Source organism: Urocampus carinirostris, chromosome 7 (assembly GCF_059441175.1).
Source record: "Urocampus carinirostris isolate Australia breed hairy pipefish chromosome 7, RoL_Ucar_1.0, whole genome shotgun sequence".
In the NCBI taxonomy this organism is placed as follows: domain Eukaryota; kingdom Metazoa; phylum Chordata; class Actinopteri; order Syngnathiformes; family Syngnathidae; genus Urocampus; species Urocampus carinirostris.
In genome coordinates, this window is record NC_142355.1 from 16871853 (window position 1) to 17160210 (window position 288358).

At 39.6% G+C, this 288358-nt stretch overlaps 9 protein-coding genes, 1 long non-coding RNA gene and 1 other non-coding gene across 18 annotated transcripts; 6 read left to right on the plus strand and 5 right to left on the minus strand.

Annotated features, from left to right (window-relative positions):
- Window positions 1–465: 465 nt before the first annotated feature.
- Window positions 466–9850, minus strand: nudt7 (nudix (nucleoside diphosphate linked moiety X)-type motif 7). The gene is made up of 3 exons (XM_088339916.1): window positions 8995–9850; window positions 3433–3591; window positions 466–833 (listed from the first exon to the last, which is right to left on the minus strand). Exons 1-3 carry the CDS (start codon window positions 9157–9159, stop codon window positions 498–500), a joined length of 660 nt encoding a protein of 219 aa, XP_088196042.1. The 5' UTR covers window positions 9160–9850; the 3' UTR covers window positions 466–497.
- A 1422-nt stretch (window positions 9851–11272) lies between these two features.
- hprt1l (hypoxanthine phosphoribosyltransferase 1, like) lies at window positions 11273–22818 on the minus strand. The gene is made up of 9 exons (XM_088339917.1): window positions 22475–22818; window positions 19859–19965; window positions 17261–17444; window positions 15149–15214; window positions 15061–15078; window positions 14865–14947; window positions 13208–13254; window positions 11842–11918; window positions 11273–11700 (listed from the first exon to the last, which is right to left on the minus strand). The coding sequence occupies exons 1-9, from the start codon at window positions 22490–22492 to the stop codon at window positions 11653–11655; spliced, it is 648 nt and encodes a 215-aa protein (XP_088196043.1). The 5' UTR covers window positions 22493–22818; the 3' UTR covers window positions 11273–11652.
- A 6305-nt stretch (window positions 22819–29123) lies between these two features.
- On the minus strand, window positions 29124–32963 carry psmd7 (proteasome 26S subunit, non-ATPase 7). The gene is made up of 8 exons (XM_088339915.1): window positions 32798–32963; window positions 32309–32400; window positions 32130–32222; window positions 31948–32045; window positions 31792–31872; window positions 31264–31355; window positions 30882–31080; window positions 29124–29557 (listed from the first exon to the last, which is right to left on the minus strand). Exons 1-8 carry the CDS (start codon window positions 32869–32871, stop codon window positions 29306–29308), a joined length of 981 nt encoding a protein of 326 aa, XP_088196041.1. The 5' UTR covers window positions 32872–32963; the 3' UTR covers window positions 29124–29305.
- On the plus strand, window positions 32930–37528 carry LOC148362489 (dynein light chain roadblock-type 2-like). Its single transcript, XM_088339918.1, has 4 exons — window positions 32930–33022; window positions 33091–33166; window positions 35500–35667; window positions 35750–37528. Exons 1-4 carry the CDS (start codon window positions 33020–33022, stop codon window positions 35791–35793), a joined length of 291 nt encoding a protein of 96 aa, XP_088196044.1. The 5' UTR covers window positions 32930–33019; the 3' UTR covers window positions 35794–37528.
- A 1170-nt stretch (window positions 37529–38698) lies between these two features.
- On the plus strand, window positions 38699–47066 carry faap24 (FA core complex associated protein 24). Its single transcript, XM_088339286.1, has 4 exons — window positions 38699–38957; window positions 43547–43689; window positions 43750–43905; window positions 46456–47066. Exons 1-4 carry the CDS (start codon window positions 38861–38863, stop codon window positions 46696–46698), a joined length of 639 nt encoding a protein of 212 aa, XP_088195412.1. The 5' UTR covers window positions 38699–38860; the 3' UTR covers window positions 46699–47066.
- A 2336-nt stretch (window positions 47067–49402) lies between these two features.
- On the plus strand, window positions 49403–83260 carry tdrd12 (tudor domain containing 12). 7 transcript variants are annotated; one of them, XM_088339921.1, is made up of 37 exons: window positions 49410–49483; window positions 49725–49772; window positions 51758–51922; window positions 52024–52160; window positions 53967–54083; window positions 54151–54206; window positions 54276–54361; window positions 54719–54917; window positions 57763–57815; window positions 57921–57994; window positions 58057–58122; window positions 58193–58244; window positions 58317–58390; window positions 61614–61673; window positions 61812–61881; window positions 61986–62093; window positions 62407–62589; window positions 62670–62823; window positions 63052–63179; window positions 63356–63547; window positions 63614–63742; window positions 64252–64369; window positions 64848–64987; window positions 65062–65291; window positions 65979–66060; window positions 66571–66752; window positions 66936–67143; window positions 67453–67545; window positions 67615–67763; window positions 67847–68026; window positions 68099–68163; window positions 68235–68301; window positions 69132–69245; window positions 72228–72381; window positions 72464–72527; window positions 78338–78436; window positions 83148–83260. In XM_088339921.1, the coding sequence occupies exons 1-36, from the start codon at window positions 49481–49483 to the stop codon at window positions 78406–78408; spliced, it is 4071 nt and encodes a 1356-aa protein (XP_088196047.1). In that variant the 5' UTR covers window positions 49410–49480; the 3' UTR covers window positions 78409–78436; window positions 83148–83260. The 7 variants fall into 7 exon arrangements, with proteins under 7 accessions (XP_088196048.1, XP_088196047.1, XP_088196050.1 ...); XM_088339922.1 differs by lacking the exon at window positions 83148–83260 and having other exon boundaries at window positions 49403–49442; window positions 78338–82236; XM_088339924.1 differs by lacking the exon at window positions 83148–83260 and having other exon boundaries at window positions 66984–67143; window positions 78338–82236.
- LOC148362492 (uncharacterized) lies at window positions 81138–95814 on the minus strand. Its single transcript, XM_088340375.1, has 14 exons — window positions 95623–95814; window positions 95446–95559; window positions 93457–93573; window positions 93311–93373; window positions 90754–90870; window positions 87839–87952; window positions 87506–87678; window positions 85870–86542; window positions 85595–85737; window positions 84521–84581; window positions 84146–84360; window positions 83887–84073; window positions 83652–83747; window positions 81138–83289 (listed from the first exon to the last, which is right to left on the minus strand). The coding sequence occupies exons 1-14, from the start codon at window positions 95812–95814 to the stop codon at window positions 83140–83142; spliced, it is 2415 nt and encodes an 804-aa protein (XP_088196501.1). The 3' UTR covers window positions 81138–83139.
- A 1774-nt stretch (window positions 95815–97588) lies between these two features.
- On the minus strand, window positions 97589–135229 carry spg11 (SPG11 vesicle trafficking associated, spatacsin). 2 transcript variants are annotated; one of them, XM_088339928.1, is made up of 40 exons: window positions 134937–135229; window positions 131448–131635; window positions 131086–131319; window positions 130756–130957; window positions 128045–128182; window positions 126711–127087; window positions 125750–125895; window positions 125579–125675; window positions 125352–125507; window positions 125111–125277; window positions 124520–124696; window positions 124387–124458; window positions 123166–123290; window positions 122909–123093; window positions 121708–121903; window positions 121396–121593; window positions 119446–119552; window positions 119217–119362; window positions 118096–118260; window positions 117388–117454; window positions 117148–117310; window positions 116017–116225; window positions 115742–115850; window positions 113086–113245; window positions 111974–112204; window positions 111692–111898; window positions 110971–111078; window positions 110708–110873; window positions 110426–110640; window positions 108519–109248; window positions 106792–106940; window positions 106431–106635; window positions 106196–106330; window positions 104349–104482; window positions 102078–102197; window positions 101844–102012; window positions 100547–100623; window positions 100318–100473; window positions 100102–100253; window positions 97589–98279 (listed from the first exon to the last, which is right to left on the minus strand). In XM_088339928.1, the coding sequence occupies exons 1-40, from the start codon at window positions 135125–135127 to the stop codon at window positions 98102–98104; spliced, it is 7107 nt and encodes a 2368-aa protein (XP_088196054.1). In that variant the 5' UTR covers window positions 135128–135229; the 3' UTR covers window positions 97589–98101. The 2 variants fall into 2 exon arrangements, with proteins under 2 accessions (XP_088196054.1, XP_088196053.1); XM_088339927.1 differs by having other exon boundaries at window positions 100547–100626.
- A 281-nt stretch (window positions 135230–135510) lies between these two features.
- Window positions 135511–140214, plus strand: ciao2a (cytosolic iron-sulfur assembly component 2A). Its single transcript, XM_088339287.1, has 5 exons — window positions 135511–135732; window positions 138176–138340; window positions 138428–138477; window positions 139516–139561; window positions 139824–140214. Exons 1-5 carry the CDS (start codon window positions 135705–135707, stop codon window positions 139922–139924), a joined length of 390 nt encoding a protein of 129 aa, XP_088195413.1. The 5' UTR covers window positions 135511–135704; the 3' UTR covers window positions 139925–140214.
- Window positions 140215–154327: 14113 nt separating this feature from the next.
- trnal-aag (transfer RNA leucine (anticodon AAG)) lies at window positions 154328–154409 on the plus strand. Its single transcript has one exon. It is a non-coding gene; the product is annotated as a tRNA-Leu (tRNA).
- A 396-nt stretch (window positions 154410–154805) lies between these two features.
- LOC148362496 (uncharacterized) lies at window positions 154806–157011 on the plus strand. Its single transcript, XR_015850815.1, has 3 exons — window positions 154806–154905; window positions 155280–155415; window positions 156989–157011. It is a non-coding gene; the product is annotated as an uncharacterized LOC148362496 (long non-coding RNA).
- The last annotated feature ends 131347 nt before the right edge of the window (window positions 157012–288358 follow it).

A 288358-nucleotide genomic window follows, 5' to 3' on the forward strand; every position in this document is an offset into this window, starting at 1 on the left:
GCTCGAGCCGCAGCGTCTAGTAGACGCGCCGCCATCTTGACAATAGGGTCCCCTCATCACGCCGGCACGAGAATTCTTCAGGGCAAGGAGTTGATTCCTCGAATAAACGCATTTTTGTGTGGTAAAACCCATAACGATAGGATAGAAAGGAATCCAAAGTATAGTTGTCAAATGGGACGAAGAACACCGAAGATAGAAGCAGACACTTAAAACAATAAATTACAAAAAGTGCAAAATAACACTGAGCTGCTGGAAAGGCTGCTGCTCACGGCGGCGCCGCTTTGATCTTTTGTGCAAAGGGAGTAGGCTGAATCCTACTTGTATTCCATTTTTTTCCTTGCAGGAAACAACCGAATTTTACCTCACAAAAGTGAAATTAGAAAACAAAGAAATAGAATTTCAAACCTACAATTGTACTGCTAGCGACTCCAATAACACAATGCACCTAAAGAAACTATATATTAATCCTCTTTAGGAGATTTATTGAAAATGCACACTCAGAGTTTACCAAGTGTCTTAATACTTTGTCGTAACCTCTGGCTGAGCTTGAGCATCAAGTGCTCGGCATTCCACGTCGCTGATTTTGTCTTGAGTGCGATGGCGCTGACCACAATGGCCATCAGGGCTGTCAGACCCCAAATTCGATACCTGACTCCCGTTTGGGGCTCCGCAAAGTCGAAAGACAGTGATGGCGGCCACGTGCCCTCTGTGTCGGCAGGTCCGACAAAAAACTCCAACGGGACGGTGAAGACGGCACTCACCTCCGCTGGGTTGGGACGTGCCAGGAAGGATTCTGGGATGAAACCCACCACGGGAGTCACCAACAGATGGTACTGGTCGAGAAATAAAAGGTGGTGGTGCCAGTTAGTGATGAGTCGTTCACGAACGAAACGGCGCCAGAGGGGCCCCACTTGAATACGTAGGACAGATATAAAGTACTGTATGTTAAAAAAAAAAAATAGTCAAAGAAGGAAAATTTGACCAATTTGGATTCATTTGAATGATATTGAGGGCTCCAAAGCAGAGTGCATTGTCAATCGGGCAGAACGAGTCAAATTAGTCCCTCAAAACTGTGGGGCTTTCCTAATACCAAACTCCAATAGGGACTGCTGATGTTTCCTGTTTTACACATTTTAATTTACATATATAATTGTGTATAATTCTCATTTCTAAACCTGAAGAATTTAAAGCTTTGGTGCGCGTTATACCTGAGGTTTTATAGTAGTATATTACTGTGTTTATGCAATGATTGATCAATTGCTATGGCAGCTGGGTGGTTAGCGTTCAGTCCCACGGTTCGGAGGTCCACGGGGTCCTCCCACAATCCAAAAATCATGCATGTCGGTTAATTGGCTGGTCTAAATTGTCCTCTAGGTGTGAATGAGCTAGTGAGCTCAGGGTGTCTCCTGCCTATTTTTTCCCTCCAACGACAGACGCTGCCCTAATTACTAATTTCAGTGCTATATTTTGTATGTTTAAGGCTTGTATAAGTAACCTGTATTGTTTTGTACTGAAAAATAAACATTTCATAAAATAATATGCTCTATAAACATAAAGTTAAGTTTAACTTACTTTTGGAAGATGAGCTTTAAGAGTGCAGTGACTTCCTCCTCTGTGGTAGAAAGTGGCTGAAAAAAGCAATCCAACCATTTGCTCAACCGCATCTAGCTTTCTTATTCCACTTTCATTTCTAAAGAAACGGCTCGCCTCTCCTTTACACTTTAAACCAACCATATTGAATGGATGCACGAGATATTAAACAATAAAAATGTCAAAGTTCTTAGCGTGCTGGAGATATAGTATAAAATGTTTACACATAAACTAGGAAGAGGAAGCAGATTTCTTCTTCAGGGTGGATGCTGGGTGACCTCTCACAGCGCCACACACTGGTAGCGGCGGAAAGAAGCACTACAGTACTGTCATGTACTCGGAAAAAGGTGCACACAATACAAAGTGTAACTTACAAAAATGTCCCGGTATTTTTCGACATTCCTAAAAAAATGTTCGTATCTACTGTTTTTCGTAAGTGGAATGGTCGTAAGTAGGGGAGCGTCTGTACAGAAAAAGACAATATTGTAATTTGTCTTGTAAAGTGGTCTGATAACATGGCAAGAACAGCACCCCCTGTGAGTGAGGATAGGCAGTGCAGAAAATGGATGGATGGATGGATGAATTATCAATTACAGTCCACAATTCGCAAAACATTGATGCCACGGAAATCGAACGAAGGTCGCAACAGTGAAACCTCCAAACCCTATCCACTAGATTACCAGTGATGTAGATGATAGACAAATAGGCATTCGATTTCATTTCATCATCTTACTATTGTTATTCACAGTGCCAGGAACAAATGTTAGAGAATGGAGAAAACAAAGTCGTCATGAAAGATATGAATGAACGCAAAAAAAAAGCATGACGAGGGAACAACTCCTTAGTGTCTCTCGTGATAAATCGGATGTGTAAGGACATTACATACATAGTAAATGTTATGTTGGTATTGTGTTTGTAGTTTATGTGGTCAATAAATGATTTGATTCATGGCTGAACATATTCAACAACGTTTGTCACTCACCATGACTAGAGCTGAGGAAAAGTGAAACAAAATTTTATACTGATTTAATCAAATATTAGGAGGTGCACGTTATATATGAGCGCGTAATCGAGAATAAATATGGTATATTTCTGACGATTTTTCAGGGATCCTATATTTCACTTTAAATGTGTTGTGTGTTAAGAAGCTAAAATTGTATTATGTTACTATTGTTGCACTGAAAAGTAAATGTTCTTACTTTGTTTTGTGTCGCATTTTTTAGGGATTCTGTGTTTCTTGACAATATTTTTTCTATTAAGTGTTAATGCACAACTGAGTTCAAAGAGCCTTTAAATATATTGTTTACACCGCGTTTATCTGCTTTTATTGTTCTTTTACACTCAGATTTCTGGCCACAGAGTCCATTACGATGAAGCCTGGAGGACAGTTTCACGTGAGAGGAGAGTGATTTCACGCAAAAACTCGCAGATTATTTTAGAATTTTCTTGAGTGAAAATGGTGAGAGTAAGAAAAGGACGGTTTCAAACACTGTCCATACCCTCCCAAAAAGATGAAATAGGAATTGGAGCACATATATGAATTTCACATACTTGCACGCGCAACAAAAGAAGTTTGACAAAGGCTGCAGTGATGATTATTTAGCCAGAAGATGGTGCCAGCAAGTAGAATAGTTTAAAGTAATGGACACCACCTTTAAAGTTACTGTACTTGGAATAAACAACTTGGAAGTTTAAATGAGGTAAAAGTACATTGTAGATTTAAACAAAAGATAATGGGTTTTTTTTCAAATGGATTATTCATTAATTTGGTGCTTATGTCTTATTGTTATTGGTTATATCTCATCAAAGACACAAAAATATCCGAAGGGCCTTGTGTAGTACCTTGGAGATGAGAGGTTGCAGCGTGCAAATGACGTGAACGTCGCCTGGTAGGAGACCAATCTCCTCGTGAGCTTCTCTCAAGGCTGTTTTCACCTCATTTATGTCACTTGGGTCCCGCTTCCCGCCAGGGAAGCACACCTCGCCCGCGCCAGTCCTTAGCTGTACGCACATGCACAAATACGATAGTGAGAATAAGAGATGGTCAAAACTGTCATTACAGCATGATTCACCTTACAAAATCATGCAAGTATCCAGTGAAATACAATACTGTTTAAAAAGTCCAAAGGCACACGTTCTTAGGTCTGCACTTAGACTATGTCATTGTTGACTAGTCACTGATTATTGAGCCTAATAGTAATAATAAAATAACAATAATAAAACTGAAGGAAGTTGATTTGATTGTATGGCAAGTGATAATAAAGAAGAAATGGGTACAATGAAAAATCCATCTATTGAATTTCATAGTCTTTATTGTTATTGATTTCAACATTGTGAAACATTTTGTGGAAGAAGCTGTCTCTGAGCCTCTTTGTCCTCGTTTTAATGTCCGATAGACTGGGCATGTAGCAGGGGATGATCCACCGTGCTGCCCACTGTTGTCTAATGCAGACAGCAGACAAACATGGCGGCACCTTGAAATGCAAATTTCTCAAACTATGATTAGTTTTTTAAGAAAAAATAATATTGGTGTGATAGTTCAGGTATTTTTGTCTAGTATTCAAATCAATGATTTTTTGTTTACTATATAAAACGTTAGTACCACAAGGAGCCACTAAATATTACACACTGTCCCTTTAAGTACCTCTCTGCATAAAACTGTCCTTATTAACGTACAAGAGAATAAAAAAGAAAGGCATATGGAGTAACTTACAACAAAAAGAAGCTACATTAACTGTAACAGAAAAGATTTAAGGTGCCTTTGAAATTATAAAATGCAAATGCAAATCCTTAAACTTTCAACCTTTCATGAGCAAATATGTCATGGTGCTGAAAAATAAAAGTCGTAAAAGAGAAAAATGAAATGAAAGCATGCCTAAATAAATATGCAAACATGTTTACCCGGTAGTGCTTGGAGATTGTCCCATGTTGAAAGTGCATCAAAAAAAGTACACAACTCTGTTCTTGTAAATATATTATGTAATTACAACATGTGCCATAACTGAATGCGACCATGAAATGGGTCAGAGCAGATTAACAACATTTTTTTCCACATTGCACAATTTGAACCACATTCCAGTGCAAGTGTGACCAAACTAAGAACTACTTTAATATTACGATTAGTGTAAATTGATACTCATACTGTTCCGTGTAAAGGTTTAGGTCCCATTTCCCGATTTCAGTTTTGTTTTTTTTGCATGTGTATCGCTCACAAAAGGTTTCAGATCATCAAACCAATTTTAATATCGCACAGAAACAACGCAAGGAAATACAAAATGTAGTTCGCACACTGTGAAGGAATTTTGGCTCACTCTTCTTTGCAAAATTGGAACTAATCTGCCATATTGGAAGGTTTTCTAGCATTATCTGCCTGTTAAAGGGGGCCAAACTCGCTATTACATTCAGGGGCAATTGCGTTTTCACATAAGGCTGGATAGGCTTTGATTTTTTTGTGCCTTAATAATTGGAATCAACATTTGAAAACTGCATTACTAGGGAAAACATTTTCAACATTGTCGAAAATTTTAAGAAAAAAGTTTTTATCGTATCCTGGCGTAATACCTGCAATTCCATTTCCGGATAAGGATAAGTGATCTATTTTAATGATGACAGTTGATCTTAGTTTTTTTACTTACTTTTCATAGGTTCAAAGGCTTATCGAGGATAAATAGGCTTGTTCTGTACTGTACATACACACCAACACTATGGTTCTGTCACGACCAGCACACAGGGGAGACCTAATCGCGTAACGTTTTCTCACAATTTTATTGAAAGAAAGAGGAAGGGCAGCGCCCGCGATCCGATGTTCGCTGGACGCGGTAAGCAAGTCGCTCTCGTACTCGGAGTGTGATCCGAACACGGAAGTGGATCTTTTGTAGCGAGCGATGGCGGTGTCAGGAACGGAAAAACTGGTCGGTAGCAGGGACTGGGAGAACAAAAACGTGTTCGGGGTCGGAAACGAGTCGTAAGTCAAAACGAGAGAGTAGATGTAGTCGGGGACAAAAAGAGGTCGACAGCTGGGACGGGAGAGCAGACGTGGTCAGGATCAAAACAGGTCGTAGCCGGGGACAGACAGGAGCAAAAACGGGACAGGTGGGAGTCAGGGTCGAAAAAAGTCTTGCCTAGTATACACTGAGGTTCACAGATGGACTGACAACAGGGGATTGATAGGACTGGGTTCAAATAGTGACAGGGAGCCAATCAGAACCCGCAGCGGGTGGCCTCAAATGAGCGGGCAAGGTGAATCCAATCGGTAATCATGACAGGTTCTACGCATAAGACTACCTCTTTTCTCTCCTTAAAAACACCTACCCTTTTTATTTTGACCAACCCCCCTTTTTTAAAATCTCATCTCATCTCATTAGTTGCACCGCTTATCCTCAGTAGGGTCGCGGGGGTGCTGGAGCCCATCCCAGCAATCATTGGGCAGTGGGCAGGGGACACCCTGAACTGGTTGCCAGCCAATCGCAATGCACACAGGGACAGACAACTCGCTTGCTCATTCACACCTAAGGACAATTTGGACCGGCCAATCCACCTGAAATGCATGTCTTTGGAATGTGGGAGGAAACCGGAGTGCCCGGAGGAAACCCACGCAAGCACGGGGAGAACATACAAACTCTGCACAGGAAGTCCGGTATCTGGATTTGAACCAACACAGGAGGTTCGCAAGACCTTAGAACTGTGCCGCACACGCGCTAACCACTGCGCCGCCGTGCTGCCCTTTTTTAAAATAAACAACAAAAATCTTGACTCTAGGCTAGTATTTTAGTCTATGGCTGCTTAAACTTAAAGTGATACAAAGTCTTTGTGCATGAATAACGCGCCGGACGGACTGTGTTAAAAAGAGTGGATCCAGATCTACTACCTTTTAATGTAAAAAGTATGGCTTTATTCAAATCTCAGAGGCAAAAGTCCATTGCTAGCAGGCTATTTTTAGAACACCTGCGTGCCCATCATGCAATCTTGTGGGACTGCCTTAAAATAGCTACTTACAAAAAGAAATACATACCCATACTCAAAATATCCATCCATTTATTCATTATCTGCATCACTTATCCTCTGTAGGGTCGCGGGGGTGCTGGCGCCCATCCCAGCTAACACCAGCAGTGGGCAGGGGACACCCTGAACTAGTTGCCAGCCAGTCACAGGGCAACAGGGAGAGACAACTCACTCATTCACACCTAGGGACATTTTGGACCGGCCGATTAACCTGACCTTCATGTTTTTGGAATGTGGGAGGAAACCCACACAAGCACCGGGTGAACGCGCAAACTCCGCAAAGGAGGATTCGATCCCTTGACCTCAGAACTGTGCCGAGGACGTGCTAACCACTCATCCGCAGTGCCACCCCCTCGAGAAAAAAAATAAATAAAACGTACAATAATGGTTTAAATTTGCCCGTGGCCACAATGTTTGCAACCTTGACGTAGAAACACTTGGGTAGCAGGTGGGTTACTATGGGACGGCCATATTGGGATTTTCGGTATTGATCTGACCCAAGTAAATACATGGTAGTATCAATCGTCACTGACCGATGCTACCATGTACGAACGCCTCTCAATTCGGACAAATCGGTGTTCGACCCAAAATTTCGAGAAATTCTTGCTTCACTGTTCGTTCAAAAAATCGGAGTTCGAACGCCGGTACACTAGGGTGCGATGCTGAGCGGCATACGGGTGTTTTAGCCCCTAATTATGCCCCCGAAGAAGGTCGGTGCAAGCAGGACAGGTGAAAAAAGACAAGTTGTTCGCACAACTATTGCCTTTAAGAAAGACAATAGCTAAATATGAAAGAGGTGTACGAATATCCCATCTTGCTAGTGAATACAGCATGGCTAAATCTACTATCAGTACAATAGTAAAGAATAAGGAGGCTGTGAAATAGAGTGATGCGGCTAAGGAAGTTAGCGCTATAAGCAAGCAACTGCCGCAAGTTTTGGAAGAGGTTGAAAAACTTTTAATGATTTTTCTATCCCCACCGTCCACCACAAAGGTAAGAAATCCTATTCATAATCCTTTTTTTTAAATTTTTACACGTTCATGTTAGCGTAAACTTTCGTACGGAAGATTACGATAACGCGAACGTACGATTAGCCTCAGTTAGCTTTGTTTACGTAAAACATTCAGGGTGTTTGAATGGAGCTCCCTTTCCGATGAAGCGCTAGTCACTTTTTGTGGGGACCCGGGTGCTAAATGACGTGTAAACGACCTGATTTTTTTATTTTTACACGTTCTTGTTAGCGTAATCTTTCGTACGGAAGATTACGCTAACGCGAACGTACGATTAGCTTCATGTTTACATTCAAGGTAAACATTCAGAGTGTTGGAACGGATTAAAACGATTTTACATTGCTTTTAATGGGAAAAAACGATTTCGGTGATAGTACAAATCGGTTTTTGAACAGTGTTCTGGAACGGATTATGGTCGAGAACCGAGGTTCCACTGTATTTACTTTGTGCTTGGAAATGTCACGATTATTGAATAGTTCGAACACCCTAACCGCCTACCCAGAGTTAATTTATACTTGCGAAGAACATATGGCAAAGATTTTAGGCATTAAAAATGCTTCATTTTTTTATTAAATAACTAAATTGCAAACTTAAACAGTACAAACATTAAACATAATTATTTATATTACAACTGTTTCACAACAAAAATTAGAATTCAACCAAAGCATTTTATGTGCCGCTCATCCCAACTAGGGTCACAGAGGGTGCTGGAGCAGGGGACTGAACCATTTGCCAGTCAGTCCAAATAAAAATGCAGCGATGTAACAAAAATATAAATACTTTGACTCTAAATAACATAAAATACCTCCCATGGTACACTATTTTGAATATAAGGTCAATAATGCAATTAAGGTGTTAATTGTGGCAACGGGTATACCGTTCAGGAAAAATAAAACAATTTAAATTATATGTTACAGTTTGTTGATCTCTGTAGACTGAGCATTTCTCATGTTTCTGTAAATGTGTGGTTTTGACACAGTTGCAGGCACCTTACCAACACAAATAACAATATGGTCTTTTTCTGTAGTTGGAAAAACAAGTCCACGCCGAGCTGCGCTTCCAATTTGCTTTTGTCATGTTTGGCTTCTGGTTGAGGTGGACATACGGTTGGCATTCTTTTTTGCTTAGCAGGCAGGATGCAGCGGCAGGCCAGGTAGAAAGAGGTTCTAAAAGTGTGCCTGGCAGTCTCAAACTCAGGGATAAAGTTTGACAGTGGCTGAGGGCGTTGTTTTTTTGTCTTTAGATAAACACTGCACTATCTAAATATCCAAGCGGCAATTTAAGGAATTTGATGGATGAGTTAAGTATTGATCCCAGGAAATGGTATCGATCCGATTCAAGTACTCAGTATCGATAATATTGATATTTGGCACTACCCACCACTATCCGTTACCTTTTCTGAACGCTGAGTCAAGAGTGTGTGTATCTTCCCGTCCTTCACGAACAGAGGCACCAAAACGGAAGCTTGAGGGAGCGAAGCAAATTCGGACATTTTTGTGTCTTTTTTTCTGGTGTCAAAAGCCTCAAACGCCGCCATGGTTTCCTTCTTGACGTCCATACTGTCAGTGACGGGCAAAAAAAAACCCTCACGATGTCATCACGTGAACTCTCTAAAAGTGAATTCTTGGGAGGTTTTTGGTTTAGGGTAAGTGTATTCGTTTTGGGTTTAGTTAATCCCGTTTTTGTTTTGGAAATGAAATCGAAAGTTTTGGACGTTGCAAGCCCAGAGGTGAAGGTCTTACTAAAGGTTTTTACAGCGCCCCCTATTGATTGGAGGACCAATTGGTTTCAACTGCTGCGAAGGAAAAGAAACTTTATTCCATACCTGTCAACCTCCACTGCTCTATGCCCTTACAAACTGTCGTATTTTCCCTTACAAAATAATCTTACACCATTTTTTTAAACGTGTTTATTTATGTAGTTTAACATGGTATATTGTACATGTGTTTCATTATATCATATATATTGTTAATTAACATCCTCCACGGCTCCATACCCGTACAGACTGACGTATTTTCCCTTACAAAATAATCGTACACCATATTTTTTCGGAATGATGCATGATGGGAAATCCCCAGGCGGCAGACGTATGCGCACAGTAGCATCAAACCGCTCGCTTCGTTTGCAACGAAAAAAAACGATACCGAGATAGAGGCTACCGCGGTGAACTTGTTTGACTTGATTGATTTGCCGTTTCGTGATAGTCGGTGTTTACCGAATGGTGCCAATAATTGACATATTTGCGTTTTTCCTTACATATTTTCTTGTACGTCGTACACGTCTTAATATGCATAATTAAAGTACTTTGTATGGCAAAAACGTACAGGTTGACAGGTATGCAATTCCTTCCAGTCAACCTTAGCAAATAATTTCCTTTATGATTGTAATTCACAGGACCTGTTGACTTACAACCAAACAGAATACGTAGAATAAAAACAAAGATAGTTTGTGTAAAACACGTTTATTTTAGTCACCAAATAAACACAATTATTTCAGCATCTTAGTTCTTTCCCAACGTGCAGTAAAGTGTTGCTTTTTATACGTTATTTTCTCTGTGACCTATTTAATAACAAGTATTTTAGAGATCTTCTGGGATCAAAGTAATGCAACTAATCTTCACTGGGTGCGGAGGTCCAGGTTGAATTTCAACTATCGACCTCCCCGTGCGGAATTTGAAAATATGTTCTTTCCATGCCTGCATGGGTTTACTTCGGGCACTCTTCCTCTTAAATTCCCAAACCATCATTTGCAGGTTTAAATTAATCAAGCAAGTTAATTATTGAACCGTGTGACCAGAGACCAGCTAGTATTCATTTCAGGCTTTCCCCTCCCCGAGGTTCAATGGGCACCAGCCCTCTCTACCAATCTAGTAAGGATAAACTGTGCAAGAGTTAACTTTCACCTTTGGATACATCTTACTCCATTGGCATAACATTTACAAATGTTCAGGGAACAGCGATTATTGTTTGACCACCAGTTGGTGATGTAGGTTATGTATTTTTTCCTGTGTATAAATATTTTGTTCCAGTTAATAACCTCAAAAAGTAAATTAAAGGGACAATGAGGACATGCCTGTTAAAGTATAGAGAAATGTTCTTCTCTGTCAATTGGGAATAAATAAATAAATACATAATTATTTAGGTAAATGCAGCATTTTTTAAAACTAGGTACAATATAAAAAACTGACATTGGTGTGAGAAGCAGTTTTATGTATTTATAAATCTGTTTGTGATTAAACAGTTTAATCATTTTGATTAGAATATAACAAGTGTGGTTAGCGCATCCGCAGCACAGTTTTGAAGTCATGGGATAAAATCCAGCAACCAGCCTTCCTGTGCGGAGTTTGCATATTCTCCCAGTGCTTGCATCGGTTTCCTTCCACATTCCCAAAAACATGCGTGTCAGGTTAATTGGCCGGTCCAAATTGCCCCGAGGTGTAAATAAGCATCTGAGTTGTCTGTCTCTGTGTCCCCTGCAACTGGCTGGAAACCAGTTCAGGGTATCCCCTGCCCACATCCCGAAGATAGCTGAGATGGGCTCCAGCAACCCCGCGACCCTACTGAGGACAAGCGGTGAAAATAATAGCTGGTTATAACTCAAGTCATCCAAAAACGAACATATTATGTCCATCTACTAGTAATTTCATCAGTCCCGTAAATAACACACAGCCGTGGTTTCAGCTGAACTGTATTGCAGCACAGTTAAGATGCAAGTACACATACAGTCTGTTGTTTATAAGTCAGTCCGCTTGCGGGAAAGCATGAGGATACAGTACAATTACATATTCATATACAGTGAAAGTGGATTTGCAAATTAAAGAGCTACTTTCCACTCAAAAAGCCGAAGTCAGCAAATAAGTTCAATCGTCTTTCCTTATAATAAAGATAAATCTAAACGTACGGATAAAAATATTTCTTAACATCAACAAACAAAACATTCAACAAAAGTGACATTCAAGAAATGTGCTCTGCACGTTTTGTGTATAAAATGAAAAAATTGAGGAGCAGGCTCATCACAGTGGTCCCTGTAGTCCATGAGAGTAGTCATCGCCTCACTTTTTGTACTTTTCCTTGGCTTCATCATTCAGTATGCAGATGTGCTGCGAAGGAGTAGGAAAAACAGTTTTTTTTCCATGCATCATAAGTCTCAAAGGGTCATTTACTTGTGGACTAAAGATTTCTTTCATAACATACTTTCACCTCCAAGCACATGAGTTCATGTGTATTTGGCAAGCACTTACACTGAGATCTCTGAAGTATTCGTTGTAGTCTAAAGCGTAACCCACTAGGAAAGCATCAGGCACCTCAAAGCCAATGTCTGCAGGATGAAAAAGCATCAGCATTGTTAGCTAAAGCGACCGAAGGAGGACAGACTTTTTCTTCCGAATGATCAAATCCAACATTTGAGTCGTGACTGAGTGGTGAGGTTTTACTCCAAACAGACTTGAAAAACAGAATATTCTGGCCTTGTGAGTACAGAAACAAGGCTATAATGGTTTTACAAGTGCACTTTCAAAATGACTGACAATCATTTATAAACCAATAGGGAGACAAACAAAAGTTAGTGCAAAATCTCAAGGCACCAGCTTCACACCAGTCCTTTGGCCAGCTTCGGTCATGCAGGTGGATGAATACGACTCAAGGCCTCCCAACCAACAGTAAATCTTAGAGACTGTATAACACTGGATGAATAGATATATTGTAGATTTAAGTGAATAAAACAAATAAGTAAATTCTTATATATGGATAATCATAAGGTGCATTAATTGCCAATAAACAATTAACTTGTTTAAAATATTGATTCGTTGATTTTAATAAATAGGGATATGTTCATCCCCTCGTTTTAGCACATTTCACCTTTTGCACACATGTACCGTGTTCTGCAGTCTGGTTGACTAAACCATCCCTAAGATGGTAGCTGTTGGTAAAAATAAAATAAAGAAATGTTTGAAGGTAGAGTAAACAGTACTTTCATTTGTTACATAAATGGTAGGGTTTGTAAAAACAGTTTTTTTCTTTGGTTTTAATGTATAACAAGAGTATTTAAAGGTGGAAAAAGAGGTTTGTACTTCACTGATTTCATCTAACAGGGGTTCCTTTTGGAACATAACCCCAGCGATAAACGAGGGTTCACTGTAACTGGAAAACTCACACGATTATGATTATCTGCAGTGACACATTTCAATATTCTAAACACCATCCAGAGCAACAAATGACTGTCCAAAGGGAACAGTGCAGCTAGTGAAGAAAAACGGAAGCGTATCCCTCGTGATAAATATATATTTATCGTAGGAACTCATTCTCTGCCGGTCTACTTAAATGGAGGCTTAACGTCGTCTTTAGCATTTGATGTGTTAAGTGTGATGATCATTATTAAACATCAGTAAGTGAACGCAATATCTGAGGACTGATCAGGAGGGACAATCTTGAAATCATCAATGCTTCAAATCTTACATAACAACATGTGACAATCACGCACAAGCATTTATCCTTGAATGAATGTTTATCATGATTGCAGCGTTATTAGATAATCGAAAAGCTCTTTATACAGGACACCTATGTATAACCTGACCGATTGAAACCATACATGCGAGTTGATCTACTCACAATCTGGTCTGTATCCTGAGCTCTTGGGAGTCCGTTTCACTAGGAGGCTGTAAACAGAGAAAAATATATAATAATTATAAATCAGATTTGTTTTTTTAATATTTCTAGTATTTGCTGCTCTTATCAACTCTCCAGGGTTAGTAGAGTACAGTAAAGGAAATATCACACAGAAAAAGAATTATTGTTTTACATACCAGAAACTTGAATTATGTCAAAAGGATAAAATTGGCACTCGCTACGGTCAATGGATGTATACAAATCATTCACACATTGAAAATGTTTGCTTATTATGGAAAGATAACTATTTACAAATCAATTTAAAGGTTTAGTCCTTATTTGGAGTGCCTACAAAACAAAGAATGTGACAAATTAGAGGCTTACTGAGGAGTTATTTCAAAGGTTCACAATTACCCAAACATTTAAACCACTTTCATCAATAGTGTTTTGCATGATGTTAGCATTATAATCGTACTCATATACATACACATACATATCAGTGAAGAAAATAAGTATTTGAACACCCTGCTATTTTTCCATTTCTCCCTCTTAGAAATCATGGAGGGGTCTGAAATTTTCATCGTAGGTGCATGTCCACTGTGAGAGAGATAAACTAAAAAGAAAAATCCAGAAATCACAATGCATGATTTTTTTAACAATTTAGTTGTGTGGTACAGCTGCAAATAAGTATTTGAACACCTTTGTATCATCTAGAATTCTGACCCTGAAAGACCTGTTAGCCCGCCCATTAGAGGTCCACCTGCACTCTTTGTATCATTCTGAATCAGATGCACTTGTTTACGGTCGTAAGCTGCATAAAGACACCCGTCGACCCCATACAATCAGTAAGACTTGAACATGTAATATGGCGAAGACTAAAGAGCTGTCCATCGTTTCCAAGGTTACTGTAGGTATTACACTTGGACGTCATGATTTGAAATCATGCATGGCACGAAAGGTTCCCCTGCTTCAACCATCACATGTCAAGGTCCGTCTTAAGTTTACATATGACCATTTGTATGATACAGAGGAGTCATGGGAGAAAGTCTGGTGGTCAGATGAGACCAAAATAAAACCTTTTGGTCACAATTCCAATAAGTGTTTGGAGGAAGAAGAATGAAGATTATAATCCGAAGAATACCATCCGTACTGTGAAGCATGGGGGTTGTGACATCTTGCTTAGGGGGTGTTTTCCAGCACATGGGACAGGACAAGTGCACTGCATTAAAGAGAGGATGACTGGGGACGTGTATTGTGAGATTTTAGGGAACAACATCCTTCCCTCAGTCAGAGCATTGAAGATACCACTGAAGGTAAGCAGTGCAAATAATGGATGCACTTGTTTTCATTCTTTTCAATTTAGGAAGACAATTTTGTTTTCCAAGATCAAAGCACGGCTCTAGTACAAATCTGTCAGTACTAATCATATTTTCACGAGAGTTATCCTTGTGAGTGTCTCCTGATCAAGCTAAACATAGCTATTTTTACACCCATCACAGGAAACCTCCAAAGCTTCAAAACACTGACCACATTCTGAGTACAGATTAAATCTTAATCTGCTCCACATTGAAAGTAAGCGTGTCCATTAGTGTTGATGTTGTGCGCCGTGCCTGGAAACATGCTAGCCGTCTGCTTCGTGTATGCGGGTGCGCAGTCTTACCTAACAACTTTCACCATCTTGGGGCTACTTTCGTTCAGCAGGGAGAGCAGCGTTTGCATCGTTCGACCGGTCTCCACAATGTCCTTTTAGGAAGTCAAATAATACATGAAAAAATAAGTACTTTTCTAGGTTACATAAGCAGTGCATACATACATTTTTCAGATTATATTAAAGGTAATCAAGAAGAAATTCTTACCTCAACAATCAAAACGTGCTGGTAAGATAACAGAAGTATTAATGAGATACACATCGAAGCTGATAGTAATAACGTGGAGAGAACCAACCTTGCCTGAGAGACTGGACAGCTCATCCCCACCAATGACTTTGATATTGTTGGTTGATTTGTCATTCTGGGGAGGACATCAAAAGCTTGGACTAAAAAAGACTTACAGCGATATTCACGATACAACGCCAATGGTACAATGACATTTGAATGACAAAGTTTGGAGTACATTAATATGACCATAACAGGTCAAATGGTTACACACCCTCGTGACATCCGGGTCTGGTGACAACTGTAAAAGGCCCAAAAGAATAAAACCTAAAGTACTCCTAGTGAATGAGTTTATACATAACAACTAAATACATCACACACACTGCAAGTGAAATTAATTAATGTCCTATTGCCAAGTTTATTAATATTGGACACCTAAAGAGGAGTTTGCATAGGATGCCAGTTTGTTATTTGGACTATTATTGCACACTGTTGTTCGTTGTTTTGACCATTAAGAACTGCTTACATCCTTGCCATTATCGGCATATCACGTGATGTTCTTTGAAATTCCACACCCTTTAGGGCGGATCTGCTTTTGTAACGTGGGAGCAGGCCTAGTCGATAAAACAATAACTACAATTATGTCATATCATTTTTGACACAATAATAAAAAGATTTGATAAAAGTTGATCATTTAAACTGCAATTACCGCCCGAACCACCAGAGAAAATGGGGGCGCCAATGCAGTGAAAACGCAGGTTTCAGACCAACATTCAGGAGACGAAAAAAGTGACAAGGACCAGCCAATCATTTCGCAGGAATAACAGTGGAGCTACTGCGACTCACCGAAGTGAAAGCAACAACGCGCCATGTTGAATACGGTCAAAGTGACCGATAAGAGACGAAGGATAACAGCCAGCATACCAACTCAAAACATGATGACAGACTCAGACAGAAGAGGCCCCGCATCCTCACTCGTTTGGTGGTATTTTGGCTACTTAGAGCATGATAAAAAACAGAACGGCAATATGCACTGCAAACTTTGCCAACCAGGAGGGGCAACACTCCATTAAAAACAGAATGGCCCGCTAGAACACTCGAAGGAAAAACAATTCAGCCCCAAAGGAGTGTTAGCAGACGTTCAACAAACTCCAGGCCCGTTAAGAAATCTTTCCACAAGTGAGCCAGCAGGCAAAGCACTACATCTGTATCCCTGAAACCAGCACCCCCAACTTTTTAAAGACACCTCAAACTACGCGCCCCACCTTTAATAAAAACAAAAGTAAGGGAGATCCTTTAGAACAGGTTGAAAATTCTTATCTGAGGTTTCTCTTTACATTGTATTACTTGCAAATTCACTGATGACTTCTTATTTGAGTTTCCTCTCAACCTTATCTTATTATTTTGGTCAGTTTAAGACAGTCTGCAATATGCCAGAGGTTTCAAGTCACAGTGATCGACGTCCAGCTATGTCCTTGCTCTAGGATGTTACTACAATATAAACTTATACCCTTTTTAAGATACCTGAATTTCTTTTGAAGAACTTTCCTCCAAAATACTTTTTTTTTTCAGGAAGATGAAAAAAAAACCACACCATTATTCTCCCAAAATACATTTGGGAGAAATTTTTTGTAACATTAAAGCAGAAATAAATTATACAGATGTAGAGAAAAGAAAAAAAAACAGACAAAACCAACCATTTAAGGGACAATTTAGATAGCATAAGAAAACCACTCCGGAATCAAAAAAAAAAAAAAAAAAACTGTTCACAACTATGCGGATCCATACCTAAACTGGAATATAAAGTTGATACCACCCGATCTTCAAACGCATGGTACCTTCTACTTTCAATTCCACCTCAATAAATCTCCGAGACTGGGAGGTCGCTGGTTCAAGCCTCGGCCGAGTCATACCTAAGACTTTCAACATTGGTACTCATTGCCTCCCTGCTTGGCGCTCGGCATTAAGGGTTGGAAATAGGGGGGTTTGGTTACCTAATGACTCCCAACACAGCAATTGGGTCTAAAATGGCGGCGCCCTGTTTGGCTGCGGCTGCATCGGCTCGCTACAGTTTAACTGTACGGGTCAGGTGTATCGACATTTCGTTCTGTGTGCATGGTTACAAAGAATGACATTAAAAGTAAATTCTATTCTATTCTTCAAATAAAGTGTGTGAACTTACACAATAACTCTTCACTCTGATGAAATCCACTGTTAACGGCACGGATTTATCGTTGTTCTGGTTCAGCGTCTTAATGTAGTCCAATAGGTCTGCGAAGAATTTGTAGCCCCCTTTCAGCACGCAAAGTGCGACGATATGGTGGGCCCCCATGTCCTGCACGATGTCTCGGGCCAAGCGCTCCGTTCTGCAGCATAAACACACCGCTCACTGAATGAAGCAGTAAAAATGTAACGCGTGAAATCTAGATTTATATTTGGATATAAATGTTTGATTACTTCAACATTTTAGTTATCTTGAGTTTTTTTTGAGAGCAGACTTCAAAGATGTGTGGAATGTTTATTCTCATGCGAACATAGATTTACACTAGATGACACAAAATACAACATTCAAAGTTTCAGGCTTGCCACATACATTTTCAGATTTTTGAGAAGTATAAATACAACAAAAAAGGTGTAATACTTCCACAGGTTTGTGAAAAAGAGCAAATACAGGAGAACTTAAATGAAAAGTGATTAAAGCCCCAATGTGTAATATTTGACCACTAGAATACACCCAGTTGTCTGATACGAGCGAGGGCCAATGATGCACGACAGAGCGTAGCAGCAGGATGCCAAACGAACATCGTGTCGATCCAAAAAGTGATTCCACGGTGAATAAGAAATCCAAATTTCTCAACCTGCGATTTTTTTATTTCTTTAAATTGTTATTCGTGTTCATTTATTTTTGCCCAGTATTCAAATCAAGGTTTTTTTTTACTGAATAAAAGTTTTGTTGTACCACTAGGAGGCACTAAATATTACAGACTGTCCCTATAAATTGCACTTCATATGTTGAAGGGTTATTTTCCCATGGAATCTCTGCCATGGTGCTGCACTGGAATGAAAAAAATGTTTACGTTAAGAAATATTGATGGCATTCTGATAGCCTGACTCTGGTTCAATCACATTTTTTTGGAACAGTCCCTCGTTGGAATTAATACAAAAAATAACGAAAAAACAATGGCACAGTCCACAAAGTGTTCGCACTGAAGAAGAAAAAAAATTAATTAAAAGGCCTGCAGATAATTTTGCTCATTTTAATGTTTACTTTTCTTATTTTATATTTATATTTATACAATTTAGTGTTGATTAATCATTTGACTATGGTTTATTTTTCTAGTTGAGTCATTGAAAAGAAGTTGAATTAAATGTAAAATAAGACAAATATGACTTAAAATGGAAAATAATTCAAACTAACTTGCTTTGTTGTCAGATAATGTAGCATCACTCAGAGTGACTCAGTCAAAAATTTAGGTGCCACATTTGACCCCAATCTGTCCTTCCAAACACACGTTAAGAATGTTACTAGAACAGCTTTTTTTTCAATCTTCGCAACATTGCTAAAATTCGCCCTATGCCGCCCCAGACCGATGCGGAGATTATAATTCATGGGTTTGTTTCCTCCCATCTCAATTACTGTAAAATACTACTCTCCGGTCTCCCGAAGTCCAAAATCAAGAACCTGCAGCTGGTACAAAATGTTTCAGCGAGGCTTTTAACTAAGACAAGAAAGGTTGATCACATTAACCAGACTTTAACTAACCTGCATTGGCTCCCTGTTAGCTTACGATGATTTTAAGGTTTCATGTTTACAATACTGTATATGTATATTATCTTGTATTTCAACATACATTGCAGCCTGGTCATCCTGGAAGGGAGTTTACCTAATGTGGGGTCCCTTCTCAAGGATTCTTCATTTTCCTCATGTTGAGGTTTTGAAGTTTTTCCTTGCCCTCTTGTAGGTTTTAGGTCAGGGGATGGTGTAATCATACTCTGTGGTTTGCAATCATTTGTGGTCTGTGCAGCCCTTTGAGACTCCCTGTGATTAAGGACTATAAAAATAAACATGATTTGACCTGACTAGATAAATAAGACTTAAAATCAGCAAAATTTATTTACAGTATGTTTTATAGTCAATTAAAAAAGTAAAAGCTCTGACAACAGGGCAAGAGTTAGCTATATTCATTTTAAGCGATATTTGTCAATTTTGTTTCTTACAAAATAGAAAAAAATGGTATTCGTAATGTATACCAGTAAAATGACAAGATAAAAATTAGCATTTTTAAACGTAAAAAAAATACTTTCTTCTTATTCTTTATTTTAACAACTACTTAGAAATAACATATTATATTTTATGAAATATATTTTGATAATTATTATTATCAAAATAAACTAAAAACATAACATTGGAAAGAAAAAAAAAGGTTTTGGGATGGGAATATATATTTATTTTACCCTATTTTTTAATCTGTAGTTTTGGCATTGTGCCTTTTTTGCTAGTTGTCCAGCCCAGCCCTGCACATGAAGTGAGGCCGGAGATGCATGCTCAAATTCACCTGAATAGATGATAATCTTGAAGAATTACTTGAGGCCATCAGAACCTCTATTTCAACGTCTAAAATAATTGTGGTAATCCCATGCATGCCTTACACTGCGGCTTTCCAAACGATTATTCAAATGCATCTCGTGCAAAAAAGGACGGTAGTGATTTGACATGCAAATGCATGCAGGTGTGCACACCAACATCAACATACGTGAACATCTTTCTCATGTCGCTCACCGGTCCATAATAAGTCCATGAGGAATGATCACCTTGTCCAAATCCTTCTCGTAATGTCTGGGCACGCAGAAAAGGTCCAAATCGTAGCCTTTTGCATTATCTGCAATCTGTATCCAGAAAATGGGGCACTTATTAAAACAGCGGAGGCTTATGTCCATTTTTTTCCTGCAGACCAAACTGTGATTCTTTTACTGGACGAATATAGGGCAGTTATACTATAATAAGCGTAGTGATTCAACTGGGAAATTATAGGATATAAATACAACTGCTCTAAGAATGAACCATTAGGTCATTATTTTGGCCCAAGTCTGACATGGTCAAAATAAATTGGAATTACACCAAGGGCAAAAACATTTACAAATAACTGCGAACAAAAAAAAAGGTTGGTCATTTGTAAATCTGTCTATTGTATCTTGCTCAAACGACACAAGCTATGTTTTGGAACTTTTTAATGTTGCCTAGCAACAAGGGAGCGACCAATTGTGTTTATCAAATAGTTGTTAAAAAGGGGTATGTAACCAAAGAGCTGTAACTTATAGAAGGAAAAAAAGTTATAATTAGGTATTCAGATGAGAATAGTTCTAAAAAGTATGTAGTTAAATGATTAAATGCAATAAAAACAAAATAAATGTTAAATAAAAAGGCTATTTTAAAATACAACTTCATAATTTATTTTTATTGTATTTTTTTACAAAAGAAAATAAATCCAATGGTCGGATTGATTGGTGATTATTTCATGCGTACCCGGCTAAATAATTACTGGTGGGATATTTTACTTTTTTTATCATCATCATCATTATCATTATCATTATCATTATTATTATTATTATTATTATTGGGCATTTATGTACTCATTTGTTTTTAATTTAACTATGTATTTTGATTTTTCCCCAGACATAGTAATGAGAACTTGAATTGGCCACAATAATCCAATATGGCATATTGTTTGGTTTATTTTAAATAATTAAAATATTTTCCAGACTATAAAATAGTTATACAAACACATGTATATACATACATACATGCATACAAGGACTATTACCCCCATGAAATTAAAACTACAGCAAGAAGGTTGCATTAAAAATAGTAAATATTTCATAGAACATAAATATTGCGAAATCTGACTACACAACTAAATCATCTTTATTTACCGTTCAGTACCACATTATATAAATGCAAAACAAAGAAAGTATAGCATTAAAGGGACAAAATTATCTGCCAAAATAAGGACAGTTTACGTGGAAAGATCTTAGACTTATTTTACTTTTTCTAATTAAATTTCTGGAGTGTGCAGTTTTTTTCTTGTAATCTTTTTTTTACATCAAAATGTTTAAAGTATAAAGCCTTCTGTTAAATGTTATAAATTAAGAATGGAACAGAAAGGGGAGTGGGGGTGTTATTTAGCGCCACCTAGTTGTCAAAATATGTAATTTAAAAAATAATCTAAATTGATTCATATATTAAGCAAAAATACATGAAATGTTATATAGACATGTTTTTTTTCTTTAATAATTGTAGGTTGAGAAAAATTTTACATAACATGAGGCTCAACCATGAGTGAGCTGACATAATTGTCGTCCGTTTTTATGATAATAATAATAATAATAATAATTTCCTTTGTATTGTCATTCTTTGTAACAATGTACACAGAACGAAATGTCGATACACCTGACCCGTTGTAGCGAGCCGATGCAGCCGCAGCCAACAGAGGGCGCCGCCATTTTTACCAATGTTATAAGTCTTAGGTATGACTCGGCCGAGGCGCGAACCAGCTACGGGTACCTTAAAACCTCAAAGACTAGGGAACAAAATAAGAAGTAAAATGGTGTGTTTTGGTCGCTTTTATTCTTCATAATTTTTTGTATCCCTTGTGGGTTTTAGCAATCCTTTGCGGTTGCAATAAACCCACCATACAGCGACATCTTGTGGTCAAATAAAAACACACTGTCCCCTTAAGGCAGTGTTTTTGAATGAAAAGTTTGAAAAACACTGCTTTAAAGTAGTATTCTTTCCTAATACCTCCTTCCAAAAGCTTTGCAGAAGACTTCGATGCAAAACACATTTGGCCAGTAAAAACATAACATAAAAAGGTGAAAAGATAAGCAGTCTGTTAATCAAGCGTAGGTGCTTAAGTGGACAGAGTAAAATAAGAAAATAGGGGAAGATGGGACAAAATAACAAATAAATTAGAGATTATGGACAATATATGGTGGGAGAAACACATCTGGTTTTAGGGAATTTAAATTGCCTCTAACTTTGCCTAGCAACACATTTTGGGCCAACTGAGATCAAGACAAACAACTACTGCGGAGTATTTTCTGGGTCACTGTTTGAAATTGTAATTGTGTTTTTTCCCCCTGAGAACTTCAAAAACAAAAAATCGTTACTCATCGTGGTGACAATTTTTAATATACAGCACGTGGACTGACCAGGAACCAGGGGGTCCTTGTGCACGCGCTTTAGCACGTATTCTCAACCACCTGTTCAGCCTTTCTCGTGAACGCGCTTACAGTCCCCAATAAACACAAACATTATTTTTTAAACACCAAATCATGGCGCCGGCGCTTAAGACGCCACAAGTTCATTATCATGAGCTCGTCTCTGTGTCGAACTCACCTGGAGATAAGACGCCATGTCGTCGTTTCTGCTGGTCCTGTTCCGTTCCCGGTCGGTCGGTCTCAAAGAAGAAGCGGGGCGGTCATGCTTGGTGCTCGGCGGGGAAGCCTCCGCAGTTGTCGGGATGAAGACGAGAGCGGCGGCCGAGGAGCTTTTAAGCCTCTTACGTCAGGATCCACTTTCCCTGCCCTAATGGCAATAATCTGATTTACACGACGGAAGGTTCGGGGCGTGGTGTCAAATGACCGGAGGACAAGGAGTAAAACCACTAAGGTATCGATATTCGACAACTGGATGAGACTGCAGGAGTGTTGTAAAAAGAAAGAAGAGCGAGTGACTGGAAATGACGCAGTTTAAAGCGCCACACTTTGCCTTCAACTCATCGTCATTGTGCTTTCTGATATTATTTATTTTCTCTTTTTGTAAACATACGACATTACAACTTCAACACGAACTTGACGTTCGCAAAGCGGACCTCCACTTAAAAATGCATTTTATTGTTCATATATATTATTTATTCATTTTTAAAGGGACAGTGAGTATTATTTAGCACCTGCCAGTTGTTTAAAAAAAGGCATTCATTTAAAAAAATATGATTATTGAACTTGATAACAGGCAGAAATACATGAACTATCGCAATAGCTTGATTTTGAATCACTTATAGATCGAGACATCCATCCATCCATTATCTGCACCGCTTATCCTCAGTAGGGTCGCGGGGGTGCTGGAGCCCATTCCAGCCATCTTCGGGCAGTGGGCAGGGGACACTCTGAACTGGTTGCCAGCCAATCTCAGGGCACACAGGGACAGACAATTTGTTCGCTCATTCACACTTAGGGACAATTTTGACTGGCCAATTAACCTGACATGCATGTCTTTGGAATGTGGGGGGAAACTGGAGTGCCCGGAGGAAACCCACACAGCTGGATTTGAAGCCATGACCTCAGAACTGTGCCGCACACACGCTAACCACCGTGCCGCCGTGCTGCCCTGGAACCAGACATTTAAATTTATTTTGAGTAGCATGAGCCCCGTGTGGCGCGACAAGGGTTGCTGACTAGTTAAAATGTTATATTTTGGGATTTATGTTGTGTAATCCGTATTTGACTAATTGGGGAAGTGTATTAAAATTTTTCAGGGTATTGAGTTTTGTATAGCAGAAAGGGTAAGAGAAGTACCAGTATATCACCACTAGATAGCAAAGTCTCACAGGTCAGAGAAGGGTGCTTGGGCCATGTCTCACAGGACCTCACGTGATTTAGTGAGATTTGCTCAATAAATGATCCTTATTGCCAAAAATTAAATTGTGTCGTGTCCGGCTGACATTTATCATCTAATTTGCAGATAAGGTAAAATAACAACCAAAAAACAAAACAAAAATATATAAAACAGATGTGTAACACCAGCTGGAGCTAGCTCATCCACTTACCTGGAGGAAACTGACATTTTTGTCTGCCATCTTGCCGCTAAGGGTTGCCCAAAAAAACTGAAATCCCCCTTCAGTTTGACCAGGCATCAACAAATAACATCAACATTAAATTCAGGAGCTAACAGAATTTCCGGTCGATAACTTCCTGATATCAACATTATTCATAAGCTATTGAATATAAGTGTGTTTTAAGCTAAGTTTTTAAAACGTCTACTGCGGTTGCAGGTCAAATCTCAGAGGAAAGAGCATGCCACAGCAGCGTGGCCCAAATGGAGAATGCTCTCGAACATGCGGATTTCTTCTTGGATCTTGGGATCACTTGTAGTCCAGTGTTTTCTGAGCGAATGCTCCGAGTGGGAACATAAGTGTAAATTAAATCTGAAAGATATGAGGTGGCAAGTCTATGCGTGATTTTTTATAATAACAATAGAACCTTAAAATCACATCTTAAACTGACAGGGAGCTTGTGTAGGTCAGCCCAAATTGAGGAAATTTGATCAAATGTTCTTGTCTTAGTTAAACGCCTCACTACTGTATATCCTGTGCAAAAAATATGGGAAAATTGTGCGGTTTGGTCACTTTACAGTTAAGAAAAGGTTTTTGTCGTAGTAAACATTGTCTACAACGAGATTAGACATGGCAGTCCAGGATAAACGTGTAATAAAAATTTTAAAAGAGAAAAAAATAGCAGAAAAAAATGTCAGGAAAAAGGTTTTTATTCATCCATCCATTATCTGCACCGCTTATCCTCAGTAGGGTCGCGGGGGCGCTGGAGCCCATCCCAGCTATCTTCGGGCAGTGGGCAGGGGACAGCCATAACTGGTTGCCAGCCAGTCGCAGGGCAGGTTTTTATTCTTCCTTGTGATTTAGAGCAGTGTTTTTCAATCAGTGTGCCGGGGCACACTAGTGTGCTGTGAGACCTTGTCTACTGTGCCACAGGAAATTGCCCAATTTTATTATTTTATTTGTATTTTATTGGTATTTAAATAAAACGTAGCTTTCTGCCCTTGATCGCCCTGCTGTAACATTCATCCGTACCGGTAGGTGGCAGCATTTACTATCTCTCTTTTTTTGAAGTAATTCTCCGAACATGAGACAGAACTAGTACAATATATCTATTAACCAACAGAAAATAATGAAATACATCTAATAAAGTAAAAATCATAATTTAAATATCTTGATAATCCTCCCAAAAGGATTGAAAAGGGTTAGAATGTATTAAATCATGTTTTGTATGACTAGAAAATAATTTTTACTCATTTGTATTTTGTTTTCTAAAAAAAAGTCATGTTTATTTGTGACGTCCTTAATCACAAAGAGTCTCAAAGGGCTGCACAGACCACAGATTATTGCAAACCACAGACTATTATGACACCATCCCCTGATCTAAAACCTACATGAGGGCAAGGAAAAACTCAAAAACCTCAACATGAGGAAAACAGCATAAAATATAGCTAAACTTGAAAACAGCTGAAACATCAAACAATCCCAAATCACAGCAAAATTATTAGATAGATAGATACTTTATTCATCCCCGTAGGGAAATTCACACTTCCAGCAGTATCCTTGTGTTGAAAATAAAACAATAATGAAATAAAAGGAATATAATACATAAATACCCAACGTAACGTGTTGATATAGAGTATTCACCAGAATTAATAAATTGGTTTACCTCCTGACCCACAGTGACCACAAAGGATGATTAAAATGTTAATGTTAACTGTACAGTACTTTATTTACACAGCCCTTTACAACCTTCCTTTCAGTGTACCAAAGTGCATATACCTATACTTTATACTGTCATTTTGGCAACATGATAATTTAAGTAAAAAATCAACAACAGGAAACTGGTACTGATTTTTCATCTTTAAACATTTTCTACGGACGTTGTGCCTCAAATTCTTTTCATGAAAAGAAGTGTGCCTTGTGTCAAAAAAGGTTGAAAAACACTGATTTAGAGCACTAGTTTTCAGTTGCACTACACAATACAGTGGCATCTTGTGGTCAACCAATACACACAGTAACAGTTAACATAGAAACACAAACAAAAAAGTAGGGATTGGTGACTACCGATAAGCTTTTGGTTTTTCAGGTATCATGACACTGGTGTCAGTTGCCTTTCAGTGGCCATTTAACAATAGGGTAATTGGAATATCCATCCATTATCTGCACCGCTTATCCTCCATACAGTCGCTGGGGTGCTAGAGCCCATACCAGCTATCTTTGGCCAGTGGACAGGGGACACCCTGAACGGGCTGCCAGCCAGTCGCAGGGCACACAGGGACAGACAATTCGCTCTCTCATTCATACCGAGGGACGATTCAGACCGGCCAACTAATCAGAAACGCATGTTTTTGGAATGTGGGAGGAAACGGGAGTGCCCGGAGGAAACCCACGCAAGCATGGGGAGAACATGCAAACTCCACACAGGAGGTTCGATCTCATGACCTCAGAACTGTGCCGCACACGCGCTAACCACGGTGCCGCCGTGCTGCCCGTGATCGGAATAATAATACAAAAAATCCATTAACTCATTCAACCATGTCAACCATTTTATTTTAGAAAACTAGTGGACAAATGTCAGCAATTTTAAGTAATTGTCACCAATTAGTCCCACAAAATCATTAACTATACATATAATCTAAAATCCAGTTTATTCTTCTTTCTTCGAAAAGAATGATTCCAATTTGAGAGTAGGACTTTTAAAAGAAAATGATTGACGTGAAAATGCGTCTTATACAATGAATGAGTTAAATAATTGCAATATGCATTATTATTAGGCTGTAATTTATGCCAGTCTCAAAGCAATATGTTGTAAATATATATATTTTTTTTTTAATTCGTATGTCTTATCTTAATTTTTCTCTCCTAAGTCTTTATTATATGTTTACCCTGGAGTGCCATGTCCAATGTTGTTGCGTACAATGTTTCACAGTGTTGATATCAATGGCAATAAAGACAATTCAATTCAATACTAGGAAAAAAATTACCAGACATTTTTTGGCAGAAGGAAGGGATTTGTATGTAGTATCAGTATATGTAGAACCATCCATTTTTTGTCAGAAGGAAGGGACTTGTATGTAATATCAGTATATGTAGTACCGATGGTGAGTCAAGTTTTGGGTTTTGGAAAAGTTCTGTACATCCCTTAACCTGTTTACTGCTAGCCCAATTAGAATCACTATTTTACGTCTACAGCCAATGCATCTGAAATTAAATAATATCTGTAGTCCTCAATGGATCTGAAATTAAAGGAACAGTATTATTAGACAGTCACTGCTGTTTTGTGCCGAGAAACTGAAAATGTGTGCTCTGAAGTGCAAGGAAGAGTACAAACTACTAAGATTTGATCAAATTGCACCATTTACCTCATTATTTTGCCTAGCCTTTTGCGATGGTTGTGTTGTTTTAAGTACCCGTAGCAAGATGGTGGATACTTCCTGGCAGCTCCCTCTAATTGAGGCTTTCTTATGTAAAATAAATACAAGTTCTTGACCCAGGTTTTTTTTTTTAAAATGTAAGTTTAGATAATCAATGTAGTCTTCTCTTTTCACCCCAATCGATTGTCACTTTAAAATCAACATTTGACTTCTATAGTTGTTGATGGCAGTCTAGAAAGCGTGTAATTAGATTGTGTACGGCCAACTCAGAGTGATTCAAATGAAAACAGGCATAGGTGATAATTGAATTGGGTGAAAATTAGCAGCCTAAGTCACAAGAGTGAGTACACCTCTCACATTTCTGTATATATTTCATCATAATGTTCAATTGAACAACGCCAAAGAAACTTCGCTTTGACCCAATAAAAGGTAGTCTGTAATAGTGTAAATGTATTTTTCCCCTCAAAAAACTCAAAATGTAGCCATTGGTAGCTAAACCATGGTAACAAAAGTGAGTACACCTTTAAATAAAAATTTAATGTTTCGTGTGGCCACCATGATTTTGCAGAACTACTTTAAAGTCTCCTGGCCATTGATTTAACCAGAGCCGAACAAATTGCCACTGGTTAGCCGCAATCACGTAAGTCGCCCATCAAACTAACCAGATAAAGTCAATGTTAGAAAATCTAAGAACACATTATCATGGTTCCTAATGGTTGTGACCACTCCAGAAAAAAAACAAAACACCTGGGTTCAAACTGGACAGGACAGAGCTGTCCATCTAGGAAAACTGCTCCATGGACACGATAAGTTTAAGAGAATGTAACATTCCAGGAGTTTAAGTAAAGTACGATCATTGCCAAGGAATGTTAGAAGCTTGTTAAAACTTTACACCTTATTTGTGGAAACCCTCCATGAATTGCAGTCAGTTATCGCTGCCGTCTCACATACTCATCGTAATGAAAGTTCACACCAACTCACGTGAAATGGTCACAGGATTCTAATATCTGTCTGAAATAACGTCTGGGGCGTGCATCTTTTACGTCTGGAGTACAACTTACAAAACTTCTCCGCCAGGGTGGCTGAAAACATTTTCAAGAAAAGAAAAAAATCTTATGTTTTTTCCCCCCCAAATCAAACGTTTGCTTTATTCCGAGTTCGATTTGGAAATTTTGGTTCGTTTGGCAATTTGCATAGTCGGCAGCATCAGGAGCCTGCACCAAATAACTTCGTGCTTCTGGACTTTCCCGAGCCTTATAAGGTCGTGCATTTGTATATAATTTTCCAAAGTGTACGCACAGAGAACACAAGAAAAATGGAGAAGTGGTCAGGAATCAAGCCAAAACCTCAGCCCCAGAAGAAATATTCAAAAGAAGCTAACAAAATTCATGAAGCTGCAAAACGTAAACGTACATCAAGAGCATCGTGGAAAGAGTTCCTGTGGCTTGTAGCAGACAACCACGCAACGCGAACATTGCATGAATGAAGATGGGTTTAATGCAGGTACATGCTGATGGCAGATGGAAAACATCGATGTCATATACATGCAATGAATGTTATAAGGAGATTTATAATAAACTTAATTTTAAAGTGTTGTTCTGTTATATATTCTGATGATCAATCCTTAATACTTTGCAACAATGTTTTTTTTTTGCGATTAGTAGTGTTATTGTGTTTTAAGTTGTGAAAAATGGGGCAGGCAACTTTATGGCTGGGCAGGCATTTTTTCAGAGTTGTCTACCCTGCTGTCCGGTAACTTTTTGTCACAAGTTTCAGACACTGCGAATATACTTTCTTCTTACACTTGTCTACTTTCTCTGAAAAAAAAAGCCAAACCTGGTGTTTTGAATATGATTCCAATTTAATATGTGATACTGAAACCCTCTAACAAAAAAGAGCGATGCCAATGTGCAGGTAGCACCAAAAGTATGGCAACTTTGAAGACACAAAACAGATCATCTTCATGAGCAGTCTCTGTATACCAGCGTGTTTATCTCAAGTCCTATTTGGGCAAGTAGCGGATCATTTCTTTTTCTTCTCGTCTTTCTTGGCGCTGTCCGTTTTGTCCTTCTCCTTATCGTCTTTTTTCTCCTTGTCATCCTTTTTCTCCTTTTTGCCTTCCTCCTTTTCCTGGCCCTCCTTCTTCTCTGCGTCCCGGTTGGAGATCTTGTTGTTAATCAAGTTGTGAAGGGCCACCACGGAGCGGATGAGCGACGCCAGGTAGACCACCAGCATCTGGTCGTTGGTCTTCAAGTAGAATGCCTTTGTGAAATCCTGCCCAGAAAAATTCAACAGTCAAAATCGAGAATATGCATTAGACCGCAGGTAAAACATAACCCAGCTTATGATTTTATTTTTTACATTATTTTCATATTACAATGTGGAATACAATGTCTTTGGCCACTCATTCCAACATTTCCCCCACCGTTGAACAACAAATTATTTTGCATGGTCAAAAACTTACCAAATTCAAACTTCGCGGTGTTTGTGCATCTGACTGTGCGACTAAAATACCTTATACGTCTCTAAGATGCAATTGGTGGACGTCATATAAAATTCTAGTATGCGATTGGTTTGACTAACAGTGTCATGAAGCATATTAGGATAGTTCCCTTTTCTCTCTTTGTTCAGAATATTTTATAACAAACGTGAATTTGTTAAGCTATTGTTCCCAGGACTTGCAGTGATGATAAAGGGAGAAGCAATGATATAAAAACAATGGGAAAAAAAGCTTGAGAAAGTAAATAAATACTGTGGAGGCCCATACATCGTAAGGTCATTAAGGAATATGGTCATAACCAATAGGTGATGGGCGCTGTTATTAAAAGTAAGGAGGCGATAGAAGCGAGTGGACGTTTTCAACTGTACCAGCTTACCACATCGCACCATAGGTAAATACAATTTCGTTTTCCCTTTACATGTGTATTTATTTATGTTATTTAATGGTAAATGGTCTTTATTTGTATAACACGTTTTAAGTCACTAAAGACCTCCCAAAGCGCTTTACAATGTGCTTCACACGTACCCATTAGCACACTCGCACACACACATCGATAGCGGGATCAGCCATGCAAGGCACCTACCTGCTTTTCGGGGATAAGGGGTTTAGTATTTTGCCTAAGGACCCTTCATTTAATCATATACACAAATGTAACCTGTAAGTACTACTTAATATTTAACTATTTTAGTATGTGTAGATATATATATATATATATATATATGTGTGTTTTTACTTGGGCTACCAAGGGTTCAGAACCCATTAGCTACCATTACCATGTGTTTTTATTTCTTGCCATACAACAACAACCTTGGTTTTGATAGTTGTTGCCGAAAGCTATAAGCCAATTTTAAATAGTAGGCACCAATAACCGATGCTTAAAATTGAGCAAACAAATAATCCAGTATAAAACGAATAATAAAAATATATGTGACATTACGGATATTCTCAAATGAAGCACATTTATTCTAACCTACTCGTTTTAGGTCTACAAATGAAAAACAATTGTATTGTTATTTCAGTGTATAATAGTAATATTCAATGACATAAATAATTTTGCAAACTAAGTCTAACTTCTGACAGCCACAATGAAAAATGTACCAGCAGATTGACGTCGGGCAGCAGGTTAAAGACGTCTTGCAGCTGGTAGATGATCTGGTGGTTGATGGGAAGCTTGCCAGCGGCCACCCTCTCCAAGTACGCGCGGATTTCCAGCAGTTTGGAATTGAGCCCCTTCAGACCGTGGACTTGGTTTGTAATGCGCTGCGACAGCGTGCCCACTGTGGTGTCCTTAATGTCTCTGTACAAACACATCATGTGGAGAAAAGTCTTAATTCGAACTTGTCTTCATTAAGGATTTGTAGACGACTGTCAGCGCATCATGTTCTACTTTTATGAAAAATGAAGGGTCTTATTAAGATTTATCTACTTTCATCTGATAACAGTTTTTCAAACTAGAGAGTGTAACTGATTGGTTGAGTACCTGAGCAGGTGCTCCACTCCAACTTCTTCTGCTTCCTCAGCTCCAATCTCACTGGTCACATGCTCAAATGTCTTTGATGTTGGCGTTCCATCCTGAAACAGAGCAATACATTGCCATCACATGAAAATAAGGCTGTTCGTTTGCACACGCATTTTTTAAATGATTCTTTTAGTTATCGTGAAAATCAAATTAGATTTGCAGAGATAGTAGAAGCCCAACTAAACATCAGGACAGTAGATTGTTTTGCATGTTTGTGCTGTATGTTGTGTGTATGTGGCTGTTTTAATGAGAAAGGTTTTTACTTGTTATTGTCACAATTCGCGATTTTACAATATGTTGGCATTATAGTATTGTAAATGAACTTTGTCATGAAGCCCAAGGAGGTGTATAAATAAATCTAAAATATTTGTTATTTAAATTGTCTATCCGTACAACTGATAGTATATAGATTTTACTAGTTACATTTGATGAGGAATTTAGCCAAATTTCTAAATACACATCACAGTATTTGTATCATAGCTCACTTACGTCATGTATTTCTTCCACGGAGAAGTATGCTTCTGTTGGCAGCCCCAGGTCTTTGGGCTTTACGTCTATGATGACTAAGACCTAAAATGATGAAAAGACACAATGTTAAACTTGCAGGACTTGCAGGGAAAAAAGTCCAATAGTGTAGCTCCTCACTGAATTTGTACAGTACTGCTTGACGAGCTCGTTGATGGCGATGTCATTTTTGTGCAACTTGGGTCCTGTGTGATACCACCCCACAATTCTTTCTCTGGCTAAAAAGGGGGATATATAGGATTCCAAGTTTAATACTATGATATATAACCTACGGGAGCTGAAAATTGACACATGACCCTTACCATTGACTTTCTTGAACATGCCATACATATTCTCCAAATAATCGTGGTCCAGAAACCAAACAGAGTCATCCTTGTCATCTTCGTCGAAGGGTACTGCGGGTCAACATGGACAGAATTTTTATAGTATTCTTCACAATCACCTTCAAACATGTCACGTTTATTACAATGTACACACTCACCTGCAAAGCTATTTGACACATCGAGGACTTTCTTCTGCCACGACCCCAACAGGACTCCAACAACTCTTTTCTGATTGCCAACTTTGCCTATTCTGCATTATTGAATTAAACATGAAATTATACACAGGATGAGATTTCCTCCCTGTGATTTTCTAAAACACCAGTACTGAATGTTACATACTAATCATAACGCAACGCATGAGACTATTAACGAAAGGTTTATGCGATCAATAACTCTGTATTAGTGTACAAAGGCGTTTACGTGTCAGATTTGAATAATTCGAGTACATTTGCTGGGTTATCAGGAGCGTGGTCACCACAAAACTACTAACACGAGTACGCTAGCAATGCTAACCTTGTCCCCATTCATTCTTAACGGCGCTCTGACTCAGCAAACGGCTAACATTAGCTTAGCCCATATCGCACTTGTCAAGTAGGGACTGTTTGAAACAGCGTTGAGTCGCACAGTAAGAAACTATACGCACTGACCTGTTAAAGTGATCAACCACGCTGAGCAACACCAACGGGTGAACAACCACATTTTCCACCGCTACTTCTGGCATTTTCTCTGATTTTACAAGAGACGATATACAGAACTGAAAACAACGAGCTCACTTCCGCTGACGGGCAGGTCACTTCCGCATAATCTCCATCCTCCCTGTTTCCATTGGCAACGCGAGGACGCAATACTGAAACCAAAAGCACCGTGAAATGGTTTTAACTTTTAGTTTGTATGCTTTTTGGTTATTACTAAGTGTAATTGTGCGTTTGTTATTGTGCAGGCAGAGGTTGAGGAAATATTTCAGCGGGTGGAAGGTCATGGAAACGTCATTGGAACGATCGTCGCCAATGCAGAAGGTAAAATGTTTTATCACGTAGGTTTTAAAGTTGCTTCAAATGATTTGTGTTGCATCGTTTTGATTTTGATGCTGTAATATCTAAATGTGTCACAACATATGAGTTATTAATTTAAAAGTTTGTTTTTGTTTCAGTCATTTATCTTCCAATAATGGTAGTCTGTGGGGTCTTTTGAAACTTTTTGTGATTAAGGCTATACAAAAAAACCGTGATTTGACTTAATTTGACTTCACTTGTTCAATCATAATTAATACACCACACTCCTCCTGTGATCTGCTACCTTGCCGTGGTGGAGGAGTTGGTGTGTCGCAATTATCCTAGGAGCTATGTTCTCTGGGGGCCTCAAGCCGTTACAAACAGGTCCTGGGTGATGGGTCAAACAAAGCTCAGATAACAGACTTCTCATGATCAAACCAACATTGGAGCACAATTTTCCTCGTGCGAAAGGGGCAAACAAGGGCACATGGGGTCCGTTGGTGAGCGGCTGTTGGCTAGGCGTTTCGCTCAAAGGGTCCGGCTGGGGACAGCCCAAAAGGACGACGTGGGTCCCCCTTCCCATGGGCTCACCACCTGTGGGAAGGGCAGAGAGCCGGTTAGCAGCCTAAAAAGGGGTCCTTGCCGCACCGATCCCCGGCTACACAAACTGGCTTCTGGGACATTGAATTTCACTACTATGGCGGGTAAGAAGCCCAATTTGATGTGTGAGGTTGAGAGGTTCGGACTAGATATAGTTGGACTCATCTCCACACATAGATTGGGCTCTCGTACCAGTCCATTCAAAAGAGGTTGGATTTTCTTCCACTCTGGAGTTGCCCATGGTACGAAGCGCAGAGCCGGTCTGGGCTTATTGGTTGCCCCACTACTCAGTGCCTGTATGTAAGGGTTCACCCTGGTAGACAAGAGGGCAGCCTCCCATCGCCTTGGGGTAGGGGTATAGGTGCTGACTGTTGTTTGTGCTTACTCACCAAACATCAGTTCAGAGTACCCACCCTTCTTGGAGTGTTTGGAAGGGTGCAACCTCTGGGGACTCCCTCGTACTGCTGGGGGACTTCAACGCTCACGTTGCCATTAAAAATGAGAACGGGAGATCAGACAGACGTATCAGTGCAGCGTCTGCTGTCATGTGGACCCTGTACCAGTCCTTCGTGGTGAAGGAGCTGAGACATAAAGCATAGCTCTTGACTTACCGGTCAGTCTACATTCGTACTTCTCATGGTTTCTTTTTTCATCATGTTGAGATTTTGGGTTTTTCCTTGCCCGCATGTTTAAGATCAAGCGATGGTGTAGTTGTAATCCTGTGCAGTCCTTTGAGACATCTTGTGATTAAAGGCTATAAAAATAAATGTGACTTAACCTGACTACACTCACTTATGTTCATTAACTGTCAGTCATGACCAAAAGAACAGGATCCTGGATACAAGTTAAATGGATGCACATTGCTGTGTTACATTTGAGAGACTTTTCTCTGTTGTTGCTACACCGAACCACATGCTCTAGGTAGGCCCACACGAACACTTGAGTAGCCAGCAGATTGGTTCTTAATATAGCCAACCAGTGTTTGGTCATTTTGATTTGCAAGGAAATTTGATTCCTAACTGGCATGAGAAATCATTTACCGGTACATTACCAGTGTCTTTAAAAACATGATCATCATTCCAACATTATTTTTAAAAGTAGCCTATAATTTATGAATCATATGGATATTTTAAAAGGTTGGCATAGCCAATATCATCCATTTTTCAATAATTAGAACCAAGTAATGTCATTACAACCGTGAACAGTGGAGAAAGCTATCCATAGTTGCTTATTCAGTGGTGCCCTAACAAAACCAGGTGGTTAAGGGATCGTAATAATAACATAGTAACAACCTAGTAACATGAGCCTCCCTGAGGTCCCTTACCTCACACGGTTAGTCTGTACCTTGTCATTATTTCAATTATTAATCAATTAATCTATTCATTATTATTTATTTTGTTTTTATTTCATTTTTACCATCGTGTGCGTATGTGTATTTGGTGTTTTGGGTTGTTGTGTAGGGTGAAAAGAGATGATTTCCTTTTCTTATTTTCTGTACATTGAATGTTTTTTACAGCATTTTGAGTTGCAGTTCTTTGCCTGAAAAGTGCTATAGAAATACAGTTTGATTCATAATTTTTGATTGATTATAAGTATCTTTAAAAATGCATATCATACTGGTAGCGTGTTTCGCTCATCTGTTACAAAAAGAGTTGCTTGCAGCTTCAAAAAGCTCGGGAGGTGACCCCTGATCTAACACATAGCCAAAATTCACAATTTATATGAAGTGACAACTGTAGTAAATTCCTTTCTGAAAGGTGTCCCGGTCCGATCAACGTTCGAGAACTCCAAGGCCGCAAAGTATGCTGGACTCCTTCGACACCTGACCCTGATGGCCACCAGCACAGTGAGGGACATTGATCCTCAGAACGACCTTATTGTCCTTCGCATTGGAACCAAAAACCAAGAAATCATGATTGCTCCTGGTAATTTCATCAAACTTTTTTTAATGCAGCCGAACCACACGAGTATTAAGTCAATGTGTGCTTTCTTATCTTGTGTCTATAGAAAGTGACACACTTGTCATCGTCCTCCAGAGGTGTGATGGCTAAAGCTGAGCATTCACCGTAGATAATTATCTTGTCTTAAAAGAAGATTCCATTTCAGAAGTCTGGTGAGACAAAGCCTGTCACAGGTTACTCTGAGTAACAGGCTGACAATAACCCGGTCTGGTCAATGGAAACTACTGTCAGACCAACCAAATTGCACCAGATTGCATCAGACGGACACAAAAAAGTCAGTTTTGATATTGTCATTTCATAATCACTAGAGTGCAGCTAATTAACAATCAATTCAAAGTATGTATAACGTGTTCCACAAATGATTGTATTTTACATTTATTTCAAATCCAACAGTAGTTATTATGCGGAATGGAATATTCAATTTATCACATGACTTTTGTGTAACTAAAATAAATACTTTAAATTTGTAAAAGTAATCATGTCAAGCACGATTGCAAGTGATAAGTATTTCTTGAAGAGCGTGAACAGTAAAATGTGGGGCAGTAGCTTGACAGAACATGTCAAGTGTACCCAAAAGGATCTTACAGTGATCCCTCGTTTATCCAAGGGGCTAGCGTCCATAACGAACCTGTGATAAGCAAAGTCCGTGAAGTTGAAACCTTTATACAGTATGTTTACAATTATTATAAAATCAAATACTCTACAATGCAGTGAAATCAAAGGACAATGCATTTAAACAGGCCCAAGCATGTGTTTAACAACAGTATACTGTAAACCTTTATTTATTTGTTTATTTGCAAACAATAACTATTATCTGGGACTTTTTAGCCAATCAGAATGCAGATAACAATAACAATGGAAATCTGTGAAGGAGAGAAACCGTGACAATGGACGCCGCGGGGGATCACTGTACTCTCATACTTTTGAAATTAATCCATCGTGTATACTTACATAGCGTGATCACTTAATTATTGGGGTCTTGTGCACCCTCTTTGACCAGAGGGCACCTAATGGTTTTGGAATTGGGAGAAGTGTGTCCATTAGGGTTAAAAAACAAACCTGTCCTTAATCACCCCAAGCCTTCAAAAGGACATTTTTAACAGAGCCCTTTGTCAGGTCATTTTTCGCCACCAATAACACCATTTGTACCGCTGTCACTCTTTTTCCAGTTTCATCCTTGTTCTGAGGTTATGTCTTGGTTTTCTGGTTTGGATATGTTCATTGACAGTTGGTTTGTTACTTTGTTGATTATTTTTTGATTCAATACCATGGTTTTTGAACACCTTGCCTTACTTCCTGCGTTTGGGTCACCCTACAAAATCACAACAATACAATATATTCATTTTGAACCCTACTCATCACTTACGAGTGAGAAAGAGAAAGAAGTGGCATGGCATGGGAACGGAAAATTATTTAAATAATAAAAAAAAATACAAACAACATACATACAGTATATCCATTCATCAAAATTGTTTTAGTCTAATTTTTTGCGTGAGTATGCGGAATCAAATGGCGTTATGAGAAATTATAATACTACATTTATTATCTGACTTTATATTAAGTATTCCTTACTATCTGCTTTTTTTTAATGATAATATGTGATTCATTTGACATATGGTACCTTGTTATAACACCTTGTTACATTATTTGATTAATGTGAAAAGTGATTAGACTGGCAAGGTGACGGAATCAAGATAAGCTCTGGCTTTTTCCTTTTCTCTGTTTTCTCAATTGTTTATCAAAGATGTTGATTTTAAATTCATTGTATGCCAATTTAATGTACAGGGGAAAACATATAAAAATGTAATAAATCTATAAACACACACTGCACAGCAGTTTGTTGGTTTTTAGCCAAGTTGGTGCCAAAAAGAAGCTGAAAATCCATTGACAGCAAAGTTCTTGATGGCCATTTTACATTGTCACCCCAAGTGCACCTCAATTGACAGTTTTCACCGGATGTCACTCACCCACCACAGAATGTAAACAGTCGGCCATATTGGATGGGTCCACCAGAAGCAGTTTGATCTTGTCAGGGGTCTGCACTATCTCTGTTGGATGTTGAAATGAAAGAGGAAGGTTTTGTTTTTTGTGACTTTACGGTTTATTTTTAGGTACTGTTACATGGTGAGCGGAGGCCAGAACGAGAACTTAATTTGCAATGCAGCCTTCGGAGGTAGTGAGCGTGCGGCATAAACCCTAGACAATAATATTGCGCTATTTTCCATCCAAAATGAGCTCGAAAGAAAGAAGCAAGTGTTCCTGAAAGCCTGGCCAAAAAGACTCCAACCTTATCAGGTGAGTGGAGGGCAGAAAAGGTTCTGAATTAAGGCAATTCGACCCCCAGGGATGGAGATGGCACACTAAAACCCCCGATAGTGCACCATAAGCTGGCTGTAACTAGACCTAAAGATCACCTTATTGAACCCTAACGCCTAAACAACACGCTTTTCTGTAGCGCGCCTCTGTCCTGTTTGTACATCAGTAAATATTTGCTGTTGTAACTTAGATGAATGATAGCCAAATGAGAGCTTCTTAGCATAGACCCCAATCATGATGAGTGAGGTAAACTCACACCCATTCAGCATGACTGCCACTACTAGGGTTGTCCAGATGTTCTCGTTGTTAGGAACTATCGGTACATAATTTTTTAGCAGTCACTTCCAGGTTTTTCTCCGTGGTAAAATTCCACAATTTGATTTCCTTGGATCAGTAAAATGACATGAAATCTAACACTAACATTTACATGTTGTTTGCTGCAGGCAACAAAATTTGTGAGACGTGTGAGAGAATTATTACATATACTTTCCAGAAAGAAACAATGTAAATGTCAATATTAATGTCATTGTCATTTTTATATTATTGTATCCGGGTATTTAACATATATTATACGGATATTTTGGGGGTGAAATTGAAGTTGTATTTAATAGTAGCAACGTAAAATGGCTGCCATTTGGCTTCAGTTACGTATGACGTACAAAACTGGCATCACGTGATTTTAGCGGCTTGGCGCAAACTCCGATGCACTATTACGAAGTGTGATTCAGGAAGAATGACAATGACTTGGAGTTTTACGGTAAATTCCACCACTTCCCGAAGTTTGCTTTTCCGTTTTCGCTTTCCCAAAAGTATTGAGAATATCTAGTTGTTTGTGAAAGTTATGGAAAGCAAAAAAGCGACTTTGAGCGTCCCTGCCTACGGACATGTCATCGCTAGCGAGAAGTGGAGAAACTCCTCGCTTATTCAAAGCTTGAAAGGTGAACGAATTCAATTTATTTCTGTATTTTGATGACTTATTGATGTTTGCATTAAAGGCATCACTATTTTAAAAAATATTTTATATCCGGATTTGCACAACAAACCTTTTGCAAGGTCGCCTAAAAATATCAATTTTAGTGTGAATGGAAAAAAAATACTTCTAGAGTGTTGATTAAAAGTCTGCTGCATGTTACTCGTTATCCTCTTGACGGCATACTAGGATGATATTATTCAGTCGTAAAGCTTTGGTTGTTGTTGGTATTCGCCAACTTTCTCCTTTATCGACTTTATTAATGCATTGTCTTTCCTCTACATTTTGAACATGTCAATCAATGTATTGAGTATACTGGACTGTCTCAGAAAATTAGAATATTGTGATAAAGTTCTTTATTTTCTGTAATGCAAATAAAAAAACAAAAATGTCATACATTCTGGATTCATTACACATCAACTGAACTATTTCAAGCCTTTGATTATTTGAATATTGCTGATTTTGGCTTACAGCTGAAAAAAACTCAAAAATTCTATCTCAAAATATTAGAATACTTCCTCAGACCAAGTAAAAAAATAATTTTATAACAGCAAAACTAAATCAAACATTTGAAAATGTCCATTGATGCATTCAGTACTTGGTTGGGAATCCTTTTGCAGGGATTACTGCATCAATCCGGTGTGGCATGGAGGCAATCAGCCTGTGGCATTGCTGAGGTGTTATTGATGCCCAGGATGCTTCGATAGCGGCCTTCAGCTCATTTGCATTTGCAGGTCTGGTGTCTTTCATCTTCTTCTTAACTATACCCCACAAATTCTCGATGGGGTTCAGGTCAGGGGAATTAGCAGGCCAATCAAGGACAGTGATGCCATGGTCAGTGCACCAGTTACTGGTGGTTTTGGCACTGTGGGCAGGTGCCAGATCATGCTGGAAAATGAAATCCTCATCTCCATAGAGCTTTTCAGCAGATGGAAGCATGTAGTGCTCTAAAATCTCTTGGTACACAGTTGCATTTACTCTGGACTTGATGAAACACAGTGGACCAACACCAGCAGCTGACATGGCTCCCCAAACCATTGCTGACTGTGGGAACTTCACACTGGATTTCAAGCAACTTGGATTTTGCTCCTCTCCAGCCTTTCTCCTCTGGCGCCTTGACTTCCAAATGAAATGCAAAACTTGCTTTCGTCTGAAAAGAGGACTTTGGACCACTCTGCAACTGTCCAGTGCTTCTTCTCCATAGCCCAAGTCAGACGCTTCTTCCGTTGTCTTGAGTTCAGAAGTGGCTTGACCATGGGAATACGGCTATTGTAGCCCATTTCCCGGACACGTCTGTGAACTGTGGCTTTTGATACCTGGACTCCAGCTTCAGCCCACTGTCTTTCAAGCTCCCCCAAATTCTGGAAGCGGCTCTTCTTCACAATTTTGTTAAGGCTGCGGTCATCTCTCTTGGTTGTGCAGCGTTTCCGGCCACATTTTTCCCTTCCAACAGACTTTTTGTGGATATGCTTTGAAACTGCACTCTGTGAACAGCCTGCTCTTTGAGAAATTTCTTTTTGTGTCTTACCCTCCTGATGGAGGGTATCAATGATGGTCCTCTGGACAGCAGTCAGATCTTTCGTCTTCCCCATACTTGTGATTTAGTTTACTGAACCAAGCTGAGTGTTTTTAAGGCTCAGGAAACCTCGCAAGGTGTTTCGAGTTAATTAGATGATTCAGGTGATTAGTTGAATAGCCTACTTGTATACTTTTTCATGATATTCTAATATTTTGAGATAGGATTTTTGAGTTTTCTTAAGCTGTAAGCCAAATTCAGCAATATTAAAATAATAAAAGGCTTGAAATAGTTCAGTTGATGTGTAATGAATCCAGAATGTATGACATTTTTGTTTTTTTAATTGCATTACAGAAAATAAAGAACTTTATCACAATATTCTAATTTTCTGAGACAGTCCAGTAGATTGTCAAGTGGTTCGCTAAGCATTATAATGTATAAAAACACTATTGATCAAACCAGCCGTGCAAAGCGCTACTTACCGTGGTGTAAGGAATTAAATACATTAAAAATGTATCGTTTACCAAATTGTTCGAATTAGTTATATTACTCCATTAACCAAACACAACTTACATTCGCCTTCTTTATGGAAAAATGAACAAGAGACGGGCAGTTCCACACAGGTGCAGATTTAATTTCTTAAATAATAAACTAAGTGAATTCCATCGAATTAGGCGAATTGGTGTCGCTCTTTGTCGAGCCTCTCTCTCGATTGTCCCTCTCGATCGATCTTCCTTTCTCCCGGCCCACGCCTTTTTCCTAAGCTGGCATGTCTTCTCCTCCCATGGGCGTGCCGACTCCTCCCATTGGCGGGCCAGAACCTCCCCACATGGACTCCACCTCGTCGCCTCCATGTATGAAGAAACTCAAAACATCACCAAGCGATTATCAAAACAAGGCCTGACGTCCTTCGTCAGCGCCCTGTTATCAAAATTCCCCAGTCAAAACACTCCGCACTTGGAACGGCGCGACCTGTCATCGAACTTAAGCCCTCTCTGTAAAAAATCTTCATTGCATTCAATAAATTTAATTTGTATAAAATCCTTTATAGTAAAATGTATAAAATATGAAATCTTTCAGTGGGTATGGAAAATATCCAGACCCCTTGATGTTCTTCACACTCATTGTCATTGCCCAAATAAAAAAAGTTAATTTCATTTTTATTATAGTAGACTCAACAATAATAATAATTGAGGTCTAAATGTAATGGAAGCTAGAGCTCTTGTTGGTGATAGAAAGGAGTGGAGAGGTATTGTGAAAGGATAGTGGGATTGTGGACGCGTTCTTAAGGATGGGATGGGCACCCGTATGATGCGGCAGGGGTAAACCAGTGAAAGCTGTCGGGCCCTGCTGTTCAACAAAAGAGTGTGTTGTGTCACCCTGACCCGAGTGACATGGCCGCTTTCTGGTGTCCCGTTTCATCTGGAGGGACGAAAGCATGACCAACTTAGGTGCCGAGGTGCCTAACTTGTTTGGGTGTTTGGGCAATTGGGTTGGCCATGGTCCCAAAATTTTTGTGTGTGTTTTTTTTTGCTATTTTTTTCCCTTTTATTTTCTTTGTTATTGTATGTGTTTGTCTTGCTGTCGGTCACCCCTCTTGAGGGATATGACCAAGGTAGGTAGATAGATAGATAGACTCAACACCCCATCTTGACAGAAATTTGGAATGTAGAAATATCTGTAAATTCAGGAGAAAACAAAAATAACCTTACCTGGTAATTGGTATTTAGAATAATTCAGATAAAATGACCTGGTCATAGGTATTTAGAATCATTATGATACCTTAGAATAGAGATCGTATACTTTTTTCAATATGAATTTATGAAAAAATCTGCATGCAGACATGTATATATATATATATATATATATATATATATATAATAATAATAATAATTTCTTTTGTAAGAACGAAATGTCGATACACCTGACCCGTTGTAGCGAGCCGATGCAGCCGCAGCCAACAGAGGGCGCCGCCATTTTTACCAATGTTATAAGTCTTAGGTATGACTCGGCCGAGGCGCGAACCAGCGATATATATACAGGCCATATTTCATTTTTATATCCATCCATTTTCATCCATTTGCCGATTATCCTCAGTAGGGTCTCAAACTCAAAGCTAAAATGACAAACGATGGGCTACAGAACACCTCTGTGACCGTTTCCAGCTAGAGCCCTTATCTTAACATAATATTTCCTTCTTTTTTATGTGAAATTGCAAAAAAATATATTTTCTGTCAAAATGGTGTGCTGTGTTTATCCATCCATCCATTATTGGCACTGCTTATCATCATTAAGGTCGCGAGGGAGCTGGAGCCCATACCAGCTATCTTCAGGCTGTGGGCAGGGGACACCCTAAATTGGTTGCCAGCAAGTCGCATGGCAAATGGAGACAGACAACTCACTTGCTCTTTTACACCTAGGGACAATTTGAACCGGCCAATTAACCTGTCATGAATGTGGGAGGAAACCGGAGTGCTCGGAGGAAACCCACACAAGCTCGGGGAGAACATGCAAACTCCACACAGGAAGGCTGATAGCTGGATTTGATCCCATGACCTCAGAACTGTGCCGCGGATACACTAACCACTGATCCGCTGTGCCGCCCGTCTTATGTTTACATTAATGAAAAATGAAGTTAACTTTAAGGGAAATTATAGTTTGGTTATAGTTTGAATGTGCCTTTGTATGTTATCCTCAAAGTGATGTAACAAAGCCAAAGATTATACCCCATTATACACTGCATTTAAACATGTGATTCCTTCCTGATCCGATCCTGAAAGCACGCGCCTCTGATCAAAAACCTAAATCTCAGACTCAAAATCTGTTCTTTTTCATTCTAATACAATCTCAAGTTTTAACCTTGACAGTAATTTATTTTGATTAGGCAATGACACAGTGTGAGGAATTTCAAGGAATCTCAATACCGTATCTACTTGTGTGTGATATGTGAGCACTTGAACCACCTTGAAGCCATGGGCGTGGACAATCAAAAATAAATACTGTATGTAAACGGTAAAATACAAACTGTTTTTTTTTTCCAGGCGGGAGTGTAAAAGTCCTTTTTGAGAACGAGCTGGGCATAGCGGACTTCCTCCTCCCAAACAAAAGTTGCATCCTCTACCTTTCTGAGTGCGACATCATTGCGGGGGCTTCCTACAAGAGGAAGCTTGTTCGCTACCGGAATGTAAGTTTATGGAAACATCTTTCCTCTGTAGTATTGAGTCTGACTGTGTTGATGGCGCAGGCCTGCAGCAGCTTCCAGGAAATGGTGATAGTAGAAAAAACCCGCCTGGTAGAGCAGTACTTCTGGGCGGTCCAGAAGTTTGTCGTGTTGGAGCTTGGCCTGACATTGCTGCCGGTCGGCGGGCAGACCAAGGCTTCGCAGCTTTTCCTTCAAATGGTAACGGCACTTTTTATTGATACCGATTGAGTGTGGTTGATCTTCAGGATTCTTTTTTTTGGGTAGGTGAAATAGCATATTTCATGAAAAGTGTTGAGAAAAGGCTTTTTTCCTCCACATGCTCGTTGGTTGTGAATACTGAAAAGGCAGCTTTAAAGAATAGAGGCGAACAGATGAGCAGTTCCATTGAAGGTTTTATTTACATTATATATGGAGGGGTTACATGAGCTGATAGACAATAAGTTCATAAGGTGAGTTAATATCTAATACAAGTCATTCAGTTGAATGGAACACACATCCTACTGATGACCTTTTTGTCATCTGTAGGTACAATTTTACTCAAGCTGCTTAACCCTTAATTAGAAAATGTAAATGGTCTGCATTTATGTAGCGCTTTTCAAGTCAATGAAGACCTCTCAAAGTGCTTCACACTTACCCATTCACACACACTCACTTACTGATAGCAGCGTCAGCCATGCAAGGAAACTAACTGCTTATCGGGGGATTCAGTGTCTTGCCCAAGGACACTTCGACATATAACACTGGAACAGGGAATCGAACGTGGGATCTCTTGATCCAAAGACGAGCACTTGACTTCCTTAGCTACTGCCCCAAATCAATTGTATTTTGTCAAAACAGATGAAAGCTGGACTTAATGCGATCTCCCTAAGAATGTACTTGTTTAGACATCGCATGAACTGAAATGTATGTTTCGTGTTTCATTGTGTATGCCGCTACAGATGTAAGTAGATATTATAGAATAAAACACAACCGTTACATAAGTTACATAATTTCGGCTAAATAAATGAAGCAGTTATAAATGACGAAAGTACATACTGTTTTCATGACTAAATATGGGCAGTGACACATTTCAATATTGAAACAGTAGTTAGGTTATATTTAGATGGTCAGGGTCCACCCATCCATCCATTGTCCGCACTGCTTATCCCCAGTAGGATTTCGGGGGTGCTGAAACCCATCCCACCCTGAACGCCTTGCCACAGTCAAAGGGCGCACAGAGACGATCAACCCACTCGCTCATTCACACCTAGGGACAATCTGGAACGGCCAATTAACCTGACATACAGTCTATGTTTTTGGAATGAGGGCGGAAACCGGAGTGCCCCGAGGAAACCCACACAAGCACGGGGTGAATATGCAAATTCCGCACAAGAAGGTGGGCCAATGGTTTTAAGCCTATGACCTCAGAACTGTGCCGCGTACACGCTAACAACTCTGCCTTGCCGCTCAAGGGGGAGGTTCATTTTCATTAATTGTTTGCTAGCCATTTCACCAAAGTCCAATTATGGCAACTGTTTTCAGCACATCAAAACAAAGAAGCAGAATGGGCTGATGTTTTTTTATTTTTTTAATTAAAAATTCAGCTATTCGAAAATGTGTTAATTGTTTAATCAAAAATAGGAATTGAAGAGTTTGATTTGAAACATTCCAAGTGGGTGATAAATATTAGAAAATAGTTATCAACAAGTGAATTGAGTCAAAGGTACATGGTGTGTTATTTAGCGCCTCCTAGTGGTAAAAAAAACCTCGATTTATTATAAAAAAACATTGATACGAATAATAAGGAAAAATACAACTACTATGATATAAACATGCATTTTTTAAAATACTCGTAGGTCAAAAAATGATTGTCTGCCAGCTAGCTGCAAATAGTACCCCCCAAAAACAAAATACCTTGCCAGACAGAACAGATGATCCTTGGCAGCAATGCCATCAAATATATTTTGACTCAATTGAAAAGTACTGATGGCTATTGGAGATTAGTTTCCACTCCTGACAACGGTCTGTCCGATAACCACAGTCAATTCCTGTCAATGCTTTCCAACACAGAGAGATGGAGAGGTGATTGCATTCCAGACAAGGTAGGGACAGTAAAAATCAAGAGTTGCGTGACGCTGAATCCACGGACCGAGTACGTTATTTGGGGCGAGAAGAAAATTGGTGCTGTTTGGTCACTTTTGTAGCACTTGTTTTCGATTGCACTACACAATATTGCATTTAGTGGTCAAATATCACAGTATGCCTTATAAAAAAACGGGTACAAGCTTAGTTGCTATTTTTTGCATCCTTACTGTAATGGGTTGGTTGTCCTAAATATACAAATTTGACCAAGAAGGGGAGATAACATACTTGTCAAGAAGACTTTGATCCAATATTGAAAATGTTGATTCCTCAGTCAAAACTACTTAGAGATTTTTGTTTGTTTTTTGGCAAAATAGCCATTTATTCACTCACAAACACAAAAACCTGATCTCAAATCCAAAGCAATAGAATAATGCCGTCTATAGGGATCTGTTTGTCTTCACAAGGCTTTTCAATCAGAAGGTTCTAGTGTAAGCTATGCCAGAACTTAGTTTATACCTAACTGGAATTAATAGGATGTCAGTGGTTGGATTCGGAGCTATAAGGTGGTTATTTGCAATTATTCACACATTTCCTACTTCCCTAAAGGTTTGGTAATGAGGGAATGACTCTCAACATCGCCCTTTCAATTTGATGTGATAGTAATGTTCTTTGTTCTGGCGGCAGATTCACATGGACGGCAAAGAGAATCCATTTGGCAGAAGGCGCTCATCAGGACTTTTGGACCCATTAATCTTGGCCACGGTGCAGCAGGTTCCCGGGGTGGGCCGGGTCAAAGCCTTAGCCCTGTTGGAGCGCTTCCCCAGCATCCATCAACTGTGCAACGCCCCCATCACAAAGCTGGAGGTTGTTGTGGGCCTGGCTGCTGCTCAAAGCATCCACACATTTTTTAACAAGTCCACTACGTAGGACTTTCACTTTAGAGATGATTGGACTGAAATGGGATATACAAAACAGTTTGAAGCGCGCCATATGCCAGGGTTCCTGGAATGTATGGTACTCAAGCCAGACATGGCTCTGTTCATAAATATATCTTGCCCTGAGATAAAACTAGGACTATGCTAATCTTCCCCATATTGTTCCAATATCTGTAAAAGTGAAGCAAAGCAGTTAATGTTTGGATCGGTCCAAAATTTATAGGGCAAAGTCCCAGCTAGAGTTTGCAGCAGTGGTGGCCCGTAAGCGCCTACAAGGGTTCTCTGCTGGCTCCAAAAATATCTTAATCGTGATGTTATTTATATATTGCCCATGAATCTTTATTAAATAATTCCAAAATGTGTGTTGGATTCCTTTCATTGCTTCTCCCTGGTTGTTCTGCTTCCAGATATATGCTTTCATTTTAAGAATTTAGGCAATCATATTTCCGCCATTACTTGTTGCTAGGCTCAAAAATCCATCCTGAGGCCTTCAGGATGAGATTTGCAGGCTCTGGCCCATACAATCAGTCTTGGAGAGAGCAGTTGGTGGGGCTAATCAGATTTCGTGTTGGCGTCTGAAGGAAAGCTCACAAGCACTAAGCAACGTCACCAGTTTCACGGCTGTCTGGCTTAGTGGCTATAGGGCGGTGTTCTACCAAATTGTCAGCCCCAACAGCCGTGAAACAAGGAAATAATACAGTTGTGTTGATTTAATAGCAATGGTTGGACAAATCCAAAGCAAGCAAGCAGGCAAAGGTTTTCTTGCCACTTTCAGCCTAGAGGTAAGATCATGAAGCTGAGCCTAATTTTGACCTGATCCGAATTTCCACTCCGGTCTAAAATTTAAATCATCATCCGGTCTGGCGGAACTTCTGTCTTGTTGCCTTTTTTTTTTAATACCCACCCATCACAGTTGTATTTATAGTTTTTTTTTAAACTTACATTTTGTCACAAAAGACAGGCGCTGGGGGCTAGAGTAAAAAAACACCCTCTACTTTTCAGCAATTCTCCTGCTCTCACTCAGTCTAAATCCTCTGAGCGTACTGCGTTCAGGGCGCAGCTGTCGGACCTGATAACTGCGTGTGCCGGGGGCTCCAGGCAGCAAAATCACGTCTCCCCCACCTGAATTCTCACATATAAATTTCACTTTCAAAGGAATATGGAAGTTTGAATCTGGTTTTGTTTGTTGGACTCTCTGTGTTTTGTGCAAAAGTTTTCTGGAGTATATTACGTGGGGCAGCTCTCAGGCATTGGGAGGTGACCAGCTGTCTGGGGGCCGAGGTGGAGGAGGTTGACGCGCCATTCTTCCGGGAACGGGAGACCAATGGGAGCAAGCAAAGTGGCGGAGGAGATTCTTTGCTGAGCAACTCGGAAGAAGGAGAGGAGTCGGTTTTTGGAAGGAGAAGAGTGCAGAGCTGTATTGATTTGTGTGTTAGAAATAAATCCACTCATGAGTTCTTGAGAACTTTATGCAGAAAAGAGCACGCAAATTGTTGGGATGAGTGGTGATTGGGAAAGGTCACAAATTGGAGTCAGATGATTAATTGAAGTTTGTGTTCATTTAACAAGAAATTCCAACACTTTCAAGAGCTGGCTCATACCAGCTGGTTCATTCACGAAAAACATCACTGATTCTGTATGTATCTGAAGGCGTAGTTGTAAACTCATTAAACATTGTATCTTCACTGTTGAGACACTTTTGGATGAAAACCCACTGAACAAACTGTAAACACCCGAAAAAGCCAGCCAAGAACCAGAGCAATTTGATTGGGTGAGCATTGGCCTCATAGAGTTGTAGATCTTCTGTTTAAATCCTTGTGGGGAGATAAGAGTGAGAATGTTGCTTTTAAAATCTCACATTGAATTGCTTTATTGTTTATTTGGTATCTGAAAGTAAGTAGACTTATTGTATTTTCGGTTTCTAACCTTATTGAATGCTGTTGGTGGATCCAATAAAGGACCTTAAAACTACAGAACGAGTTGTAACAATGCTTTTTGCTCCTTCGTTGCCACTTACGGTGGGAAGAAACCCAAAATCGAACAATGTCTTTAACAGACCCAAAGTATTAAACGCACATTATCAGTGGAAAGCAACATATATTTGAAGTTATTTTTTTAAGATGTCAAAAGATTCATTATGTCTTGTTTAGTTTAGGTTCTAATTTCAAAATGTTTCTACTTTTAACAGAAATTTGACTCCATTTAGCCAAGGATTGGTTAAATATACGTTTTATTTTATTGACCTGTGCTTCGAGTATAAAAGGTTTTTAAGGTAGCCTTTCAGTAAGGAAGTGAAAATGCTAACATTGATGTTTAGTGTAGTGTATACAGTAAGACCTCGGTTATCTCGGTTAATGGGGACCAAAACCACCCGCGATAAGTGAAAATCCGCGTAGTAGTGGCGCACCTTCAAAAAGAGAAAAAAAAGTATATACTTTTTTTATTTATTTATTTTTTTTTAAATTATTTTTTTAGACCCTGTTAATGGGGACCAAAACCACCCGCTAAAAGTGAAAATCTGCGAAGTATCGACGCCCCTTTTATTAACCATCACAGACCGCGAAGCTCTGAAGCCGCGAACGTCGAACTGCGAAGTAGCGAGGTCCCACTGTATTCCTAAAATCATCCCGACATTGCAGAATTTTGGCAGATAGCGCCCCTAGTGGTGAAAAGTCCACATCACAAAACTTCGTCGTTGGCGAAAGCAGCGCAGGTGTTTCTTTTGTTGCGGCAAAGGTTCGACACGTTTTCATTTCACCTGGAATCAAAATTTAATGGTAAAAATCCTAATTATTAAGAGTAAATATTAAGCATGTACGTATTAATGAGAAATAGAATAACGTTCATTTTTTGTTTGTTTCATACTCCGAACGGCAATATGGCAGGGCCTACGATTCGCAATACAGTATAAATAACGGCCCTTCTGTTATTTTACACGACAGTGTTTGATAATACATCTTCACACTGTTTAAACCACACTTCATCTTATTGTTTTTCTATATTCTCAATCCTGCCTAGAGAGAGCCCACAAGACCCAAGACAATGCCCAAGTTGGTGAATGTGAAGGTAAGATAATTGAGCCAAATCAACGGCACCTTGTTTTTAGCACCGAGTTCATTGCCTTGATACTAGGTCGAAATTAGTGTAAGGATTTTACGTTACTTGCTGTGTTAATTTGATTGTAACAATTTATTAAATTATCAATATAAGTAACAAATAACTTTGCTGGATTAAAGCTTGTCCACATATTCAATTCAAAACCTTACTAGTAATTTTTTTTTTTTCATTTTCTGAGAGTATGTTTATAGACTTAGGTTGCAGAAATTTGTATTTCATTCATTTGACGGTGCTTGGAAGATGTTTTTGTAGCACGAAGGATTTTAAACAGAGGGGAGTAAAGCTACTGGATTAGTTCTCGGTTTGATGAGTGGTAAAATTAAAAGGAAAGACGAGAGTATACAATTAATTTGAAGGAAAACCGTCAATTTAATGAACAAGTGTTATTGTGCAGAAGTCTGGGGCTATAATTACAAAAGTTCACTACAGCCCCTTTTTATCCTCCAAAATCGTGCAATTAGAACCATATACACTGTATATTATACAGGGTAGGATATCGAGATCATACTAATGTTTTATTCCTGCAGTCCAAATTATTAAAATTACATGATTTAGTAAAATTTTTCACAGCACAACTGCTATTTAAGGTCAACAAAAACATAGTGCCAGAAAACATCCGTAAAGTATTCATTCGGAAAGAGGGAAATTATAATTTAAGGGGATGTAGTGAATTCATAATCCCAAAGGTGAGAACCACCAGGAAAAGTATGTGTGTGTCTGTGAGTGGAGTCAAGCTTTGGAACGGATTGCAAGACGAGATCAAACGGTGTCCAACTATTCATTTGTTGAGGTTTACATACAAAGGAGCATTCCTGGGTGAATACAGAGATGAGGAGGGTGGGGTATGAGTGGTGCGGGAGATTGGGAATTGTGTGTCGAGCTAACTTTGTGTTATTGTTGCTATTCTTATATCAAAACTGTTATTATTAATATCATTACAATGGTTGTTATATCATTGGTATATTTGGTGGGGAAGATGAAGGGGCAGGTAATATAAGCATTTGCTTCTTACTACCCCTTTTCGAACATATTGTGTAACGTTATTTTGTTGAGTTATTGTTTTTGTTCTGTTCTTATTCTGATGTTCGAATAAAGTTTTCATTCATTCATTCATTCGTTCAGTCAGTCATTCATTCATTTAACAAGTCAATTGAAAACATAAATTATTGTAAAAAAACACTTTTGCTTCGCTTCAAGATTGGGGCGTGTAGTTTGAGGTGTTCTTAAGAAGTTTAAAATAATTTTCTCTATTAAGTATGCGTTAACAGTTACCAACTGAGTTGAAAGAACCTTATAACACCCCCCCCCCCTTAAGGTTATAGTAAGGCTTGAAAACAAAACCTCACAATGAGAGGGAGAAGAGTAACACTAAATAAATACAAATCGGCATTAAGACTTATTAGGAAAGATCAACGACCAAAGTTCACTGTTCACGGATCCCTCAACCACCTGGGTTGTCTGGGCACCACTTCCTGTGGTGTGTTTTGGATAAGTACAGTCTGGTGGCCCCCTTCCCTCTCCAGGCTTTTTATGGGGGGATAGGGGTTTTCTCCAATTCATGAAACGGATAGTACTGGTTTCCATGGTTACCAGTAGCAGGGGAGGCCTCCTGATCTGACTCAGATACAGCACCTTTTTTACAATTTCTATAATTTCTGATTCCTCATTGGTAAAGGGTCACTAGAACACTTGTCAGTAATGAGGATTTTTAAAAGACACTTTTGTTGTATTTTGAATTTCCAAGTAATACTCGATAAAATAAATTACAGCAAAGTTTCACACTTAGATATGAGACTGATTTCGGTCGGACTAAGGAATGAATATGTTGTAGCAAGAATGTATTTTTTATGGTACTTATGAGTGACAATGACGTAGAAAATGACTCCTGTAATTGAGTTCTGAGCTGGTTCCTCATGATGTTTCCAATGTGGCAGTTAGTGGACCCTTCATGCATCTGGGCTCAGGTGAATGACATCGGTGACACAGAGGTGGTAGACAAGCAAGAGTACGACAAGCTCTTTGCACAACTGAAACTATTCTATGATAGTGTCACTGGTGATGAGTATGCAGTGACACCCTCTTCTCTTGAAAAGGGACAGGCAAGTGTTTTCAATCTTGTTTTTCATGCATAGTTGTGTGTGTCTGTGTGGGTTCTCTGATGAGTTTTGTTTGTGTTTACAATCACGTGTGTTCCATTCAGGTGTGTGTAGTGTACTGTTCCCGAATGAAGTCATGGTGTAGGGCCCGGCTAGAGTTTATTGACCAAGATCCACAAACGGGTTACGCTTGCTGTCACCTGCTGGACCATGGGGAACATTGGATAGTCTCCCACAGCCAGTAAGATCATAATTATAAGATTCACAACAATAAAAGTTGTTTCGTATTTACTAAGGAATCTGTTGTTGTTGCTGAATTAGACTGAAAAGCTAATTGTGTTTGAAATAGTGTCCAAATTTACTCTACTAGAGTACATTTAAGCTATACTAAGGGTCAATGTTTATTTGTCTCCATTCACATAGTTTTCTTATTATAGGATGCATGGATATTTAACATGCAGTAAATAAACTTTCTGAAAATTGTCTGTGTTGACATTTTGAGTAAAAAATGAATTCGCCTAGTTATGGAATTTTATAGAATAAGTGAAGAAAACAAACAATTTACCGTAAATATCACACACCCCTTTTCAATCCTAATTGTAAATGCCTAGGCTATCTAATGTTGCAAATCATGTACCGGTAGCTAAACAAAATGGTCAAACCATGGTGACACAGACAGAATTGCACTGTTGGAGTAAATACTAAACTAACTACTGTATTGCGTATCAAATATAATGTCCTATTGACAAGAAGGATAAAAGCAGATATTTATAAGTATGTGTTAACAATGACCAACTTAGTTCAAAGAACCCTTTTAGCAGAGCTGTTTGGGGCAGAACACATTAAGTTTGGAGAATGGGGGCCAAGGGGGAGTGCTGGAGAGTGATGTCATGCTCATTTTTTAAATTAAATTTGTCTAGAATAAAAATGGTGAAAGTCAGCAAAGGCTAGCTTCAAGTAGAGTCCAAATGCCAACCCAAACCCCAAGAAAAATTAAAAAGGAAGTTCATTTGAGCGTGTCTAAGAAATGCACGTACTTAAATGACTTGACCAAGGCTGGAAGGATGACACAAGCTAGGAGATGGTGGCAGAGAGTAACACAGTTCAACAGGGCACCCCCAGAGTCTTAATAACTTGAGAAAGTCTTAAATTTGAAAACTGCAAATCAAGGCCTTAAAAAGGTCATACATTTTGTTTACAAGTCTTAACTTTAACTCTTAAATGTCTTAATTTTCCCTGTTTTATCTGTGTGATTGAGCTAATAACCGTATAATAAATCATCTAAAAAAGTACTGTATGGAACGTTATGTCATAAAACATTTTTTATTTTTTTATGACTATATATATATATATATATATATATATATATATGATTGAAATATGCATTGTGCTGGTCGGACAATCCAGCATTACTTTATGTGCAGTCTCTAAACCGCTGTCGTTGTCTGAGTATTTTGGTGATGGGGAAGTGTAGGTTTGAGCTGTTGTGGTTGAGTGATTTAAAGTATAACTGGGTTCAGGCTGTAGCAGGAAATGAGGAGGTGGGGTCACCTAGCTGTTGCCGGAACCCGTTGTCCAGGATTAATCGCGGTTGTGTTGGTCCTCCTCGGTGCCAGTGCTGTTCTTGCAAACTAAATCTCAGCCGCAGGGTATGCAATACCTTCCCAGCTGCTTCAGCGTGGGGCTATAAAGCCACCGCCGTCGCAGGTGGCGTCGGGGTCCGTCACAACTTTGCGCCTGCCACCTACGTATGAATGCCATAATACAGTAGGTACGAAATTGGTATTGAAATTGATTGGATCTATTCTGGAAAAAGTCTTAAAAAGTCATAAATTTGAATGAAAAAATTTCAGGGGAGCCCTCTTTCAAATTCCGTTCAGCTCCTTTAATATTTACCCAAATATTGATCGGATGTTAATTTAGTCACGGACACTAAACATACTTAATATTGACAATGGTCTGAGATTCTATGAATTATCCTGCTTGTTTATGAGAATGACTTGACAGCATGTGGATGTGGTCTAATCTATTATTCTCATAATTTGAGAATCCGACCTGTCGAGCAGGAATTCCTCCAAATTCCATTCCGGATGAGGAGGTTCCACCTGGCGAAGGTCAAGCCCCTGTCGCTGCAAGTGTCTGTGTGCGAGAAGGCCAAGCTGGCGTAAGTTTTCGTCATCGCGTACTGCATATTACAGATTGCATGCGATGGAAATATATTTTGTTTGCAGGCCGTCCAGCTTTTGGGATAGTTCGGCCATTTCCTACATGCGTCACCTTCTCAGTAGTAAGTTTCATTGTGCATTCTTTTTTGTATGTATTCAGAGTATAAAACTATTCTTTACTCATGCTAAAGCTTCAAGTCATACGGAGGCTGTTGTACTGCAGGATGAATCCAACTCAACTGCCGTAGATCTTTACGTGAACGTCAAAGGCGTCAAGGTTACCCGACAAACACACTCATGTTTACAAAAACAATCTACAACTAGCAGAAAGGTTGTTTGTTTTAGGTATAATTTTATACATTTCGAATGTATTTTTTTGAATTCTGAAAAACAAGTAAAATCAAGTCCAATTAATGGAATGTCTGTTATGTGTCAAATAGTCTAAATGTGGTTGGTCAATCTCATGAAATTATTCCATGTGGGATCATACAACTTTAGAGGAAACATTTTGCTAAATGTTTTCCAAAAATTGTTCCATATTCTATAAAAACTGATATGATAATATGCCTGTATAAAAATAGAGTGCATATAGAGCTAACTCATTCTGACATGAGTGCAATCTTGCTATTTTCAGATTTGTGTGAACAATGAACTGGTGTGCAAGCGATATGCTATCCACACCCTAGATACCTCCAACACCAGCAAGCTGGAGAAGATCAATTTTCAGCATTTTAAATTTTCACAATGCAGCCTCAACTCTCATGCCAGGAAACCTCCAGTACAGCCTGTGGTCAAGCCAGATTCATTAGCCAAAGTGGAAATTGGGCCTCCTGGTAAAAAAAATGTTATGCTTCATCTTTATTGAACTATGGATTTGACATTACAGTATAGACCAGTGTCGGAAAAACACTTTGTCTTGCATTTGTTTGGAACGTAATACAACTTAGACCATTCCGTCTTTGTATTTGTTGTGAATGTAATCGAACGGTAATGCACACCGTATATAAATCTATAAATATAAAGTTTTATTACATTCCCAACAAATGCAAGACGAAGTGGTTTTGGTTATATGTTCGCCATTACATTCCTGAAAAGTGATATAAAAGTGAGATCAAATGAGGTAAAAGTGGTTATATTTAGGGGATGCATTTCTCGGCATAACACTGGCACCTACAGAAACTCCAGGTGGACAGCACCATGCTTTCCTCAATTGTACCTGGCCAATGTCAGCTTTCGAGCATGCATCACTTAGCGTACCCTCAAGTGATGATGTAAGCCAGTTACATCTTTTTAATAATTTGCTTGTCAATTTTTCATAGAAAGTGCGATTGATATACTTTCAGACTTGTTTATAGTTACATTTATAGCGTAGTAACGCATTGCAAGACAATACTGCAGTGCCACCATCAATACTACCAGTGCTAATGTTAATAGCTATGTTCACATTCGTACATGCAACTTAACTACGCCAAAGAAAATAACCCTCTACATAATTTTGTGTAGACTTTTAAAACACCGAGCCAAAGAGGGCAGGTAGGAGGCAGAGCAATACGAAGGGGCGGTAGAGGGAGAGCACGTGATACTTTGGCATTACAGCAGCATTACACTAAGTGGCATAATCTTTTCTTCAAAACACAAACGCAAAGTCCTCTTACCGGTTAAGTAAATAGCTGGCAGAGGCAGCGTCACTTTTACTCTGTAATTTTCCCCTGAAATCTTTCCATCTTGGAAATGCAGCCCAAAGATAAATCCTTGTACTGTGGTGCTGTTTTTGATCGGGGGCACTTCTGTTTGGGAGCGGTGTGTGGTCGTCCACTTGAGATTTTCTTTTAGACTTTGAGATTGAAATTCCAAATCTAATAGCTCGCGAATTTTCAATGCTTTGAGATAGAACCAAAATATTTCTTTGTTGTACTTTTAACTTGGGCGGACTGGAAGAATGTCTACCTTATCTTTGTCTTGCCATTGGTAGGATTTGGCCAAACGCAATGCGTAAAGTCTCAGACGGGTCGCAAGCTTCGCGTAAAAATCAAGACACATAAGCATTTTTTGTTGCTCAGGGCACGTGATTTTTTTAATGAAAATTAACATAAGTATTCAAATCAGTGTTTTCCTTTTTCCTGAAAGAACTTTTTTTTTTGACCACCAGAGGCACTAAATATTACATACTGTCCCTTTCGCAAAAAAATGACAATCATGTCAGCTGTAGCTAGGTGAGCTTGTTTTGTAAAATAAATACAAAATTTTGAACTGAAAGTATTGAAAACGATGTACAGTAATCCCTCGGTTATCACGGTTAATGGGGACCGAGACCACCCGCGAAAATCCGCGAAGTAGTGGCGCCCCTTCAAAAATGCTTAAAGAACGTATACAGGTATACAGTATACCCCCCCGCCATTAAACTGAAGTGATCGCTGGCATGATGGCAAGGAGTTATTGGGTGACTCATCCAGAACTATTCACACTGGAACTGAATGTACCAAAACATGACCCACAAGTGTAGCCATGTCTTACATAATCAATTTACACGGAATAGGATTACGGCGAAACCACTACGAACCATTCAGTATGACTGTATTAACCGCTCTCAACCACATGCAGCCATCGCAGCTTATTTCGCTTGTTAACACTACCGGTTACATAATGAAAATAAAAACAGTGAAAATGTTATATTTGATGAGTGTTTGTGAAGCGTTTTGGGAAACAACAGTTAAAAAAATGGTTTGTGTTCATTTTAATGAAAGTGAAAGAGCTACCTTCTGACAATAACAACATACTTTAGCTAGCGGCATCAAACGGCTTTTACTACAAATACACGAAACCACACATAATTAGCCGTGTTTAGGTAGTACAAACAACCGCTCGCTTTTGGTATAATGAAGTCAAACTTGAAATGTGCCAGAAGACAATATACTTACGTCGCGTCGCCGAGTTCCCTCCTTGATAAACTGAGCGCCACATACGAAGGGGGTGAGGTGGGAGGATTTGCAGGAGGGGGGTGGTGAGCGAAGCGGCAATGACTTAGCATTGTGTCAGGGCCTCCCCCTCCTCTTCACACTGAGAGTGTCCACACCGTGTCCTCAGTTGACATAAGCTCGCGCCTGCTCAAGTCAATAAATGCTTTTATTGAGAAGGTAAGGTATATTTTTTTAGACCCGCGAAGCTCTGAACCCGCAAAAGTGGAACCGCGATCTAGCGAAGTTCCACTGTACATTTATTTAATAGTTCATGTATTTTTTCTTAATATTCAAATTAAAATTGGTTTCTTTTTTTAAAGAATGAATTAGTTTTTAATAAATTAGGAGGCGTCAAATAATAAACTTCCCGGGCTTTGTCTTTACGATAATAAAATCCATATTTCACAGTCTCCACTGTATCTGCGTTTGGCCATGCTCAACATGTGTATACTGTACAAACTTTACCTGCCTCTCTCTGTGTTGTAAAATGGGGGCGGGTATAAACGCAGATTTTCACTTTTCTTTTCTACTGTTAAGAAGTTTTCTCGTTATTTTTTTTATTTTTTTTTAACCATTATTTTACAAAGGCCTGCAACCCACTGACATTGGGTCCGCGACCCACCAGTTGAGAAACACTGGTATATACTACCACAGTTTATTAATTACCTTTGATCGTTGATGGAGTGTTAATGTAACATATGTAATGTGTTGTGGCCTTAAGTTATGCAGAATGCTCGAGAGGGATCCGGTCAAGGGATGACAGCGCCGCCTCAGGTTAGCGTTTCTTAATGATTGTGTTCTACTATGGGTGCCATCCATCCATATTGTTATGTTTGCTTCATTAAATCCATGTTGTATCCTTGGTCACTGCTTATTCAGGGGCCGGTATGTGAGGACGCCAGCATTTCAAAGGTTATCGAGGGACAAATGTCACCAGGCAGCCAATCAGGAAGGTAAAAGTATATGAAAATCAAAAAGGTAAAGAAGAAAATGAGCCCCAAGTTTGTCATTTTAGTGAGTCATTTAAGGAGCATGACACCTCTCTGTCCGCTGCATTCATGTCCCAACTTCATCTGTTTCGGTTAGTGATGATGTCACACTCATGTCTTAATTGCTGGCAGTTTATAGATGGTTGTTTGATGTGTTCTCAGGTTAAAGAGGTTCTTCAAGCCAGAATGCAATGTTAAGGAGGAACAGACGAATGTGAGTTGGATATAAGCCATTATTTTTGAGGCACAAGGATAGTCATGCACCTATGTCAACATTACACTACAGGGCAGTCAACCTGAGAACATGATTGAGAGTTCACCTCAACTCTCATCAAACTCATCCAGCACTGAACAGGAGGTGTAAGTACCCAGCTTGTACCACTCTGATACTCCAGCACCAGGAACACTCACAAATACTTAAACAAAGGTAAGAGAAGTGTCCGCTCAGTGATTAGTGGCCCTCGAACCTACAGCAATGTTAACTTAGGTGTTGGTAAGTTGTGCAGTAGCTCGAGGTTTTGTAGAATGATTTGATTTCAACCCATTACCTGTTGTATCATATATGTTAGAGCAAGGGTCAGCAACCTTTTCGGTGTGGAATGCCACTTTCAAATTTCCTTGTAAATCAGTGTGCCACACCAAGATAAATAACTCGCACAATATTTTTTTTTATATCCAACAGAGCTGTAATTTTACACCAGTCCAAATATACAACATGGATATACATTGAAATCGTATAACTGACCAATTTTATCATCCACTATTCTTGTTCAACAACAAACATGTGAGCAACATGTGGAAAGGCCTGTAGACATCCATGACTTAAACCCTTCTTCATCAACAATGAACTACAATCAAAAAAGAAGTGATATGGACACCTATTATACCATTCATCAATAAAATCTTATTTCAGAAACTACCAAAACTTGAAACACACGCACACAATAGGACTTTTTATTCAGGGGTTAGCAGGGGGGGGGGGTACTTTGGCAGGCATTTTACCTGCCAAAATTGGACTCCCCAGCTTAAATTGACCCTTTTTGAGATATAGACTTGTGAATTCTCAGGTAATCTTCTGTGACATAAATATGTCAGCACAGTGATTTTGGGGTTATTCGGACTTTTTATTCAGGAGTTAACCGGGGCACAGTGATTTTGAAGAGTTTCAGACGTTTCTCATAATATTACTATTATTAGTAATAATGGTAATAAAAACAATATTTGTCGAACACCTATTCAGTAACACATCGCAAAGTGGAGGTATTCCCCTGTAGTTGGATCCCAAAGCCAAAAAAACATAATAAGTTTAAAGTGTGTCTTACTTTGCAGAATAGGCATGGAGGTCCGATGTTAAATGAAAAAAAACAACCAATTTGTTAACACCGTCAAAATAAAAATACATAATATATGGCTATTATAGTACATCAAATAAAGGCTAATTGTGTACAATTAGTTGTGATCGTGGATATCATAGCGTACATTGATTCGTCTCTGGTGTTGGTGACTTTTCTTCCACGTTAACAAACACATTTTGTAGAATACGATCGCGCTTCATTTTTTTGATAAACACGTTATATAGACTACGATCGCTTAATTGTTTTAATTAGCTCGCTTTATTGTTTTAATAAACTTATTATATAGAATACAATCACTTTTGTCGGAAGCGCAGCAGAATGCGCGTTCATGCGAGGGGGGAGGATTTTGCAGGGGAGTCGGATTTAGGCACTATAGCGTACCTGGACACGGCGCATTTTAATGTATCCGCCTTTTCAGACTCGTCTTTGAGTTCATGTTCATGTTTCGTCTCGTAATGACGTTTAACACTTGACGTGGGAGGTACAACGCTCTTGAGGCATAATGCACAAACAGCACGGTCATTTTTTGCACAAAGCCCTAGTCATCTGTCCACGCTGGCTGAAAAGAACAAGATTCGTTCATTTATCGCGCTCCGGTGTTTCTGTGGGAGGGTTAAAACACAGATCTCTTCTCCTCTGTGAGGCACCGCGCAGACACACGCTCACCATAAAGCCGCTTAATAACATAGCGTGCAATGAAAATGTCAAAATTTCAGGTAAAAATGCGCATTTAAAAAAAAAAAATAATTACTTGGCCATGCGCTCGCGTGCCACTGGTTAACCGCTTGCGCGCCAGTGCTGGCACGCATGTCATAGGTTGCCGACCCCTGTGTTCATAAATATACCAGTGCATGGATAAAATAAACACAGTAATTCTTTCTGCGTATCTTATCTCTACAATTGCGGTAACATGTAATTTTTCACTCCAAAGTCTGTTTTTTATTTGATAAAGACAGTGCAGTCAGAAAAACTTCCAAACTTGCAATTCATAGAAACAGATACGGATCTGGGGTTCATCTCTCTGTGTTGAGAAGGGTCTGATACACAGTAGGACTTAAAAAAATCTTAATACATTAATACTACTAGTGGGCAGCAAGGGTTTTACTAGAAGACATAGATTTCAGACAAACCTTTCTTTACAACTTACTGTAGCATTGTGATCTGTTCTGTGCCGTTATTGTCAGCTTTATAACGTAAAGTTAGCATGCAACTTTGCTCCAATTCTGGAAATGTATGTGCTGTACCTTTGAAGTACAACTAGGACTGCAACTAACGATTACTTAAATAATCGATTAATCAGACGAATAGTTGTTCGATTAAACGATGATATGGATAAAAAAAAATACATACGATTCAGATTGTACTCTTCATTCTTCTTTCCCCAAACACGCTTAGTGGAATTATGACCAAAAAGTTCTATTTTGGTCTCATCTGACCACAAAACTTTCTCCCATGACTAATGTTATGTTTCTTCTTTTAATCAACTGAAATAAAAAGTCCCACACGCACACACATGCACGCAGTCATTTATTTGCCATCAAGCTAACGTTAGCGAGCTACCAGAAGCAACGTTACGTTTCTGTACTTAAAAAAACGAATAACCATTGAAAAAAAAAAACAAATAAGGTCGTGGCTTACCCTGCTAGTGAGTTCCCTTCATCCTCGTCGGTTATTCCAAAATGTTTTCGTTTTGAGTGCTGCCTCACTATTATGGTGTTCCCGTGCCATATCACTTTTGCAATGCTTGCAAGTAACACCCTTTTTTGTTTTGTGAAGTGCTCCCACACGTTTGCAGACTTTTGTTGAACTGTTTTCTCCGTGTCGGTCATGTTTCATGAGTTGAATTTACAGTAGCCTTGGAAAATAGTGCCTTAGTTCGCACTCCAACTCGCTCTGATATGCTTGCCGACTCGCGCTGCGTGTGACATCACTAACTCCGCAACGTGCTAATTGACTCATAAATTGCCGACGCTTTTAATAATCGATTTTATCGATTTGTTGTATCAGCTCTAAGTACAACTCTACCATTCATGTTCAAATGACCCTTCTAATGCCTATTTGGGGATTTTTTCCTTGTTTATTTTGGGGTTGTTAAAAGAAAGAGGGGAGTATGATCGAATGAAAAGTAGTTATTACAAATGGCATTGTGTGTAGTACCCATAAAAAACTAAATAGTCTTAATAGCAAACAATGCAGTAAACATTAAAGTTTTTGTGTGCATTTTCCAGCACACAGTCTCCCTCAAAGTCAGACATGAAGAGGAGCAGCAGAAACTCTTCATGCTTAAGGTCTTACAGACTATCCATTATAAAATTCCGTGGAAGTATCAAAAATCATTGTTCAAATGAGTATTATGTTGCTCTGTGCCAAAAGTTTGCCACACTGATTTTTGTGTAAACCCTATCATTTCTCTTTGCTGTTTGGAGACTTTTGGAGTGGTTAAACCCACAGCTTGTGAATTTCAAGTCTGATGATGATGCTGACCAAGATGACCCGGTAGGCTTACTTAAAATTGATATATCGTGTAGTCTGCATCAAAGTCAATGTGACTAGAATAAAGGATAGTCATGAGGGCTAAAGTGATGTTACTTTGTTCCAAGGTGCTTGCTAGCCTTCCCAAGACTGATGGCGTTCTGGTGCACTCAGTTGTCCCGATGGAGCCATGCTGCAGCCTGGATGACGCCCCCATAACCGAGAATCTTCGAAGGGTACACAGTATTATGCTTTATAGAGCTACAGCTTACATGAAGGCACAAAACATTCACGATTCTTTTATCGGTTTCTTTAGGCTTTCCTCTGCAAAATATGCGTACCTTAGTTCAAATTTTTACCTAAATGATTGTAGTTCCATCGTTCTTTAAGCATAGGTAATTGAAGAGTTTTAGCTTTTTTGTCATTCTTTTAACTGGTAAAATACAAAGTGCCTTTCAATTGTTTTTCAATTGCATGATTTTCTGAATAATATTGGAACCTTTATAATTTAATTGTTTATTGCTTATATTGTTTCTGGTCTGTGTCCAGACATTGCAGAGGGAGCAGGTCTTTCTGTCTGCCACAGATCTTAGGAGTTGGCCCTTTTTGAGTCGAGGAGAAAACACCATGATCATCTCGCACAATGCTGACAGGCCACAAAGCTACCTGGCACCTTTTCTAAGTCATTTACTACTTAGCACTATCTTCACCGTCCCTTCCTCCAGAGCTGGCGTAAGTGCATGTCGTAATTTCATAGATAGCATCACCTCAAAAAGAAAAAACACAACAGATGGTGTGTTCTGTACATGTAGCCTATTGCACTGGTGCTTTGTCCTGGGTGGGAGAAGGTGCAGTTGGTCTATGAGCTTCTAAAGGAGATGAAAGATATCCGGCGCCTCAATCCAACCAGTGTTCTGATCGGTGGTGCTAAAGATGAGGCCAAGAGTGTCAAGATTCCTGAAGATTGTAAGTTGCTAGACTGTGGTTGTTATAATTTCCGCAAAGCCAGATCCTGCAATTCAAATAAACAATTACACATTAGTGGAGTGTCCTCCTGAACACCTAGAACCACATACACAAGTACTGTCCCTCTCTGTTGGATTATACTAGTGTCGAGTTAGTACCCGTGCTTTTACTCCAGCATATCTGTTACATGTTTTTTCTTCCCTATTTTTTATTTCCTATTTTGTGTAGGCTTACTGCTTGTTACTACTCCCTTCAGCCTGGTTCGTCTGCTAACATGTCACTGCTTTCTGTTCCTGCGTTTGAGCCACCTTGTATTGGATGAGGCTGACCAGCTGCTCACGCTGGCTCCTAACCAGGTGACACCTTGGTGGTGATGGTTTCTCTGGTTTTTAACCCATGGGATCAAAAAAACATTTCATATGACACATTTTAATACAATGGCTTCTTGCTACCAATCAGTGACATGCCATTGTATTCATAGAAGTTTACAGCTCTGCACTTAAAGAATCCTTGCATCCTTCTCCGTTATTAGATGGAGACTGTTTTGCAACATTTTCAGAAGGTCACGTCCCATCAGGAAATGTCATCATTTCCACAGCAGCTAGTCATTGTGGCAAAGCGGTGGATGACTGGCATGGAGACTTTGGTGGCTAAGCACATGCCCAACGCTTGTGTCATCATAGCAGCCCCCGAAGAAGCAGCGCTGTATGGAAATGTGCAGCAGGTCACTGCAAAATAACATGGACCCTGTAATTAGGCTAATAATGATGTGCATATCTTTCTGTCACAGCTTGTTCTAATGACTTTGGAGAGCGGCAAGATTTCTAAACTGCTGAGCGCCTTAGATTTCCGCCCTGAAGTGGGCCAGAAGACTCTCATAATTTGCAACTCCATTGCGGAGATAGAAGATGTTCACCAGGTGACTAGTACCGATGAGTGTGTAGTGATGGATTGTTGGACAATTTCTTAAATTCATGTCTTACATCACTTACATCTGGATGTTCTTTTCCCTCCAAATACAGTTTTTTCTCCTTGCTCATTTAGTTGTAATTCTAACTGCATCTACTAACCTGGTTTACAAATGCATAATCAGTGTTGAAAGCTGCACTGAACACAGGCAAAAACACTTTGCCTTTCTAAATAGTGGGAAAGAAGTGAAATTTGCCAATTATACAGACATCAGATTTCTTTCCAAGATATAAATACATACAGTATTTTTTTCCTGTCATGTTGCTTTGCTTGTAATAGAGGGGTGGTAAAACAAGTTGTCAAGAAAGTGCTTTAACTTTGTACTGAGACACAGAAATATTATACAAAAGGAACAAAAATAATTAGCTTTCTTTATAAGCTACGATAGGAAATTCAGTTGAAGTCCGACTTAAGTGTGAAAGCGAGATTTTAAGATATTGTTGTCTTGTCTCCAAATAGGCTGTGAGTAGTAAATCAGTGTTCTGTTTGAAGATTCATAAGGCTTTAATGCACACCTTGGAGTTTGTAATACAACAATGGGACAGAAGCATCGGCTCTGGCACTCAAGTGATTCTAGGTAAAGTACGGCGCACAATGCTTATTATAGCTTCACCATTAGTCCCCTTTCATTTGTAATAAAGATGTTTTGCCCCCAGTGGTTGTTTTTCTATTACAATGTTTTTTGCTGTGTGGTTTTTCTGCAGCTGGGTTTCTTTAGGTTTTCCTCTGCAAATTATGGAGGTGGTTATTACAATCTGAACTTTGCTGATGGGTGTAATGTATCACTGTCTTCTGATTGTCTGAAAGATCTAAAAATTCCTTGATGTGGGTAAAAACGGCACAGCATTTTACTTTTTTTGTAACTTGTGAGACTCAGAACTGATGGATGCCTCTAGCAAGTTACAAAAATAGCACAAACACAGTATTTATCAAACAGCCTTGAGATCATTATAAATTTATTATTATTATAAATATTTTTTTAATAAAAGGAAACTAAAGGGAAAAGTCAGCAGTGATGCTAACTCTGAACACAGTACTGTTCTGGTTTCCTGTAGTCACCGCCAGCGAATACCTGAGGTGTTTAGGGCTGACAGATGCCACCTGTGTGGTCCACTTTGGATTCCCAAGTTCACGCAAAACCTTTGGAGGCCGACTCTTATGCATGAGTAGAAACTTCAGAAATTTCACACACCATGTAATATCAAGGCCAGGTCTTGTAGATCTTGATCAGATATGGCTCTAACTTTCATCTTTGCTTTCTTTCACAAGCCTTCCCCCCAAGGTTGGACGGCAAATGTCCCCCAAGTCTGCAAGTCCTTGTTGCTAGTCTCTGAGAAGAATGCACAGCACATTGGTGGCCTGGTGCGCTACCTCAGTCGAAGCCGAGCCCTGCTCCCCACAGAGCTACTGTCTTTCTCAGAGGCAGCCAACATAGCCCAAGAGGAGCAGAAGACCGAGCGGCCACTCTGTCATTACTTCAAGAGCTTTGGAGTGTGCAGGTTTAAAGCCACCAAACTAGATTCAGTGTGAAGATTAAACCCTAAACTCTTAAAAGTTAACAACATAGCCTAATAATAATAATAATAATAATAATTAATGATGAAAAACCTTAATAGTTTAAGACTGATGAACCTTTCTTCCCAGAACACAGCAGTGTCACAACTTATATCAATATAACAGAACCACAGCAATATCACTGGCCCAAGAGATTAATTTTGTATTAATTATGCATACATAGTTAGAAAAATATTTAAAATAACATTTGCAGCTGCAACAGACATAAAAACCTTTAAACTTACTAAATCGATAAATGGGAAATGATCTGCATTTATATTAGTCTTTTCAACATTCATTTTCAGAAGTTCCCTCTTTATGATGGCAAATTTATACTTGGGGCTAGCCTTATAAATAGAAGAGTTTACTATATTCCTCAATCCTAATTATTTTTTTAGCAACATAAAACATGGAAACTCAGACAAAATGTTCAAGCATAACATAAACATAAACGGTGAAACGCAATAGATAGACGAGAGGAAGTTTGCACTACTGTTATGCAAAATACTCGCACAGCTCACACATGAGGGAGCCTTACATATCACAAAATATAACTTATGTTTAAAGTTCATGCCCAAATTTCCTTTTTAAAAGTTTATTTTCAGTAGTTTTATCTGTGTTTATATGTTCAGGTTCCGTGCTGTTTGTCCTGACCGCCATAGAGTCATCCCTCAGCTGGATCAATCTGATCTTCCCGCCTCCGGACTCATAGAGGTCACCATACCATAACTTTACATGGGGTGTTGGGAGTAAAGTCAATGCAATACAACTGTGATGACTTGAGAAAGACTCAAGGCAAAAGTTTTAGAATTGAACTTAAATTTGGATTTGAAGCATCACTTGATAACAGACCCTTGATTGTCATTAGTGTTGTATGCATGGTTTGATGACAATTCTTTAAGCTAACATGTCAATATGGTTACATGCTGTACATGGCATCACCATAATCAAATTATGTATCAGTCCATTAGACTCTTGTCATTCAGAGTAGCCAATAGTTACAATGATATTCGGTAAGAAAATTGCAAAATATATTTTTCTAGAACTAACTGTGGGGCTTCAATGACGACATTATGGTGAATAGCCCCAAACAAACTCGAAAATCACGGAATATAAAAAAAATTGATTATAAATATTGAACTTTTAATATGGCGTAAACATGTCCAACGATAAAGAGCATGAACTGAATACTAGCTACTGTATTGATTCATGATTTGTGTGCAGGTTTTGCCTCTTCATATAAAGACTGCGTCAGTCTTCTATGGTCGTATAATCCATAAAGAGGACAATGTCTTTCAAAGCATGATGGCTGGCATAACATCTTATTATGCTAAACACAAGCTGTGTCCAGAGGAGGTTCTACAGGGACAGTTGTATGCTGTGGAGGAAAACCACAATTTCCACAGGTCTTGTTTTTGCTATACTTGCATAATTCTTTGAGAAAGGATCATATTGTTGACCCAATAATGAAAGGTGATCATTACCGTAAAAGGGAACCCCCCCCGAAATCTTTGATCTACTTTCAATTTTTAGTTCATGCCAAGTGGCTTTTCAGTGCAATTTCAAGTGTAGTTTCTTTGCTCTTGTAGGATTAGGGTTATGACTGTCCCCGACACCAAAGGCCGAATATTTTTCAGTGTGCTTGTTCGCTACATTGACATCGGAAAAGAGCGAGAAGTCAAATCACACCAGATCCTTCGGCTGCCGGAGGAGTTTCACTCTTTGCCTGATCAAGCAATGGAGATTATCGTGTGCAAGTTGAAGCCAGGTGATTCAGAGGCTGACTGGCATCCGAAGGTACCTGCATCTCTTGTCTCTTTGTCTTAACAAGAGGTTACCTCTGTCATTATGTACCTATAATGGAAGTAAAAGACAGAACTTGCATCTCCACACTCATTCATTTGCACATTAGTTTAATCTACATATATGACACCAGACTGTATCAGCAAGGTATTTAACATGCGATTTACAAGTATCATCTCGTCTTGATAGCAATTCCATAAGTCTAGATTCAATACTGAATGATTAATCTCACGCCAGAGGATGTATTCAACCAAAAATGGAAAGAATGTTAACGTGTTTCTTACTAAATATGAACAACTTCAGGTTACCATAGCCATCAGCCAGAAGATACAAGGTGTTAAGCATCGAGCCAGAGCTGTCCTCACTCTGGGAAAAGCAGTCTTTGTGGATTTTATGGTAATTTCTGGGTGACTAAATGCAACTATGCTGCATTGAAAATCATCTTGATAGTTATGCTTCATGAAGGTTATGGAGAGTCGAGTAGCTGGTATGAAGACTTTGATCAGCGAGTATAATGTCTCCGCTCTGATTTTGAAAACGGGCATGGCAGAACAAAACCCAGATCATTTGGTCCAGCTGCTAAGTCGGGGAAAGACGATCAATGATGCATGTGGGTAAGGGAGCCTATTATCCAGCAGCCCACAATATTCTGAAAGCAACTCTCCTCCAACTCTATGCAACTTTTCGCATCTGTCAGGAAAGTAAATCAATCCAGTGAACCTTTGCTGAATCCTGACTCCTTCAAATTGAGCAACAGCTTCTCCCTTGACAACAAAAATGCTGAAGTCGAGCATAATGACGCCCCAGGACTCGAGCCAAATCCTTTACTTCAGGATGCAGACAAAAAGACCAGCATCTCCATATCTGCAGCTATCAGGTTTCTTTTTCACTTAACAAGGTCAGTGGTCACATGTGTAACAGTACCCTTTCTTCGTAAAACTTATAACAGATCAGAAACTGGTCTTGACATAGCAGCAGCTAACCAAAAGCCTCATCTTCACAACGATGAAGATGGTAACAAAATCATACATTGACATTCTCTATTTAGCAACAGCTGGATTGAAGTTTGCCAATAATGTGTTCAGATGTTCCCGTTGGTGTCGATCAAAGCAACAATGAGCAGTTCTCAGTAGACACTCCGATAACCAAGAGGTACGTCAATACAAATGAGTGATCTTACCATGTTTATGTAGTACTTTTTTTCTTAAATAAAAACAGTAATTTTGGAATTGGCATGTAGCACAAAAATTTATTAATTTAACTTAAGGCCCGGTCACACAGCCTTTCACGGGCGTATCGAGGCTGAATCACAGCCAGAAATTTCTGCCCGTGAAGCAGACGCTGTTGGACGCTTTGAGATCGCGATACAGACGAGATACAGCAGTGCTTTACACGCGGTAAGAAATTCACACGCGGTTGGCCGCGCGAAAAAGTTTTGAGCTGCTCAAAACTTAAGACCACGGGTAACCGCGGGCGGCACACGTGGTACACACGAGGTAAAGACGCGGTACGAACGTGCTAGGACGTGCTACGGCCGCAGCCAAGACGTGGTTACACGTGGGAAGGACGCAAAATTTTAGCGGGTAATCGCGGGTGGAGCACGGTCATAGCACGTTTGTTCTGCGCCTGTATCGCGGTGTTATCACGTGCATTAGGGTGTGTACCGCGTGTAAGCACGGTCAAACGTGATGCAGCCGCGGTTACCCGCGATAAGGACGCGGAACAGTCGCCGGCGTCTGTTTCGCGGGCATACCACGGGTAAACAGCGGGTTTAGCCAATTTTGCACATTTTCCACCGCGTCTGCTTCACGGGCAGAAACTTCTGGCCGTGATTCAGCTGCGATACGCCCGTGAAAGGCTGTGTGACCATGCCTTTAGTGTCATGGAGGAACAATGATTTTTCCTTAAACAAGTGTGGAGGGTAACAAATTTGTTATCTGTGCTTGATTCACACTGAGAATTTATGTCTGGCACACGGTCAGTCTGCACCCTCAGGTCCGCTGGTATCAGACAGCGACGTCATTAAGTGTCACGCTGAAGCTGAGGGACCCGCAGGATCAGCAGTGCAACTTTCACTCCGATCATGCAGTGTACAGGTCTGTTTCGATGGCATCGCCACCCTTGCTCTTTCCTTATGCGCTCTGCTCTTCCTATGGTGGCCAGTGGAGCCTTTTGGACAGAGCTCTGTTCACTGGAGGCAGTGGATACATGTTTAACAAAGCTCATTTTGCTTGAAAGGGTGATCACAGCAGAAAAGGCGTGCTTGATTGCAAGTCGTTTTTGGTTTGGTTTTGCCTCCTTTACATGTCTTTCAAACTACCTGATTATTAGAGTCAGTTTGACCTTTGTGCTGCAGGATATTTATATGTCATGGGCACAGGTTGTTTCAAGAAAAAGACAATTTGCACCCCTGTAAAAAGAAACATGTTGAAATACTACCAAATGCACAATCCTTATAGAGAGAGTTGGGCCTTGTTCAGTTGGATGATTTGCTATTCTATGCCTAAACGTTTTTGTTTTATTTTTATCTTAATTGCATAACACACTTCACCATTTGAAGGATGTATAATTTTGCATTTGCCCTAACTGTTAACATTGTTAAACATGTAATAAGAGGTTCTCAACTTTTCATCTGGACCTGCATTTTCCTGCTGTCACTTAGTTGTATATCCTTTTCAAAAGAAAGTCAAGTGTTTACAAATGTACAAAAACCTACAAAACATTAAAGTAAGGAACAGCATAGCCAAAAGCCAGTTTTTATGATACTAAAAAGTTAAAACATCTTTTTTTTAAGGCAAGTTCGTCCACATTTTTTAATGCAAAGCAGAGTCCTGCTCCCCATTTTCACGTTACAAAATATTTGTGTTTAAAAAGTCTTGGCCATGAAAATTTAAAATTTCAATTGAAAAAACGGGGGCATCAGTTATAATTCTTGTGGCACAAGTTTGTTATGTGCACAATTTATAACCTTAAAAAGTTCTATTGTTTGTGTCCTCTAACATTAGTTCTGTCTGATATTCATCAGGACAAGAAATTTGGCATTTACCTCTAAGAGTAATGAAAATGACGCAATTGACATTGTGTGTTTTAAACATAAATATTTGGATGGATAAAATGAAGCATTCCAAACGGAATGAAGATTTATATTATCACTTTAACTTTATATCAATTCCAACAATGTTATATTTGAATTTTTTGAAAGCCACAGTGTCACACCTGAGGTCCACTGGAGATTTTTCTCTAATAGCTGAAACAAGCATAATGGCCCAACGTTGCTGGAGATTCTACTTGAAGATTTTTTGGGCCGTGGTTTGTTTAAAAAAGCACCAAAGAGCTATTAGGTAGTGCGAAAGAGCAGTATGACCTCATACAGCTCCAGACAAACTTGTTGTTCTGGATTTTACTGACATAAAACCTAGCTAAAGACACTTCCAGTGGCCTAAAGTACTACCGTTAAAATTTTCACAGAAATCAGTCCAGTCGTTTTGTATCTTATGATCCACACACACACACACACACACACACACACTCGAATTGGGATCTATATATTAGTCTAGAAGTCCAGACTTGATAGATAGCGCTATATAGTACTGTATCTATAATAAAGGTTACAGGCCCCTCATCTTTTAGGTGGGAGACCTTACACAATTGGTGGTTGAGTAAATACTTTTTTCCTCCCAGTGTATTTTTTTAACGGACCCATATGCTATTCATGTTGTCCTTTAGCCAATGGCACTCACTGTCTCTGAGCTAAATAAATCTGAGGCAATATCCTGGGAGCAGCTGATATGTTTAAAAGATCTTGGGGAAAAAAAGTCTAGCTCATTTTGCACGTTACTTAGATTTCTCATTCATGACCGCTTGTTCATATGCTACCATACGAAAAGATAATTATACAAATACTTCCTCTGTATCCAGCACTGCACCACGGCGGCGCAGTGGTTAGAGCGTGTGCGGCACAGTTCTGAGGTCATGAGATCGAACCTCCTGTGTGGAGTTTTCATGTTCTCCCCGTGCTTGCATGGGTTTCCTTCAGGCACTCCGGTTTCCTCCCACATTCCAAAAACATGCATGTTAGGTTGATTGGCCGGTCCTAATTGTTTCTAAGTGTGAATGAGCGAGTGAATTGTCTGTCCCGTTGTACCCTGCGATTGGCTGGCAACCAGTTCAAGGTGTCCCCTGCCCACAGCCCAAAGATAGCTGAGATGGGCTCCAGCACCTTCGCGACGCTACTGAGGATAAGTGGTGCAGATAATCTATGTAACACATTATCTATAACAGTATAAATGACCATTTGATACAGTGACTTTTGTCTTAAAATCACCGAGCATATAAAGAGCAAGCAGATTTCAGCATTTGTACGGGTGCTTGACATATTTGAAACTGCTTGAATTTTAATGTGTTTTCAAGGATTAAAAAGTACTTGGTTTTTGGGTAAAGTGCTTGTAAATGCTTGAAATTGTTTCACAGCAAGTGTGCTTGAAATGACGCCAACACCACTCACTAGAGGTTTCGCTTGCCATTGCGATTCGTATTCCTTTGTGATTAGTTTGTATGGCATTGTCTGATGAAGCTTCATTGCTCCCTACGCGTCCCACTGATAAGGACAGGTGCATGCTACACTTTTATAGGGCACTATGAAAATGTGTATTAGTGCAAAGAATACGTCCCAATTATGGCCATGCAAAAAGTTAAGGTAGCCTTTCCCAGTGGTAAATTGTAATGCAAAGAAACTCCTACAACTGTAAATGTTAGCTACTTATTACCGTCATTTTACCAGGCACTTATAAAAGGAGAGATTTGTCTCAAAAAAATGTACACAAGTATTGTTCATGTCCACTAATATATTAATGATTTACTTAAAAATGTATGTCTTGATAAATGCACAGGCAATATTAAAAATCACAGATATATTTGTGGATAGGCAAAATACATGATTAATTTTTCTTTAAACGGTACTGGAGAAATTGAAAAATTGGCTTAAAAATCCTTATAAAGTGCTTAAATGTAGCCATGAAAAAGGTGTGTGAACCTTGAGAGTACATTATAGGTTTCTATGCATGTGCATGTATTTTCAGTTGCGTTGTGGACGACCGGCGATACGGAGTGGATCTGGATCTTCACGCAGCCGTGTTGCCCGAACAGTGCTGCTGGCTGCTGAAGTCCAACGAGCCCGTTCTCACACTGGTCAAACGAGAGTGCGGTTACTGGCCCAAGCTTCTCAGGAGCAAGGTGCTCATCAATTGAACTCCTTGCATCAGCATCTCAAAGACTTTAAGGCCATCAGACATGTTTCGTTTCTTTGTTCACGCAGAATATTTTCGTGAGTTACGACTTGGAGCATCTGGAGGAGGAAGATGATGACATCCCATCATTTCGTAAGAACATTAAAAATACATTAAAGTTGGCCACAGTGCAATACCTGAAAATTGCAAAAAACAGTCACCTACCAAAATCTGAAAAAAAAAAAAAAAAATTAAATAAATGCGTTTCTGCCTCATATTCTGTCACTCAACAAATAATATACTGTGCCTAGCACAAGTATTGTCTCCTAAAACTTTTTAGTCATGTTGCCACATTTCAGGCTTTAAAATTAAAGGTACATCGTGTAATATTTGACCACTAGATGGCACTGTAGTTTAATGTGAATGATAACCAGTGTAAAATGAGCACAGCGTAGCAACAAGATGCCAGACAAACATGGCGTCGAGTACTAGGTATGGTTTCCACTATGTAAAAGAAATTCAAATTTCTCGACCCATTGATATTTATAAAAATAAACATTGGTATGATAGTTCATGTATATTTGTCTATACAAATCAAGGTTTTTTTAATGACATTTTTTTGTACCATTAGAGGCACTAAATATTACACGCTTTACCTTTAAAGCTAGAAAAAGTGAATATTTTGACAACGTGCTACACAACCGTGACGTGGATTAAATTATTCCTATATTTGTCACGGGAGCGTGGTGGCGTGGAAGGTGACCGGACCAGAACGGAGGCAGGAGGCATGAAGGGAGAACTCAAATGCGTTGACGATCCATAGGTTTTATTTAATAAAATAAAAGTCGCCCAATACTCCGAGGCAAAACAGAACAATACAGAGTTCCTCCGGCACGAACTCAACAGGACAAGGCATAACAGACTAAAACAGGACAAGGCATAACAGACCGGGATTGTGAATAATGAGTAATGAACCAGCACCCGCCAAACCCAAAATCCAGCCTTAAATAGCAGAACAGCAATCAGCTGATCTGCTTCAGCTTGAGTTCGGGGGCGTGGCATACTGGTCGTCATGGCGACCGTGACAGAGCCCCCCTCTTAAGGGACAGCTCCCGAGGTCCCAAAAAAGAAAAAATTACTACCTCGCGCCCCGGAATGTTGACGATCGCGATTGGGGCAACCCTGCTCCCTCCTCCGAACACGCAGGAACGGGGAGAGGCAGGCGCCATCTGCGTCGGGCGGATCGGAATTGGCGCGCGGCAGGGGGGGTCTGGTGGCCAACTGGACAGGGGATGACAGACAGGCAGAACCGACGAGAACAGGACAGATAAACAGGACAGGCAAAATCAGAACAGATAAACAGGACAGGCCGATGCAGAAGAGTCGCACTCAGGACAGGCCGATGCAGAAGAGTCGCACTCAGGACAGGCCGATGCAGAAGAGTCGCACTCAGGACAGGCCGATGCAGAAGAGTCGCACTCAGGACAGGCCGATGCAGAAGAGTCGCACTCAGGACAGGCCGATGCAGAAGAGTCGCACTCAGGACAGGCCGATGCAGAAGAGTCGCACTCAGGACAGGCCGATGCAGAAGAGTCGCACTCAGGTCAGGCCGATGCAGAAGAGTCGCACTCAGGTCAGGCCGATGCAGAAGAGTCGCACTCAGGTCAGGCCGATGCAGAAGAGTCGCACTCAGGTCAGGCCGATGCAGAAGAGTCGCACTCAGGTCAGGCCGATGCAGAAGAGTCGCACTCAGGTCAGGCCGATGCAGAAGAGTCGCACTCAGGTCAGGCCGATGCAGAAGAGTCGCACTCAGGTCAGGCCGATGCAGAAGAGTCGCACTCAGGTCAGGCCGATGCAGAAGAGTCGCACTCAGGTCAGGCCGATGCAGAAGAGTCGCACTCAGGTCAGGCCGATGCAGAAGAGTCGCACTCAGGGGGGTCAGATTCAGAAGAGTCGCACTCAGGGGGGTCAGATTCAGAAGAGTCGCACTCAGGGGGGTCAGATTCAGAAGTGGCGATTCAGACAGGACAGGCGGAATCAGAACAGGCAAGACATGAGAGGGTCAAAATCAAAACAGGCAAGACATGAGAGGGTCAAAATCAAAAGAGACAAGACATAAGAGAGTCAAAATCAGAACAGACAAGACATGAGAGAGTCAAAATCAGAACAGACAAGACATGAGAGAGTCAAAATCAGAACAGACAAGACATGAGAGAGTCAAAATCAGAACCGGCAAAACAGGAGGAGCGGAGTCGGGCTGGCAGGCAGCGGAGTCGGCCCGACGGGCAGCGGAGTCGGAGTCGGCCCGACGGGCAGCGGAGTCGGAGTCGGCCCGACGGGCAGCAGAGTCGGAGTCGGGCTGGCACGCAGGGGAGACGGAATAGCAGGCAATCGGCACGGGAGTCGGGCAGGCAGGCATGAGAGTCGAACAGGCAGGCGTCAATTCTTCCCGGTACCCCATTCGAGGCACAGCAAGGGCCACGACGGGCGGGGCCGTGGTTCGAACGGGCAGGGAAGGCCAACTCAGTAGGCGCCTGCCGAACTGCGCTCTCCAGCTCTCCCAAGTCGCGCTGGGATCGTTCGCTGAGTTCTATTTGTTGGCTGGTTCATTCTGTCACGGGAGCGTGGTGGCGTGGAAGGTGACCGGACCAGAACGGAGGCAGGAGGCATGAAGGGAGAACTCAAATGCGTTGACGATCCATAGGTTTTATTTAATAAAATAAAAGTCGCCCAATACTCCGAGGCAAAACAGAACAATACAGAGTTCCTCCGGCACGAACTCAACAGGACAAGGCATAACAGACTAAAACAGGACAAGGCATAACAGACCGGGATTGTGAATAATGAGTAATGAACCAGCACCCGCCAAACCCAAAATCCAGCCTTAAATAGCAGAACAGCAATCAGCTGATCTGCTTCAGCTTGAGTTCGGGGGCGTGGCATACTGGTCGTCATGGCGACCGTGACAATATTTTATATAATATTTACAATGAAAAAAACTGAAAGGTAGTTGTTGCAAAAGTATTGGTCCCCTGTTCTATCAGCTCAGCCAACTGACTCCAGAAGTTCCCCGATGACTTCTGTATGATCTAATTTTGAATTGAATGACTAACAATGACCGTTGTGTCATTAAGTCTCAGTTCGAATGCACCAGAACTGACAGCATTATGAAAGCATTATGAAGACCTGGGAACACTTTAGGCAGGTCTGGGATGAAGTTGTGGAAAATTCAAAGCAGGAATGGGATACAAGAAGATGTCGCAACATTTACACATCTCCCAGAGCACTGTGCAAGCAATTATATCAAAATGGAGCTGTCATAAAATGACTGCAAACTTGCCAAGACCTGGCTGTCCGTCTAACCAATGGTCTGGAACCTTTTTGACCCAAAATGCCTTAAAAGCATGATATTTTTTTATTTTTTGAGAGAGAGAGACAGACCATATTTTAAGACAAATTTCAACTAAACCACCAAACCCGCTCTCAGACAAGAGGAAATTATTCACCTCATTTTATTTCACTGTGCGATTTTAGATGATAAAATCTATGAAATCATGATAATGCCAGAGCTCATGTCCCATATCAATATAAATCAACCACTTAAAAAGTTACTTGAAGAGTGTGGAGGCTCATTTTTGTCCTGAATAATGGTTTGAAAACAAGGTGCAAGCAAAGTTTTTATTAGTAAAAATGTCACAAAATAATGCAAAAGAGGATACCAACATATTTACCTTCAGTGCAGACGTTGCTGGGTGAGGAGAAAAAGTGCGCACGCCCTGTGCATAGCTCCGCCCATTCTTACCGCTTACCCAATCAAATTGCTCTAGGTGCTTTGCTAGACCTTTTGGGCAAAAGTTTCTTCTGTGCTTTTTATCATAAAGTGTCTTAACATTGATAATGGATTTTTTATTGAGCTTCTATTTAAAATATTAGAGATTTACAGCCACAACTGTGTCTGTTGGTGTGACACTTTAACTGTAAACTGTCGTTAAAATTGCGTCCTATATACACTGGACCGAACCATAGTCTCAGCTTTGCATGTGCAATTATTGGTGCTGCATGTATCAACATTTTAAGTGGTTGCACAAGTTGTATTTTATTTCCGAGCCATTTGTTCTCATGAAAAAGCCATATATAGCTTGCTTGCCATAGGTTCTCAACCCCTCTTCTAAACCTTAAGCCCAGACAAAAAAATAATCAGAGAAGCAACCAAAAGGGCTGTGATCACATTGAATGGCCTGCAGGTGTATACATCGAGGTGGGACAAAATGTACATACGACAACTATTAGTCTGCCCTTTATGGGAGAGTGGAAAGAAGTAAGCACTTTATGAAAAAATACCATAAAAAGGCCCGTTGCAAGAAGCCACATAGAAGACGCAAATAACATTTGGAGCAATGTGCTTGGTCGGATGAGACCAAAATTCAACTTTATGAGCTAAATACAAAGCATTACGTTTGGCGTAAAAGTAACACTGCACATCACTCTGAAATGACCCTCCCGATGGTTAAAAATAGTGGTGGCGGCATCGTGCTCTGAGGCTGCTTTTCTTCTGAAGGGACTGTAAAGATCTTGAGATTTGATGGGAAGATTGATGGAGACAAATCCAGGGCTATCAGTTAGAATCTGCAGGAGACCTGTGAATTTGGTGCAGAGTCACCTTCCAACATAAAAATAAAGCAACATCTACAATGGAATAGTTAACAACTCGTAATATAAAGGTGTTAAGAATGGCCAAGCTTAAGTACAGACTTCAATCTTCTAGAGTATTTGTAGAAAGATCTGAAAAATGCCGTGCACAAACGATAGCCATCAAATCTTTTAAGAACTCGAGCTTTTGTGTTTGGAAGAATTGACAAATATTTGTTTCAAGATGTGTAAAACGTATAGAGACATACCCAAAAAGACTTGTGGCTGTGGTTGCAACAGAAGGAGGTACAAATTATTAATTCAAAGGGAGGCAATACACCTACTTTTCAATTGTTTCACTTGTTCCCATAATATGGAATATTGAATCACGGTTCATGGATCCCCTCACAGCTCAGGTCGTAGGGACACCTTCCTGTAGTGTGTCTTGGGCAAGTACAGCCTGGCGGCACCAATAACCTCTCCAAGCTGTTTTTTTAGGTAGTACTGGAATGAAATGGGTAGGACTGGTTTCCATTGATACCGGTCGCTGGAAAAGCCCCCCTGATCCGGCTCAAAATTATGAATACATGTGTATTTTTTTCACGAAGGTTCTCACATGTTGTTGATTTTTAGAAAATATTTATGGATTTTTAAAAAATCTCTAAGTTTGAAGCCTGAAATACGGCAATGTGGCAAAAAGTTACAAGGGGAGTCAATAATTTTGCAAGGCACTATATGTACACATATATATGTATATATATATATATATATATATATATATATATATCTATAATATGTGTGTGCGTTTGTGTGTGTATACATATGCATGTGTGTGTGTATACATATGTGTGTGTGTGTGTTTGTATACATATGTATGTGTGTGTGTGTGTGTATACATGTGTATGTGTGTGTGTGTATACATATGTATGTGTGTGCGTGTGTGTGTGTATACATGTGTATGTGTGTGTGTGTATACATATGTATGTGTGTGCGTGTGTGTATACATGTGTATGTGTGTGTGTGTATACATATGTATGTGTGTGTGTGTGTGTATACATATGTATGTGTGTGCGTGTGTGTATACATATGTATGTGTGTGTGTGTGTATACATATGTATGTGTGTGTGTGTGTACATCTGTATGTGTGTGTGTGTGTACGTGTACATATGTATGTGTTCAGATGTGTGTGTGTGTATATAATATGTATGTATATGTGTTATCTGAACCACAAATTCATTGGTTAATGGTCTGAGTTTGTCGTAAACGACAATTAATCGAAATTGAGCTCCACAGTACCAAAAGACTTCCTATGTGACACCCCTTTTTTTTTTCAGATGACGTGTTTTTGGGCAACATGGGAGAAGAATACAACTTTGTCACTAGCACTGACAGCGACAGCGACTAATGCTTGATGACAGTGAGGTCACAGTCTGGTTAGTCTGATAATTTGTTTCGAAACTTAGTTTGAAGAGGGATTTTTATTTTCCGCTTGTCAAATTTGTACTTTTTGTGTCGTTTACCTATTTGTTTGGGTCATCAATCCAATTTTTAGAAATCGAAACAAAAAAAATGCAGTTTTTAAATGGTGGTTTTATTTTTAATTGGTGAGGGGGCGTACTCTCTCTTTAAGCAAATAATAAGTCTGACGGCTATTTTTTCTTTTGGGACCGGAGATTTTTCTTTTTCATAACTTAACTGCAGAATAATAAACATTTTGCATTTATTCCACTATAATCATCTTTAATGCTTTCAATTCAATCAAGATGATTTTATTTTTACCCCAAACATATTAAGGCGGAACAGTGGATGACTGGCTAGCATGTTGAATATTTGGAAAAAGCTCTTTATTTTCTATATAGCAAAAAAAGACAAAAATGTTCTACATTCTAATTACGAACAAACTGAAACATTTGAAGTCTAATGGCAAAAACTCGTGTATCAAATCTAGAAATATTAGAATATCATAAAGTGTATTAGTGTGCCACAGTTGTATCCATCCATATGGTTTCAACGAGGCATGTGCAGCAACCCTAAGCCAGGGGTAGGCAAACTTTTTAAATTACAGGCCACATAAGGTAAAAAGAAAAACATTTCCCCACCACCACCAAAACCGGTATTTTTTTTAGATTGTTTTACATATATAAGGCACTCCCAACTATAAGTCGCACAGAATTGAAACTACCGCAAGGGTTAGGGTTGCACAAAAATTTAAAAAGTGCTGTAATTGCACATTGATTGATTAGCTGGAATATATATCATTGATCATGCTACCATACAATTGCTTAACATTTTTGGATGCAATGTATTCCAACCAAAATCTTGGTGTGGGGTGTGCCAAATTTTATCCACTTGACCAGTAGGGATACGAATGGCGCCTTAGGTCTTGTCTCATTATCACACTATTTTAGGTCAGGATACCAAATTGTTGATTTTATTATTGGGCAGGTTTCTGAGAATATTGTCAGACATTAAAATGGTTATATTCACAGCCGACTCACAAAGTCATTATGAAGCGCATGAGATTTTGAACTGAATGATGGTAAGGGTATTGTAGGAAGTAATTTGGTCGTTCTGACAGTAAGAGCAAGCGCATATTGCAGCAAAGAAATATGTCGTGACTGCACACACGTTATATCCGCGTATGCAGTGGCTTATCCGGCAGATGTGGCGGCTGTTCCGGCATACTGGGACTGGCAATTTCAGCATACTGCAATATGCAATAGGTCATTCTTCATTCTGAACTGAAGAAAACGGCATCTTGTAACATAATTTGGCCTCCTGATATATATAAATGAACTCATGGCCGCTTCATATCCTAAATGTTTGTCACTTTCAATGCTTAGTTTGGGCTGAAAAAAAATTGAACCAATGTTCTCTCTACTATAGATTTATGGTACTGTGACTAAAAATTGTGGAATAATAAGACCTAATGCCTTTTCATGTGAAACTTGTATCCCTAGCGGTCTAGTGGCTAGAAATTAGTTTTCTTAGTTTCTTTTTTTTTTGTGGAGGATCCTCACATGCCCATTTTTGCACAATGCAGCCATCATACACGCACTCCACTCCACGCCAGCCATCGTCATTACCGTTCTTTTATTTTTTTTTTAATGGAGGATCTGCGTAGTGGATTCCATCCCCATTTTGCGCAACGCAGCCATCATCCAAGCGCTCTGCGCAAATCTGTCATTGTCGTTGTTCTTGTTTCGTTTTTTGTTTTTTTTGTGTGGAGCATCCGCACAGTGATTCCGTCCCCATTTGCGCAACACAGCTGATGTGGAATCCATCCCGCGTGTAAATCCTCCACAAAGAAAAATTAACTAACAACTACAGGTAGATCATTTTTTTTTAAAAAAAACCTCAGAGAATCCCTGCTCCTTTTCACAAATAAAAAAGTAATCGCAAATAAAATATGAACATTTGGGTTTGCTTCGTGCTCGGTCCCTCAAATCAAGTTAATTTGTCGGGCTTGGGCTGGTTCGGGCTTTATTACCCACGGGGTGGGGTCTGGCTGGATTCTTTAAGCCTGATCTTTCCTACCCTTATTATGTGATTACGGTCTGCAATCAAATGTATTGACTAATCAATGATTGCACAATTAAGGTAACGCGTTCCCATTAATACCCGCATATAAGACGCAATGGCTTTTTAGGTGCATGTTTAAACTTCTGGTTGATTTGGAGTTTTGGGGTTTGCCTTATAGTCCTAAAAATACAGTAGTTAAAAGATGCGGGGAGACACAGAACACACTGCGAAAACATTTTTTTGGTCTGCTTTATGTTATTTTCTTTCTATTGCCGTGTGCACGAGAATAGCCACGGTTAATTGATTGATACATCGCAAAGGAAGGGACTACAGTAGTGCTCTTTTGCACAAAATAAAGAAAGGGTACTCCAAATGTTTTTCCCCTAAAGTAAAATCGCCAATTAAGTACTGCATTTCGTTTTAGGAGTCACGGATCGCTTAACCGCCATGGTGGTTGGAGACTATTTAGATTTAATTATTTTGAGTATTGGCACTTAAGCAAGTTATTATAAAGTTAATTGTTTTTCTTGACACTTAAGGTCAAGTGAAACCTTCGTTTTTGAACAATTTTGTTTATGAGGATGTTTTTGGAGAGAAAGGACTCAACGTTTTTCAGGCCTGCTGACATTGCCGACCTTTATTCATCCCTCCATTTCATATATTATAAAAACTTTTCAGATATAAGTGTTTGGTAGAGATCACAAAAATATTGTCATAAATCAGTTAATATTTGATTGAATGTAATCGTTTTCACAGAACACATGTTTAGAATCACAAGTCGGGTCCAATTTAATTTCCATTGTTGCGGCTGAACCCAAGAGGTCAATTTGATTCAAATGAAAAAAAAGCTAAGTGAAACGTTAAAGCACACATACATTTCAGACAGCTTCATTTAATGTTCAAAAGTGTTTGGTGCTGTTAACATAAAATTTTCCATGACATGCATGTTTACGCAATGGAAGTCCTTACCTATTTTGTTGGAACTTGAAAAAAAAAAAACACAGCTACTAAAATGTAAAGAAAATGTGATATGTACATTAAGGAAATCAGTCACATGTACTTAAAGCCCCAGTGTGTAATATTTGACCTATAGATGGCACTCTTTTATCTAATGCGAATGAAAACCAGTGCCTAGAGCACAGTGGAGCAGCAATATGCCAGACAAACATGGCAGCAACTTCTAGGTAGGAATTGCACTATGTAAAAGACAAATTTCACGACTTATGATTATTTTTTTTAATTAAAATTAACATTGGTATGACAGTTTTTTCCCCGCGACCCTACTGAGGATAAGCGGTGCAGCTAATGAGATGAGATGACAGTTTTTTTTCATAGTACAGTATTCAAATCAATGCTGTTGTTTTTTTACCGAAAAGTTTTCTCTACCACTAGGAGGCACTAAATATTACACACTGTCCCTTTAAACAGATATACGTTTTAAGTATTTGAAATTCATGTTTTTGGTAGGGGAACACTTGTTTTAATTGAGTTCTTTCAGTGTTATTTTTGTTATACAGAGTACATGTGTACAGCAATATTTTCAAGAAAAAAAATCACTATGTGTTGTGTAATAAACACAAACTGTAATTCTCACACAGCATTTGGACTTTTTTCCTCTTTTGTCTGGGCACCAAAAACACATCTCAAATTAACTCCAATCATGTAGCCTAGTTGAAGTCCGATTGCTCATGCATGATTTTAACAAAATATTGTTATTCTTCACTAAGCTATCGTTGTTTAGTTTGTCTTAGGAATTACATTTCTTCAATATGCAAGTAACATCCAACCTACAACCTGCTTGACATCCACCTGTTTTCCCGCCCTAGGCCAGCAGATGCCAATTTTTTTTTTTAGCAAATGTTCATTTTTTAAACTCAATGTCAACACGTAACACATGGAAACTACCACTACACTCAACAACTAGATACCCTCTCTGGAGCAGATTGCACCATTGTAATTATTTTCGATATACGTCCAATCTGATTTAAGACTGGTTGGTCGGATCCAGAGTTGAGATCTTAAGCCCAAGCCCGACCTGAAACTGAAATGTCAATCATTACATTCGGGTCGGACCTGCCTTCTCTTTCGCTGACTGTTTTTTTTCTCATCCACCCATCAATGATTTTATTTGTCCCTCTCTCTGTCACTTAAAGTGTTGCTCTAGATTCTTAAGGACATACTGCTGCTGTCGTTTATGGTCCAGTTTTCAACCCGTCAAAATGTTCTCTTAAAAAGTTCTTCAATGACAGAAAATTGTCTTTTAATGTAACCTCTGCAGACACAGAAACATAAACGGTGTAAATATTTATACAGCCTTGTTTAACTCTGATGTCATTACAAAAGGCAGGATTTAATTTGTTATTAATGGACTTCTCCTCACCCGAGAACTCGAAAATAAAATGAGAAATTTTGGGTTTGCTTCGGGCTTGGTCCTGCAATCAACTGGGTTGGGCTGTAATACTTGAGGTCATGGCTCGGTTTGGGCAGGATTTTTAGGCCCAATCTTACCTCTGGTTGGAACTAATTCTGGATGTAAGTTGGATGTAATTTGTATATACATAAGAAAACATTAACAAAACAAACAAACAAAAAATTACGTTGGTCATTCTTTTGCCTATTTAGCCATTTTGTTGGTTTTGGCCGGCATAACGTTCTTGGCAGCTTTTCCAAGTTCCACTTGACGAATGGATGAGCCAAACTGGAGCGTGCTGAGCGTCTCCACACCGTCTTTGGCATCTGGACTCACGTTGATGAACACACAGCACTGGGGAGAAAATAACAACATTCGGATCAAAACCAAAATGATAACAGAACCAGGTAAATCAGAGCTCAAACAGACTCACTATTTAATGGATCTCAATCTAGTTTGAAGCTATGGTTTGGTGCCTTGAAAAGGGCAGGCAGTCAATGGGTGGTAAAAGAATACTAAGTTTACACCTAAAGGACACAGGTCATATTTTTCACTCTACACTCAACCCAAATTTGGATCATTCACAAATCAAAAGAATCCAGGAGATTAAAGGAAAAAGAAATGCTTACATCAGAAAGAAACACACAGAACAGAAACAACAAGATGAAAATAAAAAAATGTATAAATCACAGTCTAAAACAGAACCCCAATGGTACCTTAGCATCCCCGCTGAGGCTGGGCTGAAGAAGGTGAGTCAGTTTACAATTCCTGAAGGGTACGTGAAGGGCGTTACACTTCAGAGCCGCAAAAACCTAAAGACAGTGACAGACTTGACTACGAATAATGCGACAACCGCTCATACAACATACTAATCCGTATTATTTGTTTTCTTGTGCTTTATTTTGAGCTGATTGGTTCAGGAAATATTTCTCAAGTCGCATTTGTCCTCACCTGTCCAAGCGCAGTCAAGGACTTGTTAATGGCGGCGGCCTCTACCAGGCGCTGTCCTTCGGCCTCCGTCCGGGAGATGCGTTCGGACCCAGCCAGATCGCCGAGTGTCAACGTGCCGCGTGTAATCTCACCTGAAAGCGAGTCGCTGCCACAAACCTCCAGCGCCACCAACAGGTGTGAGCGTGAACTGAAAGTTAAAAATCCAAAGACACAGTTTTTACAGTGTAACTAGATAAACACCATTGTCCATGTCCCCCACCTCTGTGTGTTCATCTTGGTTGCCCCCATCTTCCGGTTCTTCTCTCCAGTCTCCATCACTTTGACAATGTCATCCTCAGTTCGAACCTCCACGTGTGTCAGTCCTGGCACGGAAACAACTTTACCCTGCACGCGGATATCCAGGGGTGAAGAAGCGGCAGGGTTTTTCACCAGAAGGTCATTGAGTGTGTCGTTATAAATCTCCAGCATGGAAAGCTACGCCCCCAAGAAAAAAATACAAATGTAATTGGCCTGGTTTAAGGCTAAAATATGGCAAGTGGACCTATAGATAGATAGATAGATAGATAGATACTTTATTCATCCCCGAAGGGAAATTCACATTTCAACCATATAGGTGGTTGTTGTGCGATATTACCTTTAAAACGTACGAAACTTTCTCTTTGAGAGAACACACTCTGAGAAGTTCACGGATGGACCTGTAGGGAGCAGCATATATGCTCTGTTAATAAACAACTGAAACAAACATGCATAAATACCCAGCTGAGGATTTTGGACTAGGTGAGGCCACTTCAACCCTCTAGGAAGTGATAAAGTATCAGCTGTGGAGTGATATTAAAAGAAGTACAATACACCAGTAATTTTCAAACAGTGTGCCCGGGGCACACTAGTGTGTGCAGTAAGATCTTACTTAGTGTTCTGCAGGAAATTGCTAAATTACTCAGTATCTTTCTTTTCTTCAATTGATCAGCCGATTAACATTCATCTATATCAGTAGGTTGCAGCAGATTACCATTTACTGCTCATGAGGTACTTCATGGTTCACCGACCCCCTAAGCGCCAGGGTAGTTAGTTGGCACCACATGCTGTACAGCCTGGCGGCGCCCATCCCCTCTCCAGACCGTTTTTTTGTGATAGGGGTTTACATGTTCACAAGTACCAGGAGAAGCGTGAAGATCTGACTCATTTACAGCACATGTATCCTCTGGTCGCTGTTGTTTTTCAGTGTAAAGCGTCATCCCCTCTTCAGAGATAAGCCTGACCTGAATTTATATCTGTACATTCAAGGAAACTGTGCGGGTCAAATGTATCGACATTTCGTTCTGTATACACGTGTACTAGATTGACAATATAGTAGATCTGAATCTAAATATAATAGATAGGTACAGTATATATGGTTAAAATCACAAATTACTGCAAAATTATCAACCAAAATTGTAAACCTGCGTTATTACCTCCTGACTTATGGTGATCACAAATATCTAAGTTAAGTAACATGAAACTGGTGCCAGGAATTAACTTAAATATTTCCGATGGATAGTTACCTCGAGGTATTTTGAGGAAAAAATGCCTTGGTTCAAAAAAGGTTGGGAAAACACGGCCATACAATATAATACGCCTGTAATGTTGGCTCAGATTTATTTAATATCTTTGTTCTGGTCAACCAACAAAGTGACGGGGTACATCATCTACTCTGAGAGTTTATCCACACCTGATATTGACTCCTGGCTTGTCCTTGGTCCCCATCATGGTGAAGGTCTTTCCCGAGCCTGTCTGCCCGTACGCTAGGATGCAAACGTTGTACCCGTCCGCACACGATGTAATGAGCGGCACAGTTCCTGCAAAAACTTCCTCCTGCAGGACATTAGCGACAAAAAAGAGAAACACTCAAGAGATACTGACTTACTTTGACGCTGCCTCGAATAATTTAATTATGTTAACTGACTTTATTGGAAACCGATTCTTGAAAATGAGCCTGTAGGGTACCTGTGTGCTGGTCGGTGCGTAAACCCAGTCAAAGAAGAACTTCTTCCTGGTGTTCTTGTGTATTAACGTGACTTCTTGCTCGTCGTACTGGCCTAGACAAGAGGAGCTACCTGATTTGGTCATGTTCCTACACCTGCAGAACACTCTGACGTTCCCCTGGAGCTCAAGCAACTTGTTATACAAAGTGCGTCTCTCTAACGCCTCCTTCTGGTATAACGAACGCAGCGTCTGCACCTCACATTCTGCTCGCCGCTGAGCCTCAGCTGACTGCTTTAGGACGTCCTGCGTCTGGGTCACAACGTTCTTCAAGTCACTCAAAGCCAGATGCACCCAAGACTTCAGCTGTTTCGCGGACACTTTGAGTTCCCGGGCAAGTCCGCCGGTCTGACGTAGGCAATCTGAATCTACTGCGGGCTTGGAGGCGGCGGTGTTCCTGGCAGAACGTGGCGCTGAGGTCTGGCGTTTCTGCAAAGAGCGGATTTTCTCCTGAGCCTCCTGACGGTCGGCCTCAAGCTCGGCTGTCTTGCGGCTGAGGTTTTGCACGATGTCACCTAGGTGGCGGGTTTCCCGGACAAGGAGGTTGTTCCTGTGGATATGCTCGTTTGCCTCTCTCTGCTTGGACTCGAGCTGCTGCCTTAACTCCTCAATGGCACGGTCACGCTCCAGAAGTGCTCTGGATGGATAAGTTAAAACTTAAGTAGACACTCAAAAATAAGAGAGAAGACCTTAATGGACTAAACTTGCAAGGACAGGGAGAGAAGCCCTCAGATATGAACTTCCAACCTGTTCTAAATACCCTCATCTGAGCTCTTTTGTATATAATCTCCTAGGTGACAAAAGCATATTTGCGGTAAAGGATGTAGCAATAAAAAAGACAGCAACATAATTGGCTGATAGGGACAGTGATGTAAGTAAAAAAAAAAAAAACAATAGTACGCAATAATAATCCAATTAATGGACTGGCATTGTATGAAATCACCTTTGCAGAAGTCCAATATTAAACAGAATAAACTTATCAATGAACCATACAATTATCGGAATCTCCAGCATCATTATCATCAGCTTAGGAAATTAAGAAAGCATAGAAACATCGGCCTTTAATTTTAAGGGTTGGTCATAATCCGAGATTCAAAAACACACGAAAATTCAGATTTCAAACTACTAATTCCTTTGTGTAGTCGGAATACAGGTGGGCGATACAGAGAATTTGGCTATTGATCCGAGCGATTGATACAGATTTTTAGTGGCTGAAATTTCTTATAGGAGTCCTCCTATTGTCTTTGCAAGTTCAACATCCATTGATGTCTTCTCTCCTTTTTTAGGGTGTCCACTGAACTATAAACTTATTTGGTGTTCACCTGACCCCCCTTTAACAGCAAGTCGAGCCATCCAAGTATTTCATTATGATGGAGGATTACCTATCAATGTTTTTGTTAATAATGAAGAGCGCATAGAATTCATAAATTAAGGTAAGACGATAAATGATTTGTTTCTATGCTAATGAAATGATGAATTAGATTTGCGTTAATTTATTTGTAAATCCGAGTTTGACACACCAGATGCAAATCTCAATGCTTACTGCTAGCCAACTAAGTCATCAATCGGTGTCCTTTCACGAGCATACATGCTGGCTAACCTGAATGAGTTGAGGTCACTGTATCCTGGATCTCCATTAGCTTTAGCATTGACATGGAGGAGGACCTCTCCAAACATTGTGAGGTACGCGGAGATGACTTCTTCGCTATCATAGTTACACAGTCGGAGTGCTGCTGTGATTTCTTTCTGATCCAAGAGGCCTGGCAGGACGGACTGGACATAAAACCGAAGCACAGACTCAAAATTGTGTCTTAATCAAACTATTAAAATGAATATATGGCCAATGATTGCAACAAATATTTTCGGAGTTTTTGTATGCCTTTTATGTTCCAAGCTCTAATACTTGAAACTGGCCACGCCTCGTAATGCTTACCATGACTCTTTGGATTCTGCTCTGCACAAAGTCCACATTCATCTCCCACTGAAGAGGCAGCAGCAGCCAGATGCCAGAATGAGGATCCCAAAAACGGCAAACGTTAACTCTCTCCTGAAAGATGCAAAGAGAACAGTGGCTACAGTGGTATGTAAAATTATCTGAACCTTTTGTAAATTTTCACTTTTAGACATAGATTTGTTGTCATTCCCAGCTTTATACAGATCAACTATTCTTGATCTCAGGTCTTCAGAGAGCTCTTTAAAGTGAGCCGTGGTGCACATCACACATTTCTTGAAGCCACTCATTGCTGATAGGACACACTCCAGACTCCGACTATTAAGTATTGATTTCATATGCTCTTTGAGTCTTGTTGGCTAGAGTTCAGTTACCTATTTCTCCTCTTCTTGTCATTGTTTGCATGCTATCCTTATTCAAACGTGGAAACCTATAAATGCTTGGGTGGTTTTGGTGAAAGCAGGCACTGTTTTTTTTCATCTCAGTAATTTTGACAGAGATTTGATTACATTTCATAGTGAGATTATGCTAAAATATGTGGAATTCTAAAAGGTTCACAGACATCATTATACCACTGTAAAGCATGGACAATTGTGCCTGTGGACCTGATAGTGCCAGATTAAGTTATGTCTAAATTAAGCTACCAGACTAACAAGACCAAATTTATTGTAATTCCACTACACCAATGTTGTAATACACCAGGGAAGCACAGACGGATAACAAATACAGTAGAGAGCATGAAAGCAATATATAAACTGCAGCATATATATATATATATATATACATACAGGACTGTCTCAGAAAATTAGAATATTGTGATAAAGTTCTTTATTTTCTGTAATGCAATTAAAAAAACAAAAATGTCATACATTCTGGATTCATTACACATCAACTGAACTATTTCAAGCCTTTTATTATTTGAATATTGCTGATTTTGGCTTACAGCTGAAAAAAACTCAAAAATCCTATCTCAAAATATTAGAATAATTCCTCAGACCAAGTAAAAAAAAATATTTTATAACAGCAAAACTAAATCAAACATTTGAAAATGTCCATTGATGCACTCAGTACTTGGTTGGGAATCCTTTTGCACGGATTACTGCATCAATCCGGCGTGGCATGGAGGCAATCAGCCTGTGGCATTGCTGAGGTGTTATTGATGCCCAGGATGCTTCGATAGCGGCCTTCAACCCTGCGGCTTATTCAGTGATGCGGCCAATTTATGTAATTTTTCTAACGGCCGCTAGCAGCGCTCGAGTGTTGCTACCATGAACTGCCCTGTCAAAGCTATGTTATTATTATTAAAGCTTTGAAAACTCTCTCAGTGTACCATCTTTTTTTGTAAATATGTGTAACCCATGTATACTATGTATTTGCAACTGTATATTTTTGTAATGTATTTATTTGTATTTATTTTAGACACTTATTCTGATATGTTTTGCGGGTGAACGAAAAATGAGGGGTGGAACAAACGCGGGATGCCGAGTTTAAGTGGGGACCGCTAAAGGTGAGGGACAGACAAGGAAAGAAGAGGGGGTAAAAAGTTGATTAAAGAAAAAGGAGTTGCGTGAGTAAATATGTTCATCTGATATATTTTTCCCACCCTTAGCTTTGGAAATATACACTTTTTTCCTTGGATTACTTTCACCGGAACCTGGACTCTGCAGGTCTGCATCAAACGTTAATTACCGGTATCATTTTCCGTTCATTTCGCCGGCTGTGATTTTTGTACTGTGGACCTTTATTTCTGGCCACGCACGCACCGGCCCGGTATTGCAGTACCTCCGGGAATGGTGCAGTACCTCCGGGAATGGTGTATTCGCAATGATCGCAGCAAGGCTTTAGGGCTAGGACCTTAGCTTGGCCTTTTGGCTGAGAATAAGAGTCCCGGCTCCTAGGGTTTGCTGCGTATTATAAACTGACCGATAACGGATCATGGATAATGAATAAAGAAGACAGAACAATAACCCTTAAAAACCCCAAAACCCCATTTAGTTTCAGTCGCGGGACTTGAAATCGGGTTTGCGTTGATTTTGTGTTTGTGTTACATGTTTAAATGTGGGCGCATGCGGCTTGTATACAGGTGCGGCTTGTGTATGTACAAAATCGGTTTACCTCTTAAAATGTGGTGGGTGCGGCTTATAATCAGGAGCGCTCTATAGTCTGGAAGCTCTATAGTCTGGAATTTACGGTAGTCGTCTTATTGTGTTTCGAGTTGTGAAAAATGGGGCAGGCAACTTTATGGCTGGGCAGGCTTTTTTTCAGAGTTGTCTGCCTTGGTGTCCGGTAACTATTTATCATAAGTTTCAGACACTGCTAATACTATCATTAAACTTTTTTTTATTTTGGTTTGGGCTCAGGTGTGCACCAAATAGGTCTACCCACAGTGCACATATCAACTTTGGAGAGAGACGTTTACTTCGGTCCACGGGAAAATGTAAATTTAACAAGAAATGTCCGACGAACGTTTTTCACCAAGCTGTGCCAGGTTAATGTGTATGAGGCACGATGTATTCTGTGCAACAAATATTTGTGTTTTTTTATTTTATGTGTTTCAATTGTGTTTTTGTGTCTATTTTATTTCAAAGGGCATTAAAAAGTCTTCAATTTAACTTGCCTTAAAGGGACAGTATGTCATTTATCGCCTCCTAGTGGTACAAAAAACTTTCAGTAAAAATAAAACATTAATTTGAATAACAATCATAAATATATAAACTGTCATACCAATGTTAAATTTCATAAAGAAAAAATCATAGGTCAAGAAGTCTGTATTTCTTTTACTTTAACTTAAAGACATAAGGATCCCCCAAATTAGCACAAGATAAAAAGATGGAAAATGCAATGCTTGCGGCTGAGTTTCGCAATGATTCATGTGAACTTTGTGTGAGGGCCTTCACCTCAAACATATAAGTCATCACGGTTCCTTTCCCGGGGATAAAAATGTTGCCAGTGCGGTCGTCCTCACCCACTGCCGCCACTGGTTGGACGCTGGCAACTGGTGGTTGGGCGGCAACCTAAGAAGGAATTTACACATTGTAAAACGAGATGTACTGTAAAAACATGTTGGCCTGGAGAGTGATGGGCGCCACCAGGCTGTACTTGCCCAGGACACACCACATGATATGGTACCCCTACCGCCCCAGTGGTTAAGGCAGTGTTTTTCGAGCCTTTTTGAACCAAGGTACACTTTTATTTATAAAAAAGTTCCGAGGCACACTTTCTGTGGAAAATGTTTGAAAATGAAGTCATGTCAAATATTTCACTGTACTACCTCATAAGCAGATAATTAGTATATAAAAGAAGAAGATAATACTCAAAATAAAAAAGAATGGTGTGCTTTATTTATGTTTTTATTTTTTTACAGTGCAATCTTAAACCGCTTTGTTAAACAAATGAAGTTATTAAATGTGCTGTGCTACCTCATGAGCAAATAATTAGTATATAAAAAGTATATAAAAATCGACTGCCACCTACTGATATGGATGACTATTACAGTTTCTCGTTCGAAGATAGCAAAAATATTGAATAATGGCCTGATTTTTTGGAAAGATAAAATTGGGCAAATTCCAGCGGCACACTAGACAAGGTCTCAGGGCACACTAGTTGGTCGAAAAACACTGGGTTAAGTGATCCAACCAACCAACTGTGAATACATTGGAATAAAATCCTGACTTATTGAATACAAGTTTTGCTATGTTAAATCTGTGATATTTTGGGGGTTCATTAGAGTACAGTAATCCCTTGTTTTATCGTGTGAGTTATTTTATAAAAAAGAACCCCAAATAGGTGAAATCTGTGAACTTTAATTTTTTTTACAGTTATTATACAATTAAATGCAGTACTGTGCACTCACCAGGGCCATCACCACCTTAAACAAGTGCGTAAAACTGTAAAAATATACATTTGGGGGGGATTTTTCTTACTTTCAGTGAACTATTATTAGGGAAGCACAGCGTCACAGTGGTTAGCACGTGTGCGGCATAGTTCTTAAAGTCATGAGATCGAACTTCCTGTGTGGAGTTTGCATGTTCTCCCCGTGCTTGCGTGGGTTTCCTCCCACATTCCAAAAACCTGCATGACAGGTTAATTGGCTGGTCTGAATAGTCCTTAGGTGTGAATGAGCGAGCAAATTGTCTGTCCCTGTGTGCCCTGCGACTGGCACGCAACCAGTTCAGGGTGTCCCCTGCCCACTGCCCGAAGATAGCTGGTTTGGGCTCCAGCACCCCCGCGACCCTACTGAGGATAAGCGGTACAGATAATGGATGGATGGATGGATGAACTATTATTACTTGCCTATATATTCTGACAGTCTTATTTTTCTGTTTAAAGTCTTTATTTCATGCAAACTCCACACAGGAGGTTCGATCTCATGACCTCAGAATTGTGCCGCACACACGCCAACCACTGTCCCGCCGTGCTGCCCGTCTTAACACGTTATTTTTCTTATTTATTTAAATGAATAATTTTGTATTCTATTTAGCTTGTTTGATTGTATATTATGTTAAATTATCTTTACAGCAGGCATTCTATAACCATGTTCCTAAAGGTTCCCTATTTATTTGTTACAATGCTTTTTAAAGCAGATTGTTTGTGTGTGTTTCGATGCAAACAGTTGAAATAATGTTATTCTTTATTCTCTAGTTAGTGTTTTTGCTCTTTATTCATTTTCTTAGATTTTCCATTTTCAGACTATAGAAATAACCATTACATATAATTTTTCTCATTCCTTTGAGATGCACAAATCTATTTAAAGCTGCAGCATTTCTCTGCGTATTTAAGCAACGTAAATGTAAATGTTCTGCATTCATATAGCGCGTTTCAAGTCAACGAAGACCTCCCAAAGTGCTTTACAATGTGCTTCACACTTACCCATTCACACACACACACACACCGATAGCAGCGTCAACCGTGCAAGGCAACTACCTGCATATTGGGGTCATTAGGGATTCAGTGTCTGGCCCAAAGAGACTTCGACATATCAAGAGCTCTCTTTCGCTCTCGTTGGCTGGGTTTTATTCTGTGTCTCAGTGTTATTTCGTTGTTGAAATGCATTTATCATGTTCATAAAAATATGTATGAATTGAGTTTGTTTTCTTCCCAAAATACTACAGAATGAAGTGATACTAAGAAATAAGCAAGCTATGGAATTTTATTAAAGAAAAGTGTTGATCCTTATACAACCTTACAAATAAATATGAAATTTCTGTGTTTTTGGGGCTGGTTCTGCGAAACAAGTTAATTGGCCCGACAAAAATATGACATTTCTGGTTTGCTACGGGCGCCTTCCTGTCAATCAAGTTAATTAGGCGGGTTAGGCTCAGGTAGGGTTTCAATACTTGCCGGCCGGGTTGGATTTTCTAGGCTCGATCTTATCTCTAGCGAGGAGCTCCCATCCCTTATTTGCAAAGAGCCGGCTCAAAGATTGGTTATGTGTGCTAACAACACATCACTTACCTCCTGGTTGGGGCTAATGAAGCGTCCCATGTCGTACCATTCTTGGGGGAAAGGCTGCAGTTTCTGCTCCAGAATATCCATGTTAGGTTAGCGTAAACATCAATTTCAAAACCATGTATTTTCCTTGATAGCAATTGCACGATGACCTGGGCTTCGTCCACGTAGACTCTGTTCCCGTGGTGCTCAAAGCAGCTGTACAAAGTTCCATTGTTATGAAGAAAATTCTCAAAGTTGACAGATACTTCTCCCTCACCGGCCACTTCCTGTTTGAGAGATAATGTAGCTTTGGAGCACTTTAAGTGGATACGGAAGAGGTGGGCAAACTACAGCCCGCCGACAGATTAAATGCGGCCCGCGAGACAAAGTTTAGAGAAGCACAAGAAAAAAATGAACCGTATCACGTCAAACAATGACCCGCAGTTTTAAATATGTCCGGTGGATGTCGACAAAGCAAAGCGCCACCCATAAAATGAACCGCCGGCTTTATTTGGTGACGATCACGTATCAAGCAGAGAACATTTAAGTAAACAAACCATTCCGATGCGATTTGACTTAAAATTGAAGTCACAAAAGCAGCCTTTAAGGCAATATGATTGCACTTGCTTGGAAATCTTAGCTTGTGTCCCTTTGTGTACCCCCATAAAAATTACAAGTATTTCCTGGACTATAAAGTGCAACGGACTTCAGAACATAAACATTAGAAAATCTAGTTTCACATGAAAATTTACTTGATTTTTTTCATAAATGGTTACTTTATGTAGAAGCATTCCATTTTAAGTATGCATTTCCAATGTTTTTTACTGGTCTATATTACAAATTTTTGGCAAAATCGGGGTTTTAAGATGTTCTTAGGTGTGCCTTATAGTCCAGAAAATACGGTATATTTTTCATGAGGCTCATGGCAACTACATTCTTCTCTACTTGCTTTTTTCAAATCAATTTTATTTATGAAGATATTAAATTTCACGCAATAAAACAGCCCCATTTCATCACATTTTGTGCTTAAAAAAAGGGAGCTATTACTTGTAATTAAAGTTTATTTTTGTAAATAAAGATATTTATTTGTATGGTGTGAGTGTTTCAAAACCAATTAGATTGGCTCATATTAACTTTTTTCCCTACATATTGGATTTGAGCCTCTTAATTCGCATATACGGTTTTTTGCTGACTATAAGACACGCCCAATAACCTACATTTGCCATGATGTTTTTCAATTAATCAATCATTGCTCAAAAAGTAAAACCGTATTAATGCTCTAAATACTATATATGTTTACAATCTTATCCATCTGATTTTGTGGTATATGAGACACACCAGGTTATAATGGCGCACTTTCAAATTTTTATCCAATTGGAGTTTTAAGGTGCACCTTATAGTCCAGAAGATACGGTAATCGCATGCGGCTTATAGTGCTCTGCGCCTTACATATGGAAAAATATCTCATAAAATACTGTTTTAGATGGTGAGCCTTATATTTTAGTGCGCCTTATAGTACAGAAAATACGGTAATCGTGTGCGGCTTATAGTCCTGTGCGCCTTACATATGGAAATATATCTCATAAAATACTGTTTTAGATGGTGAGCCTTATATTTTAGTGCGCCTTATAGTCCAGAAAATACGGTAATCGCATGCAGCTATAGTCCTGTGCGCCTTACATATGGAAAAATATCTTATAAAATACTGTTTTAGACGGTGAGCCTTATATTTTACTGCACCTTATAGTCCAGAAAATACGGTAATCGCGTGCGGCTTATAGTCCTGTGCGCCTTACATATGGAAAAATATCTCATAAAATAGTGTTTCAGATGGTGAGACTTATATTTTAGTGCGCCTTATAGTCCAGAAAATACGGTAATGGCATCCGGCTTACATATGGAAAAATATCTCATAAAATACTGTTTTAGATGTCGGACATTATATTTCAGGGCACCTTGTAGTCCAGAAAATACGGTAATCGCATGCGGCTTATATATGGAAAAATATATCATAAAATACTGTTTTAGATAGTGAGCGTTATATTTTAGTGCGCCTGATAGTTCAGAAAATACAAAAAATTAACTAGATAAATCACCCAATGCGATTCCAAAAAATCTGCTGACCACACAGCTACGGATATCTTCCAAAATCTGCTCACATTCAAAACTGGCTCAATGACCCCTGACTTTCCTTCATCTTCATTTTCCTCTTTGAAGTTAGCTTGTTGGCTCAGGACAGACATGTCATCCACCTCTTGATGTTCATTTCCCCCCTGCAAACAAAGTGAGCATCACCAACACAATTCTGATGACGCCAACGTTCAAACATCTTCTACCAGCAAGGTTTCTCCGCCCAGGATCGCAGGCGTCGGTGTCCTGACTGCAGAGGTGGGACTCCAAACTATCAGTTCAGGGGTTTGGACCACCGACTTGGGAGTCGGGGTCCGGACAGGGTCGGGCTGCTGATCGTTTGCCGAGGCGGGACGGGATTCGCCAATGTTGGCGGTGGCGGATGCTCCACTTCCCATCTTGACGGTCAAGAATGACAACTTGGCAGAAATGTTAAAGAAGGGCAGGAAGAAACCTGAGACATTTGACACTTGAGCTGATGATGAGCTTCTTCCACGCTTCAACGCGCCAAAAGAAGATGACACCTTACTTTGGAGTGCCTCACAGGTTAGAGTAAGCAAACTTTTGGAGTCGCCGGCCACATTGGGTTTACAAAGTTGGCCGGGGCCCGTGGCCTGGAGACCTCCCTAATTTTTCTCATTTGTAGTTTTTATTTATATATATACTAGCAAGGGCAGCACGGCGGCACAGTGGTTAGCGCGTGTGCGGCACAGTTCTAAGGTCTTGGGAACCTCCTGTATGGGTTCAAATCCAGCTACCAGACTTACTGTGCGGAGTTTGTATGTTCTCCCCGTGCTTGCGAGGGTTTCCTCCTGGCACTCCGGTTTCCTCCCACATTCCAAAGACATGCATTTCAGGTGGATTGGCTGGTCCAAATTGTCCCTAGGTGTGAATGAGCGAGCGAGTTGTCTGTCCCTGTGTGCCCTGCGATTGGCTGGCAACCAGTTCAGGGTGTCCCCTGCCCACTGCCCGATGATTGCTGGGATGGGCTCCAGCACCCCCGCGACCCTACTGAGGATAAGCGGTGCAGCTATTGCAATGAGATATACTAGCAAACATCTGCTTGTTGTTTTCTTTTCTTTATATACTTGTTTTGTAAAATGGATTAATTTCTTGAATTTGTTTTAGAAACACTCAGAACTAAAGCAACATAGTATATTAAGTCTGTTTTAAGCACATAATTTGATAGATTTGCGTTATTTTTGTTATATTACTGTACTCGATCAATGGTATTTTTTAATATTACACTGTAGTTTAGTTGTATTTTTCTTGTATTTCTGTTGTATTATTTCTATAATAGTTTTGTGTAACATTAGTGTAGTTTTTTTTAGTATTTCTGTTCTACTAATGTAGTGGTAAATTTGTAGTTTTTTTGTGACATTACTGTTATTGTATTTTTGTTGTAATTTTGTGGTAGTATTTTAATTTCTAGCATTTCCTTAGTTGTATTTTACAATTATTCTATTTCTGCAGGATTCATGTTGTGGTATTTTTGTAGTATTCCTGTATTGGTTTTGTATTATTTCTCTCGTAGTATTCTTGTATTATAGTATTACTGTACTTGTATTTTTTTTAGCATTTCTGTAGTATTTCTTCTCAGGATTAAAGTAAAATTATAAATTAGGCCCATTTATAAGCCCTAAATACTTAATACCTAATTTTGTAGTGTTACGATAGTAATATTTTTGTACCATTACAGTAGTTGTATTTCTGTAATTTCTATAGTATTTCTGTTGTAGTATTTATGTAGTAGTGGTATCTCTCTAGTAGTCATACTGTTGTAGTAGTATTTCTGTAGTAGTATTTGTGTACTATACTATTACTGTACTAACATATTTGTAGTATTTTTTAATTTTCGCAATAGAACAAAATAAAATATAAGGGCCCTGTTTTTAAGCACGGTGTTCTATATTCAGATTTGTAGTATAACTGAATTAGTATTTTAGTCGTAGTATTGTAGTTTTTTATAGTATTTCTGTTGCGGTATAGCTATATTTTGTACTAGTATTCAATTGTATTTTTGTCCTATTATAGTATTGCTGTGTTTTAAAACATTTCTGTAATAGTTTTCAGAAATAAAGCAGTCATATACAGAATTTCCCTGTTTTAGGCCCTAAATTTGATGTTTAGTTTTGAAGTAATTTTGCATTAGACACACAAGGAGACCATGGGGAAAAAGCTGGCACTGAAAAAGCTTTATTGGTAGTACTTATTTGCCATTATAAATATTGTCATATTTTTACAATTTAAAAAAACCTGACAGGCTGTAGGTGGCCCACGGGCAATAGTCTGCCCACCCCTTGTTTAGAGCCAGATGCAAATTTATCCAAAGACATTTGTATTAAAGGGTTGGTTGGCTGGATCCCTTAACAACAAGAGTCGTAGGGGCACCATTTCCTGTGGCGTGTCTTGGGTAAGTACAGCCTTGGGGCGCACATCCCTCTCCAGGCCAACATATGTTTCCACCCTGTCTCAAACCAGGGATCTTTCTGTACAAAATTGAACGCATGATGTCCTAAAATACTAGATAAATGGTTCAGTCCAGTTTTTTGTATATCATTATAACATTTTGATGCATTTGTAACAGTCTAAGCTGTGAACAAGGCACTTTGCATAACACATTTCAGGAATTCTGAGCATTGCCATGACGCCTCCGTCGTGCCATCCGTGGCACGTAACGGCGCTTCAGTGCGTGCCGATGATATCGTTGAGGTAGCTGGAGGTGGCAGCGTCCTGCATGAGCGTTTTGGTCACGTCGTCGAGTTGTCGCTGGTATGCTAAGCGGTAGCGCAGGTGAACGTTTTCGCAGTACGTCAGTAGGCGTCGCACGTTTGCCATGGGGCCACTGGGGGCACTGTCCAGCCTAAAAAGCAATTCAGTACGTAATCAGAAACTGAACAAAACATGCTCCTAATACAGGGTTCGTAGCGGTGCTTAAAAACCCTGAAAGAGTTTGAATTTTAGTGTGGTGTTTGAAAAGATTAAAAAGTGCTTGATTTTTAAGTGAAGTGCTTGCAGGTGCTTGAAATTGTTGCCATGTTTCTACTTAATAATGACTGTGACACTGATTTTTGGTGGTTTTGCATTGCCATTGCATTTCTTCATCTCTTGAGATTAACTGCAGTTGGCATTGGTTAGCATGGCATTGTCCTATGAAGCGTCATCGCCCCCTACAGGTCACGCCACAAAGGACATGCTACACTAAATGGGGCACAATGAAATGTGCAATAGTGCAAGGATTACATATCGATTATGGACATGATCAAAAGTTAGAGTTTGCTGGTGGTGAACTGCAATGGGAAGAACTTCCTGCAACTGAAAATGTAAGCCACATATTACTGTTACATTTTACCCAACAACTATATGGGGTGAGATCTGTCTCAAAAATAAATATATTCGCCATTTATTCAAGATGTAAATATCAAAGGTCTTGATAAATACACACCTAAGATTACAAATTACTCAGGTGGGCGTTGTTAACACATAGTTAAGAGACAATATTTTACTGTACTCTTCTAGGACACCTCAAACAGTGCACCACACCTTTAAAGATTCTAATTCCCCAAAATAGGTATTTCACATTTTCTTTTCTAAAAAATGACAACATACATCAAAATTTTGCAGCTGGTACAAAGTGCTGCAGCAAAGCTTTTACTGGGAAGAAGACCTGCAGCATGGGTCAAGATTTTGGAACAGGAAGATGTCAATTGGACATTTTGTTATTATCTATATTTCATGTTGATGAATTATGTGTATTGTCTGCTGTTTCCCTTGCAACAGCCATTGTAGCCTGGTCATCCTGGAAAAGGGGGATTACCTCACGAGCGGCCTCAAAGTTTCTGAGTTTTCTGCATGTTGAGGTTTTTGAGTTTTTTCCTTGCCTTCATTCAGACCAGTAGATCAAGGGCAATACAAATAAACACAACTTAACTTGAATTTGGCCATGAAGAAGGTGTACAAACCCTCTAGTAAGCTGCGACAGTGGTCTTCTGTAATCAACCCTGTGATTTTTTTTTTCAACAAACTAACTCGGAACTAGTGCAAAGCATTTCAGTTTGGGGTGTAGAAATACTAATAAAAACACATCTAAAATATTTGGGCAGAGTTATCATTTTAGGTCAGACATATACTGATATCTTTTCTAGAATAGAATAGAAGAATAGAATAATTCTGTATGTTGAGGTTTTTGAGTTTTTCCTTGCCCTCATGTAGGTCTCAGATCAGGAGATCATGTCACAGTGAGACTTTTTGTGATAAAGGGCAATACAAATAAACACAACTTAACTTGAATTTGGGCATGAAGAAGGTAATCTTCAACAAAAATCATACCTAATTGCTCGGAATCTTTATAGCAAGTAATGTCAGCAGAGGCAATCAATCAAACGTACTGCTTTATATTTTAGTGTAATTATTGACGCTTTATATATTAATTCATTTAGTTTTTATTTCAAGTGGTGTTTACAGTTTGCAGTTAGGAAAAAATCCTTGAGTTTTAACAGTACTTGACGGACCTGGTGTGAGGTAGAACATTTTGTTTTTGTCATTGCCTGCTCACTAGTATGAAAGTGATTATCAGCCATTTTGACAGAACATTTGTGAAACTATACAGCCTTGTTCTGTCCCGTGAAAAACGAGGGATTTCTATAACGGAATTTAAGTTGAAACTTAAGGATGAGGTGACTCACTTCTTAAAAATGTCTTCGAAAAGGCCAGATGTTAGTAGGCGGAGCTGCTTCAGTTCATCCAGGTAAGTAAAGTCCGAATTAACGACCACTTTCTGGTACACAAGCTCCGCCCAGTCCGGACTGTATCCGTACGCCTCGGACAATACCAACACCTGAAATGTGTAAGTCATATCTTATAGTCAGTCGTCTTTTTTAAAATGTCGTACTTTCGCCTACCTGGTAGCATCTTGGCAACGCTGCAGCAGCATCCATTAGCTCAGGAGGCTGCAGGTTGACCAATCGGAGCTCGGATCCTTGATTGAGGAAGTGAAGCTGAAGCGTGACCAGCTTGGCCAAACGCACGCAGCGGCTCGCCTGGTGTACGCACGAGTCCTAACGCGCACGCGCAAATTAAACACGCGGTCCACACAGTTTTCGGGAAAACAGGAAGTCGAAGGAAGAATACCTTAGAGAAGCTTTCCGCTGCGTCTTTGAGGAGAGACAAAACTTTTTGCAGAGACCTTTTGAGCTCCGGAGAGGATACTGCTGATGATAACAAGCAAAGGAATTAGCAAAAGTGCCCCCTGCAGGACACACACTGGACATTTGTACACAAAGTCTTCAAGCCTATACACATGCTGAACCATGCGACATATCTTAAGCTCTACCATCCCTTGCACACATGATAAAGTGACAGAGAGGAAGACCAAGTATTGGTACTCTTACATGAAATATCATACTTAATTGCTTGGAATCTTTCTAGCAAGTAATGTCAGCTGATTGAATGTTTTACTATGGCAGTAGTGACTATCAGATATTTTTTTCCTATCGATCCAAAACCGGAGACGTCATGTTAGGCATGTTAGGATGTTATTGTGTACTCCCATCCTTAGTGTCAGTATGTATAGTAAATATTACGATATGCATGCATTTTATTAATTTTTTCGTACAACTATTATTTTAATGTGTTTTCAGTGATCATATGTTTTATAGCTATTGAGAGTTCACTTGGATGATTTTGGGAGGATGGGAACAGATAAATGGGTTTTTAGTTAATCCATATGGAAAAATCCGTTCAAGATACAAAATATTCTCGATATGAGCTTGATCTGGAAACAAATTAATGTAGTAGAGGGGCCATATAAATAGATTAATGCCCTCCCACAAGTGGGTTGTTGGTAATAGGAATGATTGGAGAGGTGTTGTAAAAGGATAGTGGGATGTTTGACACGTTTTAAGGGATGGACAGGGCACCCGTATGATGCGGCAGGGGTAAACCAGTGAAAGCTGTCGGGCCCTGCTGTTGAACAAAAGAGTGTGTTGTGTCACCCTGACCCGAGTGACATGGCCGCTTTATTGTGTCCTGTTTCATCTGGAGGGACGAAAGCATGACCAACTTGTGTGCCAAGGTGCTTAACTTGTTTGGGTGTTTAGGCATTTGGGTTGGTCATGATCCAAAAATGTTTGAGTGTGTTTTTTGCTATTTTTTTATTTCCCTTTTTTCTTTTCTTTGTTTTTGTATGTGTTTGTCTTGCGGTCGGTCACCCCTTTTGAGGGATATGGCCAGGGTAGATAGATATCTAGACTAATGGGACAAGCTAGGGCGCTTTTAACTCATCTTTATGTAAGGGTTTTTTTGTCCACCACACTTCCACTCCCCCTTTGATCTGCGAAGGAACGAGACAATCTCCTTCTGAACATGCATTAGTAAATGGCAAAATGGAGGAGAGGGGGTGAAACAAGATGAGCCGACATTTCCTCACCCCAAGCCTGAGACTGGATGATCTTGAGCTGCGTCTTGGCGGCCATCTCGTGGTTTTCACCGATTTCGCGCCTCATGCTGAAACACAGCGCTACCATGTTGTGTTTCTCGCTGTCAGCGGGGAGACAGCGCTTAATGTAGTCCAACAGGGCCGTCTTCAGTTTGGCACTCTGGAGAAAGGGATAACGGAAAAGTCGCGGGGCTGTGTGTTATCACATGTGTGGGACGGTTTTACCTGTCCTCTGTCCATGTCCGTTTTCTTCCTGAGCAGCATCTCAAAGCGATGGTTCTGATGCAGGAGGTCCAACACGTAAGTCATCTCGTTGTATCTACCGATTCCCGTCAGAACTCGCACCTGAAAGCACCGCTTCTTACTACAATATCTGCAGTTCATCCACCATATTTAACAGTTCAAGTCAAACAAAAGATGATTATTAGTGAGTGGATTTGAGTGATCAAACTCTGTACTATTGGTGACTGCAAGGAATGCAATAACCGTATTTTCCGCACTGTAAGGCGCAACCCCCAAAAATTATCATTTGTCATATATTTTGACTATAGGGCTCATGGAATTAAAACTACAGTAAGAGCTACCATATATAGTTGTGAATAAACTTTGGGCATTTTATTCACTTGCAATTTATATTAGTAGTGATTTATCAGTTGGAAAATGTCACTGACCACAATCGCAAAACATTGTATGCGACGTAAATCAGACTTGAATTGAGGCGGTGAGAGCTCTAAAACCTGACCATTAGACCACCAGTTATACAAATGATATATGAAAAGATATTAGATTTGATCTTTTTATCACACAATTTATAGTCACCAGAAATGAATGTTAGAGAACGGAGAAAACAGTCAACCTGAAAGATATAAACAAAAAGCATGACAAGGGAAATAACTGTATGTGTATCAGTCGATGAATCAAATTTTTTTAAGTTTTTTACATCTTTCAGGACAATACGTTTTCTCCAATCTTCCAACATTAAAACCTTGTCTATTGTATTTTCAAGTAAATAAGGCGCACCAGGTTATAAGGCGCACTTTCAAACTTTTGGACAGTTTAGGGTTTTGTAGTCATTAAAGTCCGGAAAATACAGTTCTTTTCTAGATCACGAGTAATCAGGGTCGGGTAGGGTTACTTTAACTTGATTACTTTCAATTACTTTTGGATTGCTCCAATACCAAATATGCTAATAAAAGACAAAAGAAACTAAATATGAATAAAATTATGACTCACAACACGTGGTAAGCTTTCTCTCCTGGCTTTGATCTCTGGCAAAACTAACATAAAATGCGACAGAAACAAAATGAAAATAAATCCAAACAGCTTGCCAACGTCATTTTTGCCGTTCCATGTATTCTGTTACTCCCCAAGCCTGCACAAAATTTAGTAATTTTATTCATATTTAGTTTCTTTAGTCGGGCAGCACGGCGGCGCAGTGGTTAGCGCTTGTGCGGCACAGTTCATGTCATGGGAACCTGTCATGGGTTCAAATCCAGCTCCAGACTTCCTGTGCGGAGTTTGTATGTTCTCCCCGTGCTTGCGTGGGTTTCCTCCGGGCACTCCGGTTTCCTCCCACATTCCAAAGACATGCATTTCAGGTGAATTGGCCGGTCCAAATTGTCCCTAGGTGTGAATGAGCGAATGAGTTGTCTGTCCCTGTGTGCCCTGCGATTGGCTGGCAACCAGTTCAGGGGGTCCCCTGCCCACTGCCCGGAGATGGCTGGGATGGGCTCCAGCCCCCCCGCGACCCTAATGAGGATAAGCGGTGTAGCTGATGAGATGAGTTTCTTTAGTCTTTTATTAGCATATTTGGTATTGGAGTAATCCAAACGTAATTGAAAGTAATCAAGTGAAAGTAACCCTACCCAACCCTGCGAGTAATGTAACATGTTATTAATGAAATATTGTAAATCTCCTGTCGTTATTGTAAGTTGATAGTTACTCCGCTACTTAAAAAATGCAGCTCATCAATTATCGTGCCTTCTGATTGTTGAGTCCTCTTGCTTCGAGTATGTTGTCATATACATCTCTCAATCCGGTAAAAACAATCCCTTAAGAGTGTTTGTATTTACCTAAGAAATACAGCTGGATAAAGGTAGGATGGCGCCGTCTTAAGCTCAGACGACGAGAGCTCTGAATATCTCCTAATGTACATATCCTCCCTAAAATATAGTCGCATCAAAGCCAAATTTACTTTAAATAAAATACTGAAATCAGGGAGTGAGCTTGTATGCGCATATTTGGTTGTTCGTCCCCAGTAGCGAATAGAAGGCAGCGCCTGGAGGGGGCGTGGCCTATACAGGAACAACAAACTTACGAAAATTGTATTTTGGTCAATTTCTATGTAATATTCTTATTACAATAAACCATGCCTGAAGAACAAAGAAAACCTCATGAAGAGTGCCCAGAAATGGAGAAGGACTGAATTACTTTTTAAATGAAGTAACTAATTCATTTTTTATGACGCACCCAACACTGAAAAAGATGTCAGCTCACCAAAAGGCCGTAGTGCTCGCCAGGGGCCAGGTAGGCATGGCTTAAGTGTCTGGCCGCCTGCAGAACTCGCACGATTCCCTCCATGTTACACGTCACGCTGAAGCAGTCGTGCGCCACGATTAGCAACTCCACAACTGTGAAAATGTAGAGCATTCAACGTTGGGTCAGAATTCCGTTTTGCAATTTCAGAACAAAATGATGAAACAATGTCAAAAACATGTGAATTGAATAGTGTTTTATTTAAATTACATTGACTTAATAATCTAGCAGCTACTGAAGAAATGTGGAAGGGTAGGGTGTTATCTCGCATATGTGAAGCAAATGTCGCCTTGACGACTGCCCCCAAGGGTGCCGGCCACAGGTGTGGGAGGCCCCCTCACCCCCAGGAGGCCGAAGCTGTGAACAAACGTCTGACACGCCGCAGTTCAGTTCTTTTTGAGCCAGCTGAGAGGCAAGAGGTGCCCAGCTTAGCCAGGGACAAAAGTTTGAAAGAAGCCAGTGAGCGGACAAGAGGTCCGGCTTACAAGAGACCAAAAGAGTTCTCTGAAGCCAGCGAGCCAGGTTTTAGCCAAACAGGCAGCACATCGAACACACAGAAGTCCATCTCATGGATCAGTATTGGTGTGATTTACAGAGAAAACTCTTAACAAATTACAATCATGCCAAGTTGATTTAAATTGTATCTACAGTAATAATTAAACCAACATTGTTTTTATTTCTAAATGGTGCCAGTTAATATCCTCACTTCTGTATTGTTTTGTTTTAATTTCTTGTCTTTGCTTTGTGTTCTATTCAAGTTTCTTCTGTAGATGATTAATAAAAAACTCCATAAATCTGAGTGTGCGTGTGTCTTGAATGAAGTATATTGAACTATCAAAAATGGTAAAGAGAATTCACCTTAAAATGTGTGTAGCCAACCCTTCAGAACAACTAAAAGGGATTTTCATCTGTTTTCCTGATGATCTAAAAACGTATGTGGTGCTCCCAAAAGGCGAGACAAGTTTGACTGGTCAATCCATTTTGACCACAATTTTGCATGCATTTTTTTCCACAGTTAACCAAACCCTTAACCGCCTAGGACATTGGGGAACCACTGAGGACACATTATGTGGTGTGTCTTGGACAAGTACAGCCTAGTGGTGTCCAGCCCTACCTAGGACAGTTTTTCTAGGTTGGAGTTTTCCCTCCCCCCAAGAGAAGCAGGTTTTAATGATTGACAGAAGCCCTAAGATCTGACTTTGCGTACATAAACCATACAAAACTAAAATCACACAAACATTCTCCATACATACAAAGATAAATGTCTTCCCAAGTTTAAGTGTTTGGATCTCAAAAGACACATTTATGGGCAGCTTAGTGTTGTCTTAGGATTAACGAACCATTAGCTAAAATTATAAGACTAACACAACACACAAGTTCTCCATACTTACAAAGGCGAAAGTTGTCCAGGAAAACGTTAGCATCGCATTGGCTTAGCTTAGTGTTAGCTGTGTACCTTTGTGGCGAGAAAACTTACAAAACTAATACAAACTAAACGTGCTAATTTTACAAAAAATAGGTAAAAAATGATGATCAAATAAGAAAAGAATATTAAAAGGATATTTTAATTCAATAAGAATGTAGTAAAATAAAAATATACTTAAATCGCAAAAAAGCAAGCAAAAATTAATGAGAAAAATATTTGAAAAATGGGACACTTTTTTTTACAGCTTGCAACATAAAAGACTTTCCGAGAATATCTAGCTAAAAATTTTAACCCGTGCCTGTGTGTATTGACTCTGTACATTGGCTTTGTGTGCAGAAACTGTATACTAGTGAATGCGTGTGTGTGCCTGTGTGTTGCATACTGCAGCTGAGCTCCCTTAGTGGTACATCCTTGAGCTTCTCCAGAACTTTGACTCCCACCAGGCTAGGATCTTCACACAAATTGATCAACTGGAGCAGCGAGTCCCGATCCTCTGAAGGTTGGATCACTTGCCTCTCTGCACGGACAGAAAAACATGGTGTCCAACGTAAACCTCGCAGATTTCGAAGAAACAAAAAACAAAAACAAAAAACAGTTGTGCCTCAGTCTCTCCCTACCGGTTTGCATCTGGTGAGCATGCTCCTGTTTGGCGCGCACCAGAGTGGCCGCCACCAACTCGGCTACAATGTTGGCGGAGAAACTCTGAGCTCGGATGAACACTTGAGCATTTCGGAGGCGTTCAGGATGATCGCTCTGCAGTATTTTTTCAAGAACGCAGCCCGGATCCTCACTGCTTATTTCACTGAACGGACACTGCAGCTCCTGTAGATGCACGCAAGAATATATATCAGAGCAAGCCATTTGGAGGTAGAATTGTTCTTTGATTGAAAAGCCAGGTTTCAATTCCACATCACGAAAGCATCCCCTGGAATTAAATCTTCCCGATGGACAGATGAATTCACGAGAGGAGATATTTACCTTAGAGACTTGGTAAAGGCTGAAGACTTTCTTGCAGTAGTTGTTGCCGTGGTGACATCGCTCGGCCATCTTCTGCAACTGAACAGAGATGTCGTCTTCGGCAAGAGGGGGAAGCAGGACGAGGGATGACAAGCTGCTCATAGATGGCGCTGATGGACATGAAAACATTTTTGAAAACAAGGACATTACGCTAACGTGCCAAACTTGCCAAGTGATGCGCTCAATTTTTTAAAAACAAAAGGCAGGGAAAATAATTGAATTACAGAAACACATCTGAATTTATATCATTTGCTGAATTGTAAAATCGAGGAGGGGGAACTAAGATTTCAATTGAATGTAAAGCTGGTGCTGATTATTAGCTAGCTTCTAATGTTAATTCGGGGCCCGGTGGTGTGGACTGCTCTGCCCCCTGAAATTCGATCCGCAACCTCAGTCGAAGTGTTTAAATCTATGCTTAAAACACACTTATATTCCATAGCATATGAATAACCTATATTTTATGGTGTCAATATCTCTGTATTATTTGTTATTGCAACATCCATTGCAGCCTGGTCGTCCTGGAAGGGGGAATTTAACTCATGTGCGGTCCCTTCTCAAGGTTTCTTCATTTTCCTCATGTTGGGGTTTTTGAGTTTTTCCTCTCCCTCATGTAGGTTTTAGATCAGGGGATTGTGTAATCATAGTCTGTGGCTTGCAATAATCTATGCAGCCCTTTGAGACTCCTTGTGATTAAGGGGTATACAAAAAAACATGACTTAATGAATTTTGCCATTTTTGCGAAACAGGCAAAAGCCATGCTATGTTAAAATTTACGTCAAAGTTGAATTAAAATCAGCTGTTGTCGGAAGATTTTGAACACAATGTATTTTATAAAACCAATTAAACTTAAAATGTGTTATTATTCACGGTTATTGTTTAAGATCATTACAATATTTATCTTCCTGACTTATGGCAGCAACACACACTTGTCTACATTAGAAAATGGCAGAGGTAATTAACTACCGAATTTTCTGGACTATAAAGTGAATTTAAAAACAAAAATTTGGCAGAAGTTCAAGTAAGCCTTATAACCTGGGGCGGCTCATAGACCAAAAATACTGTAAACAAATTCTAAAATAATGACAACTAAATGCTTCTACATCCAGTAACCATTAATGAATGAATCAATTTATTTTAGTTGTTGATACTTTTATTGAATTTTTAATATTTGTCACCTGCAAAGGAGATTGCATAGGATTCCAGTTTGTTGTTTTGACTATTATACCTCACTTCGTTGTTCTGACTATTAAGAACTGTTACTGTTGGCCAACCATATCGCAAACATATGATTTCCTGGGACATTTATTTAAAAAACAGGGCTCAGGGAACAGCCTTTAAAACAAGATGGAATTTATAATCCGAGGTTTTGGTTGCCTACTATTCTCTTTGTGAGTTCCAAATCCATTGATGTCTTCTCTCCTTCTTTTTGATTGTCCACTAAATGGACAATTTATCAGTTGTAAAACCATATTTCTTAATGTTTATGTGATATGAACTATATTAATTTTCAGAAAACCTGCACCATGAAATAGTAAAAGAAATAAACTAGTTCAAGAATTAATAATTTTTTGGAAGGTGGCTCCTATAATCAGGTGCACCATATAATCGGGTGAGCTTTATAGTACATAAAATACATAGTTACAATGTTTACAATTGTTATAAATAGTAGTAAAAATTATGTTTCTCACAGTCATGAAGGTGCCCTCCGGGCGGCATATAAGACCCGTCTGGTGTTTTCTTATCTGGTGGGAGGTTTCCGGACGCCAGGCCTAGACAGCGTAGCAGCAGCCATAAATCAGGATGATAGAGCGAGAAGTATCGACAGGCACGGCTGACTTCGTGAACGCTTCCCGCGTCCAATGCTATGTCCAACAGCGTCGCTAATGTTGTCTTCTCCCTTGGCTCCAGTATCGGGTCCACATCAAGGTGCTCCTCGGCCGGACCTGGTAGTCCTTCAAGGCTAAGGAGCGCGTCGATACGGAGTTCAGGAATATTGCAGAAGGAAAATTCCTTCATGAGAACATCGTACGTGTTGACGTCCGGCGGAAGGAGGTTGAAGACATTCTCCTCCTGGAACGCGAGCATCAAAGTGTGCTCTCGAATGCGCCCTCGCCACAACTTCTTCTCCAGGTTCTTAATCTGCTCCACTGGGACCGGTCGGCATTGCGAAAGCCAGCGGGCGGTGATGGTAAGCAGCAAGCAGTTTTCTCGTACCGCAAGCAGCTCAGATAGAAACTCTGAGGTTGAAGATGACTCGGATATCGCAGAATCCGCCTGTGACAGGAAGAATTGGGACGCTGAATCGGGATCCACGTGCTCGTCTTCGAGCCGCTGGTGACAGTTTTTCCAAAAGGACACGCGAATCTCAAGCCGTGACCATTGACGCTTGGAACGTTCAAGCTCTAACTCCTGGACCAGCTACACGGAAGAACAAGGCAGAAAGAGTAATTAGAAAAACAACATCTACCCAACTCATGGGACTTTTACCTTTATTATTCAATGTCAAATATGTTGCGCAAAGTTATTTCTTTTCTGCTCTTTTAGGGGATGTCAATCGACTGTTTATTTTTTGGTTTGGTTTTAGTAATTTTTTGTTGTTGTGCATATATTACTCATGTTAGTTTTTGTGTTATCTTGTCAACTTGGACGCTGTTACTTTAGTGTACTAACTAAATAGTTTTATTGTAGTATCCCCGATGACAAATTAAAAAAGATAAACAAAAACAACAGGGGAAGTAGAAATATGGTTAGGGCGTAGTTTGTGAATTCGGGGATGAATAAAGTATCTATCTATCTATCTATCTATCTGGTCATCCTAAAACACCCCTCCTCCTTCCGAGCCCTCACAAATTAAGTAAAAAAAGTTCTGGTTTGCTTTGGGCTTAGTCCCTCTAAGCGCGTTATTCGATAAGGCCTGGGGCAGGTCGGGGTTTTATAACGATGGACAAGGATCAGATTGGTCTGGATTTTTTAGGCCTGAACTTACATCTATCACAAAGCCCTGTTGGGAGTTCTATTATAGACACGCAAATTCTGGCTTACACGCTAAGAAAGATGCATGTATATTGGTTGATTTCTTCGGGACACTGGTGTTTTATTTTATGCCCCATTTCATATATCATGGATGCAACTATTCTAGCCATCAATGTGTAGTGTAAGTCTATGCTTCTGAAAACCACGTAAACAACAAGGACACAGCAATGGAGCCTAATTTTGGAGTGATAGCAACCAAGCAAGGTACTTTGTTGATTTTGGTAACAGACATGAATGAACTGATACTTGAATTAAAAAAATGAAATTGAGACGGCGTCCATTTGCGGAATGACCATCGGTTTTATACTAACAATGTAAACGATTCATTTGATTTGCTCCAATCAGCATCCAGGAAACAGAAGTTAATTCTGTGATTGTTTAAGTGAACTGGCATTCTTAAGGTGATGCAGAAATCCTGTGATGTACACAAAAATCTGAAGAACTAGTTAATAGAAAGAAATCCGCAAAGCACCAACGATGCAAGAATCAAACCGCAATATGGTGTGGGAACACTATACCAATACAGGAAGGACAATCATGGACAGGAAATAGAAGCATTAACCTGACACACGATCAACCGTTGAACAGGAAGTTGTCCTAGCGTAGCGACGCTTCGGGCTTGGTCGTAGTAACCGCTGGCCTGAAGAGCATCTACGATGGCCTGGAACTCTTCCTGCTGGATGGAGGACGAATTGCACTGCAGCAACTTGAGAGGCACGCACACTCCTGAACCCTGCAGGAGCTCACTCAGATGACTCAGCTTCCTGAAGTCTGGACCTACAGAGATGCATTTTTGCACACTACTTCACCTGTATTTCATGTTGTGTGCGTTGCATACATTTACCATTGTCTTTGCTCATCATGTCGCAGTCCGCCAACACCTGCAGGAGGCGCCGCTGTTCATATTGTGAGCTCATACGTTGACACAAGAGCAAAATTAAAAACCATGCCTCACTACACAGCCACTGCAGCGGAAGACCACCAGGAGGCGGATCCCCACTGATGCTCAACTAGAAAAAAAACAGAACGATGAGTGGAATGATAAAGATACAACAAGGTATTGAAGAATGTAAAGGATAAAAATTGTGATGGATGCTGTCTACTGACATCGGTAATACTGCTGTGGAAGTTTTCAAGTTTGATCTTGGCTTTGATGAAGTCCTTGTGGTCGAGGCAGAGCAGGAACATGCTCAGCATGTCCAGCAGGGGGCAGTCCTGCCAGTAAGAAGAGACAAATCAATGCAGTGGCCCGAAATATGAGATTAGAGACTTTTTTCAAGCAAAAATCCTTCGTGAAATATGAGAACAAATCCAAGTTACGAAAATGTAATGTATTTTTATGTTCAATGACAATTTTGTGTTTTAGTGATTAGGAAGATGTGTGTTATAGCTAATAAGGGTTACTTGGATTATTTTGCGAGGTGGGGTATGGATTATCGCATTTTTCTGTACTACAAGGCGTATCGGATTAATAGATGCACCTCCCAAAAAAAGTCTTTTGTCATATATTTTTAATATATACGGCGCTCTGGACTATAAGTCACATGAAATTGAGGCTTTAGTAAGAGCTACCGTAATTATTTGTGTATTACAGTTGCATACCTGTCAACCTGTACGGTTTTACCGTACAAAGTACGTTTTTTATGCATTTTAAGACGAGTACGACGTACAAGGAAATCTGTACGGAAAAACGCAAATTTGTCAATGATGGGTACCATCCGGTGTATACAGACTATCACGAAACGACAAATCAATCAAGTCAAAGGAGTTCGCCGCGGAAGCCTCTATCTCGGTATCGTTTTTTTAGACAGCAATGCTAAGCTTTAACCTTCATGAAGAGCTGAAACCCCCGCAGAAGGGTTTGGGGTCCGAGCAAGTCCCGGTTTAGAAAGGTCCTCCAGATGATTGACAGGTGATGAATTGTCCATGGGTAAGGTTGAGGGGTGGCTGAAAGAGAAGTGATGACCTCCTGGGCGGTGATGTCGTCGATGACTGTGAGAAGCCATACGCACAAGCACGACACAAACTCCGCTTCCTGTCAACCAAAAAGTATTAACTCTGTCATGTGGCTCATGGATTTAGCTTTAATGGTAGGCGGCGCTAAGCTAACCGGTTGACAGGCAGCGAGCACGGCTATCAAAGGGCTACGATGCTTCAGAGCCTCCCGCAGTAGGAACTTGCTAGGTTCTGCTTCCTCTTGGCTTTGCAGCAGCACCTGAAAAAGGTCTCGAGGGGAAGCCGGGCTCTCTGAGGGCCTCTTACTAAACAACTGCATCTCCCCAAACGCCACACTTAGGTGGTTCTGGAGGGCGGGGCTGAAATGAAAAAGCAGGGAGCCAACCTGCCCATTCAAGAGATGAAATCGTGATGAGACAAAAATGACAGTGGAAAACAGGAAGTAAGTACTAGGGCTGCAACGATTAGTTGACGTTTTTGACAAAAATTAATCAAAACATCTAAAGTTTGGGATAGTTTTAGCCCGGATACAGCGAATATTTCAAAGCAGACCTTGCGCATCATGACAGTACTTTGGTGATACATAATCCTTTAAATAGAACAGTCGGACAGTTGAACGAAACAGAGTATGACTTGCCTTGGTAAGATTCGACTAACTTTCAAGCTGATATGGTTTTGATGACACGGATTGTATATTTTGTATGCATAGATTCATGCCAGACTTTGCCTTATAAAAGTATCATAAATTAAATGCATATCAACCAAAGAACAAACAAAACAGTTTTATTTCAAACTGTTGAGAATGTTAGGTTCCTCTCCTAAAGACTTTGCAATTGACCACTGAATGTGCTTCACAAAATCCATATCTTTTTTGTTATATCTACTGTTCTGCAGCTTCTTGGTTTACAGGGATACGAAATGTTTACTTGATGTGATCTTTTATTTGCTGTCCTTTATAGATAAACAGAGGTTTATTCATGGGTTTATGTGTCTACTGACCAAGCACTGTGCCAAATTGGTTTTAGGTAGGGTATTTTTATTTAATTGTTCTATAAATGGGCAGTATGTTAAACAAAATATGCATTTTTCATTGTACCAATTTGTCCTGTGTTTATAATTTGCCACATAATAAAATCAACTTCAGGCTAAATAGGAGAAAAAATAATAATCATCTGATTATCCAACTAATCATCTTAATAGCCGGGGACTAGTTGATTATTAAAATAATAGTTAGTTGCAGCCCTAGTAGGAACATGACAGTGTCACCTGCTGTGATGTAAAGTGATGCAGTTGCACGAACAACAGGAAGTGAAGGAAGTGTCCGTCCTGTGCACAGTGGGCGGGGTAAACGCAGCTAGGAGGAAGTCCGTGAACGTGACAAAACTCTACTGGCAATGACCAATCCTGAGCGGCCTCCCACGAGCTCCTGGCAAAATGACAATGATGGTCATGATGTGGATGAACAGTGTTGGGACTATCACGTAACAAAGTAATGCGTTCCTGGAATGCAAGTACATTAATCCGTAATTAGTACTGTAAAGTGTTATTGATAAAACTTTGGAAGTCAACTGTTGTTACAACATGTTGCGTTGCTCCGTTACTTATTAAAGCAGATCTTTGCATCACAATCTCTGCTGATACTCCATTGCTCACACTGCAACGAATATTGTTTAGTCCACCAGCAATGTAATACAAATAAATTCAGTTAAGGTGGCGCTGTCTCAAGCACAGACTACTGTGGGGGAAACTGTAGTCTAAGTGTGCTTTTTATATTTATATTTTACACCTTGTATAGCATATATACTTTATGCTTTTATATCGTTGGGCGTTTGTGTTTCTGTAGTGCTCAAGTCAAGTCAAGCCAAATTTATTTATATAGCCCTTAATCACAAAAATGTCTCAAAGGACTGCACAGGATTACAATGACACAATTACCTGATCTTAAACCAACATGCGGGCAAGGAACAACTAGAAACCTCAGCGTGAGGAAAAAGAGAAACCTTGAGAAGGGACCTCACAAGAGGATGACCAGGGTGAATTACATCAATGAGTGTGTGGTTTTACAATTTCCCTCGGTGTTCAGAGACAAGCACCCAAGGTCAAAAGATGGCTTTTCCTTATCAGGTTTGACTCCGGAATTCCAAGACTAGAGCTGGCTTTTCTCCTCACAGAAATGCATTGTTTTTACAAAGTTCACTATTCCTGTTGCTCATTTATTAAACTCGCACGCTATCTAGCGACCAACATTATACACTGCATTTAAATATGTGATTCCTGTCTGAACCAATCAGAATCCTTTTATGTGCATGTGGTTTATTCTATCCTCCAATCAGAATCCACAGGACCGTATAAAAAGGAGGATCACACTTCATTCTGCAGAAGTATTTTATTTCAATTCAAGAACGCATTTTGCCTTGTTTCAATGTGCTTGCTTTTCTATAAAAAACAAGTTTGATTGTAACTTAAAAGTTTCTTATTTCATCCGGACATTGTTTTTAACCTGACAGCTACATTTTCCGTCATTGAGATATTCTCCTAACTTGTATCTGAGGTGTATATAAAAGTATAAAACAAAATATATATGTGCATATTTGGTTGTGTGTCACCAGTGCGAATAGTAGGCAGCACATGGGGAGCGGGTGTGGCTTATACAGCAACAACGAAATCATGGAGCTAACGTGAGTACAGAATTTATGGTAAAAGTGGGCTGATATCTGATCTTTATTTAAAAAAATTGATATGAAGTGTTTGTTTGCAAACTCTCTAGATTTGGGATGTCAAACTCAATTTCACAGAGGGCCAAAACTCAAACAAAACTTTATTGAATACACTAAACTTGACTTTTTTTTTTCTAAACATAAATATGGACTTAAAACAGACAGGAATATCGTTCCAGAATAAACAAACTTAAACATGAAATAAAAAACGTTGATCTCCATAAAAACATCTCCTGTCAAAACTATACACATTTAAAATATGAAAACAATGGAAATGTAAATAAAATTTGTGCTTTTTAATTTGGGAATTTTGCTTCGCTGAAAAACATATTTTGGGTCCTTATATACTTCTTTAACTCTTCAAATTTCTGTATCTTCTGCTCTGCATTCAGATTCTTCAGCTTACTCTGATGTGTCTTGTAGTGCCGTCTTACATTGAATTCCTTAATTACGGCCACATTACCTCCACAAGGAAGATACACGAGTTTACCATTAATATCAGTTAACAATTATTCAGTCTCTCCTCGGTTTTGAAAGGCTGTTTTCTGAATCAACTTTCTAATCGGCCATTGTGATGGTGTAACATCCACGTAATCCACAGCAACAGAAGCGTCACCCCGCTTTTCTCCGTTTAGCCTTCCGTTACGTCGAGATGGATAGAAACTTGTCCCCGGAAGTCACGTCTCCGCTTCCTGACACTAAAGACTCGCCATTAATTCACTTGTCGGCCTTGTTTTTCAACTGTCCGGAGTGTTGTTTGTCAGTAGATTGTTTGAAAAGTGGCTTCGCTCTTCTGGCTACAGCTAACTCGATTGATGCGGGAAAGTTTTCAAAAAGTCTTGCAGCGGCATTGTGGGATTTGTAGTTTGAGAGTTATCAGCCTTTCATAGAGCCGGGCCATTATAGTAGATGTATGAAAAATTATTTCACGGGCCGGAAAGAATTGTAAGCCGCGCCGGATGATGACACCTGTGCTCTAGATTGTACAAGACAAGATATATGAAGGTTTTGCTGCTTCCACATTAAATAATCTAATAATTAATAAAAATTTGTAACTAGCTAGTTTCAGAGTAATGCGGTACTTTCGGGTATCAGTAACTTGGGGAGTAAACCAATTACTTTTTAAACGAAGTAACTAGCAATTACTTTTTTTCAGTAACACGCACAACACTGTTCATGAAGACGATGGTGACAAAGATGCTCACCTGTTGACATCTTTGACTTCCAGGCTGTCCGTCACTGCAGCTTCCAGGTAGCCAATCAGCTCTTTTGCTATTCCTGGCTCCTCCTCCACTAACTTTACACCTTTAGACACTGGTGAAATAGTGGCTTTTAATATGTTGTGTGCTCATATGGTCCGTCTGTGTCTCACTTAGTAAAAACTGGTTTAAAAGCCATTCAAAAATGCCAAAGTTTTGTCTCAGATTTAGCCCAAAAGATGTTCTGGGTAAGTTGTGTGTTTGTGCTTATATGTATTTACCCAGTGCGCGCAAAGGCTGTGCATGTTCACAGTGTGTGTCGCCGCGTTTCCAGTGCGTCCAGATGGTATTGAGGACATTCACGTCGACTCTGGTTTCAAAGCTGCTGAGGCCGAGAAGCTCGCAGAAACAAACTGCGGCCGACACCACGGATGCCACGTTGAAATTTCGCACCGCCAAAATGTGCACCTGCCGCCGGGCCTGCTGCAAACTAACACCCAAACACATAAAATCAACGCTTCAGTGGATTCTCACGCGAGCGCTTTGCTTCCGGTGTGGAACATGATCCTGGAACGCAATTACGTTTCTTGGGACTGACTATTGTAACGCGTTATCAAAAACATTTTGTGACACTATCGTCGTTACAACATGGTGGGCTGCTGAGTTATTCTGCTACTCGTTAAAAGCAGATCATGGTTTAAGTACTGAAATATCCTTCATCTTTCACGTTGTCACATTTAACTCTTGATCAGCCAGCAAAGGGTTGGCGTGTTTATATTTGGGTACAAAGAACAACAGAATACAGTTACGGTGGTGAAGTTTCAAGTAGATTATAAGGACGCTGTACTTAAATCTATGGGTCAGCTCACATGCGCAGATTTAATTGTGTGTCACCAGTAGAGAATGGGAGGCAAGGTGTGGGGAAGAGGGCGTTCCTTATACATGAGCACAAAAACAACCAAAAATCAATGGGGAAAACGTAAGCGCGGACTTTACGGTAAATGTGCGCTGAATTTAGGTCTTTTTCGCAAAATACCATGCCTGGACAATACCCAAAAATGGATAGGGTCTTAATGTGGTTCCAAGCCCAGAGACAACATTAATATGGAATGTCTCAGCTATCTCAGCTAATTGTTTGTGTGCAAGCTTGCACGTACTAAGAAATATGAAGTGTTCACTGCTTCCACAGGTAGGTGCCCACATTTAATTCTATTCTATTTTATTAAGTGGCTGTTTTAAGCTGTTTAAGGGGTTTGGCTCCTATGCAAGTAGATACAGTAATTTGTAACTAGGTACTTTCAGACTAACCCGCTACTCTCTGGTGTCAGTAATCTGTGGTGGTACTTTTTAAAAGTGACTAGAAACTGTAACTACTATTTTCAGTAACGTGCCCAACACAGTTCATTTCTCACTTTTGGCTGATTTGTTGGCAGCCTATCAGCTCCTGCAGAAGGAAGGTGGCAAAGGCGTATGATGGTCGTCCATTTTGCAGGTAGTACAGGAAGTCCAGCCGCTCCACGAGAGCGAAGGAGTTCACCAGGTGCGGGCTGGAGAAGTGAGGCAATTCCGTCGTTTCTACGGCAAGAAGGGAGGAATTAAATCAGTTGGCGGTATCGGGACTTGGTATCTATCGTATAGGTCGATCAACATACCGACGGAGTGTACTGAGTTTCCCGCCTGCCAGCCGAACAGTCGGCTCGGGTCGAGAGGATGCAGCGCCTGCAATAACCACATGGTGGGGCTCAATCTTACATATGTCTTTGAACCAGACATTAAACCGTCAGATAGTTTTGTCTATATCTTTAGTTTAACAAGCACACAAAAAATATTATCATCTATTTACAATATTTCCAGGAACTATAACCCCTTACTGTTCCTATAAAATTCGCCTGAAATCCCAATCTAAGCCATATCCAAAGTAATCGAATGCTACGGTGAGTCAGTGACATAATCTCACGATTTTTCCTTTTTTTTTACTGGGCCTTTCGCGAGGTTTATGTTTTTTAGGGTTCTCATAGCAACACGATTATGACTACTCCCTCAAGGTGAGGCTCACAATATTTAAAATAAATACAAAAAAGTTTTTTTTGTTTTTTTTTAAATGCCTGTTAAAGTGCCAAGTAATTTATTTAAAGAACGAAGGATTTTTTTTTTTACCACTATGAGGTTCTAATTAATACACACTGTTCCTTTAAAAGCAGAATACGTGAACTTTTCTGCAATTGCTCTGTGTTCAGAACACAATGTCTTATTTAGTAATTTCATTTTTGACTACAACTTTGAGGTTTCTATTTCTTTTCTCTCCAAAGTCTTGTATCTCCGTTTTGAAGTCTGTAACCAATGTACACGGTTTACAGTACCTGCAGAAGGTGGTACACAGTTACATCTGTGAAGGGAGCGTTCCCTCGTGGGCCTGCCGGGAAAAGTGCCGCCTTTAATTTGGGGTATGCCGTGAGGGCCATTTTCATCAGTTGTGGGTCCACAGAAAACTCCTTCTGGGAAAGACTTTCTCCCTGCACCAGCAACTGTCAAACATGGAAGTAAACCACAAGTCTCTGAAAAGCTATATGAGTGTGAAAATTGTATAAAACAGACATATAAGAGATATGTGGTGGTCTAATTGAGAAGAAATGTTTAGTTTTTTTTATTTAAATGGAAAAGAAAAACCCACAACTTCATTAGACGCCTGGGAACAACATGAATCCATCCTGAGGTGGGTATTGCATAGTGAAATTGCCGTCGAGTGGGGGGATTGAAACCCATCATTAGTAGCTCTGAAAACTCGGAATCCAAGATGAAAATTGTTAGAATAACAAAATAACGTATAGTAACCCACAACTTATGTGTCATATACATGCATATAATTAAATAACATAATAAATAAGTAAACATTTAAAGGAAAATTTGAAAGAAATTTAATTTATCTTTGGTGTGACGTTACTTGAGCTGGTACGGTGGTTTAGCAGTTAGATCCAGAAGGGGGAGGAGTAGGCGACAACAGCTTAAAGATAAAACTGATTTTATAACTTCCACTTCAAGGATGCCTTAGAAGACTTGGCTGCTTTAATCACATACTAATCTTAAAACATTTTCTGATCGTTGATTGGTTTTGGCCATGCAACTTAGCAACTAACCCATGTCTGCCTTTTTTGTATTTGCAAGCTTTGCTTCCATGGAATAAATTTAGTATAATAATACAGTATTGATTTGCAGACTTAAAGATACAGAACGGCATTGTGGGAGGTAGTTGAGCCATTGGCATATGGCATTTTAATGATTCCCTGATGCAAACCAATAACGAACCAGAACTTTATCACATCGAACAAACGCTGCAAGTTTTTGGGCATGCTAGATCATTTGTTGTTGATGATGTTTAGTCGAGAAAATGCAGCATCAAGTGAAAATGTGTAAGGTAGGGGTACTGTATCCTTGGGTCTACTGGAGTAGTTAGAGTGAAAAGAATTGTAGTCAGAAATCTGACCTGGTCGATTCCTCCGGGGGCAAACATGATGGTGGCGATGGCGAGAAGACTGTGGCCCTCCAGCAGAAGTGAGTTGAGGGACGGGGGATTTCCGGGGAGAAGAACCTGAGCGCACGTCAAACTGGCCTGGTGGACCAACGTCGGATCTGAATGGCACAGAATGACAATTGTCAAATTTTTAAATCGAAACATTTTTAAACAAGTGTGATTCCTTTTTAAGACGTCCCACCTGTCAAGTTTGTTGTAATTTCTTGCATTTTCACCATCATGTCTGACCATGGGTGCAATTGAGTTGGACCTCCACTTGACAGTATTGGACAGTTTCTGGGAGTCAGCCTGCACACAAAACAACAACAACAATAATAATAATAATAATAAACAACTTTATTTCCTTTGTTTCCAGGATGAATAAGGCAAAGTTTCAGTGTACTAATTCAATTAAAACTGCCAATGAGCAGTGTTGGGACTAATGCGTTTCAAAGAACACAAATATTTTTGTCTGTTAAGAGTCATGATATATATAATTTCGTAGCTCAACTGTCATTACAACATGGTGCGTTACTCTGCTACTTATTAAAAGTACATTATGAATTCTAACATCCTCTGACCGCTAAATGATCCTTCTATGCTCAAGATGTAACAGTCATACAATTAAAATGACACCCTCTGAGGCACAGAGTATGAGAAGGGTGAATTTCTCCTAATGAAGATATTCTTCCTACCAAGTAGAGAAACAATCTAGCCTAAAAAAATTTTAATTGACGTGACCCTGCCTGCGGATAAATAACCCTGAACCTGCCCAAACCCGACGATTATCTTAATTTAAGGGACTCGGCCCGAAGTAAACCCGAAGCTTGACTTCGGCGCCGAAGTGTGTGTTTCTGCACCTAAGTGCGATCCTTGGGTTTACATGGGGCCGACTACCTCAAATCAAGTGTACACTTCGAGGTGCAGCGTCGAAATGAAGACTTCAGCGCCGAAGTGCAGCAAAATAAAACCTAAAAGAAAATTGTATTCTGCAGATTACAAGCTGCAAATAGTGAAATATTTGGCCGAAAAGCAGAAAGAAAGTTTAGAAGCTTGTAAGCTATTGGCAAGAAGCGAAAATGACGTCTGATGTAAGGGTGGTAGAGGTGGAAAGAGGAAGCGGCGCATCTTCTACAGTGACACAGAGGATGAACATTTTTTTGTATTTAGTGATTTGGAGTAAAACTGATAGTTTGATAAGCATGTTCTTTATGATAGTTAACTGAAAAATATAACTTCAGCACCAGAGTGGGCATTTTGGTGCAGAACTGAAGCGCCGAAGTGCGTGCTCAAGGAGTAGTGTTACGTGAGAGTTGTATTACCGAAGTAGAAGTAAGAAGCAGTCGTCTAAAGAATTCCTTGAGTAAACGTAGCGTATGCTGTGTAGATTCTCCTTGAAGTGGAAAAAAACGGGGAGAGGGACGTCTGGTCGACTTAATGATTGACATTTTAAGCCCGAACCCAGCCTCTAAGCCATATTTACAACATTATGATAAAATACTGAAGTCACAAGGTCAGTTTATCAGACACATATTTGGTTGTTTGAGACATCTTGTGATTAAGGGCTATACAAATAACAAGACTTGACTTGTTACCAGTACAAAATAGTGAGCAGTGCGTGGGGAAGGGGCGTGGCTTATAGAGGAAAAACAAAATGAATCAAGCAAGCAAATATGAGCACAGATTTAAGGTAAAAGTGTGCTCAATTTTGGTAGTTTTATTTGTAAAATTATTTTTGCAATACACCATGCCTGAAAAACGTTTAGGTCAGGTCTTTCAGTGGTTTTGAAGCCAGAAGACAAAATGGATATTGAGTGTCTCTCCCGCGTATTGGTTTGCAAGCCAAAAAATATGAAGGGTTCACTGCTTCCATAGCTTGGTGTACATTATTTTTAAATTTTATTCATTTTATTATGTGCCTGTTTTAAAGCAGTTTTAAGGTTTGGCTTTAAGCAAGTTTATGCAGCAATTTGTAACTAGTAACATTCAGAGTAACACTCTACTTTTGGGTGTCAATAATCTGGTGGGTAAGGCGGTTACTTTAAACATGAAAAAAACTAGTACCTGTAACTTTAACTAATACTATTTTTCAGTAAAGCCCCCAATACAGCGGATGAGTCATGAGGTAATAGCTAAAATGTAGCGTGCGCACCGGTAGTGCTCCAGGTATGTGTAGAGGAAAAACTCCAAGTGGCGCTCCAAACACCAACTGATGATACGAGTGTGGATGTCCAAGCCGAGGTGCCTGGGAATGGGCGGTGGCGACGAGGACATTAAAGAGGTCCCCTGAGCCATGCGCCACAGAAGTTGATCCATGTCGGACAGCTCGTCAGAGATGAATATGCCTCGTCTGAGAAAATTATTTATGGCAGTGTGAAAGCAGAGCGAAAAAAAATGTGTAGAATTGAATTCGCTTTACTGTCATGTGTACCAAGTTGTGTACATTAAGATTAAATAGTCATACCTAGCGAACGCGTCCAGGATTTCCTCTCTGAGGAAGCGGCTGCTCCTCGTGTTTTCGTTGACGACTTCTGCCGTCAACTGAGGCCACTGCGCGGCATCGCAGGCCTCATCGCTCTCCATCCACGCCATTAGTGCAGCGTGCTTGTGGCGTGAAGTCATGTGACCCCACAGCACAGAAGCCTCACACCAGCTCAACTCTAAAGATCGCATCAGGGATGGGGATTAGATTTGGATTCTTCCTCTGTTTCTACCGTATTTTCGGCACTATAAGGTATTATTAAGCACACTTTCAAATATTGTTTTTTTATTTTTATACATAAGGCACACCGCACTATAAGGTCTATGGAATATAAACAAGAATTGAAAAAAAATACATCACTTTTCACGATTGCATAACATTGGATGCAACAGGAATCGAACCCGGATACAGACAACACTTGAAAAGCCATTAGCTTTCATATCATCATCACAATATTTTAGGTCACGGTACCAAAGCGATAATGTTAATATTGGACCGAGCCGCGCAAATATTGGCAGAAAAGGTTTAGGGACCACTGAGATACAGTATTTTGTCGCTGACTAACATTATTCTTAACCGAAGGGAAAGGCATAGTGGGAAGTAATTTGTTCATCCTGAAATATATAAATGAATGCATGGCCTCATGTATTCAAAATGCATGTCACTTACAACACTTGGCTTGGTTTGAAAAATAATTTAGACACAATTTTATACTGCCTTTAATCACTTTCTGGTTTCTTATTTCTCTAACCTTTCTGGTACTATGACTAAGATTGTGTGATAACAAGATAACATGCCTAATGATCTAGTAGAGAGACCCGCTGCTCTCCAAGCTGAGATCTGGGTTCAATTCCCATTGCACCCAATGTTATGCAATTGGGAACAACTATCTATGTCCTTAGTGACCTGGCGGTTAGGATTTGATGATCTTACCACTGTGACCCGGTTCGATCCCTATTGCCACTATTGTTATTCAAGCACGGTAGGTAAAAAAATGTATCGGATGATTAATGATTGCATACAAATGGTAATGCATTTCCAATTTTGTCCCCATATAAGGCACATTGGATCATAAGGCGCACATTCCAATTTCTGGCCAATTCTTGATTTTTGGGTGCGCCTTATCATCGGGAAAACAAGGTATTATATTATTGCCTAGCCAATCCAACAACTGCTCACCAACCTTCATGCTGGCGCCTGGACAACAAGATTGCCGTCCTGCTGCTCTGGTCCCAGTTCTTCATCCAATCCAGTCTCACTTCATGCCAAAGCTCCCCCTCTTCCTGCTCGCTCGTTTCCTGTCCCAACAGTTCCTTCACAAGCTCCTCATCTTCTACTCCCATATCATGCAGGGGCAGCTTTAGCGGCCTTAATGGTTGATACAGTAGATGATTTCATATTACTACTGCAGCCTCCAACCATTTAACAAAGACTGGTCACCTGCTAGTGGATGCGCCATCTGTATACTGACGCGGCAGAGAGGCCAAATGTGACATTTCTTTGATAAAAGTAATGCTGCCTTGCTCCTCCTCAGAAAGATAATGCCGTCTAAGCAGCTCCTCCGCCTGAAAAATTGGCCAAGGAAAAAAATAACTGTACAATATGATTAAAGTCTGGTGTTGTTCATGAGCACATGAAATGAATACCATTCCTCAGTGCTGAAGGGAATTAGACAAAGTGAAAAGGAGCATTCCACAATAAAATGTGTAAAAAGGGCATATAAATGCAGGGGATACACATGGACGTTAGATACAACAGATTTTAAAAGGAGTAAGAATGGAATAAGCGTTGATTAAAATAATTTGAAAAAAAGGTTACGATGAAAGTACTGTACATAAAACATGTAATAAAAGATGCACAGTCAGTGTGATAAGGATATGGAAAAAAGCTATTAGTCAGCATGAAATCCATATATCATAGAGTGACAGGGTCAAAACCACTTTAGTAAATGCTATACATTATGATAAATGGAACATATTAGTGAAACAAGGGTATGCGTAAGAATGAGATGATTCTCATCAGTGTGAATGGGGGATGAGACAATGTAACGCTCAATCATATTAATCCTCTTTCCTCTTCAATTTGACTCCTTACAACTGTAAAAGTGCATTTGTGATGTCGGAACCCCCAAAAGTCCTTTTCAACAAGTAAGGTTGGGATTGCAGTAACTTCTATTTAGCCATGCACCTTCAGCCTTACCGACCAGCTTGTAGCAATCATGGGAGGGAATAAACCAATTACATTTTTACGAAGTGTTCTGTTATGGAACTTAAATTTTTACAGAGAGCGATGCGAGACAAGGAAAACCAGAGAGGCACAGAAGAGGTGGTTGCAGGAGAGACTGGGAAGAATAAACAAGACTGTAACGCAGTACTTGTGGGGCACTTGACTAATTTATTTTGCAAGTTAAATACTCTAGTTCATGGTTATACATGGTTCCAAAGTTATTGTTTTGTGGAAAAAAAGGAATAATGGGTAAAAAAAAAAAGGAATTAGGAATTTGTTGCATATGTTATGCTGCACAATTATATTCCACATTATAAAAGTGAAAGGGGCAGGAGAAAGATGAAGAGGACAAAGGGGATATGTGAAAGAGTAAGTAATGAGAATGAGCCAATGTCAATGAAAAGGTTGGAGTGTGGGGTGACATTGACAACTTACCACAAAGTCTCTGAGGTCTTTATCATGTGTGTAGACGCATATGCGATGCAGTTCCTCCTTCACATTAAAACCCTGGAAAAAAAAGATGTGTCTTTTGGAAGCGCTAAAACAGACTTCCTGTCAAAACACTCACCATGTTTGTGAGGAGGGTGATTGCGGTGGGCAGGTCTCGTTCCTGCAGACTCGAGAAGACGAGACGCAAGCCCATGGCCCTCAAGGCTGGGAGACGCCCCTCGGGAAGATCCCGATTCCTAAATACTGCCTGAGCTCTCGGCATCTGATTGGTCAGAATGCACAGGCGGACTACTTCCTGTAAGAGGGTAGAGAACATTGTAAAGGTAGTTTTTCAGAGTGAAAATATCAGTCCATGTAAAATATGCATCATCCATGTATTGGTATGCCTCCCCAAGAATATCTTAACCCATTGGCAGGAAACGTCGCTCATTTTGACAGGAAAAAACACAAATAGAAGCAAAATTATTGGATCTAGCAAATTCTAGATAACTGGGCTAACTAAGAAATAAAGTAAAAGTTTAATATTTAAAAGATAGACATTTTAAGAGAGCAACAAAAAATAAATGTACATAAAATGAGCAGAACAGACGACAATCTTGATTTTAAGTATAGAAAATAATCCACCACTGGAACAAGAATATACATTTAGAATTATATATAACAGCCAATACACAGTACTCAGTCAGTAAAAGAAAAAACAAGAATTCACCTCTGTGGGGAGCTCCTCCCACTCATCCTTTTCCTCCTCCACAGGCACTTCATCTTTTTCCTCTTTGGTGCCCTCAGTAGGCCACGGGTATTTCTTCATAAAAGTTCTGAGCACATTCAGATATTCGTTCAGAACATCCACACAGCCGCGCACATCCTCGTCCTCGTCTGCAGAAAACTTGCACACTCAGCACTAATGCAAATGTATCAATGTGCTAGCTGATGTGCGTGTGAAGTCTTACAGCTCATGTTAATAAGCATGTAGCGTATTTGAGCATGGACGAAGTTCAGTGTGATACTGAGAAGCTGCTCCGAGAACTGCTGGCTTTGAGCGTCGTTACTCGATTCCTTGATGGCGGCGCACAGAAGGTCCAAGGCGGGACACAAAGTTTTGACCCCTGTATGAGGAAAAAATGTTATTTCAAGATGACAATGTCAGAAATGTTAGGGATTGGCTTCCAGGTTGTACGTTCTGTGAAGCTTGTGGTGCTAGGTGACTTCAAAAGGTCTTCTTTACTCTTCAGGTAGAAGTCCACCGTATCCAGCTGTCGGTTCTTGACTCCTGCCTGAACGATGACGATAACACACAGGATGGATGATTGTGTCGCGCAAAATGGCAGACGCGGCCTTTGGTTTTTACTTTCAGGGAGTGGATAGGGATGGAGCAGCGCTCCCATGTGTTGAGGTGACAAAGTGCATCGACGGTGGCAGCACTGCCGAACATCATCAAGCTGCTCAGGAGCTCCTGCTGCGATACCGAGAACAAAACCTGGAACATTCCCGACTCTGCAGAGGACCACAAAGGACATGGAATTCCTCATCTTCATTGCTTTATAGTTCATTTTTCTAATACTCAGTTTAACTCACTCACGGACAGATATTTTTAAATGGGCTGGCAGCAGTGGCGTGCACAGACATTTTAGTGGGCAAGTAGCTAAATTGGAAAAATAAATTATTCTAAAATTTATATATGTCCATATATCTTATCTGATCCTGTTCTATCGTTTTTAGTTTTTTTCTTTTTTTACATATTGTTTTTCTTTTATTATCTACTGAAAATACCTTTGGTACACCAAAATGATTGTTGTAAAGGGCTATATAAAAAAAAAGTACATTGACATTTTATGTATTGACAAGTTTAATGTGCACATATGGTGAATCCGACTTTAATGTATTCAATTATAACCAAGTTTTCAACCAAAGGCAGTGTTTCAAGCACTGGTTGTTCCTTTCCAATATGAGCAGTTGGAGAAAAGCATACCAAATTTGTCACTTGTGACACCTGTGTGGCCCAGAAAATTGTGCAATAAATAACAGTCTCACACAATCAGTTATTTCCTACAAAATCTTCTCGCATGAACATAAGGATTCAGAGTGACAGGATGCTCTAGTGGTCACATGGGACTCATAGTTACAATAGTAAATTTCGATTTAAGGAAAGAAAAGACGTGTGGGTGCTCTAGCACCTCCTAATATCTGTCTGTGCACACAACTAACTGGCTGTGTTTTGAGCACTTTTCACTTGTAGAACCATTTTCGCATTTACTAATAGTGAGGCAAGTGAGCTAGTTTACTCCTAATTAAAAGAAAGTACGACTCACTTTTGAGGATGACGGCGTGATACTTCTGTCCGCACAATTCCACAGTCGCCGCCGGACCCTCAATCCGATGGTAAGCCACATTCCCAGTTGCAAACTCCCAGAGAACAGCGGTGGTTTCCTTGTTTTCAGGCAATGCAAACACAAACATAGCCGAGAAATCGCAGACGGACAGCAGAGACAGGACGGCCGACTTTGGCACGGTTAATGTGACATGTGCGCCCCCATGTGGGGCTCTGCTGCGGACTGTGGGCATGGCATGGGAGGAACAGTGGCGGGGGAGCGACGACAACCAGGAGGTTGTGACCGGTCTGAGCGACGAGATTAAGGGCGATTTCTGGACAGAGTTGTACATGGATGTCAGACGGGATCCCCAAGACCTACAAGAGAAAAGGGAAAATTAACAACTGGTGGGCTGGGGTCTCTCGAAAGTACAGCCTGAACTAGTCTCAGTGAACATTTGAAAAAACAAGAAAATAATCAAGGATGAGATGTAACAGGTAATCGCAAGGCCGTGTTACATGGGACAAAATGCTGCAGTGAGGCTTTTAACTAGGACAAGAAATAGTACCCAGATTTTAGTTGACCTGCACTGGCTCCCCGTAAGTTTAAGATGAGATTTTAAGGATCTGTTGTTAACATATAAACCTCAGTATGGACTTTCCCCCTCTTTCTGATTTATTTGTCCCCTTTGTTCCTGTTCAGAGGCTTCACACGAAAATGCTGGTCTACTGGCGATTCTAATAGAAGAAGAAATCAAGAATGTTCTCCATTCGGGCCTTAGTGTGTGCTCTGCCCTCTGAGATATGATCTGCAACCTCAGTGGGAGTATTTAAAACTATGCTTAACACAAACTTCTATGTTATATCTTATGAGTGGTGTTGACCTCATACTCTTGACTTCATAGCCTTGAGGGAGTAGGACGAGCCCAGATGTTGTACGATGCGTACGTACAGAGCCATCCTGCCAGCACTCATCTCGAACCTGCTGTATCAGTCAAGATTTTGGAGCAGGATACTGTCAACTGGACATTCTGTTTTTACCTATGTTTAATGTTGATGATTATTGTGTATTGGTTGTTGATGCCCTTGCAACGTCCATTGCAGCCTGGTCATCCTCAACAAAGGTTTTGAGTTTTTTGTTGCCCTCTTGTAGGTTTCAGATCAAGGGATGTAAAAATGGTGGTCTGTGTCTGTGCAGCCCCTCGGGACTTTTTTGATTAAAGGCTATACAAATAAACATGAATTAACTTGACCTGTAAGCACCACACAGAAATAATGGAATTGTATGTCTAACCCAATAATTGTGAGCCAGACAACCTGGCCACTAGAAATCACCTGTCAGCGTTTAGGTTGAATCCCATCCCAGACAGTCTGAGGTTGGCACTTGTCACTTTGTCCTCATCAATTGGTCGCTCGGGTCGTAGGGGGGGCATTGTGGGCACTGCCTGACACAGCAGGTGATCAGGGTTCCCCCTGAAAGATGGTGAGCGAGATGTGTGGAGAGGTTATCTCACAGGAATAACTATAGCAATAGTAAAGATAGTAGTACCAGCATTAGAAAAAAAACAAATAATAGTAACAACAATAAAAATGTCAATAGAGACAGTAATAAAAATATAAGATAATAATAATAATGCTGACAATAATGATTTATACAAATTTCAGAATTTCTGTAAACAAAACATATTACAATATTAAAAAAATGTTTCAGAATATATGGAATATATAAAAAAATAGTAAATAACTGTAGCATGAGCATCTTAGCTGGAAAACAGGTGAGACAATAGCTTGCAGCCTTAACATGCACCTCGTCATATCCGATCACAATCTGAAAAACCAAACATTTTATTTTACACATTTTTCTAATGGTAGTTCCAGGCATTCCCAAAAGTGGCAATTTGAAGATGATCAGTAAACAGCACTAAAAGTTTTGCAACTGTGTATTTGACTTTGCCCAATACTTTGGATATTTTAAGAGTTGTAAATGTCAGACTTCTCTTTCCGGAAGTCAATCAATGATTGTGCACACACGCGCTCAATAATGGTGCGTAAAATTGAATCACGAGTGGCGTTGCGCACTTTGATTTTGGGGTGTAATTTGAATACATGGTGAATATCTGTGCAACATTTTTATCATTATAGGCGGCGCCGCGAGGGGCAGCCCTTTGAGACTCTTTGTGATTAAGGGCTATACGAATAAAAATGACTTGACTTTCCAGCATCCCCGTGTTATTTTGCTCTTTTTGTGATTTATTGTTTTTATTGTCTGCTTCTATTTTCGGTGTTTTTGTTCCCGTTTGACAACTACACGTTGGATCTGTGGTTATCCCTTAATCAGCATACTACCCTATGGTTATGGGTTTTAACACACAAAAATGTGTTTGTTCGAGGAATCAACTCCTTGCCCTGAAGAATTCTCGTGCCGGCGTGATGAGGGGGTCCTATCGTGGCTGCAGAGCCGGAGCTAAGGTGAAGGCTAAGCGGCGAGCGGCGTTATAAGCCTTCGGTACCGTGTGTAATGATGGTAAATGTAAACTCTCTACCAAATTAGACAGACAAACTGGCTGTGGTGGTGAAAAACATCAAAGCGTACAGGGAGTGCAGTTTGCTGTGTTTTACGGAAACTCATGTCTAGCATCCCGGACGCTAACGTGGAGCTACCCGGCTTCAGCGCTGTTAGAACAGACAGAGACACAAAAGCCTGGAAGACAGCACTGGAAGATCCGAAAGAAAATATCTGGCCATCGGTTTGTAACCTCAAATTCAAGTGGTCTTGAAACATGGAGCAAGACAACGATCCAAAACACACTAGCAAGTCCACCTCTGAATGGCTTGAAACATAAAAAAATGAAGGTTGTCTTCGATTTCCATCTGCTGCAGGGACGTCAAACTTTTGGCCTAGCGTGTGACGTCATCCACTTTGCTGTTGCTAAACTACGACACAGCACCCCGAGGCCATCCCCTTAATCTGTTAATAAACAATAAAAGGATACTGCTGAAAGCAAGAATTTCCCTAGGGGGTTGAATAAAGTATCTATCTATCTCTCTATCTATCTATCTATCTAACATTCTGTTCAGGATTTCATTGGCTAACCAATGTGTCAATCATCATTTCAATTGGTTACTACTGACTTAAGATATTTGGAGCTAAAGGAAGCGATCTCCGTTTTATCAAACAGGCCCTTATTGGCTAATGCAGGCCAACAGCCGTTTTTAGAACAATTTTACTGATATTAAGTGAGAAAAAGAGCAGATTACAACAATGAACGTCCAACAACGCATAAATGATTTTAAGTGGAATCTTTTTATCTGTCAGCATCTTAATGTGTTTTGAAGTAGAGATTTTACACGGTTGGATTCACTGGACTGGACTTAATAAAATGACTCAATTTTTGCAGAATATCAACTCATTAGCTGACTTCCTTGTGGACTTTTAGGTGAGCTTTCACAGCTTTATAGTTTTCAGGTATCTTGTTTCAGACTGATCGTGGTGTTTCTGTGATGAGTACATTTTGAAATGGTTATATATATCTGAAATCCCAAGAGTTTAAGCTTTCTAATGATATGTGGCATGATATATTTCTGTGACTGGTGACATTGTACCGACACGTATTTGTTTATCAACAGTCCACCAGCGCGCCGGCGTAACGTTAAGGGGTTGATGGTGCGGCTTGGCAGCTGGGTGGTTAGCGCGCAGCCACACAGTGCGGAGGTTCAGGGTTCAAGTCCAGCAACCGCAGCCTCCCCGTGTGGAGTTTGCATGTTCTCTCGGTGCCCACGTGGGTTTTCTCCAGGCACTCCGGTTTCCTCCCAAATTCCCAAAAACGTGCATGTCAGTGTAATTGGCCAGTCCAAATTGTCCCTAGGTGTGAATGAGCAAGTAGGTTGTCCGTCTCTGTGTGCCCTGCAAATGGCCGGTAACCAGTTCAGGGTGTTCCCTGCCCACTGCCTGAAAATAGCTGGGATGGGTTCAAGCACCCCGCGACCCTACTGAGGATAAGTGCAGATAATGGATCGATGGATGGATGATAAAGATGAACCTGAACCTGAAATAGTGGTTGAGGTCGATAGCGGCGGCGGTGTTTTTGTCACTGACAACAACAACCGTGCTCATGTCAGCTGAAACCTCCAGACTGCACAATCGTGACCATGAAGCGTCCGGCTCTGCTTCCTCCCCAAGGCCGGCATTCAAGTAGGCAAGAACTTTCACAAACGCCAAGAGGACACCGTCTGTGACATCATAAATGGCTGGAAGCCCAGTTAAGAAATGTGGACAGCATAAACCATCACACACTTTAATTGTTTTTGTCGTGGGATTCAAAGACAGTGGTTGATGTTGGTGATAAAATAAGCTTTCTTAAGGTAACCAAGGATACAAATCAGTCCAGACTCCAGTAGGGCGAAGGCAACATTCTGGCGCACGCAGCAGTGAGCTACGGTGCCAATGCTACCATCCACCTGGTAGAGGCGGTAGCATGTCCGAGCTCGTGCTGTTTCCTGTTGGGGTTCCAATGACCATTGGAATCGCAACAGCCATGCACTGTCCAGCAGCGTTTGGCAGTCACCCGACACGAACGACAGGACCCGTGCCACCTGTGGGCTACGCTCACCTAAAAGTGGGAATGGAATGAAAGAGCTACTTTGCACACAAAACATTTTAGCATATGTCAGTTTGCTCAATGGTATTAAGAGGATTTTGGACATAGACTTTAAAATAAAAATAAAAACATGAGCCAACCTGAGTACTCATGATGCTCCTGCAGAAGACTCAGTGCATGAATCTCGCCAGAAAGGTGGACGGAAAGTGTTGTTCCTCTCTCAGCATCCACCTCAAACATCTTCAGCTCACAGTTGGAGGCCACAGCTAGAAGGCGCGTGGCTCCGCCTCTTCCAGGGCAACCAGTCACATTCTTTTCCCACGTAAAGCTACAGAAAATACATTTTAAAAAAAACACAATATGTTGTTACACATATCAAATTATTCAGCCCAAAATTCTAGTTACTTATCGGTGAACAAATATTTTATAGTGTAGTTATTTAGAACACTGACTTAAGCCCTATTTAGAAAGACGTGCAGTCAGTTGAGGCTATGCCTCACCGGTCATAATTAAAAATATAATTAATGGTTACATTCATCGGGTGACACGTGAGTGGCTAGCGCGTCAGCCCCAAGGTGCAGATGTCCAGAGATCAATTCCAGCTACCGGCCTACCCGTGCAGAGTTTGCATGTTTTCTCCGTGCATGTGTGGGTTTTCTCCAGGAACTCCGGTTTCCTCCCACATTCCAAAAACATGCACAGCAGGTTGATTGGCGGATCCAAATTGTCCCCAGGTTTAAGTGAGTGTGTGAATGGTTGTATGTCTCCGAGTACCCTGCGACGAGCTGGTAACCAGTTCAGGTTGTCCCCTGCCCACTGCCCGAAGATTCCCGGGATGGGCTCCCACACCTCTGCGACCCATGTGAGGATAAGCAGTACAGAAACTGGACGGATGGTTATATGCATTCAGTGTTTCATTTCTTTCTCTTTTAACCTCATAATGTTCGTAGTTTTATTTTTCAAAATTGCTGATTTTTCTCATTATGCTATGAAAATTATTAGAACAATTCTTATGCAAGGTATTACTGTGCTGAGCGTCTGCAGCTGCACAGTGAGGCACCTAATTCTCTAGGCTAATGGCAGAGGGGGATGGTGAGATCAAGGATTCTTTTTCGTCACACACATCAGCCCCAACCGACAGAATTTGTGATAGTATTAGCAGTCTAACAGCAGGCCAAGCATCCAGTATTTATTTTAATGTTGAAGGATTACCAACAATCCCACGAAAAAGTATTTGCCCCATTCCTGATTTCAGTTTTTTTTTTATTTTTATTACTCACAAAAGGTTTCAGATCATTAAACCAATTTTTATATCACACAGAGGCAACCCAAAGGAACAGAAAATGCAGTTTTGAGATCACGATACCATTAATTGAGGCACAAAAAATATAAATTACCTGGCCCTATGTGAAAAAGTAATTGCTAACTGAACCTAATAACGAGTTGGGCCAATTTCCACAGCAATAACATAAATCAAATGTTTATGATAATTGGTAATGAGTCTTTTGTGGAGGAATTTCGGCCCACTCTTCTTAGTAAACTGTTTCAAATTTGCCATATCGGAGTGTTTTCTAGCATGAACTGCCTGTTTAAGGTCACACCACAGCCTCTCAGTTTGATTCAAATCCAGACTTTAGCTTGGGTGAAGTAACTGTAAGCTGTTTTAACACAGCAACACTTTTTCTTAAGACCCTTTGGGTCAAACAAAAATGCTACAAAAGCAAGCTACGAGGTCACAACACTGATCGCCAAGCATTGCATCAAGATGAGTGAAATGAATGATCGGTGCATATTAGTTTTAGATTTTGGCATGTGTTGCCAAAATCTCAGCCCCCTGCTGAAGTGGTCCATGTTTGGGTTAAAGACTTGTGACTTCTAGGGTACCATTCTGTAAACTCCATATTTCACCAGATTTTCAAGTATTTCAGATTTGTCCCCCAGAAGTTAGAGGGAGTCAGATTATGGTGTCTCATTCGCAATGGTCATCTGGTTACAGCAATCAGTAAACAACTATGCAAAATAAACATGCATTACAACAAGGCTATTATAGCACACCAAAAAAAAGCCTACTTGTGTTCAACTAGTCGTGAATATTATACCGTTTAACTACATTGTGTCACCTTCGATGTTGGTGACGTTTGCAATTGTCTTAATAAACTCATTACATGGATTACGATCACATTTTGGTTTGAATCACGGAAATCAATATTCCTTAATAAACATATTATACACAACTGTCATCTGTGTGCCCCTGGTTCTGTTTTGTTAACTGGCTTATCGGGTAGCTCCCATCCCTCAAATAAGCTCGGAGTGATTGGAATTCCGTCTTTTTCGAGAAGCGGCTCTTTCTTTAATATTACAATCGCGACAAATGTTCTGTCGGAAGCGCAGCAGTGATAAGCATAGTTCCCGAGACGGGGAGTAAAAGTTTGCAGAAGAGTCAGATTTAGGCACGTTCTCCCGTTCGGGTGAATGTTTTAAAACTTGTTCAAAAAATGCCAGACTGAATAATTGGGCCTCACACGTTTTCTGCTTAACAAATCTGGCCTGCTTTCTGAAAGGTTTGAACCCTTCTGGTCTGAGATGTAGTTTCCTTTTTTTGATCAATCTGACTGCATACCTGTCAACCTGTACGGTTTTGCCGTACAAAGTACGTTTATTATGCATTTTAAGATGTGTACGACGTACGAGAAAATCTGTACGGAAAACCGCATATTTTTCAATTATGGGTACCATCCGGTATATACGTATATGCAGAAACGGCAAATCAATCAAGTTCGCCACGGAAGCCTCTATCTCGGGATCGTTTTTTTCGTTGCAAACGAAGCGAGCGGTTTGATGCTACTGTGCTCATGCATCTGTGGCCTAAGATTTCATGTGGTAGTTATGTAGTGAAATGAAGTCCGTCTCTTTTTAGAGAACCGGCTTTTTTGGCTCAATCATTAAAGAGAGCCGGCTCTCAAACGGCTCACTTGCTTTGATGCATTATATTACGAATTATTATGTTGTATAAAGAAGTTAAGAAAAAAAGGAAGTATAAAATGAGAAAATGAAAAAAAGACAAGAAGTTTGTGGTTATCCCTTTAATCAGCATACTACCAACAATAATTCAATGCAGAAAATGAATCCATAATTTGAATAAGAAAATGTATTATTCTAGCTAATAATATTTGCATGTAATTTTTTCCTTCTACAGTGAACGTCCAAGCTACTTAATTTTTGAACTTTTTTTCATGTCGAGCAACTCAGGATCTCAAAACAAAATGTTAAATAACAATATATATGATCCAACAAAACACATGTACAATATAAAATGTTAAACTACATAAATAAACACGTTTGAAAAAAATCAGTCAATTCATTCAAAAGAGAAAAATAATTTTGCATTGCTGGAAACTCAGCAAAATGTAACTTAATGTCAAGTTTTGGACACGTTTGATAATCAATTATCTTGCCACACTTGGGATTATGGTTGCTCACTGTTGTTTCAAGCGTTGCTCACCGACTTGGTGTGAACGCTCAGACCAGTGAAAAATTAGAGGGAACATTGGACACGAACCTCACTGCATTGTCACTGCATATTTATTAACTTAACTGAAAAGATAAACCTTTTTGGAGTCCCTACTCACTCTTGATATCTCCCGTCCAGCTTTACCGGGACAGCCTCCTCGTCGACCGGGTCCCACAACACCAACGTGCCATCGAGTTCCAGGCAGCAGAGCAAAGCACCGTCGCCCGGAGCGAGCTGAGCTTTAAGAATATCGCCCACCTCCCGCCAGTGCCGCTTGCTCGGCAGGAGAGCCACCTCAAGGGCCGCCATTTCGTCCCCAGGAGACTTCTTCCTTTACAAGAAAGTGTCGAGGAGATTCACATATTGGAGAAACATTCGCTTGTTTTTGTAAACACTGCAGCCGACCGGGGCTACATGTCACGTGACACTTCTCAAAGTCAGCTGACTGTGTTTGACCAATGAGAAGACGGATATGAAGGCTCACTTAATCAAATGACGATATCGTTTTTATCATCATTTATGTGTCGAGAAGTCACATTTTTTTTCACTTACAGTAATAGTGTTGGATGGTGGATATTTTCCATGCATTTCATGTAGCATTAGCAACTCAAAGCAGTCTATAAGTCAAAATGGGCCTTTTCCCCCCTTTGGTCCATTTGCATCAGAATGCTCTTTCGGCCATCGATTACTTTAGCCTAAAACAACATGTCAGCTTTCGTTGCTATCTAGAGTTGATCTGAGTTCAGTTGACAGCTGTTTGTTGTTATTCTTTAGTTTCGTTCCGTATTTTATGTTCTTGTCTGTTATCATGACGGTGACATTCGGTTCTTTTTAGTCGTCATTTCGGTCCACTTTTTCACGCAGAATATTTTTCAGGAGCACAAGAATGGAAGAGAAAGCATTGGAAGTTTACGGTGAGAACTTGGCAAAAACGGAGTCAGTGATCAATTTGTGGCGTAAACGAATTTGTGCCATTGGCTTAGAATTAGGGGCAAATGATTCATTCATTAATAGCGTTTCGTTATTTTTTTTTAAATCTTGTTTTTTAAGATTTAGAATATCCCGCAGTTATTAAAATTAATTGTGTGTAGCCCAGGTGGAAGAGCGTGTCGGAGGTTCGATTCCCGGCTGACTCTTGAGTGTGTAAATGGGTAAAGTGTGAAGCATATTGTAAAGCGCTTTGGAGATCCTCAGTGACTGGTTAAGAAATGCAGTTCATTTACTATTTATTGTCGGCTCCGTTCAAGCTTTAAGGCAAGTCTTTAAAACCCTAACAAAAACTGAAGTGATTGAATTGTTAAAGAAAGAAGGTGTCAACTTTGAGTGACTTAAATGTGTAAAATGCATGCTAAAATTAATTTTTAAATACTCCTAATACTATTTTTTTCCCCAGAAATATTTTTGGGGTGTATTATTTCTGTTTTACAAAATATTATCATTAAAAGTCGCATATAATATGACAAAATCGTATAAGTTGACAGGTCGAATAAGCATGCCACCATATAAGTACTATGCTTCACTCTTGTTTATTCTTCCTCGTCTTATCCACAACCCCCTCATCCTTTTTTCCTTGTCCCAAAGTCCCTTCTGTTAGGATTTATTCCATAACACAACAAAATATAACCTCTAAAAGCAGTTTCGTCAAAACTAGCGTAATTTTGGGAGAAAATGCAGCAAAACAATACTTGAGCTTACTAGGCACTATCCAGGGCATTAAGCCGTGGCGATTCCTGGCCCATTTTGCCGACGAAACCTGGGAAGGCTCAGAAGGTAGAGCGCTCGTCTTGGGATCAAGAGATCGTAGTTCGAATCCCGGCTCCTCCGTGTTACATGTCGAAATGTCCTTAGGTAAGACACTGAACCCCTAATGCCCCCAATAATCAGGTTAGCGCCTTACATGGCTGCACGGCCGCTATTGGCAAATGTGAAGCACACTGTAAAGCGCTTTGCAAATTCTTGACTTGAAAAGCGCTATATAAATGCAGAAAATTTCATTTCATTTCATTTGCATCCGCACAGAGGGGCTTCAACGTCCATGACTGTGTGGCTGGAGCCAAAGCACTTTGAATCTCGTGTGAGAGGTGAGGCGTCATAAAGCCATGACCACACAGAAGTGAACAGGATGGGGATGGTGCAGTCTGCAGTTTGCAATAATCTGTGGTCTGTGCAGCCCTTTGAGACTCTGATAAAGGGCTATACAAATAAACATGACTTGACTTGACTTTGTTTTGTGAACTTTATTTGCAATATTTACTATTTAAAGTAGGGGTGTCCAACTAATTTTTACAGAGGGCCACATCAGTGTAATAGCATCATTCAAACGGCCTGATATAACTTAGAAATAAAACTTAATGAATTTAAATGTTTTTTAAAGTTAATGTTACTGATCTTTAATGTAAAATTGATTACCTATTCAAGTCTCAAACAGTACAGTTGCGCCCATCCCTCTCCAGACCAACATATGTTTCCACTTGGTTTCGAACCGGGGACCTTTCATGCAAATGCGCTAACCACTGCATGGCTGCACACTATACATACAGGTATGTAATGTTAATCACTACATATGATATAAAAATTACGAAATGTTATTACATTTTTGTGATAATTTCTCATTGTCAGTCAATGCATTTATATAGATTCATATAAAACATATGTGTGTAATATAAACATTAAAATTATTTTCTTATATATTATGTTTAATTAATACTTTATATAAAAGTCGAGGTGTCCTTTGGCAAGACACTGAACCCCTATTGCCTCTTATAAACTTGCGCTATCGGTGTGTGAGTGTGTGTGTGAATGGGTAAGTGTAAAATACATTATAAAGCGTTGTGGGAGGTCTTCAGTGACTTGAAAAGCGCTGTATCAATCCAGTCCATTTTACCGTTTACACTGCCTTAAAGAGGCACTGAGCCATCACTTCACAGCTATAATAGTCGAAAGGAACTTAGGGAAAGGTTTTCGGTCAAAGCACTGATTTAATCGATTAATTTTTTTGGATGCTCAAACTTTTTAAGCTGTCGCGGGCCTTACAAAATGATGTGGCGGGCCACATTTGGCCTGCTGGCCATGAGTGATTTCAAGCAATTGAGTAATTTTGTGAAAAAGGAGCTGGAGTCGCCAGTACCCACAAAAATATCTACAATGTAAAAAATGGAATGCAAATGAAAATTCTCTATTAAATAGTTGTAGAGCACAGCTCACATCCTGCTGCTCACAGGTTAACAAACTAAAGCTCATGACGTCACTCATAAAGCCCCACCCCTTAAAGCCAGCCATCCAACATACATATGCTATAGTAAACTCAGTATAGTATTTGCATTAAATCCCAAGTATTTATCATGTATTTTGTGTCAGACGTGATCCGATCCATCCGAGACCCAGAGAAGCCCAACACGCTGGAGGAGTTAGACGTCGTGACAGAAAAATGTGTGGAAGTCCAAGAGTTGGGCAACGATGAGTACCTCATCATTATCAAGTTCTCCCCAACGGTTCCACACTGCTCCCTGGCCACCCTCATTGGTGGGTCACCTTCTCTTAGTCTGGTCCCATCCTCCACTTTTGCACGACCGTGAATGCTTTTGTGATTGTTTGTTTGTTTTTACCCAGGTTTGTGTTTACAAGTCAAGCTGCAGAGATGTCTACCCTTCAAACACAAAGTGAGAAATGGCAACACTATAACTTGCTGCTATCATATAGACCACGGGTCATTTTCAATCTGAGAGTTACCTTTTGTTATTTATTAGTACAAAGATCACCCAGTCTGACATGCAATTCTAGAATAACAACTTATCATGTTATTACTATGTTGTTAATAAGTTGTTACCAGTTAAATCTTAGGATGTAGGGTTATTTAGACTCAGTCAACCACTAAAAAAAGTCATTTTACTACAAAATTATGACCCAGCACTGGGGAGCTATTTTCAGAACAGGTCCAGGAGAATGTGAACAGTACTCTGGGGACACTCCGGTGCCTGTGGGCACTACGATGGAGATCCCTGATACAGACTGTTTTGGGAGTCATTCGTTATCCATTACAGTCATACCTCCTTGTGCTCTGTTTCAGTTCTCGTGATTTTGCTGTAGAGCAGGGGTCAGGAACCCTTTTGACCCAGAGAGCCATAAAAGCAAAACATTTTTTAAAAAAATATTGAGAGAGCCACATCATATATTTTCAGACAAAATTGAAAAAATTGCCTAACACGCTCTCTAGACTAAAGCTAATTCTATTAGGGAAGTTTACAAACACCATACTCCTCACATAAATTAATTTTATTTGTACAATGCATAAAACATTAATGCATAAATGAATAAACATAATTACTTCTCATCGTGGCTGGGTGGTTAGCGCGCAGCCCCACGGTGCAGAGGTTCAGGTTTCAAGTCCACCTACCGCAACCTCCCTGTGTGGAGTTTGCATGTTCTCCCCGTGCCAGCATGGTATTCCTACGGGCATTCCGGTTTCTACCCAAATTCTCAAAAACATGCATGTCAGGTGGATTAGCCGGTCCAAATTGTCCCTAGGTGTGAATGAGCTAGTGAGTTGTCTTACTCTGTGTGCCCTGCGACTGGCTGGCAACCAGTTCAGGGTGTCCCGTGCCCACATAATAAACGGCGGACCGATACACTGTATATAAAGATTGTGACCGATTTCGAACACTGTCACTCTGTCTCATGACAAATATGTTTCACAACAGCTGGAGATATACATCAGTGAAGGAACACACTCCACCGAAGAGGACAGTAAGGATGTTATACTCTGTCATTTAATGTTTCATGTGTTTAATGCGTTTATCAATTTCCCTGCGTTTTCCCTTATTATTTGTTTATTTTCATTTTGTAATTGGTTTATCAACCTTATTAGATAATTTAACTCACTTGTACAGCTTCAATTATTGATTGGAATTTCTTAAAGAGGGCCAGTGGAATAAAATGGATGTGCTTTTATGGCCCTTGACGCCATCTTTTTACTGACGTTTCAATGTATTTGTGTGTTTGCGTCCAGTCAATAAGCAGATCAACGATAAGGAACGTGTCGCAGCCGCAATGGAGAACCCAAACCTCAGGGACATCGTAGAGCAGTGCGTCATCGAACCTGATGATTGACTCAATGCGTGTGGGCACGTGTGTATTTTTGTTATTCAGCATAGATCTTCACAGAACTTTGGTCATTCCTGCATATGTTTGACTCCTAGATGACTCAAGTAGTCAGGAAACTAACCAGGTCCAATCATTTTGTTTTTGATTTTTTGTCTTTTGGGGGGCAGATGGAAAAGTGTGCATAAGAGTGCGAGTGTTGTATGAGCCAATTTCTTTGTGTGGTCAGGTGAGGCAGAGCCTTACCCAAAAGTGAAGAATTTAAAAAATGGATTATATAAAGGTTTTTTTTCATTTTATCTGTCTCATGTTTTATTGTTCTATATTGTAGACGTTTTCCTAAGTGTGTTATTTGCATTAGATAATGCACAATTTCACATCAAATATAAAAAGTAAATTCCATTCTTAAGTTTACAAATATGTTCAGTTTAGTATAGCATGCTTTTTGAAAATACATTTTTGAAGTTGTTTTTCACGTTTCGTTTGTGATCTTTTTCTTGTCATTTCTTGATTGTTTTTTTCCCCTGTAAAATCCAAAAAATCAAATTTTGCATATTCCTTTTTGGCAAGAAAGGAAAATCTTTCCCTGGTTAAACAACAATATCAGACTTTAATTAATACTATACTAATAGCCACAGCCTAAACACGGTTTAAATTACCTTTTGTTGCACATTTTGGTGTTTTTTTTGAATAACGAAAACATTTTTTTATTGTACACATTGACCTCACATCCTTACATTATCATATTTAATATTGCACCTCGAAAATTCCAACCCTATCCTGTAATATTTCCATGAAGGTTTTCTGAAGGTTTACAAGTTGAATTCAGTAGATAAGCATACTTTTTACACTTTACACGTAAATCCAGTCGGCACATATGCAAATTCTTCTGTTTATTTAACAGAATATAAACATTGTAGGTAGAAATTCAACCATTTGAGGTTTAAATTGACATGTGTTTTGGAATGTCAAAACGTACCTCGCATTGGTGAGACTGCTATTCGACTATGAAAAATGTTGCATTCAAATTGTACACCATAGAAATTCTGTAATCTTGCAAACCACAATGTCTGTTGAAGGACGTAGTCTTCTTCTCTTGTCATTCGCCTGTTTCTTTGATTTCAGGGGATGAGAATGTTGGTAAAATTAGAGGCTACAGGTGAATTTTTCTTCAAATTTCAACTGCAGAATATTCTGTACACTATCGTGATATAGGCAAATGCATTTAATCTGACAATACTGTGTTTAACATTCAAATTAAGCTTTTACTGGTTTATTGAGTCATTGCCTAAATTTTACTAAGCAAATCAAACTGCTATGGTTCCGAGTTTTTCAATTGTTGCTCAACTATCCAGTTGTTAGACAAATCAACTGTGCCCCTGTGCCACTGTTGTCTTTCAGTCTGTCGATATTTCTGTCATGAAGCTCTTTTGCTGTTTGCATGGATAGCAGACAACCTCTGGTAGATTGCACGGTCAGCAGACATTCTTTTGCAGTCTGCACAGAAATATCCTCATATTCCTAAAAGCTTGAGTCACTCTGTAGTAATATTGAATGTTGTCACTGCCCATATATAGTCACAGTTTAGTCGTAAATAAGTAACTTCAGTTGTATTTTATTTTAAATACACAATGAAAGACAGGAAACAGCCATTTCACTTGATTAGGAGATGTCTACACAAGCACGTTCCTGAGAAGATCAAGACAAGTCACATTTATTTGTATAGCCCTAAATCACAAGCATGTTTCTCAGGCCAAAATTACACACTGATCACACTAAGAAAAATCCAGCTATTGTAATACAATTCATTTCTCATATATATATATATATATATATATATATATATATATATATATATATATATATATATATATATATATAATTAGTCTTGGTGATTGTAATTTCAAACATCAGAGAAAATGTCATTCGTATATAATAAACAATTAATGCAACAAACGTAAAATAGCTCAAACGATTTAACTAGAATGGAAATGGAAAAAAATAATAAATCATTTGAATTGTTGTTCAGTGTAGGTACTCAATTTTTTTACCCTTTTTAACCACAAGAGAGCACTGTAAGCTTCTACATGGCAGCGTGATACTCAACTGTCTGGATGTAGACGATTCATTTTAACATTTTTTCTGTTTCTTTACATTAAGATTTCTTTTTTGCCATTGTTTTGTGTTATCATACAAAAATCAAGGTAATTTTATTAGTGTATAATAGTCTAAAAGTCTGCTGATAGACACAGGCCAAATGTGATATATGAAATCTATAGTTTACATGAAGCGAATGAAAAGGGCCCCCGATTTTTCCCACTGTTTGTGTCATACAACATTAAGCAAAATTCACAAGAAGTAAGCCAGGGGTCTTAAACTCAATGTTCTTGGGGGCCGACAATGATTGGGTCTGGGTTAGACAGGGCTAAATCGTGTTTCCCACAAAGCTCTGCTAAAAACATTCCACAGTTCTCAAATATATTTGATAACATTTGCTCCCCAAAACGGATCTAAAAGTAAAAATATTAAGATTCACTGTAAGAATAAACTAATCAATCAGTAATAAATCCGTAAAGTGCGTGCGCTTACCATTAGGGACAGTGTGTGCAATTTGACCACTAGCTATGGCTGTACTGTGTAGTGCAACAAAAAACGAGTGATTTTAGCACAAGGAAAAATACTAACTACTGAAACTCAAAGTGACCAAACTCCAGAATTTGTATTCGCTTTTTTGCCCAGGCTTTTACAAAATTAGGGAAAAATAAACTGAAGAAAGAAAGAAAAAGTATGAAAAAAGACTATGGAAGGAAAAATGAAAAGTAGTGAGAAGAAAAATGAAAAGAAAAATGAGGAAAATGGAAAAGAAAAAAGGGAAAATTAGGATTTTATGAAAAATAAAAATAAAGAAAGGGGGTGGCAGCCAGATGGCCCACAATCATGTCTCAATGTAAACCTTTTGTTATGTTTAATAAATGTTAATATCTTAAACTATGAATATTAGATAGAAGACTTCAGGTGAATCGCTAGGTTGCTGCAACTTGTCCTTGCTTCGCGTATTACCATCTAAAAGCAGTCTTGCACACATTATCCAGTTTCAAAAAGTTAAGACCAATAGGTCTTACATTGGCACCGCGGTGAGGCTAATGCCCATTAGAGGACAGAAGGGGCTTTGATAAGATCTTTGTCCACATATCGAGGAACCCCCCCACTTCCTCGTGTTGCTTCCTGTATCAAGCATGTGAGAGTGTGTAGACGGCCCATATGGTGAGTAGTCCTAGTGAAACAGTCTGGTTAGAAATGCGGAGATATAAGTGCAGACGGTTAGCACTTCAAAGCTTTTTTACGTCCAAAATAACTCTTCTCGTCATTGTCAGGGGAGTGAGGGATGATGTTTCATGCATCGCCATGGTCACTGAAATCGTTTGATCACGTCACCAAATAAAACAGACGCTGAAAAGTTCTTGTAAAGTTTATGCATTTTTCATGCATAAGTTCAGCTTGCTTGCAATAAAATTTTATTTTGCAAGCAAAGTGCCCCTGTGTTTATGGAAACAATGTTTTGATGTGGCGGTATCACAAAAAACAAAAAAACAAACAAACAAACCCAGAAGTAAAAATTCTGTATCGTATCACTAAAAGCTGTTTTCTTCAGAAGTTTTCTTGGAAACGAGTATTTTCAGTATTTTCAAAAACCCATTTTTTTCTAATGAAAGATGACGGTTCAAGCTTTCATTTGATATGTCCTCTGCTTAGCTAGCTACAGAACAAGACATTCAAAAGGCAAAAATTGGCTGGCATTTGTTCTTACTATCTGAGAGAAACGTCTTTCTTTGAATGAGTTAAGAGAAAAGAACCAAGTTGAGGTTCAGACCGAAAATTACGATCGGACAGATGTAAATTTTATGCGCTTTATTTTCGCGCACGTAATGACACTGTGATGTATTGTTGCAATTTTCATCATCCAGAGAAGAAAATAAAGCTTTAATTACATGTCCCATGTGGTCACAGTCCTTCTTTAGTGGTTTAGCTCAGTGTCATTTATATGAAACTACAATGTCACTTTAAATTAAAAAAAGCGACCAAAAAGTTGCTATTTTAACTCTCGCTTTCAAATACACTCGATTTACATGTGCTCTGAGTGTGCACGGGAGGAAGACAGAAGGTAACATGCACGCTAATAACCCAAACCACACCCGCCCACTTAACAAATGTATTTATGTGAACATCAGCGTAATCCTCCCACCCTTTTCCAAACCAACTTGGCTCCCCCTCCTCCTTCTCTTCCCTCATCCCTCTTTCTCTTGCAGGTCAGGGCGGATAGTGAAGAGATAAATATCAGTGGCAATAAAAGGCCTGCATCATGAATAATAAAACAGCAGTAATCTCCTACCAATGATTTATATATCTACAGCCTCTGATGGCCGCACACGCACAAGGCGAGCGCAGGGGGGAGTCGCGCATTGAACGCTGTTAAATTGAGACGAATGGTGATGCGGATTCTGGAAGTGGCTGCGGACGCACGAGCACATTCAAGGCATCAGTCACTTACCTACACACCCAGACAAAACTCTTGCCCACGCGTGTCAAAACGGAACACAAGAGATTTATGCCTAAAATATCAAGACACGGACAGGCTCGGTTCGTCTCAAAGCTTGTCAAGATGTCGGCAAAGAGAAGCAGGAGTTTACAGGCTTTTATTTTGTCAAGAGTCAAACTCACTTTGGCTGACGGAGGAGAAGAGGTGAGGATAAATATAGCTGACTAGAGCACATTTGCGCTGGCTGGTTCATGCTCTGCACAGGACTTGAGATGAGAGGTCACTTTAGTTGTCAAAATAAAACGCTTGGCCTTTGTGTATCTACAGCACTGTATCCATCACATTTAAATATTTTGACTTTTATTGTTGTTTTATTTTTTATTTAATTTTATGAGGTTTTATGCTTCTTCTGTATGTCCTTGGGCAAACCCCAGAAAGATGCAATATTTGAAAAAATCTATGACTATTAAAGGGACGTTGCGTGATATTTAGTGCTTCCTATCATCCATCCATTATCTACTGCTTAATCGATGTTGGGTGAATGGAGCAGAAGCCTGAGCATGGAAGTTCTGACCTCCCTATCCCACGTCCGACGGGATCCCGAGGCGTACCCAGGCCCGCCAAGAGAAGTAGTCTTTCCAACATGTACTGGGTCATCTTTGTGGCCTCCTGCCGGTGAGACATGCCCGGAACACCTCCTCGGGAGGCCACCTGTGCTGGTTCCTCTCAAGGCGGAGAAGCAGCGACTCGACACTTATTCTCTCCCAGATGACCAAGCTTCTCTAAGGGAGAGCCCAGCCACCCAGTTGAGGAAACTCATTGCAGCTGCTTGAATCCGGTACCTTATTCTTTGGGTCACAACTCAGAGTTTGTGACCATAGGTTAGGGTAGGAACATGGATCAACTGGTAAAGCGAGAGTTTTGCCTTTCAGCTCAGCTCTATCTTCACCACAATGGACAGGTACAAGGTCCAAATGACAGCAGGCAGAGCACTGATCCATCCGTCAATGTCCCATTCAATTTTGACCTTGCTCGTGAACAAGACCCGGAGATACTTGAACTTGGGACAGGATCTCATCCATGACTCCGAAAGGGTATGCCACCCTTTCCCGTCTGAGAATCATGGTTTCAGACTTGATGTTGATCTTCCTCTCAGCCTCTTCACATTTGTGTGTGAATCACTCCATCGAGAGCTGAAGATCACGACTTAAGGAAGCCAATAGCACCACATAATTTGCAAACAGCATAGTTGCAATGCTGACGCCACCAAACTGGAACCCTTCCACACCATGGCTGCACCTAAAAACCTTTGCATAAAAGTTGTGAACAGAATCCGTGACAAAGGGCAGTCATGGCGGAGTCCAACTCCCACTGGAAACCAATCCGCCTTACTGCCGGTAATGTGGACCAAACTGGCTGTGATTATACAGGGACCCAAACAGCCCTGATAACACTGTCAGGTCCCTGATACTCCACGATCACCCTCTATAAGGCTCCCTCAGGAACATGGTCGAAAGACTTCTCCCAGTCCACAAAACACATGTAGCAGTTTACATGTATTTTTTGGATCCTCCAGAGCTGTTCTGAGGGTTGCCATCATGGCAAGCACCGAGTACCTTACAGCTGCAGCTTCAAACACTTGCCTCAACGATGCAGGTATGGAACGTGGTCCACTAGGACTCAATATCGCCAGCGTCCATCGGGACATGGGCAAAAGTTCTGTAGGAGGTGGGAAATAAAACTTTCTGACAGGAGATTCTGCTAGATGTTCCCAACAGACTCCTACAACAGTCCTCACTGTCTGCAAGTAATAGAAATGTTGAATATGAATTTCTTCATGAATTATTGTTAGGGACCTTTACAATCCAACAGGAAATCTTATTAAGTATGTTACAGATGTGGCACTAATATTCACTTTGTTTCGACACTCCAATACTTTACAATTCTTTGATTTTGCTTCTCAATAGCAGGTAATATTTGACATTCAGACAGGTTCACTCATGTCCGCTCATTCTGTCTCATGTGCCTTGATTCACCATTATAGTCCTTGTTGACATTTATCGAGGGCCACAAATCACGCTTGATAGTGTCAGGAGAGGGCCGAAAGATTTAGGTGTTTTAACAACTTTGACACCTGATTTATTCCTTCATAATGTCATTTGTTACACCGTCATGTATTTTTATTAGATCACATGTTCAGAGACATGTATGGATTTAAACTTAAATGTTTTGGGCCTCTGTTGACTGCCGTCGGTCTTTGGAGTATGTTTCGGGAAGAAAAGGGAACATTGACAGACTTAAATTACTTTGTTGTTTCAAACAGCTTGGGTAATTTTAAAATTAATGTAATTATTTTTAAGTAATGCGAATAGGTATTTAAAAGCTTCTTTGTTGGCCTACTCCCTTTGAGCCCATGCTTGTGTAGAGTTCATTGCAAACAATTTGTTTTTGGTAATTGTTATTATTGTGCCTAAATAAACCACAAAACCACTAAAACCCCCAGGTACTCATGACTTGACATCCATCCATCCATTATCCGCACCGCTTATCCTCAGTAGGGTCGCCGGGGTGCTGGAGCCCATCTGAGCTATCTTCGGGCAGTGGGCAGGGGACACCCTGAAATGTTTGCCAGACAGTCGCAGGGTACACAGGAACAGACAATTCACTCGCTCATTCATACCGAGGGACAATTCGGACCGGCCAATTAACCTGAAACACATGTTTTTGGAATGTGGGGGGAAACCGGAGTGCCCGGAGTAAACCCACACAAGCACGGGGAGAACATGCAACCTCCACACAGGAAGGTTCAATCTCATGAGCTCAGAACTGTGCCGCTAACCCAGGGGTCGGGAACCTATGGCTCGCGAGCCATATATGGCTCTTTCTATGAATATCTATGGCTCAGAGACAAATTTGATTGCATGCAAAATTTCTCCATCTTGTTCGAAACTTGAGTTGTTCATCCTATTCAGGTACACGCAAATCCAATCCAGAGCTATGTATCCGACGTTACTTCGCAGTATATATAGGGCACGTTTTTCACTGCAATTTAAAGTCAAGGTGTCACACAAAAAAGGGGGGAAAAAAACTCGTTTTGGCTGTACAACGCTAAAGAATCCTTTATATAAAAGTTCACTATATGATCCGTGTTCAGTGTTCAGATACCTTATGATGAATCCACAGAACACACTGTAAATATGCCAAAACACCGGAAGAGAACTTAGTCTTTTGATTGGGTGAGTGGGAGGGATGGGTGGAGCCATGCAAAAAGCGCAAGTACTCCTCCCATTTCTCGCCCTACGCCATCTGCGCCAAAAGTGAGCTCATCAGGCTCCCTATTTGCAGAATGTTGTGACGTTTTTACACAATACCTGCTTGCATCTGGTTTTGAAACCAATATGTATGAAAAAAAAGGGTCAAAAGGAGTTTAACCGATCTTGAGTCATTGCAAGAAAGAGACAAGTTTAAAGTGGTATGTTTGTTGATTTTGGGACAGGGGCTGAGTCAAAAAGGTTCCCGACCCCTGCGCTAACCACTCAACCGCCGTGCTGCCTGACTTGATATCACCATCTCTATTTAACTTTTTATATTTGCCAACCTTTTTTTAATGTAGCAAGTTAGACACAAATTTTCTCCAGAAGATTGAAAAAAACAACAACAGCATGTAGTTGTTTAAAACCATAGGTGGCAAACAATTACCAAATTTAAAAATCTAATGTAATTGTTCGAGCAGTTTATTCACACACAAAGATTAGTCTTGCTTCAAAAGAAATTAGCCATAGTCTAAAAACTGGCCTCGACACAATATTTTATTTCTAATGTTTACATTTGAGAAAGTAGTACATATTTTTTTTTAAATCTGTTAGGCGACAATACAGCGCACACAATTTGAAATGATAAAAAAAGGGCAGAAACAAGTAAGTTGACAGTCCTCGCGACCGAGACATTTGTGTTCCTTCCTTTTTAATGTGTTAGCCCAAATATTGAAGTTGACATGCTTTACAAAGTAGAATTTTTAAACTATTTTTGATTTTGGGCAGGGGTACAAATTGAAATGCATTGACCTGAAATAGCTTGTAAGAAACTCAAAATCAAAGAACTCAAAAAGGAAGATATCTACTTGTACATGATCTCACGAGGACAGATAACATATTGGTATTATACATACATTTTTACAGCATTATCTTTTTAGATCACAGCTTTTTTTCTTTAAACCATCAAACATATCCTATTTATTTGTCACAAAACAGATCAGTCATGTATTAGAGAAAAACAGCCCTCTCACCCTCTTTGTCAGAGAACACAAAATGTGTTGAATTAAGCCGTATTGAAAATGACAACTTCTTTTCATTCTCACCCACTATTTACCTTTTCTTTTCCTCTTTTAATTCCCTCCCTCTCACTCACCTCCCTCTTTTTCACAGCTTCACACACAGTAGCTGTGTATATGCAATATTAGTGCGCAACACACACAAAGAAATCTGCTTTGTTTCTCCGCTTCTCTTCCTCCACCTGCCATCATATTTTCGTTCCTACGACACTTCTGTCCCGGCCAAACGTAAATGTGTTTTTCATCCTCCTCATTTTCACTCTTCATCTCCTCTCTAGCAAATGGCTCGCCTGCCTCCTCCCGCCTCTTTTGAGCTGCCTCCTGCAGCGTGATCCGTTGCAGGCATGCCTGTTTGGTGCTACAACCTATTTAGGGTCCTGTGGCCATAGCTGCAAAGTAATTGGAAGCGGAGTCATGGCCAGCTCAGACAAGATGCTATCCTGTGTGTTTATGTGCTCAAATTGGGAGGAGTGGGTTGACTGAACCAGTATCTACACGTGTGATAGATGTAAAAAAAAAAAGAGTCAAAAACATGAGAAAATTCAAATCCAACAGTTATTCATTGATAGGTGTAATCAACGTCAACCTTTTTTTTAAAAATATAGCAGTTTAGACACCCATTTCTGCCAGAATATTGAAAAAACAACAGCATAAAAACGCTTGGGCCAAAAAGGAGCAACCTATTACCTAGGGCAGGGGTGGCAAAATAATTTTAGCATGGTGGCCACATGGTAAAAAAGACGTACTTATGGGGGCTGGATTAGTAAATTCTTGGCATCAAAAATGTGTCTTAGCTGGAGATTTAAGGGTTGTTTTCAAAGGCTCACAATTGAATTATGATTCATGGATGTAAGACTGGATTATAAAAAGAAACATGCCATTGTTCAGTATCGTTGCTTTCTTCCATTGATAAGCTGAGTAACTGTAACATTCATCCATACCAGTAGGTGGCAGCGGATTTGGTCGAGATACTATTTTTCTTCTTATCATATACTAATTTTGTGTCATGAGGTAGAACAGGAAAATGTATTTAATAACTTTTTTGTTTGATTAAGATATCTAAAATTTCTTACACCCAATCATAAAATAAATAAAATAAAGTAAAATATTTCAGACACTTAACAGGCAGCACGGTAGCGCGGTGGCTAGCGCGTGTGTGGCACAGTTCTGAGGTCATTGGATAAAGTTTGCATGTTCTCCCCGTGCTTGCGTGGGTTTCCTGCGGACACTCCGGTTTCCTACCACATTCCAAAAACATGCATGTCAGGTTAATTGGCCTGTCCAAATTGTCCCTAGGTATGAATGAGTGAGTGAGTTGTCCGTCTCTGTGTGCCCTGTGACTGGCTGGCAACCAGTTCAGGGTGTCCCCTGACCATTGCCTAAAGATAGCTGGGATGGGCTCCAGGACCCCCGCAACCCTACTGAGGACAAGCGATGCAGATAATGGATGGATGGATTTCAGACACTTTTGCTGATTTTAATGATGTTCTTATATTATAAAAACTGTAATAGAATAAAATAAAATAAAGGAAAATAATAAATAATATTAAAAAAAAAAAAATTACAGCATATTAGTAACCATAATAAACAACCTGTGTTAACTCCAGAGCTACCGTGATTCCCAAAATGTTTTATTGTCATATTAGGAAACTTAATAATTTAAAACTTAAAAGATAAAATAAAAGATGAAACTGGTTCCAGGAATTTTAAAAAATATATATTTTTGCCGGATGGTGGACCTCGAGATTATTTTGATGACGAAACCAGGTTCAGAAACATTGCTCTTAACAAAAATGACCTAGAATGTTTAGTTTAAAAAGTACGAATTTTGTGGGGTGTCATTTTAAACAAATGTATTTTTTGATGTGACCTCAAGTACAAAAATCTGAAACTTTAGACACATTTTGGGTGTTGTTGTTTTAATGAAATGTATGCATTTTGGGCAGGGTTGTTGTCAGAACCAACACAGATGGTAGACCCAAACACGTAACGTTTCACAACAAACTTCATTGCGGAAGCTGAGAAGTCATGTATAGGAAAACAAGCGCCAACAATCCGGGAATCGCTGGGCAGGAGGAGCAGGGAGCTCACAAGATCGGAGCGTGGTCGCAATGGCGGGAACGAGTTGAGTGCCCGGGGAGGGTGATCGGAGCGTGGTCGATGGGCAGAAACGAGTTGAGTAGCAGGGACAGGCGATCGGAGCGTGGTTGATGGGCAGAAACGAGTTGAGTAGCCAGGACGGGAGATCGGAGCGTGGTCAGAGGAAGGAAGAAGTCAGGGAGCCTGAGACGATTGGGAAGCCAGGGGCAGATGAGCAGGATACAGGTAAGGATGGGACTGATGGGAGCCAGAGTCAAATAGTCCTTGCCTTGTGTGTGCGGAGGTTAGCTGACGGACTGACAATGAGTGAATGGAAGCGATGAGTTTAAATTGGAGGGGAACTAATCAGGCAACCAGCAGCAGCTGGCGCCAAACGAACGGGCAGAGGTGAGGGCAATGGGGAAGCGTGACATTTGTTTAATAAAAATAATTATCCAATATTGATAATTGAATTGATCCAGATTAAATAGTAAATAAAAATACAAAGGGTGGTTCTAAACAACATACAATTATTGAATGTTTGTTCGTAATTTTTTTTCTGTTATTTCAAAGAAAGTAGTCTGTTTTTTGTGTGTCCATTTTAATATTTAGAAAAAACACAAAACCAAAAGAGATGGTTCAAAACAATACCACCAAGTGTTGCTTCTGTAAAACAACGTGGGATGTTGGGTCAAATCAAACCACTTTTTGGTGTGGTTCATTTTTAAATCAAACTTTGGATATTTTTTACCTAAAACTTTTGCAGAGTGTAGATTTACTTTCTACTTCTCTTTAAATTGGGTGGGCAGAGTTCATTACGATCAAGTCAAGTCACGTTTATATGTATAGCCCTTAAACAAAAAGAGTCTCAAAGGGCTGAACAGACCACAGCTTATTGCAGTTATTATTACACCACCCCCTGTACTAAAACCTACATGAGGGCAAGGAAAAACTCAAAACCTCAATATGATGTGAATAAAGAAAACTTGGGATCCCTGTTACTACAAAAAATCTAAATTGCGTTGTTTTTGTCCCCCATATTGGCCGTTCAAGCACAGCCAATGCACAACCATTGTATTAAATGATCTTTAAAGAGTATTTGTTCGTTTTTTTATATTATTAAATGCTTTCTTGCTTTATGATAGATGCTTTATGAAAAATGTGGGATCTGAGCAAAATGTAAACCACATTAATGTCAATCCGGAGGAGTAGAGTGTCCTTCTCAAATCGTGTATTTTTATGAGGTATACGGTGAAGGGTGGGTACCCGTCAAAGGCTGGCTGATGCATAAACGGAGTTGCTCAGCTCTATTTATATCTGACATAGTTAAAGCTTAGACACAAGGCCAAGGATGGAAGGATGGATGAATGGTGTTTTTCATTCACAGTTAAATAAGTGCCATATTTAACTGTTTGAAGAATTAAAACATATATGCTCACAGTTTTATGATTTATACTACAGATCAATGCAAAAGGGACTGTCTGTTTTTGTTATTGTTAAATTAGACGAAGCCTTGTCAATACACAATAAGTTGAGGTATTAAGGCATCACACAGCAGAACAAACTTTTTTTTTGGGACATAACTATAAAACTACCTTAGCTCGTCGGTAATGTTGAAAGGAAGTATAAATGTTTTCCCAGCCAGTCAGACAGCCAGGCCTTTCAAATCCATCAAATCTCGATGAAGATGCACGATCAAATAAAATGGAAGCTGGACTGCAGCATTATTTCCGAGTTATTTACGAGGTACAAAGTGATGAAAAGACTTTTAGCTCTTGTTAAGCAAAAAGCAACATGTCAGTAGTCATTGGCTGGTGAATAAAAATGCTTTGTGGGTAAGCAGTCACAAAATCACGAGTTGAAATAGTTTGAGTGCACTAAGAAAAACATGAAATACCATCAACCAAAAGTGGAAGTAAATCTGCAATAGCACTTGTAAAAGGAGACAAGTGAGCTTATGAGAAACAGACGTCACGTAATTATTGCTTTTCATTAAAAATTCCAATGCAATAAAACTGTAAAATTGGCATAACTTCAACAGGGCTCAATTCATGACGATATTTTCGCGAATTTGCCAGTTTGACCACCCCAAATATTGACCTCACGGTAGCCATGCATTATCTCCTCGCTACCCTTTTCAATCCTGATAATTCAACGTTTCTTCTCGAATCTCCTTCCTCATACCTTTACTGTGGTATTCATCACTCAACCTCATTCGGTGCTGTAAGGAAGAGTCACATTTGAAACTCATTAAGTAAAGACCTACTACAGAGCGTGTGCATGTTGCTACAACACCGTTCCCCCCCTAGAATTACCAAGAATAACAAACGGTGTTGAAAATGCCTCCATCTGGGCATCTAACATGGATTCAACCATCAGTTTACAGTTGAAAGATAATCATGATGTCTTACTTTTATCTGGAAAAAACACTCTAATATCTTTCCAAAATGTCAATACTGTTGGGTTAATTTGACGCTTAAGCCAAAATATGGGTAGATACATAACTGAGTGACAAGACTAAAAGTATTTCTGAATGAAAAACATTGCTGTAATTTCAACTTGAATGTTTTTTTTATTGGTTTTGATGTCGTGCAAATACTACCCAGTGATTTTCTTTGGTACATTTCTTTCTGGTGCTGTGTTCTTACCGGCTCACTTTTTTTACTTAGTCTGCCCTCCTCCAGAGCTCTTTTCCTCAGTATTGGTTCCACCCAGGCAGTGCTGTTTGTCTGTGGACTGAATAATTGCTTTAAACTGAATATGGAGGAATATTATCATTTATTTCACACTATTCCCTTTCACCAGGGTTGGGTAGGGTTACTTTAACTTGATTACTTTCAATTACTTTTGGATTGCTCCAAAACCAAATATGCTAATAAAAGACAAAAGAAACTAAATATGAATAAAATCATGACTCACAACACGTGGTACGCTTTCTCTCCTGGCTTTGATCTCTTTGATCTCCGGAAAAACTAACATAAAATGCGACAGAAACAAAATGAAAATAAATCCAAACAGCTTGCCAACATCATTTTTGCCGTTCCATGTAGTCCGTTACTCCCCAAGCCTGCACACAATTTAGTAATTTTATTCATATTTAGTTTCTTCTGTCTTTTATTGGCATATTTGGTACTGGAGTAATCCAAAAGTAATTGAAAGTAATCAAGTTAAAGTAACCCTACCCAACTCCGCCTTTCACTCACTAACTAACCGATAGCAGCATCAGCCATGCAAGGCAACTAGGCATTAGGCATTCAGTGTCTTGCCCAAGGACACTTTGACGAGTAGTCTCCCTCCTGAGCCGATATCTCAAGTTAAAGTAACCCTACCCAACTCCGCCTTTCACTCACTAACTAACCGATAGCAGCATCAGCCATGCAAGGCAACTAGGCATTAGGCATTCAGTGTCTTGCCCAAGGACACTTTGACGCGTAGTCTCCCTCCTGAGCCGATATCTTCATGTGGTGGTAGTGTGGCCGAGCGGTCTAAGGCGCTGGATTAAGGCTCCAGTCTCTCCGGAGGCGTGGGTTCAAATCCCACCGCTGCCAAAGATATTTATGATAAATACGTTAAAATTATTTCACAATCGAAAAATCTAGTATAGTAGGTTTGGAGTAAAGCCTTATGCATTCTGTAAGAGGAGTGGTTTAAGATCAGGTAATTGTGATCCTGTGCAGTCCTTTGAGACATTTTTGTAATTAAGAGCTATATAAATAAATTATTAAGTTTCCTAAACTTGACTTGACTATTCTCATTTAAGATGTTCCCTGTGTATTTTGTTACATGGCAGTCACCGTGTGACGGTACTCCCACACGTATTACATCACCCCAACATCAGCAGCTTGTGTTAGAAAGGTTAAACTGAATACCGTACTTTATGTAACATTGAAAACAGATTATCCGGTTCAAGGTCTGAAGGAATCAACGCAAGTCTAATTCTGGCAAGTTTTCAAGCTCAACGGTTGAAAATTCAGAATTCAAGTAAGGACATCGTGTTCTGAGTTTTTCTCAAAATTTCTGGAATGGGCTATGTGTCAAATTGAGGTATGGCGTACTAACTATTTTTCAAACTTAATTTGTAATTATATGGTTGGTATGGGTCAGTCTGGGCTTCTCGATAATAAAGCTTTCCGCTACACCTTCTAATAATGTTCATTTCTTTGTAAGCATAATTCTTTCACATGCACATTTTCTTCTGCTGGAAAATATTTTTTCAAAATCTACTTTACCTTGGTACTGTACCAGTACATGACCATGGTCATCTTAACTACTGTTCTGCTCCTCTTATGTGCGTGGTAGAAAATTTAGCCACGGTTTAACTCCTCTTACAGAATTCATAAGGCTTTACTGCAAACCTACTATACTCGATTTAAATTGTAAAATAATTATAACGTATTTTTCACAAATATCTCTGGCAGCGGTGGGATTCGAAGCAACGCCTCCGGAGAGACTGGAGCCTTAATCCAGCGCCTTAGACGGCTCGGCCACGCTACCACTTAGGGACAACATTGGCTCAGGAGGTAGAGCACCTGTCTCGGGATCCAGAGGTCGCAGGTTCGATTTCCGGCTTCTTTGTGTTGTATGTCGAAATGTCCTTGGGGAAGTCACTGAATCCCTAATGCCTAGTTGCCTTGCATGGCTGATGCTGCTATTGGTTAGTTAGTGAGTGAAAGGGAATAGTGTGAAGCACATTGTAAAGCACTTTGGGAGATCTTCATTGACTTGAAAAGTGCTCTATAAATGCAGATTATTTACATTTACATTTACTCTTGGAAACAAAAGTATTAACTCGAGATTAGCGCCCAAACTCAAATTTATTCCAAAACAGAGTAAAATTAAAGCATAGACAAACAAAACACAAAAAGACCAGCAATTTCAATAAACACATGAAAAATATCTATCAAATGAAGGATAACTCTGGAAACTTAGATATGATGATATGATGGTACAACTATTGAAGCAGATGGTGATGATGCCATGTGTCGATGAGAAAGCTTAGATTGACTGAACGAATATGGCTCCCAACATGACTTCACTTCCTGTGTGAAAGTCTCTTACACATTGGCGGCAGTAGCTCAGGAGGTAGAGCGATCGTCTTAGGATTAAGGGATCCCAGTTCGAATCCCGGCTTGTCCGTGTTACATGTCGAAGTGTCCTTGGGTAAGACACTGAACCCCCAATACCCCCAATAAGCAGGTTAGCCCCTTACATGGCTGCACTGATCACGGCTGCTATTGGGAAATGTGAAGCACAATGTAAAGCGCTTTGGGAAGTCATTGACTTGAAAAGCGCTATATAAATGCAGATCATTTCATTTCATTTCATTTACAAAAAAAGTATAGAAAACTACATAGACTGTATGTTTTTTTTAGTGCTATCTTTTTATCATGTTCAAACTTCAAAGTGCTGTTTTAAAAAAGTTAATTATTTAGTAATTCATGCAGCTTATGAGTATCCAAATAATTGAATGTAGTTATTTACTTAGTTAATTTTTGTTCTATTCACTTTTCTCCACAATATAGTTACTTATCTAGTCGTTATACTGACTCTACAAGTGGACTTCTGATATACTGCTGGAGGCAAGTTCTTTAGTCTTATCAAACCTCTTCCAGGACTGGCGTGAAACTGGTGCCTTGAAAATGATCCACTAACATCTTTGTTCCACCCCCTCACCTGGTAAAGAGACGCTCCCCTATTAACGACCATTCGACTTATGTAAAACAGTAGATCTGAACATTGTTTTTCGGGATGTGGAAAAATATCCGGACATTGCTGTAAGTTAGATTGTGTATTTTGTGCACCTTTTTCTGAGTACAGGACATTACTGTAGTGCTTCTTTCCACCGCTACTGGTGTGTGGTGTTGTGAGAGGTCACCCAGCATCCACCCGGATGTAAAAAAATTCAGCTTCCTCTTCCTAGTTCGTGTGTAAACATTCTATGCTGTCTATGTCTACACTATCCCTAGTGCACTAATAAAGTTGAAGTTTTTATTGTTTAATATCTCATGAATCCATTAAATATAGTTGGTGTAAAGTGTAAAGAAGAGGCGTGGCATTTCTTTTGAACCAAAAGTGGGATAAGAAAGCTTGATGCGGTTGAGTGAATGCTTGGAATGCTTTTTTTCAGCCACTTTTTACCACGGAGGAGGAAGTCGCCTAACTCTTCAAGCGCATCTTCCAAAAGTAAGTTAAACTCAACTTTATTTATCTTTAAAGAGTATTTTATTCAATGAAGTGTACATTTTTTTTGTACAAAATGATACAAGTTACTTATACAAGCCTTAAACATGCAAAATATAGCACTCAAGTAACTCACAAACGATCTCGTCCGTAAGTAGGGCAGCGTGTGTATAGATGATTGTCAGCCATTGGAAAAATACCCTTTTGAGTTTGTTGCAGTCTTTTTATATACCCATAAGCCCAAAACATTTTATTTTATTTCTTCCGATCTGTTTTACTGAAATAAAAAACCCCAAGGTAACTGCTCAACTCCATTGCTTCACGTATCGCAACCTGGATCTAAAACGAACACGTGGAGGAAGAAAAGTCTGTCCTCCTTCAGATGAGAACTATTCGTTTGTTTATTATAAAGCTTCTCTAAAGGGTAGCAGTTGACATGGATTTGCAAAGTCATGGATTTTTGCTTCCTCGCACGTTTTTAGGTTTGGGGTTCGCATGGGGTCGCTTAATCTGATTGCAGGCCTTGAGACTGGCATTAAACAAATGTGCCAATCCGATCATCGTGCCGCCTTCGATCCACAGTGAACACAAACAAAAATTGTACGACTCCTTTACTACTCTTTTTGTTGAGAAAAAATGTATTCATCTAAGCAGAGGTTGAAGCGCATACAATTTAGAATGGTTGAAAAAGAATGAATTGTTAAAAAGAAGTCGATATTTGTGCGGATATGAATCCATATACTGTAAACAGTAGGAGGTCAATAATGGCTCCCTGCAAGGGCACATTTCCCGGGGAGTGTGTGTTTGCTATCGGCGTCGTCTGACCTGGTGGCTTCAAGCTTTGTTTAAACTCTCTTTTTTTATTTTTTTCTCGGCACCCTTCTTTCTTTGATCTGCTCCCACCTCCCTTCTTTCTTCTCACCCCCCGCAGAGCTTGGCTCCCCTTATTACTTTCTGTTTGTTTAACGATCCGCCGCCCCCCACCCATCCTCTCACCTATCCCTCTGTTTTTCCATCATTGTTTTTTTTTCGCCCATACGCTTTATTTTCCTTCTTTTATCCCCTTCTCCTAAAGTCACGCCCCGCACCCCCACATTTCATTTTCAAAGTCAGAGGGAATCGGCTTCCTTGCACCATGGACGACGTTGAATCATTGCTTAAGGTCAGGGAGGGGAGTAATGCATTACAAAGTAATTCTCGGTAATGCGTACTTTATAAATGATATTTTGTACCCCAACTGTTGTTACACCATGGTGCCTTACTCTGCTACTTTTTAAAAGCAGACCATGAAATACTTTGTTTCTGTTCTTTGACGTTAGCTTCTTTATCAAGCGACTTACAACCCTTGATCCGCCAGCAAATCAGCGCAGAATATAACAATTAAACAAGGTGGGCTGGTATATGTCTACCCAAAAAATACCAATGAATACAGTTACCATGGCGCCGTCTCAAGCAAAGAGTAGGGGAGGACTGAATTTCTCCCTACTGATATTCTGATATTCTCCCTAGCTTATATACTCACATTCAGGGTTAAGAATGACGGCGTTATAAATAAAGCTGTTTGTCATGATTACTGATGTAATTCACTTGTGCCCGCTCATTTGGCGCCAACCGCTGCGGGTTCTGATTGGCTAGCTGTCACTATTTGAACCCAGTCCTGTCAATCCCCTATTGTCAGTCCGTTTGCAAACTTCAGTGTATACTAGGCAAGCCTTTTTCAACCCTAAGTCCGACGTGTCCCAATTTTCCTCCAGTCTGTCTCCGTCTACAACCTGTTTTGATCCCGACCAAGTCTGCTCCCCCATCCCGGCTTACGACCTCTTTTTGTCCCCGACTATGTCTACTCTCCCGTTCTGGCCTACAAGTCGTTTGCAACCCTGACCACGCCTTGCTCTCCCAGTCCCGGCTACCGACCAGTTTTTACGTCCCTGACACCGCCATCGCTCGCTACGGAAGATCCACTTCCGTGTTCGGATCACAATCTGAGTGCGAGAGCGGCTTGCTTCCCGTGTCCAGCGAACACCGGATCGTGTGCCCCCCGCAAACCTGTTCAGCGGCTCGGTTTTCCGCTCCCCTCCGAGTTGTCATGGATCATGTCACCCTCCAAAATGGCGACTAACATATAGTCAGATAGTGATTATGAATGTAGTATTTACTAAGCGCAGAAAGAATTGGCAAATGAGGGGTGACTTTTGATAGCATGTGTTGTTCCCGAAGGAAACGTCTCTGTAAGTTGTCTCTTGGTAGTGAATGGAGGGAGCCGGCTTCCAACCGATCAACAGCTAGTTCCACCTGAGTGGCCTTCTTTTCACTTATTATTGGTCATTATTTTGGGGGGATTCTATGTTGTTTATTTCAAATTTATTGAGCATAAAAAGGTTCAAATTGTTTTTTATTTTACCTTTTTTTTCGATAGATGTATTAAGATTTTAATTATATTTCCTGTTTTTCATTGTTAATGTGTTTATATAAAAATGTAAAGTTTAGTTTTGTAAGCTTTCCTTTTGTTATTGTATTCTGTTTGTTTCTTTTTTTCCATTTTTGTATTTTTATCTTTATTTTTTAACTAATTTTGTGCATTATGTTACATGATAATTGGTAGAGGGGCAGCACGGCGGCGGCACAGTTCATGTCTTGGGAACCTCCTGCGTGGGTTCAAATCCAGCTCCAGACTTCCTGTGCGGAGTTTGTATGTTCTCCCCGTGCTTGCGTGGGTTTCCTCCGGGCACTCCGGTTTCCTCCCACATTCCAAAAACATGCATTTCAGGTGAATTGGCCGGTCCATATTGTCCCTAGGTGCGAATGAGCGAGTGAGTTGTCTGTGCCCTGCGATTGGCTGGCAACCAGTTCAGGGAGTCCCCTGCCCACTGCCCATAGATGGCTGGAATGGGCTCCAACACCCCCGCGACCATACTGAGGATAAGCGGTGCAGCTAAGGAGATGAGATGAGATGAGATAATTGGTAGAGTAGAGGCTAAAGCAACGAAAAAAACCCCGAGGACCCCTTTGGGACCCAAAAGAGCCTTTTTCTGTTGTTGTTGTTAATCTGAGCCAAAAAAGCCGGTTCCCTAAAATAGTCAGAATTCCCATCTCTATAAGTAAACTCCTTATTTCGCATTTGCTCTAAAAATATCCAAATTCTTTGGCATACATCAACTTATTCCTAAATTAATGGAAATAGTTACTTTCCCTGGGAACTAATTACTTTTAGTCTTTTACTAACTCAGATTATTTTTGAAAGAAGTATTGATTAACTATAATTTATTACTCTTTTAAAGTTACATGCTCAACACTGCTCACATTTCAGCCGTATTTTTAGGTACAAAATAGAAATCAGGGAGACAGTTTAACTGTGCATATTTGGTTGTGTGTCACCTGTAGTGAAAGATAGGCAGCACGTGGAACAACAAATGAGGCAAACGTGAGCAAAGAAATTACGGCAAAACAGTGCCGAACTTTGGTCTTTTTATTCTGACAGTTTATTAAATGCACCTTGGCTGGAGGAAAAAAAAATGTCTTGGACCCAGCAATGAAGAAGGATATATTCGGGTGATTTGAAAACAAAAGACAAAATGGATATGGAGTGTCTCGGCTGTGTTAGTTTGCAAGCTCTCAAGATTGCACAAGCCAAAACATATGAAAAAGGTTCACTGCTTCCACAGGTCTGTGTACACATTTCTTTCTATTCATTTTTTTAGGTGGCTATTTTTAAGTAATTTTTAGGGGTCGCATTCAATGCGAGCATTGACAGAAATCTTTAACTAGATGGTTATTTTCAAAGTAATGATCTACTTTTGGGGGTTTGGGGCTGTTACCCAATTTTTTTTTGAATTAAGTTACTGGTTACTGTGACTAATCCGTTTTTCGAGCGACACACCCATGTTATGTTGTAGGTGAATTATTACAAGAAATAGAAGACATATCAGAACGGGTTTTCGCATTGAATCAATCTCCCGCCATAGCTCAACCCTAGGATCCTGCATGCAGGAGAGCAGGTGCCAAAGCTGGGAGGTGCTTTAATTGTGTTTAGGATGGTTGAGCGGCGAGTTCGACTGGCTTCGGTGTGTTTGCCAGTGTGCTTGCATGTGTGTTTGCTCTAAAGAGCCAACAAATAATTGGAGAAGCACACCTGGACACTGGTCACCTCTCAACCTTGCCCCACCTGCCCTTCAAACAGCTCCATTCATTGGAGGTGTGTGTGTGTGTGTGTGTGTGTGTGTGTGTGTGTGTGTGTACGTGGGTACTAAAATTCCACTGCCAATCCAGAAAGGGATTCAAACCTACTTATAACATGCAACCTGGACAACTAGACCAGTATTTCTGAAGCTTTTATGAGCCAAGGCACTGTTTTTTTCACCCCAAACACAAAATGTGTAAAAAAAATAACTCTTGGCACCAGTTTCATGATTTTTGTGAATGTTTTATTTTTAAAGCTTGAATAATCACGTGGCCTAAATTTACAGGACACTACTCTCTTGTCGTAGTAGATTTTGCGGTTTTGATACTTTACAGCTTTTCATTGTGCATTATGATTGTCAAGATCAGGGGTAGGGAACCTATGGCTATTATGTCGGGGGGATTTTGTAAGGTTTATTGTTCTATATTCTTTATCAATTATCCAGTATCTGTTATCGGTCAAATCATAATACGCTACAAAGCCAAGGGGCCGAGACACTTGCTCTCAGCCAAGAGGCCGAGTCAAGGTCCTAGCCACAGAGCCATGCAATTACACAGTTCTCCGTAGCATTCCAAAGTTGAGTGATTTCACCCAGATTTTTGTGCATACAAAGCTGACACAACACTATCTATATTCATGGTTCAGTGTGTATAGGGCACATTCTCAACGACAGATTGCAGTCAGGGTTTCAACCCAACATATCCTGTTTTGGCAGAAGGTCGCTAAGAAACCCTTTAAATATAAGCTTACTAAAATATGTATGTTCACTGTAGGGATACTTTGCGATGACAACCACTGTCTAGACTGTAAATAAACAAATACGCCAGCAAACCACTCAAAGTAATTCGGTTGGTTGAGCAGAAGGGGTGGGCGGGTCCATGCACACAGCGCAAAGCACTCATTTCTCTCTCTCGCACAGTGCTGTCTGCGCTAAAGGTAAATGTGACACTATCCTTAACGTTTTCAGAATTTTGTGACATTTTTACTAAAGAACTTTGCTTGCACCTTGTTTTGAAACCATTATTTAAGACAAAAATGACGGTTAATATGAGCCTCTGTAGTAACTGTGAGAGGGAGACAAATTTTAAATGCTATATGTATATTGAGATGGGACACGGGCTCTGGAATTTTATTAGTTCATAGATTTGATCAAATCTTCAAACGTCGCACAGTGAGGTGAAATGTGCTGAAGAATTACATTTTGTCTGGAGAGCGCATTTGGTGGTTTTGTTGGATTTTGTCTCATAATATATGGTGTGGCTGACTTGAATTAAAAAAATTAAAATGTTTGCTTTTATGGCTCTGGGTCAAACAGTCAAGCTTTTCTGCCAGTGCATCAATAACATTGCGCTCTAAGTTATATACTGTATGCTCATAAAACAGATGGACCAACCGAGGCGCAAATACCTGTATTTTTTTATGTCAAGTTTCACAAAAGTTCATCATGTCAATAAAACGCTCTAAACCCACAAAAGCACCAAACGTTAGAGGAAGATGCTATCTATTTCCGACAAAGTTGGGCGTCTCCTCATGCTGAAGTAAGGTAAAAGCATTTTTATTCTATTCTATTTTTAAGCCTTTTTTGTTTTCCCAATAATGTCCCCATGATGGCGACCAAATATCATTTGAAGTAAAGTGGATCGTTCTCAAACATTCAGAATTAATTTCTAACTCATTTTTCATTCGGCCTGACAAACAAAACTGGAAAAAATATAATAACACATTGTCAAACTAATAATACAAGGGCATAATTGACTTTTTCGGCCCTAATTGAAATTTTTATCTAAGTCAGTAAGGACCTGTGTGGAAGCATAGAGCAGGAACACGGATTAGTGCAGCAATGGGTGTCCTGATGCGGACAGGGTTCAGTACACGGGGAGTCAGAATTTGGGGCAACATTATCAAGAACACCAGAGTCAGCTGTTGTGGTCCGAGAAGCAGGCAAGGAGTCGGTGATCCGGTGAACTCACTTTGGCAAAGGTGACAGTCCAAATGTTTGACAGGCGGAACTCAAGAAGGGGGGCAAGGGCTCGGTACACTGGAAAATAACAAGGCTGTGACAAGAAGGCTTAGAATGCAACAAACAGGCAACGAAATAGCACCGACATAGCGGCGACTTCGAGGTAGGGATTCCACTATGTAAAAGAAATACAAATTTCTCGACTTATCTATTTTTGCCTAGTATTCAAATCAATGTTGTTTTTTTTAACTAAATGAAAGTTTTTTTGCACCACTAGGAGGGACTAACTATTACAGACTGTCCCTTTAAGATATTGGATTGTATGTCTAGAAGTAAAATATTTTTACGTGATGAATCAGATGCTCCTTGCAATATTCGTACGTCAGTGTTACGGTGCTCACAAATATATATTGCCGTTTTGGTTATTACTCACAAAGTATTGATCGAGTGATTAATAAAGTCAAGCTCTAGCCTTTCCAACACTACTTTTTAGAAGCATGTTTACCAAAGTGTCATGATTACTCATTGCACTCACCTGTGCCCGCTCGTTTGGCGCCAGCTGCTGCTGGTTACCTGATTGGTTCCCCCTCCTATTCAAGCTCAGTGCTCTCACTCGCTCTTTGTCAGACCGTCAGAGAACCTCTGCTTACGCAAGGCTCCCGTCTGTCCCGTTTTTTTATCCGTATACCACTCGTCTGTTCCTGATTCCCCGTTTGTCTCCGGCTAACAACCCGTTCTTGACCACTGACCACGCTCTGATCCCCTCCTCCGGCTATCAGCACGTTTTTCCGTTTGACCACGCTACGATCTCCCGCTCCGGGAGATCTATTTTTGCATTCCGAACATGCTCCAATCCCGTGAGCGGCTTGCTTCCCTCGTCCAGCGAGCAATGAATCGCAGGCGTTTGTTTTTCCTCTATATCTCAATAAACTTGTGAGTAAACGTTTCGCATCTGGGTCCTTTTCCTGTTCTGGTCCAGACACAAAGCTGTCAAATGTTATCGTCAATGTAACAAAAAACAAAGACACATGTGAAAATACTTAGAGTCTTATTGTGTTTTTTAACCATAAAAATGCATGCAGATATGAAATATATACTGTAAGTTATTGCTTATGAATATCGACGTCGGTACCCGGAAGCAGGGTTGGTTATCAGTGGGCAAAAACACTTAACAGTTATCCCTAATATGCATTATGTGATTAATTCTTGCTGCTAATGTATCAGCAAATCCAATCATGTGACCCCTGCATTTTTCTTCTCTCCTATGCTGAATTTAGACTAGATGGTAAAGAGTTTGGTTTTGCAAAGAGGTGGGTAGAGTAGCCAAAAATCTTACTCAAGTAAAAGTACTGTTATTACGGAATAAAATTACTCAAGTAGAAGTAAAAGTAGTCATCCAAATACTTTCTTGATTAAAAGTAAAATAGTACTTGGTGAAAAAATTACTCAAGTACTGAGTTACTTGCGCAACGTTGTATTTATTGATGTTTTTGAAACAACCAATCAGATCATCAAATTATCTAGTCCATCCAATCAGCCAAAAATACCTTTAATTTAAAAGTAGATTAAAAGAATCAACATAAATTCAAGTGCTTTAATAAACAATTGTTAAGTCATGTTTATTTGTGTAGCCCTTAATCACAAGGAGCATCAAAGGGCTGCACAGACAACAGATTATTGCAAACCACAGACTATTATTACACCATCCCCTGATCTAAAACCTACATGAGGGCAAGGAAAAATTTAAAACCATGAGGTAAATGAAGAAAACTGGAGAAGGGACCACACATGAGGTTGACCAGGCTGCAATAACAATTAATACACAGATCTCATCAACAGGAAATTTTGGTAATTCATAAGCTATAGAATGTGTGTTTTTAGCCTAAATTTAAACAGTTCCACTGAGGTTGCAGATCGAACCTCAGGGGGCAGAGCATTCCACAACATCGGGGCCCGAATGGAAAACGCTCTTAAACCTACGGTTTTTCTCCTTGGCTCTTGGGATCACTAGTAGACCAGCATTTTCAGAGCGAAGAACATAGGGGGAAATTAAATCTGAAGGATATGAGCGAGCAAGTCCATGCATGATTTTGTATACTACCAACAGAACCTTAAAAACACATCTTAAGCTAACAGGGAACCAATGCAGCTTAGCTAAAATCGGGTAAATGTTATCAACCTTTCTTTTCTTACTTAAAAGCATCGCTGCAGCATTATTTTTATCAGCTGCAGGCTCTTGATTTTGGACTTCGGGAGACCGGAGAGTAGTATTTTACAGTAATCGAGACGGGAGGTAACAAACGCATGCATTATAACCTCTGCATCGGACTGAGACAGCAAAGGGCGTATATTAGCAATTTTGCGAAGATGGAAAAAAGCTGTTCTAGTAACATTCTTAACGTGTGTTTGGAAGGACAGATTGGGGTCAAATGTGGCACCTAAATTTTTGACTGAGTCACTCTTGGTGATACTACATTTGTCAATGTTCAGAACAGTTTTTGAGAGCAAGTTACAGCATTTTGATGGACCAATAACTAACATTTCGGTCTTTTCAGAGTTAAGGCGTAAGAAGTTGTGATATCCATTCTTTTATCTCATAGCATAAATCAATAAATCAAATGAAACACATGTAGCACCAAGCAGCACATTTAAAACCCCACTACTTATCCAAACAGGCTCTGCGAGCAGAACAACAAGCTAGCCCATAAACTCCAATGAGGGAGACATTGCATATTGTAGCTGGCGTTTGGCACCTTTTTTAAGGGGAACATGCGTCTGATGTGAGGCCAGGGGTGCTCCTCCTCTTCTGTGTTTTCATAGTTGGTATTGCTAAGGGACATTTTCGAACTGTTTCATCCGTAAACCAAATTTCCCCGGCCGAAGTCAAATATGATCACGCGACGAGGCTGTTACATTTGATTGGTTAAACATGGTAATGCCTGGTGGAGTTCTGGGTCAAAATAAATGCGCCTTAGTGGAGACAGACAGACGCATACTTACGTGGAGGGGAATTATTAAGTAACGAAGTAACGACTTCAATGTTGCTTAATGTAGCGGAGTAAAATTACCGTTTTTTTTTTTCCTTAACAAATTGACTCAAGTACTAGTAAAAGTATAGGGACTCAAAAATACTCGTAGAGTAAATTTAACGGAGTAAATGTACTCCGTTACTACCCACCTCTGGTTTTGCAACATCGTGTTCATTTTGCTATGAGTTCGTGCTATCACTGCCCCCCTGCTTGTACCACCATCCTCGAGCGCATGCCCCTAGCTTTAACCTTATTACCCTGCAAACCTCCGGGACATGTAATGAAACACTTCCCTCTTTCACTGGGTCAATTTGCTCCATTTCTCCTCATGAAGTATAAATCTGTTCTCGTCCCTTCGGCATTCACGCTTGTCTCTGCTGCAAAGGATCAACTTTAATTAGCCCACGCCTTGAAGAGAAATACTGCAAATAATTCCGTTCTTGCGCTCGGTTTATTGATTTCTACTCGGAACCGTCAGTAATCCCCATCTCGCCTTGTAAGGTTTTTAAATGACATTGTTTGAATGTTTTCTCTGCCTGGCTTGTTCTCCAACAAGACAATCATACATTTACAAAAGACAAGACTCACAATTAGAGGCCTTAGATGTCGTCTCAACTGTCGAACTTTCGAAACAGATCAAGCGACATCATCAAATGCCACAAAAAAACGACATTTTTGTTCGCAGTGCTGATCTGGTTCGCAAAACATTTGTTTGACGAAATAGTTGCATGAGGTTACACATCTAGAAAAACTGTCAGATCAAAGCTATAGATTGATTTCTGTTTCAGATTTGTTTGAAAAAGCATGAGGCTGGAAGTCAGGCTTCCCCAATCCCTGGTCCTCGAAGGAAGGACCCCTGCTGTTTCAACATTTCTCAGTCGTCCTACACACGGGATTCTAGAGATCAGGATCTTTATCGGGCTTCTGCAGAGCTGATAGCAGGATTTGGTTGTTGGGGCTGGGGTGGGGGTGCAGTTTAGGGGGCTGGGGTTTTGAAACCATTTCCAACCAGCAGGAACCCACTTCTCCCTATGTTGTCTCCCTGTGTTGTATGTTGTTTATTCCAAATGCCTTTTATCATAGATAACACATATTGATATAAAAAAAATGACAATTTCATAAATTAAATTCATCACTTGATCGAAAACAAATAGTATAAAATGAAATACCATTTAAAATTATAGTACAATAGCAGTACAATTGCATATGCACTTACTACCCGAATGTATGGCCATAATTAAAGTAAAATAATGGTTTCAACATGTATTTGCACGATTTCCATCCATCCATCCATCCGTTATCTGGACCGCTTATCCTCAGTAGGGTCGCAGGGGGCTGGAGCTCATCCCAGCTGTTTTTGGCCAGTGGGCAAGGGACACCCTGAACTCATTGCCAGCCAGTCGCAGGGCACAGAGAGACAGACAACACACTAGTTTATTCATACCTAGGGACAATTTGGACTGGCCAATAAGCCTGACACGCATGGTTTTGGAATGTGGGAGGAAACCTGAGTGCCTGGAGGAAACCCACGCAAGCACGGGGAGAACGTGCAAACTCCACACAGGAAAGTTCGATCTTACGACCTCAGAACTGTGCCGCATACGTGCTAACCACTGCGCTGCCATGATGCCTATTTTTAGGGCGTTATAGTGACGTGGGAGAACATTTCTTTTTAAAAGGGATTTCTACGATGAAAGACATAAATCTTATTGTGTTACATATGAGAGACACACTCGATGCACCACATTTTTTGATGCAGATAATGACGACGCCACTTTTAAATTGTGCAGGAGGCACACAGGCGTTATAAAGTTTAAATGATCGTTTCGTTAATTGGTGATTAATCATTTTCTACCAAAGTTGGACACAACCTCTAACATTTCCAACGGTCCCTCTGTCTTTGTGCATTTACCCACAATACAGAATTTCACACTAAATTGATTTATTTACATAATACCATAACACGTGCTATTAGTCGCTGTACATTTCACTTACAGACCTCAAATTCCACGAAGACTCTGTACACAACTGTTTTCTCAACATATTTTTTCATATCTTGAGTCACGTCTGAGAACGAAATTTGGTCAAGCAAAGACCTTTGAGTGGACTTAATCATCAAGAACTATCTGTTGGTTTCCTCACTTGCTGCATGAGTGAGCATATTTCCTTTCTTCTGTCTTTTGTGTTGACAACAAAGACTGAGCGAGCCTGGCTGAGGGTCAGCTTGATATTTAGGTGTGATATTTTCATCGTCTGCTTTCATGTTTGAAGGCAACCAATTTACTTTGGGGGGATAAGAGAACAAAACAAAATTAAAAAAAAAATAATAATCAGGTAAATGAGGTGTGAATAGGGTTGCGCCTCTTTAAGGATGAATAAGCTAGCACAGGTTGAACATGCGTTTGAGGAGAATGAGTCATTCAAGACACTGCTCAGCAGAACATCATTTTTTGATTGAAAAGTTTATTCGAGAGGTAAGAACCTATAAAGAGGTGCAAAAAACTGTTGGCTGTTCAGTTAAAATGATCTCTAATGCCTTAAAATGGGGAGAAAAACCAGAGACACACCGACAAAAATGCAAGACAACTATTAAATGGACAGGGAAAATAACCAGAATGGTAAGGCTCAGGCCATGGTCAGCCCCAGGACGATCAAACACAGTCTGCAGCTACCTGTAAGTGCTGTGAAAGTTTAAAGAGGTATGTGTGAAGCTTATTAATTTTCAAAAATCCAAAACAAAGTCCCTCTGTTGAAAAAAGGCATACCTTCCACTCACCCAATTAAATTGCTTTAGATGGTTTGCTAGAGCTTCTGGGTAAAACGTTTGTTTTGACTTAAAGTTTGTTCTGTGGCTTTTCATCATAAAGTATCTCAACAATGAACATTGATTGTTTAATGAGCTTTCATATAAAGGATTGTGTTGCAATTTACAACCAAAACAGTCTATTTATGTGACATCTTGACTGTAAACTATCGTCGAAATTGTGTCCCATAGCCTATATACTGGACAGAACCTACCAAGGCATCAATATTGTGTTCTTTGGGATTGTACTCTTTATTTGCTTAGTTTAGTTATGACTGAAATGTTCTATTTTGGTCTCATCTCACCACAAAACTTTCTCCCATGACTCCTCTGTATCATCCAAATGGTCATATGGAAACTTAAGATGGGCCTTGACATGTGCTGGTTTAATGCTTGATTTCAAATCATGATGCTTTAGTGTACTTCCGATGGTAATCTTGGGAACGATGGTCCCAGCTCTTTTCAGGCCATTGACCAACTCCTGTCCTGTAGTTCCGGGCTATTTCTTAAGCTTTCTTAGAATACTTGAGACCCCATGAAGTGATATCTTCTATGGGGCTCCACTCTGATTCAGATTGACCATCATGTTTAGATTCTTCCATTTTCTAATGATTGCTCCAACAGTGGACCTTTTTTCACCAAGCTGCTTGCTCCGTAGTCCTTTCTAGCCCTGTGGAGGTGTACAATTTTGTCTCTGGTGTCTTTGGACAGCTCTTTGGTCTTCGTCATGTTACTAGTTAAAGTCTTACTGATTGTATGGAGTGGACAGTTGTCTTTATGCAGCTAGTGTCAAACAGGTGCATCTGATTCAGGATGATACACGGAGCGCAGGTGGACTTCTGATGGGCGGAGTAACAGGTCTTTCAGTGTCAAAATTCTAGATGATATACAGGTGTTCATATACTTATTTATAGCTTTACCACACAAATAACTTGTGAAAATAATGCATTGTGATTTCTGGATTTTTTTTTTTAGTTTATCTCTCTCACAGTAGACATGCACCTACGATGAAAATTTCAGACCCCTCCATGATTTTTAAGTGGGAGGAATAGCAAAATAGCAGAGTGTACTTATTTTTTTTTTAACTGTAGCTGAGGAGACTGTAAGAGACCCTATACCCCGAGAAAGTATTTGTAACTTTATATAATTTTACCTGATAATTAAGAAAAAAAAAATCTACGAGAGAGAAGGCCGACCCTGCCTGAATCTGAACGTAATGATTTTATTTCTTACCAAACCTAATTGGGGCTCTGATTTAACCTTTAAGTGAAAATGATGTAACATTTTTGGGTAAATATAAATCATCTCCATTAACAAGACACTATATTCCAGAATGACCCAGTCTTGTCTAAATGAAATATGATTTTTTTTCTGGTGATTATCTTTGCACCCGGAAGAGTCCATTATTTATGTTGAAGGACATAATGACTGTTAACCTGTCTATCCCTCACTAAAGTTACATAAAAACATCAAAGGACCACAGTGAGACAATTCTTCATTTTCACCTCGGGTGAAAAGGATCCGAGCGGTGCAGTCTCTTTTTAATGATTGTGTCATGTCAGACGTAAAAACAATGTTTAAAAAGGTATGGATCATTGCATTTTGATGAAAATCTAAAGTGAATAATTGTTGAGTTCAACTTTAAATTTTAAACACCTAGATTAAAGTGATGAATCACTCATCTATCCTTCTTCCTGGGTCACCGATTGGATGACATTACACTACTACTATTAAAAAAACACTCACAATCATATTAACAACATTAAACAATAATAATGATTATTATCCATTTTGTGATGCTGAAGACACATTTTTAATTGATTAAAAAGGGGAATTCAGTTTTGTTATAGAGAAAAAAAAATACATCTTTGTTAGGGGCAAACCTGCGTTTAATCTAAATGTGCAATCAAGGTAGTAGAATTGAAACCTAAAATACATTATACACTGCTAGTTTATGAAGGACTCTTCTCACCCCAGCCACCACCTTTTTTCCCTAATGCCATCTGGTTGGTGCTACAGGTCCCTTGAAACAAGGATTAACAGGCTCAGAGACAGTTTTTTCCCAGGGCCATCACTAGGGCGCACGAGACCGTGAAAATCTTGTCTACGTATAGAAAAGTTGGTATTGATATTTTACTTACGGACTAATTTTGGAATTTGTGGTTTTGCACTCATTTTCATTGCACTATTCGTACATTGAATTATTATTCATTGCATGATTAATCTGATGCACTTACAATTCAGGCCAGTCTCCAAGAACTACCAGTCAAGTTTAAAACAATGTCAAGATGAAATAAGAGACCCTTTTTGAGTTACAAACAAACTTATTTATTAAAAAGGAGTCAGCAACTTCGGACAACTCTTCGATTGCTACGAAATAGTCCCATGGACTGAAGCGTGAGCATCTTTCATATGCTGTTTCATGGATTCTGATTGTAGGATAGAATAAACCATATGCACGAAAAAGTATTCTAATTGGACGATTTCTCTGGTTACATGGTGTGATGTACACTGCTGGCCACTAAAGGGCACTCTAACCTAACAATAAACATGGAAGACACTCTTTCACTAGGTAGCAAGCTAACATAACAATATACTTGAAGGCCGTACCTTTTTTACAAATTCCTTTAAATGATTCATGTGATACATCACAGCAGTTCATTGTTTGAAAATAGGAGTTTTGAGAAAATTGCCAGTGGCCTTCAAGTTGCAGATGGGTTAGCAGAAGGAGTTCTGTGCACCTGTTTGATAACAGATAGGAGTCTACCAGTGGCTTCCAAATTGTATCTTTTTAATTAGACAAATTATTTTGGCTTGGGAAACGTATGCTCTTGACCATGAAGGTGCCCGCTCCCGAAAACAACTGCACATTTTTGAGTATACTATACAAAAATATAAACGTATAAAGATATGAAAGTATAAAAATAAAAGTCTCCATTGGGTATAAAAGTATAGAAATATATAATAAAAGGCACATTTAGACCATAATTTCCCTTACACTACATTGCAAAAATTATTCAGATTTATATTGACATTGTTTCCATCTCATTTTTCTCTTTTACGTTTATCAATGACAATAAAGACACTTTTAGTTCTAAATATGGTCAAATTGAATCTTCTAAAAATATGTAATACCCTAATTTATTTTGTGGGATTTTGCTTGGTGTACCTATTACATTATGTTGTTTAAATATTTCAATTCAAATCATTTTCAACCTAATGGAACTATTTTGATGGGAAACTTGATATTATTACCATTAAAAAAATTATATTCTTTACTGACCAACATAAGTTTGCATTTATATTGTTTTCACTTTCCCAATATCTCATCAAAAATTTTGATGATACACAAGTTTCAGTACGAACATTCGACTTACGTAACATTTTCTTTGGGATATCGAAAAAATATCCGGACATTACTGTAAGTTAGATTTTGTATTTTGCACCTTTTTCCGAGTACAGGACAGTACTGTAGTGCTTCTTTTAGTCGCTACCTGCGTGTGGCGCTGTGAGAGGTCACCCAGCATTCACCCCAAAGTAAAAAAATTCAATTTAAACATTCTACACCTTCACTATCTCAGCCATGCTAAGAACTTTGACATTTTTATTATTGAATACCTCGTGCATCCATTCAATATGGTTGGTGTAAAGTGTAAATAAGAGGCGAGACGTTTCTTTTGATACGAAAGTGAAATAAGAAAGCTTGAAACGGTTGAGAAAATGGTTGGAACGCTTCTTTTCGGCCACTTTTTACCACAGAGGAGGAAGTCGCCTAACACTTGAAACCCATCTTCCAAAGGTAAGTTGAACACAACTTTATTTATCTTTATAGAGCATATTATTTCCTGTAATGTTAATTTTTTAGTACAATACAGGTTACTTATACAAGCCTTAAACACACTTATATACCTATACCTTAAATATACAAAATATAGCAGTGAAGCAACGAAAAAATTAAACTTACGAACAATCGTCCGTAATTCATCTCGTTCGTAAGTAAGGCAGTGTCTGTACCTTTAATAAATCCTTAACAACGCTTCATCCTCGGCGATTGACGACGCCACTCATTTTTATTCGCCCTTTGAAAATCACCGCGCTAACTCCATATATGCATTTGACCTCTAAAGACTTTAGTGGGCGGTTTTTAAATGGGAGATATCATCCTTTCTTCGCGACCGTTAGACGTTCAAGCTTATTTACTAAGCTTCAACAATTCGAGCAGCGCTAATATACATTTGCACACGGAGCAAACTTTAAAGAACGACACGACTTTCTTAACTTTCAGTACGCGGCTCTCACCATCGCTCGCTTCCTCTCTGGCGGGATGAACACTTTATTGGATGTCGGCAGGACCCTTGAGGGAAACGTTTTAAATGGCTGCAATTGAACTTCTAATAATGTGCATGCAGGCATGCTTACAAACTCAAACACACACACAGTCCTTTATTTCCTTTTTTGCCAGGGGGCTGACATTGACCCATAGGAATTAAGAGTAAGTATTTCAGTCGGTCTCTAAGTCTATTAATCTCCGTCACCCAGGGCAATGTGCAGTTAGCAGTAAGAGGGCATTTGTGTGTTAGCAGCGATCAACAGTTGGTTTGGAATGTCTCCAGTTTCTTCATGGATTGTATCAGGAGTCATGCTTTACTATTGAGTTTTCGCGTGACGTCACGCGCATCCCCGATGGTAACAGTCGGTCATTTTGGATGGGTCCACCAGATGTGGTTAGAACTTGTCATGGATCTAGAACAAGGGTCAGGAACCTATTGCTCTTTTCATGACGGAGCTTTTATCGTCGCCGGCGAATTTAATCAGGCATGCTTAAGGACTGTACTTCCCAAATTCATTCAATTCGTGGACTGAGCAATTAATGGAAAAAAACACTGGACCGTGTGTACAGTAAGATCAAACATCTAGTTGGATCCGGCCATCTCTGTCTGTCCCTCACCCCCTCATACACCCAAGGCCGGAGGATAAAAAAGCCTATGCAACAAGGACAGTACAAAGATCTTCTTTGTACTTTTATCTCTTTGTTTTGTTCGTCCTCACTGTAAAATATGGGTCTGGAGTGCCACGTCCAATTTCGTTGTCACAATTTCTTCAACCCATGTTGTAACAATGACAATAAAGGTATATTCTATTCTATTCTATTCTATGAGTAGATATGGCTCGAAGGCAAAATTGATTTTATACACATTTTTCCATGCTGTTCCAAATATGAATGAGCGAAGCTACCAGGCTAAACCAACACTGTAGATAGGAGTGGTACTTTCCAGTAGGTATAGGGCACATTTTTAACTACAGTTTACAGTCAAAGTATCACACAAATAACTCATTTTGGCTGTACATCGCTGAATTCTTTATATGGAAGCTCATTAAATAATATGTGTTCCCTTTTGAGACACCTTATAATGAAAAACCCACATAACAATCTGTAAATACGCCAGAAGAGTGCCCAGGGTAATTGGATTGGGTGAGCGGTAGGGATGGGTGAAGCTATGCAAAGTCAAGTTAAGTCATGTTTATTTGTATAGCCCAGGGGTGGCGAACACGCGGCTCGAGAGCCGCATGCGGTTCTAGGCCAATAAGAATGCGGCTCTTTGGCTTATCATATTTTCTATATACTGTGGCTCTTTGCCTCATTTCATGTTTAGTTTTTTTCCCCTCTTAAAACACACTTGAATCCATTAGAGTTAATAACAAATAATAGATAATATTTGGCAGATTTGTTGTTCTTGTGCTGCTACGGACACATAACTGACTGCCAATCATCTGCGTAGGTTATGTCTAATGCCGGGAAATTAAGTAAACATTTCATGAGCGTGCAGACTGTTATCCTCATGGTCAAAATGGCAAAATGCAAACCGAAACGGAAGTAGTATTATGTGTTATGTCATGTGTGTTATAGTAAATAATATGTTTTTATTTGTGTGTGTATGTGTGTGTCTGTTTGTCATGGCAGGTCAGTGCGTGGTGTGGCTCTTTGACTCTCAGTTAAAAATTTCGGCTCTTTGTGTCAAACGTGTTCGCCACCCCTGGTATAGCCCTTTATCACAAGACACACAAGCACTTCCTCCTGTTTCTCGTTTGAAGAATTTGGTGACGTTCTAACAAAATAACTGCTTGCACCTTGTTTCGAAACCAATAGTTATAAAGGAAATTAAGGTCAAAATGAGCCTCAAGGATCTTAGGTAAGTTCATGAGGGATACAAGTTTAACGTTTGTTGACATTTGTGACACAGTTTCTGGCATTATTCTTGTTACGCAGTGAAATAAAATATGTTGTAGAATAGGTTTGTCTGGAGAGCGTGTTCAGCAGTTGTACGGTGTGGCTCTATTCCATAATAAAACATAGCTCGCTGATAGCCGCTGCCGTTATTGGTAATGGCTCAAGGTAAAGAATACTGAGTGTTTCAGTGTTTCTCACCTTCCATAGATGTAAATGTCACTTGGGGTCCCGCTACTTGACAGTTTCTGGCTTTCAAGTGTTTACTGGCCTTCTCAGTAGCTTTTCTTGCTAGCTCCTAAAGTTAGCCACTTGACTGTGGCCTACTTCAGCTAACCAAATAGCCATTCTATTTAGCAACACCAAATGAATCTTGCTCAATTTGTGTTTAACTGTCTTTTACAAAGATTCCCATCGACCTCCAACTACTGTTGATCGCAAAAATGCATTTTACCCTCACGCAAAAAGATTTCAAAGTATGCTTGTGAATTTTACAAAGTGGTATCCTTCCTTGGTTTGACTTTTAAATACACACGCTTTGGTTTCATTCCACAGCTATGGTTTCACAAATAAAAATGAAATTATCATATAATGATACTGGACTTGTCACCAAGAATAATCAATAAAAAAGAAAGAGAGAACATAAGAGAGAAAGAAAAAGAAAGAAAGAACATAAGAGACAAAGAAAAAAAGAAAGAAATAACCAAAAAAAACCCCACACACAAACAAAAAGAAAATTCAGGAAGAAACATAATTTAAAGTGGAAAAGAGAAAACTAAAGAATAATCATAATTTAAAGAAGAAAAGAGAAAACTAAAGAAGGAATACCAAAGAAGGAAAAAAATATGTACAAGATCAACTATGACGGGACAAAAACTTACCGAAGGAAAAACAAAAATCAAAAACAAAAACTTAATAAGTAAAACTAATGAAAAACTGAAAACTAAATAAGTAAAACTGTAAATGTAATACTCAAGAAGAAAAAATGAGAACTAAAGAAAGAAAGAAAGAAAGAAAGAAAGAAAGAAAGAAAGAAAGAAAGAAAGAAAGAAAGAAAGTAATACAGACAATAAAAGACAAACAAGCAAGCGGTTATTAATTAACCAAACCACCCAGACAATGCCATTTGTCTCTAAGACAAGTGCACCTTCAATGATTTTCAGTGCAAATATTCAAAGGAGAACCATTTTTGGGATTTATTTTTTTCTATTTTATTAGCGGCTGGTAAACAGGCGGTCGATTGATGGCATGGTGTTTGTCTCCCCTCCAAATGAGGCTCCTAATTGCCGTCTGTAACATAATCGTCAGATGTCCGCGCAATATGGCCGCCAGCCGCTACGACCGTTTAATAAAATCTCGGTTTATTGCCCGTATCGAAGGCTGTTGCGCAACATGTTCGGGCATGCAAATTTTAATACGACATACTCTTTGTAATCATTAGCTTTCATTTAACCCGGAAATATCAGTTTGCAGATACAACATTTGCAAGCACTTCACCCAAAATTCAAGCACTTTTCATTCCTTGAAAAAACAACATCAAAACTGAAGCATTTTCAAGGATTTCAAGTAACTGTATAAACCCAAGCAGCCTCGAGTTTTAGCCTATGGATCTCTTGTGAACTGGATTTTTCTTCCTAAAGCGAGGCAGATTTGTACAACGAAATCTCATGTGTAGAGGTGCTCTAGTAAAGAGATACCACCGTACACATTTTTTTTTTGATTAATAAAGTGATTTGTATTTATTTACCACTAGGAGGCGATAAATAACACACGATGTCCCCGGACTGCTCATCACTGATAACAGGTGGTGATAAATAGTGCTTTTCGAATTACAACATTGAAATTAGCGATATCAAGATCAAATTCATATAACTTGAAATCCAGCGGATTACAGTGGGACCTCGCTACTTCGCGGTTCGACGTTCGCGGATTCAGAGCTTCGCGGGCCTAAAAAAAAAAAAAAAAAAAAAAAAAAAAAGATTATTTTTTTTTCTTTTAATTTTTAATATAGTAATTTTTAATATATATAATAATATGAAATAATTAAAAAAAAAAGCATTTTTGAAGGGGCGCCACTACTTCGCAGATTTTCACTTTTCGCGGGTGGTTTTGGTGCCCATTAACCGGGTCTAAAAAAATAATAATAATTAAAAATAATAATAATAATAAAATAAAAATACAAATACATCGAATAATCTGGACAAGCGCTATACGAGTCAGTGAAAAAGGCTATGGCCTGGGATTGCGCACAATCGATCATTTTATTATTTTATGATACTGGACCTACCAGCTCAGTAGCCTAGATGGTAAGGCGCCCGCTTTGAGACTGGGAGGTTCGGGTTCGCGCCCCGGCCGAGTCATTCCTAAGACTTAAAAAGTGGTCGGCGGCGCCCTCTCTTGGCTGCGGCTGCATCGGGTCAGATGCAATTGACATTTCGTTCTGTGTACATTGTTACACAGAATGACAATACAAGGAAATTATTATTATTATTAGAATAACAAAGAAAGAAAGGCAGAAAGACAGAAAGAAAGAAGGAAATAAAGAAAAAAAGAAAGATAGAAATAAAGAAAAAAACAAAAAAAAGAAAGAAATAACAAAAGAGAAAAATAAAAATAAAGAAACAAACAAAAAAAAGAGAAAAATTATCAAAGAAATAAGTAAAGAGAAAACAACAATTTCAAGATTGATTTCAAATAACTCATCAAATTACATACAATACTTTGTTCTCGTATCACATTATCTATCGCAAGATACATGGAATAATCTGGCCACGTGCTACACGAGTCGATAAAAAAGGCCTGGAATTCTGCACCGCGGTCACAATACACCAGTGTTTCTCAAACATTTTCTTTTTTTTCCTTCCTGACCAAATCAGCGAAAATACTGAAAAGCGCCAAACGAGTCATCCGAGGTGTCCTTGCATAGTGAAGCAGCGGCGGCGTAGATAAATGTTGTTCCTCTCGCCTTTCTGCTTCTCTCATATATCTGCGTTAGACTGCAGCAGCCATGACTGCGCAAGACAAGGCCAATCTAAGGCCTGCTCGCGCCCGACATCATTGTTTATTCGAACAGATGGGGCAGGTGGGTTCTTTTGCTTGCCGAGGGGCCGTCAAAGACGGCAAATGCGCAGAAGAAAATTATTCTCGGTGTACCATCTGTATCTATTAGACTCCGACATCCAGTGTCATTAAACACACTTCAAGCAGCGATTTGTAGTGTGGGCCTGCAACGCCTTCTTTGCTGGCCCCCAAAATATCTGAATCCTGTGATGTGAATGATAATCGGTTCAACAAAAAACAAATTATGTTTTAGCTTCATTATTTCAGATGTCTGCTTTTATATTTTAAGCATTAAACTAATCAAAGTTCCCCCATTACTGGTTGCTAGGATGAGATATCCACCCGTACGCCTTCAGGATGAGATTTGCAGGCTCTCGCCTCATAAAGTCAGTCGTGGAGGGAGCAGGGGTGTAGCCAATAAGATTTCGAGTCGGCGTCTGAACTGAAGCTCGCAGGCGCTGGGCACAAAATGTGACTGGTTTAGTGGCTAGGGGGCTGTAATTGAAGTGTTAGCGCCAACAACAAGCAAACAAGGAAATAATACGGTTGTGTTGATTTAGTAGAGAAATGTTGGACAAATCCGAAGCGAGCAAGCAGGAAAGGTAATCTTACGAACCCAATTCTGACCTGATCCGAATTTTGGCCAGTCTTGAACAAAATGTCAGTAATGAGAAGGTCTGGCTGAGGTTCTGTCTTGCTGCCTTTTTTCAAAAAAGATTATGCACCCGTTATGGTTCTTGTGTTTATGAAGATTTTTTTAAACTTAGATTCCGTTCCAAAAGAGGCAGTGCGGGGTCCCATAGAGTAAAAAATAAAGAGGAAAAAAAAAATAAAACCTCACAAAAAATGAAAAAATATAATTAAAATAAAAGACCTTAAAAAAAACGAAAGAAAAAATGGTAAGAAAGAATATAAAATCATGGGAAAACAAGGAAAACATCAAGGAGAAAGAAGTAAAAAGCAAGGAAAAAAGAGAAAAAGAAGAAATGAAATAAGAAAAAAGGAAGAAGAAGAGGAAAATAAAAAAGAGGGAAAAAAAGATTAAAAAAAAGCATGAAAAAGAAAAAAAAAACAAGGAAAAAGGACACGTTCTTTTTGAATGCTGTTGTGTTACATTCAAATAATTTGCAAATTATTTAAATGTAACAGTCAATCTTTGCTAACATTGTACTTCCTCCTTAAAATAGTGTGTATTATTTGCCCTCATGTAGGTTTTAGATCAGGTGATGGTGTCATGATAGTCTGTGGTTTGCAATAATCTGTGGTCTGTGCAGCCCTTTGAGGCCCTTTGTGATTAAAGGCTATACAAATAAACATGACTTGACTTGACTTGATTAAATAGTGTTCTGTAGTGTGCAACTAACTAAATTAATCCACAAAATGTTTGTATTATATAACAAAAGGGCAGCACGGCGGAGGAGTGCTTAGCGCGTATGTGGCACAGCTCAGAAGTCATGGGGTCAAACCTTCCCTGAGTGGAGTTTGCATGTTCTCCCTGTGCCAGTGTGGGTTTCCTCCGGCCACTCTGGTTTCCTACCTCATTCTAAAAACATGCATTTCAGGTTAATTGGCTCGTCCAAAATGTCCCGAGGTGTGAACGAGCGAGTGAGTTGTCTGTCTCTGTGAGCCCTGCGACTGGCTGGCAACCAGTTCAGGGTGTCCCCTGCCAAAACACAGCCGGGATGGGCTCCAGTACCCCCGCAACACTACAGAGGATATCGATGCAGATAATGATTGGAGGGATTTTGAAAACAAATTATTATTTTAAAAACATACATTTTTTATTTTTTGTGATTTCATTGATTTTTTTTCATGAAAGACTTTCATGAAAAAAAATACAATAACCGCAGTTTGGTCACTTTGAGTCTCTATAGTTGTATTCTTCCTTGTACTTAGCACATGATTTAATGTACGTTCAGCCTGTCCCAATTTTTTATTCATTTAATATTAGTTGATTTCATTCCATATTAGCATGCAGCTCCACAGTGCAGAGGTTCAAGGGTTCAAGTCCAGCCTTCCCGTGTAGAGTTTGCATGTTCTCCCCTTGCCCACGTAGGTTTATTCCGGGCACTCCGGTTTCCCCCCACATTCTAAAAACATGCATGTCAGGTTAATTGGCTGGTCCAAATTGTTTAGGTTTGAATGAGCGAGTGAGTTTTCTTTCTCAGTGTTGCCTGCAACTGGCTGGCAACCAGTTGAGTGTGTCCCCTGCCCACTGCCCGAAGATAGCTGGGATGGGCTCCAGCACCCCCGCGACCCTACTGAGGATAGGCGGTGCAGATAATGGATAGATGGATGGATGATTAATTTAATATGAGTTCTTTATATGTTTTACCTGATTCAGTCCGACCCCACCTAGGCCCCAGCTCCGACAGCCCCAAAGTAAATGGAGTTTGAGGCAGTAAAAAAACTTGACGTGCAAGACACTTGTGGAAAAATAGGCAATTATTCAGGGTGAGAACAAAAACTAACCTATAAAAAAACTTTTATCTAGTGTTGATAAATAAATCATATGTTTCAAGTAAGTACTGATTTGTAGTAAGCTGCCAACACTGCTTATTTTTGAGCTCACTGATAACGACACCTGCAATCTCTCCATTTTCCAACATTGATTCATAAAACTCAGAGGGAATTTATTATTTCTGACACATTTATTTGACACGAGCGCACGTTGGCTCTTTCGCTTTACTCAGCGGCGGCCATTAGGAGCGCTGGCTGTCCATCCGCTTGCCTTTTCCCATCCGTCTATTATCTGTAAAAGCGACATAAACGCCCTCGCTTGTCAAAGACGGGCAAATATATGATGGAGCGAGTCCAACTGTGCATGCGCTGAATTTGAATATCCTCTTTTACGACGGGATTTGTTAAAAACACCCCCCCACCCCCAATTTAGCTCCTCGCCGCCGTTGTCTTTCTTGACACTCAGCGTAAATCTCCATCTCGTCCTCGCCACTCAAAAGTCCATTATGCCTCCCGCCGGCAGCTACGTGTTTATTCGCTCATTCTCATACCTTTCTACCGTCCGCTCCTAATTCTGCCGAAATCGGATATGATGTTCTTTTCTCTACCGATTTTCTTTATCATCTTGTGTCCCGTCGCTTCTACTCGCTGTTTGTGCATGTCTCTCTGTAGACTCTTAGAAAATGCATTCATTTGATCTTTTTTGTCAGTGGAAATTCGTTTATAAAGTTGTCGGAGTGGATACAAATGGCTGTTCACCTACTGGTGTGGGGCACGTTACTCTAAAAACAGTAACACTTACAGTTAGCTGTTACTTCATAAAAAAAAATAAAAAAAATTTGGTTGCCCCCTAAATTACAGACACCCAAAAGTAGTACGATATTCTGAAAGTAACTACCGTAAATTCCGGACTATAAGCCGCTACATTTTTCCCTAACTTTCAACCCTGTGGCTTATTCAGTGATGCGGCCAATTAATGTAATTTTTCTAACGGCTGCTAGCGGCGCTCGAGTGTTGCTACCGTTAACTGCCCTGTCAAAGCTATATTATTATTATTAAAGCTTTGAAAACTCTTTCGGTGTACCGTCTTTCTTTGTAAATATGTGTAACCCATGTATAATATGTATTTGCAACTGTATATTTTTGTAATGCATTTATTTGTATTTATTTTAGACACTTATTCTGATATGTTTTGCACGGATGAACGAAAAATGAGGGGCGGAACAAACGTGGGGTGCCGAGTTTAAGTGGGGACCGCTAAAGGTGAGGGACAGACAAGGAAAGAAGAGGGGGTAAAAAGTTGGTTAAAGAAAAGGAGTTGCGTGAGTAAATGTGTTCATCTGATATATTTTTCCCACCCTTACCTTTGGAAATATACACTTTTTTCCTTGGATTACTTTCAACGGGACCTGGACTCGGCAGGTCTGCATTAAACCTTAAGTACCGGTGTCATTTTTCGTTCATTTTGCTGGCTGAGATTTTTGGACTGTGGACTTTAATGAAAGACATTTAGTTTCAATAGCGGGACTTGAAGTCGGATTTGGGTTAAGTTTGTGTTTGTGTTACATGTTTTAATGTGGGCGCATGCGGCTTATATACAGGTGCGGCTTGTGTAAGTACAAAATCGGTTTTCTTCTTAAAATGTGGTGGGTGCGGCTTATAAACAGGTGCGCTCTATAGTCCGGAATTTACAGTAACTAGTAACCAACTACCGTACATACTCACATTAGAGCTGACCCCCTTTGAAAGTGAAATAGAAGAAAATGTTTACACCAACCGTACATTTCTTGGCTTGTGCAATCTTGAAAGCTTGCAGAATACTAAGCCGAGACACTCCATAACCATTTTGTCTCGTCAAACCACTCCAAGATTTCCTTCACTGTTTCTGGTTACTGCTCAAGATGTTTCATTATTTTCTCTGGGCACGGGGTGACGCAAGAACTATTTTATGAATAAAAAGACCAAAACTCAGCACATATTTACCCTAAGTTCTGTGCTCGCATTCGCCCCATTGCTTTCGTTATTGCCTAATACGCCACGCCCCATGTGCTGCCTACCATTCACAACTGGCGACACGCAAGCAAATATGGAAATATAAACTGACGACCTGTTTTCAGCATTTTTTTTTATAGTTTGAAATATGGCTTGGATCCAAGTAAGGTAGGAAAAATGTTTCCGTGAGGATAAATTCAGTGGCCTCGCTCTCTGCTTGAGCCACGGCGCCACAGTAATTGCATTCCGTACACATTACATTCAGTAAATAATTATGTAATGACTGTTGAGTTACACAATGTTGATAATAACGTGTTAAAGTACTCATTACGAGAAAAAGTCAGGTTCTTTTGTAACACGTTAGTCCCATGTTCTCCCCGTAACTAAGTGGGTATTCTCCAAGCACTGCAGATTCCTCCCACTGTCTCTGGTTGCCGTGCAATTGGCTGGCAACCAGTCCAAGGTTTCCACTGCCCACTGCTCAAAGTCATCTGGGATTGGCTACTGCGACCCGAGCTAGGATAATCAACTGAAAAACTGAATGAATGGATGGAAAAAAAAACATGTGTTTAGTAATTCAACTTTAATGAAACACTCATTGTTCTTAACAAAATTATTAGACAATTTTTAAATAACCTTTAAAATATGCAATTTTGAAAAGAGGGCAGATAGGATCCATAGCACCACCTACTGTTTATATGTGAACACCACTGCATAGAAATAATCTTCCAAAACATAAAAGCAATTCATTGAATGGCCACCACACGTTGATTAAAAACATCAAATATTTCTGAGTCAATTGTTTCCGTTATATCAAAAGAAAAAGTAGATAAACACACATGATTCCTTTAGACATTAGACACACATTAATACTTTAAAATGCTTTTGGACTACGAAAAATCGGTCCATGACCCAGTTTTCTGGTCCCAAATTGTCAATTATCCACCAGGAACAACTTTAATTATATATAACGGTACATTTATAGAAGAGATTGAATGAATTATAAATGTAAGAACCTTCTGGTGGTCCCAATGGGCTTGTTTAGTCTGGGGGCAATTAATGAGCACAATAGTTTCACAGTACACGCTCACCCTAAAGCTAATTGTTGCCTTCATGATTTTGCACATACATTTCAATTGGTGCATGTGGTAGACAAATTAGAAATGCAAATAGGCCTCCAGTTTGGTCTTCTAATCGTTCTTTTTGGAGTAAACACAGGAAAAGCACTGTTTTGACATTTTGAAACTACGTATAGGGACTATGAGTTTCACACAATGAAATCCATAACCATTCTTGTCACCACACGATACTCTCCCAGCCCTCAAGGTCAAAGGTTCCAGTCTCACGAGTTGATTATCCCAACGGGTTAGCTGTCATCTGTCTGTTTGCAGTTTGTGACGCAGAGTTGCTGCTGACTGGCCAAATTGCCAAATGTCAGAGGTTAGTATGTGAAGGCCTTTACATGGAAAAACTTGCATAGTTGACTTACTTGGCCTACAAAATAAGTTTAGGAAGCAATAACGTCGGGATATTCTTGCATTTTAGGCTTTTGGGACATGCATTCACTCTTTTATGACCCTTCCTTAACTTCTGCATTTTTAGGTGTAAACTAATGTTAGGATTCATCACGCCACCATCCTCCAGAGGGCAGATGGAATGGAGGATCCCTACACCTGCTTCTCATTACCCACACCTAATCTGTAAACAATGACTATGCCAACAGCAGAAGCTGTTAATTTGTTACTTTTTTAGGGATTTTCTAGCTTTAATTATGAAAATCGTTAGGATTGAAACAAATTATTCTTTACTGCAATCAGTAAACTATTTTGCCAATAGGTGTTGCTGGTGCTCCAACATAAATCTATTTTTCACTGAAGGATGCTAGAATTTCCTACACTGATAAAAATGTAAATTACGTTACTACTATGAGTTCTGATATGAATGACTAATCCCGATAAAACGGATTCAATGAACCAGGCCCATTGAAAGGACACACAATTTAATAACACAGAGAATTAATGATAGGGGGGAAAAAAGGGAGAGGAAGGCGCCGGAGATTATGGGAGATTTCCACCCCTGAAAGTCTGGTAGTTACTAGCAAAAAAGAAAGTTTCTCGCTATAATGCTAGTCGATTTGGGGAGGTTCTATTGTACAGAAAAAAAATGCTCATTCCCAAGAACAATCAAACATGGTGTTAAGTCTGAAACTGTCCTCTTACTTGGTGTTGCGGAGAGATTTGTCTCGTGCTCCGGATGGTCGCAATGTATGGCCCACGTGCTAAACTCAATGCCGCAGTGCAGGCCCACACAGCCGCGCCACGCGGCTGACGCGCAGTGAGTCAGCCAACTAGGTAGGAAAAAAGAGGAAGGCCAATTCTTTTTATAAGGACCGGTGACGCTCGACCAAATCAACCCTCTAAGGGCGTGGTCTTAGATATCTGATACTCGCAGCATCGGGTGACGGTGTTTGAAGTTGCTAAACTTGTTAGAAAGTCAAAGAAGTGAGACATTTGCGTCATGCTCTGTACTTAAGAATGCCCCTCCAATTGAGATAAATATGTACGGTGAGAACATTATTCTAACAATTCATAGCCTTGGATGTTTTAATTACATTCAAAACTTCATGTCATCAGATTTCATTATGGTACAGGGTGAATTAGTACGACCAGGAACTGTCAAAAAGGGCATGCAGTTGTTCCATCCATTCCAAAGTCTGAGTTACCGTATTTTCCGCACTATAGGGCGCACGGGGTTATAGGGCGCACCCCGAAAAAATAGTTTTTGGTCCTATATTTGACATACATAAGACGCACCAGGAACGTCGACAAAACAGTCAGATAGTTCAGTCAAACTTATTACCCCCTTAACATTCCAAAAGCTTGCAAAGAAGCAAATACGTGTCGAGAACACGTGCGGATGCGGTGTCCGTACAATGTCACTCGAATGCATCGTTCCAAATATCATTCGGAAGGTTAAAGTCTTGGGATTCAAGAAATGCCAACCATTCCTTAGTTTCTATTTTCTTTTTCGCTCGCAACTTTACTGTGCATATGACAATAAACACTTGGAATTGAGTTTAATTTAAAAATAGACACTCCATTCCATCCATTATCTGCACTGCTTATCACAGAAACATCGAGTTCAGTCTGAAACAAGATACAGGGAAAATATATAGCCGGAGTAGCTCACCGAAGTCGTTGTGTTCAATAATAATGTGCAACCATGGTCCTCTTATATCCGTGAGTGTAGTAAATCCAGGAGAATAAAATATTTACAAATACAGAATAGTAAAAAATGCTTTCTCTATGCCATCAACCCAACGTGTGATTCACATTCATCTTTTTCGGCCAATTGCAGGCTTTGTTTTGCCGCTTTAGCCTATGCCAGCCTGTAAATGATTAAAAGGATCCGCCCCCTTTACCTCCGAATAACTTCAGCCAATAGTGATCGATTCAAATGATGATTGACACATTGGTTAGCCAATGAAACGCCGGTAAATAAATCCCAGCATACACCGCGGACTACTTGGCGTTCGAGGGAAAATCTAGTCGGCGGCTGCTGCATTAGTTGCAAGACTTTGCGACTTAATATTGATCCATAAATAAGGCGCACTGTATTATAAGGCGCATGGTCAGCTTTTGAAAAAAATAAAGGCTTTTAGGTGCGCCTTATAGTGCGGAAAATCCGGTACTTGAAACAAAAAATGTCAATTTTGTGCTGAGCTTATTTGCTCTACACTTTCCATGATGATGTTTCTGCCTACTCTTGTTTCCTGACTAATTGATGGCTGTCCTTGACTGGTGACTCAGCTACGTGTCAGTAAAACATCAACAAATACACTCTGGGATATATAACCGGTCCTTCAATAATGAAAATGTATGTCAAAAATGGACTGATCCATTACTTAGATCAACTTATTTCAACTACTTAAGTTCTTTCGTACAAATTGACCCTTTTTTAAATGTATAAAATATAAGGACCCTACAATTATTTTACTTCTTTTTAAATGCAAAACTACCCCATATATAAAAGTAGGTTCAAACAAAAAGAGCCAAGTATCTCATTTTGGAGGGTTATTTTATAATGTTGTTTCGTATAATATGACACGATGTCTTTCTATGGTCCAAAAAACAAAAGAACCAGTCTGGGAGGATTGGTTATAAAATAATTTATCTGGGTTATTTTAAACAAAATGATAAATGTTTGGATGTTATCTACAGAAAAGAAACCGATTTTATTTTAGTTTATTTTGTATAATAGTAACCAACATAGTAATAACATTAAACGCTGTTAATTTAGAAATGGATATAAGACTGATAGCCTTTTGCTCGAATTAGTAACAAACATTAGCTCTCATCTTGAAAAATTTTGGAGAACCCTGCTTTTACACGACTGGTCTTAAACAGACAATTTTTCCTTTGTTTTGTACAAAACGACTACAAATAAATTTGAGGGTTTTAAGGTTGTTTTTTAACAAAATATACCAACTTTTGGGCGGTTTGTTTTACCAAAGAAGTTTGGTTGAATTTTGTTTACCGGTAATTAACACAAGCAGTGGCTAAATCTCCTTTTGTCCCAAATAGGGTAATTTTGACCCATCTATTTTTGTAGAAAATGTAATTCCTTACTCTCCAAATTTCATTATTTTTTAAATTGATGGCTATTCACCAATTGAGAAAAACACTTCGTAAGGTGCATTCATTAAAATATAGAATGGCTGAAAAGAGTTCAGTACATATGGACAGAGGAAGGAAAAATAACAGCCAATTTAGCTTTGTTTTCTCAAATCTACATCTTGACATTTAGAATTTCTCCTATCTGTTGTCTTTTTCTTGACAGTTGTGTGAATGAAGAGCTCTCTCACTTCCCCGTCCAATAGCTTGTTAGCTGAGTAAAACTGCTCATTGGCACCAAAGCAGCAAACACGAGGCAATCCCTTTAAAAGACTTAAAGGAAAGCGGGAAAGGAGATCGGAGAGAAGCGAGGGGGCCGGCGAGTGTGTCCTCACTCCGTTTTCTTTGTGCCGCTGATTGCTGTGGTGAAAGGGGATAATGAGGAGAGCTGAAGAGGGGCTTGGGAGCAAAGAAGGGACACATATGGGGGATGGAAGCTCTCGGGTGGCAAGACTAAATGGAAGCCATCACGCAGTCGATTTTTAAGGATTCATTTAACGAAAAGATTAGATTTAATCACAATCAAAAGTGAATTAAGTTTACTCACAACATTGTGTATTTAAAAATGTACTGTATTTATTTTTACTGCAAGTTTCAGGGGCAAGATCTCATGAAAACCGTGTTACATAGTCTACACTATGTAACCTAAAGACTTTCAAATATTTACATTCACAAATTGTTCTCAATCCAGCACATTCTACCATTGACTTCTTCACAGCAACTCATCTTACAGAAACCTTTTCATTTGTTTGTTAACATTGTGTCATATCCGTTGGGGCGGGGCTTAGCCTGGAGGGAAAATAAAGCTGGTCAGAAGACAGAGAAAAATAACGCTGTCATTGCTGCTAGTTGTCGTCATGTTGTGTGTTTGTGAGCCAGAATCGGAGAAAAATCTTTAGTGATTGTAAATTTAATTTTTATGGGATCCCAGAAGACACTCCTGATTAAATTAAAATAAAGAGAATGGTGGTTAATTGTGAAAAGATTGGACCATGGCACTCATCCAAAATGCTCGGGTTTGCAGCACACACTGCATATCAGGTAAGAGAAATTAAACGTTTATGATTGTTGCTATCAAGTCCATATTATTTAATATATTGGCAAAATATCTTGTTTTTTTCCTTAGCTTCAGCTGACTGTTAGCGTTCTTGTCTAAATGCCATTGGTAGACTTGTAAATACTGCGTGGGTTGAAAATAAAAACAGGCACGGATTGCAGAATATCGACGGACACACAAATAAAGTAATTTATTAGATACATTTATTTGTTATTTAATGTTTTTTAGGAGAAGCATCTCCTGATGACATTTAGGCACCATGCTAATAGATAGCTAGAGCTAAACAATTGACAATATACCTTGCCGATATAATAAGTCCATATTAGTCATAAATGTTTAATTTCTCCTACTTGTTATACGGTGTGCACTGCAAACCTGAGCATTTTTAATGAGTGCCTCGGTCCAATCTTTTCGTTTTCATGCATTTAACCACTATTCTCTTCTTTTTCTTTGCTCAGGAGCGTCAGCTGGGATCCTGTAAACAAACTAACACAACATTACGACATTTTAACACTGAACCAGAAGGTACCACAACTTTCTTTTCCTCTGACTTCTGACCAGCGCCAGTATTATTTTGCCTCCAGCCTTGACTGTGACGTCACACATGATATAGGCTATGAAAGGGTATATATGCTCTCTAACTTCAGAGAATTTTGGGCCTGACACACTGCAGGTCCTTTGAGCTGAGCTTTTCAGCATACCTGTCAACTTCTATGATGTTATTGTTTTTATACATTCTTTTGCCTAAATATTTCAATACAATTGTATTCCAAACAAATATGATTTGCATTTAGCATATGATTTTATGTCTACCATAAGTGAAAAATATTTTATTTCAATAATCTTGGATGCACGTGCACATGCACGTGCACATTATTTTATTGTTGGTGAGTACTGGTACTTAATTTTGTCATTGGGAAAAATTAGCAGTTAAAAAAGTGAAAGAGAAATGGTAAATCTACTTTTTCAAAAACGTACATGAATAGAGCGATGAATACAAAGGTATCATCAAGTAATTGAAATGTGACAAATGCTTTTTGGTCCCAGTAATAATGCTAGACATACAGTAAATAATGAAACCTAAACAAGGATACTCAACATGCCCATCTGCAAAAATAAGGGAAAGTGAAGGAGTTTACAGCACACTTAGTGTTTATTTACAGTTTTGTTTTGTTTTTTTTTTACACTTTTTTTTCGTCAAATCCCCAAAGATAAATGAATAAAAATGTTTGGGGAAAAATATGTTTTTTTTTTTTCTAGCTTAACCTTTTTAGTCACTCAGCGTTGACTGGTGTGGTTTAGGTGGAGCAAATGAAGATTGACAAAGAGGCTGCAGTTAGATTAGAAGTGACAGAAACAGGTAAAAAAGTACCTCAAAATTCTGACTAAAAGCCAAGACTTTTTTCCCAAGCTTTGAACCCTGAGGCTTATGCAAAGATACGGCTAATTTATGCATTTTTTCTAACAGCCGCCAGGGGCGCTCGAGCAGTAAAGTTAAGAGTGAGACAAGTGGAATAAATGTGTCGTTTTGAGCATGAATAAGACTAGAATGAACAAACCCTCATCATGGAAAATGTGTCAATCGAAAGGGGAGCACCAATTACTCTATTGGGAATAATTTGTTTACTTGTAAACGGAAAAAATCTGGCGAAACGAATGGATTACAAAAGCAATGTCCAACCAGGCAGAAATGTTTAAGGCGGATTCTGTCACGACCAGAACGGAATCAGGACCCAATCGTGTAACATTAACCACACGTGGATGGGATCAAAAACAAGTCGTAGCCGGAGACAAACGTGGAGATCAGGAACGGGCAGGTGGAAAAACGGGTGCAAAAACGGGACAGGGGGAAGTCAGGGTCAAAAAGGTTTGCCTTGTAACAACAGAGGTTCGCAGACGGACTGCCAGCCGGAGAGTGACAGGGCTGGGTTTGAAAAGGGACCGGGAACCAATCAGGTAGCCTGCAGCGGCTGGCACCAAATGAGCGGGCACAGGTGATCCAAATCGGTAATCATGACAGATTCGTATTTATCCGTCCACACTATTGTGTGTGTTGGAGCAAATATTTTACACGGTTGGATTCTATTTATTGAACTTGATGTAATGAAGCCATTTGCATGGATATTCAAAGTGGGTGTAGACTTCAAGGGCCACGTAATGAATGGTGAGTTACCTCCGATTTATAGTTTTATTTCACACTGATCGTGATGAGTATATTTTGAAACGGTTTTAGCCTTTCAATGACATGTGGCATGACATATGTCAATGACAGGTGACATTGCATGGACATGTATTTGTTTATCAAAACGGGTCAAGGGGCTAAGGTACCGTATATTATCAAAAGTCTTTCAGTGTAATGTCTTTCTTTGTTAATATGGCATGTTTTAATGAGGCTTATAGTCAGATGCGGCTTATGCATGTACAGAATGTACTGGGAATGCACCTTGTAAGTCCCCTCTAACACACGTATGTCAAAGTATAGGCCCACGGGCCACATCCTGTCCCCAAGTAGGTTGTCTAATAAATGTAACAAATCACGGAAAAATAATTTCCATATTTTTGATGATATCAACGTTTTTAAATGTGTTTGAATCTACAATGTTCTGCGTAGTGTGGCGAAGATGAAGAAAGGACAAAAAAAAACACGGAAGCTCCTCTGATTGTGTGCGAGGCTTGTTGATTGGATGAAAATGTTGTGAAATAAGCGAGTATGCTGAGCCTCTGTTGCTTGGCCGTGTGTGTGTGTGTGTGTGTCCATGCAATCCAGCATTTCAGTTTAGCCCTGAAAGCAGTCTTTTGTTGGGGATACTTTTGAGGTTAGTGAAAGAAGGAATGAAGCATATTTACACTATTCAAACGTTCGGATGGAATGAAAGGGAAAAATTCAATTTGTCTGTCTGTGACGCGCCTGAAGGACAAACTCTTTTCACTGGCTGTACACTGACGCACTCACGCACACTATTTCATCTACTACACTCCTTCAACTCTTCTAAAGCATATAGAAGAGCGAGTACTGAGAGCACTCCTGGACACAGTGATGCATGTGAGACCGAATCTTGTCACTGCGGTAAAGGCCCGGGCACACTAGAAGCCATCCGCGGACGACGTAAATGGCGATTGGCATTTTGCTTTTGGTGGCCGGCGTGCGGTTGAACTTTTTGCTTCGGCCCAACAGCAGTCGACTATTATGATGTTTGATCAAATTTTCCACTCTGTTGCCAAATTTTGCTCATGTGAGGGCCACAGAGGACTAGTTCTAGTGATTTCATGAGCCAAGATTCTCCACTCTGACCCTGGTACTGTCGGTATACTCTGCCCTCTGAGATAAGATCTGCAACCTCAGAGGAAGTGATCTAGACTTAAAACACACATTTATATTATAGCGTATGAGCGATGTTGACCTCATAATATTCTTTTATTGTCTTTTTTAGTGGCTGAGTAGAGGAGAAGGATGAGCCTGGATATTCCATAGTTTGGACCCTCACCTGGACCTGATGCATGCCATCATCCGGAACATGCTGCATTGGCCGTGATTTTGAGACTGGTCCCTGCTGTCAGTTAAACGTTTTGCAGGATATCATCCATCCATCCATTATCTGCACTGTCCTCAGTAGGGTTGTGGGGGTGCTGGAACCCATTTCAGATATCTTCAGGCAGTGGGCAGGGAACACCTTGAACTGGTTACCAAACAGCCGCAAAAAACACAGAGACAGACAACTCACTCGCTCATTTACACCTAGGGACAATTAGCATCAGTCAATTAACCTGACATGCATGTTTTTGGAATGCGAGAGGAAACCGGAGTGCCCGGGGGAAACTCACGCAAGAATGGGGAGAACATGCAAACTCCACACAGAAAAGCTGGTAGCTAGATTTGATCCCATGACCACTTAGCCGCTGTGCCACTGCAGGATTTCAGTTATCGCTTATATTTTTTGGCAATGTTGACGATGAATTGTCTGTCGATGCCCTTGGAACATCTATTGCAGCCTGATCATCCTGGAAGGGGGATTACCTCATGTGTAATTCCTTATCATGGTTTCTTAAAATTTCCTAATGCTGATATTTTTTTCTTGATCTGGGGATGTTGCAATGGTTGTCTGTTTAGCCATTTGAGAATTGCTGTACAAATAAATATGATGAGACTAGACAAAGCATGTAATCTAAATACAAAACATATCTATGACATCTAAAAAATCTTCTACGCCCTCCTGGAGAAATTTTTTTATTTCTGCGTTTGGATGAGCTGGTCCCAAAAATGTAAAGATAGACTGAAATTGGTAAGTCCAAACAGTGATGTATTTCTCTGATTTTGAATAAAAAGTTCCACGTCACTTCATGGTGCCAGTTTTGTGTTTTAAATATGTTTATAAAGACAAACCACGCAGTGTGCAAGTTCTTCTACTTGAAAAGATGAGAGGATCCTGTTATTCTCAACATGGGTAAACCTCAACTATGAAAGACAGAATATGGAAGAAAAAAACAGAAAATCACATTGTATGTTTTTTGAATAATTTATATAGACTGGAAAATAAGTGTTAGTTTTATGTCTGACAAAGAGGTCCGACTCCTTCTAACGAGGCTCCACTTGTTACTCTTATTAATGCAATCTGTTTGAACTCATTGCTAACAAAGACACCTGCCCACAACCTCAAGCAGTCACACTCTAAAGTCCACCATGACCAAGACCAAATAGCTGCCGAAGGACATCACAGGCAAAATTGTAGACCTGCACCAGGCTGGGAAGACTAAATCTGCAAGTTAAACACTTAGTGAAAAAAATTCAAATATTGGAGGAATTATTAAATTATGGGAGACATAGAAAAACACTGATTATCTCTCTCAATCTGGGGCCCCATCCAAGATCTCAACTCATGGCCACAAAAAGCAAAAATAAGAGAATCACGCGGGGGCACCTAATGAAGGGCCTATAGAAAGCTGGAACCACAGGATCAGAGGTAGGGTGGTCCTTATTTTTCGACTTTTAAAATTTCATGCTCTGACCCCTTGAATATGTTCCAATATATACAAAACGTAATTAGGCAAAGTTTCATCAAAATCAAAGGATATTTAGAGGTCGCTCAAGGCCTCTGAAATTTTGGTATGAAAAATAAGGATTTTTCGCACATTATATCAGACCTAGTGTACAAAGTTACTTGTAACTTTTCTTGTGTTACAATTATAAGCAATGGACTGAAATTGGATGTTCTAAAACGCCGTACACATAGGGTTAAGATTTCCGTTTTTTCTCGAAAATTGCCAAAATTTTACCATTTTTGGGAAATTTCAAAGTCGTTGAGCTACCTCTAAATATTATCCAAATTGTTCAAAATTGCACACAGTGTGTTTTTATCGATATAAGAACATATGCGGGGGGTCAGAGCCCAATATTTAAAAAAAAAAAATTTCGACCCCCATTAAGGACCACCCTAATCAGAGGCTTCTGCCTGTAAGATAATGCACCTCCAGTAACCCAACTCCTGCACGGCCCTATCTCCCTGCTGAAGTCAATACATGTCCAGGCCCGTCTGTAGTTAGCTAGAGAGCATCTGGATGATCCAGAAAAGGACTAGGAGAATGTGTTATGGTCAGATGAGATCAAAACAGAACATTTGGTGGAAACACAGGTTCTCGTGTATAGAAAGAATAATAAATTGCATTCAAAGAACACTTTACCGAATGTGAAACATGGGGGTGGAAACATTATACTTCGGGCTGTTTTTCTGCAAAGGGACCAGGGTGACTGATCTGTGTAAAGGAAAGAACGAATAGGGCCAGACATCGAGATGATTTTAAATAAAAATCATCTTCCATCTGTCAGGACATTGAAGATGAGAAGTAGCTGGGTCTTTAAGCATGACAATGAGCCCAAACACACTGCCAGGGCAACACAGAGTGTATAACAATATCGAGATGAACTTTTTTTATTGACCAAATACTCATTTTCCACCATGATTGTCAAATTATTTAGAAATCAAAAAATGTGATTTTCAGGCTTTTATTACATTCTGTCTCACATGGTTGAGGTTTAGCCATGATGACAATTACAGGCCTCTTTCATATTCTTTAAGTGGGAGAACTTGCACAATTTGTGGTTGACTAAATACTTAAACATAAACATAAGCTTTGCATTCACAATGGATGCAAAGCAGTTGGATTTCCCCTAAATTGTTAAACAACATTGTAATCCTGTTCGTTTAACTACCACAAATCCACAGTCGTCAATTTCTGTATTCAAACTGATCGGCCAGAAAGTTCTGTAAAAACTAAAAAAGCAAATTTGATTGAACTGCAATAACTATTGAAACCCATGGAGTGGAGAACATGCTTCCTAAGGATATAAAAGTCCCTCTTTTGTAAAAAACCATTGACCTCATGCTGGTATCTTTCGATGCTAAAATGTCAAACCTAATAACACAGTGTGGAGTCTTAGTTCAGTGAGGATAGCCCAACTTTGGATATTGCTAAAGGTAGCAAAAAATCTAATAAAGTATGTCATCTTGAAATTGTATAACATCATGAAAAAGTATACGAATAAGCTCTGAGTCATAATCAGCCATATTATTATAATCAAAGGCTTGAACTATTTCAGTTCATTTGTAATGAATCAGGGATGTATAACAATTAAAAAAATACATTACAAAAAGTGAGTAAATTTATCACAAAATTCAAATTTTCTGAGACACTTTTGTATATAATGTACTTAATTTGCCCTTTAAATATGCCCAATTCAAACAAAAACCTTAGATTTACTCATTCTCAAAACTTGACAAAATGGTTGAAGCTCATTTGAATACTGTATATAATATTTTATTATATTTTTAACTCAGTTATCAAGTAAAATCCCTAAAATGAACACACTGTCTGATATGGTACACGACTGAGAAGTCTTTTATAGCATTAAGTCTGTCTTATCCGATATTTTAGATTAAGTCTTGATTAACTGAGTTATTATATAAAGTTTTTATTGCATCAATATGATGGAAAGTCCTATTTTAAACGTTATAGCCAAAATAATGCAAATTCAAAGTGTGGTGGCATTTTAAAACTCAATATTTACTCTAGGTGGAATTTAAACTCCTTAACTGATTTTGTATACGAATATTCAACATTTCTCCACTTACTGTTTAAGTCAAAAACACTTTGTTGCAAAGTGTGAGTTAGAAACCTGTCTTTGGAAACATTTTATTGCTTGAACAGTTAGGATTCCTCAGAAATGAACCAGAAAATTTAATGACTTCGAAATATAAATGGAAAATATAGCGACTTTTACGTTTTGGACCCATGACAGTTTGTCGTTTGAGTAGTGGTTCAAAACGTTAATCTTGCTGGTCTAATATTGGAACACATTGAAATACGTACAACAAATATTTTTTTTTCCAGAGATATTTACATTACAAGCTTAGGGAAGCAAAATATCCACAGAAGTGCTAAAAATGATTTCCTGGCCATTTAGTGTATATTCTATATCAGACTAATGATTCTTTTTCACTTTAACCTGTTTATTGTCATGCAATCAAGTTGTAAATTAGCTTTGCCATGGTCAATTGCTATGCAGACATTACCATTGCTGGACTTTGCAATCATGCTAGTTTTGCAAATGTCTATCAATTTTCGATTTTATTATTCTATACAGTTTTTTACTAAACTATTTCAATAAAATTATAGTAGGAAATTAATACAATTTTTATTTATCATACGATTTTTTTGCAGACTGTGCAGATTTCCTTGCTCTTAAACATACTGTGCCTTTAGTAGACAGCTTGATGAAGTCACTGCTATTACTCGAGACACACGCATTGTTTCTTGATGTGTTCAGTCATGACACAGCATGTCTCATATGCTTTAACTGTTTTGTTGTGTGCAGTCGACTTTGTAAGTACAGGAGTTTTTAAAATTCTAGTTCCGTGTGAAATGTTTTGGGCCTGTTAAAAAAATTGGGAGAAAGGCCAGGCTAGGAGGGAAAAATTATTGATTTAATTTCTTCCAATACAGTCTGCAAACTGATATGTCGGGAGCTCATGAAGAAAAGAGGGTATGTAGGCTTATCCAATTTTCCTATGTCATAGCTGCTTTTTCAGAAAGACGTATCTATTTTTTGGACCTTTTCTATACAAATTTATTTCATGAAAAAATAAAAAGTGACATAAAAAATTGAGATATTAAAAAGCAGACAGCATGCATTTATGTATAAACAAACAGGTAGACATTTCGATGTACAATTATATTCCATTTTATCTGTTTATAGACAATTTAATCAATTGGTTTTGAAATACTCAGAATAAAACCAAATTAAGGAATTATGTTCTAAGCACTAAATTCACAATGTGCATTGAAACACTCAAAAAGCGATATAGCTAGCTCAGAAGTGTTTTAAATTCCTAATAACATTTGATAATGTCAAGAACTGGAACAGGATCAGGACGCAAATGCGTGACGTTTCTGACACAAGCCTTTTATTTTATGCGAAATGGGTAGTCATGCAGGTTAGGCAGCAGTCTGGCGTGGAATAATAGGAAACCAGAGGGAGACGAGATCGATACCAATTGCCCGAGCAGATATCGGACAGATGGGGTCGATGCCGGACAGGATAGACAGGATATCGAAATTAAACAGGATAAACTAGACATGAACGAAACTGGAAACCGATATTAAACAGGACAAAATAAACAGGAACAATATTCGACAGGAAATACCAACAGAAAACAGGACCGAGTCAAACCCTGAGCTTAAATGAGAGCACTGAGCTTAAATAGACGGAAAGCCAATCGGTCTACGTGCCGCAGTTGGCGGGGCCAATTGGGCGCCATGGCAACCGTGACAGATAATTATTTTAACATATATAAAAAAAGGAAGAAAAATATAGCCAAAATTGTGAATTTTGGGGAAACTGGGGACAAGAGTGCTCCGAAGGCACACCTCTTTATTAAAAGTACTTTTTTTCTTGATCATTTTTCACGTATTATCATTTTGTAGGCCAGATTACAAAGCCTTGGGTTTGACCCTTATTCCCACACATATTTTAAAAAAACCCTCCTGAAGGAAAAAAATGTTATATTTTGGGGGGTTGAAAACACGATTGTTAAGCTTGAGTTTTGCACATTATAGTCACTCAGGGTTGACAGGTATGCAAATGTTAACCAAGGACATGGGTTATTGCTGCCATCAAAAAGCCTCGGAAAAGAAACATCATTAAACGCCTAATTAGACTGCACAACTTGACTCGGCCCGCCTAGGACCCGTTCACATCGTATTGAATTTAACGCCCAATCGTTTGAGGATGTTTGACATGACAAAAAGACATTTTGTTTTTGATCACCTGTGTGTTTATTTCCATCCATATTCATTTTTTGCTGATGTCAGTGTTTCTTTGTTGTCATTAGTAGCAGCTGAACACAACCGGCTTGTCCCATAATATTTAAATTAGCCGAACAAGGAGATTGCAAACAGAGCCGTGAAATACGTAAGATTTTGTATATCGATATAATGTGATGTAGATACCCTTTTCGGTACAGACGCCCCCCTACTTACGACCATTCGACTTACGAAAAACTGTAGATGGGAACTTTTTTTGCTGTAGGTTAGATTTTGTATTGTGCACCTTTTTCCAAGTAGAGGATAGCCTTTTTCCACCGCTACCGGCGTGTGGCGCTGTGATAGCTCACCCAGTATCCACCCTGAAGAAGAAATCCGATTCCTCTTCCTAGTTGGTGTATAAACACACTATAATGAATCTCCAGCGTGCTAAGAACTTTGACATTTTAATTGTTTAAAATCTCCTGCATCCATTAAATAGGGTTGGCGTAAAGTGTGAAGAAAAGGTGAGCCCTTTCTTTTTAAACGAAAGTGGAATGAGAAAGCTTGATACGGTTGAGAAAATGGTTGGATCGCTTCTTTTTGGCCACTTTCTACCACGTAAGGGTAAGTCGCCTAACTCTTGAAGCCTTATCTTCCAAAAGTAAGTTAAACTTAACTTTATTTATCTTTATAGGGCATATTATTTTATGAAATGCTTCTTTTTTAGTACAAAACAATACAGGTTACTTATACAAGCCTTAACACACTTATATAAACCTTAATGTTATATACAAAATGTAGCACTGAAACAACTTACAAACAAATTCAACAGATAACATTATTGGAACCAATTACTTTGAGGTTCAGAAAAAAAACGGGTTTATTTTTACCCAATGAAGTTTTTTTAATCTAGATACATAATACAGTGGAACCTCGGTTCTCGACCATAATCCGTTCCAGAACCCTGTTCGAAAACCGATTTGTTCGATCACGGAAATCATTTTTCCCATTAAAAATAATGTAAATCGTTTTAATCCGTTCCAACACCCTGAATGTTTACCATGAATGTTTAACGTAAACATAAAGCTAACCCAGGCTAATCGTACGTTTGCTTTATCGTAATCTTCCATATGAAAGATTACGCTAACATGAACGAACGTGTAAAAATAAAAAAATCAGGTTGTTTACAAGTCATTTAGCACCCGGGTCTCCACAACAAGTGGTGAGCGGTTCATTGGAAAGGGGGCTCGGTTCTAACACCCTCAATGTTGGGCTCCGTTCCAACATCCTGAATGTTTAACGTAAACTTAAAGCTAACCCAGGCTAATAGAACGTTCGCGTTATCGTAATCTTATGAATAGGATTTCTTACCTTTGTGGTAGTGAGCAGAAGGCGCTCGCACACATCCTTCATATTTGGCTATTATTTCTTTCTTAAATGCAACAGTTGTACGCACTACTTTTCTTTTTTCACCTGTAGCAACTTTGTTGCTTGCACTGACTTTCTTCGGAGGCATAATAAGGGGCTAAAACACCCTAGCGTACGCACCCACGCATTACCGGCGTTCGAACTCCAATTTTTTGACCGAACAGCGAAGCAAAAATTTCTCGAAATTTTTGGTCGGACTCCGATTTGTTCGAACTGAGAGGCGTTCGAAAACCGAGGTTCCACTGTATGCTCATATTTTGTGCCATACATTAAGACAGAATGTAACTACCGTAAAATCCGGACTATAAACCGAGACTCTTTTTCCAAGCTTTCAACTATCCAACTTATGTAACGATGCGGCCAATTTATGCATTCTGTCTATCGGACACCAGGAGCACCGCAGCAGTAAAGGTAAAAGTGAGTCACGTGGAATATATGTGTCGAAGAAGAAGCAAGTTTAGTGTAACTTTGCGCACGGAAAAGGTCTCAAAGGGGAGTGCTAACTATCATATTGGGAATTATTTTACGAGTCCGTTTATTTGTAAACGGAAATAGTGTGGCGAAACAAACGGATTACAATTAGCAACGTCTACAGAAATATTTAAGGCCGATTTTCTATTTATCTATCGGCATAATCGTTTGTTTTGGAATAAATATTTTACACGGTAGGATTCTATGGATTGTCCTTGATCTAAGCCATTTTTGCGGACATTTAAAGACGGCCAGGGGACGTAATGGTGAGTTACCTAAACTTTATAGTTTTTGGGTATCTTGCTACATACTGATCGTGATGTTTCTTTGATGATGATATTTTGAACAAAAATATTATATTCCTAATTATTGAAAAACGAAAATCAGCGATAACTGAAGCGTGATGTACCGAGGGGTCTCTGTACAAAAACGTTCCAACACCTTGGCAATTATACAGATACATTTTAATCTAAGGCATGCTTTAACAATACAAACAAGCAGGGTTGGGTAGGGTTGCTTTAACTGGATTACTTTCAATTAGTTCAGTTTCTTTTGTCTTTTAGTAGCATATTTAGTATTAGAGTAATCCAAAAGTAATTGAAAGTAATCCAGTTGAAGTAACCCTACCCAACCCTGCAAACAAAAGTACGTTATTTAGTACAAAACGTTACAATAAACAAACATTTTCATTTGAGTCATCGCGATATGTTTCATACTTTTGGACAATTATTGTTCAAAGCAACAACAAAATATGATTTGGAGTAAGTGTTCGAAAGTTGGCCCCTGAGCTGCCGTTTAGCAACAAATAATAAGCATGTTAACCACAAGAGAGCATTCAAAGACCGCTCTATATGTTTCTCAAAGGCAGAAAAGTTAGCTCTGCAATATCATTAAATTGAAACTTTGCATCTTCAATTTTATCCACCATATTTCCCAGCATATAAGGTACATGGGGTCGGTTCACTTTCTAATTCCTGGCCAATTTGGGGTATTTAGGTGGCCTTATAGTCCAAAAAATATGGTTCAACAATCTGACTTGGAGAATTCTGATTTTCCCACTTTCCTCAAATGAACCATAGACTAAAACAAGCTATCCGGACAAAGAGGATCACCTGACGGACATGTTACATGTTAAGGTGGAAGCAAAAAAGAATAAGAAGCAATGAAAACTAAACAAAATATTATTTAATGAAATTGAAATAAAGCAAAATTAGGAAAAACGATGTAATTCGGATATGTTATGCATATACAGCTTTAATCAGGTACCACCTTAATATGTGTCAATTACCATTTTACTAAGAAGATTTGCATTGAGCGTTCAAAAGTTGGCCTCGGAGCTGCTGTTCAAGTTCTGCGCTTCTCTTATATTTCCCGTTCGCAACAAACAGTTTTCTTGTTAACCATAAAAGTTTCCCATGTAGTATCGTTTAATTGTAACTATGCATATCCAATTGTATCGACCATATTTCCCAGTATGTAAACATGGGGTCGTCCCATTTTCAAATTTATGGCCAATTTGGGGTTTTTAAGTGTGCCTCGTAGTCCAGAATATACCGTTGAACAGTCTGAGTGGGATAATTCTGATTTCCCACTTTTCTCAAATGCACCATGGACTAAAGCAAGCTGTTCGAACAACGAGGATCACCTGACGCACATCACCTGACGAAACAAAATATTAATTAAAGAAAGAAAAATAAAGAAAAATTATCAAAGCAATTTGATTTGGATGTGTTTTAGATATATTTGATCAGGTCCTAAATTATTTAGTGTCACTTACTATTTTACTAATTAATTTGTCGAAAAATTAAAAATTCCGACTGATCTCAACGAGTCTGCATGTGGTCATGCAATTTTAAAAGGTTTATTGGACCAAAACATTTTCATATTCAAAAGCTTAAGAAAGGCAAAAGTACAAGCTGCTACTTTTTTCCTACATTTTAAACACTGCGTCTTTAAATATATGTTGTCTTGTTTTTTGTTGTTGTTTTTTTATAACGAGGATGGTCAAAGGATGTCGTCTGAACGAGGCCTTTTCTGCGTAACTACTCCCTTGCTGTGACCCTCTGGGCCCGGTGTGATGGGGGCCGCAACGCGTCCCCTGCGGGTCACCTCGGCTGGCGCCTAGCAGCACCTGTCGTATTTTTCTTTGTGAATACTTAAGAAAACAGTGAACATAATAATATGTATACAAAACACGATGGTGCTTTTGCCAACATTGTTTTCTAACACACAAACGGACCAAGGACAAAACAAAACAGGTTCAAAGGTAATCAAAATGACAAACTAGGCATTACTCAGAACAAACAGGCATGAACAGGTTTTCCTCAAGGTTAAGCAATGGTCTGGCAACGGGCAGTCCCAAAAGGAGCGTTTAAGTACTCCACAAACAATCAGTTCAATGCGTCTCAGCCGGTGTCAAGGGGCGGGGCTAGCTGGATGCCATGACAACCGTGCAGGACATGACATTTAGGGCGGAAATTTGGATTTATTTTACATGACATGAGCCCTGCTGATAAGTTTATTCTGTTTTTAATCTTTGAGACCTGCAAAGGAGATTGCACAGGATGCCAGTTTGTTATTTTGACCTCACTGTTTATTGTTTTGACAGCTATGCACTATTGACATCATTGTCACTATCGGGCAATCATGATGCTGTTCTTTAATTTCCACATCCTTTAGCCCTATTCTTCTTTGTGCTTTTTAGCATTTGTTTTCATTTGCAATGTACAATACGGGAGATCGAGTGGTCACACACTTTCTCTTTAAACACATCATTTACTGAAAAATGTAAGCTGCTAGTCCGCATGTTTGTTTTTCACCATGCCACAAGCTCCAATTCAAAGATTGAGGATGAAATGACTGTCTGTTGTGTAACACAACACAAGCATTTTGCAAGGCTTTGCATTACCTTGCATTTCCTCGCGGTTTATAGCACCTGCTATCCCAAGATGGTCTTCCATCCTAGCGCTAACTTGCAAAGTAACCGGAATCCCTTAGCTTGCTGCTCCAAATATCTCACAGCCTTCATTTCCTGTCATCTCTCTGCTCTCCAATAAACACGTCGACTACACCATCCGTCCTTTCTCAGCGTTCTTCAATTCATAAATGTTGCATCTTGTTGGTGGACTTTGGACACTGAAAACAAAACAAAATAAATAAATCAAATAAAATAAATCAATCCATCAATGAATAAATAAATGTATTTAATACATGAATAGATTCATTCTATTCTCTTAATTGCTTAAAATAATAAACAATACTTGAATATATATATTTTTTAGTCCATAAGGCACATTTACTGGAATTTATTGATTTGTATTTTTAAAAGATCAATTTATCCCATTATTACCAGTTCTACGTTTAAGATTCTTAAGCACATTTTATTTCACTGTATGTCATTTGATGATTTAATCAAATGTATGAAATGATAATAATGCCAAATCCTGTGTCCCAAATCAATGTAAATATGCCATTTACAATTTGTCTTCCATCTTCAGTTAAGAGTGTTGAGGCAATTTTTTTCCACGAAATTTGTACTTGATAACGGTTTCAAAAACAATGTGCATGCAAAGTTCTTTTGTAAAAATGTTACAAATTACTGCAAACGATAAGCATATCGTCATATTCACTTTGGGTGTAGAATGAAAGAAATTAGAAGAAAGTGCCTTGCGCTGTGTGCAGGGATCCGCCCACCTGTACTGCTCACCCAATCAAAGTCGTTTGCCAGCGTTTTTATTTATCAGTTTAAATGGTTTCTTATCAAACTTCTGCATTAAGTTGCTTCGGCTTTATATGGACCAACATCGGGATGAAATCACTTGACTTTGGAACGCCACAGAGAGATGTGCAATAGTTACATTTCATTTCGGAGCCATACCTACTCATGAAAAAAGCCATATATGGCTCCCGAGCTATAGGTTTCCTACCCCTGCACTAGGGGGATATGGCTCCGGTGTGTATATATAATATAATATAATATAATATATGATAGATCTTTTATACGATTTGTTTTAAATTTACGTCACTGTAAATGCAATTTAAAAAAAAATGGCAACACAATTTAGTGACATTTTACACGTTGATATTTTGTGATGATGTCTATTTTTAAAACAGGCGGGCTCGTGATAATGTCCCCGCGGACGCCGGCTTGCCCGCGGGCACAGGGTCGGAGACCCCTAGTGTAGAGCATGTCAATGATTTTTGCATGACTCGGAAAATCGCGGTGTCTGTTGGTCAGGATGGCCATTTTCTGATCAGGCGTGTGAAGTCCCACCGGCTGGTCAGCTAATTATAGACCGCTGAGTCTCAGCGGCAGTTAATGCTGTTCAATTATGAATCAAAGACACGGGGTGAAGAGAGCAGCAGAATCAATGCAGGGGAGTGTCACCCTGAGGGGGGTGTCTGCGCAAAACAAAAGACTTCAAATGATCGGTCGGGGAAAATAGTGTAGGGTGAAAAAAGGCACGTATTTGATATTTTTGACAAGAAAAGGATTTGTCTGAAAGTAAATCTGATGGCGACAAGACCCCGGGTGTTGTTTTTTTTTCTGGCAAGAGCCAGGGGCCCCTCGATCGCACTGTTAGACTGTTGTTTATTATATCTTGAGTTTAGATGGCAGCGCTTACTCTTTTGCTATCTTTGCGGTCTCTGCCTCAAGAAGTGTAGAATGAAATTTGCCTTCCTTAAGATTTTCAGATTTTGGAGAGTAGAAAGAGGAAGGACAATTGTGAAGTTTCAGAGCAGTGGAAGAGGAAAAAAAATGTAGCAAAATAATTAATAATGATTGTTAGCGCGCAGCCCCACGGTGCGGAGGTCCAGGGTTCAATTCCAGTCACCGGCCTCCCTGTGCGGAGTTTGAATGTTCTCCCCGCCCTAGATATGAATGTGTCTCAGTGTGCTCTGCAATGGACCTTGCCCATTGTCCAAAATGGCTGGGATGGGCTCCAACACCCCCTTGCGACCCTGATGAGGATAAGCATTGCAAAAAAATGGACAGCTAGTTTTTACTCTCAGCTTCTTTCGCAGGGCCATTATGTTTATTTTTAGTATTGATTTTGTCAGAACCAGAACAGATGGTTGACCCAAACGTGTAACAATTCACACAAAGATTTATTGGAAAATCGAGGAAGTAAGGTGCGGATAAACAAACAACAGTGATCCGGTGCTCGCTTGGCTAGAGGAGCATGGAGCTCACGGGATCGGAACGTGGTCGATGTGCAAAAACGGGTCAAGTAGCCGGGTTGGGAGATGGGAGCGTGGGTAATGGGCAAAATGGGTCAAGTAGCCGGAGCGGGAGATCAGAGCGTTGTCGAAAGAAGGGAAAAGTCAGGGAGCCAGAGACGATCGGGAAGGCAGGGACAGAAGAGCAGGATACAAGTGAGGATGGGACAGATGGGAGCCAGAGTCAAATAGTGCTTGCCTTCCTTATGGTTCGCTGACGTACTGACAAGGAGTGAATGGAGTACTGAGTTTAAACAGGAGAGGAATCAATCAGGCAATCAAAACAGTAGTTCTTAAAATAGATAATGAAATAAGAAAAATACATTAAAAATTCATTTTGTTCATTTTGTGTTGTTCAATTTTTTTTTTAGTTCGACAAAACCTGTTCAAATCTTACTACAATTAATCCAGACAATTAATAAAAAAACAAAATGATCTCCAAATGAAACAAGATTTTTTATTTACCTAGAAGATTGAAATGTCAAAGCAACAATGGAAATGGATCCAATGAATTTTATTTCTTTTATGTGTGAAACTGAAATTTGAAACAGGTCTTTTACTGGTAAGTATAGTCTTTTTTTCCCTTTTTTGTGTGGTCAAAAGCAAAGTTGGACAGCCATTTTTCCATTTTGTGTACTGCACGACATTGTGCAGCCAATAAAAGTGGTGCAGATTGCAGCCGCGCTCCAAGAAGCCGCCTGATTCAATTGGCAGGGCAGATCTGCCCAAAGCGACCGCAACATTCACCTTTTATGCAGCAAATGCGACGAATGTGGGAATAAAAGCGAGAGAGAGCAACAAAATGGTGTGAGACCAAAAGTAACTTTAGGTTATTTATGTCGGGGTTTTTTCCTCATGTGTGTAAGGGAAATTATCGCCTTTGATTCTATATTCTATCCAATATATAATTTTACGTTTATAATTATATACTGCTCACTAAGTGTGTTGTTTTACGATTCCGCAAACGCTTTCAGGGTCAGGAGAGTAGGTTTCCCTAGCCAAAGGGCTTCCTATCGGTTATCAAACAGGAGCACAGAACTTTGAACAACTTTGAGGTCACTGGTAATTTTCCCAAGACTCCTATCTATGTGCAAACAATAAACTGCTGTGATATATCATTTATTATGCTCTCACACCATCTAGCGACCAACAATTTACAGTACACTGCATTTATATATGTGATTCCTCCCTAAACCAATCAGAATGCAGTTTCGTGCCCGTGTTTTACTCTCAACCTCCGATCAGAAATCTATAAGAGTATAAAAAGGAGGCTCACGCTTCAGTTTGTGGAATTATTTCATCTCAATTCAAGATTCAATTTTGCCTTGTTTCAATGTGCTTGCATTTCTATAATAAACGAGTTTGATTGTAACTCAAAAGTTTCTTATTTCATCCGGACATTGTTTTGAATCCGGAAAATTGTTATTTCCACCATCAAGACTAAAACACTTTTGCATAGGCAAAATGTTGTACTAGTAAGGAAACAGGAGCTGAAAAGAGTTTATGTTTTCTGTCGTATAGAGATCAGAACTGCTCTGTACTCTGTGGGTTATTAAGAGTCCATGTTTTCTCACAATGGATAGTATATACTGAATATTTCATAACATAACTCATTTCAACCATAAACGCTTTTTTGCTTCTTTCTTAAACTTGCAAATGTCATGATTACTTATTGCCCTCACCTTTGCCCACTGGTTTAGCGCCAGTGGCTGCTCATTGCTTGATTGATTCCTCTCCTATTTAAACTCAGTACCCCATTCACTCCTTGGCAGTCCGTCAGCGAACCTCCACATACGCAAGGCAAGCAGTTTGACTCTGCCTCCCGTCTGTCCCGTCCTCATCCGTATCCTGCTCGTCTTTCCCTGATGTCCCGATCGTCTCCGGCTCTTTGACTTTTCCCTTCTTTCGACAACGCTCTGATCTCCTGCTCCGGCTAGTGACCCGTTTTTGCCCACCGACCACGCTCCCGCTCCCGACCAATCTCCCGCTCCAGCTAGTGACCCGTTTTTGCCCACCGACCACGCTCCCGCTCCCGACCAATCTCCCGCTCCGGCTAGTGACCCGTTTTTGCCCACCGACCACGCTCCCGCTCCCGACCAATCTCCCCCCCGGCAACTCTACTCGTTTCCGGATTGCGATCACGCTCCAATCTCGTGATGTTCTTGCTCCTCCTGCCCTGCGAGCACCGGATCACTGGCGTTTCTTTCCCCGCACCTGACTTCCTCGATTTTCCAATAAAGCTTTGTGTGAAACGTTACGCGTTTGGGCCTGTCATCTGTTCTGGTTCAGACAGCAATTTTTAAGAAATAAATTAAAAATTAGAAATGTTCTCAAATAGGGCAGATGGCACATAATTTTCTTTGTGAAAAACATTAACAGTAAATAATTTTGTAAAATAAGAAAATAATATAATACACCTTTATTAAAAATTATTATGCTTTAATCATGAGAGGTTTTTCTTTTCTTGAAAACATGATAAGTTTATGAATACCGTTTTACAAATATTAGGAAATGTGTTTATCAAAACAGGAAACATTTTTATTTTCTGAAATGCATATTATATATACTATTTAAAATAAAATAATGATATTTCCAATCCCGTCTTATAAAAAAAGAGCCCAATAAATGTAATTGAAAAACCTTTAAATGTGGAAATTGGAAACATGTACTTGGTGGTATGTATTTATTCAAGGAAAAAAATATACCGGTGATAGCCGATTTAGGACCGGGATTGATTCCGACCAACTGGTCATAAATCCATTACAATGGGGCCATCTGTTGATGATTTTGTCACTGAGCATAGTGGTAGATTGCTGTGCCGGCTGACAGGCAAATTGTAGAATGAGTTGCGGGGCTGCTACAACATTCAATTTTTGTTTGAAAATGAGCATCTGCTGGCCGTCATCTTTAGTTTGGGTAGACTTAGGTTGAGCAGGTTCTTAGTCGGATGATTTGTAAAAGTCCTTTTTTTAATCACTGTTTTTTACCAGGGATGGATAGATACTAATACCGTACTAGGTATCTGTTTCTATGACAATACTAGCCGTTAAAGGTGTTGTCACTAAGTTTAAAATATTCTAATTGCTGACGCCATCTTCTGGCTGAAACCATCATTGTAGCCACCATCAAGCTGCTTCTGTTTCGCGCCCACGTACATGTCTCTCTTCGGCGTGCTCGAATTAACTCTTGTTTTTTGGGGTTTGGGTTGGTATTTGGACTGTATTCGAAACAGTCCTTTTCTTACTTTCACCAATTTCATCCTAGAATAAAAGAAAACCTCGAGCATGCGCATAAAATTACATAAAATCTTCCCCCCATTGCCACTGTCTTTTCCTCAAGCTTAATGCGCTCGGTAGCTAGAAGACCGAAAATAAAAGTAAGATAGAATCAGATGATAAATATAAAGATAAATATAAAAGCTCTTTGAACTCAGTTGGGCATTTTTAACACGGACCCAAACCTAAACTTTTTAATGACACCTCAAACACCCCACAACAACTCATCCCCCCTCTCCCCCTTTAAACTATCCCTTTTCACATTTTTAACCATGGTTGAATGAAAAAAAAAAAGCCTCTGCTAGCCATGGACATCCGTACGATGGACGTATGGCAAGCATGTCGTAAGTCGGATGGTATTCCACCCAAGGGGGAAAAACATCATATTAAGAGAACAATCACTAATTCTATGTTGTGATAAAAAAAAAAAGTTTAAACCAAAACGCAAAAGACGAGTCACATGTGATGACTTCCATAGACATAAACCCTGATTAAATTGAGTCTGATCTCGCTGTCCGTAATCCAGGTATGTACGTGTGCAGCCAAGACTGAGAGTGTGCCCGCGTTTCCTGTAATATTGTCTTGAGTCCCATGGGCTGTGACTGAGCAAACTCAATCAACTCCCACTCACCTCTGTGGCCCTCCCTGCTACAGTCAGGACATGAGCAACTTCCTCTTGGGTTGGGGAAAGAAAGATACAAGCTGTTTGGTTGTGGCGTGCGTGCCTCAGCTCCGGTGTTGGGCGCATTACTGAAAATCATTAATTAGTTACAATAATTAGTTACTTAATTTAGAAAGTCATTCAGTTACCCAACAGATATCTGACACCAAAAAAGTAGCACAGTATTCTGAAGGTAACCATAGTGGTACCTCTACTTACGAATTTCATTCATTTTGGGAGTATCTTTGTAACCTGAAACATTTGTAAGTAGAGACGCATTTTGATTGTAAATGAGTTAATCCGTTCCAAGCCCTGCAGAAGTATAATATTTTTTGGGATAGATAATGAAAGACCATCACAACATGAAACAAATACTTTTAAATACATGCATGAATATCAAAATTAAATTACTGCATAATAAACGCAAAATGAGGGCCACGAAATGTAAAAAAAACAAGAATAAAGGAAATATCGAAAATACTTATTTACCTTTTAACTGACCTCCTTGTTAACTGGTCCTCAGCAGTATTTATTTGCCTGGCGTTTTTTGAAATCGGATTCAATGACGTCTGCTTTTGACAATCTGGCAGACATCATAATGAGCGATAGCCCAACTTGTCAACACGTTGTGATTCTCACCACAAATTCTGAGACTTCATGGCATTTTGCCAAAATGTCTTTAATTTAAGTTGATGGAATGATGGCAGCATCCTCTTCCTTGTCATCTCTGTGGAGTATATATAATATAGAAAGAGAGAGAGAGAGAGAAAGAGAGAGAGAGAGAGAGATAATTCCTTTAATATGGGTGGTAATGGAATGGTTTAAGATATTGCAGGAGTACGCACATTCATACCATATAGTAGCCTTCAAACCAGAGTACATTTACTTTGTTACATTTACTTGAATATGTTTGGGAACTTTTGTTCCTCTAGTATTTTTTAAATCCCTATACTTTTACTTTTACTTGAGTAAATTTGTGAAAAAAAAAAACGTGACTTTTACTCCGCCTCATTAGGCAACCATGAAGTCATAACTTTGTTACATAATAAATCCCCTCCACGTAAGTATGCGTCTGTCTGCCTATATTTAACAATATATACATGTACAATATAACATGTTAAACTACATAAATAAACACGTTTGAAAAAAAAATATGGTGTAAAATTATTTTGTATTTTGTCAGGGAAAAATACGACGAGTCTGTAAGGGTATGGCGCCGTGGAGGTTGACAGGTATGTATACACTCTCCTCATTAGATTTTTGAGAAGTTATGATATTTTTAATAAATGTATACATCTGCTGTCCAGACGTGAAAACATCCTACAGGTACGCACTTGCCAATCAAACTGCTTGGAATGGTGTCTCACGGGAGCGCACAACACCAGCAGAGACAACACCAATCAATCATCAGATCAATCATATACGACAAACTTTGCATATTACCCGTATATTTGCGATTACCATTCATGGATGCAAATTAGCAGCAGGCCATTGGCTCCAGAGGGAGAAGGAGGTCAGCCCTGAAGTTGGACCTGTTGTCGGGCGAGATATCAATCTGGGACTTTATTTAGATTTATGCAGAGCGTAACAGTAATCATATACAACCGCCAAAGTGTCCTTCTTTGTCATGATCTTTTTTATTTATTTTTTTCACCTTTACCGCTAATGTGCTGCAGGGTTGAACCGAAGATAAAGTCGTTAGTTTTCAGAGTGAATCAGAGTTTTCCTGGAACTGCAAATTTCATGTTAAGTCAAGTCAAATCCTGTTTATTTGTATAGTCTCAAAGGGCAGCACAGACCACATACTAAGACACCATCCCCTGATCAAAAACCCAGATGAGGGCAGGGAAAAAGCTGTGGCTAAACCTAAACTAAACTAAGCCTAAAGAAGGACAACTTAGGAAGGAAAAACGGAAAACCCTTTCTGTTTGATGAAAAGAAAAAAAAAAAAAGAAAACCCATGAAAGGAAACGTAAAGGAAAAAAACACTATAGAAGAAAAAGGAAGATTAAAGAAGATAAACAAGAGGGAAAAGAAGAAAATCCAAGAGGGTCATACAGAGAACCAGAGAGAAAACAAAAAAGTTAAAACAAAAACCAAAAAAACAGAAAAAACAAAGAAAGAAAACTCAAAGGAATACTAAAGTAAAAACCAAACTAACAACACTGTCATGATTTGCCTGTGCCCTCACCTGTGCCCGTTCGTTTGCCTCCGGCTGCTGCTCGTTTCCTGATTGGTTCTCCCCCTATTTAAACTCAGTACTCTCATTCACTCCTTGGCAGTATGTCAGCAAACCTTGGCGCATGCTAGGCAAGCACTTTTGACTGTGGCTCCCGTTTTGAACACGACCGGTTTCCTGTATCAATCCCCGATCCAAGCTCCATTCTCTTGTCCCGGCTACCTGTTTCCTGCCCGACCTGTTTTCTGTATCGATCCCCGATCCAAGCTTCATTTTCCTGTCTTGGCTACCCATATCCTGCCTGACCTGTTTCCTGTATCGATCATCGATCCAAGCTCCATTCTCCTGTCCCGGCTACCCGGATCCTGTTTGACCTGTTTCCTGTATTGATCCCCGATCCCAGCTCCATTCTCCTGTACCGGCTACCCATATCCTGCCTGACCTGTTTCCTGTATCGATCCCTGATCGAAGCTCCGTTCTGCTATCCCGACTACCCGTATCCTGCCCGACCTGTTTCCTGTATCAATCCTCGATCCAAGCTCCGTTCTCCTGTCTCAGCTACCCGTATCCTGCCTGAGCTTTTTCCTGTATCGTTCCTCTGACCACGCTCTGCTCTCCTGTTCCGGCTACCTGACTTGATTCCTTCCTCTGACCACAGTCCGATCCCACGTCCCGGCTGCCCGACTTGTTTCCGTCCACCGACCACGCTCCGATCTCCCGTCCCGACTGCTCAACTCATTTGCGCCCTCCGATCTCATGGGCTTCCTGCTTCTCCTGCCTGGCGTTTGTTTTAGCGCGCCTGACTTCTCCGCTTCCGCGATAAAGCTTGGTGTGAAGCGTTACACATTTGGGTCAACCGTCTGTTCTGGTGCTGAACAAACACGAAAAAAATTAAAAAAGGTAACTAAAGTAGGAAACCCCAAGCAGGAAATGCAAAAACGAAATAATTGACTTGCTTCGTTGGCTGACAATTCTAGTCAATCCAAGCATCATGATTTCTTTTTGACCTGAATGTTGAAATAAGGAACATATGATTCCAAATCAAGATAAATAATACTAACAACTAACTTTACTCATTTTGTGTTTGAATTCTCCTCTTTGACCTCGAATTACAAAAGTTAGGAGGCCTTTGATAAGATTGTCTCTCGTGTTGTCCGAGACGGAGCTTAAAGGTTGTGGGCTTCAAGAAAGTTCCATATGTCAAATAACAACACGCTTCTGTGAGCAAGATCAGGAGGAGGACAGGATATTTGGAGGAAACTTGAAGGTAAGGTTTTTTAAAAGTTAATTGAGATTTCGAAAAGGCTAGCCGGATGATTACCCCACACGAATGAACTTATTAATTTTTTGTTATTTATATTTTGTATGTGTTTTTTGTTTCTTGTTTTGTGCTAGTAGTTTGTTCCTGTATCTAGTCCTTCCGTTTTTTTTTTCCTTCTGAAGGATTTTATACATTTGACTATAAAGGATTGTATACGATTGAATACAAGTTACATTTATTGTGTGTATACAATTAAGATTTTCACCGAGTAGGCTATAGTTCAATGACAGGTCGCGCCGTTCCGAATACAGAATATTTTGTCTACTTCTGTTGATAACAGGACTCTAACAGAGGACGGCAGGCGATGTTTTGAGAACAAGGTCCTGATGACATAGAAACGCTCTGTGTTGTTTTGGTTAATTCCGGACATCGCAGCATTCTTCTCCGAGGTGGGGCTTCATTGGCACGCCCATGGAAGGAGTCGGCGCGCCGTTGTGCGGGGAGAGGATGGCCAATGAGAGGAGAAGCGAGAGGACTTGAAGAGGAGGCTTGACAGAGACTCAAGCGTCACTAATTCGACTAATTCGGCAGCTTTCAATGGAATACACTTAGTTAAATTAATAATGAATTTAAATCTGCCCCTCTGTGAAAATGTCGGCTTTTCTTGTTCATCTTTTCCTTCAAGAAACGAGCGTGCGTAAATTATTAGGTGAATGTAGGTTGTGTTTGGTTAATGGAGTCAGATAACTAATTTGAACAATTTGGTAAACGATACATTTTAATATTTAAAACTTAACACTTCTTTAATATTTTTTCTTTTTTCTTTTCTTTTTTCTGTTGGTTTGTTCTCAACTTCCTTATTCCCATATTCGTTCTTTTTAATGTTTTTTTGTTTCTTCCTTCCTTCATTATTTTGTTCATTTTTATTGTTACCCTGTTGGTTGCTTCTTACTTCCTTACGTCCATCCCCTCTTTATTTTTTAAATGTTGTTTTTTTCTTTCTTCCTCAATGCCTTTGTGTCTTTCCTCGTTCTGTTTTTCCTACTTTAGTTTTCCTTCATTGGTTATCATTTTTTGCTTTCTTTCATTCTTATTTAGTTTTCTTTACTTAGTTTTCTAAGTTTCTTTCTTTGGTTTTATTCTATGGTTGTTTTTTTCTTTCTCAATTTTTTTTTAATTTTCCCTTTTTCCGTCATTAGGTTTGCCTTCTTCAGGTGTGTTTTGGTTTTCATTTTTTCCCTCTTTAATTTTCCGTTTCTTTATTTCTTGTCTTTCTTTTTCTTTTCTCTTTCTCTCTTTCTTTCTTTCTTTCTATCTCTCTTGCTTTCTCGCTTTCTTTCTTTCTTTCTTGTTTTTCCTTCTCTGGTTTTTCCTCTTTAGTTTTTCTTTCTTGAGTCTTCTGTTTTCACTCTTTTAAGTTTGCCTTCTTCAAGATTTTCCTTCTTTGGTTTTGTTTTCTTCTTCTTTCTTTATTTCTTTCATGCTCTCTCTGCCTTTCTTGCTTTTTCTTTCTTACTTTCTTTTTTCCTTGCTTTCTAAACTTGTCAGATGTGCATTTGAATATCATTACAGCCCACTTCACCAAGGCTATCCTTTCTTTGCAGCACACACTTAAAAAGCCTCGCCTCCGATGTCGACAGCAGAGAAACTTTCAATTGGATAAGGTCATCAGAAAGTCTCATCTGTCGGCTTTAATTGTTGGCAGGAATTTTGTAAGTCCATTGATGTGCACAGTGTCCTTGTCATAGATTGTGGGTGTTTGTGTATAAAAGGCTGTTTGTAGGCGTGTGTGGGATTTTCTCAACACACAATCGCTACGCAAACATGCGGTTATAAGAAGGGAGCACATTTTAAAATGTCAATCCATCTATTTGTATTCTACACCGCAATTGTGTTTGGGGCAAAGAGAGCTGAAGCAAACTAGAGCTGAAATGCTGATTGAATTGCACATAACTAAAAACAACATAACGATCAACTGGACAGTTCCCACAGCAATGGTGAGAGTTGATGCTGGATTTGGCAGATGTTAGCATGTAACCATTGTTAAACTCGAATAAGATATATCTGTTCTTTATAACTTCTGTTGGGGGGGATGCATTTAAAGGAGTTGTCTTCAGGGACAGTCTTAGAAAAAAATTACTGTTATAGTAATAACATAGTAATAACACAGTTATTACACTGTGTAATAACATTTTGCATGTTCCCAAAAATGAATGAATTTTCCATTGACAATAAATGGGTTTGGATTGTTCCCATCCGGAATGCATGGGGCTCATTCATTTCAGTGGTACCCAGTGAAGTCTCCAGGGGTGGCCCAAGTGGGTCACTGTCCCTCATGAAACTTAACCATTGGGAAAATGGTGGATGCTAATGAGTGGATAACTCGTTACATGTGGTTGTTAGCATGTAGCAGTTAGCATAACTCGTGAGCATAATCCGTTAGCATGTAGCCATTGGCATGAAGTTTTAGCTTGTAGCTGTTAGCATGAATTGTTTGCATGTAGCCGTTAATATGTAGCTGTTAGCATTACTCGTTGGCATGTAACCGTTGGCGCTCAGCATAAGGGGTTGGAATTGAGGGTTTGAGGGTTCACCTAACAACTCCCAAAAAATCAGTTGGGTTCAAATGGACCCATTAGAATCTCATTTTAAGAATGTGGACACCATTGAACTGAAACTTTAGTCATGAGTCGGGCCTCGCAAAGCCAGCCCCCACTTACTATGTGACCTCTGTATAAAAAAACCTTAAACATATAAACGGAGACAATCAGCAGTTCTTTTGTAACACCCGTACCAAAAACTGTCATTCTTGTCCTTTTCATAGGCTACTTTTGGATCCTGGCCTAAAATGGACAGCATAACATTGCAAATGTGCAATGACGAGTGTACTGGAACACAATTACTTCTAGTCAAGTCAAGTCATGTTTATTTTCATAGCCCTTAATCACAAAGAGTCTCAAAGGGCTTCACAGACCACAGATTAATGCAAACCACAGACTATCATTACACCATCCCCTGAACTGAAACCTACACAAGGGCAAAGAAAAACTCGAAAACCTCAACATGAGGAAAATGAAGAAACCTTAGGAAGGGACCGTGCATGAGGTAATCCCCCTTCTAGGATGACCAGGCTGCAATGGATGTTGCAATAACAAATAATACACAGCTATTGTCTACACAAAATGTAGGTCATTCATAAGCTATAGAATGGAAGTGTGTTTTAAGCCTAGATTTAAACAGTTCCACTGAGATCGAATCTCAGGGGAAAGAGCATTCCATAGCACCGGGGCCCAAATGAAGAACGCTCTCAAACCTGCGGATCTCTTCTTGGCTCTTGGGATCACTAGTAGACCTGCATTTCCAGAATATGACATCCTTTCTTTTATCTCGTGAGGCAGGCCTCCAAATTCCCATAGTTGTCACAGATATTACCCAAAAAGAGAGAGGGAGGCTTCAATGTGAGTACCTGGGATCATTTGTAACTACTTACTATGGAGCTACTTTTGGTTGTCAGTAAACTGGGAGGTAACACAGTCACGTTACCAGTAACTGGACCAAATTCCTTTTTTTTCTTCAGTAACGGACACTGCAAACTTCCTCCTTTTTCCATTTTTGGAATGGAAGTTTGCCGGCCATGGGTAGCACCCAACGGTGGCGTTAATGTAAGCAGGTTATGTCAGCGAGGAGACGGAAATGACAGAATTGCAGGAAAAAAGAGAGACGGGCTGCCGCTGAGTGACCATCTGCTCAGGTTTTTTTTTGTCCCGCTTACCTTCCTTTGTCAGCCACTGCATCTCTCACATATGTCTTTCTTCTAAGACAACTTTCTAAGAGAACTTTCTAAGAAAACATACCCCTGCGCATGCTAGTATCTCACCAGTGTTGAGGGCGATACTGAAATACGGAAAATCCTGCATTTGCGCTTATTAGTAACTTAATTTAAAACCATCTATCCATTATCTGCACCGCTTATCCTCAGTAGGGTCGCGGTGGCGCTAGAGCCCATCCCAGCTACCTTTGGGCAGGGGATACCCTGGACTTTTTTTCAGGGATTCTGTGCTGTTGACTTTAAATTTGTTAAGTATAAATAAGGTACAAAAAATGTGTAGTTCATCTTTTTCCGTGTATATTTCTAAAATATTTTAATCTATATTTTCTGTGTTTTTCAGTGTTACTGTTTAAGTGTTCATTTAGTTTTATTTTCCCCCTTTATTTTCCTCCTTTTAGTATCAGAAAACCAGAACAGACCAGTGGACCCCAGAGCATTCGTTTAAGTCTTTTTTTATTAAGGAAGCGTTCAGGGCTTGCGGGAGACGTGATGGCCGTCAGACGTCAGCAGCGGCGCCGGGGAGATAACTTAGTAGTGCGGAAATCAGGCAGGTCGTGTTTACCGGGACTGGAGAATAGATCAAAACAAGGGACGGAAACAGGTCGGATCGGAGGCAGACAAAATCAGGTAAGCAGAGTTCTAAACGAACGGGAAGTCGGGAGAATCACACAGAGTTACAAGAATGTACGCTCTGACACTTCTCTCTGGGCGCAGGGCGCTTAAGAGAGGAGTGCCAGCCAATCAAAAGGCGCCCACCCAGGCGCTACATGATTGCTCCAGGTGATCCGAGTTAGTAATCATAACATTTAGGTTATTCTTAATAATACATAATACATTGTAATACAGGATTAAACAACCTAAAGAGCATTTGTTGCCGAAAAGAGACGCCTTTTTTTTTGTGTGAGCCTAGCAGAAAAAGCCAGTACTCATTAAATAGTCGAAAATCCCATCTCTAGAACGGACCAGTCAGGTTAGACTTATCTATTAAACTAACTTTATATTGTTAACTGCTGAGTGTTGTTTTATAATATTGTTCACTTTGTGTCGGATAAATTTGTTGTTTGTGACATGAAATGCATATTACGAGGTTCTGTAACACCACAACCTGTCCTCTTTTCAACTGAGGTGAATACACAAAGAATTTGAAATTTAATGAGCAGTAGAGTATTCAATGTTTAGTCAGAATTCCGTTTTCAGAAAATGATCAAACAATGTCAAGACATGTGAAGGGAATACTTTGTTTAAAGTCAAACACATAGATGTGTTATCTGACTGATACTGGTGAAATGTGAGGTTGGGGATGAGACGTCATCTTGCATTTGCGCATCGAAGGTCGCCGTGACCACTCCACCACAGGGGGCTGCCCCTACCAGGAGACCGAAACAGAGAGCTGGTAAACGTCTCACCTCGCAAGGGCAGTCTGAATTTTGGCCAGCAAGAAGCAACAGGGCATGTCCTAACAGAAGGAACTGTACCAAGGCCGCCCTGGCCGGCCCCGACCAAGTCTCAGCTCAACAAGCAGCCAGAGAACCTTTCCAAGTCAGCAGCCAAGCTTGTTTAAGCTAGCGGCCAAACCAGTGGGACATAGCCAGCGACTTCAGAGAAGCCTCAAGCCACCATCAGTCAATCTCTCCTTCAACACTCATCCTGTGGTCCTCGTCCCAGCCGGCTTTAGAGCCTACCAGGATTTCTCATTGCTCTAAAGACTGGGCCTTCATCTTCATCGACCCAGAACTTCGCAGAACATATCGTTGTTGCTAGGTATTGGTATTGGTGTGACGTAAAATGGGGAACCATATCAAAATACAATAACGTAATAATGCAGCCAATGTTGTTGTCTATCCAAATGGTGCCAGTTTAAATTCTCGACTTCTCGTTGTCTTTATTTTATTTTCTTATTAGTGTTTTGTGTTCTAATCAAGCTTCTTCAGTAGATGATTGGTAAAAGAAAAGTCCATAAATCCAAGAGTGTGTGTGTCTTGATTAAACTATCAATACAGTAAAAATAACCCACTTAAAGTGTGTGTAGCCACCCTTCAGAATAACTATACAAGGTTTTTCATCCGTTTTCCTGACATAATGATCTAAAAACGTATGTGGTGCTCCGAAAAGGCGAGATGAGATTTGAAAAGAAAAAACTCGGCTCTTTGATTCGATTGGTTGATAAATGGTTTGTCATACTAATTTCTTTACCACCCATATTCGCGACATACAATTTATTTTTAAAGTAACAGACATCTTTACTTTCCCTGGTAACTAGTGACTATAGAGTAACTCCATACTTGTTAAGTCTCCCGATTTGGTCAGGAGACTACCGCTTTGGCTACGATTCTCCCGCCTACCGATCTGAAAGCAACATCTACCGATTTCTAAAAATGTTAATTATTTTTTTTTTGGTCGCCGAAATTTTTATGTGAACAAAGTTTTGCCGATTAAAATGTAGCCAAATTATCCATAGTTTTTATCATCGTCTTTTTCGCCGTTCTTCACCGTAAAAAGCCTTGATCGAGACTGCAATCATAATCTCGAACTCCACGTGATCTCCTTCGAGAGCAGCAGACGAATAAGAATAATCAAACATTGTAATAATCACATGTAAACATAAAATAACAATAAAGTAGATTGAAAAACGAATTTTATTATGGTATTTTCAAATAATATTAATAATAATGATGATAATAATAATAATAATCGCGTCGAAAAAAACATCTCCCGATTTCCCATTTCTGAAACTTAACATCTATGTAACTCAATTACTTACTCAGTCACTTTTTGGAAGAATTAGTGAGTAACTTCAACTGATTACTCTTTTAAAATAGGTCTAACGTGCCCAACACTGCTCCTAACACTGCATCTCACTATGTATGTCCCAATATGTGTCGCCTTCCTAACCGCTTTAGAAGACAGAGAAAACCAAGCAAGGAGAAAGGTCACAGCGGTCTAGCTCAAGTCACCTATCTTATTACGCGCCAAAGAGCCTTAATCTAACACTCGCATCCTCCGAGTCATTCAGTCACGCGATTTATCCGCGAAGGAACAGGAAGCTTCTCGTTAGAAAGAGAAGCCGACAGCATACCTGACCTCTGCAGCATCCCGAGCGAATTGAGAGCTCTCGACGTGTGTTGATTTCACGTTGTCGTCATGGCGACGGTGAGGCAAAAGTGAGCGCCAAATTCGAGGCGTGTTTTGTGTGAAATTCATTAAAAGAAGCTAACGGGATCTCGGTGCACTTCTATTAGAGTGTCAGATTGAACACTTCATCTGTACCTTCAACATTGTGTTTGTCACCCCTGTTATATGCTGTCACCAATAGACGAGGAAGGAAAATTCTCCATATTCGGTAGCTGAGGCTAAAACTCACTGTGAGATGTATTAATATTTTTCTCAATTATTTTCTGTATTTTGACTCTAACTCAATCAAAATGATATATTTCAACAGATCAGATATGCAAAGCCATTTGCAATGTTCGTAAGAGTCAAAATTATAAGAATTTCTTAAGCAATATTGCCAGCAATGTCATTTAATATATTTCTATGTCATCAAATTTTATAATTACAGTTTAAAATACTTCATTTATAAAAACAACAGATACAGTATTGAGACATTTACGGCTTTAGTAGATACGGGCATAGTTTTTTCCAAATCATAAAATAAAAACATGTTGGTAATAGTCTTTTAAGATACATGTTTTTCAGCGATGTGTGTATGCTCCCTAAAATAGGAGCAATGACAGAATCAAATTTCAACTTTTGCAAGGTTGCATCCTGGACAAGAAATCTAAGCACTTGAAATAAGGGATGCATTGTGAATGAGCGTATAAAAACGGGAAGAGAGAAAAGTTAGAAAGAAAAAGAGAAAAGAAAGAAAAAATAAAGAGAGTAAAAAGAGGAAAAGAAAGAGAAAAAGAAAGAAAAAAAAGATAAAAAAAAAGAAAGAAAGAAAGAGAAAGAAAGAGATTGAAAGAGAGATAGAAAGAGAAAGAAAGAAGGAAAAAAAGAATCAAAACGAAAAACAGGAAAAACTTAGAAGTAAAGAATTTGGAGAGGAAAACAAAAACTAGAGAGGAGAAATAAATTAAAGAGGAAAAAACTAGAGAAAGAAAACAAACAACGTAAGAAGAAAAGACAGAAAGAAAGAAAAAAGAAAAAAAAAAAAGTAAGACAGAAGGACAGAAAAACAGAAAACCTTAGAAGGAAAACAATTTGGAGAAGAAAACACAGAAAACTACAGAGGAGATACAGATTTAAGAAGGAAAGAAAGAAAGAAAGAAATTATAAGACACACCCTAGAAATACCCCTTTGTAAAATACTTTTTTCATGCATTAAAAGACGAATAACATAGTTCAAAGAACGTAGAAGTTAGAGAATCTTGTTTCACAAGTAAAATGAATCATCTAATTCATAAATAGTTACTATATATGTATAAAACTATTTTATTATAGTTATGCATTTGCAGATATATTTACAGTTTTACCGGCGCAATATATTAACTATGCCGACTTTCGAATTTGGGTTTTTTGGGGGCGCCTTATTGTGCAGAAAATACAGTATTTTAGTTGTCTTGTAGACATTGTTATACAGAACAGTATTTTTGCTACATTGCTGCCTTTTTGTTTTGACTCTCTTGTCTGTTGTTCTCATTATTAAGTATTTTTTATAGTGATAAAGGTTTGTACATCATATTTTTCACATATATGCACTTTATTTTCCAAATATTGTGACATGGAAGGTATGATAATCACCTTGTTTTTGTATTTTCATGACATTGTTGCTTTTTGGGTCTTGACTTTCTTATCTTTTGTTCCAAAACAGCTGTAATAAAAATATTTATAAATATATATTAATACTGGTAGTTATATAATCAAAAAATAGACCAGGGTTCCGCTGTTTTCATTGTAATTCTAAAATAACTCAAGGGGAAGAGTTTTTCTTTAAAGTAACAGTATCGGATAGGTATAGATCGGTACCATACTATATTTACTTTACCGGATGGATCCCAAAAGTACCAGTATCGCCCACCAGTACTCTGAATTATCCTTAGGCGTAAACTCTGAGCACAAAGCGTGTATGAAAATAATGCACGAAAGGCCTAAAACGATTCTGAATCCATTACTCTGCTGATTCTAGGCATCCAAAACAAATGTAAGGGCAACAAAGTCCCCACCCAAGCGATGGCTCAGTGATCCATGTAAAAGGCTCAGAACGAAGCCTTCGGGTTAATATGACAGTGATCACGGTCTGAATGTTTAACACTGCTTCTGTCAACTCGCATTAGCATCCTTAATGTGGCATTTATTAGCTAGGCCATGCCAGGTCAGCGCTTCCCAATTAGTTAGAAAATGCGCACTTGCCTTCGTTCCTCACCACTGACTCATCACGCGGAAAACGGGCAAACGCTGTGTCTAATGAGGGAAATTAGCTGCGATGGAGATGGTGGCGCTATAATCTCAGCTAAAAGCATTGCAATTCACTTATATAGTACCGTGAAGTCTTGACTGCAGAGCGCTCCTGATTAAAAGCCGCATGGACCAGTTCCCTCCCTCCCCTTAGTTGCCTTGGTTACGTTTTTCTTTTCGGATCATTTGACCATTCAAGATGGTGATTTAAAGGCCGAGCACATACGGTATTTAGTACTGAGCGAAAATAAGCGCCACGTATTGCATTCCCTTGTCATTGTTCCGCGAGGATTAAAGGAAACTCCTGTGTCCTGACATAGACGCCGATTTTATGGAGAGAAAAGTGCAGTGTTTTCAATATATAACTCCCACTGATGTTTATAAATTGAGGACTTCATTTGTGTGTGCAAAAGTCAAAATATTGAAAGTAAGTTGTAAATAATGAATGTAGTAGCTTCTGTCTAAAATTCAATTTAGCTCCTTAAATTTCGACTAAAAGGTGCACCTGATTATAAGCCCCAGGACATTTTAAAGGAAAAAACATTTTGAACATACATAAGCCGCACCTGACTATAAGCCTCATCTGCCCACATTGAAACATGGGGTATTTACAAAGAAAGACGGTACACTGGAAGAGATTTAATAATATATGGTAACTTAACCCCTTAGCGTACAGACAAATATGTATCTGTGCGATGTCGCCAATCACTGAAATACCTTATTCTGCATATCATTAATAATCTTAAGCTCTTGGGATTCAAGATATGATGACCATTCCAAAATACACTCAACAGACAATCATCACTATCATTCTGAAACAAGATACCAGAAAACTTTAAAGCCAGCATAACTCACCATTACGCCCCCTGGGCGTCTTTAACATATATGAACATCCTTGAAAATGGCTTTTTCATCAAGAACAATCCATTGAATCCAACCGTGTAAAATATTTAATCCAAAACACGCGATAATGCTGACAGATGGATAGGGATCCGCCTAAAACAGTTCTGCTTTGTTGGAGGTTGCCTCTTTTAATCTGTTCGTTTTGCCACATTGTTTCCATTTACAAGTGAACTGACTCGTAAAATTATTCCCAATATGGTAGTTAGCGCTCCCCTTTTGATTGACACCTTTTCCATGATGAGGGTCTGGTAATCCTAATTTTATTCATGCACAAAGCGTGTAGGTACATTAGACATCCTTGACACATATATTCCATGTGTTTAATCTTATCTTTAGCGCCCCTAGTGGCTGTAAGAAAAAAAATGCCGCATCACTGCATAAGCCGTAGTGTTGAAAGCTTGGGGAAAAAAAAGCGGTTTATACTCCAAATTTTATGGTATAGGAATCATTTTGGCAAAAACCCTATTATGTTTTGTATGCATATTTGCATGTATGCTATTTTCTTAAGAATTTACACAGAAAAATATTACAGTTTGTGAAACAAAAAAGAACAAGACACACTATATTAAAAGACACAGTGTTAAAAATATAGGATAAAAAGTAGCAGCTTGTAGTCCGGAATTTCAGGTCAATACTTTTGCCTTTCTTAAGCTTTTAAATATGAAAATGTTTTGGTCGAATAAACCTTTTAAATTTGCATGACGTCATGCAGACTCGTTGAGATCAGTCGGAATTTTTAACTTTTCGACAAATTAATTAGTTAAATGGTAAGTGACACTAATTAATTTAGGACCTGTTTAAATATGTTTATGCATAAAACACATTCAAATCAACTTGCTTCATTAATTTTGCTTTATTTTTCTTTCTTTAAATAATATTTTGTTTCGTCTTCATTGTTTCTTGTTGTTCTGCTCGTTATTCTTTATTGTTTTCACCTTAACATGTCCGACAGGTGATCCTTGTTGTCCTAACAGTTTGCTTTAGTCCATGGTGCATTTGAGGAAAATGTGGAATTCTCCCACTCGGTTTTACGAACCGTATTTTCTGGTATATAGGGCACACCTAAAAACCCCAAATTGGCAATAAATTTGAAACTGCGCCTACCTCATGCGTGTAACATACTGGGAAATACGGTCGATACAATTGGAAATGGAAAGATACAATTAAATGATACTGCATAAGTAACCGCTCTGCCTTTGAGAAACATATAGAGTGGTCTATTGAGTTCCCTCTTAAGGTTAACAATTGTTTGTTGCTAACGGGAAACATAAGAGAAGCGCAAAACTTCAACGGCAGCTCAGAGGCCAACGTTTGAACGCTCATTGCAAATCTCCTTTTGTTATTGCATTAAACAATAATTGTTCATAAGTATGGCTGGGATGTGGCGTTTGCCAAGATTCACGTCGGTCGGTCAGCACCCCTTAACTTGAGCTCTCCGATGCCAATTTGCTGATATCATATCATAGCATCTTTTATACTTTGTTGTGAGTGGACACCTGCGCTGTGTTCCTCTGCATCTCACTGATAATTGGTGTCCTGCGCCTTTGTCGTGCCATCTAAGTGATGCGTCTCTCTCCCTCTTTCTCTCTCTTTCTCTCATTCCCTAAGTCAGCAAGTTCGTGCAAATAAAGGCCACCCCCCCCAAAAAAAGAAAAAAAATGTGACACTACTTCACAGATTTTCACTTTTTGCATGTGGTTCTGGTCTCCATCAACCGCGAAAATCGTGGGATCCCTGTACTTTGTTTTTAGTTTTACCACAACCTCATAAGAGTAATTGTTAAGGCCATTGTTCAAATAAACAGTAAAGAAATCTCATTATTCTGGACGCCATTCACGAGCTGTCAAGCTGGCCAAAAAGGGGATACATCAGAGTAAGAACAGCATAGTAACCATTTATTGTGGTGAAACTAAATGTCATAATAATAATTTATGTTCTAAGAAATATTTATTTTTTAATTTAAATGTATTTTGTTATTTTCATGCAACTCTAGTGCTTGCTGTTGGTTTATTTCCATGCGCCTTTATAGTCTAGTGCACCTTAAATATGACAAATATATCAAAAAAGACTACCTTTTAGGCGTGCGCCTTATAACCGGGGATCCCTATAGTGTGAAGTTTTTGCCTCAAAGATGTCCGACTCCAATATTATTCTTTTGGTTCTGTCAGGACCAGAATGGAAACACGACCCACTTGCGTGACGTTTACCACATGTTTTATTGAAAGAGAGAGGAAGGGCTGCGTCCACGATCCGGTGTTCGCTGGGCGCGGAAAGCAAGTCGCTCTCGTACTCCGACTGTGATCGGAACACGGAATTGGATCTTCCGTAGCGAGCGATGGCAGGGGCAGAAAACTGGTCGGTAGTTGGGACTGGGAGAGCAAGACGTGGTCGGGTCGGGAACGGGAACGAGTCGTAAGCCAGAACGGGAGAGTTGAGCTAGTCAGGAACAAAAAGGGGTAGTAAGCCGGGACGGGAGCGCAGACGTGGTCAGGATCCAAACAGGTCGTAGCCGGAGACAAACGGGAGCAAAAACGGAACAGGTAAGAGTCAGGGTCAAAAAGGCTAGCCTAGTATACACGGAGATTCACAGAAGGACTGACAAAAGGAGAGTGACAGGACTGGGTTTAAATAGCAGGGAAGCCAATCTGTCAACAAGACGCAGCTGGCGCCACATGGGTGGGGCCAGTTGGGTGCCATGGCAATCGTGACAGGGTTTGATCAACAGTCTTTTGAAATAACTGTGCTCCTGTGAAGTAACTTCAAAGAACTCAGATGAATGAGAAAATATTTTTATTAGTTATGTTTTGCCCTTGATGTATTATTTCTGTGAGAATTAATTACGAGAAATCCAATCAAGAGTTTTTCTTGAATGCAGCCTACACTGTCAGGTTTGGTTTTCATGTTATTGATGTTACCTCTGCTTGATTTTGCTAGATACTCTTGTAAAATACTCAAGTCAACAAAGTCTCACAAAAGACTGCACAGGTTACAATTACACGATCCCCTGATATTAAACCAACATGCAGGCAAGGAAAACCTCAAAACGCACAAGGAACAAAAGAAACATTGAGAAGTGGTCTCATAAATGGTAATCACCTTTCCAAGATGACCAGGCTGAGATAGGTTTAGCATTGGGTAACTATACACCAAACACAGAGACCATCAATAAGAAAATTATATATTCTATGTGCAAAAATTTCTTCAAAAAGTCCATGAGAGCAACAACACAGATTCCCATCTCTGCCGGCTGCGTCAATGCAGACATGCTTCACTTCCAGACGCTGGTCCGCTGACTCATCGATTCGTCCTTTTCTCATTTTACCACCAGCCAGGCAGTCAGAAAAAGACAAGACAATACAAAATATTATGTGGGCATCAATCATAAGCTATTGACTAGAAAACACAAGGGCAAGGAAAAACGCAAAAACCTCAACATGAGGAAAATGAAGAAACCTTGAGAAGGGACCTCACATAAGATAATCCCCCTTCCAGGATGATCAGGATGCAACAGATGTTGCAATAACAAATAAAACACAAATATTGTCAGCAGGAAATATAGGTCATTCATAAGCTATAGAATAGAAGTGTGTTTTAAGCCTAGATTTCAACACTTGCACTGATGTTGCAGATCTCATCTCCGGAGGCTGAGCATTCCGCAGCACCGGGGCCGGATAGAAGACGCTATTGAACCTGCAGACTTCTTCTTGGCTCTTGGAGTCACAAGTTGACCAGCATTTTCCGAGTGGAGGCTCTGTGTAGGAACATCGGGGCATACAATGTCAGAGAGATAAGAGGCGGCAAGTCCATCCATACATTTGTATGTTAGTAAGAGAATCTTTAAGTCACATCTTAATGGGACTGGGAGCCAGTGCAAGTTAGCTAATATAGGCGTGATATGGTCAAACTTTCTTGTCTTAGTCAGAAGTCTCTCTGCCGCATTTTGAACCAGCTACAAACTTCAAAATCCACAAAGGAGTGAACCAGCGAGCGACCAAAGAGCAATACATTACAGTATAGGGTCGAAATTTTGTAAGTATTCCACTTGTATCTTTTTCATCCTTTAAATCATACCAATACCTTAATCAAGTTAATTATTTTACTTACTGGCCACCACAAAATATCCAAGATTCTGGTCCATATATTGTTCTAAAACAAGGTCCTATACATGTGGGCCGAGTGCCCGTTGTGTTTATATCAATCCCATTAAAGAGATTGTCACCGCTCTTAAAATGAAGCTTAAAAGACAGTGGATGCATCTAACATTGAGACCATTGTCTGTATTTCCTTCGGCAGACATCACATAAATTAAATGCTGTGCAACATTATTTTGGAGAAAGCCAGGTCCAGAAGAGTTTGTGTTAAGAAAATTAAAAGCTAAAGACTTACATTAAATTCCGAATTATCATAATTCAATTTGTCGACATTTGTAATTTTTCCTGATAGACTAATTTATTTTTATTACTAATTATCGATATGTTTATTTTGTTTCAGAACTTAGTTTGCATATCTCATCTCATCTCATTAGCTGCACCGCTTATCCTCAGTAGGGTCGCAGGGGTGCTGGAGCCCCTCCCAGCAATCATCGGGCAGTGGGCCACAACTCGCTCGCTCATTCCCACCCAGGGATAATTTGGACCGGCCAATCCACCTGAAATGCATGTCTTTGGAATGTGGGAGGAAACCGGAGTGCCCGGAGGAAACCCACGCAAGCACGGGGAGAACATACAAACTACGCACAGTAAGTCCGGTAGCTGGATTTGAACCCACACAGGAGGTTCCCAAGACCTTAGAACTGTGCCGCACACGCGCTAACCACTGCGCCGCCGTGCTGCCTTAGTTTGCATATAATTTATTAAAATATATTTTAGAACAGTAGTACTTTTGAAAAAAAAAAGTGCTTTTCTTGTGGAAACCCGATGCGGCCCAACCTCACCCAGTCCCAAGCTCCGGTGCCCCCCAAGAAAATCGAGCTTGAGAACCCTGTTCTAAGTAATGTTTTGATCTACTGATGGCAGAAGTTCTTAGTTTTATGAGTCTACCTGTAAGATTTTAGTATTTATTAGTAAAAGTCAATAAATTAACAGGATGTGATGTGACTTTTTTGTATCACTGTTTAAATTTCAACCGTTGCGGCAAAAATCTAATTTTTTTCTTTGGAATGACACTGTATTTCTATAAAGTAATCCTAAGAATATTTAGGCTGATGGAAAAAAATTGTGAACTGAGAGCTAGAAGTCCAAAAAATTAACTCAAATGAATACAAGGTAAATCAAGTTAAGGAAAAACACTTGGTGACTGAGCAAAAAGAAGACAAATGTCCATGTGAGTGTAAAAAAAACATGGAAAATATACATCGAAATATAATTCGGGTAAACATGGTGAGAGTGGTTGACAGAAAGAGGAAGCAGGCATAAATGTTGGTTTAAAAGGCAAAACATGTAGAAGTGTGTGCATGAGAAAAAGGGAAGGGAATTGAAAGGTGTGGATGTCTGACATTTACCTTCCATATTCTTCAGCAAACAAAGGAATGCAACCATGAAAGAAGGGGCCAAGTACATTACATGCCTACAGTATCTTTCTGCTTTGTGGGAGTCAAATTTCACCATGCTGCCACAGCTAATGTTTGTAATACGATTAAAAAGCAAAAAACACAAACACAAATGAAAATAATGAATACTGTCAGGAAACGGACCGGGAAGCAGGAAGTCAGAAATCATATGCGTAGACGATCTGTCACTTTAATTAGGTAAGAAAAGTTGTCCAACACACAAACGGACCAAAAACAAAGCAAAACAGGTTCAAAGGCAATCAAAATGACAAACTAGGCATTACTCAGATCAAACAGGCATGAACAGGGTTTCAACGAGGGTTAAACAATGGTCTGGCAACGGGCAGTCCCAAAAGGAGCGTTTAAGTACTCCACAAGCAATCAGCCCAATGCGTCTCAGCCAGTGTCAAGGGGCGGGGCCAGCTGGGCGCCATGACAACCGTGCAGGACATGACACATACATGAAGATATACACAGACTGCCCTACTTACGACCAGTCGACGAAAAGCGGTAGATACGAACCTTTTTTTCGGGATATCGAAAAATACTTGGACATTGCTGTAAGTTAGATTTCGGATTGTGTGCATGCTTTTTGAGTACAGGACAGTACTGTAGTGCTTGTTTCCGCGGCTACCGGCCTGTCGCGCTGTGAGAGGTCACCCAGCACCCAAACCGAAGAAGAAATAAGATTCTTTCCGAGTTGTTCTACACTGTATCTCCAGCACGCTCAGAAGATTTTTATTGTTTAATTTCTTGTGCATCCATTCAATATGGTTGGTGTAAAGTGTAAAAAAGGGGCAAGCCGTTTCTTTTGAATTGAAAGTGGAATAGGAAAGCTTACTGTGGTTGACAAAATGGTCAGAACGCTTTTTTTCGGCCACTCTCTACCACAGAGGAGGACCTCTTGAAGCCCATCTTCCAAAAGTAAGTTATACTTCATTTTATTTATCTTATCTGCAGCTAGGCTTTTAACTAAGACAAGAAAGTTTGATTACCCCGATTTTAGCTAACCTGCATTGGCTCCCTTTTAACTTATGAACGATCATCTGGAACGTATCTCAGGAGGTAGTAGCGCTCGTCTTGGGATAAAGAGATCACAGGTTCGATTCCCGGCCCCTCCATGTTATATGTCGAAGTGCCCTTGGGCAAGACATTGAATCCCTAATGACCCCAACAAGCAGGTAGTTGCCTTGCATGGCTGACGCTGCTATCGGTTAGCGTGTGTAAAAGGGAAAGTGTGAAGCACATTGTAAAGTGCTTTGGGAGGTCTTCATTGACTTGAAAAGCACTATATAAATGCAGACCATATATAAGGTGCTATTGCTATTGTCGTTTCAGTCACACGGGAAAAATATTACTAGAATAGCTTTCTACCACCTCCGTAATATTGCGAAGATTCGTTCGATGCTGTCCTAATCAGATGCAGAGGTATTAATTTATGCGTTTATTACTTCTCAGCTTGATTACTGTAATGTATTGCTTTCTGGTTTCCCGATGTCTAGCATCAAAAGTTCGCAGCTGGTTCAGAATAAGGCAGCTAGACTCTTGACTAAGACAAAAAAAGTTTGAGCATATTACTCCTGTATTGGCCAACTTGCACTGGCTCCCAGTCCACTTAAGATGTGACTTTAAGGTTCTCTTAACATACAAATGTTTGCATGGACTTGCACCCTCTTATCTCTCTGATTTGATTTCCCCCTATGTTCCTGCACGGAGTCTGCGCTCGGAAAATGCCGGTCTACTTGTGACTCCGAGAGCCAAGAAGTCTGCAGGCTCGAGAGCGTTCTCCATCCGGGCCCTGGTGCTATGAAATGCCCTGCCTCCAGAGATAAGATCTGCAACCTCAATGGAAGTTTTTAAATCGAGGCTTAAGACACACTTCTATTCCAAAGCTTATGATTGATGGCCACCTCATATTGTCCTGTCTTTTTCCGACTGCCTGCCTCGTGGTGATACGAAGGAGAAGGACGATTTGAGATGAGTCAGCGGACCAGTTTGACCTGAAGCATATGAACGCCTGCATGGACCAGCTGGCAGAGATGGGAAGCTGCGTCGTGGCCGTCATACACTTTCTGGACTAGTTTACAGGCTGGGGCGTCGCTGCTGTCATGCACTTTCCGGACACATTTTCAACATGTTACCTAGTGTTTATTATGTTTGTGTACTGTAATGCTAAATGTAATTCAGCCTGGTCATCCTGGAAGAGGGATTACCACTTGTGAGGTCCCTTCTCAAAGGTTTCTCTTTTTCCTCACGCTGAGGTTTTGAGTTGTTCCTTGCCTGCATGGTGGTTTAAGATCAGGTAATTGTGTCATTGTAATCCTGTGCAGTCCCTTGAGACATTTTTGTGATTAAGGGCTATATAAATAAATGTGACTTGACCTGACTTGGCTATATATATGTTCTAGATTCCTCAATGCTTGCTTTTTTCAGTTTAGAATATCATGTGTATCGTGTAGACTTGCGATACACTTTATGTTTTTTTTGTATTTTATTTATTTTTAATGTAATTTAATTTAAAAGTTTTGTTCATGAGAGAAAAGGGGTGGGATAATTTTTTTTCGTCCTACTCATTTTCAGGCATTCTGTTATTATTTAGGTTATATTTACATGTGTACACAAAGAAAAGAACTGCCTGAAATGAATGAATAATAAATGAAAAAAATCTTCCCCAACATTTGGGTTAATGCTAGAGAGAGAAACAAAAACATAATAACCATGGAAACAAAGCTTACAATTATTAAGAAATACAAAGTAGGCACACGAATCGTCACCCTCACTAAGACGTAACCGAGGATTGGAACGATTCTCAAAAATAAAAAGGCGATTAACACAAGGAAATCTTCTGAGGGTATGACAATCTTTGCAAGTCCAAGGACCTTATAAACAAGGAGATGAAGAAACTCCGTCTTCTTTGGATTAAAGACAAACAAATCGCTCGCGATACACTCACCCAATAGGTAATTTCCCAGAAGGCGAGTGCAGTTTTCCATGACCTTGTGAATACCCAGAGAGACCGTGAAGAGGAAGGAACATTGCAGCGAACTCTTTAATAAATCATCGAAGGAGATACGTTTTTTTTTACATTTCAGTAACAGTATTTTCCTATATCATATATTTGCCATGACTGCCTATGTTTGTTAAATATATTCTGTATGGAAAAAACAGCAATTTGAGTATCCAATAGCCACTTATTTCTCCCTTATTTGCATCCACACATTTCCGAAAAACCCTTAACGTTTAGAAGATACATTTTCTATTCTGTTTATTGGCATTTGTTTTAATTAATGTGTTTGTTTTGGGACGTGTCAGGACCAGAGAAGGACCCACTCGCGTAACGTTTCTCACAAGTTTTATTGGGAAGAAGGGAAAGGATAGTACACACGATCTGTAGATCGCTGGTTGTGGGGAGCAGGTTGCTCAGAGGCAGAAGTGGTATTCCTGTGGCGAGTACTGGCGGTGTTGAGAGCGGGAAAAAAACAGATCAGTAGCCAGGACGGGTGAGCAAAATCGTAGTCGAGATCGGAAAAGGGGTCGGAGCCGAGAAACAGACAGGAATCAGAACAGGAGAGAGTCAGGGTCGAAGAGCTTGCTTAGCGTAAGCTGAGGTTCGCAGACGGACTGACAACCGGTGACAGGAAGACAGGGCAGTTGGCGCCAAAGGAGCAGGCTCAGGTGCCTCGCATCAGTAATCATGACAGGATGAATCAGTGATCAAATATTCAAATCAACAAATTAACACAATATTATGACTATTAAAAACATGTAACAGCCTTGAAATTGTGAGATGGTTCCACACTGAATTTCATCGTTACTGTTACTTAAAATTAAAACCAAACTGACAAGGGGACCCCCGTTGAAATCTAAAGAAATTACATTACAGAGATAGCCGTACTCTTCTTAAAAACAAGATAAACACAGTACGACTGTTTGGTGAGTGGTTAGCTCTCCACAAAGAGTTTTGAGATCATGGGTTCATATCCAGCTGCGGAGTTTGCACGTTCTCTCTGTGCCTGTGCGGGTTTCCTCCTGGCACTCTGGTTTCCTCCCACATGCCAAATGGCAGGTGAAATGATGTCTCCAAATTGTATGCATGAGCGTATGAATGGTTATCTGTCTCTGTGTGCCCTGCAACTGGCTGGCAACTGGTTGAGGGTGTCCTCTGCCCACTGCCCGAAGATTGCTGGGTTGGACTCCAGCACACCCGCGACCCTGGTGAGGATAAGCCGTGCAGATAATGGATGGATGGATGTTTCGCCTGTTGTAAAAACATACTAAAATATAAGACAAAACCTATTACAGAAGCTAAAATTGTCCTCTACGATGGAAACGTGTGTCATCATCTCCATTAGAGCTTGTGCAGTCTTGACATCTAGTATCTAATTATCCTAGGCTAAAAAACTCACAACATCATTTTCTGGCCCCAAAAGCTTGCTGTGTTCTTTTAAAGCAAAAGCTAGCTTCGTCTTAAAACTTAAGCTCATTATGTCATTAATTAGCATCGTCTTCAACGCCAAAAGCTAGCACAGTGTGGGTTGAATTTGAGTCTCACGCTCCACATTTCCTCTGTCCCCATGTAATTTGTGTTTGTTATGCTGATGTCTGCTAACACTGTACAGAAGGTAAAATGCCCGTACAGTGGAACCTCAGTTTTGGAACGCCTCTCAGTTCGAACAAATCGGTTCTCGACCAAAAATTTCGAGAAATTCTTGCTTCGCTGTTCGGTCAAATAATTGGAGTTCGAATGCCGGTTCGCTAGGGTGCGATGCTGAGCGACGTAGGGGTGTAGATCGTGTAGATTGCCCCCACCCCTCGTGAAGAACTGTTATCACGTGCGGACGTGTTTCGTTTTGCTTTCGCTTTTAATATAGGTGTACCAACTGTTTTTGCCCCTAATTATGCCTCCGAAGGAGGTCGGTGCAAGCAGCAAAGTTGCTACAGGTGAAAAAAGAAGAGTAGTGCGTACAACTATTGCATTTAAGAAAGAAATAATAGCAAAATATGAAGAAGGTGTGCGAGTTTCCGATCTTGCTATGCATACAGCATGGCTTCTGCTGAGCACCACAAAGGTAAGAAATCCTATTCATAATTCTTTTCTTTACCCTTTGTTTATTTTTACACGTTCATGTTAGCGTAATCTTTCGTACGGAAGATTAGGATAACGCAAACGTACGATTAGCCTGGGTTAGCTTTGTTTACGTAAAACATTCAGGGTGTTGTAAAGGAGCCCCATTTCCAATGAAGCGCTAGCCACTTGTTGTGGAGACCAGGGTGCTAAATGACGTGTAAATGACCAGATTTTTTTATTTTTACATGTTCATGTTAGCGTAATCTTTCGTACGGAAGATTACGCTAACGCGAACGTACGATTAGCCTGGATTAGCTTCATGTTTACATTCATGGTAAACATTCAGGGTGTTGGAACGGATTAAAAATGATTTACATTACTTTTAATGGGAAAAACAATTTCGGTGATTGAACAAAACGGTTTTCGAACAGGGTTCTGGAACGGATTATGGTCGAGAACCGAGGTTCCACTGTACTTCCTTTTAGGTCATTGGGGCACTATTTCTCCATCATTGCGAGACACATCTCCGTTTTTTTTTTAGCTATAATGACTAGTTTGTCCGTATTGATTTGAGGAATCTTTCTATTGAAGTTAAAAAAGAGCTATAACATGACATAATCCGCAAGTGAAAAAAATAGAGCCGCATTAATCTGAAAATAAAGCAACATTGCTGTTAAATTCAAAAATCTTATAACACTAAATTGAGACTCAATGTTATTTTTTATCAAAACCAAATGCCAATACAGTATGTAGTTGACTGTGTTACTTCAAGTTTACAGCTAAAAACAAAAAGGGTAAAAATAAATAGTGTAAAGATGCGGTTTGACGTCCATACTGGCACAGAATCATGTGCATCTGTTGCGTCTGCTGCGCAAGTCTAGAAATATACATTGGGAAAAGAGAAAGGGGAGTCACAAGATCACAGCGCGATTCATCAAATGCTTTAGAACCTTGAAATAATATTTTAAACGTTTTGGACATCCCCCCCAAAAAAATTAAGCAGAACTGTTTCTGGGTCCTAATGTATTTTCTTATACAGCAATTTCCTTCCGAAATAACACTTTCTAGCCAGTGATAGTAACATACAAATAAATGAATTAATATATTAATACATAGAATATCTATTGTCAGAACATTTAAATCTGTCACTGCACATGTAGTCATGAATGTAAAAGCTTTACCTCTCTTTTTTATAAGCTTTTCATTAATTTTAATCATGATTGCATTATACATATACTTTTTACGTATATACTTCATAATGTAGTTACTTGATTTCTCAATGTTTTCATCCATTCATTTGGTCTTTACACAGTCTCTTCGTTGTTTTAACCGATATCTAGCGGCAAGGGTTTGCGTCATGCCAGACCACCTGAAAAATCCACCAAGGTCCAGTCCGAACATGGTTTTGGGAACTTTCCACTGATCCCATGCTTCGTCCTATCAAACCACGCCCATTTCCTGTTAAAACACCAGTCAACCATTTTGCCATGGCTTTTTGTGATGATGGAAAGACACACAGCTATGTCCTGTATTTACAAGTCCAGAATAGATTCTCATTTTATTTGTTTTAATAAAATAAAAATCTCAAACTGCTACCTCCAGAGCTTGTTTTTACCTGTCTAGTCTCCCAGATATAGATTCTAACACATCCAACGGTTATTTAGTTAATGTTGGGTGTTATTTTATCGTGTTTTCTTTTTAAATATATGAGAATTAGAATCAAGGACTTAAAATGAATAGTTTTGTTTACATTTAAAAAAAAAAATACTAATTAGTATCACCATCGCATATCTTCCCTAAAGGGTCACAATGAATTTCAACAATAATATGTATTCAACATTGATTTTATATAACTATTTGTTTTTAGCTGAAATAAAATCACATAATTTTATTTTCCATCCATCCATTTTCTGCACTGCTTATCCTCACTAGCATTTGGGGGGATTGTGTTCTAAATTTAAAATTATTTTGATATAAGTATTTCTTTAAAGATCTCAAGGGCACAGAGAGGCGGCCTTACCAGGCTACTACACTTAACCCTTTTTTGGAACCATTGCCCCACAAAAAATGTTTAAAAAGAATTCTTGGCACCAGTTTCATGTATTGTTAAATTATTTTTTTATGTATATTGACTGGATAAATATTTTCTGGTAAATATTTTATCATTTGAGGTCACTGTTTTTGCTGTAAATTTGTATTTTGATATACTTTCCTCGTTTTACTTTATCTTATTTTCCTAAAAAAATAGATTCAAAAATAAAACTTACAACTGCCAAAGAATATCTGTCAGTAGGATAGAAAAAAATTTGAACTATGTTTATCTTTTTTTCCAGCTATTTTATTTCATTAATAAAAAGTGAGATCAGCAAAAGCGGGTGCAAGATTTTACTTGACAATTTTTTTACGTAAATTTCCCTGTAGTACCTCATGAGCAGATAATCAGTGTATAAAATAAAATTGAATGTTACAGTTAATCATTTGAACACTAGAAGACAGCAACAATACTGACCAGTGGCATGTTTTTTGCAAATTAGTAACACTCGGTTAATCTGGATTCAAATGGACAGGGAAAATTATCTGGATAATCCGAGTATCCGAATTGGCCGATATCCAGTATTCTCAGACCCCCTGACCTCAAAATGATTTTTAGAAGAATATACATGAATAACTCATCTGGTTTTGATTGAACATGAATTCATGCATTTATGTTGACACAAATAAAATGAGAATTGTAGCCTGTAAGAACGGGAGTCTGGGGCGGAGTAATAAATGTCGGAGCAAACAGGAGCTTTATTGACATAGCTCTTCAAAACAGGGCACAACAACAATAGCTCGTTGCTATCTTTCCAACCGGAAGAAGGGACAGCGCAACTTCCTAACCTGTCCCACTGGAACTCACTACTCAACAACAGTGTTCTGTGGGTGAATTATGTAAAGCCACTACAGAATATCAATGAAAAATACATACAGCATTTTTCAGAAGATCTGACAATGTTTGAGGTTTTATGTGAAAAAAAGCAACAGTATCTTTCTGTCACAAGCCAGAAACGGAGACAGGACCCAGTAGCGTTCGTTTACTCAGTTTTATTGATAAGAGGGAGAGAAGGGCTGGCTTCCACGATCCGAGGATCGACAGACACGGGTAGCAGGTGGCGGGAAACGCGCAAGTGGCACTTCCGTGTCGAGCGAGGATGATCATAGACTTGCGGGAATACAAGTCGTTTGCTGGGACGGGAGAGCAGGGCGGTATCGAGTTCGGAAACAGGTGTCAGGCAGGTAGCGGGGCAAAACAGGTCGGATGTCAGGAAGGCAGAACAGGGCAGAGTCAGGTCCGGAAACAGGTTCGCAACGGGTATCAGGCAGAAGAAAACAGGGCAGGAAAAATGTCGGACGGAATGAGCTTGCCTAGCTGGGAGCATTGGATCGCAACGATCTGACGCCATCATCTTGTAAGATGGGGGTTTAAAAGGAGTCTCTTAGCCAATCAACTCTCAGGGCTGTTGGCACCAATTGGGCAGTCACAGGTGCCTTGAATCGGCAATCATGACTCTTTCTTCTTCATGCCCGTGTGAACGTTACAGTATTTTATCATCTTTATTTTTTCTTCTAATGTCTGGTCCTCTCGACTCCTCTTCTTCACTGACGCCACGGTATTACTCTGACCATAGTGTCATTTTGCACGAATAGATGACAACTTGAATCGAATCACAATGATACAGAGTCAGTCAGTGATAAACGGGAAGGCGTCCCACAAAGACAAACGCATGGAGAAATACGATGGTCTATGGACAAAAGGATGTCATACACTCATTGGGAAAGTTGCGTCATCCAGCCTCTTCCGGGAAGAATATGTCAAAGACAGCATGTCGGCTTTAGGCCACTTCTGAATCGACATGGCAAAATGCAATGGAATGGATAGATATAATTAGGATTTTGATCCGGAAAAGCCAAAGATTTGGTTTATAAAATTCGGAACATGCATAGATTATCGTCATTTGCGAAAATCCGGATAAACCGAATATGGATTAACCAAGTTTTACTGTATTAAAATTGGACAATTTCCTGTGGCACACTAGTCTGCTTCGGCACACTGGTTAAAATAACTGCCTTGTAGCAACCCTGGGTGGGTGTATGTGTATCCCTTAACCACTAGGGTCAGAGGGGCACCGTTTCCTGTGGTGTCTTGGGCAAGTACAGCCTGGTGGCGTCCATTAAATTGTGTAACGGCGGCCAAATAATGTCTACCCCCCCTTGCTAACTTGGATTTTCTCCTAGCCAACACGAGCATCACCAAATATAAGCATTTGAACTCTCGTTTTGATAAAGTCTGTCAGGGTAATGTGACCCCTAAAAAGAGGGAGCATTGGACTCTGGGAATTGGGAGTTAGACAAGCCAAACCTCAAGGGCTAGAAAACATTGTTGACACCTTGCCAGTAGATGATGAGGCTTTTCTCATTTGAGGTTGCAGTGTGTCACTATAAGATGAATTCATTCCCACAATTCCTCAAGGTGAGATCAGTTACAGCACGTGACTTTCAAAGACTTGTTTGAGCGAGGAGAGACGCGAGCTGGGGAGCTGCCGTGCCGAGAAAACACAGACACACCTGTTCCCCTTTTGCAAGTTATAATGTCCCCTTCTGTGCCCGATTTCACTTTGTTGTTCTTGTCGTGGCGTGTTCCCCTTTCACCTTCCCCTTGTCTGTGTTGTCTCAACCCCACAGGTGGCAAACACCTGTCCACAGAAAAGCAAATGACTGATGTCAATAGGCATCTGTTGTGGACGGAAAAAGAAACAGTTTTACACCTCTAGCCAGACACAATTTATCTGTGTCCTTCTAGACGGAAATATAATGTGGAAAGAGGTTCAAACGGTAGTTTAACAAATATTAGGGTCAATCAACTTATTCAGTCTCATAAACCTATGAATACGTTTCCTGAAGCATTGTCCCTGAGTGACAAAATACCCTATCTTAAAGGTTTTCACGCAGCCCTTCGGTAAGTATCCAGCCTCTGGGAATGATTTCAGTATGATAAATCACCACTAGATGGCAGGAGCGGCTTTGATCAGATCTTTGTAAACCCACTCTGTGCCTTGTTTTGTTTCCTGTGTCTACCATATGACACTGTATGGAAGTGTGTCAGCAGCCTATATGCTGTGTACAAGCAGCGTCGTGAGAAAATCGAATACATAAGTACAGACAGTTTTACGATTCAAAGATTGATATGGTTTTTTTTGTTGCTGATAAATGTTATTGCACTTATCTTCATTGCGCTATTGTTTTGATGCACTATTAATTTTCATTAACAAACATTGAACTTTTATACTTAAACCATAATTTTTTTCCTGCTTCTTGTCCTGATAGTCTTTTATCAATTTTTCTTTTTACAGTCTTTATTACATGCTTACCCTTACCATGTCCAATCATGTTCGGCATAATACTTCACAATTTTTATGTCAATGACGCTAAATGCCAATTCAATTCAATTATTTTGTAACCTGGAATATAATAATGATTAAGAAATAGAACAGGAAAGGGCCTTTGAAAATGGTTGGAATTTCTGACTTTTGGGGTCTCTCCTCATTCTTTTTGCAAGTTCAAAATCCATTGAAGTCTTCTCTCCTTATTTTGAGTGTCTACCAAATCTTAAACTAATCAGCTCTCGAAAAAAAATGTGAGACTAGAGTGAAATTTACCCGGACCACTCAAAGACCCACTTTATAGCATTTTATACAACCCGTTTGGCAAAATTGCATCCAACCACTGGTATGGGAGACTGGCTTGGTTTGGTTTTCGCTGGGCATGAAAGTTCATTTAAGTTTAGGATGGAAAAACTCAGTTCAACAAAGGTGGTAGTTATTTAAAAAGAACAACCCCTTACAATGCTTGGATTGCAGTTTGAAATTGTGAAGTTTGCTGATTTGCTGCAGAGTGGGATGCAGTGTCCATTCAGCCTTGGCTGAGACCTGTAGGTAACCTGGCTTGGCTTTCAAGGTTTGTGTGGCAACCCAAGCTCCCACCCTACAAGGCAGGCTCTACTGAGTGGATTGACACGCCCTTTCCTATTTGGGGAAGTTGTCATCGGCACACAACCTTCAATCAATGGAGTTGAATTTAAGAGCAGCTGCCAAGGGAAGGAGAGACATCACCTGGCTACAGAGTGAGAGGGCCAGTCCCTCTAAGACTCCGGGGTAAGCAGCCAATGGCCGATTCTTTGTTTGGAAGTTAGAAGACTTGTCTTTTGTCAGGGCTGAAGACATGGCCGAACCCGCTCGAAAACATCCTTGAATTGTCACTAACTGTGTACTTTCTCTCTACCACAGGGCCACCAACCTCAGGACTCCCACCTCCGTTTGGAGAACAATCTTTGTTTTTTGGGACTTTACCTCCTACCCTCCTAAACCGTTTGTGACTGTTTGATAGGATTGGACAAATAAATGTTTATTAACAGTCTCTTGGTTGTGTGTTTTTCGAGTGTAAAACCTACCCGATTCCCTAGATATTTTGCACCTTAGTGGAAGCCTTTTCGATGCTCAGGCATGTCACAACAGCGATTCCGGCAAGTGGGGAGCATGAGAGACACGCATTTTTTGAAAGAATCAGCTAAAAGATAAAGAATGAATAACAAGAAATCATCCCATTTCATAATTCATTGTTCTGTTTTAGGTGACGCAGACCCATGATTGACCATTAGTTAACGCTTTAGCATTTACAATATCACTTTCACATGAATGCATTCACAAAATGGATCCCCAGACATCAATGAATACAAGTGTGTTTTACTTTTTAACACAAATTCTTCGACAATGTAGACCAGTGGGTGTCCCTTAAACATTTTAATGAAATCTACTGTGTTGACTTCTGCATTATGCGTCATTTGCATGTGCGTGTGTGTACGTGTGTTCTTGTGGCATGGTAGTAGGGCAAAGGTTAATATAGCCCCGCAGTGAAGAGCCCTTGATAAAGAGCAGACTGATCCCTGTTTAATTACTTTCCGTCTACATTTCTGAGGTTCACAACAGGTCATAGGTGTGCACTGCTGCACGTGCAAGGAATGGATGATGCCATCTGTATCATGCATTTCTACCGGGATAGCGAGGGTGGAAGACACAAATAAGGTCTTCAAAATTAGGCCTCATGTTCACATTTAGTTCAATCAGGGCTGGTTAGTTCAATGAAATCAACAATGTTTAAAAAAAAAAATGAAATGAAAAAAATTCCCCTGCCTTTCAACAAAGCCTTGCAATCATTTTATGTATTTAAAACCTGCGTTTATTTTTTCTATTGTTGAACCTTTAATTTGTATTCACATTTTATTTGAGCAGTTTTGTGCAAAAAGTGAAAATTGGGTTCAGTTTAAAATGTATTAAGAACACATTCAAACCTTTACATTGATAACATCATTAGGGACCCCTCTCACCCCCATCATGGACTGTTCACTCTGCTAGCCTCTGGGAAGAGGTACTGCAGTGTGCGGTGCAGGACCACCAGGTTCTGCAAAGGTTTTGTCCCCCTGGCCATTAGACTGTTAAATGGTCAATCACACACACAGTAAGCCTACACAGCTGCTAATCTGTATATCTGTTTTTTTTTTTTTGCACTACTGGCAGTTCTCTTATACCTAGCCACTCCTTTGCACATCTGTTCTCCTCTGCACTATCGTACTCCAGTGTTATTGTTATTGTATAATGACTTGTTTACCTGACTGCCCATTTTTCACATCTGGTTAGCTGCTCCTCTTGCACTCTTTGTACTACTGTATACATAGCTATAAATTATTTAGCATGTTATCAGTACTTCAATACTCTAACTCAGTACAACATTTATTTAAATCTGTACATTCAAGGAAAATGTGCGGGTCAGATGTATCGACATTTCGTTCTGTATACACGTGTACAAGAATGACAATAAAGTATATCTGAATCTGAATCTGAATATTCCATATGTCCCTTTTTAATTGGCTCACCATAGTTTGGTTCAACATAAAATTGAAACTCTGTGTTCATGATATTTTTTCACAAACACCCAAGTAGGCTGGTCTGAGTTGAATGTATGCAGTAATATTCTGTGGCAATTACTGGATTAATACACAAAACAGCAAGACAGTGACAAACAACAAAGCTCATTGTGTATCTCCGAATGCTCATTATATCCTTTTAACACGACACAATTCCATGTGCATGCACACAAACACACATGCACGCTGAGTTAGTGTGTTTTGAGTCAGCGTGTCGCTGTTAGCAAAATGGAAATTATGTTAGTTAAATTAGGCGTAATGAAACAGCTGATCGTAACAAGTGGAAAGCCCCCACCATGATGTGAATTCTACCCAAATTAAATGAGAGAGAATATGTTTGAATACTAACCAGTTTTAAGAACTAAACATCAAAATGCGACAACAGATGTTGGAACACTACCTCTAATTGAAGTAAAACATTAAAGAAAAAAACGAGGAACACTAACTAGCTTCAACTGAAAAAAACATGAAGGAGGACGACGCAGCACATATAGTAGTATGTTGCTAGAACAATAACGGTAAATGCCATGAAAGCGACAACATACATTCTTTATTTACCTGTCGAAAGACATGATGGTGATAAGCAATCACGTGAGACATAGTGACCAGGAGGAAACATGGTACAGAGAGTACAAATCTGAGTAAGTTGTGAATCCCCTTTTACTCTCACAAGAAAACAGTGGTGGGCCCTCACCGTGCGTTCGGTTGTCTGGGTCCGACACGGCATGCGTGGTCTTTTTGCATTACAGCTAACTAAATAGGCTATTTGCTTTTTACTATTGAATTGTCTTTATTGTCATCGATAACAATGTAGTGGACATTGTTTGCAACAAGATTAGACATGGCACTCTGGGATTAGCACATAACAAAGCCTTTAAAGAATGTTGGAATACGCAATAATAGAAATAAAAGAAATAAGCAAAAATATTGACAAGGTAATGTTTTGAGACTGGCCTAAATTGCAATATCCATCCATCCATTCATTATCTGCACTGCTTATCCTCTAGTTTCGCGGGGGTGCTGGAGCCCTTCCCTGGTGCTTACGGGCAGTGGGCAGAGGACACCCTGAACTGGTTGCCAGCCAGTCGATGGCACACAGAGACAGACAACTCACTCTCTCATTCATGCCTAGGGACAATTTGGACTGGGCAATTAACCTGAAATGCATGTTTTTGAAATGTGGGAGGAAACTGGAGTACCCGGAGGAAACCCACACAAGCACAGGGAAAACATGCAAACTCTGCACACGAAGTTTTGGAAGCTGGACTTGATACCATGAGCCCAGAACTGTGCTGCGGACGCGCTAAACACTCATCCGCCGTGCCGCCCTCGATTGCAATAATAGTACAATAAAAATAGTTTATTTTAACAGTAGTTTAACGAAAAAAAACAAATTTCCCAAACCAAATTTAATATGTAAAATATGACTACTCATTTTTAATTCAACCTTCGATTTCTTTTCTCAAATATTTACGGTTCAAACGTTTTCCTGAACTTTGCTCAGTGTACTTCCTTCTTACACAGCCGAAATATTCAGTTTTGGGTTCATGAAGACTCAGTACAGTTTGTTGTAGTCAATCTAAAAGTGAATCCTTATAATTATTGTTTATTTTGTCTAGCCCAGGCTTTGACCCCCATTATATTCAAGGCCATTCCGCACCATTTGTTCAAAATTAGCTGGAAACAGTGGTAACTTATAGGATCCAACAACTTTTGCACCAAGGTGGCTGACATTGCGTTCCGAACATTTTAAATATTCATCGGTGAAATCAGCGGAATCTTTTAAGAGCTTCCTTTGTGTGATTTTCTTCATCACACTTTCTCCGCTTTCTTTTCCTTTTGGTTGGTCTCCTACTTCATCAAAGTCTGCTCTCCAGCCTTGTTTGGCCGTCCTTGAGCTGAAAATAAAGACGGAGGCCGCAGTGAAGGGAGACAGATATTGCTTTGACACTCGCTAGCGTCCTTTTGTTCGCACCAAACTCATTCCGGTTTGCGTGTGTGTGAGTGTACCAAGAGTTTTTTTTCCTTTTTTCATGGGAACGCTCCGTGAGCAGACTCAAGGCTGGAGACGCTTACAAAAGCAGCGAACTATATGGCAGATTTCAATGAACATAAATGAACACGTGAACGACGCAAGGGTGAAAAGAAACGGTAGCGATGTGGTGAGCTAGCTGTTGCTAGGCAATTTCGACAACCTTGTTTGGAGGATATATCGTTACTGCAAGCACACTACGGTACAGTTAATTATTACTAACAATTACTCATTCTAAGCTAATGAGTATGAGCGGATAAACGGAATGAGTCCGACATACTTCTCGTTTTTCTAATATTTTGACCTTAAACAAGCACATTTATAATCATCTCTTTAAAATACTTTCCTAACTCACATTCCCCATCTCATTAGGATGTTATCGTATATTTTATCTCCTTAATCTCACTGTTTAAACCTCTGGGCGGTTATTTAAGCATTCTTGAGGTCGCGAGTCAACAACGTTGGTTTCTTCCCCGTACAGTTTAAAGTCACTTTCTTCCCCGCTTATCAATCTTTCCGTAAAGCTGCAGCCGTAAGGCCCCCTTTCCAATCCCTCTTCATCTTTCCCTGTCACCCGCCCTACCCTATGCCTCCTTCTTGTGTCCCTGGTCCCTGTTGCTTATTAATGGTTTTAATTTACACAGACAAAAGAGTGCAGTGCCGGGCAGCGGACGCACACATTCTGCCCCCCTCTAGTGTGTACTTTGGCGTGTCGAAGACGGAGGCCCCCTTGTCCCGGTGTTGCCAAGCCGCAATAACGCTTTGTCTTCTTTAAATGAGCTTCTCCTTCAAGGTTCTTACCCCAACATTTTCTTTCTTGCTCCCCTTTTTTGTTTTCCGTTTCTCATGAAAGTTTCCAAATGTCGTAATTATTATTGTATTCATGGTAACTTCTCTGACGATCTGCTTACCTTTTGACTTAATAGCGGGAATGTTATGAAATGAAATGATCTGCATTTATATATTTCAAGTCAATGAAGACTTCCCAAAGCGCTTTACAATGTGCTTCACATTTACCCATTCACACACACACTCACACACCAATAGCGGCCGTGTAGCTATGCAAGGCACTAACCTGCTTATTTGGGGCATTAGGGGTTCAGTGTCTTACTCAAGGACACTTCAAACTGCGATCTCTTGATCCCAAGACGAGAGCTCTACCTCCTGAGCTACCTGCCCCATGTTGTCTTTGACAGTGATAAGTTTATGGTACAGTAGTCGTGGGTCACAAATGATAACTCCAACAGTGCAAAGTGGGGCAAGATCTAAAAAAAACAAAAAAACAAAGCAGCCCTGAAGGAGAAACCAAGAAAAGAGCAACCAACATGTACATAAGAAAGAGCTAAAGAGAACCAAAGGAGTAAGACCAATGGACAAAGTTGCAGTTGCCCTCCAAAAAAGGACTAGAGGCAACATTTAACTTGCTGAAGAATGGAGAGCCTTTATGAATCAACAAGATCCCTACAGAACTTATATGAAAATGTGGTTAACTAACTATAGATATCTTGACAGATATTTTCGAAAAGATCAGGAAACAGGACAGTGGCTATCTGCATGGAGAAAATCCCCAGTATGTAACGTATTACTGTGTCTGCAAATTCAGAGTGAGGCATGCAATTTGCTTGCTTCATGACAGAGGGCGATAGTGAGACCAAGGATTTTTATGTGGCAAACACCTCAGCCCCAAATAATGCAATTAGTGATAGTATTAACACACTAATGGCGAGTCAAGCCAGCCAGTAACGTTTTTCTCATTGCATGGACTTTTTTCTCAAAATGGAGGATTACCTACCTACTGATGTTTTTTATTCAAAAAAAGCAACACATATACTTCAATTAGATAAGAAAAGAAAAGTTCTTTTGAAAGTGCTAGTTTAGATATTGCTTTTTTATATCTAGGCTTATTTGTTTGTAAATCTGACTGTGCCACACTATTCACAAACCTCACAGGAAAACACACCGAAATAAGGTTTTGTCACAAATACACAATTCAGGTTTAAAACTTTTTTTTCTCCTCCATAGCTCTAATAATCTTATTTTCTAGCCTTTCAAGCTTTTGCAGGACCATTGCAGGAGCCATTCCTCAGCCAATTACTGCAAGCTTCCTTTATGTTAGGTTTCCATTCTAATAATCTGACGCACACACACACCGTGCTTGTATGTTACTGCCCAGTTTTCTGCTTGAGCAATTCTGCGTTTTGAATTGTCCCCACAAATGAGAAGGCAGAAAATACAATTAAAGCGAGGAAAAAAGCACTTTGGCTCACAGCCTCTCCCACTTGCTTTATTTGCCCTCATTAAAAGTGATGGGTACTCATCACACACAAGCAAGACATATGCAATAAATTAATACACACGCTCACAACTTAGCTGTCCATGCCAATGCTAGACTCACTATGGATCTTGTTTTAAGACCTGATAATCATATTCATTAGTAGCTTTTAAAACGTTTTCCATGTAATAATCATTTTTGAAGTGGCATCGTGGCTGGCAGGTCTCCTTTCAGTTATACGTTTAAGAGAGTTAAAATGAGGTCGAGCAATGAGGTTTTTTTCATTATTTACCTTTATTTTGTATGTTTCTAATTACATTTGTGAACAATAAAAACAATTTTATATAATATATTTTGAGGAGCAGCGCGGGTGGGCGGTGGTTAGTGTGTGTGCGGCACAGTTCTGAGTTCATGGGTTCAAATCCAGCCACCACCCTTCATGTGCGGAGTTTGCATGTTCTCCCCGTGCTTGCATGGGTTTCCTCCGGGCACTCCGGTTTCCTCCCACATTCCAAAAACATGCATGTCAGGTTAATTTGCCGGTCCAAATTATCTATAGTTGTGGATGAGTGAGTTGTCTGTCATCTTGTGCCCTGGAACTGGCTGGACACCAGTTCAGGGTTTCCCCTGCCCACTGCCCGAAGATGGCTGGGATGGGCTCCAGCACCCCCACGATCCTACTGAGGATGAGCGGTACGGATAATGGATGGATGGATATTTTGAGGATTGATTCACCATGCTCATAAAGCACAGTTAGATGTTTGGGAAGGCAATTCAGATTCAATTGATTTACAACAAGTGAATGGGTTATCTAAAGCAGCGTTTCTCCACCTTTTTTTTCCACTTTTTCATTCACACATTTTAAGGGCCAACATCCAACAAATGTTTAAAAATTCCAATCTTCATGTTTTTTTTTTCAAGCTAAAATGACCATGTTGCCTTAATTGACAGTAAAAATGTTTTCTTATCATTTATGGTCACCATGGCGCGAGTTATTTATCCATTGTGGTTAATTTTGCATTAATTTGTGATTTCACAATATTTGCTTTACTTTTGTTAGGGTTCACTTAATTTTATCTTGTTTTTTTGAGAAACAAATTGAACTTTATATTTTTTATTTGCAAAAATGATAAATCTTATGAAACATTTTTTGTTAAAATATTAAAAATCAGCAAAATATGTGCAATGTTTTTACTCTATTTCATCAAGAAAAAAATATATTATATTTCCTTGAAGTTGCTCACAAATGGTTAATTAAGATATCAAAATAAAACAAAAAAGAACAATTTTGCACTTTTTTGGATTTTCATTTTTTTACCTGTTTATTAAGTTTACTATATTTTCTCTTTTTTATTACTATTATTATTTTTAGAAAACATTATATTTAAAATGTGCAAAAATGATTTACCAGTGGAAACATATTTTTAACAATGGTACATTCTATTTTCTTGTTTATTTTTGTAAAATAAGAACATAACAATTCAAATAATCAATTTTGAGCGGAGTTTTGTTTAATTTATTTGATTTAATTGATTTTGCAGTAAAATATTAAATAATTGAAATAAAAAAGGTAATAAACGTATATTCCTGTAGTACCCCATGATTAGTAGTTCATCCGAATATCAAGCAAGAGCAAAAAATCTGCTCTATGATTGTTACTTGGCTAATAAAAGAAAGAAACGAGATATACTGAACTGGTTGAAAAACACTGATCTAAAGAGTTACTTTTTAACTCAAGGGGATGAAAGACTTATTTTATTTATTTTAAATGTAAATGTAAATAGTCTGCATTTATATAGCGCTTTTCAAGTCCATGAAGACCTCCCAAAGCGCCTTACAATATGCTTCACACTTTTCCCTTGTACACACTAACTAACTGACAGCAGCGTCAGCCATGCAAGGCAACTACCGGCTATCGGGGGATTAGGGATTCATTATCTTGCCCAATGACACATCGACATATAACAAGGAGGAGCTGGGAATCGAACCTCTTGATCCCAAGACGAGTGCTTTACCTCCTGAGCCAACGGCGCCCTAAAACACACTGTCCCTTTAAAGCTTTAAAGGGACAGTGTGTACTAATGAACATCTCCTAGTGGTAAAAAGCAATATTTTTTTCTATATTAAGAAAAAAATATAGCAAAAATGCATTAACTATCACTTTATATTGACTGATTTTGCGACATTTCGATCAGTTTAAAATCGTTTGGAGGGCAAACGATTGGCCAGTGGACATGCACAAAGTGTCTCGGTCAAACGCACCCAAGGGAAAGCGATGCGGTAATTTGTCGCGCAGTCGGGGTCATACCCTGCACCGTGCAAACCAAGACAACACAGCAGACTGAGCATTCCTGGTGCACAAATCTCATAACATGTTCTATTAGTGGAAACACTTATTTCTATTGCATTTATTATTTTTTGTGTTTTTTATGCTTTTTACCATACTGATTTGTATTCCTTTTTTTTTGTCATACAGCCGTTTGTATGTAGCAATAAGGGGTGTCCCCATTTTATATTAGTTCGATAAAACCCAAACATTGGTAACAGTTTTTAGTTTCAAAATCCTGGACATGGTCCTGAAAATATAGAGAGAGCAGGACTAAAATTATTTATTTATTTAATTATTATTTCGTTATGTTAACCAGAATAGACTAGAGGAACTATGTTGTGCATAATTTACAATAAGGGGAAAAATGAAGCACAATGACATGTCTAATTGATATTAATATCTATCCATCCATTTTCTTTGCCGCTTATCCATACGAGGGTCGTGGTGGGTGCAGAAGCCCAAAGCATCTTCGGGAAGCGGGCAGGGGACACCCTGAACTGGCCAGCCAGCAGCAGTGATACTGATCTATTGGATTTTAATATTAGTATTGGACAAGGTCTGCAACTACCAATCATTTTGATCATCCATAAACATGTCCATTATGTTTTTGATAAAAAAACATTTTAAATTTCCTCTACAGTTCAAATATTGAAGGTTTGGACGAATAGACAATGGAATATTCTAAAATATAACACGATGAAAAAATCAAATTACTTGTCAAATAGCATAAGAATTAACGCGAATACATATTAATGTATTTTACTTTTGCAAATATATAAGATACCTTTTTTTATAAAGTGCAAAAAAAAGAGAGTTAACATCGGAGGAGGATGCAAGCACTTCATCAGGTGTCCTCTTGTTGTACATTGAAGTTTTTTACAGCAGTGTTGTCTGAAAAGTGCTATATTTTAAATCCAAACTTTTTCATAAGTCCTAGAGTGTTCCTGTACGTGTGTGTGTATTCGTGTTTGGCTTATATTTAAGGCCAACCGGAAGAAGTGGCAAAATGTGCCGGCTACCCAAAAAACAGACTCAAAGACCTGGATGTTACAGGACAAGATTAATTAAATTTTTTTGAAGGTTGGGTTTGAGACACCAGAATTGGAAAGAAGTCTTGTTGAATCCAACAATGGAGTGGGGTGAGCGTGGAGGTGTAGAGAGTCTAGAATGGATGGAGAGAAGTAGTGGGATAACAGGAGTCATAGTCAACAATTAAGGTAGTACATCAAAAATCCTGAGTTCAAAAGCATGAGTAAAAACATGGATCGGCTTCTACAAAGAACTGTGGTCAACGTTCTAGCACTGGTTGCTTTTGAAGGTTGCCTCCTTGATTACGATTCTCCCCTGTGCGGGTCAAAGTAGAAGATTGGCCCAGGAATGAGGAGGGACACGGAATTTTGGCAGGGTTTGTGTTCACATTATAGGCTCCAAATCGGCCACAGTTGTACTTTAGGCCTCTGGGATTGTTTTAGCTCATGTCAAGGCACCTCCAACAAAATTGATAAATATGTTCCTTTGTTATGGCGACTCAACGTCCCTACAAATGACCATACGGAGCAAGCTAGACTGGCTGGGCTCACAGCCCTTTCCTGTTAGGCAAGGTTGGGAACTACCATTACCTCCCAGTACACACCCTGCAATCAATTGACTCCTAAAAGTCGTCACACCCAAGGCCAATCTGCTAATTACCCCAGGGAGTTGCATTGAAGGACAGCTGCCCAGAGAGAAGAGCAGATTCGTTGGGGTGCCGGCACATGTGGGAGGGTACGTGAAAATAATAGGGTGGACAAGTTGACGAAAAAGGCACTGGGTTCACATAGGGTTGAAATGTGTATGACCATTAGTGAGTGGAAGCTAATCGTATAGTTAAGGCACGGAGACTTTAGAAATGACAGATCATATGTGATGGAGAGATCAGAGGCCAACACTTGTATGGAGTTTAACGTGATGTTAGGACGGCATGGGTTGATGGTGAATACAGAAGAGTAGAGGCTGTGTTCTTATGATAAAGGATTGGACACACTGCCTCAAACAAAACATTGAAACTGATGGAAAACATGTCACTGGATTGTGTGAGTAGCGTCAAAGGGAAGTCAGTGGAGCATGTAATAATGGACTGCAAGAAGTACAACATTCAGATGGAGGACTTGAAGAAAGAGCTGGTGGAAGAAAGAATAATGGAATTTTCAATGAAACGATTGCTGGACTTGGTCAATAGGCCTCAACGGAGGATTATTTTACATTTTTTAAGGAGTAAGGGACTTTTTAACAGGATTTGAGAAGTGGATTTGTGAAGGGGGTGTGAGAGGGAAGCAATGCACCAAAGAGATGGATGCCAACCACTGTTAAACCCCAAGAAGAAGAGGGGAGGAGCTCACCAAGCTGGGAAAAAATGACCACCAGTCTCTCCAAAACTCAAGAGAAGGCAGACAATCGTCAGCACTCTCTAAGTTATCCTCATGTTATGTCAAAAAATAACGATTTCTCGACTTATGAGTATTTAAAATAATACATGATTTCATCATCATGTATTTCTACTTATTATTCATATACTTTTGTAACCAAGGAGACTCTAAACTATAGCAAATATCCCTTTAAAGAATTCTAAAGTGAAAATGAATAAGTGGGTGTGTGTCCAATCACTTTAACCAACTTATTCATGTTAAAAACTGATCTAATAGAAGAGCCTAGTAACTACATGAATAAGACATGCCCGTTTTAAGTATGTAAGTCACAATGATAAATTTGGACATGTGAGAGGAAAATACATAGATAAAGAAATGGGGATGGACTTCAGAAAATGGGTAAGCAGGGAGAATAGAAAGACTGGTCTTTTAAGATAATAATGAAGCGCAGTCTCATGCACTGTAGCAAAGGTTGTACACGGTTATTTGAAGCTCTTGGAAAATAATTGCAGCCTGCATTCTGTTTTTCGCAGAATTATCATTTTATCCCATACGTTATTATGAATTTTAAGCATAATAGAAAATGGATCAATAGAATTCCAATAATCCATCCCTCTTACAGGTAGAATCCGACCTATGAATGGAATCAGTTCTAACCAACCGATTGCAAATCAATGACAACAGCGTCATCTGTTGTCGAAACAGTATCTATGAACTGTGTGCAATGATGGATTGCCAAAAATCTCGTTCGCGTTGACAGGCTGCTAAGACATTCAATTTAAAACGAATGAGCATCTACTAGCAGTCGTCTTTAATAAGTCGGATGTTACCTGTAATAGTGTTTTTTTTTTTAAATCACTAGTTTCGACCAGAAATGGATAAATCCGTATATCAGTTATTTATATCAGTGCCAATACCAGCCTTTAAGGTATGGCTACTCGCCAATCAAGCAATAGATGATACATAAAATATCAATTGCATTCAATTGGCCATTTATAAATTAGAAATTGCAGGAATGTCACTGTTACATTTACATTAAATATTGGCACTATTGTAAAATATTTTTATAGGATGTTAAAGCTATTTCTTTAAATTCAATATATTTTTCACACTTATGAGTGTGGTAAGAGAACCACAATCTAGTGTTAATCTAACATTATTTTTTTATGTTATGATAAAAATGGCCCCATCAAAATGGACTAAGCACTATTGTTGTATCCTCGCCACTGATGAAAAAGCTAACCACATAAAATTTTTTAACAATAATTTTAATGTAACACGATTTTTTTCTCGATTTTACAAAATATTGCTATTACTGAGAAACCAAAAATGGCTGGCAAAATAAGGGATGCTTAAATGGTAATGAGAAACTGGCGAGGAACATTGACACATTCAGATGTAAGGGAAAATATAAACGTGTTTTACACAACTCTATTCTTGGAACATTATGTTTTATTTAATGAGCCACTTCTATGTACAGGCAAAGAACTACGTGCTAATTCATAATTAGTCTTTTCACATAACCGACAAAACTAGTGAACCTGTCGCAAATTGTGACAAACTTACAAGACTTGGGATGTTGAAGTTCATTTAACTTATAAAGTTAACATACAACGGTGACGGCAGTTCCATCCAAATTTTAATATTATTGATACGAACCGAGTACTTGGATCGGATCAAACGTATTGTCCTGGGATAGATACCTCGCTTCTCCACCAATGTCCTCAAAGCACCGCTTTTCTGCGCAGAACTTTATTGTTTACACTATTTGCGCTTTCAAAATATGCTGCTTTTTGGGGGATTTGTTTGATTCTGAAACTGTTGTAAATTCTGAATTTGATGTGCATTTGAAATGTTGCAACGGGAATAAACTCTATCATGATAGAATTATTTATACTATGTAATATTTGGCACAGGCAGCACAGTGGCACAGTGGTTAGCGCTTGTGCGGCACAGTTCATGTCATGGGAACCTGTCGTGGGTTCAAATCCAGCTCCAGACTTCCTGTGCGGAGTTTGTATGTTCTCCCCGTGCTTTCATGGGTTTCCTCCGGGCACTCCGGTTTCCTCCCATGTTCCAAAAACATACATTTCAGGTGAATTGGCCGGTCCAAATTGTCCCTAGGTGTGAATGAGCGAATGAGTTGTCTGTCCCTGTGTGCCCTGCGATTGGCTGGCAACCAGTTCAGGGTGTCCCCTGCCCACTGCCCGGAGATGGCTGGGATGGGCTCCAGCCCCCCCGCGTCCCTAATGAGGATAAGCGGTACGGCTGATGAGATGAATATTTAGCACCTCCTAGTGGTAAAATAAAAATGGAAAATCAATACATCTTATTTTTTTATTTAAAAAAAAAAATGTAACCCCACTTCCAAAATGTTGTTAAAGAATTTGTGATTTTGGTCAAATCTTTAAAAGTGATCAAAGATCCCAATGTATCGGTGATGCATAATATACTTGAAGGGACAGTGAATGTAAATGGTCTGCATTTATATAGTGCTTTTCAAGTCAATGAAGACCTCCCAAAGCACTTTACAATGTGCTTCACACTTTTCCCTTTTACACACTAACTAACCGATAGCAGCGTCAGCCATGCAAAGCAACTACCTGCTATCAGGGGCATTAGGGGTTCAATGTCTTGCCCAAGGACACTTCAACATATAACACGAAGGAGCCAGGAATCGAACCTGTGACTTCTTGATCCCAAGACAAGCGCTTTACCTCCTGAACTAATGTTGCCCCAGTGTGTATTATTTAGTTGTGAAACATGTCATGCATTACAAAAACACTATTGTTTTGAATAATAAGAAAAATAAATGCATTATAATACAAAAAAGCATTTTCAAAGTAGTCGTAGGTCAAAAAACTATAATTTATTTTACATAACATGAGCCTCACTTTAAAGGGAGCTGGCATCATTGTTCTACATCTTGCTACTACAGGTACCCAGAAACCTCAAAAAGCCTGGACCCAAAAAAAGAGACGTAAACTGGGGCATTTTAGTCACTGTGATTTTCTGTAGTCTGTATTTTTCCTTGTGCTTTGTTACATTTGTTTTTCGATTGCAATACACAATAAAGTGACATCTAGTGGTCAAATAACACACACTGTCTCTTTTAAGTTTGCATTGTTGTTAATGTATAAAAATAATCATTGTGCTATGTTTTTCATAATTATAATTAACTGACTCAAGGCAGTAGGTCCAATTTCTTAATCATGACATTTCCAAGCAAAAAGTATCGGTATCGGTTGATAATACATTTGTATGTACTGGGTTCTGATCAAAATTCCAAGTATCGCCCACCGCTAGTATGCAGACCAACTTTGTGGTTTGCTGAAGTATTTCATGCTCAAGGACTCTTGGAGGTTTGCGTTGGAGCGCACCTTTCAAGAAGAAGGCCTCCCATTGAAGTTTCGAAAAAGGGTGATTTTTTTCTCTTTCTTTCCTTTTTTTTTTTAAAAAGCATTGACAAATGTTTTAATCCTTACAAACCTTGACCGGAGCATAGCTGACAAAAGAGACAGGGGAGGTGATTTACAGTGATAAAATGGGGATGAAAACTCAAATGTTATTCAAAGGCTTTCAAATCCACTGCTTCTGTGAATGATGTTCGTTATAGGAAAAATCATAACGCATCACCATAATCCCTCACGGACGCATTGTAAATGCAATTATGGTCTGCGGCACATGTAGGCTGTAGGTGTCCCCGTCTCCTCATAGCCACATCGACTGCAGTAACGTGTACTAATTAAGGACATAGATTGAGAAAAAATTAATTCACCCTTATGAATGCATGACATTGTATTCGAAGCACGGGCCAATGCAAAATTACGGGGTAATTTGTCGGGCCGCTGTTTGTGTCATGTCGCTCTCCCCAAAGGCTTCAGAAGTCAGAAGAACATTTGTGAGAGAGGAGTCCTGATTCTTCACTCACTCTGCTTTTTTACATCTCACATATAAGTTGTTGTTCCGAGACATTGATCCAAGAACAGTTTTATAAAACTTTCTCTGTGTATCAGGTAAATAAGAATTAAATATTCATAGGGGGTGGGCGTGTACAGACACTATGTCTCTGTATCAGTGCCAAAACCATCTATATTTTAAGGTATAAGATTTGTTACCTGATATGTTATTAAAAAGCCATTGAAAAGGTGAAAAAACATCAAGGGGTTTTTCATTCACAAAAAGAACAGTTTAGCCAGGAATACGGGTTTAGAAAGTTCAACCTGTTCTAAAGGGTTTCTCCCAAACATTTTCTTTTCATAAAATGTTGAGGTTACAAAAAGCAGATCAGTCTTAAGGGGTGTGGGTATCAAAGAACGCTAACAGCATTTGCTAATAGTGACAAGGATATTTTTTTCCCATTCACTCCCTTTTGATCGCTTTGGAATTTTTGTTTTTCTTCTTTCTTTACAAACCCATATTCAACATATACAAAAATGTCCAAAGCAGGGAAAGAAGGCAAAATGTCCTCAATAAAACAGAAAAGAGCCAAGATCGTTTTGATAAGATCGATAACAAAATGAAGAAAAATGCTGAGAAAATGGCGAGAATGCTGACGTGAGAAAAGAAATTGCAGAAATCGAGAAAGACTTCATGGGACGAACGCAGTGAAAAGTAGAACGAAATTGAAAAAATCAAAAAGGTAATGGAGCCATATAAAAAATGTAACAAAAAAATGAACTACACAAAGAAATAAAAGAGAAGATTAAAATACTACATCATAAGGCAGATGATTTCTAATAATGTGATCATCTCAATGATTTAATTATTACAGGACTAGAAGTTGAGCCGCACGCAAGACATACCAACCCAAACCAAGACATGGATACAGTGGCTCAACAGGTGATTTCTCAAATTTCAACACAACAATAAATTATACCCCTGTTGACCTATGCTATCTGCTTCTGTCGAGAATATATACACCATTCATTGGAGAAGCAATTTCAAGGCAAGGTCCCAAATTATAGGGCCAAAAAGTCTACATGAACAAAAATCTCACAGAAATGAATGCAGAGATATCCCGGAAGGCGCAACAAATGAAAACTCAGACGACAAAATTATAAAGATTTTGTTAAAACAAAAGGAAGTCTCCTAAATCAAATTAAAACACGGCTGTTCAAGAACTTGGACAGACTTGTAAACAACTAAACACATGTTTGTGAGCTGTGCACTCCCAGGAGTCTCTCCACAGTCTCAATTTATGTTTATTGGGTTGGGTTTGTGCGTGTCCTCCTGAAGTCTAGTATGGCTTCCATGGATTTTTTCAAACACCACGTCGTCAGCATCTCTTATTGTGAAAAAAACCCCCGATAATCATAACTGTTTTGGTGGTCTTCTAGCAGCTGCCCTTCAATAAGGGACTGGAAATCAGAAGAATAAAGTGCCATGTATGTAATTCATTTTTAAAAAAAAATGCGAGTTCATTTTTTGGAAGGGAATTTTATTTGGCCATGTTTTAATGACAATTTTAGCCTTCATCAATATTGTTCTTTTGCGTGATATTCCAAATTACAGGTAAAATATTTTGACAAAATAAACTACTTACAGGAAACACCCTTTAAAATCTAACCTGAAAATTCTGCATGTGGTATGAGAAACGAAATAGTGAGAAACAAACAAAAAAAAAGGATGAAAAGCATAAATTAATAAAATAAAATGATGTTCATAGAAACAATGTTTATTATTGGACCACTAGATGAAAACGAGTGCTAAAAAGCACGATAAAAAAATACTCATCACTCCAAGTGACCAAAACCGTCATCATTTTACTTCTCTTATATTTGCCCAACTCTTTTAATGTGTTTGGGTACCTGTAGGACAGGGGTGTCAAACTCATTTTAACTCGGGGGCCTCACAATAGAACAAACATTCTGTCGGGGGCCGGACTAGAGGATTAAAGAGAAAGAAAACGAGATAAAGAAATAAGAGAAAGAGGGAGGGAAAAGGAGAGAGGGCGGGACAAAGAAAGAAAAAGAGAGGGATGAGAGAGCGTGTGAAACAAAAGAGATAAAAAGTCATGAGAGAGGGAAAAGAAAGGGAGAGGAAGAAAGAAATCCAAAGAGAAAAAGAAAGACAGAGGGAGAGATAAGAGAAAATAAAGTTTGAAGGGTAGGAAGAGAGAAAGAGAAAAGAGAGAAAAGGAAAAAAGGAAGTTAGAGCAAAAGAAGTTAAAAAGACACAGAGAGAGAAAGAAACAAAGAGCAACACAGGAAGAGAAAAAGAGAGACACAAAGAGTGAAAGAGACGGAGACAAAGAGTGGGAGAAAGGGGGTGGGGAGAGAGAGAGAGAGAGAGAGAGAGAGAGAGAGAAATAAATACAAGTACAGTGTCTTTGCGAGAGGCACCTGGCTTTGGCAACATCAAGGTGACATATTTCAACCTGCAGCTTGTTTTTCTCTTGCACTTCTCTGAGTGTTGTCCCGCCGGCCGGATTCAATCCTTTAGCGGGCCTGATCTGGCCCGCGGGCCGCCTGTTTGACACCTGTGCTGTAGGATGATATGATGTATGATATTTCAAGAAGTTTTGCTTAATCTTTATTTAATTTAAATTACATTGTTTTAACCACTAGAGGCACTAAATAATGCACACTGTCCCTTTAAGTGACAATTTTTTAAAAAACATTCAGAAATGAAAGCAGCAATTCACAGAAACTTGAAATTTACAAACCTGAGCATTATCATAGATTATGTGTACAAATATTCAACAAAATAAATGCACATTTTGATCCATTTTGAATCTTAAAGTCTCAAAAAAAAATCATTTGAATGAAATGAAATACTACAAAACAACAAAATCAAAACACAGACAATAATAAAACAATGATGATTTTTGAAGTAAAAGAAAATTCGCAAATGAAAGCAGCACATCACATAAACCAGACGTGAGCAATCTCGATCATTACCATACACGTTGTCCGCAACCCCCCTCAGACTCCTTCACAAAGAGGTTAATAAACGGCTATTGTTAGCTGCTCTGATCAATAAGGTCCCAAATGAAACACACTTATCATTGAATGCGGCAGCCCGTTTTGCTCATCGCTCCCAACACTGTTGAGATGCATTGCTCACTAGGAGCTCTCCATGGCAATTAGGGGCTCAGGTTTTGGGTTAGGAAATTTCCATTCTTGTATTATCACAGTTAAATTGATAAATGATACATTCGAAAATCCTAACTGGTCCATCATTTAATGAGGGCCAATAATCATGGCGGGCGGCAGTAGCTCAGGAGGTAGAGCGATCGTTTTAGGATTAAGGGATCCCAGTTCGAATCCCGGCTTGTCCGTGTTACATGTCGAAGTGTCCTTGGGTAAGACATTGAACCCCTAATTACCCCCAATAAGCAGGTTAGCGCCTAACATGGCTGCACAGATCACAGCCGCTATTGGGAAATGTGAAGCACAATGTAAAGCGCTTTGGGAAGTCTTTGACTTGAAAAGCGCTGTATAAATGCAGATCATTTCATTTCATTTCATGGTTAGGTACAAGGTAGTGTCAATTCCTGAAAGATTGAACCGATTGCAGTTCGATTTTAAAGCTCAGTTCAGAATTTAAAGTTGATTATTTGTGGTTGTAATCAGGGTTGGGTAGGGTTATTTTAACTGGATTACTTTCAGTTACTTTTGGATTACTCCAATACTCATCATCAGCTACACCGCTTATCCTCAGTAGGGCCGCAGGGGGTGCTGGAGCCCATCCCAGCAGTCATCGGGCAGTGGGCAGGGGACACCCTGAACTGGTTGCCAGTTAATCGCAGTACTCCAATACTAAATATTATTACAATTATGACTCACAACACGCGGTAAGCTTTCTTTCCTGGCTTTTATCTCTTTGATCTCCGGCAAAACTAACATAAAATGCGACAGAAACAAAATGAAAATAAATCCAAACAGCTTGCCAACATTATTTTTGCTGTTCCATGTATTCCGTTACTCCCCAAGCGTGCACAAAATTTAGTCATTTTATTCATATTTAGTTTCTTTGGTCTTTTATTGGCATATTTTGTATTGGAAAAATCCAAAAGTAATTGAAAGTAATCGAGTTAAAGTAACCCTACCCAACCCTGGTTGTAATGTTGATCACTGTAGTCTGACCTTCGTACCTTGATTTGGGGGAGCGGCTTCTGTTTTGCAGTTAAAATGGCAAGGCAGGTAGTCACTTGTCATCTCACTATTATACTATACACGGATATCGCCAACAACTACAGTAGTACCCCCGTATGCACCATAATCCGTTCTGAGGTGGGGTTCGTAAAGTGAATTGACATATGGCGTGAAATACAAAACTATAGTATTTGGTTAATGCGTTCCATACCCCAGCGGCCCTAGGTTAAACCATTAAAATTGTATATACCCACTAAACAATAGTAACAAAATAGTATATAGTGAGTACGACTTAGAAATAACATACATGTGTACACTAAATAACATTATAAATAAATATACATGTAAAGGAAAAATGAGCTATTACTCACCAGTGGATTTGAGCTGGTACAATGGAGTGAAGAGCTCAATGCAGAAGGTCAGGAAACGGCAGATTAAAATAAAAACATTTTAAAACTTCAATTTCTGAGGATTGTCATGCACTTATAAGACTTTGCTGCTTTAGCCGCCTCCGTACTCTTAATAATCGTCCCGATTGGCGATTTACATCTTTACCAAGGTTTTTTTTCGTTTTTTTTAAGTCATGAATTTCCAATTCCCCTCACCTGCGCTCACTTGTTCAGCCCCAGCTGCCACTCGTTCCCTAATTAGTTCTCCTCCTATTTAAACACGTCATTCTCGTTCACTCCTTGGCAGTCCGGCAGCGAACCTCTGCACATGCAAGCCAAACATTTTTGACTTTGCCTCCTGTTCTGTTCCCGACCTCTTCCTGTTTCCTGCTCGTCTGTCCCTGTCTCGATCTCCGACCACGCCCCATATCCCGTCCCTGCTGTCCGACTTGCTTCCAATCTCCGACCATGCTCCGTTTGCGAGGGCATCTTGCCCAGCGAGCACCGGATTGCTGCTGTTTTTTTCCACTCGCCTGACTTCCTAGATTCCTTAATGAGGCATTGTGTGAAATGTTACGCATTTGGGTCCACTGCCGGTCGTGACATTAAGCTTTGTTTCAATTATTATCTCCTTACCTCTCTCCTTACCATCACTGCATGTCTTAGGACCCTTGGCTAAACAAAAAAGTTTATTACATGAAATTCTGACCTAAACCAATAAAGTGAGAAGGAGTATTGGGGTAGGGAGTTTAGCTAATAGCAGAGCGGCATCTTTATGATGTCATGAAGCAAACCCATAGTAGACTGACATCTTATACTACATCGACCAATGGGAGAGCAGCATTTTAGAAATATGAGCCATGTGACTTGAAACAGTTTATGGGTGTGCAAAAACGTTATTTTTTCTCTTTATGTCACAATATAATCTGTTGTTGGTGTCGTATGGTGGGAACTCTGGCCTAAAAAGAAAATCTTTCTGATCCACTGCATAACTTTTCCAGCTATGTCCTTTTCATTCTTTGGATTCATCTCATCAATCTTTTAATCAAATTAATTATTTAGTGGTAACTGATGTACTTTATGATTATCCATTTTTCAATTACACTCATGTACTTCTTGTTTTATTCACTTTTTGCCACAATGTATCCATTTTTTTGTTCATTCTACAGTGTCTACATTGTTCTAAATTGTGTTGTGATTTACTTTTGGGAGGGAGTTCTTATCAAACCACCCACAGGAACTGTGAAACTGGTGCCTTAGGAATTTTCCACTAACTTCTGTGTTCTGTCCCTTTAGTATATACATGATTGTCCTCCATTTTCAAATTGCATTGGTGAAGCCATTAGAGCCTTATTCTGTACTCCCAGAATATTGTGTTTCAACCATTTTATTTGTAGTTTTGTCAGAAAAACCTCACTAAAGCGTTTGATTTTAGTGAGGCAAGAAAGGTTCCAAGCACACACCCGCACGGGAGATCTCAGATCACCCACAATTTGCAAAAGCATGGGTAAACAAGAAAGAGGCATGGAGGTGAAAATTCACAAAAACAAAATTAGATCTAAGGGTGAGAAATGTTGCCAATCGACTCAAGTTAAGAACTAATAAAGGCGTGAAAGAAACGGATTTCTGTTTGTCCGGGAAGGGTGAGAAAGCTGCGGTCTCCTGAAAAACAAGTACAGAACAACAGATCGAAGGAGAGAAAGTGGGAAAAACAGGCCGGGGCCCAGACGGCGGCTGCAGGGCGACTCAGCGTGAGTGCTGCAGAGCGGATAGAGGCCCACAAAGGCAGCAAAATAATGAGCAGTTAAATAGAAGTTTGGAAAATGCACCTACGTGTGTGTGTCTGTGTGTTAGTGTGCGAACATATTAGAAAACACATTCTTGAGATACGCAGTCAAGATGGTAGGTTCAGAAAGAACTTGAGTGGTATGAAAAGTTAGGTTGAAACAAAAGGAGTGAAGGAGATACTTGAATTGTTTGTTGCCCCTCCCATGAGTAATTATTAATTTCAAAGAAGCTGCTTGAGTTCCATCAAGGAGGAACACAACTTTAGTGAAGATAGGTTTGGCAAGCCCAAGGCTATGGTGAACTCCGGTGTGTGGTTTTGAGCGTGTCTTCTAATCAGAATATCTTTCTTCGAAAGTACCTCAAATGTGATAAACTTCTGTCAGAAAAACAGTGATATTATATTCACTCTCACACAATGTTAAGAGGAACTTTTGGGTGGAAGTTTTCATTTTAGTCATCATTTGATTGGCAGAGCAAGAAAGCAAAACATAACTAGTATAGAAAAATGTTGTATCGTCTCTCCTTATAAATGAAATTTGTGCCTTTCCTTTTGGATAAAAGGATCAATAGATAAGTAATCCTCCATTGTGAAAAATTCAATGCAAGTAAAAAAAAAATAGATCGTTTGACTTGTCAATACATCACTTATTCTATTGCCTGAGGCTGAGATGCGCACCAAATCGGTACCCTTGGTCTCACTATCGCCCTCTGCCAACAGGCAATAGTCAAGTCAAGTCATGTTTGTTTGTATAGCCCTTAATCAGAGTCTCAAAGGGCTGCACAGACCACAGAATATTGCGGAGAACAGGCGATTATTAAACCATCCCCTGATCTAAAACCTGCCCAGAAGTTTATTGTGGAACCGCATCTCCATGGCATGGATTTAGAGGCAAAAACAATTGTTATACGGCGTGCAAAATTTTGAATAGTCAAAAAGCGTATAAAATATTGGCAAACTGTATACGTTGACCGGTATGGTGAACATTTAATGTTACATTAACTTGAATTAGTGTAAAGTAAGGGCTGACGTATCATCAACAGTCTCTCAATCATAGTGCATCCTTCCTCCGCACCATGGCAACAGAATTATATTATGATATAATGTGAATATTTAGCGATTTAGAAAAAAAAAATACCTATAATGTGAAGTTTAATGAAAACAAACTTTAATACTAAAAGATATAACCATTTAAATTTGATATTTTGTTTATTTCCATGATGACAGATCAGGCACAACATTCCTTGCCACCCTGACAGCATGTCAAAGATTTAAACTATTTATAATACTCGGATAAAATTGGAACAACTTGAACAAAAACAGTCTTGCCTTTAAAGCTGATATTTCTGGAATAATTATGACAAATTGTGCAGCTCATTGTCAGAACCAGAACAGATACAGGACCCAATCGCGTGACGTTCTCACACAAGCCTTTATTTTACGGGAAATGGGGAGTCATGCACGTTAGGTAGCCGGTCTGGCGTTTAAAAATCGGAAGCCAGAGACCGACGAGACAGATTGCAATTGCCCGAGTTGATATCGGACAGATCGGGTCGATTCTGGACAGGAAGTGACAGACAGGATAGATAACTGATCAGGATATCAGAAATTAGACGGGAACAAAAACTGGAGAAAATAATAAACAGGACCAAAACAGATGGAAACTAAACTGGAACCCGAAATTTAACAGGACAACAATACCAGACTGGAGATATCACAGGAAAACAGGACCGAGTCAGAACCCACGTCTTGTGGGACAGAAGTTCGTTTGGGAAAAAATAACAAACTGGACAAAAACAGACAGAAAACTGAACTGGAACCCGAAATTAAACACAACAACAATAAACGGTAACAATACCAGGCGCAGCTGGCACCACACGGGTGGGGCCAATTGGGCGCCACGGCAACCGTAACATACACGGGCGTGGCCAATTGGGCGCCATGGCAATCATGGCACTCATTTGTCCTGTAACAAAAGGAATAACATTTAGGAAAAGAGTATCACGCTCATGGCAGGGAATAGCAGAAAAATCAGTGAGAACAAATAAATATTTGGTTGATTTTGTTCTGTTTCCTTCCAAATTCTGACTTTCCCTCCTGACTGAATGTTTCTGTAGTTGTTGTCATTTATTCTGAAAATGCAATATAAGTTTGTTGGCATCATTTCCTTATTTTTCTTCCAATTATCCAATGAGAAAATGTCTCCATTTGTTCTCCATCTTTAGATAACAAAGGAACATTTTCATTAAAAATGACGTGAGAAAAAAAGTACTGATTTCAAATTTCCATGATGGCAGGTGAGGCTGTGCCTCCTCTGCCTCCCCACACTGCATATCACTGGTCACATTTTTAAAGACATTATCTGCACCGCTTATCTTCAGTAGGGTCCCGGGGGTGCTGGAGCCCATCCCAGCCATCTTCGGGCAGTGGGCAGGGGATACCCGGAGTTGGTTGCGAGCCAGTCGCACGGCGCACAGAGACAGACAACTCACCCACTCATTCACACCTAGGGAGAATTTGAACCGGTCAATTAACCTGACATGCATGTTTTTGGAATGTGGGAGGAAACCCGAGTGCCCGAAGGAAACCTACGCAAGCATGGGGAGAGCATGCAACCTCCACACAGGAAGGTTCGATCTCATGACCTCAGAACTGTGCCGCGGATGCGCTAACCACTGCGCTGTAGTGCTGCCGAGAAACCATACAAATATGATAAACATGTTGCTGATGTTAAAACAGACAGTAAACATTGAATTTGATATCACCTATGGGACAACCAAATGCTAACTAGCTTGTCAGGGTTCTATCCGCACTCTTCACTGTTACCTTTTTTTAATTCATTGATTTTATTATGTTTTATCTGTGGTTTTAATGCATTTTAAAAACCAAATTTTAAATTTTCAATGTGTCTTTTTCAATTTTCAAATTGTCTTTTATTGTGTGTTTTAAACCTGTCTGCCATTTCTGTAAAGCACTTTGAATTGCCTTGTGTATGAATTGTGCTATACAAATAAACTTGCCTTGCCTTGCCTAGATAACTGAGATAGACATTTAGCATGAGAAAACAACAGCAGCACAGACTGAAACGTACGTTACCAGCTGTAGAAAAGAAATAAAAAGATAGACAATATTTAATAAGTGTCTTCCAACGCCAATGACTCTTGAAGCAGGGATGGTGGTTGTCCTGCAGCCTTTTATTTGATATTCTACTGTAACAACGATGTGCTTACGTTGCTCATACATTCAGACATTTCAATCAGATGGCCTCAGAATCACAATTGCAGACCTCAACCTGGACAGTACCTGCTTTTAACAGTGTCTGGGTCTTTAAAATTGGTTCTTTAAAAAAAAAAAACAGCAACCATTGTGATGTTTTTCAAGATTGATCGTCCTGCACACACAACAACACCAGAGTTCTGTCATTGTCATTACACTCTCTCAACTCTAATTCACTTTGGTCAGAATGTGTGTGAGCTTCCCACTACCCTTTTCCAACCCTTCTCCCTGGTGTTTCTTCTTGCAATATGGCTACAACACATCAATGAAAATGGGGACTCACACGACTCATAGGGTTTTTCAACCTCATCTAGGATTTTACCCTTAAACTTGCCCCTGTTAATAAGGAACCATAAAAATGCATACTGTTTGCCAGGCACTAAGCCCTTGGTTTCATTTTGTCCTTATCCAATCAATTTGTTTGTAACACAAGCACAAGTTTAACATTTTCAAGACATATTTACTGTCAAATGTCACTATGACAACTAACACCATTCCAAAAGATAAAACCTTGAGCATGCTGCTTTTGAACATAACTTCTGAGGTTTGAAAGAGATACTGTATTTATTTTATATATATATATATATATATATATATATATATATATATATATATATAATATATATACCATTCATTTACTAATAGCCTGATGGTTAGCCCAAACATGTATTCACATAGTGGTCTACCAATTGGTTCTGAAGCCTTTGATAGTAGAAAAGACATATTCGCCAGGTTCGTTTCTTTGTAGCTTTTCATTTAGGTACAGCACCACGCACAAGAAAACAGCATCAATCATTAATTAACAAAATGTAAGAATTTTCTACTTCCACACAGGTATTAATGAGGTCAACCAGGAAATCAAGCCTGCTAGTAAGGTCACCTTTTTTGTGCCAGCCAATTGGGGGGCATAACTTTAATTATTGCAAATGATCACTTAAACATATAATTGTCACAATCCTGTCAGTTGCCCGCTGATTGCCCCCACCTACGCGTACTCTTTCTGCCCCAGCTGCCACCCGTTTCCTATTATCCCTCTCCCTATTGAAGCACTTCCTTTCCGGTCACTCTTGGTAAGTCTGTCAGCGATCCCCAGCACATGCAAGGCAAGCACTTTTGACTCTGGCTCCTGTTTTGATTCCCACCTGTTCCTGCATTCTGCGACCTGGCCGCCCACCTCGTCTTCCTGCCTGATTCATTCCCCTGATTCCTGCCATAGATCCCCTGACACTGGCATCCCGATCATCTCCGGTTTCCTGACTTGCTCCCGCTCCCCGACCACGCTTTGTTCTTCTATCGCGGCTATCTGACTTGCTCCGATTAACGATCACGCTCTGCTCTCAGGCCCTGGCTGTCCGCCTCGCCACCACTCACCGGCCGCGATGGTTTCCTGTTCCACCTGCCCAGCGAGCACCAGATCGCTGTTTACTCCTCCCTCCCGGATTCCCCCGATTTCTTAATAAAGCGTTGTGTGAATGTTACGCATTTGGGTCCCCTGTTTGTTCTGGGCGTGACAGTAATTGTCTCTGTCAGTTGAAATATCTGACCTTATCTGTACTGCAATGTTCAAAGTTGTGCATTATGTATGTATTGATAAGAACTTCAAATGAACTCTCTCAAGCTCCTCATTAAAGTTGGATTTGCAGGTTTTTTCAGTAAGCAAGCATGTTAGCAGAGGGCGCAGTTTTGAAATATTCGGTTTGAAAGATTTGAGTCAAAAACTGCTGCAGAACAATGCAAAATAAAGAAATAATACTGAATCATCAACAATTATAAGGAGGAAGGAAATCAGGATTGTAAACAACCTTGTTCTGTTCTCTTATAAAGCTCTTCAAATTAATGTTCATTGTTCATTTGAATGTTGTAACGCTTGCAACCAGTGACATGAAGGAAGGGGAGGCAGTTGAGGCTTTGCCTCACCTGTCATAGAAATATAAAATGAAAAATAATGCTGCTAATTCCGTACGAAAGATTACGCTAACATGAACGTGTAAAAATAAAAAAAATGGATAAAGAAAAGAATTGTGAATGTGGTCAGCAGAAGGCGCAGGTGGACGGTGGGGAGAGAAAAATCATCAAAAGTTTTTCAACCTCTTCCAAAACTTGCGACCGTTGCTTGCTTACAGCACTCACTCCCTTGGCCACATCACTAGATTTCACAGCCTCCTTATTCTTTAGTATCGTACTGATCGTAGATTTAGCCATGCTGTATTCCCTAGCAAGATCAGACACTCGCACACCTCCTTCATATTTCTTTCTTAAATGCAATAGTTGTTCGCACTACTATTCTTTTTTCACCTGTAGCAACTTTGCTGATTGCACTGACTTTCTTCGGAGGCATAATAAGGGGCTAAAACACCCGTACGCCGCTCAGCATCGCACCCTAGCGTACGCACTCACGCAATACCGGCGTTCGAACTCCGATTTTGAACGAACAGCGAAGCAAGAATTTCTCGAAATTTTTGGTCGGACTCTGATTTGTTTGAACTGAGAGGCGTTCAAAAACCGAGGTTCGACTTTATATGAAATATGTTCTTAGTCAGACTTGATCAAACAGGCTACTTAAACTAGCACAACTTAAAAAAAAATATATTAAAAATGTTGTTTTAAACTGTCGGACTTTGTATAGAATATGCGGATGTTTACAAAACATGCCCATTGATTTCTTCCCATTTCTCCTCTTCCTTCATGCCCTCTGTTGCCAATCATTTCCCACTATTTATGCACAATTTCACTTTTAAAACAAGCTGCAAAAGGGAAGAGTCAATGACCTCACCTTATTTAGAGGAGCAATATTTTGCATACATTTCCTCCCTCTTGCGTGGATCCTCCTTGCTTCAGCATCATTAGAGCTCGGCCTGACCAAGAGGCGTGGTGTGCAAGGATGAAGGGTCAATTTTTCGTATCCTTGCTCACTTATGTCAGTAAATGTCAGCGTTGTGGCATGACAGTGTATTCCTCTGTGTGTGTTTGCAAACCTGCTTGTGTGCAAAATATTGCCCGGGAAGGGTTTGCTTCCTGTATAATAGCTTGACATTAACTTTGCTTTTGTCCCCTTCAACAGTGCTGTATGTGACATCACAATAGTGTTTAATTTAATTGAGGGTAGAGGTCATGCAAGGTTAGTTCATATTTCAATTCAATTGTGTTATAGGTGTATTCATAACAGGTGTAGGGATCTTTCTAGCTTTAATTTTGAAATTGTTAGGATTGAAACAAATTATGCTTTACTGCAATCAGTAAACAATTTTGCTTCGAGGTATTGCAGGTGCTAAGCCATAAATCTTTTTTTTTCTCTGAAGGATGTTAGAATTACCTACAGTGATAAAAGTTAAACTACTTTATTACTTATTATGATATGAATTACTAATCCCAAGAAAATGGATTCAATGAACCAGGCTGATGGAAACACAATTTCTTAACACAGATAATTAATGATAGGAAAAATGGGGAGGGGAAGGCGGCAGAGATTATGGGAGTTTTTGACTGCTGAAATCTTAAGGTTACTAGCACAGAAAAACGTTTCCCGCTTTGATGTTAGTCGATTTTGGGAGATTCCCTTGTACAGAAAAAAAACGCTCATTCCCTAGAACCAGCAAACATGGTTTTAAATCTGAAACCGTCCTCTTACTTGTTGTTGCGGAGAGATTGGTCTCATGTTCTGGATGGTTGCAATTCGTAGCCCACTTGCTGACTTCAAGGCTGTAATGCAGGTCCTCACATCTGTGGTTCCAGGATTGTGTACAATCAGCAAGGCTTTAGGGCTAGGACCTTAGCTTGGCCTTTTGGCTGAGAGTAAGTGTCCCGGCTCCTAGGCTTTGTAGTGTATTATGAACTGACCGATAACGGATAATGGATAATGAATAACGAAGATAGATCAATAACCCTTAAAACCCCCCCCCTCACATCTGCTTGACACGGCTATCAAGCAAGGGCAGTAGAAAAAAGGATGAGCTGTCGATCAGCTCCTCTTTTTATATGGACCAGGGACACTCGACCAGTCCATGCCGCTTTGGGCACCGTCTCAGATATCTGAGACCACCAGAATCGGATGACCGTGTCTGACATTGCTAAATTTGTTAGAACGACAATGAAGTGAGACATTTGCTCAATGCTCTGTATTTCGATTAGAAAGGCGAAATGAGAGCAAAGTCAAAAATACGTAATGTCGACAAGTTTTATTTGTATGTGGCTTACACCATATGGATTCATGCAGTTGTAGCATCCACTATATATGTATGGATACACGCCCTGAAATCAATAGGAGAGTTACACTATATATGGATGGATATACAGTAGCTGTTGTATTTTCACCATAAGGGCAGAATCAAAACGTCCCAAAGCAATCATTCAATGTACACGACTCTTTTAGCGTCTTTACATACATCATCTGATTCTGTATTACAAGTTCGGCCCCCTACTTTTCAACATTTACATGCTTCCATTAGGTGATATTATCCGCAAGTACAATATCAGCTTCCACTGCTACGCAGACGACACTCAACTATATCTTCCGTTGGAGGAATCTTCCACACTAAACTGTGGAAATTTGGAGGCCTGTCTCACTGAGATAAAAGAGTGGATGTCACTCAATTTCTTGCGTCTTAACCCTGAAAAGACCGAAATGTTAGTCATTGGTCCTTCTAAATGCCGTGACTTCTTCTCAAAAACTGCTGTGAACCTTGACAAATGTCACATCGTTACCTCCCGTCTCGACTACTGTAATGCACTACTTTCCGGTCTCCCGAAGTCCGGAATCAAGTCTCTTCAGCTAGTACAAAATGCCGCAGCGAGGCTTTTAACTAGGACAAAAAAGTACGATCACATAACACCGATTTTGGCTAACCTGCATTGGCTCCCAGTTAGCCAAAGATGTGACTTCAAAGTTCTCTTAGTACTGTACAAAATCATACATGGACTTGCTCCCTCTTATCTTTCAGATCTGATCTGCCGCTATGTCCCGGTCCGAAGCCTGCGATCTGAGAGTGCCGGTCTTCTGGTGATCCCGAGAGCAAAGAAGTCTTCTGCTGGTTCGAGAGCGTTCTCCATCCGGGCACCGGTGCTGTGGAATGCTCTTCCCCCTGAGATCCGATCTGCAACCTCAGTGGAAATGTTTAAATCTAAACTTAAAACTCACCTCTACTCTATTGCATACGAATAACCTACTCCTCTTGTCGGTTGACAATAGTCTGTGTAATATAGTGTAACAATCTGTGAAGCCCTTTGAGACTCTTCGTGATTTAGGGCTATACAAAAATAAATGACTTGACTTGACTTGACTTGTCCTTTGCACCACGAAATAGCCCAATTGAGGAAAACTGCATGTGCTTTAATGCACAATACTCGGATGCATATACCTGCATGAGTAATGGGATAATGAAAGAACTCACCAAACCATTTCGCTCATAATATTTTCAGTCTAACTAAGACTTCAGAGACAGAGTTCTTTGCACATTTACATAATCAGAATACTGCCAATCGTCAGATTCTAGACAGTGCACAGCAAATTAATGTAGCCTTTACTATGTTTATCAAAGTGTTAATTAAATACGTATATAAAACACACACACCTCAACTGCCTCTTCTTACTCAGCGTCACTAGTTGCTGGTGTGAAAACAACGAGATTTATTTAAGATATATCTTCCTGTACAGTTGTTTTTTTAAGATTCTTTTAAAGCCGAAAACCAATATTGATAGCAATTGTGATTCCTGATTCTATATTGGCCTAGTATCACATAGATACAGAAAGCTGGTATCAGTACTTGCTCGTCACTTAACATTTTGGTACTGAGTTTGGGAGATACTTAACCCTGTAAGATCCAGATATAGAAAAAAAAATGAACCATTTAAGTGGTGCTATAAGAAACCTTTGGAGATTAAATTGAAATAACTGGGAAAAAAAATATTTTTTAAGAGTTCTTTGAAATTGTTAGTGTACTTAGTTATATGATAATTCCAGTCCAAGGTGAAAGTTCTTTACTTGTGGACCAGGTTTCTATGCAAATTTCATACCGAGAATAATTGTGTGTCCGGATAATAGTAGAAAGTCAATATTTACATAACATTTCTACCATCTTTTGGATTTCACTTTTGTTGTTGTTGTTTACTACACCGGGTCTTACAGGGTTTACGGTGTAATTAACTAATGTATCACCTCAGATCACAAGAAATATCAAAACAGAATCGCTTGTCTAAAAATGTGCATGCTCGACAGGCCAAATACTGCACCACTCAGCATTGTGTAAGTTTGTGTGTCTGTGTGCATGCGTGAGTCTGCATGAGCTTTTCCATCCCCAGACCTTGACACCGGGGTGTCAGAATCTATTGACGGCTGACCCGCACTGACTACATAACAAAAACTCAGATTCCCTGAAAGTTCTTCCTCTGTATTTATAACTCGGTTTTTTGCTTCTCTCCCTTCTTTGTCTGCCCATGATGCCAGACACTAGAGTGGTTGTGTGTGTGTATGTTTGTGTGCCTGTTGGACAGCTGTGCATCACCGATCTTCCTTCCTTTCCTGTGGACAGTTCACACTGTGCAGGTGTGCACCAAATCTCCTCTACTTGTCCTACACACACTTGCAAACGAACGCACACACGTAACTGTAAGATGTTATCCGTGTAAAAGGAACACATTCCTGGCAATTTTTGGCGGGATATTTTATACAATTTTTATCCAATTTCTAGCAAGCATATTTTTGTATACATTCTTATTAAAGAAATCAATAAGACTTTCATTCACTTTCATTCTGTCACAGACCAGAAACGGACAAAGGACCCAATAGCGCTCGTTTTCTCAGCTTTTATTTATAAAAAGGGAGAGCAGGGCTTGCTTCCACGATCCGATGGCTGACGGACAATGCGGAAGTGGCACTTCTGTGTCTAGCGAGGAGGATCGGAGACAGGCAGGAATTACAAGTCGTTGGCCGGGGCAAAGGTGGTGTCAAGTTCGGAAACGAGGTCGGTAACAGGACGCAGGCAGGTAACGGGGCAAAACAGGTCAGATAACAGGCAGGCAGAACGGGGCAAAGTCAGATCCGGAAACAGGTTGGCAACAAATATCAGGTAGAGAAAAGCAGGGCAGGAACAGAATCGGACGAAAAGGCTTACTGAGCTGGTGGCAACAGTTCGCATAATGATCTGACGGCTTCCTCTTGCAAGCCGGGGGTTTAAAAGAGAGCATCAGCCAATCAGCTGTCCAGGCTGTTGGCGCCAATTAAACAGTCGCAGGTGCTCTCAATCGGTAATCATGACACATTCATGTTTTTTGACGATTTCCAGATTCCCGTGCTGTTAAACATACTTTGCCTTTAAGAGACAACTTGATGAGGTCACTGCTGTTTTTTTAGACACGCACATTGTCTCAACATGTACAGTCTCTGAAACGATTGCCACAACAAAACTCACCGCTTTAACTCTTTCGTTATTTGACCGTCTCAGTATGTTTATTCTTCATCTCATAATTCTGCTAGAAATATTTTCTTGAAGAAAATCAATTTATTCCTTTGCTATGTTTGGATTTATTTGTATTTAACGCATTCTTGTGGCCATTCTGTGCATTAAGGTCTTTGCGGATATAAATTGTAGTATTACTCGCCAATAAGCCCACATCGGATGTAGGACAACATTGCATATACGCCAACCTCCTAAAACTACTTTTAAAAAGCCACATAGTCATATAGTTAAATAAATACAAACCCCAAAAATTAAATGTCATAATGTAATTGTTCGGGCATATGTGTAAATTATTTAACATTTTAGAGAATTGAGATTCCCATCCTGAAAATAATGATGAAAATAAAACAATTTTAAACCATTTACTATACCTTTTAAGCAGCACTTAAACACTCTAATCATTTTCCACTTTTCCTTCCTCTTATTACTAACATTCTTGGGACCCATTATTATGGACGAAAAGGCAAAAAAATACACTAAATCACTATAAGATAGATGTTTTACCTTGCTCTGAAACACAGTTGGGACAGCGCCAATTCACTGAACAGTAGCGAATGTTTGAGGGAGGTATACATGAGGAAACGACATGACTGTCAACCATTGCACCCATTTTCATTTTGTTCTTGCGCATGTGAGCCAACCCATGATTCTAGTATTGTATTTTGTTGTTCTGAATTCGGCTTATATGTGAGTATATACGGTAGTTGATTCAGAAGTTAGATCTTTATTTACTTTTACACTTATTTTAAATTCCACCCTGAAAAAAATACATGATTTAGGGTTAAAAAGATGATATTTTAGCTTGACCTTTAAACATTTTTGTCAGTTTATAGGTAAGCGAACCCTGGTGCTAATATGTGTCTCTAAAACATGACAAAATCAATATTTTTGCCTGATTCTTAACATTTGTGTTCCTTCACCACTGGCTGCTTTTTCAGTATCTTTTTAAGCTGTGTTATCTGCAGCATCACCTTTTGAGTGTCAAATCACCTTCTATTCATTGTCTTTTCTTTTTTTGACAGGTCTCTCATGTGAAAATTTTGTTATGGACATTAATGAACCTCAAACAGATTAAAATGATCAACTCTTCATTTTTCCAACGATAAAATCCATCCCTCTCATCTATATGTAAATTCTCATTAGCAACTGTGATGAAAAAAAAAAAGCAGTTCACGTCTATGAAGTTTATTGCATTTTCACGAAACGGTAAAATGACCAAATGAAATTAGTAATTGAAAAAGGCAAACATTAAGAAAAATTGCACAATGTTGCATTACTAACTATTGTTTGCTGTATAGTTTAGTGCTACCAAAAACGATTGTGGCAAATTGTAGCACAAGGAAGAATACAAACAATGTATACTCAAAGTGACCAAACTGCATAATTTTCAGGTCAATTTTTTTGCCCCGGCCTTTCATAAGGTTTTTGGTTTTTGACGGGTATTCATAGAAGCAAGATGACAGACAATCAGCTTGTGAGCCTCATGTTATGTAGAATAAATACAAATTTCTTGACCTCTAAGTATCTCAAAAAAGTTTATATGATAGTTTATGTAATTATGCTCATTATTTAAATCAATATCCATCGAATTATCTGCACTGCTTATCCTTAGTAGGGTCACGGAGGTTCCGGAGTCCATCCCAGCTATCTTCGGGCAGTGGGCAGGGAACACCCTGAACTGGTTGCCAGCCAGTCGCAGGGCACACAGGGCTAGACAATTTGCTCACTCATTCACACCTAGGGACAATTTGCACCAGCCAATTAACCTGTCATGCATGTTTTTGGAATGTGGGAGGAAACTGGAGTGCCCGGGGGAAATCTACGCAAGCACGGGGAGAACATGCAAACTCCACACAGGAGATTCGATCTCATGACCTCAGAACTGTACCACACACGCCGCCGTCCTCCCCATTATCACGGTATACTTGATATTTTGTAGCCATCATATGTACGTTATTGAGAAAACAAAAATGGGGCGTAAAAATGCATTCATCAACCTTTAGCATTTTGCTGATTTAAATCAATAATGTTTTCAAAAATAGCCCACCAGTAGTGGGTCGTTGCGATTTTCTAGTAAAATTATTTTATAAGTGGTTGACTGAATCTAAATAACCCATCTTCCAAATATTAACCTGGCAATAACAAACTAATAACATGATAAATTATTTTAGTTCCTCCGTGATCTGCTAATTTAACTTGGTGGAGAAGTTTGTGTGTCCCAAGAAAACTACGGGCTATGTGTTCTGGGGGCTCAAGCCCTGGTTGGGTCACCAATAAGAAGCAATAGGCAATGGCGACACAGTGAGGCCTGGGGGGGCACGATTGAGTAGAATGCCATGCCTGATCTAAATCAGAATGCTGTTTTGTTGTTGGACTTCTTTGCTCTTCACGGCTTGTCAATAACAAACACATGTTCAAACATAAGGGTGTCCATATGTGCAGGTGGCACCAGGATACCCGAGGCCGCAATTTGATGATCGACTTCGTAGTCGTTTCATTGGACCTGCGGTATGTTTTGGACACTTGGGTAGGAGAGGGGACAAACTGTCAACTTGGTAGTGAGTTTCCCCCGATGGTGTGAGAAGATGGCAGACCCAAGCGTGTTGTGAAGGTCTGTTCGGAATGTCTGGCGGAATCTCCTGTCAGAAAGACTTTCAATTCACACCTCCAGCAGAACTTCGCCCATATCCCGAGCGAGGCGGGGGACATTGAGTCTGGGTGGACCATGTTTCGGGCCTCCATGGTCAAGGCGGCAGATCAGAGCTGTTAGGGTTGCTTCGGGAGAATAATGTACCGCACAGTCTTATCTGGGCTGCTACGTCCTTGTATCCAGCAGTTAAAGTTTCTTCCGCATTGCCAGCAATAAGTCTGATTTGTTTCTAGTGGGAGTTGGACTCAGCCAAGGCTCCCATTTTTAACCAATTTTGTTCAAAACCTATAGACAGAATTTCTAGGTGAAACCTTGAAGGGCAAGGGGTTCAGCTTAGAAACCTCAGCATTGCATTTCTCCTTTTTGAAGATGAATGATGCCACTAATTTTCCTCAAACCGCAAATTTCAGCTCTCCCAGGAGCGGTCCGCAGCCTGGTGTGAAGCGGCCGGGATGAAGATCAGCACCTCCAAGTCCGAGACCACGGTTCTCCGCCGGAAAAAGTGTGGCATGCTTCCTACTTGTCGGGGATGAGAACCTGCCCCAAGTCTAGGATTTCAAGTATCTTGGGGTGGTGTTCAAGAGAGACAGATCGTTGCAGCGTCTGCCGGAACCTGAACCGGTCTGTTGTGGTGAAAAAGGAGCTGATGGCACGATGGACTGATTATTTAAGAATTGCCTATAAAATAAGGTGCCCTTTGTGCTAAATAGTAAAAAAAGTAGCTCTCAGCTCGAAAACGGTTGGAGATCCCGGGTGGTGTGGTAGTCTTTCGTGGAAATTTGTGCATCCATTTAACATGGTTGGTGTAATAAAAAGGCGAGCCGTTTCTTTTGAAATGAAAGTGGAATAAGAAAGCTTGATGCGGTTGAGAAAATGGTTGGATCGCTTCTTTTCGGCCACTTTCTACCACGGAAGGGTAAGTCGCCTAACTCTTGAAGCCCATCTTCCACAAGTAAGTTAAACTTTTTTATCTTTATAGAGCATATTATTTTATTAAATGTTTATTTTTTAGTACAAAACAATACAAGCATTAAACATAGTTATATAAACCTTAAACATACAAAATATAGCACTGCAGCAGTTTCCGAACAAATTCAACCTGATCTTTCGTAAGTAGAACAGCGTCTGTCACAGACCAGGAACGGAGACGGGACCCAATAGCGCTTGTTTTCTCAGTTTTTATTGATAAAAGAGAGAGAGAAAGGCTTGCTTCCACGACCCGCGGATCGACGAACACGGGCAGCAGGTGGCGGGAACGCGGAAGTGGCACTTCCGTGTCGAGCGAGGAGGATCGGAGACAGGCGGGAATAGCAAGTTGTTGGCCGGGGCTGGTGATCAAAGGCGGTGTCGAGTTCGTAAGCGAGGTCGGTAGCAGGAGGCAGGCAGGTAACAGGGCAAAACAGGTCAGGTAACAGGCAGGCAGAATAGGGCGTAATGAGGTCCGGAAAGCAGGGAAAAAACAGAGTCGGACGAAAAACCTTACTGAGCTGAAGGCAACAGTTCACAACGATCTGACGGCTTCCAAAAGGAAGCCGGGGGTTTAAAAAGAGAGTGTCCACCAATCAGCTGTACGGGCTGTTGGCGCCAATTAAGCTGCCGCAGCTGCGCTCAATCAGCAATCATGACAGCGTCTGTATCTTTATAGGCAAATATATATTGATTTATTTTATAAGTGTATTTTTTATACCGCCAGGGGTTGCTGAATAATTCACCGTGTCATTTTAAAGTATTATAAAGTTTTAAAAAGAAAAAAATGCAAGTGTGTGTTTCTCCTTTCACAAAGCTGCTACTGTCGCTGCGTAACCACCCCACTAATGTCACTACAGAAAAATGATAATTACTTGATCGGTGAAAACACTGAATAATATTTCAGCTTTTTCCCAAATAATCTTTCAACAGTACATTTTTTTGTTTATAAAAATCAACACAATTTCCCACACACGAACATCCACGCCTGTCTTCCCTTTGAGAGCAGAGTCAAGTGTTCCGCTGATGTATTCCTGTCTTCATGAATATTAATGAATCACTTTCTCCATCAAAACACAATCTCATTTAAGCAGGACCACTGTGAGGGGTAAGGAAAAAAAAACTCACTCACTGATCTGCATGCGTGCCCACACAGAGGGAATATTCAGAAGAGTTAGGACCTCGCTTTTCTCACTTGCTATATCTTGTCAAGTGTTTTTTGACATGTTGAATCCCAATTGCACGCAATAGGGCTCTTGTTTCAAGGATAAAGGACCACAACATTTTCTGGGTTTTGACTATGTTTGAAGTGTTTTTGCAAAATGGGCTGTATTTAACATGTTGTTTATGCAAAAAGGGGGAATCAGTCCTTGGTGCAGGCGGATGGTGAAAGTTGCTTGGTCAGTGTACTCAGATCCGTCCTCAATTAAGTTGGATTTAGTGAGCCAATCACAAGATCTTCTGCGCCTTAGTGCATTTATATTGGACTGAGCACTCGCTAAGCCTCCTGCGTTCTTCCTTTATTCCTGCTTTCTGTTTGCCACTGCAGGGAGTGGCCACACCGCCACCAAACCCTTTAAACTGAAGGGCTGCGGTCAATTGAGGTTGATTTCCAGCATACTTTTGTCAATGGACGTGACAAACATTTCGTTTCATCAGAATATTTGATAAAACATCAGTTTTTTTATCATAACCTCCTGCCTACCAGTAGTTTAAATTTGTGATCTATAGAGGACATTTCTAAACCTAAATGTCTCCCACCAAGTGAATATAATCGTGTTAACTCCTTTGGAGATCTAAAGAGGACATTCAGTGATTTCTAATGATACCATATTTGTTGGGGTGGAGCTTTGTTTCCTTGACTTCACAGAAGAAAATGGCGTTTCCCCTGTATTGAGTTTCAATGTCCACTGTAGAGGACACATCATAGATTTAAAACGCAAATAAACAATTCAAAAATGTCTCATGCAATATTCCAAACACTTCGCATTGATTGGGGAATTTCAAAATAAATGTGATCGGAGAACTTTTTTTCCTGGTAGTCAGGAGGATATTGACGGACACACATAGAAACTACAGTTTGCTATTTACAGTTTTTGTATCATCTTTGTCCACTCATCGAGGAGCCTCCCACTTCTTCGAGTTAATTTATTTTATCAATAATGATGAAGAGATTGAGAGTGTGTCGGTGGCAAAGTGTAATGCATAAGTTCAGTGTACAAGAGATTTATCCTACACTAAAAATGCAACAAATATAAACAGTAAACAATATAATAAACTAGCAATCATCGGTAAACAATATTGAGTTTAATAAATTAATTTCAATTAAATACATATACAAATATATCAACACAGTAACAGTGAAAAACACGGAAAAAAATATATATATATATATCAATCTACCCAAAAAAAGATTTTAACTAAATTCAAACCTTTTTTATACGCAACAAATTTTAAGTCAACCGCATAGAATCCCACAAAAATGCATGTTGACCAATAACAATAAAAAAGGCGTCTCAGAGGAAGCAACTGTTGATTGGTTGGAAGCCAGGTCCCTTCCGTCACTTTCAAGAACCAGCTCATAGAGACGCTCCGTTTGCAAAAGACAAGAGTCAGTTGTATTGCATACCTGACTGTCAACAACATGGTAGAATCAGTCCTCAATAGCCTTTTCTTATGGTCCATTAGTAAATACTATATTCTTAATCACTAGCTAACTATTTGGTAATCTCTAGTTTGAATGTTGACATGATCCGACGTGCCATTACCAACTTGGAGGAAAGCGGAAAACCTCGCTGCTGAACACAGCATCAGGTTTGCGGGGGGACATCCCTGCTGGCAATCTGCAGCCAAAGTAAGGCACCGCTTTTGACTGTCAATAACGATAGCGGTGTTATAACGGTGGAAAAAATAATTATTAGATTACTGCAAAAAATTACGTGTTACGTTATTTGTAATGACGTTATTCTTAACACTGCTTGCTGGTAAGTAACTCCTATAAAACTGTGATAAGAAATCCCTTTTGTGTTACTCGAACATAAATTGCATTCATGTTCTGAAAGAGAGCAAATTTGATTTATTACATGTGCCTCCTGTATCAAAAGGTCTTATGAGCCACAATTAATTATTTAGCTTGAAAGGTAGCTTTAGCTAGATAACCAAATATAATCTTGCCTGCTCTTGAGCAGGTAGGTAGTTACATAAAAGGATGCTGTCCTGAACAGCGTCAACTATGCACAGCCTTTGCAGGATACATCTGGAAGTAAATGGTGTATTATTAATTGACCTAAGGACCTTACATAACCAAAACAGTTTTGGTCATGCAAATTGTCCAAATTTAGTATTGTTGATGAGAATGGTGACGGACGGGTTAGCAGGCAGGCAGGCCAAATTGTGGAGGAGCAGAGTAAACGCTGCACAAACTTTGCAGCATACATCTGTAAGGAAATGGTGTGCTTTTATTTAACATGATGACCTTACATATTCAAAATAGTTCCGGACAGTTCAATTGCCTAAATTTGGTGTTGTCGATTGGATTGGTGCTCCAGATATCTAAATTATTATACATGCGTTCATTACGTTACATGGCAGTTTATTTATGAGTGCTTAATAAACACAAGGGCTCCATTTGGTCCACTGCACATCATGTTAGTTCTTTCTCATGGGAAACAATGAAGACAAGAGACAGACAGAAAGACAGACAGATAGATATATGATCAACATGATATATAACTTGCTATCGCCTCCAGGAATGAGAGGAGTATGAACCAAAACAGTGACTATTCCTTCCCTTTGACTCAATTTCAAAAGCTATCAACACAATGACCAATTGGTGTGAAGCTGGTGACCGGCCTCATTTATTTGCTGGCCAAAAATAGTGCAACGTGGGAAGACCATTCAACAATATTGTGAGCTGTTATTTGAATCACTCCAGTAAAAGATCTGCACCAATTTGCAGAGTGGGCGAGGACTCAGCTCTGCACCTTCCCATCGGATTGAAAAATAAAATCCTGCAAAATAGATGTAGTCTGGCTACTTGTCATTTTCTTACTTATTCGTTCGTAATTGTTTTCTATCCTAAATACTTTATTCTACATAGTGTATGTATCCCAGTACACGGCAAGCCTTCTCATTAGATCTAAGGTGCATATAAGTTGCGCCGAACGTGTGGTGCTGCGACTCCCTCCAGAGCTCACTTTAAGCTGCGGGAGCTTCTGAAGGCTTGTGTAATGAGCTTTTCTGCCACAGAGGGAATGAATGAATAATGAGTGAAAAGTATTGCTAAGCATCCTCTATCCATGTCTGTAATGCAGAAATGGACCGCTGTCGCTCCCGATGAGGAACTCCTCTAGAGATTCTGAGATGCAAACTGACAAAGGAATTAGATTTGAAAGCGTTCAGATCAAGAGCCTGGAAATCATCTTCAATGCATATGAAGTAGAAATTCCTTCGAGATATTTAAAATGAGAAAGTAGTCTCGATAATGACTGGTACCACCCATCGCTGGTCTTTATTAGGCCATGACCTGACAATATCTCTTCTGGGGTACAACAGTATTTATTTGTAATGGTTATAAAGAAATTGCCACCACTTTATAAGGTTACAACGTGTTTTGTCTGCTAATACTGCAGTAAATACATAACTCTCTGTAATTTTGTTTTAAATTCATTTGGAAGACAAATGATCAATAATTGTGTATTTACAAAAGGAATTGTCGTTTTTTTTTAGTATTACATATGCACATGATCACAATCTTCAAATATAAACAATACAAGGATGCGTTTCATTTTTGTGTCACAATAAAAGGACAAGTAAAAGCAGCACCTCTTGTGGTTCAGACAACAGTAATCTCAGAGAGCCAACTTGAAAAACAAGGAAAAAACAAAATGCAGACAGTTTACAAACTGGGTAGCAGGCATGGGTCAATGATTTGTAAAATGCATGACAGATATATAACTCCGAGTCAAAACATATTGTGCATAGTGCTATACATGCTTGCATTTATTCTCCAGCATTTTTGGGCTGTCTGTTTTATGGCGTTCGGGAATTCCACACACCATGTTCTGCCTTGCTAAGCATTCTGGAACTGAATGTGTTTCCCTCTACACGTCAAAGGGTCACAGGACAAAAAGGAAGACAACATTTTAAACCAGTTTGAAGCAAGTCTAAGTTGTGACGCAGATGATGAACAGTCGTTTTTTGTGAATGGCACTTTAGGGCTATCTGACCAGTGTGCATTTGATTTGCTTCTGGGTTGTTGTTGCATTTCATTTGTAAAAACAGTGAAATGAACAGTGTTAATTTAACACCATGTAGATAAGAACCCATATGTTTACTCTTGTAGTGTTGAATATTTCTTGTTTAAGTGGTGATTTAACATTCGATATTTCATTGTTGTATGACACAAGTTTGATATTATTTGCAAAAACACTTTTCTCATCTAAGTGTATCTTCAAATTTTCACATCGAAAATAGTAAAATGAACAAATTGATTTAATATTTTAGAGAGAAGATCGCATACCTGTCAACTTCCACGGCTCCATGCCCATACAAACTGTCATATTTCCCCGTAAAAAAAACAAAATAATCGTACACCATACTTTTTTTTCTGGAATGATGCATGATGGGAACTCCCCAGGCAGCAGACGCATGCGCACAGAGGCATCAAACCGCTCGCTTCGTTTGCAACGAAAAAAAACGATACCGAGATAGAGGCTTCCGCGGCAAACTCCTTTGACTTGATTCATTTGCCGTTTTGTGATAGTCGGTGTATACCGGATGGTACCCATCATTGATTTTTATTATTTAATTGTTATTCAGCACTATAAAAAATGGCAAAATATATTTTCCAATAGGGTTGTTTTTCTTTTATTAATTTAGACAATAAAATTGCACTATACGGAAATCCCTCATTTATCACAGTTAATGGGAAATAGAACCCCCTGCAAAATGAAAAGTTGCAAGGGAATAAAGTACAGTGAAATATAGTAATCCACAAAAAAATTGTGTCCACAAAAAGAAAATGTATACATCACTAATTTACTGTTCGGATTAGTGCATATTGAAGAAGGTCACCTTTTCTAGATGCTTTATGCAACAGTTTTGCCGTCGGTGTCAAATATTGCTATTTTTAATAAACACTCTTCTTCCACAATTTACTGCAATTTGATATTGAAAAGATGAATATATTTTACATTTGTTCAAAGTGATCCACGTGAAACTCTTGGAGGTTACATCTAAAAGTCAACTCCATCGGTCTGCAGTGTGCTGGCACCAAAACAGACTACCTGACCCCAGCAGATGTGACGGCCTCTGCAGTAATCTGATCCAAAGGTTGCTCCGTGGGCCAGAACAAAGCTGCTTGCTGTATAGACAAAATTGTCCATGTACATAGCTGAGCAGAGTGTGCATTGTGAATAAAAGTTGCTGATTGGAGTCTAAAACTGTAAAAGATGCGAGGTCATGCCAGGTTGGAAAATGACAGTGTAACCTTACAAACACAAAAAATAGACCGTGTAGTCCACCCAAATTCATTTTTTCCCAAGTCGTTGCAGTCTGTGATTGACTAATGGCAGAGTCAACAAATTCCTGTCCAGATAAACACGTCGCCGATTTATCCACGGGGAAGCGCAGGAGCACATCTGTTCACTTCCGTCCGCCCATCTGTCTTGATGGCCCTATGCGGGAAGCCGGAGTCACCCTGTCCATCCCCTGTGTCCAATCAGCACCGTTGACCTGCTCACACGATGGCAGCACCTTTTGTCACATGACCATGTATAATTGGAAGGCCGCCGAATAGCTGTACCACAGTGATAATTGTTAGCAAAGGACCTTTGTTTGTTTATTGAGTTGACAAAGGCCAAGCTAAGAAATAAAAAAATAATAAACCATTAAATTTAGCGGTATAGAGACCCCTTGGTACTTCGGGCTTCGGTTATCGCAGGTTCGCTGCTTCGCAGATTTCGAACTGAATTGAATTGTCTTTATTATCATTGATACGTATTGTACATTGTGTTGTTTGGAGCAGACAGCACAGTGAACACACCCTAAATGCTATCTCAGAAGACTGTGTGCATGACTGTGCTAGACTGGTGTATGTTGTCAGTCAAACAGCGGGGCGGGTGTTCAGGTCAATGTTCCACCGAAACAAACTGGGAAGCATGGCGACAGCTTGTAACTCATAAGGCTTGTTACATCCAAAATAAATTAATCAATTCAATCAGTCTCTGAGGAATGTCAGAAGAGTGTAAAAAAATGGTGATGACCTGCCAGTCCGGGAAGCCACTGAAGCTACGTGGAGAGAGTTTACAGGTCTGGCTAAGAACTCTCTTAAGCCACCCTTGCCAGATGTTTATCTCAAAGACGCCAGATGCATTACTGATGAAATGGATGGCCTGGAGCTCGAACACGTGTGAAACCACTATATTCGCTACAGTTTTATTCATCGCATAGTACTGACTGAAGCCATGGTTAACCAAAGCTAGCATGTAACCGCTCTGTTAGGTTTGGCGGTCAAACCCAAACATCCACAAATGAGCAGTATTGACAGTTTTATTTGGGGAAAATGGGAAAATTTAACAAAAAGCACCCTGCGCAACGAGGAAGGTGGCGAAACCACAGACCAGGTCAACTCGCGGCTGGAGAATTAAAGGCAGTTTTTTGTGGCAAGGCACAGGCGGTAACAAGATGAAACTTGGACAAGCAGGAACGGCTCGAAGCGCAAGACTGAGGTTGTCAGCGTAGCCAATTTATACAAAGCCCCTGATGAACAGCAGGTGTGGATAATCAGAAGCAGGTGTGGTGATGAACAATGGCACACTAGATCATGACACGCTCTCTAAATTGCTTTCTTAATCTGAAAAGCGAAGACCTCAGTTTTTGTTGTACTTGGATTTAATGACAGACCATTTATACAACAGCAAGTCTGTGATGTGTGTTTTTAGTCATAAGTCTCAAGCAAGCAAAATATTTTTGCAAGAAGGAATGAAGAGTTGGGTGGCACGATGGCTGGGTGGTTAGCGCATGGCCCCATAGTGCGTAGTGCCAGAGTTCAATTCTAGCTACTGCGGCCTCCCCCGTGCAGAGGTTTCATAATCTCCCTTTGCCTGCGTCTGTTTCCTCAAGGCACTCTGGTTTCCTCCCACATTCCTAAAATATGGAAGGTCCAAATGGTCCCTAGGTGCGAATGAGCAAGTGAATGGTCTGGCAACCCTTTCAGGGTGTCCCTTGCCCACTGCCCGAAGATAGTTAAGATGGGCAGCAGCAACCTCCACGGCTCTACTGAGGATAAGCGGCGCAGAAAATGGATGGATGGAATGAGGAGTTCTTCCAAAGTGACGAGAACAAAACCCAAGTCGGTTGGTCTTACAGAATCTTGTCCATGTGAGTTCGACTCAAAGTCACGGTACAGAAAAGTATTTTTTGATCTCCCCTGATAAAAATCATGTTCTAACTAATATACAAATTCACATGCAGGAAATGGTGTTGTAAAACAAACAAGAGACATTTTAGCCAGTGAGACATTAAACACATAAAGTTACTTTTTTTTTTATATATAGACCATAATAACAGAAAGCTCAAAAATTTAAAGTTAATACATGATCCTCTGATCTGAATTTTACATAAGGGCAAGGAAAAACTACAAAAACTCCAGCATGAGGAAAAATGCAAAACCCTTAGAAGTAACACACTATCCCAATAAGCTGCAATGGATTTTGAGCAGGCACCAATACAAAACGCATAATAAACATAAAAAAATAAACATACCGAGTAAAAACATTTGTTGGCCTGGAGAGGAATGGGCGTCACCAGGCTGTACTTGCCTAAGACACACCACGGGAAATGGTGCCCCTAAGACCTTATTGGTTATGGGATAAAAAGAGATGATTGAGTGCAAATATTTTATTTTGTTAAATATTTGCTGATGTTGTTTTTGTGCAGTGTCCACATAAAAAAAAAAAACTAACATAAAAATACATTTCAAACTATTGGAAACAATTTTATAACGTGGTTCATCATACATGAAAACTTTAACTATTATAGTGAACCTGAAAAAATATATAAATATCTGGTAACTTCAGCACAAAGAAGCAATATATTAACGGTAGTATAGGAAATACATTTTTATTGTTTTACCTTAACCTATAATTGAAATCTATGCACTGATAGAAAGGTAATCCCACGTTTTGAAAAATAATTCCATGCAAGGAGAAAAAAATTAGTTATTGGTTTGACTTGCTATTGTCTTGCTGCTACTATCATTAATTCTATTGTTTTGAGCTGAGGTGAGCGCCAAATCAGAATCATTAGTCTCATCCCCTTCTCTGGCTTGAGGCACAGTATTGCCTGCCTCAATCTGCATATCAGTACAGTAATACACTACATACTAATAATATTAATTTATTTTAATAATATAATGTGAACATTTAGCGATTTTAAAGAGAAACAATTAAGATAGCAATTTAATGTTTCTGATTCCATATTTCCATAGTGACAGGTGAGGCACTGCCTCACCTGCCTCCCCTGACTGCACATCACTGCATTTATTTATTGCTTACAATCTTGCTGCACTTGTGACCCACACTTTTATAGATGACTAAACTTTCTTGATGCATGCATGTTTGTGCAGCTTTGGATTCCAGCCATCTGTTTTTTTTTTTAATAAACACCACACAACATTGCTCCACACAATAAGTGGCTTCGTATCGAACCTCATCTCACACACCAGCACGCACACACGAGCATCTGCCAAGTCTCAGCTCAAACTTGCAAGGAATTATGTACAAATAATTACTTTTTAATAGCCGCTAATGTGATTTCCTGCCAAAGAAATATTCAAATGCATCTCAGACAGTCCGGTATATTATCTGCCTGGAGCCATGAAGGCGACATAGGGGAGACAGCGCAGGGAAGACGGATTATTGTTTATGTTATGATCGTAATTATTTCAACCCTGTCATCTGCGCAGAGAAAATGGGAGATAATGCATTTCTCGTCTTCACTTTGTGGCTCGGTCTCATTCCATTCTACTGGAGAACATCAACCAATCTTTTCTTGTATCTTTAAAATATGATATAATCACCTGTAACATACATACATAAAAAAAAAAAATATATATATATATATATATAAATAAATTCCTTTGCAAGCTGGGTATTGAATGCCCTGCCTCCGGAGATAAGATCTGCAACCTCAATGGAAGTTTTTAAATCAAGGCTTAAGACACACTTCTATTCCAAAGCTTATGATTGATGCCACCTCATATTCTGTAGTGTCCTGTCTTTTTCCGACTGCCTGCCAAGTGGTGATAAGAAGGAGAAGGACGATTGGAGATGAGTCAGCAGACCAGCGTTTGACCTGAAGCATGTGAACGCCCGCATGGACCAGCTGGCAGAGATGGGAAGGTGCGTCGTGGCCGTCATAGACTTTCTGGACTAGTTTACAGGCTAGGGGGCGTCGCTGCTGTCATGCACTTGCCGGACAAATTTTCAACATATTACCTAGTGTTTACTATGTTTGTGTACTGTAATGCTAAATGTAATTCACCCTGGTCATCCCGAAAGGGGGATACCACTTGTTAGGTCCCTTCTCGAGGTTTGTCTTTTTCCTCACGCTCAGTGAGTTGTTCCTTGCCGCATTGGTTTAAGATCAGGTAATTGTGTCATTGTAATCCTGTGCAGTCCTTGACACATTTTTGTGATTAAGGGCTATATAAATAAATTTGACTTGACTTGAGCTGTTATTTGCTAAGAAATCGTCAGTAAGAGACAGATAGTGTGTGTTGAATTGGATAAAAACAGGTGGATTTTGCCTCCTTGCTGCAAACAACATCTGGAAAGATACAAATACTAGGTATCTTAACACTTCTTAGCAATAGAAGTACCACAGCCAAGCCATTTGGCTTTCCTACATAAAATGCCCAAATGACAGCCAAATGACTGGATTAGTTTAACCATTGATCTGCAAATGTGGCAAACTCTGGAGTGAACCAAACGACTCAATAATGGGCCTTCGGATGCTTATGTGAAGAAAATAATGTTTGTTGGGGGCATTAGCAGCCAGTATTTTTGTACTAATACTCTAGTAAAACTATCACTGTACTTTCATTTTGTAGTATTTTGTTGTATTTTTACAGCGTTTTTGTAGTATTTCCCTTGGATATTTTTGTAGTATTACTGTAGTTGTACTTTTGTAGTATTTCTGTTGTAATATTTCTGTAGCAGTATTTTTGTAGTATTTCTGTCATAATATTTTTGTATGTGAAAATTAAAACTTGAGATAGAGTGTGTTCCTTTCTTCATCCTTCTACTGAGTCGGAGATTAAGGTCGGAGGCGCGTGCTTTCTGAATCGGCTCAGGAAGCAACAACACGCTCTGTCCATGGCAGGAGGCTCATTAAACAACACATCTGATTGGTTTAGACAGGAATCATATGTTTAAATGCAGTCTATATTGTTGGTCGCTAGATGGTGTGCGAGTATAATAAATTAGCAAAAAGGATAGTGAAACTTTGTAACACAATGTAAATGTAGGAGGCGAACTCTTGAGCGGGCTTCCCGGCACTGAAAATGAAGACCATTTTGTGCAAGAATACGAACAGCACCTGGATATAATATTTTTAACCGATAGGAGTAACCTAGAAAACTGTTAGTGGCCTTTTAAATTTAAGCTTTTTAAAGAGAGACACATTGATGTCTGGGAACTTATTCTTTGGATCCTGAAGCTGCGTGCCTCTGAACACACCTCAAATTCGTAAAACCACTCACTTATTGAGTATACAGTGGAACCTCGGTTCTCGACCATAATCCGTTCCGGAACCATGTTCGAAAACCGATTTGGTCGATCACCGAAAATTGTTTTTGCCATTAAAAGTAATGTAAAATCATTTAAATCCATTCCAAATCCTTGAAGGCTTACCATGAACGTAAACATGAAGCTAACCCAGGCTAATCGTACGTTCGCGTTAGCGTAATCTTCCGTACGCTAACATGAACGTCTAAAAATAAAAAATTTAGGTCGTTTACACGTCATTTAGCACCGGGGTCTCCACAACAAGTGGTGAGCGGTTAAAGGATAAAGAAAATAATTATGAATAGGATTTCTTACCTTTGTGGTGGTCTGCAGAAGCCATGCTCTATTCCCTCGAAAGAAGGGAAACTCGCACATCTTCTTTATATTTTGCTATTATTTTCTTTCTTAAATGCAATAGTTGTACACACTACTCTTCCTTTTTCACCTGCACCACCCTTCTTCCGAGGCATAATTAGGGGTTAAAACACTCCGTTCACCGATATTCAAAACTAAGGCAAAAAGAAGTGCGCAGTCACGTGACAACAGTTCTTCACGAGGGGTGGGGGCAATCTACACCCGTACGCCGCTCAGCATCGCCCCTAGCGTACCGGCGTTCGAACTCCAATTTTTTGAATGAAAAGCGAAGCAAGAATTTCTCGAAATTTTTGGTCGAGAACCGATTTGTTCGAACTGCGAGGCTTTCGAAAACCGAGGTTCCACTGTACTATAAAAACATAAACATATGAAAATAAGAGTATATAAAAATATAAGAGTATAAAAGGCAAAATTAAACCATTATTTCCCTTACAATGTAGCAGTATTTTTGTATTGTCGTATTACCGTAGTGGTATTTTTGTAGTATTTCTGTAGAAGTATTTCCATCCTAGTATTTCTTTAAAACATGTTTTACTATTACTGTAGAAGATTTTTGTAGAATTTTTGTTTTAATAGTGCATAAGCTCTTCATGGTTCTATCAACTCAGGTGAGGCAGTAGTTTAGGAGGTAAAGCGCTTGTCTTGTGCTCAAGAGGTCACAGGTTTGCTTCCTGACTCCTCCGTGTTAGACGTCAAAGTGTCCTTGGGCAAGACACTGAATCCCTAATGCCAACCAAGGAGCAGGTAGTTGCCTTGCATGGCTGACGCTGCTATCATTTAGTTAGTGTGTGTGAAAGGGAAAGTGTGAAGCACATTGTAAAGCGCTTTGGGAGTGCTTTGAAAAGTGCTATATAAATGCAGGCTATGTATATTTACATTAAACACTACACCCATCATATTCCATTTGAACAAGACCACCATGCCACATTTACAAAACAATGGTGACAAAAAATGTCATTGAGTTGTTAGTTTTAAATAACACAGCCTTTATGCTGTTTGCCGGTCATTCTTGAGGGGTAAGGAAATTCCCGGGACTTATAGTATTAAGGTATTAGCAGTATCACTACCTTCTAGTGGCAATTTAAGGAATCGAGAATCGTCCTTATTGAATGCAATATTAAGTTACCCACTCTTATGTTTTAGTGAGACCCAACCACAGACACACAGACTAAATGACAATAATTTTTTTGGGGGGCAAACCAAAATGGCAAAATACTCCCTGCACACGGAAAGTAGGAGGAAACTAACAAAAAACACAGTATGGAAAACACAATGGCAAAGTTTAGAGAAAAGAACCAATCAACGGCAGGTATCAGGGAGTCGTAAAGAATTGCCATGCAGGAGCAATGGTGAGCAGTGATCGGACAGCTTCTGCTGTTTGCAGAGTCCATTGGTACTGATTTCTTGATTACAATAATATGCCATTAATGATGAATAGGTGTGTGGGCCGGTCCATCTGCCTTTTTGCCCCATCTGAAAGACAAATTATGTCAGATTTAAAAACGT

Bases quoted from the DNA above. Each gene is read 5' to 3' on its own strand.
- nudt7 (XM_088339916.1), bottom strand. From the start codon at position 9,159: ATGGACGTCAAGAAGGAAACCATGGCGGCGTTTGAGGCTTTTGACACC. The intron at 3,592-8,994 runs GTAACGGATAGT...ATGTGCGTACAG, and splicing joins TGACTCAGCGTTCAGAAAAG to CTAAGGACTGGCGCGGGCGA. The intron at 834-3,432 runs GTACTACACAAG...TTTCTCGACCAG, and splicing joins TGCAACCTCTCATCTCCAAG to TACCATCTGTTGGTGACTCC.
- hprt1l (XM_088339917.1), bottom strand. The intron at 15,215-17,260 runs GTAAGTTCACAC...TGTCCTCCCCAG, and splicing joins TCAGAGTGAAGAGTTATTGT to AATGACAAATCAACCAACAA. The intron at 11,919-13,207 runs GTGAGTAGATCA...TTCATCCTGCAG, and splicing joins CTCAGGATACAGACCAGATT to ACATTGGCTTTGAGGTGCCT.
- psmd7 (XM_088339915.1), bottom strand. From the start codon at position 32,871: ATGCCAGAAGTAGCGGTGGAAAATGTGGTTGTTCACCCGTTGGTGTTG. The intron at 32,401-32,797 runs GTCAGTGCGTAT...TCAATAATGCAG, and splicing joins GTGGTTGATCACTTTAACAG to AATAGGCAAAGTTGGCAATC. The intron at 31,081-31,263 runs GTACTCAACCAA...GTGTTTGTACAG, and splicing joins GGAGTGGAGCACCTGCTCAG to AGACATTAAGGACACCACAG.
- LOC148362489 (XM_088339918.1), top strand. The intron at 33,167-35,499 runs GTAAAATGTTTT...CCTTTCTGAAAG, and splicing joins GATCGTCGCCAATGCAGAAG to GTGTCCCGGTCCGATCAACG. The intron at 35,668-35,749 runs GTAATTTCATCA...TTGTGTCTATAG, and splicing joins AGAAATCATGATTGCTCCTG to AAAGTGACACACTTGTCATC.
- faap24 (XM_088339286.1), top strand. From the start codon at position 38,861: ATGGAAAGCAAAAAAGCGACTTTGAGCGTCCCTGCCTACGGACATGTC. The intron at 38,958-43,546 runs GTGAACGAATTC...TTTTTTTTCCAG, and splicing joins GCTTATTCAAAGCTTGAAAG to GCGGGAGTGTAAAAGTCCTT. The intron at 43,906-46,455 runs GTAACGGCACTT...TTCTGGCGGCAG, and splicing joins CGCAGCTTTTCCTTCAAATG to ATTCACATGGACGGCAAAGA.
- tdrd12 (XM_088339921.1), top strand. The intron at 54,207-54,275 runs GTAAGTTTCATT...CTCATGCTAAAG, and splicing joins CATGCGTCACCTTCTCAGTA to CTTCAAGTCATACGGAGGCT. The intron at 67,764-67,846 runs GTAAGGGAGCCT...CGCATCTGTCAG, and splicing joins ACGATCAATGATGCATGTGG to GAAAGTAAATCAATCCAGTG.
- LOC148362492 (XM_088340375.1), bottom strand. From the start codon at position 95,814: ATGGGAAGTGGAGCATCCGCCACCGCCAACATTGGCGAATCCCGTCCC. The intron at 87,953-90,753 runs GTGAAGGCCCTC...TGCATCTTTCAG, and splicing joins TGATGACTTATATGTTTGAG to GAGAGAGTTAACGTTTGCCG. The intron at 85,738-85,869 runs GTACCCTACAGG...AATGTCCTGCAG, and splicing joins ACGCACCGACCAGCACACAG to GAGGAAGTTTTTGCAGGAAC.
- spg11 (XM_088339927.1), bottom strand. From the start codon at position 135,127: ATGGCGGCCCTTGAGGTGGCTCTCCTGCCGAGCAAGCGGCACTGGCGG. The intron at 121,904-122,908 runs GTTGGTGAGCAG...TGCGATCTTTAG, and splicing joins GTCCAGGCGCCAGCATGAAG to AGTTGAGCTGGTGTGAGGCT. The intron at 100,474-100,546 runs GTATTCTTCCTT...CGTGCGCGTTAG, and splicing joins CAGCGGAAAGCTTCTCTAAG to GACTCGTGCGTACACCAGGC.
- ciao2a (XM_088339287.1), top strand. From the start codon at position 135,705: ATGGAAGAGAAAGCATTGGAAGTTTACG. The intron at 135,733-138,175 runs GTGAGAACTTGG...ATTTTGTGTCAG, and splicing joins GAAAGCATTGGAAGTTTACG to ACGTGATCCGATCCATCCGA. The intron at 139,562-139,823 runs GTAAGGATGTTA...GTTTGCGTCCAG, and splicing joins ACACTCCACCGAAGAGGACA to TCAATAAGCAGATCAACGAT.